The following is a 285,991-nucleotide window of genomic DNA, read 5'->3' as shown; positions in this document are numbered from 1 at the left end:
CCAAAAGGCTCTACTGAAGGGAAAACAGCTCTGATATCCTTAGATCCAGAGCCTGGGAATACCGCTCTGCTTTGAGCAAGGTGGTTTAAGTAGTCAGCTTCACACCTCTGTGCCGGTTTTGAAAAACCTCTCCTGTATTGCAGCGTCACACCTATTAATACACTAAACCCACCCCCTTCTCACCTCGAGAGCCTCAATTCCCGTGCATGCAGAAGAGCAAGGCTCAGAAGAGACTTTGGGTCACGCAACTCAGCAGCTACAGATCAAGCCTTTTCTAAGTCTTTGCAAGAGCCGCGCAACGCTACCGTCTTCATAAAGTTGTGCAATGGGAAACCAAGGGCTGCAAGAGCAGACACTGAATTCATGGTACGTGCAGAGGCTGGTTTAAACCTGACCTCTGCGGACTCCGGCCAAGACATAAAGGTTAGCCGCACGCAGCCGGCGCCCAAGTTATATCCTTAGGACACCGCATGTAAATAACTTGATACAACACAGCAAGTGAAACCACGCGAGTGGAAACTTGGCCAGGAACCTGAGATACTTACTGCTGTTCCCAGCTTTCCAGGAAAAGGTATTTGCAGAGAAACGGCAAAAAACCAAACAAAAAAATAATCAGGTGCCGGGAGCGAACCAACCAGCGACAACGTACAGAAAGGCTAAAAGTTTGGGTAAACACCAGGGTCCAGCGCGAGGAAGAGGAGCGAGCCTGGGGAACGCTGGCAGAGGAGATGTTATCAAATGCTGCTTCCCCTGGCCTCATGTGCCTTTCCACAGTGCAGCACTACTTACCCGGAAGGAACCGGCTGGTGTGCGTTAAGGAACGCTCCGACACCATCAGGTACTTCCACTGCCAAAGCCTGGACTTTAAGCTGAATCAGAGAGGAAGCAACGGGTACTTTTTGTTCCACTGCACCCCATACCTAGAGAACCGGGGAACTCTAGCGTGCATAATCGCGGACTCCAGCGTATCAATTTAGCTGCAGTACTCTCTTACAAAATAAATAATAGTGCAGAACGAGGCACAAACTTGCACTTGTTAAATTTTTACCCGCGGTTATGGCTTTCCCACTCTCCCCCGTCCACCGCTTTTCCCCCACAAACTTCAAAACAAAAACCGGGAGCAGGAACACTGCTGGCAGAGCGCCACAACTGAAGGTGCACACTGCCTTTGATACTGCATTCCTTTCCCAAAATGTATTCTTTCCACAAAGGTATTTTCAGTGGGGTTTCTATTCCAGTAGGATTTACGTGACCCTGCAATAAAAATTACCTGCTGCCTCTGCCCCTTTTTATTTTTCAAGGAGTAAAAGCTAGTCCCATGCTTGAGGATTTGTCAGCTCCATGGACAACCCGTCTGGCACAGCCACGCACACCATCTGAACAGCATCGGTCACTAACTCAAGTTTACCACAACAAAACCACACCTGTCCAGGATTAGTGGCAATGAAGCGAGGGCCACAGCGAGCCTCACCCCAGCATGATTCCCCTACTTGCTTTATGCAATCCCGGGTTTTACTGTATCCGGGTTTTACAAAGTTTTGTGCTGAAGAGGGCAGTGCACCTGAACCAGCACAGCCCAGATGTTGCCTCATTCCGCGTGGGAAGTGCGCAGGTGCACCAGTCACACATACTACACCCGTAACACAGGCAATTAGAGGATTTACCCTCGGCCCTGCCCATCTGAGCCATGTCTGTGTACCAGAGTCTCCAGCAAGCCACGGGCGGGGAAGGCTTCTTGCCTCCAGCGCAGTGCTGCCATCGGCCCGAGAGCCCTGCAGGGGTTAGGCGGGTGAAGCAAAGCTATTACTCTTAAATCAGAAATACTTATTCGGTGAAGGCTGAAGCAGCCGCGGTGTTTCTGAATGGGGTAGTTGTGTACGTGTACTCAAGAGCCTGCGGCCCTGTGGTTTTCAACGGTCATCTTGGGCCATCCTACTTCAAGATGTATCCACGTGCAGCTAAGAAACAGCTGCAGAACATACCCATATTTTGTGTCTCCTTTGCTTAGCATGTTTCCCCCAGTGCTGTGTGTTCCCCAAAGTGTTTCCCACATCCGTGTACTTGCCTTACCCACAGTTTTTCCAACGCCCGTCACAGCACCCCGACTACCACTTTTAAGTCCCTTATTCTGACCCCCTTCTCCAGCGCCTACAATAAAATTTCCTGTTTCAGAATTAGATGAGCTCTCATTTAAATTCAAGGAAGTTGGAGAGTTGTGGAAGAAACCGAGTATTTCTCTCTCCTAAAATGAGTTCTTTCAGATACCAGCTCGTATGAACCCAGGGATCTGCAGCAGCCCGCGCACCCTCTCCTCTCGTCTAACTGCTACTGAACCGCGGCCGTGCTTCAGTTGAAGAACGTGTCCGTGCTACCTCAAGAGGTTCCTGACTGCTCTTGGAGCACTCTTCTTGTGCTGAAAGATTAAAAAAATAAGTTAACACTTAGTTAGTCACTAGAATTACTTTTGGAGAAGCTTTACAAACTTTTTTGGCTATGCAGGAATACTAGGTTCTTCCAGGAACTGGTTTACCCTCTGCTCCCCCCCAATTCCATTGACAACACTTAAAAATGCACAGAAACCTTCCACTCTTACCCGTTTTTCCAAGCTCTCCCTGTTTAAGAACAAAGGAGGCAGCACAATGCATTTTTCTGTACCGTTATCAGTAAGATACTGGGAAACAATACGAGGACATAGCAGCACTTACCAGTTCTACTCTCTCACCTTGCAGCTCCAGTGACTCTTTGGGAAACAGCTCCACGGCTGGCACTTGCAAACAAAAAGCCTTCAGAGCAGCCTCTTCAGCCTCCAAAATCTGCGCAGTAACTTTAATGGGAGAGTTTACACCCTTCCCCCACAGCCTTTGGGGCAAGCAGTGGGTCAGGGACACCAGCTTTCCCCCTTCCTCCAAGGGGACTGTGGACAACTAAGTTTTATAGCTGGGATAATTAGGAAAATGGAATTTTTAAACAAAACTTACGTTCAAAGCCTAGCACAGATCAGATCCATCACCCTTAGAAACCTTATTCCACTGTTTCAGTGCACATGAAAATCTTTTTGTCCAGCTCATTTGCATACTAGGAATTCTGTAAGGCCTGACAATTTGCAAGAACTCAGACAACCCCAACACCCTGCCAGCTCTCCACGCTGCACCGACAGGGACATTGGCTCCACGAGGGAACATCAGACACCTTAAAAATTGTTACCACGTAGCACATTTGTACACTTCATCTCCCGAATTCGTGTATTTCCCACACAGTCTGTAGAGCTGCTTTTGGTCCACTATCCAGTGAAGCGTCAATTTAGAGCATCCAACTCCTTCAACTCTTCATCAAGAGCAGGAATCGTCAGAATGAAAGCTGAGATACGAAACAAAGTTCCAACACACAAACTTAGACTGAACATAGATTAAGCAATTTCTTCTTTGAGCAAAGGCATCACACATTCCTACTTATCCTCATTTTCCGCATCCCTCCTGCAGGGTCTTCCAACCACTTCTCCTGGTCTTCAGGACCCTGGGTGGGTGGTCACTTACCTGAGCCCACCGTGACCAAAATCACTACAGTAACGACGACAACCCATAGCTCCTGCAGTGCAGAATGTCAGCACAGTAGTCCAAGCACAGACAAATGCATCACCTTCACAGGCTCAGGACCACACAGACACTGGAGGAAGTTTCCATTACCAGTATTAAAACAGAGTACACCCACGTATTTAAGAAATGTCAGAGGCAGGCCTTCAACTCTCCCATCACCTTCAGTCTTTTCAAGTAAAATGCTGAGACAACACTTATTTCTGCAACAGGACCATAAGCTTTTTGTGGATTTTGCAATTAAGACCTGTTGGGTCAGACGAGACTTGGTCATTAGCTCTTTCAGGTGAGCAGAGTATCCAAGTTTGAGACAGAACACAAACTTCACCATTAACATCTCTAACAAGTTGTCACCAATGAGTATAATCCATATACTGACAAATATCAGATATCCCCAAAGCGATGAAAGTGAACTATACAGACAGAAGAAAACTATTTCACTTGACTCTTGCATCAGGCATTCACTTGAGTAGTTTCTGAAGTCAACTCCTTTTTTCTACGTCTCAATCTGCTATAGCAACTCTTAGCCAAGGCATCAGTGGCATCTGCATCTTAAGATAAAGAAACACGGCATAAACAATGAAATAAAATTATCTGTAAAGCAGGATGCATCCTTCTCTCCTCCTCCTAGCAGCAGCACTGACACAAAGGGGAAGAGGAGGAGGACACGCAATCAATGCGGATGAAACCAATTGTTTCTAAACCAGTTTAAATAACAAAGCATACTGTCACTAGGTCAACAGACTTATTTTGGATAATATTTCACAAACACGTTTTCTGCCAGTTATAAAAAAGACAAGCAAGCCCCTTCCAATGATCCCACTGCAGTACTTACCATCGTCATTTGGCATCAGCTGCACAAACATAGGCTTAAAGTCTACAGTGGGCAACTGTTGTGACCGAAGTCACCGTGTCACTGTCCCTTGTTTTTGCCCACAGCACCTATCTAAAGGTATCTGCATAGAGAAGAATCAAAAGCAGAAGACATAAAGGGGGCTGTACTCGTAATTCAGAATTCTTCAGACGTATTACTGCAAGTTACAGCAGCAACAGAGCATTACGCCCCCTCCATTCCTTTTCTTCAGTGATAAGTATGGCAAAACTGGACAAGCACCTCCTGTCCCAGGACACCAGGCATTTTACAGGAAGGCAAGCAACTGGTTCAGATTCTTTAACTGGAGGGGACTGGATTTAAAGAGATGGAAGAACAGCACACATTGCTGTAATACCAACAAATCCTGAAAGGCTGCAAGGTTCAGATTAAGGAACCGCGTCACTGAACATCTCATGGCACTCTTCCTCCATCATTCAAGTGTATCCTGGGGTAAACAGACTACTACACCTGCGCAGTTACTGTGAGGCAATATCCTGAGCAAATGCACTGTACTTACCTCCAGGAGGAGCCAAAGTATGACATAAAAACCTCTAACCCCATTTTTCCTGAGCTATAACACTACTAGACTTCGTTAACCAAGACTTCCAGCAAGCCTGCAAAATTCTTCACAACTCTTTTCAGTGGAGTACCTTCTTGAAGTAATAAAGCACTTTATTTCACAGGAATCAGCTGTAACTAGAAACAGTGTTATGTCAAAAACCATGCAATAATTTGAGTATCTTCCCTCCCGGTTTTAAGCAAAGATCTTCCCCATGTTATTCCAGGGGAACTCCAGTCCTCTTAAACCTAACAGGGATTTAATTAAACTCTCATTTGGCGAACATATCGTTTCCCATTCCCCAACAGAGACTAGCACGGGCAGGGGTGATGTAGAAGAAAGCCTACAACCTGCTGCTCAAAATCTAGCCTACCTCCTACAAGCCAGCCAGAGGGTACGCTTAACCTCAGACAGCACCTCGTAAGCTGGCTAAGCCACGCCACTAGACAGCGAGGGCAGGCAAGAGAACAGGGAAGCAAGTTAGCTTGGCTGCTCCCATACCACGCTGAGAGGTCTTACACCATCTCACCCATTCTCTCAGCTTTTTCAAGGTTGATTTATGTCTCTATGGACGTACTGAGGACAGACGCCTTTAGGAAGGAGCAAAGCTCCTCCTGCTGGTCACACTAAACCACCATCTAGAACAACCAAAGACTATGGTGCAGGTATCAGACAGAAGCCATAACCCTCCAAAGAGCCCCAAATCAGCAAGCACACGCTGTCACCTGGTGTGTGACAAGGGCACTTCCCATCCTGCTCCCTGCTGAGGGCCTCCCCCACCAAGGTCAGGCCAAGAGTTCAGCCCTGCTCTTTAAACCGCAGCCTGTCCTTCATCCCGGGCAAGGGCCGAAGCCCCCCGAGACTACAGCCCCAGCCGGGCCCCTCTCCCGCCAGGGCGCAAGGGGCACAACTCCCAAGGCCGCCCCGCCTCCGCGCACCGCACTCTCCCCCTCCAAAACCAGCACCGTCCCAGCCCCGCCACGCACCGCAGCCGCCTGCCCTCACAACCGCGACCAGCCGCCCGCCATCCTGCCCTCACAACCGCGACCACCGGCCTTTTTCACCTGCCCCCCCCCCCCCCCCCCCAGCTCCTTCCACAGACCCGCCGCGCCCCCCTCCTGCCTCAGGTCCGCCCTACCAGGGGTCGACGGCCCCCCCACTCCGGGTGCACACAGGGGGCGAGCCCCAGGAACAGCCTCCCGCCATGGAGAGGCCCTGCCCTACCAAGAGCCCGCGGGCGCCGAGAGGCAACCGGCCGCTGCACGACGCTCTTCGGGCCTCCCCGCAACCCGCCGCGCCCCCTCAACCTCCCCTTTCCTTCCCACAAGCTCTTCCCACCACCCTGAGCCAAGAACTGGCTCCCACCCTCCCTCTTTTCCGACATCTTAACCCGGCTGCCCAGCCGCTCCTCCCGAGCTCAAAGCATCACACGCCATCAACATGGCGGCCGCCGCCACCTCCTTCCCCCCCCCCGGCGGCGGCGCGGCGCGAGGCCTGCCGGGAGATCGAGTCCCCGCCCCGCCCGCTGCCGCTCCGCAAGTCCCACCGGGAGACTACAACCCCCAGAATCCCCCGCGGCACGAGGGCGCCAGCCAATGGGAAGACACCGGCGCTGCCGCTGGCCCCGCCCCGGCGGGCGAGAGGGGTGATGTCATTGCCCAGCGGGCGGCCGCGGGGGCGCTGCCGCCGCCGTTCATTGTGCTCGGCCGGTGCCGCCTCCCGCTGCCAGCGCCGGCCACGGCGGGGGGGGCCCGCTCCCGCCTCCGCTCCGGCCCCCCAGCACCGGCCCGGGGCCGCCCCGGCTCCTGCACCCATCCCCGAAGGCACCGAGCTCCGCTGCACCCATCCCGGGAGGGGGGGGGGCCTGTCCTACCCCGGGGGTGTCTCAGCACCCATCCTGGGGAGGGGGGGTGCTGCGCTGCGCGGGGAGCGGGGGGCTCAGCATCCATTCCCCAGCGGGGCTGCCCTGCACCCATCCCCGGGAGCTGCCCTGCACCGGGTGGGTGGCCGGCACCCATCCCCGGGGGAGCGGGCTGCCTTGCACCCATCCCCGGGGGGCTGCACCGCGCCGGGGGCGGCCCAGCACCTACCCCCGTGTGGGTGGGGGGTGTGTAGGGGGGTGCTGCACCGCACCCAGCCCCGCTGTCCCCCCCGTGGGGCTGCCAGCCTTCTCCCATCGCCGGTAACCGGCTCCTGGCTCCCGCCTCGTTTTATGGTCGTGGAGAGGGAGGAAAAATCCCAAACCAGGTGAGTCCTGCGCTCCTCGTCTCTTTTTTTTTTTTTTTTTTTTTTTTATGGTGCGTTTTTCCTCCCCGTTTTACCCCCTCCCCAAATCCCCCCATCTCCCGATGCCCGTTCCCCGGCGGGGGAGAAGCGCTGCCGAGCGGGGCAGCGCCGCCTTTTCCCGGTATTGCTGAAAGAGAAGGAGGGGGGGGGAAACCCCAAACCCCCTTAAATCAGAGAAATACCCTTCGGCAGGTGCCTCCGCTTCCCGCAGCCTCCGGGAGCCTCCCGCAACTTCGGGATGCTCCGGGCGCCCCGCAATAGCGCGGTCCCGAGCGGCGGACACCGGGGGCGGGGGGGGGACGGGAACGAACCCTGTCCCGTTTGTCTTCTGTACCGTGTAACAGTGGGAAAATAAGATGGCTTTTTAATTGCTGTCATTAAGTGTTGCTGAGAGCCTGTGAGACCCGGTGTCCCTGGGCGGGGTGGGGGGGGGAATGATATATAAATTCAATCTTTTAAGAAGTCGAACAAGCAAAGTCTGGTTTAGGATGGTTTTTGGGGTGTTGGTGTGCTACGTCGTGCGACTTCTGTGTTTTGACACCCCGGTTCCTCCCCCCCTTTCAGGGAAATGGGGGGGGATTGGAGTCAAACTGGCTCCCGATTCTGGCTGCGCGCAGTTGGTCCAGGTTTCTCTTCCAAGTCATCGCCCGAGCGTGCATCTTAAAAATCGCCGTTTGGACGGTCTGATGGTTTATTGCAGCCGCCAAACTATCACTCCGGTCTTTTTCCCTTTTTTCATAAATCCAAGAAGTGCCCAGACTTTAAACTTTTTAAAAAAACTTTGTGGTTTGGCAGAGCTTTGTTTTCGTGTGGCTTTTTAATTTGTTTCCCCGTTCCTTGCTGTTTGTGAGGTGCAGTTCAGACCTTTACTTGAAGAGTACTATGATATTAGTGCAAGATACTTGATTTATTTATTTTTTTCCTTAATGCATAACATCAGGAGCTTTTATCCCCTCTTATAACTACGTTATCACTCCTGGACCTCAGACACCTGGTTTTTGTGCTGGTGGCAGTGAAACGTGTGCACACGGAGGGGTCCTGCTCGCCTCGAATCTGTCAACACCTTTCAGTGCCCTTTAAAGTTAATCTGCTCCAAAGCCCAACTTGGAGGCTGTTCTGAGAGCAGGAAGAGAGCGTACAGCTGAGTTGATATTTTTCTTTATTTATTTTTCTTTCCCTCTGCTGCGTATTTGCTTCTGCGCTTCTCTTGTGTAACTGGCACTGTGTGTCCTCTGGCAGACTCTCCCTGGAACCGCGGCGCTGGGGGACGGGTGACATGAGTGCGAAGGGGGACAATGAAACTCCCTGTTTGGTTTGATCAAAGTGTTTGTAAACACCCAGGCGGTGGTTGGGGTGTCCGTAGGCGATGCCTGGCGTTTTACAGCCTCCCCTCTTCAAGTGGGATAAACACGCTGCATCCACACCTCCTCCTTGCGTTTATTTTATCTGTGCTTTTTTTTTTCCTTCCTTCCTCTTTGTTACGGACTCAAAGGGGAAGGCCAACAGTGTGTGCAGGAGTTGCCTTTGTTTGGTTGGTCTTTTTTTAACGTTTTTATTTCCTGGAATGGCATTTTTCCTCTCTATTTTACAAGGGAGGGAACGGGTAATGTAATAGAGGGTTTCCCATCTTGGCTGTAAAAGGAGAAGTTTTATAGCAGTGATTTTTGTTAGCTATGGAGGGAAGGCACTGGAAATGAAGTGATAATTTCAAAGTGTCGCCTGGGAATTGTTCTGGGAAATAGTGATACAGAAGTTGAGGAGAAACAAGCAAGGAATCTGTGGCCGGGGATTTTGTATTCAAGTAATGCAGTTCTTGTGGTGTCCCTCTTTTTGATGCTGCTTTCATCTTTATACGTATATATAACTTCAACAATATGTATTGGTATTTATGCTTGTTCTGTTATTTTTTCCAAATTTATTACATTTGTTGAATTTGGAAAGACTTGTGACCACGTGAGCTAGCATTTTCAAGCTATGTTATATATACTATAGCAAGAAGCGGAGTAAAAATGTAGCTCAGGAATCTACGCTATTAATAGCAGTAACATGAAATTTTGCCCTGCAGGAAGAGAAATATAGACACATAAAAATGGACCAAAAGCTGCAAATCGCTCAATAGATGAGTGATTGCCGTGAAAAAGCACAGATGAGCTCAGGGGCCCATCCTCTTGAGTAACTGGAGTCCTGATCCTGCAAAGACCTAACTGCAATGTGTGCGTTTACTGTGATTCAAAAGTCCCTGAGATGCCAATTGCTGGGAGCAGAGAGGCTCTCCCAGGAAGGCAGCACTAAGTATTTCCTCCGGTCTTTTAATTTTCCCCTGATTTTTTTAAGTAGTATCCAATATCTGAAAGGGGATTCTGGGCTAGATGGTCTCGTGGTCATACCCTGTACAGTTTTTCTTGTATATTAGTCCTGTTCTTAATTGAATTGAGTTTGATGTCATTGATTTGCTTCTTAGTAAAGCCAGAAACTGCATCGTTTTGAGTTGGCTTTATCAGCGTCACCGAAGTGCCCTGTGCTGTATTAAATTGCCCGTCCCAGAACTGTTGAAGAAAGAGGTTCAGGCTGCCCTGGGACGCTTGGGTGTCTCCCAGCCTCCTGTTTGGGGGGGACCCAAAGACTGGTGAGATGAGGGGAACTGGGAAGAGCCAAAGGCAGGACAGACTTGCTGCCTCTTAAGCTTCCCCTTCTTCTCTGCTCCAGAGGTGAGCTATGAGAGGACAGAGATTTTCGTAGCCTGGGGCTGGGGTCTGGCGAGGCAACTGGAGTTTCTGAAGGGATGAAGAAGGCTCTTCAGGGAGGAACTGAGCAGTCGTTTCCCAAACAGGCCTGGGGGAGGGAAGGTGAGAATTGTGGAGTGGGAGAAAGTTGTCTGCAAGCAAACTGGCCCTCCGTTTGTTGCCTGCCCTTCAAAGGACTTTCCTCTGTTTGCTACCTAGGCTGTGTGCTCCTCTTCTTCCCAGGCCCAGCTGCAGGTGGTAGATGGTGCTCACTGCTTGAGCTGGAGCATTGGGGCTCTCCAGTGCAAGCTGCTGGTTTTAGCTCTGGAGCCGTCCTCGTTCGGTCCCTGCTGAGATAGCCAAGCTGACACCCATCCATCGGCAAATTGAGGCGCTTGCTGTAAGGTTTGTGACGTGTCCCAGGCAGGTGTTATCTGCAGCTGGGTTGTTTTTTTTTGTGGGTGGCATTTTCTTATCTTTACATAAAATATAGACAAACAAGAAATGATCATGGAATCACAGAACGGTTCGGGTTGGAAGGGACCTTAAAGACCATCTAGTTCCACCCCCTGCCCTGGGCAGGGACACCTCCCACCAGCCCAGGCTGCTCCAAGCCCCGTCCAGCCTGGCCTTGAACCCCTCCAGGGATGGGGCAGCCACAGCTTCTCTGGGCAACCTGGGCCAGGGGCTCACCGCCCTCACAGTAATGATAATAGCTGGGAATTAGATCAATTCCTTTTCTAATCTTAAAAGAGCATATTGCGGTTTTTTTAGGGCAGGAACAACAGTTTGAGAGCAAGCCTTGCTCTTGGCAAGCAGAGGAAGAGGAGTGGGGAATGTGGTAGGAGGTAGTTTGTGTGTATTGCCAACTAATCACCCAGGCAATGCCAAAGGTGGAGAGATGCGTTGCAGTAGCCTGGCTGGCATGGCAGGAGCGCAGAAGGTAGCGCAGGGCGGGCATACCTTGCTGTGATGGGGCTGTTTAATGCAGGAAGCTCTCATGGATGCTCGAAAGATTTCAGAGCAGGGGATTCAGGAGACAGTAAAGTCGTCTTCTGTACTACGGCTGGGCTTCCAACACCAAAAACATCAGCCCTTGGGGCAGAGATGCTCCACAACCGCCCTGCTTTGGCTGGAGGACAGATGAGATGACCTACGGCAATGTTTTGATTGACTCTCCAGTTTCCGTAATTTCATTTTGCAGCAAGTCATTTAGCTTCCTGCCCACCCAGCGATTCTGTCAATAACTAACTAAATCCTCCTTTTACTTTTAATGGCTCTCTTACAGCGAGGAAACAACTGATCTGTCATGTTTGTCGTATAACCCTGGTGCCTCTCGGCCAGCCTGTGTTTCAATCATGAAGTTCAGCTGGGGTGGCCGAGTCAAATACTCCTCAGGTGCTAAGACATTGAAATAATTAGGGCAGAACAAGGATGAACTTGTCCCTTAAAATCACTGTCAGTATTTAAACAGAGTCAAGACCACATTAAAGTCTGTTGCTGTTACAGTAGTTTCATAACTAATCTCTGCTATTAAACATTGGCCCTGCATAAGGTATTAGTGAGATTTGTGTTGTAATGTCATTTGATTTCACCCTGCGTAGATGAAAATCGTTAGAGAGCTTTGTTGCGTTGAGCTGGGGATAGATATTTAGGTTGCGAACGGCCTGAGACTTAATTGCTATTTGTCATCTCACCTCGCCTGGAGTTACTGCGCTCACTACACCGCGCTTCCCGCGGATACTTAAGGCAAAATTTAAACCACCTATTTAAACTAACCTAGTTATTAGTTTCCTGAGATAATTAGGGATTCCTTGTACAAACAGAGCAGGAAACTTTCAGTAAGGTCTTGCTTTGCTCCATATAGGTAGAGGCTCACGGAAATCTGCTGCTGTCCTTTTAAAGATCACAGGATACCCTGTTTATTTTCTTTCCTTTTAGCAGAAATACGCTTTTTTTTTTTTTTAGGTACTGCTGAACTAAAGGTTAACTGTAACCTTTAAGTATCTGAATGGTGTTCTCTTTTAGACCTTGAAAAGAGCAATGAGAAAGGGAAGAGAGAAGGGGAAGGGGGAGGAAAGGCAAGGCTGTGCTGGCATGAAAAAAGATGAGTTTGCACACGGGTTCTCAAAAGACTGTATCCTGCAGGGTGAATTTAAAAGGCGGGGGGGAAAGGGTGTTAGAGATGCCAAAGTGTACCGAAGTCAAGCGGTGCTTGGGTGACTCTGTCCTGCGAAAGATGCTCTCCGCGGAGAGAGGCACTTAATGCGGGGCCCCAGCGGCCCGACCCGCTGCTGCACGGTGCTGCCGCTCCTCCGCAGCGAGCTGGCCGAAAAATAAACTCGGCTTTTTTGGATCAAGCAAAAAGCCAGTAACTCAAAGGGCAGCGTGTGCGCATTTACAACGGGAGTATTTCTTGGTAAAGAATCCAGCCTATTGTTTGCAAAAGGGAATCGCCGTGGAACTACCATCCCCTAGGCTGGTGCTGAGCCTTGACACCAATTTGTGTGGAACAGAGAAGAAAACGAATCTGGCTGCGTACAAGAGACTCGCATACCGCAGTAGCAATCAGTTGCGTGTGCTTTCCAGCGTGTTTTGACCCAAGCCTCTCACACCCAAAGAAAAGGAGCTTTAATTGCTTCAGCAGGAGGGATCGCTCCCTTCCCCGGCTGTGGAAGCGTGGGATCCCCCTCCAGAGTAATCGAGTGGTTGGAATAGAATAGTTCAGTTGGCAGGGGCCTACGAGGATCATCTAGTCCGGCTGCCTGACTAATTCAGGGCTGACCGAAAGGTAAAGCATGTTGTTAAGGGTGTTGTCCAAATGCCTCAGGCTTGGGGCATTGACCACCTCTCTAGGAAGCCTGTTCCACTGTTTGAGCACCCTCTTGGTAAAGAAATGCTTCCTGATGTCCAGTCTGAACCTCCACTGGCGCAGCTTTGAACCATTCCCACATGTCCCGTCACTGGATCCCAGGGAGAAGAGCTCAGCGCCTCCCTCTCCACGTCCCCTCCTCAGGGAGCCGTAGGGAGCAATGAGGTCTCCCCTCAGCCTCCTTTTCTCCAAACCAGACAAGCCCAAAGTCCTCAGCTGCTCCTCGTAGGACATGCGTTCCAGCCCTCTCACCAGCTTGGCTGCCCTTCAGCAAAGCTGTACGGGGTTGTATGGGATGTTCCACCTGGGGTGTCATTACTGAGATGGTGCCAGCTCAAGGAGAACTGCTGACACGCTTGTTCCCATCAGCTTTCTCCATGCTTGTTTTCCATCTGCCTAAGCCTCTCCTTGCTCCAGTCCAGCCACCCCACCTCCCCTTCCCCCTCTGCTTTTCTTCTATCTAGTGATGTTCAGCAATAACCTTTGGGCGCTTGGATACGCCCTGACTACAAATGAATCAGGGGAATGCTGTGAATGGGTGTAAATGGAGACTCACGTATGAAGAAGGCATGAGGCCAATAGGGAACAGGTTACTGAAGATGCTGGGTGGAAAGAAGAATGTGTATCTGATCAGCAAACCAGCCCACCTACGCGCTGCCCTGTGGTGGATGAAATTTAAGGCACAGGAACTTGTCAAGCCCATGGACACCGAAGTGGTGGGAGATCCAGAAAAATCTGTGCTCCAGAAAAATCCCAGATCCATATTCAGGATGAAGATCAACACCTTGAGTTGAGAGGTGAATGCCAATGTTCAGATTTACTGGCCATCAAAGAACAAGTGAAAAGGATTGCCAGCGTTAGAAAAGAAATCACGTTTTTAACCCCCCCACACCTTGGGTTTGCTGTGGTGCAAAGAATGCTTTCAGTAATGAAAAGCTGACTTGAAAAATAATCATTAGCACTTCTCTGTGATTTAAATTTCATTGCCTGAACTCAAGAGTAATGGAAAATAGATCAGTCAAGGCTCTCTATCTAATAAGTTTAAAGGAAGCCAGCTTCATGTCTAATTAGTGAGAAGTTCTCCATGGTGCCATCTCTTATACTTCCAGGGTCTAACGCATGGTGTTTTCATGACAGTTGTGGCTGCAGCATGGGAATATTTACTTAAAACAACATCCTTTCTTAAAAACCTAGTAAGACAAACTTGTATGTAAGCTTATTTCTTAGACAACCTGAATTCTTGTTAGCGACCTCAAGAAATCCCTTAAGGGGTCTCCATGCTGCATGGTCTTATTTTCCTGTTGCTTTATGATGGCAGAAGGGAGTTTTAAATTCCATCTTCTCCAACACTGGAGATTCAAGGTTTATTATAACGGCTACTGAACTTGATTAACGGAGAGAGGAGACGGCTGACACTTAAAAAATAATCCTTTTTTTTGTTGTTGTTGTTCCTTTATAGCTATTAACTCAAACACCTGAAAAATAAATGTTGGGTTGAAAAAGCTCTCCTTATTCCTTTGGTATCCTCGTTAGTCCTCTCGAGACATCAGGTTATTGTCCTGAGATTACTATTATTATCAGATTACTATCCCGAGAGGAGCACTCTTTGGAGGTGAGACTTGAGTAGCCTGAAATCACTGTGGGGATATCAGTTCAGTTTTGGGTATTGGGGAAAAAGATTACCTGAAAAAACGTTGGCCTTTTTATTCTTGTATCTCCCCTGAAGTTCATGGCATGATGCGTCCTGTGGAGAAAAGGTATTAGCTGGGATAAACCTGTGGTAATGAGTTTAATTAAGACCCCAGCGAAGACTGGAGTAATCTGTAGCTTTCACAGGAGCCTAAGGGCAGGTTTGGGATTTCTGTGCGTCTCTGGGCTGCTGAGGACCCCAGGGTGGCTGGTTCCAGCGTTTGGTTCCACGCTGGTGGTCCTGGTTGATGAGAGATGTAGTAGTGAGTTTTGTAGACTGGACGTTCAACTTGTGTGGTGGTGAGGGCTCTGCTCCTCTTCTCTTTAATCCCGGTTTCTGTCGCATAAGTACAGAAAAATGTTTTCACTCTAAAGGGATCGTTCTAATACAGTTTGCAGCCAATTCCATGTTTTCTATCTAAAATCTGCTTAAGCGAAGAGAATATCCGCACCACCGCGATCACTCCAGCTCTGCGGGCAATACCGGCCTCCTCTCTGTAGCCAACAGAAGATGGTGACACCCTCTAATTTCTCACATATCCTGATAATATAAAAATCCCTACTGTAAATATTTGCTTTTGAGAGCATTAGGTAGCCATGGGGTGATTCTTGAACAATGTTTGGTCTATTAAAAATAATTAAAAAAAAACAATCACGCGGAGACTGTATCAGAGCTGCATGTACCAGAAGCTTGAAACATCAGAAGCGAAGTCGGTGCCCGATTTCTCTATTGCATTTGTCCTTGTTCTGAACAACTTGTTCTTTCTAAAAAGGGAACTGTGCCCATTTTCTTCAAGCCGGCAGTATTCGCATTTCTAAAATATGGTAGTAGTGTTTTGCTCAGATAGATGGATGTGTGTGTGCACACAGAAAACTCCCAAATAAACCCAGGTTCCTGTTAACTCTTTGGTTTCAGTAGGCGAAGGGGAACCCCTAGGGTCGAGCTATTAACTCCGAGCTAACTGATTTCTACTTGACCTATTTAGGAGAGGGAGGTGTGAGCATGGGGCTGGGCTGGAAACTGCTTTGTGGTATCCGTAGGAATGAGGTTTCCTCCAGTGTCGTGACCTGCTGTTGGGTGTTGCCGTGGGCTGACCATCTCTTGCAGGGATGTAGTGTATCTTCGACCCAGAAACAAACCGTGTCTTTTTTGCAGTCGCTAACCCCAAATTCTAAAGTATCTTTTGCCTCCCCTCAAAACTGGAAAACAAATACATCCGTATTGTCATCCTGAGGTGGTTCTTGGTATTTCCATTACGTTTGTAAACCCTGGAAACTACTTTTGTTTATGTAGAGAGTTTCCTCTACTAGGAAATCTTTCTTTCCTTTTTTCTTTTTTTTTTAATTAAGTGGTGTATCTGTTACCACAGTTCTGCGGGAAAACTGTGATCTTGAACGCTTAGCCGTGCAGGCCATTGGTCCCTGTACGTCACCGGGAGGCATTGACAACCGTGTCCTCAAATGCTTGGCCTGTGAAATGTGTCTGCTGGGTCACGTTAGACATCCCAGTGCTGGAGATACTTGAGATTCCCCCATCCTATGCCATAATACATGGTTATTATGGACCATTTGTGAACTTTCTGCTGCAGATGTGAATGTAGCACCGGGAGTTTTTGAAGCTCCTTCTCAAGCTGCTGCGTAGCCAGGGACGCTTGTGCTTCCATCAGTAGTAACTTACTTTACTCATCGTAAACCTTCAATCTTTTGTCAGTGACCGCCCCATTTATACCAGTGTTGTCTCTAACCTGTTGTACCTCTGGATTGGGAAACGGCTTGGTTGAAGCCAATCTTAATTTTTTTTTTTTTCTGGGTTAATTTTTTTGGAACAGTGTCCCCAGAATTATTCACTTTGCAGCCACGCAGGTGGTTACCTGGTATTTAATAATAATTAAAACCAGCATCTTTAACACAAATCCCCCCTAGTTAGAAATTCGCAACTGAAGAAATTAAAAATAAATTGAGTATTGACTTGCACAATGCAATAACCAAGGAAAACATTCATTGTGCGCTGAGGCTAATTCTCTTAGAATAAAGGAGGCTGATTGTGAAATACATATTAAATAAAGTGTCTCATTAAGTTCTGCAGCTTTACAAAAGCTGTCGCCACAGGGAGGAAAAACCTGGTGTGAATTATTGTTTGTTTACCGCAGCTGTCAGTCATCGCGGTGGTGAGGGTGCTGCATCAGTTCCTAGAGTAGCCATTAGTAACCAGGCCATCCCGCTTCAATGTCAACCTCCTTGCCGGAAAACGTGTGAAACTCCATAAAAATTCTTTCCGTCTTGCTAACGCATCTTTCACAATATTCCTCATTTCGCTTGATGACATCAGTTCTTGGAGATATAGAAGAAGGCTTTAAAAATATCTCCTGGGCAATGTTGGGTGATGCTTTTTTAATGAATTCGGTTGTGCGTGTCTGACGTTCTGGAGGACTGGTCCTTTCCCGGTTCTGCCTCTGGTGCAGTTTTTGACTCATTCGTCTCTTTTTGACTGTTCCTGTATTTTATGCGTAGGTTGGATTTTATTATCCACGGTGAGGTCGTTGGGATAGGGCTTTTATCTGTTAGTCCCGACTTGGTACAGTGAGAATCTGCAGTCTGTAGGCGTCACTGCAATGGGAGTGACGGGAGCTGTAACCGGGGGGAGAATAGCCATTAGTGATTTTGGGGAATGACAGTCTCCTTAATTTCGCTGCAAATCAATCCACGCAATTGGCAGTTTTGTCTAGAAAGACGTATTTTGGACTTTGAAGGCGAGACAATTGAATTCTGCATCTGTTTTGTGTTATATAGGCAAGCCACTTCTAAACTTTCTGTCTCTTGGTTGCCTCCATCTGTGAAATGGAGATAACCTCAGAGGGATGCCTTGAATATTCAGCAGTGATTTATTGCATGGCGCTGAAAAGAGTTATGGGCAATGTTAACGAAGTTTATTACTCAGCCTCTCTGCATATTGATCAGTATTTCAAACATCCGCAGTCTCCACAGTGAGCGCTAGCAAATTCTTAACTGGACTTAGCCTGTAGATGACAATAATAACTTCAATTTACGTGGGGCTTTTCCTCTGGAAGGGCTCCAAAGAATTTTATAAACTGCAATGCAAGCCCTAGTGTAAATATTGCCTTAGCAGCCACCAGCTATCAGCGAGGTGCTCTGTGACGGATATTGCAGCTGGCAGCCGTATGCGAGAGGATAGCGGGAAAAAAAGAGACATGATACTGCCTGTGGTGGAGACGGCACAGGCAGGGAAATAGGAAGGTGAAATGACACTACCTGAATTGCGTTTTTTATCTCTGATGCGATCAGCGGTTCCTAGAGATCAAGTGGCTCGCGTGTGAAACATGGCATTTTTGTTGCAGTCCCGCAGTGCTGCGAGATTGGTTCAATTCCAGCGGAGCAGAAAGAGCCCTGCAAGCTCCCAGGGGGTTTTGCTGCAGAACGTGTGCATTTCTGGATGTCTTCATTCAAATACCGTGGTACAACAATGTGATTTCAGTGGTTTCTCAGGCTGGTGGGATTCTCCCTGTAACGTCCTCCTCTTAGGGAGGCAAACGGCACTTGGAGTTGGCTCTGTACATCCAAAAAACTTGAAAGTGTAACTCAGATAATTCACTCTCAAACTGAAATCCCATTAACCCTAAATTCTTCCAGAAAGTAGAAATACCTCTGCAAAGATGGTGGCCGAGGATTTGTTGTGTTCAGTTGGGTTTGTTCGCTGAATGATGGAGCCTTGGCTTCTCCCCTGAACTGTAAGCACCTGAATTGGGCTGTGTAAGGTTGAGCGTTGCTATTATAGGTCCCAGATGCCATCACTGGAGAGAGATGGCGGATTCGGAAGTGCTCTGGGATGCTTGTTGTCACAGTTTGATAGGGAGGCCAGGCCTTGTATAAGACTAAGTTGGGCATCTTAGTAAGCTCCTGAGAGGGAGGTAGGATGAAACAGTGCCCCTGTGTAGGGTGTGATCTGCTGGAGCACTATAACACATTACTGCTTTAATAGACTAGACACGAGGCTCAAGTTGACAAATCACTGATTAACAAGAGGTTCATCAGCTTTTGTGTCCCACGCCGGAGCAAATTTTGGAGAGGTTTTAAGCACTTTCAACCCTGGTGGCCGAGTGCTGAAGCTTCAAGGGCTCATAACTACTAAAAATCAAGACGGAGAGGTCCAGAAACTGGATAACCCAAATTAGTAGCTGCAATTGGAAGCTATGACAGGAACACCTGGAGAAGAAATGCATGGCTGCTGTGTGTGCTCTTGGTGCACAGGGATTGGTGTCCCGAGCAACCCGCCAGCTGCAGCCAAACGAAAATGGCAAGAGCAGGGGTCAGCCCAGCTTAGCTACAGCGCGGATGCTGACCTGGGGCCCATCCCAGCTGCCTCTTGGTCACAAAAGCTGTAGAAATTGTATTGTCTTTGTAATTTTGCCAAAGCAGGCTTTCCTTCGGTAACTTTTGAGCCTGTTGGCCAGGCTAGATGATTGCAAAAGCTTGTTTTCCTTAGAAAATAGGGTTAAAGTGTGTACAGTGCTTTAAGGAGAGGGGAGCTTGTTGAATTGAGATGCTTGTTAGGCAATGCTCGTCCAAAGCTGGCCTGGTATGGAGAAGAGAGGGCTTTGTATCACCTTTAGGCTTGGTCTGGGCAAAGCAATATTTCTGTCTGGAGCACCCTGGGCGAACGGAGACCTCAGCAGTCAATAGAGCACAGTCCGAGGCGTGGCTCCCTGCCTGGCTATGCGCTCACACCAATCTTTACAATAAAAACCAAACACAAAGTATAATTATATCCTGGTGGATGAATTTATATTTTTGGTATGTTGTGTTGCTGGGACTATTTTTAAAGCCTCTGTGTCCAGGATTCTGGTCTTTCTAGATATTTAAAAGCCCATCAGCTCTATATTTTGCTAGGCCCCACCCTCCATTAAATATATATATTGATAACAGTCAATGACTGCGTTAATGTTTAATCCAGTACGTTTTTCAGTTTTAGGATCCCATTCACCCATACCGCTGTAATCGATTCCTCCTGGAGATGCTGCGGTAATTAGAGGAGAGGCTGATTTGCAAGCGTTACTGTGACGTGTAGCCAACCTGTCTTGTTTTGAGCCTTTCATTTGCCTTCTCTTACAACTTTAATTGTGTACCATCTCGAGTAGGACCGCAGGAAGGCGGAGTGTGAACTTTTCATTTGCATGTTAATGGCACTTTGCCTGGGAAGGTGTTACGAGGACTCAAGCAGCGCTGTGCAGGAAAAAATAACATGCCCCGTGTGCAAACAACTTTGATGGCTAGTGGTTCAGACATTGCTAATAGCATCATGGAATCATAGAAGGTCTTGGGCTGGAAGGGACATCTAAAGGCCATCTAGTCCAACCCCCTGCAGTAAGCAGGGACATCTTCAACTAGATCAGGTTGCTCAGAGCCTCATCCAGCCTGGCCTTGAATGTCCCCAGGGATGGGGCCTCCACCCCCTCTCTGGGCAACCTGGGCCAGTGTCTCACCACCCTCAGTGTAAAGAGCTTCTTCCTCATGTTTGATCTAACCCTGCCCTGCTCTAGTTTAAACCATTGCCCCTCGTCTTATCGCTACATGCCCTTGCAAACAGCCCCTCCCCAGCTTTCCTGTAGGCTCTTCAGGGACTGGAAGGGGCTCTACGGTCTCCCCGGAGCCTTCTCTTCTCCAGGCTGAACCCCCCCAGCTCTCTCAGCCTGTCTTCATAGGAGAGGGGCTCCAGCCCTCGGAGCATCTTCGTGGCCTCCTCTGGACCCCCTCCAACAGGTCCATGCCCTTCTTGTGCTGAGGGTTCCAGAGCTGGATGCAGCACTCCAGTAATAACAGGGGTGTTTTTTCTTCTAATTTGACCCTAACCCTGAAGTGGTTCCCAGTGTGCCTCAGTGTGTGACTGGGGTCGTTTTTCCTCTTGCAAAGGACAAGCTCATAATGGCTATTTTTGACCGTTCCCGGGAAAGTCAAGATACTCTCCATCACGCTTCTGTTTTTGTGTGGAAAGGGCTCCCTCTGAACAGTCACAGAAATCCCTGTAAATATCAAAAATACATCTCGTGACACTTCAAATCCTTCCGCATAATTCCCTGCCCTCCTGCTGCTTGCAGGAAACCTGATCCACGTGCTTTCAAGTCACCATCAGCATCTCATCCGAACAGAGCTGGAAGGGACTGACGTTCTCTGTGGATCAGACCTGGAGGAAAACAGGTGGTATGGGAGTAATAACCTGGCATTTCCACTTAGGGACAGTTGGATAAGCCTCAAGAGGGGAGACTTGCTTCTTTAAAGGAGGGTTGGTCCACCAAGCAAGATCCCTTCTGCCTCCTGCCGCTGTGCCTTGCGGTAGCATACCGTGGCCCATCCTTGCGTCCCGAATAACTGTGCAAATGCAAAACACAGTTTCCAGCGGTCAGAGCTCAGCTCTTTCTGGTGGGTGACAACAGGTCACGGTCACAAACAAGCCGGGAAAGGCCAGGCAGCAGCCGTATTTTTGAGCAGGAGGCAGCTCGGTGGGTGTTTGCAGGGAGGTTTGGCCACACACAGGGGAGAGCGCGGTTGACAATGCTGCTGTTGCGTTGGGGATAATTAGTGGGATGTGAGCTAGGCTGTACGATAAATGTGAAAAGTAATAACAAGGAGTTGGGGAGCCATGGAAGGAAGAACAACTGGAAACCTTGAAGGTGCAAATCAGAAAAAATTGGGAAAATTGTTTTTAATGGAATTTTTCTTTTTTTAATAGGGATGTCAGGAACAATCACAATAACTGAGATGTGAGGGGATGCTGGGTTGGATTAGTCCTGAAGGGACTTTCTTTTTTTTTTTCTTTTTAGAAGCCTTCTCTGACGTCCTTCTGCAGAAAAGAGCTCTCTTGCCAAGAGAGGTTAAGGCAGTTCTTCGCACAAATGACCGGTGTGAACAGCAAAGCTGCTAATTGGGGAGGGAAGGGCTGTCCTCAGGAGCAAAGGGAGGAGGGGGTTTAAGAAGAGGTGAATGGTGTCTGGTTTAAGCTGGGAAGCTTCCTAGATACGTATCGTTATCTCCTGGAGCTTCAGAGCTGCTTTTGCTGTCCAGGAGTTTGCCAACCTGCAGCACAATGGAAAATAGTATTTTCTTGCTGTTCTCAGCTTCGCCAGTTCAATTGCTGCCTGCAGAATGTTAAATTAGGATAAAAGTATTTCTACTGGAGTCTGGGGATGGAGGTGGCACTAAGGCATTAGCGGCTAGGGGAGAATTTGTCAGTCACGGAGCAGTGGGATGTGGCCCGTCCACATGGAGAAACGGTGAAGGTCCCAAGGGGAAAGCTGCACCATCGTGGGCGACCTGTCCTCCACCTTGGGGTGGGTAGGAGGAGAAGCTAGAAGGAATTATCTTCTCAATTTTGGTATCTAACTTTCATACAAGACTTTGAAGTTAAAAGGGGGAATTTCGTGAATACAGCCCAGACGTAGTTCCCAGAGAAAAATACCAACCCTATTACACCTTTCTTGGCAGACAAAGGCAAAAATGCGTGTAGAGAGCGTGTCACCAGGGCATTGGAGGGCAGGTATCAAGACTGCAGAATGAAAAGAAGAAAAAGAGAGAACATGGATAGTAAAGAAAAGCAAAACAGAGTTGGGCTCAGCGGGGGGAAGGAGACTGGGCAGGTAAAATAGTCCAATGAAGAAAGCATGAGACTTGGGTCTGGCCACATGGTGGCTACTCCCAAATTTCTGACCTTGGGCAAATCACTTTGTTTCTTTTTCCCATCTTGCCTGTCTGTACTGAGTGCTTCAGGATGGAAAATAATGCTTATTAAGTGATTTTTGCATAGTATGGAGTACAGTGAGGCCATCAGCTTGGCTTGGATTTAGGCGTTACCATGATACAGATTTGAAGTTACTCTTAATGATGAGGAGAGGGGAAAAATGTACGTACTGTTTGTGCACAACTTGCTCCCCCTTTGAAATTTAAAGGAAGTACGTGTAGGCCTGCGTGTGGTGGAAGTTGTCCTTGTACCCTCCCTCCGTGCAATAGTTGAACGTTGAGTGAGGCTGTTGAGTTGTAACTGACCTTTTTAAAAATGCCACAGGCCTCTTTCAACGTGATGGGCCAAAAAAATTGTAATATAATCTCTCAAAGGAGAACTTATATTTACGTTGTTGGAGTTCATACAACCTTCTGTACAGCCTGATATAAAGAAAACTCGCATCATACACACTGAGGTACCAACAAATAGGAACTAACAGAAGTGAGGAGGACGGTCTGGGAAGTGGGTGGCGCAGAGAAGCTGCACGCGTAGGGTCTGTGATGCTGCTCATGTGCTCTTAAATAACCCAGCTGATGTTTGAGTTATTTTTATGTTCAAATTGTTGGTTGTTACAGCATGATGAATGAGTAATTTAACTCAATATTGTATTTTTAATTGTGGCTTCCTAATCCCTCCATGCTCGTTACAACCAGGATCTGGATCTGTCTGACAATTACACTTGTGTTGAGGGTGGAGGGGATGATGTTCGTAACCGTGCTTAGACCTTATTTTGCTGGCTTTGGGGCAGACACGAGGACTGACCTCCTCTGGAGAGCACACCTTGTCGCCACTGACTGTTTAAGCGTAACAAATGTACAAAGAAATGCAAACGCGGTGCTTTCTGTGTGATTCTCATTATCTGCAATTCTTGTATTGTACCTGGGGAGCCCCATGGGGTTACCCAGTTCCGTGGGAGGAGGAGGAGAGGTTATTAGTTGCCAAGAAAAGAAACTCAAACCAATTTAAGCGAGGACTTGGAGGTGCCAGCTGTAACCCCGGGCAGTATGTGAGGCTACTGCAGAGCAGCAGAAACGGAGCCGTGATCCGGGCAGCGGATTAGCCGGCCCACAGCGAAAACTTGGATTTCTCCACTGGAGGTGAAGTTCTTCACTCCAAAGGCTACGAAGACTTTTTTTTTTTCTTTTTTGATGTGGAGCACTTGTCTTTGCGGCGAGCCAACCTACATTTCCATGCCAAAACAATGCTCAAACCTGTCGCCTTCTATTGCGCCACAACTGGGATACTTTACAGTTAGTACCAAATTTTCCCTGATTGTCTTGGGTTGTTTAATGCTTTTGACAGTGAACCGAAAGCTTATTTGTGACTTAAAAATGCATGTTTTATTACGAACAGATGTGTTAGATGGTGTTGTAGCGACTGTTGTTCAGGCTGGCACTGAGATTTGCGCTCCGACCCCATTTGTGCTCAGATTTTAGTTCGTATTCCCAGACCCAATGCACGGTCTCACCAGAAGACGCGTCTCCTTTGCAATTTTAAAAATGGAGCTTTACTTAACTTTTGGCAGAGGTAACCCTAAAGCTTTTGAGTTTGTCTCTGCAGGTAGCTGGCGGGTGTCCTTCTGGGGTTAGGGGTAGCTCTTCTTTACCCGTTTGTTCTTCCCATCGTCCCCTCCGGTCTGTGTTTCTCCTGCTGTGCCGCGTACGGATGCTCCTCGCCGCAGCGCGGCCGGCTGGGCTCACGCCTTGGTGCTCCAGCAGCATCCCCCTAGACATCTTTATCCCAGGTCCATCCTGTATCCTTCTGCATTCCCTGTTTGCCCTGTCTTTTCACCCTATAACTTTCATTTCTTCCTTTTATAACCCTAAACCAAAATTGCCTCACATTTTCTTTCCACCACTTTTTTTTTTTTTTCTTTAAACCTAGATTTTTACAGCTAAAACGTGTTTCCTTTCACCACCGCCTGTAGCAATTCAGGATGCTTCCAGCTAAGCAAACGCCCCGGTCCAGATGAAGCCTGTTTTCCCCCGCCTGGAGTCTTCACCACCACAGCAGCTGCTCTTTTGCTTTTTATCGGACATGCATCCAGTTCAAGTTGGCTAAATTTCAGTTGTTCTGCACGTGACTATTGCAGAGACAGGGGTGCTTCTGCTAAAAGGGAGCAGCCGCGCACGTTAACAGTGGAGTTTTCCCTTGGAGAGAAACGAAATAGATTGGAGAACAGAGTAGTTTGAAGAGGTGGTTCCGAGCTGGAATTCGCTTGTTCTTGCAGAAGTTAGCTCACTGCAATAAAGTTGTGCAAGTCGTTGCAAACCCTCTGTTCTCAGAGAGGAAAACCCAGTGACTTTGTAAATCTGCTTTCAAAGTTGAGTCTTAAAATAGTCCTTCTGCAAAAGTTGCTTGCACGGAGCTTTGCAGGAAGGGGGGGGGGATTGGTCTTACAGTCCCACTTCAGGGCAGTGCATATAACGACTCTCACATAAAGAAGAATAAAGTCCAAAATGCCATATAAGCTCTTGTTGGCAGACCCAAAAAGTCTTCTCATACTCTGACTTCTAGCCTTGGTCTTGACCCTTTTTTTTTTTTTTTTTTTTTTTTCCCCCTGCTGGAAGGATAAATACGCACACACAAAAATACTCTGTTTATTCTTTGATTTGTGGTACCGTCCTGGATATCCCACTGCTGGTTTGTCGTATGTAGTACAGAAATACATCTAAAAAGGACTAGAAATAAACACAGAGCTAGAGAAGCCCTTTCTTTGCTTTAGATAGGCTCTATTAGACACAAAATCTGTTTATAACTAATAATTTGCTGTGCATAGGAGCTGGTGCTTGTGCTTTGCGGCAGGCTCGAGGGGAGCGGGCTGTGCTGGGGGCAGCAGGGCTGGGGACGGTGGAATAAGTGGCAAACTGAAACATGAGGAGGGAATTCTCTGTATTTTACTACATGGAAATGCCTTGTGTCGAGTTTTGAATCGCGAGTAGTGTTTTGGGGTGGACCGCCCATTTCGTTAAAGAACAAATGTTGGCAGTCCAAATAGTTTTGTGTAAAAACTGGGGACATGCAAGGAATGAACAAATGCGGGCTGTTCCTTACCCCCGTAGGCACAGTCTGCCTGGCTCATGCCATCTCCTTTGATAAGCTGCATCCTAAGGCAAAACGTCAAAGTATAGATGTGTTTTAGAAGCTGCTAATGCAGTCTTTTTTGTGACTGAAACGCGCTTCTTTCAGGATTGTGTGTCAAGGTCTTGAACACCTGAGTGTAACCAGCTGGCATGAGCCTCGGGACAAAGTCTCCTAGTCGGGATGAAAAACACTTGCTGTGTCACATCCCTGCGACCTAAAGGATTAAAACCGTGTGGTGTCCAACAGCGTCAGCCCACCCCGGTGTAATACCTTAAAGAGAAGTATTCTTGCTGGGTTTTGGGTTTCTTCCTGTTTTCCCTTTTCTTCTCAGCCTGTTTTTTTTGTGTGTTTTTTTTTTTGTTTGTTTGTTTGTTTTTATTCTACTTTGGCCTGTGCTTTCTCCCTTGCCCATCCACCCCGTGCATAGGTGCATCGCAATCCGCACCCTGAACCGTGGGAGGACCGAGCGAGCAGCCAGCGACCCTTGCAGGGAAGGGATGCTGCAGGACCGATGTGCCAAGGGTTACTCCGGCTGGACTCCCGCATGGAAAGATCCCATTTTCTGTGTTTTTTTGGCTTACTGCCTTTGTGAAAGAGCCGAGTTCCCTCATCCCCTGGGTTTGTGATTGCATTTCCAGTAACTTCAGCAGCCTCACGGTTTCAGCTCTGGGGTGTGGGTAAGGGTTAACGTAGGAGGCTTGGGATACAACTGGCAGTGTTTGAGCTGAAAAATTATTGTGGAAATCTGTTTATCTCGTGCTCGATACAAAGTGACCTCCTTTTGGTAGGTGCAGGCTGTAAATGAGAAGATTGGGTGTCTCGCAGCCCAGACAGGGAGGGTGACGATGATGAATCTCCTTCCTTCTCCTATCCAAACGCTAAAGGATCCACAGTAGTTATCCTTGCTGTATCCTGTTGCTGTTAGCTAGTTTGTGTGGTTGTGGCTCAGTTTTGTGGATGAGGTTTGGGGAGGAGCACAGCCCGGGTCGGTTTGTGGTCGCGATGAAGGCTCTGCCGACACCTGTGACTTTGGTGGGAGGTGGCCCTGGGTGTACGTACCCGGCTGGCGTGGGAGCATGGTGGTGCGCTTTCCTACACGGCTGCTTTTCAGGGAACATGAGGGAAGGAGCTCGTGGCTTTCATTAGGGCAGGGGCTGCTTTCCAGCAGCCGCACACGTGGGGTTGTGCAACGTCTGGTCCCCCCCGTGCAGCTGCGGCGGACGGGGGTGGCAGAAAAAAACGCAAACCCACAGAGGAGCATCGCTTACAACGTTGTGCAATAGACATTATTCCTTCAGGTCCTGTTGTTGCTTTTAGACAGAAAGACCTTGTGTTGGGGCCGGGGAGGGAAGAGGGAGATTTGCAGGAGGGGAAAGGCTGGAGACAAAACCAACCAAGGCAGACCTGGTGGTGGTGAAATGAGTGATGTGGATCTGCCGCGTGGATATCCTCAACTTCCCAGACCTCTAGCACGCAGCCAAAACCAGAAGGCAGCGCGGCTGGAAGGAGCGGGGCGCTCTGGGGACCTGCTCCTGAAGTTACAGCCAAATTACCTCCTGCCTGTTTTCACTACAGTGGATTTTCTGAAAGGCGTGTGGCGCTGGTGGTGCGGGCAGGGTGCAAGGTGCTTTGGATTGCCTGTGTGGGAGCAAACGCTGGGGCGTCTTTTGCTGCTGTTACCTGACTGGCGGATTAAAACTCGCCCAAATATGTGTGGTTTTGCCTTGCTTTGAGGACAGATGAAGAAACTCCCGTTATTGGGCACAGAATCACAGGACGGTAGGGGTGGGAAGGGCCCTCTGGAGATCACCCAGTCCCACCCCCTGCCAGAGCAGGGTCACCCAGAGCAGGTGGCACAGGGACGCCTCCAGGCGGGGTTGGAATGTCTCCAGAGACGGAGACTCCACCACCTCTCTGGGCAGCCTGTGCCAGGGCTCTGCCACCCTCACAGCAAAGAAGTTCCTCCTCATGTTGAGATGGAACTGCCTATGCTCAAGTTCGTGCCCGTTACCTCTTGTCCTGTCCCCGGGCACCACTGAGAAGAGCCTGGCCCCATCCTCCTGGCACCCAGCCTTGAAGCATTTATAAGTGTTGATAAGGTCCCCCCTCAGCCGTCTTTTTTCCAGACTGAAGAGACCGAAATCCCTCAGCCTTTCTTCTTCAGAGAGCTGTTCTAGTCCCCTCAGCATCTCGGTAGCTGCGGTGATGCCGAGTGTGGGAGCAGGGGAGGGGACTTGTGCCGCTGCCAGGTTCCCCCGGCCGTGCTGTGCCGGCAGCTGCCCGTGGAGCCGGCAGCAGAGCTGTCATGGAGCTGAGTCCCCCCCTCCCCAGCTAGTTCGGGCTCCCTTTACCAAGCAAGAAGCCACCACAGGTAAAAGCACACGATGCTCGTTACCCGCGCCCGGGTGTCTGCTGGGGCTGAATTGCCCGGATCCCGGAGAGTGGCTCAGTGAGAACCGGCAAACACATTTTCCCTGGGAAGGAGCAACTGTTTGTATATAGCGTGCAGTGGGTTCACGAGCGATTTTAGGAAAACATTCCTCTCTAATCATAAAAAAAAAAAGGGCATTTTTGTTGTCTCCTTTCCTCTAAAACACACAAGTTGGAGAGTCAGGGATTTTCATTTGCCATGACAACCAGTGAAACCGCTGAGCCATGTGATTTCTCTATCCTTCCTATGATTAAATCTTTCTTTTCTTTTTTTTTTTTTTTTAAAGGCCATGTTGCTACCAGACTTGGGTAACATCAGGTGTTATTTGTTTTTCTCATGTAGATTAGGCAGGATTTAATTTGCGTGTTTGCTTGGGAGCTGTAGAGAGCTGGGGGATATTGATATTTCCATGATTCATGATAAGAACGGTGTCTTAGTTCAGAATTACAGCATTGTACTGAAGTCTCTTGTTTTGCTGGTTGAGACAGTGCTGGGGGGTCCTGGCTCCCACAGGACAAAAACCATGGTGGGACTCATCAGTGCTGCTGAACAGTGATGAGATTCAGAGCCTTGAGCCTTGGAGATGTTGGCTTACACACGAGACAAACGGCTTAGGGACTTTATGAGCCAATAAATCTTTTCCCGTTCTTGTGCCGGGGCAAGGTTCTTGCAAAGGCAGGGAATGTGATGGATGTGACTCCTGATGCCTGGTCCGAGTGAGGACTCCTGTTGGCTCCAGGTCTGAGCACTTCACGCCGCCCGAAAGCCTGGGGGTGGCGTTACTGTCAGCGACGCTCGAGGGCCAGCATTTATCCTCGCTTTTTAAAAATTGCTATCTTCTGCTCAGGAATTTCCCCAGGGTGCCAAATATAGATTCAACACAAAACAAACCAAAAACCCTCACCAAACTAACAAACCCAAAACCCAACCCCAAGAGCTGCTCTGTTGCTAAGGAATAAAAATAAATGGTCACAAACACGGTGCTGACGTGCCAAGTTGTGTCCCCATGACCGTGCAGCTGGGAGCACGGAGGTCCCTCGCTGGGCAGTGACAGCACACATCGCGTTGGCATCGGTGCCTGTGGAGGGACCGGCTCCTGTTTGCTTTAAGTAAACAAAAGGAAATAACTTTCCGCTTCCTAATATTAGTCCCAAAGAGGTCAAACTTGACGAGGCTGCTGCCAGGAGATTGGTAGCAGTAAAGGACAATCTCTGTGTTTTTATGTGGTGTTATATATAACACAGGAATGTCTATATTGGAAAAGCCCTGAGAGATCACATTTGTGGTGGGAACATATTTTTGAGCGAAACTACCGTGCTTTGGGAGGTCTTGGGCTCCGTCATAGGGTGGCTGAACGTTGGCAGCATCAGCAGGGTGAATGTTGGCGCTGCAGAAGCAGCCGTTGTGCCTTCACCTTCTCTCCGAATGCAAATCTGTGTCTGCAAATCTCCGCAATAATGTATTAACCCGCGTGGCTGGAGACGGGGAGTAGCTGAGCTGGGCGCAGAGGTGAAGACACGATTTATCTGGGCCAGAGAGCTGCTGTGACCGACGCGATCTTCTAACGCGTGTACGTGCATGCCCATGCGATGCTTGGGTTTGTGGGGGCCTGCCTGCTTTAGTCCTCGAGGTACCGCGTGCTGCAGCAGCTCTAAATAATAAATCTCAAAGATCCTGCCCTTGCAACACTTTCTTTTTTTTTTTTTTTTTTTTAAATTATTTTTTCAGATTTCAGGCTTTTGGGTAAGCTGGTCGAGTAATGCCCCTGCAGTGGCAGGAGACCTGGAGCAGAAAGCTTCCACTAAAGAGCTGCTTTTTTGTTTCCGCTTCTTGGGATTTCTCGTAGTGTTAAATTTAACCCGCGCAGCCTCTCGAACTGCAGCTGGCCCAAAGCTGAAATGAGGTTTTAGCAGCAGAACGCTGCCCCGGATGAGTAACTGCGCTTTTGTGGTAGTTTAGGACAAATGAAAAGCACTGTAACCACCTGAAACTGTAAAGGGAACTGAAAACAGGCTGCGTGTTAGTGCACGAGCCAAAATTTGACCAGAACATGAATGTTGTTCCTTAATCTATGAAGAGACCTGTGGTGTCCTTATGAAAATCTTACTCAGGAGCCATGATATGAAACATCTGTTATAGAGACACTAATTATAGTAAAGATTTTTTTTTTTTTTTTTACAAATATTAAATTCTAGCACCAGGGCTGTAAAATCCAGCTCTGCTGTCCCACCCCCAAGGTTTTTTCCCATCTGGATGGGGTCCCTCCAGCGGCTGGCGGGGCTGGGAGCCTGCCCTGGGGAGGCAGCAGGGCTTAGATCAGCTTAAACCAGCCCTGAAACTACACCCAAGTCTCTACTTTCCTCCCCCTCTGAACAACTTGTTTTCATCAAACATCTGCTTCCCTGGCAGATACTCGCGGTTAAAAACTCGTACCGAAGTGTTTCTTTGCAGAAATGCAAAGAATATTCCCTGTCAGCTCAGCTGCCTGCCAGACGGGGCTGGCTGATCCCGGCAGGGGGGTTTCCATCAAAGGAGGGTGTTTGTAGAGGGGAGAACGTCTTAGACGGGGTGACTCTTGTGCTGGTGGTGCGGTTTTGACAGGAGGCAAAGCGTATGTGTTTGGGTGCACGAGCACGTATGATGTTACGGGTAAAACGTGTTTCCCATCTGGGAATAAGAGGAGATAATGAACCGGGGAGCACTGGGGCAATAATCAGCCTAGGACTAGCCTAGACCCACCACCCCAGACTTGATCTGACCAGGCAGGGCCCTCTGGTTTGGGATTTTGAGTTTGTCTTTGGATAAGGGACCTGGGAGATGAGCTTCCCTGAGCTGCCCTCATCTTCTCACCCCTGGAGACATCCAAGGCCAGGCTGGATGAGGCTCTGAGCCACCTGATGTAGCTAAGGACGTCCCTGCTCACTGCAGAGGGGTTGGACTAGATGGCCTTTAGAGGTCCCTCAACCCAACACATTCTATGATTCTCCAGCATCTTCCTCTCCCTCCCTGCAAGGACTTAGGTAGCCAATGCTGTCGCTTTGCTGGCCCAGGGCCGCGATGCGCAGCGCCCGTGCGGCTGGCTGGTGTACATGTGGTTGTGACAAGGGAGCCTCCAGCTGAAAACTCCTCATCTAAGCCGAACAAAAAATAAAACCACACCAAAAAAAAACCCCTTTTCTCTTAGCAATCCCACTCTGCGGTAGCAGGCTCTGCTCTTGAATTCGAGGGCATGGCTGAAAGTTTTGCCTGGGGATGTCAACGGCCTCTTGAGTCACCAGGAAGATGCTGCCCCACAAAATCCAGATGCGAACGACTGACTGAGGGCAGGTTACCTGCACTGTGGGATTAATTGCCCTAATGAGTTTGTGTTCCTTCCTGCAGAAAGCTGCTTTAAGCAATTCTCTTGGAAGGCTTCTTTGCTGTGCGTCAGGCTGCAACGTAAAGTGTATGGGAGGTGCTAGTTAGGGGTCAAGATTCTCTCACTGACACTATCATCATAATGCTTCAGAGAATGTGATTTTTCTCCCTTTTTAAATTTTTTTTTTTTTTTTACAACTTCTACAGTGCATGTACAGTTCTTCCAGCTGTAGCGTCTTGGCTTTTGCCGTTTTGGCTTTGATTCTTGCTATCTTAAGAGAGCCAGCACAAGTGTGCGTATAACTGCAGCAGGAGAATGTGCATCTCCTCTTTAGAGGTCCGGTGGTCCGGGATGCAGGCTGAATCCGCTGTGGAGGAAGGGTAGGTGCTGTGCTCCTCAGGAGGTGTGCCTGCCTGAGGATTAGTAAGGTCAACTCAGTGGATGATTAAATATGTTATCAAGAACACAGTGTGCGAGAAAGTTTTGGGGGGGGATTTTTCATTTTACAGTGAGGTGGTGAGCCCCTGGCCCAGGTTGCCCAGAGAAGCTGTGGCTGCCCCATCCCTGGAGGGGTTCAAGGCCAGGCTGGACGGGGCTGGGAGCAGCCTGGGCTGGTGGGAGGTGTCCCTGCCCAGGGCAGGGGGTGGCACTGGATGACTTTTAAGGTCCCTTCCAACCCGAACCATTCTAGGACTTTTATCTTGCTTATTACCTCTTCCCTTTACTGCTGCTATTGCTAATTTACCATTATATTTTGGGAAAGTTACCTTTTAAGTCTGATATATCTGTCCCAAGCCAGAGAGCCAAGAGCCAGAAGTTGTGGGGTTGTTTTTTGGTTTGGTTTGTTTTGTTTTTTTTTTTTTTGGTGGATTCTGTTGTCTGTTCTGAACAAACAGCAAACTTTTGTCTTAATAGAGAAGTTAGTTTTTAGCTTTTTGACTGCTACCGCAGGACACCGTTGGGCTGGCCCAGTGTGGCCTCCCCAGTGGCACGGCACGGCACGGCATGGCACAGCAGCATCGTGCATGATGCCACCCGGACCCCGCAGCCGCAGGGTACCAAACACAGCCCCTCCGGACGCTGATCTCAGCCACACGAAAGTGAGATTACATGAGGCTTAATTACTTGTTACTTCTACTAGGTTTGCTTGAGAAGTCATGTAAATCCCAGTAAATCACAAGGTTACTTAAGCAGAAATCAAGAGGTGGAAATAACTGCTTATTTTTTTAATTGAAAAGCATTCTTACAAAACGAAATCTTACCGTCAAAAATTTTGAGTTTGTTCATACCACAATCAAAACGAGATGGTCAACAACATTAAGACATGTCACTGTAGTTAAAACTCAAGAAAATTTTCTTGGATGTGCTTTTATAGCCCAAACACGTCCATATTCACCAAAAGGGTTATCAAGCATTGGAACGGGCTGCCCAGGGAAGTGGAATCGCCATCGCCGGAGGTGTTTAAAAGACGGGTAGGCGCGGTGCTGAGGGGTGTGGTTTAGGGGTGGGTTTTGGCAGTGTTAGCCTGATGGTTGGACTCGATGATCTTAAAGGCCCCTTCAAACCTAGGCAATTCTATATTCATATTTCACAATACATTTATGCGACTTAACGTTGTTGGTTAACGACATACTTACACTTCTGTACCTCATTTGAATCATGGTGTTCTTGTAAATATTTTATCAAAATCCTTTAGTTGTGATAGCTTTTCTCGTGTCTTGTCAAAAACATTGGTGTCAAACTGTCTAATCTTGCAAGTGTTTTACCAGAGCCCTGTCACCCGGTGTCAAAACATCTCCGCGTACGACCGTGATGCCACTCAAACCCATGCCAGCCCAGCAAACTAATGCATCAGGAGACTTCTGTGCCTTTTACCCGCACATACCTTTTACTTGGCACATACCTTCCTTCTGCCCCGGGGGCAAACCATTCTTCCTCCAGCTTCGCCTCCCTGCTGGTAGGGCTGCTGTCCCCCAAACCCGTGCCCGCCTCACGGGAGCCTGATCCTGCCCCCGGTTTCTAAGGGCAGAGTAATTTTTATCTGAGGTGCCAACGGGTTTCCCCATTTCAGTGGGTCAGATCTTGGTGCGGGAGCTTTATTTCCCATCGTAGAGAGCTGGGTTTAGGAAGATTTCCTGCCTTTTCCATGCAAGGCACGTTCCAGTTAATGCTTGGCTGTAGTTTTAAAAGAAATCATTTTGTATATTTCTTTTTTTTTTTTTTTTCCCCCCCTCCCTTCGGGAAGAGGCTGTTGTTTTTGAGTGGATAAAACAGCATTTTTGGCTGGATTTCTGGCACTGCAGTTTTCCATGCTTGGAAGTCAGCCTGTCTGCTGTGCTGGCTGAGTCTTTAACTGCTTCCAGGCAAAAATGAGTTGCTGCATAGCGTACGGCTCCGCGGTCCCCTGGTTTGCTCAAATGTGGCCAAAACCGAGGGAGTGGTGTTCTGAACATGCAGTATTGGGTCTCCATGTCCAGGCGCATCTTGAAAGATGCTTATAAAAGCGTGTGTTAAGGCGGCACTGACCTCTTTGCAGTCACAACCCAGCTTCTGCCAGTAAATGGAGCGCAGGGCGGCTCTCCTGCTTGGAAGCAGTTTTCCCAAGATGGTGTGTGTCCTGGGCGTGCTGCTGCTCATGTGGGCTTTGGTCAGCCACTATTGTGGATGTGCATGTCAGCGTGTTTTATTTGTTTTTTTGTTGTTTTTTTTTTAAATCCCAAAGAGACAATTTTTCTATTCATTATTTCGCAAGTACTCTGTGCGTGTATCTCATTTTTCCCAAGTAATGCAGAAATCAGACTAGTTCATTCATCTGCGCGAGGAGAATCGTCGCTGATTAACAGCTCAATCCTCAAATACGTTTCATGAATATAACTGGTTGTCCACATGTGGTATTTTGCGCTTCCATGGCTGTTCCCAACACCAAAGTGTCTTACAAATGTCACCGAGTCTCCCCTCCCTCCAGAAGGTGGGAAATGAGGGCACTGGACAGCAGGGGCTGTGACATGTCTCTCCTGTAGAGCCTTTGGTGGCACTGAGATCCTCAAGGATGTGTCCAACCCAAACACCACCCATCCTTCCACTGTCCAACAAAAAGTGATTAATGATGTGGGTTGATGCTGCTTTTGACACCGAAAGGCCCTACAAAAGACTTCGCCCAGCAGTGGACAGCATGAACGCAAAGCGTTTTCACCATGGGGGATGCCAGGAGCCCGTGAAAATACGAAGGTTGTTCCTAAACATGAGATCTGCAGTCTCCAGCATTAGGCAAACCAGGAGAGGATGGTCTGCAGCTGGTTATCCATGGAAGTGAGGAGAGCTGGTGTCCAGCCACGGGCTGTGGCAAGGCTGGGCCCTCTCGTGTTGAGCGTGGGCGTCACAGCTGAAGATCTTGCGCCTCCAAGCTCCCTCTGCCCAGTAAAGCAGAGCTCCTGCTCTGGGCTCTTCCTTCGGATGATATTGGTGCTGGGTTTCCCTGCTGCTTTTATGGTGAAGCACCTGTAATTGCATGTCAGGGTGCTCCTCCATAGCACTTAATTGCACAAGCTCCTGGAGGCCAAGTGACGTACGAGCCGTGATCTGATCAAAGTAGTCTGGCGACCTGCAAATGTTCTGTGGTGGCAAAAGAGGTAAGGGGAAGGGCTGTGTGCTCTGTGCAGTCACTGATGCAAGACCTCTCGACTTCAGCTTTTCTGTATTTTATAGAAATGTCTTTGTGAGATAAAACCTACCTGTGGTATATGAGAACTTACACCTACCCAGCTCGCTTGGTTTCTCTAGGAGAAATACCCTGAGCAAAGGGTCGAGGAGCAGGAATCTCTCCAAATAAAATTTTTGGGTAGGGCTGAGGTTTTCATAATATACTGCTTTTTCCAGCTGGGAAGTTTTGATGCGATTTGCTCTTTTTTTTCACGTGTCTAGACTTTTGAATGACTTCTGAATGGGGCTGCTGTGCAGGGGGAAGCCCCACATCTCCGTCCACGACGTGTATAGTTGCTTGATGCATTCTGGAAGCGTTTCATGGACTTACCGAGGCTGAATGTGTCGGGGGTGGCGTGAGCACACTGCGAGCCCAACGCACCATGGAGGTGTGTGCACTAATAGTCTGTAGGTGAGGAGCGTGTGGGATAAAAGCTGCTGTGATTCTGTCCGGGAAATCCCACTGAGAGGCATGGCGTTTCTGCACTTGGGGCCTTCTCCCTTCCTCTGAGGGACCATCCTCGAGGAAGGGGCATGTTTGGGATTGCCAGTGCACAGGCAGCTGGATATTGCTCACCTGGAACGGCAAGTGTGACGGCAGGAGATGGGGAAATGCCAGGCTCTGCGGCCCCTCCGTGCCTGCAATAAATCTGCAATAAATCTTTCTCCCTTGAATTTGGGAGACGCATCCCTGGAGTTTTAACGTCGCACCAAACTGAGAGTGTGGGTCCCCACGTGCTTGTGGCTTTGCCACCACCAGCACAGAAGCGTGGGTGATTCGGGTTTTCGTGGGGGTGAAATCTCTCTTAATTTTTCTAGTGCGAATGGAAGTGAAATTAAACCTCGTGGAGAGGAGGAGCGAGGAAGGTGGACACGGGGGAAGAAGGAGTCCAGGCTGCTTGTTTGCAGAGGGGCATGAGCTGGGCTCGTGCTTGCCGAGTGCAGGAGCCCGCTTGGCTTGGCAGTTGCTTTGGAAATGAAAATATTTTATCCTGAGTTACGTAATGCAGCAGCATGTCCAGACCTGAGATCCCTGCAATTTTCTGGCCTGTGAGCAATAATTTTCTGCTTGAAATATTAACCTTAGCTTTGAATTTCCTGGCGCGTATGGCATGTGTGATGGGTGTAATATCTGTATACATAACTGCTGCTGTTTGAACTTGAGATGTTTAGGTAAACTTGTTTTTGTTTATAGCTGTTGGGTGATAAAGAACAGAAAACACTAGTTCATTAAGAATGACATAAATACATCAAAATCCACCCTGACCTACTGGTTAGATCCAGCAGGTGGAGGAGGCTGAAGATCCTTCTCTATGTCTGATTGAAGCAGTAGGTTGTAAATGAGGGTTTGGAGTGGGGTAGAGCTGAGGTGCAGATTATCGGTGTTCCTGGACTTGTCAGTCTTTATCCATAAATGTGGAGAAGCCTTTGCAGATAATTTTGGTTGTTTTTTTTTTTTTTTTCACCTAGCTCTTTGCTGGGTAAAAAAAAATGGCTGTAAGGCTGGGCCCACAGAGCGGTGGTGAATGGAGTTAAATCCAGTTGGTGGCTGGTCACAAGTGGTGTTCCCCAGGGCTCGGTGCTGGGGCCAGTTGTGTTTAATATCTTTATCAACGATCTGGATGAGGGGATGGAGTGCACCCTCAGTAAGTTTGCAGATGACACCAAGTTGGACGGGAGTGTTGATCTGCTTGAGGGTAGGTTGGCTCTGCAGAGGGATCTGGACAGGCTGGATCGATGGGCCAAGGCCAGTGGTATGAGGTTCAACAAGGCCAAGTGCCGGGTCCTGCACTTGGGTCACACCAACCCCATGGACACTACAGGCTTGGGGCAGAGTGGCTGGAGAGCTGCCTGGTGGAAAAGGACCTGGGGGTGTTGGTCAACAGCCGGCTGAATATGAGCCAGCAGTGTGCCCAGGTGGCCGAGAAGGCCAACAGCAGCCTGGCCTGTGTCAGCAACAGTGTGGCCAGCAGGACTGGGGCAGTGACCGTTCCCCTGCCCTGGGCACTGGCGAGGCCCCACCTCGAGGGCTGTGTCCAGGTTTGGGCCCCTCACCACAAAAAAGACATTGAGGAGCTGGAGCATGTCCAGAGAAGGGCACCAGAGCTGGTGAGGGGTCTGGAGCACGAGTCTGGTGAGGAGCGGCTGAGGGAGCTGGGGGTGTTCAGCCTGGAGAAGAGGAGGCTGAGGGGAGACCTTCTCGCTCTCTGCAGCTCCCTGAAAGGAGGGGGTAGAGAGGTGGGGGTCGGTCTCTTCTCTCAAGTAGCAAGTGTTAGGATGAGAGGAAACGGCCTTAAGTTGTGCCAGGGGAGGTTTAAATTGGATATTAGGAAGAAATTTTACACTGAAAGGGTCATCAAGCATTGGCCCAGGCTGCCCAGGGCAGTGGTGGAGTCGCCATCCCTGGAGGGATTTAAAAGATGTGCAGATGTGGTGTTGAAGGACATGGTTTAGTGGTGGACCTGGCAGTGTTAGGTTTATGGTTGTACTTAATGATCTTAAGGGTCTTTTCCAATCTAAGTGATTCTATGATTCGATCGCCACGCACGTGCCTGCGCTGCCTGGCTGCACTAAGCCTGCTCTGATTTGACCTGTTCTGATTTGAGGACAGTGCTCCCGTAACCATGGCTCGTAAGCAGGACGAGCCCACAAAGCCTTCTGATGCTTCTTCAGGCTACGGGAAATTAAAACCCATGGGTGAGACTGGTGGGGAGAGAAGGTGATGCCATGATGTGCCATGGACTCCAGTTGTCACCTGGCTCTATGGGGATGTGAACTGCTGCCCCATGACTCCTGCACCTCTAACTCAGAAGAGGACTGAGATACTGTGGAGGCTTAGAAACAACAGGTTATTTCTATTTTGTTCTTCGCTATAAAGTCAAGGTGTCAAAACATTCTTTTAGACATGAAAGGTTTTTGACTTCAGACAAAGGCTGTCTGTCGTGTTTCCTGAGCGCGTGTTATCTTGTGACCTTCAGGAGGGTAAAAACACGCAGAGGTTGGCACACCATGCAGTTGACTGAGAATGGTTTGCTCTTTTGAAGTATCCCACTCCCCTTTTGGATCCATGAGCCAAAACAATCGGGGCAAAATCATGACTGTAGAGCCTGCTCTGATTATGGGTAGAGGTGAAAAGTTTTCCTCAAGCGAAGGAGTCGAGAGAAGTTGCAGAGATTTCTGTATCAGCTATAAATCTCGCTCACGCTTGCTGGTGATTTTGTGTGAAGACTGGTGCTGGTGTAAAAGCTGTTGAGGGACTGGCAGAATAGTGGCTTCATCCATTTGAAGGAGAACTTGATCACTCCAAAGTCATACGTGTCTTACAGGTAATATCTGAACCTTTGCGTTGTGTTTCTGCCACGTAGTTGGCGCCCAAAGAGGTTGAGCATGGCACGGTCAGAGCAGGTCAGAGATGAAGAGGAATTCTCTGTGCCTGCCCAAACCGTATGGGTGAAAAAACACTGCAAAAAGATAAAATAATCGGTTCACGTGATGGTAAATACTGTCAAGTAAACCAAAGTGGATCAAGAAAAACTGCGGGGAATGGAGCAGATGCAGGGAGGGGAATGTAGGGGAATAAACTAAAACATACCTGGATATCTTATTCCCTGAAGCATGTATTTCCTGTGGATAAACTCCTTGCCTTGTGGCGAACGGCAGAAGCAGGTGGGAGCGCGTCTTTCTCCTCCACCGGCTGTCCTGCTGTCGCGCATCTACAGGCAGGGCAGAGCCCACGGCAAGGTGACAGACAGGACCGAGTCCTGCTGCCCGCGCTACGGGAGTTTCTGGCGGACAAGACGCCGGGAGGAGCGGGAAGGCCTGGTGCGTGTCTGGATTAGCAGCAGTGCTGGCTGCACGGGGAAGGCAGCCCACGGCTCCTGCACCTCCTTCTTCAGGCGTCTCCATGGGATCTGGAGCTTGTTTGTACCAGCTTGCATGGCGGGAAGGAGGGGTGAAAGCCCCTGGCCCCTCTGCTTTTGTTTTGGGTGGGTCTCACCGCTCTTCTGGTTGAATTGGAATTATTAATCGAAAAATACCAAAAGTGTTTACTGCGCTGTCTTGCCCCAAGTGAAGAGAACCAGCTAAGCCTAAAACATGTCCTTCTGTCCTTGGACTGCGTTCCTGCTGATGGAACACCTCTTGGGGTGGCTGCCCCGCTTCGATTTACCCCTCCTGGCCCCGGGTTCTTGCCCACAGTGACTGTGCGTGGGGCTGTGGGATGGAGTGGAGCAGAGCAGCAACCCAAATGAAATAAAATCCTGCAAAACTGGTCCCCCGCGAGGCGGGTGGGAACAACCCAGGGGGGTCGTGAGCCACAGGGCTGGATAGGGCGCGAGCTTTATAAGCCACCCCTGGGAAAACCAGCTGTGAAACCCAATTTTCTGCCCTGCTGCCAGCCTCAGGCTCTGCTCCCGTTTCATCTCATGACAGGGCACGTCTCTGCCGTGGCCAGCCCTGTTTGTGATTTAAACAAGTGTGGTGAGGGGTGGCTGCGGCATGGGCCGGCATCCCGTCCCCTGCCCTTGCTGCAGGGCCTCGTCTCCGCCAAAGGGTGGGACAGGCAGCTGCGGCTCTAACGCCTTCAACAGGGCTGCAAGGCAGAGCTGCGCGTCTGCAAACACAAGAAAACAGAAAGAGAAGAAAAAAGAAAAAAAAAGCCAAATCCCAAAACCAAAAACAAGCAAACAATGTTGCGCTCTGCATTTTTTTTTTTTTTTTTTTAAGCATATAATTCAAAGTGTGATGTATTACTGAGATGCGCATTCTCCGAGCCGGGCAGAGGCTGAGACACATCTTCCCTGGGGAGAGGGAGGGTCGCGTGAGCCTGAGTCAGCAGCAAAGGTCACTTGGCCGAAAGGCTCGGCTTGCAGAAGTAGGAGATTTCGTAACGGCAGCTGATGCCATGTTTCTGTGCTGAGCGCTGACGGCGTGGTAGGTCGGTGTGTGTGCGCACGTCAGAGGGAGAAACGCCAGTTTTGGTGAACAGGCGAATGACAGGGCAGCGCCGGTCAACCTCGCCTGCCCGCTCCGCCTCCCAAATCGCTTCTCTCTCTCCCTTGCTGCTCAGCCCGTCGCTTTCTCCCCTGCTGTGCCCCCACTTCTTGCGTCTCTTCAGTTCTGGCATTTAATCTCATCATCGTGTTGTGTTTTTTTTTTTTTATGGCCTTGGCTCGTCTTCCAGTTCCCATTTGGGGTCATTATCACATACGATTAGTCTTGAAGCCTAATGAAGGGAATCAGACATAACTCTAGGGTATGTCTGAGCCATTTAGCGTTTCTGAGCTCAAAGATCTGCAGAGAAAGTTTATTTTTAAGCTTCCTGAGAAGATAAATTTGAACGTTGGATTGTTTGGGGTACAAGTAATAGAACTGAAATCCCTCTAGGAGGGAGCAGTGCCCTCCTGTACTTGAAGCATCCCAGGGATAATTATCCAGTGCCGAGTCAGTCTCGTTAGTCTTGAAATAGCTTTTACTGGATGATCACATTTTTCTTCATGTTGGCTAGTATGAAAGCTTGAAAGCGTACATTAACATTTAGCCCTCATTGTGAGAACGCTGTCAACACGTTGTTAATACTGTTGTTACCCAGGGCCTGGGAAAGCCAGGCATGGAGATACACAACGATTACACAAAATAACAACCTTAGAAAATAAAGAAGGGCGCTTTTGGAGGCTGCTCTTTAAGGTCCCACTCCTTCACTGTATTAAGGGATAGCAGGGAGCCGCAAGGTCTTGCGTGTGGGAGCAAGGAGACGTTCGAGCATCCTCAGGGCAGCTCCAGCTGCTGCTGGTTGGTGGCACATCCAGGGCTCTGTAGCTCCAGCTCAGCAAAGCAGCAGTAGGGCAAGCGCCAGGCTGTGTCACTGGCCCAGGCGAAGTGACATGTCTGTGTCGTGACTCAGCCGTGCCCCTGCCTAACCATCTGCTGACGTGATGCGCATCATTAGTCACTAATTGGTGTGGTTACCCTTTTTTTAGACTGCTGGAAAGGCCAAGGTTCGCGTAGCCGTGAAGCAGCTGAGTCAGTCTTCAGCCTGTTTTGCTTTCAGGTCCGCCGGGCTCTGGGTGGTGCGTGGAGAGCCATTGCGGTGTGCCCTGCCAGGCAGGCCCAGACTGTCACCTCTGTAAAAACCCTCTAAGCAACCTGGGTCTCTGCTGAGGACAGCAACTTCGTAATAATCTTTTTTTCAATTCCGTCCCCCCCTGTCTCCTACACTTCCCATCTTTGGCTCTCTCTTCCCATCCAGTGCCCACCCTATAGGTACCGGTGGGTTAGGTGCTGACGCTCAGCTATCGCCTCACTCCGTATCTCAACTGATGGCTTGTAAATCTGTCTCCTCACTGGCGTCTCTTATGCCCTTACTCCAGACCAGTCTTGAGGACAGGCCTTTGACGCCACGTAAAATACCTGGATCCTCCTGGACACGGGGCTGGGGCACTGCCCCTCTGCTCTCCCTCGTCTGTGGGTTTTTCTGTCTGCCCCAAATCTCCAACCGAGTCTCTTCTGCCTGTTGTTACTTTTCTCAAAGGTTACAGACCCCTCCTCTGGTCAGGGTGTTGGCAGCACCCCGGGGTGCGCTGGAGAGGGAGGTGTGGATTCTCATCCCTTGCTCAGCCACGGCAAACTACGCTTAGCTGTTCAGCCCTCCCCGTACTTTGAGTGGCCTTAAGGAAGCCCCGTAGGTCTTCCCTCGTGTAGGCAGCTCTGCCCATCCCTGTGACGCTGCTGAAACATCACTCTACGTCCTGCCAAGGAGGATGGACTTGGCGGGGGGGGGATGTGTGCTGGGTACCCCCCAGGCTCCTCTGTTCACTTCCCACTTGAGCTTTACACCAAGCAAGCTATCCTCACAAAACTAAAGAAAACTATAATAGTAGTAGCAATATTTCTAATAGCATCTATTATTTCTTCTTTTTTAAAGACCTCTCTTAATGTACTCCAGCCAAACTGGCGCCCCGCTCCCCACTGCGATTGCAGCAAACGAGCTCTTTCTGCCTTTAAGGCAAACGCTGCTGCTTTTGTTTTTAAATTATTTTCATTTCCCCATCTGTTCTGCCCTCATGTGTGCCCCAGCCCCGCTCTGCGGGTACCCAGAGGAGGAGCTTGGGGGGCGTTCTGGGTGTTGCCTTAACAGAAATAAATCACACGATCCCCTCGGACAAGGTGGCAAAGTCCGCGCTGTCCTTTGGAGCTGACGTGGTTAAAAGCGAAACAAACATTTGGGGAAATGTAGGAAACGGTGGCTCGGGCTCGTTCGGAGCATTGCTCTGAAAGCGGAAAACCAGCATCTCTAATTCCTGGGCAGCCAGGTGAGATGCTGTGAAAGGTGAAATGCGGCCACGGTTTCGCAGCAGGCGACGCTGAACTACGTGGATGCCCCGTCTCGGGGCGGGAAGGGCTCTTCTCCCTTATCTGAGGAGCCACGCGCGTGCCAGGAGACCTTTGTCCTGAATATTTGGAGGAATAAAGTTCAGCAGGAATAAAAGGGCATTTCCCCACCGCCTCGGTTCATGTCGTGTCGCGTTCTCTCTCTCTCTTGCAGCTGTGTAAATGAGTATGGAAGATTATGATTTCCTCTTCAAAATTGTTTTAATCGGCAACGCCGGTGTGGGGAAGACCTGCTTAGTCCGTCGCTTCACTCAGGTAAGGTTGGCCGCCTCTTGGACGTGGGACGTCGGGGTGGGGACAGCACGGGGATGGGAGCGTGGAGCCCGTGGCTGTGCACTGAGGGATTCGCTGGCATGCCAGCTCCGAAGCAATTTGTTGTCCGCGCTTTGGGTTGCGTGCATCACCTACAGCAACGTGCTGGCACAACCAGCACACGTGTATCTAGTGCTGTACTTAGCCCTGTTGGGCATCCTGTGTTGGAGAAAACTTGTCCCTCACCAAAGATGGAAAGTCCTCTCTGAAAGCCGCTGGGATTTGGAGGCGCTCTGGAGCAGTTATAAGGACCACCAGATCTCCTGGCATGGTCCCTTGTGCCTCCTACTCCCCATCCTTCCTGCTGCTGCACAAAGCTCTCCCTCTTATTTGTCATTAGTAGATAATTAAATAATCTGGGTCCTGGGCTGTCAGTCTGGTGTCTTCTGTTGAAAACCAAACCTTTTCTTGTGGCAGAAAAACAGGGAAAGGATCAGGCTTCTGTGATCCAGGGCAAGAGAAGGTTTTGCACGATGCACTATAAAGCATAAGTTGCGGGGGTTTTGTTGCACTCTTCACTAGGAATTGTCACCAATTTTCCCCCTCACTGGTAATTTTAGTTTTAAAGCCCTGGTGATGTTAAACACTCTCCAACCGCATGTGACAGCCAGTGGCAATGAAGCTACTCGGCCCCAAAAGGGTTAACCGCAAAAAATCTGTGGCCGCTTCTGCTGCTTGTGCTTTGGCAGCGCAGCTGCTGTAGGGGATGGATGTGTCCCCAAATCAACATGGCTTTGTAGACCTAGGCACCAGAAATTAAAAAGCTGGGTTTACTATTTTATTTTTTTTTTTTTACAGTTTGCTGTTGCTCCTTTCTGATGGTGCTGCAATCAAGGGCACCAGTATCATGGCAGCCCTTGCCATTGCTGTGGCACTGGTAGTGTCTGGCCCCTGCTTCACTCCCGAAATGCTGTGCAGGGATGTGCCCCTGGTGCTGGGAGCTGCCAGAAACGCCTTTCCCCGCCATGGCCTGTGGTGGAGGGGAGAGGGAAGGCGTGAGGTTGCAGGAGCAAAGGCGTCTCATCCCATGCTCACACCTCTTTCAAGGCATTGGGAAGTAGGATGGAGGGTCCTCGCCTACCCTTCCCCTTCCTCTTCCAACTGCACAGAAGCAGAAGGGCTTTTCCCCTCTCTTTTTCCCTGTGTGCATCCTCCTCCTCTTCTGTTTTCCCACCGTAACTCAACGACTTGCTACATGACTAGGGATGTGTTGGCAGGGAAAGCACTGTGGGGTTGAATTGTGGTAACCTTTGGGCTGGGGAGATCTCATGTTTTCCTCTCTAAATGCGGTGGAAATAAGTGCCTTGGGAAGGGCACAAGGGAGGAATAGTTTTGGGCTTGGAAAAAGGTGAGGACTGGCCCCCAGAACGCGCAACAGAAATTTGCTTAATGAAACTCTGTTTTCTTTCAGGGGCTTTTCCCGCCGGGTCAAGGAGCCACGATTGGGGTTGACTTCATGATTAAAACTGTGGAGATAAACGGTGAAAAAGTAAAGGTAGGAGCCTGATCGTTTTTGGCATGAACTCGTGTGGTAGTACCATAGCTGAGGTTTCTCGCTGCTGGAAGGCCTGTGGGCAGATGGGGAAGCCCAGGGCTACGTGACATGGCTCAGGCGATGCTGGGTCAAACACTGTGTCCCCCTCTCCACAATTACCATCAGAATCATAACAGTGAACAAATTCTAAGGGAGAAAATGGAAAGGGGAGGTCTTGCAAAACTCTGTCCTTGCTTAGGAGACACTGAGATTGTGCCTGGCTGGGGGTTGAGGAAGCGCCAAGAAGCGCTTCAGCGCAATCTCTGCTCACGGCATTTCTGGTAAGCAGAAATCTGTTGCATTCCCACGGGGATGTGCTCGGTGAAGGTCTTCCGTGAGCTCCCAAGACAGCTGTTGCAGAGAGCAGGCTTTTGGACTTGGGTGGTTCTGCACAACAATGGCTTATTTTCTACTTCTGCCAAGTTATGGAGTTGGGAGTAGTGGAGATGGTCACAATACTACCACTACGGTCAATGGGTTGAAGTGAGGAGGGCAATGTCTGCATTATTAACTCTTTCACCTTCCAAAATAGAGTGGTTGTAACCAAACTGCTGCTGGAAAACTGTCCTTGTCCTGCGCCAACTCCCAAACTGAACCTGACCATCACTTGGCAGAGAACTGCTTTGTCTGGGTCAAAACACACCAGGGACTGATCTCATGCTTTAATGGGATACGTGGTTGGGTTCCAGCACCCAGAGATGTTGGCTGGCGCCGTTCTGCTCGTTAGTAGAGACTTCACTAGAGCTACTCTGGTGTCTGAGCGGTGGGAGAAGAGTATTGTTGTCTGAGTCTTTAATGTCAAGGTGGCCAGGGTCCCTGAGCTGCTCCTGGAATTACTCTTCTTGCATTAAATCCAGTGGCATCAAAGTGAAAAACAGCGGTTTTCCCCTTGCTGACTTCGTCAAATCCAATAGTGAGCAAATGGGAGAGCGGCAGCAGCGTGACAGCGGATGGATGTGACATTGAGACCCGTTTTTTAGCTCGTGTAGGTGATGGATGGAAACAGTGGGCTTTTGTGGATTTTCAGCCCTGGGATTTTTGTTAACCTGTATTTCAGCACAGAGGGTTTCTAAGAAAAAGATCAGATGGTACGTTCCTAAGTTTAGGACAGATTTTAAAAGCCATGATCATGTCAGCAGGCTGCCACCCTGCTGCGTGAGGAGCTGGACAAACTGATGGCAAGTGATTGTCCCCGACCAGAAGACCGTCCAGCCCGAGCAGGTGAAAAACAAGAGGTGTAAATACCTTCACCTGATAAAGACCGAGTTAATGTTCAGCACATCGCTGTTCAAGGGGGACAGAGCAGCAGGCAGCGAGGATTGTGTGTAGCCCCCGTGCTGTCGGTGCTTAGTTTGATGGTTGCGATGCTCGTTAGCAGGCATCTGGCATAGCGGGGTTGGCCAGGACACGGGTGCTGCTTGTCCAGGCTCCTCGGACAGCAGAGACGCTTCTTTCTGCCAAAACCAGCTCTAGTGGAGCAGCTCAGAGGATCTAAACTGGTAAATGGCTTAAGTACTACATTGAAGGTGGAATTCATTTTTTCTCCTGTATACCTGGCTTAAACCAGCTGTCTCAAGATTGTCCTGGTCAATGGAGGGCGAAAAGCAATCTCTGAGGAAGGTTCCATCCACCTCAGACTCCTCTCCTTTCCAAGCATCTGGTTCCCTGTCAAGTACAGGTGGAGCCTTGAGAACGTCGCTTATATCCGAGCTCTGGTTTTTGGACAGGTGAACTCACCCTAAGGATTTATCTGAGTTTAACTTGCTGTTCCCATGACATAATCCTGTGTTAAGACTAGCTTGGGCTGAGGATGCAAGCTCCTTAGGAGAGACAGTTGGGAGCAGTCATGCCAACATGGGCTATCTCAAGGGCAAGGGTGGTTCGGGGAAGCTCTACAAGCTAAAGGAAAACTTGTCGGCGTGGTAGGTCCCTGCTGGCCTGAGAGTGTCTGATGAATGCACAAGCGTCCACCCCAGCAGCTCTCCTAATCACCCTGGGGCTGGCTTGTGTTTCACAGAGCCTTAGCGAGTGGTGGCTGGTGTACCAGCCATATTTCATGTAGCAAACAGTCATAGAACCACAGAACGGTTCGGGTTGGAAGGGACCTTAAAGCCCACCCAGTCCCACCCCCTGCCCCGGGCAGGGACACCTCCCACCAGCCCAGGCTGCTCCCAGCCCCGTCCAACCTGGCCTTGAACCCCTCCAGGGATGGGGCAGCCACAGCTTCTCTGGGTACCCTGGGCCAGGGGCTCACCGCCCTTAGAGTCAAAAATTTCTTCCTAATATCTAATCTAAATCTCCCCTCCTCCAGTTTGAAACCATTGCTCCTCATCCTATCGCTACACCCCCTGATAAAGGGTCCCTCCCCAGCTTTCCTGTAGGCCCCCTTTAGGGACTGGAAGGCTGCTGTAAGATCTCAGTTATTAAATCAAAGTCCCTCTCCTGACCCCACCAGTGAAGTAAATTGGAGTTGCTGGAGCTCGGCCACAATGACCAAGCTTGGGAGAGGAAGCTTAGTACGATACGTTTGGGCATTTGAATGAGCCTTCCAGCATCTGGAATGGAATCTGAGTGGATTCCTTCAGGAAGTAAAGCCGAAACTCTTTTTGAGGAAGCGCTGCTAGTGAGAATAAACATTTAATGAGGGCAAAAAGCGGGAATGAGGGAGAGCACAGAGCAATAAAAATGACATCTCAGTCAAACGAGGCGCTTTGCCGCCTGTTAGCTCATGTCACAGTGCCTGAGCCGCGACGCCGCTCCCGGGCTGGGCAGCATCTCCCGCACGTCTGCTGGGATCCAGGATGAGAGAGCAGGGCCGATTGCCGAAAAGGTTTTCAGACTTGAAAGTCAATGATAGATTTCTGTGGGAAAAACACTTCCCAGCCTTCAGAACTGCGTTTGAAAGTCAGTGGAGAGGGACTTGCTAGCGTGAAGGCCTGTATGAGTGGCTACTCAAGCTCGCTGAGAGATGAGCTGAGGCAGCGCTGTGCATTGAGGGGGCTTTTGATCTGCCCGGCCTTTCCTGACGAAACCAAAAATGCGTACAGCACCCGTACTAAGAGGCTACGCAAATTCGAGCCAAGCAGGTAGCAGTTATCGTGCTGGTCAAAGCTAAACATCCTCCGCGCTGCCAGTAGAGGGCTGGGCTGTACGCACCTGTGACCTTATTGCATCTGGTGGGAACGCTCGTATTCATGAAGCTAAACGTAGGTGCAAATGTTGGGGAAGCGGGAGGCATCAGGAAGACTCACGGCTGCAGCCAGTAAGAAACCCCCTCCCCAGCAAAATGCCTCTTGCTTTCCATGTCCGATATATTACAGCGGTGGAAGAACACATTCACATCAAGTTTTTATCAGCTTGGGGATCTTCTCAATAAATGTGAAACACATAAAAGCCGGTGTTAACCAGCAGACCAATCAGTAAATGTTTTTCCTGGGAAATAGCTGAGCAACGACAAAATTGTCTGTATTTTTCCATCTGCGGGAGTTTGGAGGCCGTTCTGTTTTAACGGGGATGTGTTCGTTATCTCGCGAATTTCACGTGCAAGTAATTTCACTCATGGGTTTGTGTATCATTTAGCTACACGTGCCACATTCAGCCCTTTAAATACAGCTATGCCAAGAGACGAAGCACAAAGGTTCCCAGGAACTGTGAGCCAGCCACAAATTACTTTCCCTGCAAAAAACGTGCTTTTTCAAATCATACTCTATGTCTGAAAGCTGCTACTGGGAGCTCTCATTTCAGACTAACACGTTTATGATGAGTAGCTGGCGTAGTTCGACTTTGGAACTGGGCAAGAATAAGGTTTTCTCTGTTACGGGCTGCTGAATATACGGAAAAAATCTCAAATACTTTACCTTTTTCTTCCCAAAGTACACAGGATTCTGGCTGGAAATCGCCCTTTCACATATTTAATTCCAGGGAGGGGTGTTTTGAAAAAATAAAAGCTGAAGCAGGGAAGTACTCTTTTATGTTGAAATGTTTTAATTTTGGGTGTTTGTTTCTTTGACTGCCCTTTTGAAGAATTGAGGTTTTGGTGACCCACCAAAAACTGTCAGATGGTCGAATTATAAAAACAGTACGAGTTCAGTTTGTATTGGGAAATGTATGTTGTCTTCCTGGACCCAGAGGGTTTGGAAAACGCTCGTGACCTCTTGGGTATAGTTAAGGATGCATCAACCAGTGCTACGCGTCGGGAAGGCAGGCAGCGAGCAACTGGGTGAGACGGCTGAAGTTGGGGAGAGGAAACTTGATGGAGTCCTCGGATCAGCCTTCAGCTGAGCTCCTTGTTCAGTCCTGTGGTTTCCACCCACCAGCCCATCATCTGAGGATAACTATAACTAGCTTTGGGAGCGAGAGGAGAGGCTTTCTTATTTCTTCTTGGGATGGATGCTGCTGTTGGCTGGACTTCAAGGGCAGGAGAAGTGAATTTCTCCCTCCAGTGCCTGCGTCGTAGCTCCAGACCAGCAGCTTTGTCCACGGCAGAGGGAGATGCTAGAAGTCACATGAAAGCCTGCAGACCTGCGGCTTCCAGGAGCCGTCGGCCGCGGTGCCAGCTGACTTTGTGCCTTGCATTTCAATCCACGAGTGCAGGAAAGGAAACAAAAAATGCTGGGGGAGGGGAAGCCAAAGGGGAGAAGAGCTAAGTGCTTTCCCAGCATTGGTTTTACCCTGAAGGAGTTTTTTTAGGTCAAAGCAGTGCTGCTATCAAATAAAAAAGTTAACTTTTATTTCTTTTCCCCCCTGTTACCACCCTTCCTTGTTATGCCAAAAGCTGCAGATCTGGGACACGGCAGGACAAGAGCGATTCCGGTCCATCACGCAGAGTTACTATCGCAGCGCGAACGCCTTAATCTTGACCTACGACATCACCTGCGAAGAATCCTTCCGGTGTCTCCCCGAGTGGCTGCGAGAAATCGAGCAATATGCCAGCAACAAGGTCATAACCGTGCTCGTGGGTAAGCGCCGATCGTCCCTAGCGGGGTGCGATGAGGGGGTGAGCTGTGCGTGTCGAGGGGTTGGTGGCAGTGGGAGGTGTTAGCAGTCGGAAAACGTGACACCTGTGGGAACTGGTGGTGCAGGATGCTCGAACTGGTGCAGCAGATCTTGTTGCCAACCAGTTGTAACCGCAGGTGGGCACAGGGTGCAGCCGGTGCCTTACGCTCAGTGCTTGGACCATTCCTTCTGCAAACAACCCCAAGTTGCTGATAGTGATGTTCAGGACACCACAGGCACTTCTTGAAGTGTGGTCATGTCACAGGTCTAAGGCTATTGCACGCAGAGGTGGATACTTCATAGAATCACAGAATCTTCTTAGTTGGAAAGGACCTTTGAGATCATCGAGTCCAACCCAACAACCTACAGTCTCTGCCACTAGAGCATGCCCTGAAGTGCCACATCTAGACGTTTCTTAAACACCTCTAGGGATGGTGACTCAACCCCCTCCCTGGGCAGGCTGTCCCAGTGCCTGACCACTCTTGCAGTAAAGTAATTCTTCCGAATATCTAACCTAAACCTCCCCTGCCGCAACTTCAGACCATTTCTTCTGGTCCTGTCGTCATTCACCTGGGAGAATAAACTTCCCACCAGTTGGTCCCAGATGGGACTCAAGCGTTGATGGGGCGGCTACCACCTGAGCTAAGAATAGAGCCGTCTCCCTTGTGACTTCAGCTCAGGTCTCCACAGATAAACCAGGATCTGCTCAAGTGAGGGTTGTCTGCAGGTTGCTCTGCCCCATAGCTGTGGGACGACTGGAGCCTTGCCTCGAGGGGCTCAGGATCTGCGAACCAGGTCAGGATGTGATGGTTGTGTGGATCATACATTCGCAGGTGGGACAGAGCTGGGAAACTGGATATTTCTGTACAAATTTTAGGGAAACTAAAAATAAACAACTGAATGTTATGTTAATCTGTAGAGCTTCAACTCAAGCTAAAGCAGACCTCAGGCCATCTGTCTGCCGCCAGCAAGGTGAAGGCTGTTTTTGCTTCCCTCTGCTTTTCCACCCTCTGCTTTCAGCATCCGATAGTTAGGATTTGGCTTTTAAAGGCCCAAGGATACGTAAAGAACAACGGAAAAAGAACTTGGGGAAAGCCAGAAAGTTTAATACTGCAGAGTCATTATCTACTTTAATAGTTTGCTGTTTAAAAGACAACTCTAGAGGACTGTAAAATGTGTTTAAGGTGTCTTTAAAAATCTTCTGAGCTCTACGTGGCCCAGTGGTGTTGCAAGTGAGCATTGGGATAAAAGGAGCTTCCACACAAGAAACTCATTACACTCCATGAGAAGGGTATGGCATGTGTACGAATGGTGCAGAAATAATTACCATGTGACTAACAAATGTAAACATTCATTTTTTTTTTAAGGGAACATTAATTCAAGGCCAGGCTGGACGGGGCTTGGAGCAGCCTGGGCTGGTGGGAGGTGTCCCTGCCCAGGGCAGGGGGTGGCACTACATGATTTTTAAGGTCCCTTCCAACCCCAACCATTCTACGATTAACTTAAATGATCAGCATCTACAGCACAAAATATGAATGATAACAGCCATAATACACACTTTGAAGATAGTGACATCATAAACCACTTGTGTTGAGCGATAATTTGTTTAGAAAGGTAACTGCGGGTCCAGGAAACTGCTTTATCAGGAAAGAAAGGGGATCTGAGACGAGAGGAGGGCAAGGAGATGTGGCTCCCCGGTGGAAGCGCAGTCTTTTCCTCCCACTGGTTCTCAGAAAATCGCTGGCAGAAGCGAGGCCACTGAACCTGCCGAGACCATGGACACGGCCCCCTGTTATCACAGTTCCTAGTCTGTTATCTTCTTCGTAAGATTCATTTATGGCAAAAACCATCTTTGAAGTGCAGCGGCCGGTAATAGGGTGTAATTGTATCAGACGCTCGCTTGAGGCATTAATCAACTCTCTGCTAAAAGGCGCTCTCTGAAGGAAGGGGCTGGTTTCTCGCCTCACCTCGCTCTGCGAGCGCTCCCCACGCCTGAACAGCCGAGTCCTTCATGGGAATATTGAAATAGGAAGGCAGCCTTCCACACCAGGCTTCTCTTAAAGCTTCTAATGACATGAGAAATATCGCGTTTAGTGTCTCACACGCTGTAATTGACATTTTAAGTGCTCCTCAGAGAAAGAACAGGAGAATTTTCACTAGATATTAAAATGGAAGTCCTTTAATGTCTGTTGTTAGCAGCAGACAGATGCACTGGTGCTAAATTAAAGCGAACTGACTTGGATGTTCACAGGGCATATTCCGTTAAATGCGCTGATATTAAATGAAGTCGGTCACGTGTATCAGGGAATCCACTATTTGGAGGGCAGAGCAAGCACTGAGAGTTTCACGTGAAACCACTGTCCATACACGTAATACAACACCCAACTCTTCTTTATCCCTAATCAACTTCTGGTTCTCTTGTTTTGGAAGTCAAATTAATTGCCTTTCTAAAATCTTTTATCAATGCAGGTAATAAGATTGATTTAGCTGATAAGAGGGAAGTCTCCCAGCAAAGAGCTGCAGAGTTTTCCGAAGCACAGGACATGTACTATCTGGAAACCTCGGCAAAAGAATCGGATAATGTGGAAAAACTCTTCCTGGACTTGGCCTGCCGGTTGATCAGCGAGGCACGACAGAACACCCTTGTGAACAATGTCTCCTCCCCCTTACCAGGAGAGGGGAAAAGTATCAGCTACTTGACTTGCTGTAATTTTAATTAAAAAGCTGGCATGGGATTTATTTTTTTCCCCCTTCCGCCATGGGCCAAGAGGATTTTTTTTTTTTTTTTTTTCTGGAATTTATCTCCTTGAAGGGAATTCCTGCAACTTTGACGCATCTGACTGACCCTCAGTCAGGTTGCAGACTGGGAAGCACGGCAGGCTGACGGCTCCAGCTACATGTCAACGTAGCAGAATATAACACGGTTTAAATTTCATTTTTCTTGCAGTCTCTGGAGCGGGGTTAGCAAAAGGAGGGTCGCACAATTGCTTCGTGCAATGCAGAACGTGAGCTATTGCCTGTCCTTCTGGTTCTTCTAGCCTCCTGTGGGAGACTAGAGCGGCCTCTCTTGAAGAAGATATTGAAGAGATGGAGATCTCACAGAACAATGGGTTTGGTCATTTTTAAATGAAAAAAAAAAAATCAAAAACCCAACAATGAACACTGAGCCTGGACTACACTGGCCATCCTTTGGGCTGCCAGCCAGTGAGCTCTTAGGACATGTACATAGTGTCTGCCCGCGCGTCGTCATGGAGGACTCCAGTGTTTGAAATAGTGTTATGTCTCTCATCTACAGGCACTTTCATGAACATGAAATTAAAAAAAAGTTACGTATATCAACATTTTCAAGACTTAAGAAGACATGGATACAGCTCAGTTGCTCCCTTTGGTGCTAGCAGTTTGACAAATATTCCGTAGACCAAACGTAGTCTTACTACATCATTGTCCTCTGAATGTGTAACTTAGACTGGTTAGGAAAAAAACACTAATAAGCACTCTTCATAAAAATAAAAAAGAAATAAATCTCGTTACCTCTTTTTCTAGGCCTGAACATAGTGGGAAAGGACTGTGCTGCTTTGATATCCGACATAGGATGAAAAGACCTTCCAGAAATAAAAAAAAAATAAAAAATTAACTGTTCCTCCTCTAATTAGTGATGTCCTAATGTGAAAAATGAGCCTTGGGAAAGGTTATTGGTGGAGCTGGGAAAAAGCGCACCAGATGTGACCAAAATCTTGTGCGTCGTGGATCGTGTACAAGGGTTCAAAGAGAGCACGGTTCGGCGTGGCGGTCTGCAATGCGTCCGGCTTAAAAATAAATCTTGTAGATACGGTTCTTGTTGAAAGGCAGGCAGGCGTACCATTTTGTAGAGGGTTTTTGGTTTGTTTTTGTTTTGTGGTTTTTTCTTTTTAATGCGAAGTGGAAATAGCGAGGGGTTGCAAGTGGTATCATTCTGTGTCTGACCCCGCCAGCCCTCGCCGTGTGGAACTGCTCTCCGAGATGCTCTTGAAGGTATCTTCTTGGCATCCCGTCCCTCTGCTAGAGTAGCTTTCAGGTTCAGGGCTGTGGAGTCATTTAATTTACGTGATGCTTTGTACTCTTACTGCCAGACTCCAGTGTCCGTGTAACTGTTTGGGCAATTCCTTTCTACAAAACCCCCTGAAGTGGAAGTGCTATGGCGTTTGCGATGTTTTTACACCTCTAGTGCCATATGCAAATAATACATCGCACATCTACACATTGACCTTAAAGCGAATCTGGAAGATAGTGATTGTGCACACGAAAAACGATTTTTTAGAAGTTTGAGTTCAGTTTACCTAATCTGGATAAGTCTCTCCTGGCAATTACATGGCTGTGCTACGCTGGAATTTAGAGTTAATCAATTTAATATTATTTGGCATGTACTGAAGATTATAACAGAGCTTTTGTATTGACATAAAATGCTGTCAGTAGGCACTTCTTGAAAAGAATAACAATTAAAAAAAAAAAAAGGCTTTTTAAAATGCTTTTTTTCACATTTTCCTGGAAAGACTTCTTTGGGCGGTATCATGTTGTGCCTTTGATCTGTAACGGGGAGCTGACTCTGTGTCAGAGAGTGGGGATCGGTGTCTCATAGCGCCATTTTTAATGTTTTCTTGCTATTTTTTAGGTCACTTTCTTTGGTTATAACTAGTGGTAAAACGGAAGACGTAGATGTTGTGGTGCAAGGCTTGTTTGTCATTTAGGTAACCCTTAGCAAAGAGCTTCTGTAAGTGTGAGCTGTTGAGGGACGTGTCACCTGCTGCCCTGGCCTGTACTGCTCCCTTTCGGTCTCTGCTCATGGTGTAATCCCGAGGATTTAGAAATCTGTGGGACTCGGTGGCTTCTGCTGTGCTGGAGCGTGTGGTGCAGCCTGTGCTGAAGAGCGGTGTCTGTCTCGAGCGTTCCCCAAATTGCCCGATGCAGCCCGATTTGAGCTTGAGAAGACCACCCGACTCCGAGACAGCTGATTCTGCATAGCTTTTAGGTAGTTGTTTAGAGCAAGGCTCGGGGTGTTACGTGTAAGGTAACGCTCAAGTTAAAAATCAATACTACATATATTTAATTTGTAAAAGCTCTTACTTTCCAGAGGCTGGACTTGTCAGCCTGTAATTGATAACAAGTAGGGCAGGGCTGACTGAGTTCATCGAGGAGGAAGGAGACTGCCCACTAAAATACCCGTGGGTTCCTCAGCCTGATTTCCAAAAGCATCAAAGCTGGGCAGGTACTTTTCATTCCTGCTGAATACCACTATAAATGCATTTTAGAGCGCTTCTTGCATCATTTCTGGAGGTTGAACTCATGACTGAACAAGCTGAGCTGGTCAAACAGCAGAACCTGCTAACTTGATTTTCACGGATTTTCACTTCGAGGTTTCTAGGCGGCCAAATCCCTTTTACCAGTGTTTTCCTAACCTGTAGGTGACTATTTTGGAGACTAGCTGCCTACTAGCAACCTCCAAGCATTGCTTCCTTTTGTTGCTAGCAAATCTCCTCCACGTACAGACTCCATCTCCACATAGCGCTGGGCTTGTGCAGCGGGGTGGAGTGCCGCGGTTGGGCTGACGTTACAGTGAAGTGTCTGACTTCTCCAGGGACAAATCGGAACTGATTCCTTTCAAGGTTTATTCTGCGTAGACTTAAAAAGTTGAAAGGAAATAATGGTGTATGTGCAACGTTTTATAAGCCAAAGCTGTAGTTTGAAACGCGCCTCTTCTTCGGCAGTTAACACACACAGAAGAAGAACTGGCATTTTATTGTAGTAACTCCTTTGCAGGAGTTATTCTTGTACACCTTCAAATCCCTCTCTAGTGCGTACAACCCACCTCTCCTTGTAGCATTGAGGGCTTATCTTCTCTTCTGCAGTCTTGAAGGCTTCTCGACCAGAAGAGCTTTATTAACTGCTAATGACAACTTAGTGGTGCAGCACAGTGATCAAAGTCTTGAAAAACAAAAGGAGATTAAAAAACCCCCAACAAACAAATATCCGACAGTCATCTTTCCAGCAATGGCCAACACCTCGCTCGATGAGTGGATTTTTGAGAACTGTCAGTAAAAGCCGTGTGATGCCTGCTGGGTTGAGCGTCCAAAATGGGGCCAAATTTGACTGGAAATGTTCTCTACTAGCAAGAGAGCAAGGCATTGCTTTTAGTGTTGTTGCTAGATTTTGATGTGTTTTCAGGGTGATACGTTCACAGCCATGGAGTAATCTTGGGTCAGTATTAATTTCTATAGCAGTCCCATATTGAGACCTTTTCTTCAAATTTTTTTAACACACTGAGTAGCTCCGAGCAGAAGCCAGTGTTGGATGGTCAACAAATGTTTGCTTTATGTAGAAAACCTGTTTGCAGAGATTCGTAAAAACATCCCCTGGAAACTGAATGGTCTAAACTCGTGTTTTCCAGTTCAGCCAGTGACTCGGCCAGGCTGATCTCCAGTAAACCACCGAATGTCCTGTGCTTCAGATCGCTGTGGGGGAAGTACTCGCTGGGATTTTGGGTCGGGTGTTTACGCTGCAAGTTTGCTGGGACAAGCCATGACCCCCTTCTGTTCCCATTTGCGTTCTCCGTCAGAGACAAGTGCTAGGGGGGAAAAAAAAGCAATCCCTCCAGGTCAAAGAGTTACGGTGGGAAAAGCGAATTTATGAACTCTATAAAGGAGGAGACACAGGGTGCCTCTTCCTGCCTCTAGCAGTGAAGTGCTGATGTGATCTACAGGTAAGTTGAGCATGCGGTCAGGTGCGTGTTTGTGCTGAATGCCAAATGCCTTTGTCATCGTTGTTTAATGCAAGCTACGTGACAAATTGTTAGGCAAGACGCTTTGGTCTTTGCTGTAGAACACGTGAAGCAGCCCTTAAAATCTGTCAGCCTGCTGGTGCTGCTTGTCGTTTTGGGAATAGCGGTGTCGGTAGCGGTTGGCTCCTGCGAGCCTGGGCCCAGCTGGTAATGGCGACTGGGTTCCTTCAGCATCAGTAATAACGGCAGCAGGCTGCGGCTGGCACAGGGGACGGCGATTTGAGAAGAGGGAAGGTTGGAATGAGTGCTGCAGAAGCACGGTGGGTGCACGCGCGTGGGACAACAGCCTTTCCCGAGCTTTTGCTGACAAGGGATGCAATTAGTTATAGTCAGACCCACTGGGTTTCGCCTGATTCGTTATCCCCGAGGACTGCGGTTTGTTCAGCGGCTTTTCCGCTTGTCTTCTCCCTTCAGCGCGAAGAGCTGTCTGTAAATCAGGCTGAGGTGTCGAGCTGGCATGATTTCTGTAGTCAGAGACTCAATTCAGTTGGAAAACAGGTGAAACTCTCCAGCTATTGCAACAGGCTGAGCATACACGCAGGATACGCCGTCTTGCGGGGACCTGTGGTGCCATCGCGGTCGGATGTGGCTGGAGACACTGCCACGGAACCCTCTCCTGGCTGTGGGGCAGACTGAGGGCTAGAGCCCCTCGTGCAAGGGGAAAGATGACTGCGGGGAGCAGAAAATGCAAAGTAAAGGGATGGTTCTACTCAGGATGTCCTCAATCCAAGCCTCTTTTTTTTTTTTTTTTTTTTTTTTTCTAAAAATGCATCTATGACTTAGACTTGCCTTACTCTGGATTTTAGTAAGGAGTGCTCTGAATTTGAGCCTCATCTGAGATCCTTCTGCATTCTGTTGCTTTTGGTATCAAAGTACCCAATATCCTTCTAAGTGTTGCTCCTACCACCAAAGCCCTTTTTGAGCTTATTCAGTTAGAAAAGGTGTTTCTAGAGGACACTTTGTGAATTCCTAGTGAGCAAGTATGGAAACTCTCCAAAATGTTGATGTACATAAGGGCTCACCAGAAAACCCACTGGAGCCAAAGGGAATATGCTAATCGATTCTAGTAGTGAAAACCCCGTGGAAGATGTTATATCAACATTTCTTTTCCTCTGTTTATAAACTTTATTTGCTTATCTGAACAAAGTTGGCACTTGACACCACCCTTTTTCCTTGCATCAAGTTCGTCCTCTTGTCGCTGTGGGTAATAATTGTTCTAGTTACTGTTCACAAGCAGCAAAGGATCATCATTTTGAAGGACATTCTTGGCGTCTTCTGGTGATGCATGAGGGGGAGACACTCACTTGATGTCCTACAAGTGACTAGTGCATCCTGAGCAAAGCGGCCTCAGCTGGGACCGGTCAAGTCTTTGAAACGTGACCATTCACTGGAGCTGTAGCTGAACGTACTGTAAAGGTTACAGATCTCGCCTTTGCCTCAGTTCAGGATTTATCTTGGCCGGGAAAGCGGGGAACAGGGTGATGATCATGCTGACCATGATGCAAGGCTCCCAAAGTAGCCCGCTGCCTTTCTCTGCCTTACCTCGCTAATCACCACCTCGCTGAACTGACCCAAAGGCTCCTTCGCTGTACTGTACTATATCCAGCCGAGGCAGATTGCCGGCTGTCATCACCCGTGGATGCCATCGCACCCTTTCCCCTTATGTGAATGAGCTGTAACTTGAACCAGAAGGAAAAACTATGCCGTGTGAGTTGAGGGTGTTTGGATTTTTCCAAGTGGGAGCCACAGATCCAGAAAAAGACCCTCATCTCTCATGCTTGCCCCTCCCAATACAGTCAACTGGGTAACTGGGGAAAGATAACCCAGATATATCGGAAACTGAGATGGCAACGAGTGTTAAGTTAGGCCGTAGGTGTTGTCAGTGAAAAAGCAGACTGGTTTTAAGCCAAGGTTAAATGAGCTCAGCTCGAGATGAGCTCAGCTCATCTGTCTGGATAAACAGGAGCTGGCGGTACTGTGCTCGGAGCCTGTCTCTGTTTTCACCTTAATAACTAGCTATCAGCACTTCCTGGACGTGATCGCGTTTGTTGAACCAGTTATCCTTTTCCAGTAAGCTCAGAAGATAATTTTAGCTCCGGTTAGTGCTACAATTAAACTCAAGCAGATGCCGCCTTTGCTTTTGCCACTACTGCTTATCTTGGGGCAGCGTTCCCGAGGACATGTGCGCTTGTGAGTGCACCGCGGTGATGTCCCCGCCGAGCGTCTTCTGGAGTCCGGCCCTGGTCCACAGGCATGTGACACGGCCCAAACCTGTGTCAGTCACATTTTCAGCTGTGCGTGGTTCCCTGGGGGAGAGGGGATGTTAAAAGTACTCTTATGCTTTCGTGGGCAATCATCAAGGAGTCTGGTGTCACATGAATTCAAACCTCAGAGCTTTCCAAAGCTTACTGACTCCTCCAGTACCTTCCATCCATGAATCTGCTCCTCGCCAATACTGCTCACGCCTCAAGCACTGCGGAGGTCTCAGACTGGAAATGGGCATCATCGCATGAGCCACGGGGATCTGACTCCTGCTTTAGCAAGAAGGAAGAGCAGCCACAGCTCATCATCTGCGCCACCTCGAGTTTCTTACTGTGAACATAAACCTAACTAATTGGATAAGCCCATTAGCAGGCAAGGCATCCTGTGAGGGACGTTTCTTAGGGGACCAACACAAGAGATTGGGGTGTTAAGAATCGGTGGGGGTTCGGTGCGACGAGTAACGCTCCAGTGGGCCGGTGGATGCTGCTCTCCGTCCAGGGAGACTCCCAGCCCCGTGGAGGGGGAGAGCCGTTCTGGGCTGCTGCTCGGGTGGCGGTGTGAGTGTCTCTGAGGGTCTGGGTGGCATCATTGGCACAAGCTTTAGTAAATGTAAGGGCCGCTGTGTCCCCAGCAGGCGAGCCCTTTACGGAGGGGGAGGCGGAGGAGAGGCAGGTGCTGTTTTGGCATTTTAATGGAGTGAGAATAAAATGTTTGGTCTACGGCAAGGAGAGCTGCCGGGGTTTCAGGCACTGCCATTGCCTCCGCTCTTGCAGACTGCCTGGAAGAAAGCCTTACCGCTGGCCCCCGCGTACAGGCAGCACTGAAAGGGAAAAACTAACTTCCGAAGCCACCGTTTGGGGGGAGAAAAGGCCGTCTAACGAGCGCGGTGAGGGAGCCCGGCGCTTGTTGCTGCGCTGGTTTGGAGCGACAAGTATATTAGAGAAGTAGTTTAAAACGTGCCGTGGTTTTTAGCATAATCAGATGCGCTGCAGATATGTCACATCCATTTGATTTCCCACAGCTGTTTACAAAAGGGAAAAAAGAAAAAAACGAAAGCCCCTGAGCTGGGAGCAGCTGCAGTCACTCAGCTGTCAATATGGGACACGGCTCTTTCTGCTCCGCTTTTATTTCCGCTTCACTCCGTTCTGCTGCACGTATTTGGCTGTTCTGTGAATTCGCAGATCATGAGATTTTTTTTTTTTTTTTTTTCCCAAACTGCCTTTGATCTATACAGAAGGACTCACCCAGCTCTCATTTGAATTCATTAATACTTTGAGTAGGCATTTTAATTTTATGTTTACTGGCTTGTTTCCCTTTGTAACGTTATCTAACTGTCAAGTTCGTCGTGCTCTGCATTACCTTTAGGTTTTTGAGTTTAAAATGTTTCCTGAAGGCTATGATCATTTTTAGAGATGTTATAAAGGCATCTTCATTTCCTCAGGAGAAAACCTGAATTACTCTCAGCTTTAATTACTAGCAAATCAGTATTGAAGCACGTGATTTATTTTTTTTTTTTTACAGCATGAACAAAGTATGTTTTATGCCATCAACTGTAGTTTGAATTGCAGTTTAAAAACCTGCTTAAGCACGAAAAGCAGCATTTTGTTTGCAGCTGCTATGCCGGGGAAGTCACAGCATTCAAGGAATTTCCTGGGTTGGAGTTTTTCCCACAAAGATCTGCTGTCTTTTCCCCAGCAATTGTGAATTTAGCACAATGTACAGGATTTTAGCAAGAACCCCGATTCCTAAACACGCGGCCAGAAGGATGAGCAGAGGATGTGTTTCTTGTTGGCCAAGCACAAGCATTTCAGTGGAGAAAATGCACTAGAGCCGGTCAGACGGTTGCTCTCGAGCTGCTGGGGCAGCGCTGCCTCCGGGAAGGGTCTCGGTGTTAGCAAATCGCCAAACTGTGAACCACGGACTGTCAGAAGCATTCGGCTCGTCTGTTTTTTAAGTTCCTGTTGTCAAGTGTGGTACAGTGGGGTTGCGAAAGGAAGGTATTTTGGATGACCAGGATGATGAATGTATGACGCTTCATGTTTATTCGTAATGTCCTTTTTATACTTAGAAATTGCTTACATATGTATCTGTATGTAAATAAATGTTTAATCCTTTCCACTTGGTGCTTAAAGTGTTTGGTTTGTTTGTTTTTGTGATTGGCACCGCAAAGCAAAGTTGCCTTAAGAATACGTACAGGAGAGGTTTGCTTGACATGATTTAATATCAGACCGACAAATGAATGGCTACTAAGGCTTTTCTGCTTGGGTTGAGCATACCAAGGCTCTCGCAGTATTGGGTCCTCATCAGAAGATCAAAAGTAGAGCTGCTGTCCGTGGGAGCCGTGTCCTTTTGCACTAGAGGAGAAGAAATTTATTTTTTTTTTCCCAAAACTCGAGTTAACAGCGATGTGTGAATGTCAAAGAAATGCCTTCATCAGTCACTAGAGGGTGGTCTTTGACAGAGGGAGCCTCTCCGTTCACCGCCATCGCAAACCTGTAGCTGGATAAGCTCTTGTCCTACCCGGATGCTTGGGTTGTCTTAGATGAGGGTGACATTTAGATGTTTCGGTTGAATTTATTTGTCGTCGCAGTGCCTTTTTTTGATGCTAGTTCTTCTCTTCAGCCTTCAACTTGCTCCTTTCATGCTCACAGAAGACTGCCTCTTCCCAAGGATGTTCCCTCACGTCCTGCCTTTCTGGGGGCCCAGAGTCCTTTTGGGCAAGGTCTCCCATTTTAAGCCTGTAGTCTTTTGGTCAATACATGAAGTTTGTGCTCTGACTCATTCTGGGGATCAGGTTTCCTCCCCTGTGCTCTGCTCCACATCAAAGATGACTTCTGCTAACACTTATACTGAGAAATGAGCTGTGAAGCTTGAAGACATCAAGTGTCTTTTATTGCCTCCTCCACTGACCTTGAAGCTCCTTCTTTGGTAAATGTCTGACATGAGGGCTGGGCCATCTGCTCCCTGTTCCCCAGGAAGCTGGCGGTTTGAGTCGGCGATAAAACAGAGAGGTATTTGGAGAGGGGAAAAAGTCCCTGCATGCTTCTACGTAGGAACTGGGCAACGGGAAGGAAAGAAAACATCGTTAAGGTTCCGACAGCTTGGGAATGGAGTATTTACTGAAAGAGAGGATGGCTGGAGTGTGTTGCCTGTGGGGGTGACAGCTGGATAAGCCAGACCAAGCTCTTCCTCCTGCCTGCAGTGCTGTGTCTAGCTCTGGGGCCCCCAACATAAGGAGGACGTGGACCTGTTGGAGCGGGGCCAGAGGAGGCCACGAAGATGCTCAGAGGGCTGGAGCCCCTCTTGCTATGGGGACAGGCTGAGAGAGCTGGGGGGGTTCAGCCTGGAGAAGAGAAGGCTCCAGGGAGACCTCAGAGCCCCTTCCAGTACCTGAAGGGGGCCTACAGGGAAGCTGGGGAGGGACTTTTTAAAAGGGCATGTAGTGATAAGATGAGGGGTAATTGCTTCAAACTGGAAGAGGGGAGATTTAGACTACATATTAGGAAGAAATCTTTCACTCTGAGGTGGTGAGCCCCTGGGCCAGGCTGCCCAGAGAAGCTGTGGCTGCCCCATCCCTGGAGGGGTTCAAGGCCAGGCTGGACGGGGCTTGGAGCAGCCAGGGCTGGTGGGAGGTGTCCCTGCCCAGGACTAGAGTTGGAACCAGGTGATCTTGAAGGCCCCTCCCAACCCAAACCAATCTATGATTCTATGAAAGGTAACGGCAGGTGAAGAGTGGCAGCTCTTCTGCGAGAGAAGCACGTAACTGGTGGGATGTGCAACCTTCTCCTCCTTGTTCAGCTGGTGCAGCAGCAAGGACACAGCCCGTGCCAGGCTTTGCCCTGTAGGAGCTGATTGTAGGAGCACAAAGGCCCCCTGCAAAAAGGCAACAAACTGCCCAGGGGAAGGAATACAAGACTGACGGTCTACAGGAGCAAACCCAAGGCAGCTTAGTGCCCCTTCTCTAACTTCTCGTGTCCAAAGTCTTCCTACCAAGCACCTGGGAAGCTGTGCCCAGAAGATGTCATCTTGCTGACAGGGCCCTGTCACACAACACTACTTTTTTTGGTCTCGCTGCGCGTGCAGTCCTCTCGCACAAAGCCCAGGAGCGCTGAGTGCCCGGCGTTAATTTCAGTGGTACCGTACAGACAGTCCTACCTAATTTAAAATCTAGGCTTGATTTATGGTTTTCTATGCATAGGGAATCAACCATAAACCCGGTATGCATTTTCAGGAGTTTTATTACCTCCAGAATTAAACATGCTGAGCTTGATTCTTTTTGTACAAGCTTATAACTATAATCACATCAGCTTGCACTGAAGCTATCGCTTACTACAGTATGTGGCTGAATTCCCCGCTGAATAAACTCGCTCATGCTGGACAAAACATTTCATGTCAAGACGCTGTCAGGTATAAGATGTAGATGTTCTGGCAGTGTTTCATTGCCAGCCTCGTCAAGTCTCCCGAGTATCACTTGGTTCCTGTCTAACCCCCATGATAAAGCGGGTGTTCGTCCAGTTCATCACAAGGGAGTGCTTAAAGAGCCAGCGATACCACAGTCTCGGATTATGTGGGAAGCTGCAGGAGAAACAACTGGTTTCAAGTTGTATTTGTTTGAGCACTGATGTCTTAAGACCCTTTTCAATATTGCCTTCCCTGTGCTCAGTGACCTGTCTGTGAGTAATGCTCTCTCCCTTTAGTGCTGCTCCATAAGCTATGAAGGCAGAGTTACCATTTCCAGGCAGGCTACAGCTCTTACTCCTTTTCCACTTGCCCCTAACGCAGACTCACAAAGCAGCATTTTATTGGCAGTAAGTGAAATCTGTTGAGCAGGCGTAGCACTGGCACAGGCGAGTTCACTGGGGCTCACCCGAGCGCCCTGGGCGATCCTAACTGGTGCCGTTCTGGTGCTCTCATTTGCTCCCAACACAGAACTAAAGCTCAGCTGGGGAAGCCATCGGCAGCTTATCAAGCCTATATGGCGGCTTCTGTCACACTCATGTCCCTCTGGCTGGGGCTGTGCCAAGAACCCTGCACAGGGACCCGTGTATCCCCTGCAGCACAACATTGCCACCTTCTGCCATGGTGGTCTAGGCTGGCACCAGCGGCACAGCATTTAAAAGTGACCCCACTCACAGGTACGATGCTTGAACTTACTTCTGTCATAAAACGGTTCGGGTTGGAAGGGACATTAAGGACCATCTAGTTCAAGCCCCTGCCCTGGGCAGGGACACCTCCCACCAGCCCAGGCTGCTCCAAGCCCCGTCCAGCCTGGCCTTGAACCCCTCCAGGGATGGGGCAGCCAGAGCTTCTCTGGGCAACCTGGGCCAGGGGCTCACCCCCCTCACAGCCAAGAATTTCTTCCTACTATCTCATCTAAGCCTCCCCTCTTTCAGTTTAAAATTGTTACTGCTCATCTTACCGCTGCACTCCCTGCTCCAGAGTCCCTCCCCATCTCTTCTGTAGGCCCCCTTTAGGGACTGGAAGGGGCTGGAAGGTCTCCCCGGAGCCTTCTCTTCTCCAGGCTGAACCCCCCCAGCTCTCTCAGCCTGTCCCCACAGCAGAGGGGCTCCAGCCCTCCCAGCATCTTCGTGGCCTCCTCTGGACCCACTCCAACAGGTCCACGTCCTTCTTGTGCTGAGGCCCCAGAGCTGGACGCAGGACTCCAGGTGGGGTCTCACCAGAGCGGAGCAGAGGGGCAGAATCCCCTCCCTCGCCCCACGCTGCTGGGGATGCAGCCCAGGTTGCGGTTGGCTTTCTGGGCTGCAAGTGCGCATTGCCTGCTCATGTTGAGCTTCTCACCAACTTATGTTTAATTCTGCTTCCCCACCCCCTTTTTTTTGTTTGTTTCTTTTTGTTTGGTTTTTTTTTTTTTTTTTTTTTTGTTATAGCTGTATGTTCGTTTTTCCTATGTTTATGTCTAGGATCCAGGGACTGCAGGGATTGAGGCTTGGACACGTAAGAAGGAACCTCGAGACTCTTGCTGCTGCCACCGACAGTTGCAGCATCCTTAAACACCGTGAAGAACTTCTGAGCTGTGCTCGAGTATCTTGCTGGGTCGGACAGCAAGCAGAAAAGACGGTTTGCTGGTTAAGGTCTCTCGGTGATACCCAGCACTAGGCTGCACGCTCTCTTAACGTTGGGTACGTCTTTGAACCTGTGCTCAATTTCCTCAAGTGTAAGTAGTCAAAAAAAACCCAACAAAACCCCCCTGACTGCTATGGAAAAACTTCTTTGTAAAGTGAATTTACGTGTGCAGACTCGCTGTGTGGCCATGAGGAGCCGTTCTCTTCGTTCAGCCTGCAGACTCAGCACGCTCGTACCCTTGGTGGGAGAAGCTGTATCTCATTAACACCCTGCTCAGCTGCAGAAAAAGCGTGTTTGATTTCTAATACTCTTCTCCCTCCCGTCCCTCAATGAGTTTATTTTGATTAGAAGGTGCAGAACTTAGCGTAGAGCCCAGGAAACTGAAAAGGTTTACCTGTATGTTCTGTAAGGCTGATCCATGCTAAAAATAGTGGATAAAGGACAAGGTGGTCAAACAGTAACTGCCCTCATACTTCCCTGGGTGTCCTGGAAATAAAGAGCGGGTACACATTTATCTTATAGAGGAGATATGAAGGCACACAAAGATGACAGCTCAAATGCCAAAGGTGTACTTTTTTCATCCATCCCACACGTGGTTTCCACTGGCTGCCTTTGGCAGGTCCTGCCTGAGCACGCTGGTTTGCATGCGAGCCCCAGTGAGGCACCTATGGTGGGAGCCGGCGACCGTGCGGTTAGAGAAGCCTTTCAGAGTCCTTCTAGCCACGACTCCGACAGCGACAAACAACAACAGACAGTAACTAACACGCACAGGAACAAGATGAGCACAAAATCCTCCATTCCCACAATACTCCTCTAACTTCCAGCAACTTCTGCCTCTCAGATTTCCTAAGGCAAAGGTGGCATCATAACCTGAAAGTGCTTTAGTTACCAGCATTGATCCAATCTGTTCCTGGCATGCAGACAACTCTCCCAAGCAAACACCGACCCTGGCCCTTAAGTAGCTGCGTTAAAAATGGAGTGAGGCCTCAAACACAGAAACGTAGTAATGTCGGTCTTGTATCAGAGAATCGACCAAGTAAACTCTCCTCGTCCCCAGTCACAATGGTGCTTATTCATTCTATGCTTCCAAAAAAAAAAAAAAAATCACAGCAGATCATTTTAAGCCCACTTCTGCTTCTCCAAGTCAGCATTTTCAAGCTGATTCCGATTCCCACATTCCACCTACAAGCTTGCAGCAGCAGCTCCGAGGTTTCTCTATTCAATGATCCTAAATGCAGCTGCTGCGGGTGGGGGCTGTGGAAGATCCCAAAGCAAAGAAGAGGAAAGACACCGCCAGGAATCTGCCATTAGCAGTCTTTAACTGGAAAAAAGCCTACAGGAAAGCTGGGAGCTGCCACCAGCCTCTCAGGATGGTCCCCTCCACCCAACTCAACTCCTTCATAGGATCCCAAGTGGGCGCAAATACGAGGCTCCCGTAAGATATTTTAAATTCTTCGATGACAACTTGGCCCTCCTCCACAGAGTCACCAGCTAAGGATCTAGAGTAGACACGGGACTCCAGGGCTCTTCTTGAGATGAAAAGACAACACTGAACGCTAAAACACTTCACCTACTTGTGCTTGATAAAGTGAGATCTATTAAATACTCACACATTTACAAAAGGTTTTATTGCACTTTCTAGAGTTAATTTACAATCAAACATAGTAACTGCAAATTCTGTTTTCCCCCATCTCTGAGGTATAAAGATCTGCAAATAAACATAACTCATCTTAGGAAGATATATGCCAATAGGTGTATAAACGATTTAATTCCTAAATAGCTCTTTTCTTCTACTGGCTCCTTCCCAAAAGTCTTAAAAATAATTAAAAAGGACCTATCACAGAAATATCTTTTTTTTTAGTATTTTGGCTTATTGGAAAAAGGAGTCTGTGCTTGGAAGAACAACTCAGGAGACCAGCCAGTTGCCCCTTCCAACATACCCCCTGAATAATTCGCACTTGAGAGGAGATTCTTGCCTTCTGAAGTGGAACAAGTTTCCAGGATGGTGTTGTTTAAAAACGAGGCCTTGGTGACACCTGCAGACACGGGAGTTGTCAGAATCCTGGTTGTATTCCCAGGGTTTAATCTCTCATTTCGGAAGCATACATCATTCTCAATCTTCTCTTTGCTTTCAGAAATAGGGTTCCTGCCAGTGTGCCCACAGGTCGACGGCAAGTCAGTAGCCCAGCTGACGGTTTTTAAATTTAAAGATGCAGTTGGTCTCAACCTCTTGTTAGCAGATGGAGGGATCCACGCCTCAAAGCCGGCAGGCAGCTGGCTGTTAGGGAACTGCTGCGAAACAGAGCTATTCCTTTCTTTGCCTTCCCTGTTACTCGGCCTTCCACGTTTCACTAACCTGCCCGTAAGCTGCTGCAGCAGAGTGTTTTGAAAGGAAGACCTGGATCGCTTGCATTTGGAATGGATTTTAGCGGGATTTTTAGGGGTGAAGACAGTGACAAAAGAGCCTCTTTCCCCACCAGGCCACCGTTTCTGGAGAGGTTTTGTCATAGGAGTTGACTGTGAATGAGGAACAAAGTCTTGAGCGCTGACTGAATTGCATTCTGAATCACAAAAGGAGTAAGTTACGGGTGTGCTGTGCTTACGAAAAGCAGGAGGGGACCTACGTAGGGATGAGCTTGATTTTGAACCGTTACAGGGAACACCTCCAGGACAACGCACCGATTCAGGAGTTGTGACCTTTTCTATCAAGGTGTCTTCCTGTAATGAAGAATTACATGATTTATTTAAGAATTCTACAGGTTTTGCTACCTCTCTTGCAGTGGCATCAAAGAGATCAGCAGAAGCATTGTAGCTGCTTTCAGGGAAGATACTGTTCCACAGCATCTCTCTCCTCTTAACACTTTTGAAGGTGTTTTCTGACAGGTCTGTCAATGGTTTTAATTCTCTTTTATATATCCTTCTTGTATTGGTGGGAGTTGCTGGATCGGAGTCCCATGCCCCTGTGAACGTAAGATCTGTTCTTTGGCTTGGCGTAGAAGAGTTTTCTTTGTTTTCACAACCAGCTAAACAGTTATCATGCGCAGAATGCACACGGGTAGCTGCCTTGCTCCTTTTTAAGCAGGAGGTTTCTCCAGGTTCAGCAGTACACTGCAGACTAATAAAAGACCAAGCTGACTTTGAACTGTCAATATTTGCTTCTTTGGACGGCACATATCTGCTCTCGGAAACAGAAGGCTCTGATAAAAGTGGCAAAGACTGTGACAGAATAGGTAGATGACGTATAAAGCAAGATGCTCCATATTCCTTGTCAGTTGAAGATGAAACATTAGAGGAAGACTCACATTGTGACACCTCATCACTTGGAGAATTTGCTTTTGACTGAAGACAAGCAAACGACATGTTCTCCCAACGATCTTTCTCTGCTTGTGGCAAGAACGTCGCCGAGACCCTCGCTGCAGGCAAATCTGCAGCTACCAGGGTTTGCCTGGGATATGCTTTGTTAGGATTTACACGCAACTCGTTACTCTCAAGAAAGGCATGTTTGCCTGCATCAAGGCTGGGCGAGGTTACACCACTCTTGCCATCTTCTATTCTGGCTAAAAATTCATTTAGGCTTTCTGAGAATGGGAGCTCCTCCCAAAGCATAGAGCCTGTCTGAGGCACTCCAGCTACTTTTAGATGATTAGAAGCTGAGGCATCTCTCTTGTAAAAAAAGGAGTTGCAGGACTTTTCTGGGTAAGAATAATTTCTTCTATTAGTCCTTGGGTAAATGCTTTTTCCCTCAAATTCCAAGAGATGTTGTAACAACCTGGAACTGTTTCCATGTGAACACCCAGTCCTCGAAGAGGATACTCTCTCTAATTTATCAGTCGCAGAGATACTGTCAGTCCGACTAGGCTGTGAACTAAATTCATTACCCTCCTCTTTATTCCCTTCCTTCACAGAAGGGCTGCAAACCCACGAATCCCAAGGAGTTTGTTTGTTGAGGCTTACACTGCATGATTCTGCAGAGACAGGCCTCCCCTCATGTTCATTCTGTTCACTCACCAGCTTTCCCACTTCCAGAGTGGGAAAGTCCCCCGCTGTTACCCAAGCAACAGATGAAGTCAGGCTGAGGGACTGTTGCCAGGACCCTAAAAAGCTTTCTCTGCCACTAGACTGAACAAACCAGGAGCTTCTGCTCAGGCTTGACAAGCTGCTGAGCTCACAGGCAGGTTCATCTATTGGAGCTGAAGATGCATCAAGTAAGTACGAGCTGTTATTACAGCTCTTGGGTTTTGCTGACTGCAGAAGCCGATGGAAGTAGCTGATAACAGTAAAGCCAGTAACAGCAGCGTTTGGCAGGAAGATCTGGCAAGCTGTAAGGGTTTTTGTACTTGTATTAATTCTGGAACAGTTTTGCAAGATGCTGCTGGCAGCAGAACACCCTCCATGCTCCCTTGCACAACCCTGGGAGGAAAAAGGAAAAAAAAATAAACAAACAACTTAGTGCAATGTTTTATTTTGTGACAGGAAAAAAACCCATAAGAATTAATGCATGCTTTTTAAGTCAGGCTTAAATTTAGATCTTGGTTTTTGTCACGATCTGCAGGGAAGAGAATACAAAACAGCCTGTCACACAAAGCAGTACTCCCTGGGAAATAAGCACTGGCAAGGGCTAAAAAGGGCATCACAGCGAGAGGTTCTTTGCTTGTTGCAATTATGCAGAGTTTTAGAAACGGAAAAACAACTACGACTTCTAAGGACAGACTTCACAGAAAATTTCTTCCTCCCTTTAGGGCACTAGGTGTTTCCGGGCTTCCTCCAGCGCAGTTCTGCACAAATGGCTAGCTGCCTGATGCCAGTGCTTTCATTTATCTAGGAGGCACTGGGCAGTACTTTAAGCAAAGCACTCTGGTTCCAGGTACCTGACTTGGCAGCTCAGCTATCTAAGCCTGCATGGTATTTTCTGTGCGCTACCTCTGTGAAAGGGAAATAAGCTACAACCTTTATCTTCTCAGATTCGTTCGGAGAGTAGCGTTTCAAAGGAGCTTCAGCTGCAATTCTTTATAGAAACTGCTTCTCTCTATACAGAAATTGCAAGTGAAAAATGACATTAAAAGCAGAGGGAATTATCTAATGTTTTGAGAAGTGGACAAAACCTTTTTCACCTCCCCCTCAAGGTCTGGGGTAATGCCAGAGAGGCCAAAAAGCAAATATAGCTGTCTTTAAATTCAACAACCCTCTTACTCCCTGAGTCTGTGCAAAAGTTGAGGCTGAAGGCTGTTAGCCAAGGACAATAACTTTCTAGGTAAGTCTTAAAAAAAAAAACCGTTATGGTGATTCTGAGTTTCACCCGGGGGAGCGCAACTGTATGCACAGCTGAACTATACAGAAATGTCTACAGCCAGAGACTGGACTAATGGTCTTCAAATGTGTGTTCAGCCCTTTCATGTGCAGCAGCAGCCACAAGGCTGTTAATACGTAGGATTACTAACATTTGTAAAGGCATCAGACCTAGAGACCCGGTGAGTTGTTCCAGTTAAGTAAAGTTAATCCATGAAGTCCTCCAACTTCCATTACTTAAGATGCTGTGCATTAGGAAAATCTCAGCTCAGATACAGATACAAACCTCATGGTACCTGGGCGAGAGGAAAAACACCTGCCAGGTAGGATTTAGTGCGCAGACTTCATAATATGAATGACTCACACAAGCACCACTTGAAGAGAACTTAGCGACTGTTTCTACAGAAATATTACTAAGAACTAATATTTCAAAGTCTGTTAAACACATAAAAGACCCACAGGTGCATATATTGAACAGCTGTACTTTATCAACATTTTTAAACACACTCTTAAATCCAGAAGTATCAAAATACCGCAAGGGGATATGTTTCTCCTTACATTTCAGGCAGCAGGAAACTATGCAGCATGGGAAAGGTAGGGCAGCACTTGAAAAGACAGTCTGTTTCTCGCTTGAGCTGTACATGTTTCTTTACAGACTCCAAGCTGTTACTGATATGCACAGGAGCTGGCACTGCTCAGGCGCTCTGAAAAGCAGCCCTGACAAGCTGTCAAGCTGACTACTGCCATTCAAGATGACTTTTGGATGTGACTCATTTAAAATAACACAGGAGTCTGGGGGAAGAGGAGCAGAATCCTTCCCATGTCCTAGCCCTAAATTTTCTCAAATTCCCAAAAGACGTCGTACACGATGCTTTGATAACTCCGTCTACGCCCCCAAGTGGCTACAAGCTAATGAGTAAACTCATTATAACAGAGCAACGTGGATTAGAAGTTACCTTCACTCCAAATATAAATCTTTTCCCAATGAAACAGGTTTCCACTGCTTGAACTAACGCTCCTGGAGATGCATCTATGTTTGTTTCTCCTGACAGCTGATTGAAGTCTTGAATACACCTTGAGTAAAAACATACAGAAGTATTGCACCAGCAGAGGAAGCCTTACATAGCATTTTAGCTGTAGTATAGGTAGGACACGTGCCAAAGAGAAGATACTGTGCTAGCTTAAACTAAATGTAGAATGAAAACAAGAAACCACGAGCCTATAAATTCAATTGTTTACTTCACTTAATTTGTTAGTGATATAGAAATAAACAAAACAAGCACTTTGAATAGGTTTGCTATATACACAACTTTTGCGTGTTCCCTGTGTGGCTGTGATTTTTGTACCAACACAACTGTATAACGCTGTCAATATGCTGCTGTTGCATTACCCTTCATTCCTGCATCTTCACAGCAGCAGCAGTGTCCATATTAAGACATGCAAATAACTCTGGTTTTCACAGCTGACAGCAGTACAGCAGTCTAGCGTAGAAAGCTTGCCATGAGAATGTTATTAATGCTGCTAATAAGGGATTCAAAAAGTGTTCATCTTTGACGTAGTGATAACACAAGGCATTGGGAAATAACAGAATAGAGAAAGCAGCAGTGAATGTATCTGAATATCCCCATCCTAACAGTTTCACGTATCAGGAAGGCTGAAGCTTATAATGTAGGTGGTCAGGCTCTGAGGACTAACAGGCTTTATTAGAAATCCCTCCTTGCTAAAGGAAAATCTTGAAGATATTTGAAAATATTGAAGACCAGTCATAAGGTGCACACTTTTTTTTTTCCCCCCAAATCCAAACTGTTAAGGAAAAAGCAACAGAGGCTCTACCTTTACCTTAAGGCTTTTCTAAAATCTTGAGGAAAAATTATGTCTAAATCTCTGGAAAAGCCAACTTACTTAGTAATCTGCCGTTAGACAAAGAAAATTCAATCACCTCAAATAAAGGAAGATGGACACAAGGAAAAAGCCCAACCAAACTGTGAAGTTCACGTAGCAGGTGGTAGCTGCCTCCAAAAGGCAAGTGCAGAAGCAATCCATCTCAAAATTTCAAGATTTCAGAAAGAAACCAAACTTCAGCATTTTCTCAAGGTGATGGGTACCACGGAAATGCTGGAAGGGAGCACTTTAGCAGCTTCTTCCCACTTGTCTCCCCACCATCCAAGCTCATCTCAATTTTGTTAGGCTGAAGAAAAAGCAGCAGATGTACAGCTAGAAACAATCCATTCTTACCTCTGCAGATTTTCCGCAGTGACCCCAAAGAACGGATCTAAGCAACTTCCAAACACGGTAATGTCAAACAAATCATTAGTGTCAGCAATCTTTAGGGACAATCTATATCTGTAGGTCACATCTTTAGCTTCACCTGTGCAGCCACATTTTAGACAGCTAAACCTAAAGAGACAGTAAAAGGATAAAAAAGATTGAATACGTTAACTTCTGTTAATCACCGCTGAGGTAAGAACTTATCTGCAGCTGTAAGCACTACTATAATAAAAAATCATCAGGAAACAGCTCTGTTATCTTCAGCATTTGAAACAACAGATACTCTTGCTTTGCACAGTCAGCTCCTTCCATTTAGTGCTGACATTCATTGATTTACTGTTCTTCTATGTGTCATAGATTTCACATAACAGTGGGATTAAAAAGGAAAGACCATACGTTTCTGGACACACAATAAGTGGAAGTGTCATACAGGACGACCTGATGCATTGCACATATAAAATGAGAAGAAATAAAAAAAAATTAGGACTTGATTCTGAGGGGCTTCCAACCAATTCTTTTCAACTTAAGAACAGCAGTGAAGAACTGGACTGCCGGGGATGCCCTTGGAAGCTATTAACACACATTATTTACTCTCCTAAACTGTCCTTCGATATTGCATGGCATTGAACACAATGGAACTCTTGATCCAGAACAACCTACAAGCTGCTACTGGAATACAAAGATATCTAAATAGTGGTAAGTAACATAAGTATCTGAAATTAGCATGTATTTCTACAATGCCTGTTTTTTCACCAATTTACAGAATCACAGAATCTTCAGAGTTGGAAGGGAGCTCTAGAGATCATCTAGTCCAATTCCCCTGCTAAAGCAGGATTGCCCAGAGCACATCACTCAGGACTGCATCCAGGCGGGTCTTGAAAATCTCCAGAGAAGGGGACTCCACACCCTCCCTGGGCAGCCTGTTCCAGTGCTCTGTCACCCTCACCGTAAAGAAGTTTTTCTGTGTATTTGAACGGAACTTCCTATGTTCCAGCTTGTGCCTGTTGCCCCTCATCCTGTCACTGGGAACCAATGAAAAGAGTCTGGCACCATCCTCCTTCAACCCACCCTTTAGATACTTGTAAACATTAATCAGGTCCCCCCTCAGCCTTCTCTTCTCCAGGCTAAAGAGTCCCAGCTCTTTCAGCCTTTCCTCGTAAGGGAGGTGCTCCAGTCCCTCAATCATCTTAGTTGCCCTACGCTGGACCCGCTCCAGTAGTTCCCTGTCCCTCTTGAACTGGGCAGCCCAAAACTGGACACAGTATTCCAGTTGTGGCCTCACCAGTGCAGAGTAGAGGGGGAGAATGACCTCCTTTGACCTACTGGCCACACTCTTCCCTATGCAGCCCAGGATTCCACTGGCCTTTTTGGCAACAAGGGCACATTGTTGGCTCATGGATCATTTACTGTCTACCAGGACCCCCAGGTCCTTCTCCTCAGAACTACTTCCCAGCAGGTCCACCCCTAACCTGTACTGGTGCTTAGCATTCTTCCTCCCCAGGTGCAGGACCCTGCACTTGCTTTTGTTGAACCTCATTAGGTTCTTCTCTGCCCAGCTCTCCAGCCTGTCCAGGTCACGCTGGATGACAGCACAGCCCTCTGGAGTGTCGGCCACCCCTCCCAGTTTGGTATCATCAGCAAACTTGCTGAGGATACACTCTGTCCCATCATCCAAGTCATTAATGAATATACTGAACAAAACTGGACCGAGCATTGACCCCTGGGGGACACCACTGGTGATTTAACTTCCATCCAAGCTCCCAGATTCCCAAGGCTTCTGACAGTTATAGTTAATGATCCCCAAAACAGGACGTACCTTCCAGAATTCAGTATCAGCCTAGAAAAGCATTTTTGACAGGCAGGATAGATGAAGCAGGAGTTCTGGACAGAAATTACCGAGGCAGCCAAGAGTCCTCTCACACTATTCATGTGCTCACAGCATCACCTGAAACAAGTAGGTCAAAACGGTTCAGAGAGTTCTCATTTCATGAGATGTTAATATTAACTGCTTTTAGTTGGGTTGTTTGAGCATTTCAAAAGGCAGCCCTCAGGAAATGATGATCTCTGTTTGAAAATGGTAGCCCAGCTGAGGCAACACCTGTTATTACCCTTAATTAACACTTTCAAAAGAAAAAAAGGTGAAGATATGTAATATGAAGCAAGTGTTCACAATACGTGCACACCAGCACAGATAAATTGCACAAATTCCCACTTGTATTTAGGGAATCTTTATTAGAACTATCCTTGAGCACGGCACTGCAACAAATCTGTTTCTGATTTTTTACCTTAATTTAGAATCATAACACGGAGTTAAAAACTGAAATAATTCTACACTTGTAATTCCGCAAATACCTTCACTGCAAATGACTGTGAAAGGAGAGGATGCCCAGAAAATCTCAAAAGGGCTTGCAATTGCAACTCTATTCATGCCCTTTGAGCCAAAGGGACTGCTCTACGGTATTTACCACTGCTTTTGACAAAGGGGACATATGAAACTGACAAATAAATGATTAGCTAAACATTTAAATACATAAATAAATAATTTATTTTTATTCAGTATTACTTTCCTGCAGAATTATCTCACCTTTATTATCACTATGCTGTCTATCTTTAGGAAACTCCCCATTTTAGAAACTTAACTTTTTTGTCAGCAGATGCTAGAAACGTGTAGACAAAAATACTCCAAAATACCTCAAATCATAGAGTTTCAACTTAAATGACAAAAACGTTCTCTACAGCTGAATTAAAGGACACCTTAAAAAGTCTTCTTTGCAAAAGCACTTTTGTCACAGTTATAGCTAACATACATTTCTTCTCAATGTAAGCTACAGAATAAACACAGAATAGAAAGCGAACTTCTCATCTTCATCCCAGAACTCACTCAGGGAGGCAGGAGACCAAGGAGATAAAGGAGACTCAAGTATGGTTTTTACATGTTAAAAGCCATTCAATAATCAACAATGATGTTTTGTTCGTATTTTGCCACAAACTAGTTAAAGTCACAGGCATTCCCCTTCCCCATTCTCAGCATTCTGGTAGAAACGTGATCTGTAATAAGAGTACTAGAAAAATATGAGTGACTAAATTAATTACTCTGAGCAGTTTGGAGGCAAGAAAAATTATCATATATCTAAATATCCCCTATGGCAGAAAGGCCAGGAAAAGGTAAAAGCTTTATTGGTGGGACAACCAACATGAAAAAAAATCTCTCTTCAGAATACGTATTAACAGAGACTCATTTGACCTAATATATTAAATGGTGCGTGCCTTCAATTTTTGACAAAATGGGACTGCTTTGCTTTAGTTACAGTACAAGATGATATCAGTAAATAGTGCAAATAAAGCATACCGCTATACAGAAAAGAAGTAATAAAGGTAAGTCTGATTTTGTTATTGCCAAAAAACACGGACTTAGAGAAACCTGCAGGTCCTTCACATTCCAACTGGTTTGCAACTCAGATAGATAGATACAAACAAAATATAGTGTAATCTGCAGTTTGTAATGAAATAAAAAAAAACCCCCACTACACGCTGCAGAAAACACAGCAAATACTTCAAGTATTCCATTGAAATATGGGAGATAACGCATTGCACGCATGTATTCACACAGGTCCTGGTAAGAGCTCACTTAGGAGCAGACAGACTCAGGATCTACAGCTCTATTTCTCTTTGGTAGAAACAGAGTACTCGTTACCTGGACGTACATTAAAAAAGCCACCGTACCGACAGATCTGTTTTACTTTATTTTTTTAATAAGCAAAACAAACCGAACCTCTGGACCCACATACCCAGCCAGGGTGCACTCCGGGTGCTCCCCACCGCCAGCCTCCACAGAACGCGGCCTTTCACCATCCCTGCAGCCTCACGCGGGTTTCCATCGGTTTTTGCTGCCCTCTAGCGGGATCATTACCTTAAACTCTCCTTAAGAAAAAACCCAAAACACGCAAGAGGAGTTGTGACAGGCCTCACACCGCAATTTTTACCCCTTAACCAGCAGCATCCTCCGTGACCAGATCGGCTCTCCGTCCCCCGGCCGCAGGGACAACGTTGAAGCGCTGTCACCCAGGAAAAGGCAAGGGCAGCAGCACCATCGCCCCCTCTCTGAGCCCTCAGGCTCCCACAGGAGGCAGAGGCCGAAAGGCGGTTACCACAGCCGTGCCCCCCTCGCCTCAGCTCCAGCCCCGGGAAAACACCACCCGCACCCGGCCGCAGCAGCCCCGGCTCGTAGGAGAACCCGGAAGCCGGAAGTGCGCGTTGCTAAGGGCCGTCGCTAGGGGGCGGGGACGAGGCGGCGTTCGCCCAATCGTAACGCAGCCCGGCGACGGGGCCGCCCCAGCTTGCCCAATGAGAAAGCCAGGAGGCCAGCCACCCTCCTTCTCACAGCGCGCACGCGCGGCACCGCCCCCGCTCCGCAGGGTCCCGCCGCCCGCCGGCTTCCCCTCGGGGCAGCCGTCGGGCGGGAGGAGGGGGAGCGGGGCCGATATAAAGCGGCGGGGCGGCGGGCGGTCCCCGCTCCTCTTGGCCATGCTGCGGCTCCTCCTGTGTCTCCTCCTGCTGCTCGGGGCCGCCGGCGCCCTGCCCGCCCCCCGCCGCCGCCGGGCTGCCGCGCCGCCACCCGCCCCCTACCTCACGCGCTACCTCAGGCAGCAGGTAGGAGCCGCCGCGGCCCCCGCCTTCCCCCAGGGACCTCCGCTCCATAACGGGGCTGGTTGTAGGGGTGGGTGGTCGCCACTCTCCATGGGGGGCGATCCCAGCGCGGTGGTGGGCCGGGGTGAGGGGAAATGAGGTGGGGGGGGGGTTTGCCCCTCTGCTCCCCTCTGGTGAGACCCCACCTGTGTCCGGCTGTGGAGCCTTCGACATAAGAAGGACATGGACCTGTTGGAGCTGGTCCAGAGGAGGCCACGAAGATGCTGGGAGGGCTGGAGCCCCTCTTGCTGTGGGGACAGGCTGAGAGAGCTGGGGGGGTTCAGCCTGGAGAAGAGATGGCTGCGGGGAGACCTTGGAGCCCCTTCCAGTCCCTAAAGGGGCTCCAGGAAAGCTGGGGAGGGACTCTGGAGCAGGGAGGGGAGCCATGGGACGAGGGGGAAGGGTTTTACACTGGAAGAGGGGAGATTGAGATGAGATATTGGGAAGAAATCCTTTGCTGTGAGGGGGGTGAGCCCCTGGCCCAGGTTGCCCAGAGAAGCTGTGGCTGCCCCATCCCTGGAGGGGTTCAAGGCCAGGTTGGACGGGGCTGGGAGCAGCCTGGGCTGGTGGGAGGTGTCCCTGCCCAGGGCAGGGGGTTGGAACTAGGTGATCTTTAAGGTCTCTTCCAACTCTAATCATTCTGTGATTCTAAATCTGCCTCTCCTGGCGTGCTGTGGGGCTTGCTGGTGCTGCTGGAGCAGTGTCTGTCTGTCACTTGGAGGTTTTTCTGCAGCCCAGCTGAGCACAGCTGCAGGCAGGGACTTTCCGTGGGGATTCAGGGGGCATTTTCTTTTATCAGATGTCTCCTTTAGCTTCAGGCTGGATAGGACTATATTTTTTAGGATTTCTAGACGTTGCAGTGCTCAATCCCCTTGGTAAAATGTTCCAGGTCTTGAATATTCCAATTAAGTTGCTGTTTAAACTATTTAAAGTGACAGGTAGTCAGCTCTACTGTATCTATGCACCATATCCTCACACCAAAGTCTGTATTCCAAAACATACTGCACAGCATGTTGGCAGAGAGGGGCTGGGGACCTCAGTTGTACCCTGATGGTATTTGCAAATAGCAGTTGTGTGATTTTTTGTTTGTTTGTTTTAAATATGGAACAGGTTTCTGTTACTAACCTGAGTGCTGTTTTTCCTGTCTGCTCCAACAATTCTCCTCGCAATTTGTTGGCAAAATCCATGGCATGTGAACAGAACAGAGGGCTTCACAATATTGGCTACAAGTGCTGGTGTGGTCCCCTTGCAGAAAACTTGAAACCCTGCTTGTTTATAGGGTTTCACAAAAATAGTCAACAGTTCCTTTTTGTGTTAGAGAATGTCTGCATCTTTACCTGTGCTGTACCTGATTTTTGCAGTGGAGGTAATGGTTCCCCTTTCTGGGAAGTGTAGTAAGGGGAGAGAACACTTTTCAAGTATTCTCTTGGTTTGATTAGAATCAGGCTTGTAGCCTGCGTCTGAAGTTCATGCCCTTGTCCACGTAGGAAGTGGTGGGAAGGAGAAGGTGTTTAATTCACAGGTATCTTGGGTGGTATGTGGCTTGAACATCTCCTGTTTCAACTTTGTAGAAGGTGAACTTAGGATGGAATGAGCAAAATGGGAAGATTACACTTTCAGAGAGAACAGACATAAAAAAACAGATAACCCTTGGAAGATTATCCTGAATAGCTATGGAATAATTTTAGAGTCAAGGTCCTTGTCATTAGAGGAGTGAGAGATGGGTTGGGAACAATTTTAGTGAGAAATCCATGCACTGAGATTACAGTTTTCTGCGGACAGTGTTACTTGTTTGGAAGCGCTCCTTTTCCAGTGGTCTCCCTGCGTAAATCATGGAATTCGCCTGTCTTGAAAGCATCTCCGTCTCATGCTTTTCAGTCACTTGGGTAGCAATTTGGGATTTGGGTCCCTCCCTTAACCCCTCTAATAGCCCTGAAGCCTATTTTGGTATCATACTGCAGATACCATCTGCAATGTGTGGTCAACGTTGGCCGGGATATCAATCCTGTGGTTGTGTTGTAACTCTAAGTGTGACGCCTAATTGTTCCGGCACATTGCTGTCATAGTATCAGTGATACTAATTCTGTGCGATGGTCTGAACTACCCTTTGTCACTGTTGTCCTCATCCCTTCTCTGGGTTGTGGTATCACCTGGTTATTCTCCTTAGCTATCGGCAGAGACAGCCCGTGTGCCCTCCAGGTGCCAGCAAAGCACAGAGGTGCCGCATACCTGAGATCTGTGGATTTTGGGAGGCAGATAGATGTTGAGAAAAGGGAGGGAAGAGTCCCTGTGACATCCAGTTTTAAAGCTGATGCCACATCTTGTGCCCTTCGGTCTCTTCCATGTTTTCTTCCCCTCATATGTCAGCCAAAGTCATGTTGGCTGAGAGTAGCTGCAGTAGGAGAGAGGGGTCGTGTTCACAAGCCTTGAAATCCTTGCTTTCCTTGACCAAAGACTTAGTAGTATTGCTGAATGTGGTGGAAGATGTGTGCGTATTCATTTTGTATTCATCAAAGATTTGAATGCTGCTGCCTGGCACTTGAAAGATACAGGGTTAGCATAAGAGGTCTAATCACATGGAGGGCATAAGACTGTTGTTTTATCAGTAGCGTAGCATGCAGACTGATCGGCAAACTCTTCAGCCCTTATGAAACACGTGCTGAGTGCTGCTGTCTGGGAATTTGTAATTACATTATGATTCTGTAGTGGAACATGATTAACATATTTAATAGCATGATACCATTATTAACATTTGATACTATGATTAACATATTTAATAGGGGCGGTGATATTTTGCCACCTCTCATGATTGTTGAAGTTTAATTATTTACATTATAGTTGCTTACAGCATGAATCATCTGCTTCTATTGCATGTTGCTGAGTCCTTCTTACCTACAGTTCCTGTTTTGATTCTTGTTTATCCCTTTGATGGCTTTCAGCATCGGTTAAAATTATTTATATAAAATCATGCAATGTAAAAGTGCTTTTTATAATATGTCAAAATATTACTCTGTCACAAAGGAAAATTTTTTACATCTACTTCTATAAAAATCTTCTTGAATAGTTTCTAAATATTTAATACTTCCACGAAGGAAAACTTTGAAAAGTCTACATAAATTTCTTGCATGAATTCTGTTGCTTAAAAATATCTCATGAGCACTGTCAACAATTCATTAGTGTTGCACGTTGGAGAAATGAATTTCAGAAGCTGAGAATTCTCATGTGGCATTACGATCTCTAAGTGGAGCCTCTTGGCATGAAGGCCTGTACACCTGTAGCATTGCTTGGGGGTTTAGTGTCAGCCTTTACTGAGAAACAATGATATTTAAGTCTGCTTTCATAAAAATGGAGGAGTAACAGGGTCAGAGTTCAGCTCAACACTCATTTACGTTGAACTTCCTCCTGTTTACCATTTTAAGTGTTAGACATCTCCGATGATGGGGATAAAGTCTGGAATATTGAGAAATAGGTCAAGCAATGCCTGTGTCAGTGTGACTAGGATCTTAGCTTGCGTACTGGACTGTGTATGTCCTCAACAACTTTTATTATTTTGGCTTGGGGGTGTGATTTCCTCCCCCTGCCCTCCCGCTTCATAAATAACTGATGGCTGTTGGCCCTCTGCTCCAATGCAGAAGTGAAATTACCCCAGCATATAGGTACCTCATGCTGACCGAGTTTGGTAGATGGCCCTTGAAGGAGAAACTCTGCCACCAGCCACATCTTTACATCAACAAATTGTGTCTATATTGGGGAAGCTGGTCTCCTTTTCATCTCTTTCAATGTACGAGCATGACTTTTGTACGCAAGACTGTTCTCACTTCTGCTTTGCTAGCTTGTTTGCTTAAAGGTTGCTAGTGATTTGTGTATTAAATTAATCCATCCCAAACTGAACTTCACAGAGAGAATGATGAGTAGCATGTCTAGAGCTGCAGGAAGACCACCACTATCTGAATGGCTTCTGTTCTAGGCAACTGTGTCAATGACCACAATTCCAATTCAATGGAAAGTCTTGGTGAGGTATCCAAGAGCCATCTACTTCTCTTTGCCCAAGTAGAAATAACCTTATAGCGTAGTGGGGAGGGTCTGGAGTCAGGCAGCTTTTCTGACCCTGGGGGAGCCTTGTCTTGCACCTCTGCATTCCTGTCCATGTGTGGTGCTTTGAGTGCAGTGCTGCTGAGAGGATGATGCTTTAAATATCCAGATATTTGAAAGATTCTCAATGATAAGCTGTCTCTTTCAGAAAAGAGAGTGGATGTGGTGTCTCTTGACTCAATTTCATAATTGATGGCTGTGTGAGACTTAATGTGCTGGTGAACCTTCACCCCAATCATGCTTTGTAAGCTTTGTGAACTGCCATGAGTCGGCCTAAGAACCAATGTAACAAGTACAAATTAACTTACGTTCAGCAAGTTACTGAGCCTGGTCCTTCAATCGGGTTGTCTTTTGAACTAATACATGTCAATTGTGTCACCATTTCCAGAAGATGGGTTCTGACTGCATTTAATAACTTCCTAGATGTCATACCTATGTTATTATTTCATAGCTTAGCGAGTTCATATGCAAGTCTTCGTGCTCTGAAACACATCTGCGCTTCATATTGCGTGTACATAAAAGGAAGGTATGTTGAAGCTTCAAAGTAACGAAGTTTCAAAAGTAATGCAATTTGCTCTTTTCTGTCCGTATTGGGTGTCTTTAATACCCTATGTTGTATTACAGACTGAAGTTCTGAGGCATAGAAAATGAAAGCCTTGATTGAAAGTGCAAACATTAGAATCGAAGTTTCAAGCCAGAAAAGAGAATTTGAGAAGGACTGCAAAGGAGAAGCAAAGATACATGTTTTTCAGACATGACACCGTTTTACAGGAAGGGCCAATTTAGAGGAAGCCAGTGAATCCCAGAATTTTCCTGTTCTAGCTGAAAATATACTACAGCAAAAAACCAATTTCAGACTAAGGTCACTTCATGAATGCGCAGAGTAAAGGAAAGCGAGGTGAAGAGATAGGATCACCTTTTTTGATGACAACGCTGTTTTAATTTATCATTTTAAGATTATAAACTTGGATTAGATGGTGATAAAATGGTAAGTTTGGATTAATCCAAACAAGGGGTACAGTTCTGTTAGGTGTTGCATCTGTTGTACTCACAAGAAGTAAGCTTACAATTACAGAACAAGATACCTTTAATCCAATTCACCGTTTTCCAGTCTGAAAATTTCACTGTGGTATGTAAATGAGTGTTACTAAAAACATAAATACAACAGTGCTGTATAGGATGTTTTAAAGCTAACGAAGTAATTCTCAACCATGGGCCTAAAACTTGCTTTTAGGATATTAAGACAGATTGAGATTAGCACTTTAAATTTCGGTTAGCAATTTTTTCAGCATCTTATTGTGACTCAGGCTGGTGTCTCAGAATAGTAACAGATGTCAGGAATGGTTAAGATGGGTTTGTTTTTCATGTCTGGCACCTTAATACAATAGTACTTTTAACTTCTGGTGAAGGAAAAAAACAAAGTGCTTTTTACAGAGCCCCTTGGTACCAATTTGAAGTTCTGTCAGTGGTTAGAGAAGAAGTGATGTTGATGTTTGTCTCGGGGGTGAATTACTTGGAAGATATGTTTTACTCATCAAGTAGTACAGGAGTCTTTGGCAGCTCTTACTCTGTGACTTCATAGTGTGATTTAAACGGGAGCTGTAAGCTATAAACCAGGTCCATAAGCAGAAACAATAGCTCTTATTCAGTGGACAGGAAAACAGGGAAGTACTTGTTAAAGCCTGTCAGTGAATTTTTATTTTTATGCACTACTTATCTGTGGGTCACAATGCAGACATCAGCTTCTCAAATTAAGCAGGAAACATTTAATTTCCTCACAACCTTCAGTCTCTTCCTTCAAGTGAGCAGTTGGTACTAGAGGATACAAAAAGCCTCAATGATCACTACGCTGTCTGAAAATAAGCATTTTTTTATCTTGCTAGCTTTAATCATTAAAAGCTGTAATAGGCCGCTGAAAGATTTCTGATAGACTGTCTTGATTAAAGAAAGTCTAAAGGACTAAATAATAAACAAAACTGCCTATGGCTGAAGTAGCATGCTGCTTAGGAGCCAGATGTGCATGAGAGAAATGCCCTTAGCCTCACTGAACTTATTGTGACTTGGATCAATTGCCCATGAGCTTCTAGCAGTTGAATCATTTTTAGCTCTGAATTTCCTGCTTTTTTCAGGGGGAGGGACTGGATGGACAGATAGGGAGGGAAATGAAATTCAAAGCGGAATTTGATGTTAATGTGTTCTGGATTGATTTCTTCATCTGACTTTGAGGAGATCAAGACCAGCCAACTGCGTAAGTTGTCAGACTGTGTGGATAACTTGTAACCTAAGCCAAACGGGTGAGATGACTAGAGGTCACACTTGATTATTTAATTTTAAATCTTCAAAAACTGATGAAATACCTTAATTTTCTTTTCTTAATTTTCTTTCATTCTGGAATATTTAGATTTGATATCTAAAGCAGTGACACCTGTAAGAAATTTAATGGTGACAATCAGGCTGTACTTGGTCATCTTCCATATACTTGCAAAACGGTTCATTTCTTTGTTTTCCAGGTATGTGAATTCAGAAGATTAAATATGGGCAGAAGAATGGGAATTGCATTTCTTTTTGTCCCAGTCAGTTATACTCTCCTCCTTGCCTGTGGTGTAGGGAAATAACCTTATTTTTTATTTTAGGTTTTTAGTTGCTGGCTTCTATGCTGTAGTTCAGCCCTAATGTGCCTGCAATATTTTCTAATACTCGGGACTGTTGTAGTGCTGCTTCCAAGCGGCGTTACCACTGTCAGTTGTGCTGTGGTTGCTGTTCTCCAAATGCATATAGTGAGCAAAGAACAAAACTTCTGATCCCTTTGGGCTGTTGTTTCTATCTTCAAATTGACACAACAGCTTTTTCCATGATTTACTCCTACGGCCAGGATACAAAGTTTATGTACAAGCTTACCCTTGTGTCAGGCTTAAAGTGAGAGTGATTAGGTGAAGATTATCTGGACAAGGTGTTTGTAGCGTAAGATCCGAGATGTGTCTCTTTGCAGAAGAGGAGGGGGTTCACTGAAAAGGCCTGGCTGCGTGGGATGTGAGTACTGCACTAGCTTCTCCCCTGACTGCTGATATGGGCACAGTTGGTGGTGCATCTCCTTTCATTCCTAGTTAATTTATTCTGCTTCCAAAGGGAGTAAGTTTTCTTGTATGGTGAAGCAAAAAACCTTTCTAAACGCATCCACAAAGGGACTGAGTGTGAAAAAGCTAGTCAAAGTAGGCTTAGAAGGTAGTTTCTGTGCAGGAACTTCCTTTCAAGACAACAGGAACAGAAAGTGATGGGCATCAAGCCCTTTGACTTCAGCAGGGCTTGGACCGAGGCCAAACTGAGCTAGAGGAAGTGGGTGAAAGCAAAACTAGCATTAGCAAAACATTTGATTTATGCCTGAAAGCAGCAGCTTGCTTTTCCTTACTGCCTGACTCCCTGAAAACGGAGTCTTCCACAAAAGCTGTTCAGAACCACATGCTCTGGAAGCACCGGCTCTTCTGTGGTGTTTCCTATACAGTGACAAATGGCTGGCCACCTACAAGTGTATAGCTTTCAGTTCTCTAAGTCACTGCTATCGGGGGAAAATGCTCAGTTCCCTTGACTCCTAAGGAGGACCTCCTGTGCTACAAGATGATGGCATATGGCTTTTAGCAATATCTGTAGAGTTACTCGGTCTGTTCTGAACAGGGTAGTTCATAACAAAATGTTCTTGCCTATTTTTAAGTGGAAAAAGAAAAATAGACATGGGAATAGAAAAACTTTTTTGGTTAAAAATCTGAGAGCCTCTATTTACATGAGAAAACTGTTGCTTTGCTATGAGAAGAAAAGCATAGGTGGTCCAGCTCAGTTGTGGGTGTTAACTGCAGTGGTATAAAGACCCATTGTTTATCCATGTGTTTACTGGGGCTTTTCAGCCACTGGAGAACTTTTGTAATGGTTGTGACAAGAGACCTGGATGTTTCTGTTGTACAATAGAGCAATCTGTAGAAAAAATATTTCACCTGCAGGGAGCCATGGATGTTATTTCCCTGCATGCTGATGGTCACCCTGTCATCCCGTCTACCAATGTCTTAGAGCCCTGCAAGCAAGCAGTTGCTCTTTGGTGTTCAGATATGTTGCAAGCTTGCCAGAGAAGCAGTTGCTATGTGGTATTTTTGCTATTGCATAAGGAGCGTATGACCAATTGCTGCTGTGATGCTTTGTTTTCTGAAATTGTCTTCCCCCCTCCCTCTGAGACGCTCATCAGAATTGGTAGCTGTTAACTAAATGATCCACAGTGGCATGAGTAAAATCCCTAGCACTGGACCTTATAGAGATGTTCAGTGCCTTCTAATGCCGTTGCCATTTTGCCTGTGCCGTATCTAACTGGAATAATACCTGGGTGGATGACAGGACAGTTTTCACTTTGGCTGTCTCTTTTCCCCCCGACTCCCCTCCCAGGGTCCCCTGTTTTGTGTGGGATTAGCTGGAGAGAATAAAATTCAAGTAATAGTGGTTGAACTAAGGCTGAGAGAATAATAGAACAGAGCAAATTTCCTTGTAGCTCTGAAAAATCTGGGAAGTAAAATGGTTGCAGCTTCAGTTGAACCATTAAAAGTATTTGAGTTAGAAAGTTCTAGCTCTTTTTGGGGGAGGGGTAGGGGTATTTTAATACTTGATTTGCTCAAATTAAAATATATTCTTGAATGTGAAATGCTTTCCTTCCCCGTGTCCTTGTTTACAAAAAGGCTGAGGAAGCCTTTCAAACGAAAACAGTTTTGATCAGGGAAGATCAAACTTATTTTGTGAAGTATTTTGTTTAAACAATTAGTCCCAGTCAAAACTTTAGGATGCTCTCAGCAAAATTGGAATATTTTTATACTGCTTAATCTATGACATGTTGGAGGCTCATGTACAATTTTTTCCTCCCCTTTGAAGTTAATCCTCCAAATGTGATGGATTTGTAATTCAATCTGGAAGGCATATGGAAAAAATTACAGGCCTTTGCCTGTTACAGGTCTGAGGATAACTTTGTTTTTGCTGGGGTAGTGCATCTTGGTGCTTTGAAATAACGCATTTTGGGTAACATAACTTTGACCTGTTTGTTCCCTGCTCCTTGCACCACCGCTTGTCTCGTGGAAGAATTTCACAAGGATGATAATGCCTTGAATGGAAGCATCAATGATGTGAACATTTGGTGTGTTTATCACCAGAGTCGTTTGTTATAAATCTGTGCAGCTGATTGACTCTCAGCAGCACAAGCCTCTCCATTGCTTGAAGACCGGGGTGGCAGGGGAATGGAGAGCGGTGTTACGGAGTGTCAGCGGTAAAGCTGGTCAAAGTTATTCCTCCGGTCTCCTGCCTTGGTCACCCATTCTCTCCCTTGTGCTGGAGCTTTGCCACTCTAATCTGGGGCAACAAATTTTGGGAGGGCCTGTGAGACCTCTCAGACAGTCTTTCCAGCTGGAGGCATTGTAATGAGGAGTTGTGTCCTTACTGTGGAGGATTTTTACGCTTAAGTAGTTAAAGTCTAAATGTGACTATGGACTTCATTTTTACATGGTAAGGAGAATCTGGAGTTTCACTAATGGTTTGTGGAAGTTGAAACCAATTTGTTTGTGTTCCTGTTAGCTCATTAGGTTTCCAACATAAAAATAACCTTTCATCATATACTGTTTGGAAATTGTTTGTTTCTAACAAGGGCTGACCTGAGTAGCCTGGTGCTTTCCTACAGCATATCCTGTAGCTGTTCAAATGTTCTTTGGCCTCTTTCTTTTAAGTGACTTGTCCAAACCGTGTGACTCGGCAGGGGTAGAGTTCCTGTCTGAGGCTTTCCTTGTCGGTGCTTTTTAATCACTGAAGTGATAAATGAGGGCTAAAAGCAGACTTCCTTAAAAGTTGCAACCTCCCAAGAGTAGGTGACATATTTTACTGAAACTTCTTTTCTGCTGCAGAAACTACACGAAGTGTGATTCTAGTCAAAGGCCAGTCTGGTCACAAGGACATAGCGGTAAGGGAAGAGATCCCTCCATTACAAGGATCTTAAGCCTGGATTTGTTTTGGGGAGCGCATTTGGCTCAAAGCTAAGTCCAACCAAGGAAAAACTGGTAATGGTTACTCAAGACCATCACCAGTAGGATGGAAGCTGGAATAGGCAAACAGCATGTGTATTTTTATGTCTACATCTTTTGTTAAATGTGACAGATTAATGAAGTAAAACTAAATCTAATGAACAAAACTTCAGAATTATGGGGAGTGTGGAAGATTATGATTACATCAAGTCCATCTCTTCCAATTTTCTTATATTATTTAGGTGTGGATTAATGTGGCCTGATGCAAGACAGCGCAGTGTACATCTCCGTGCTCTTCCACAGAGTGTCAAATTACTATGGATCATTTGTTTCAGCAGACTGGTGCTAATCGTCAGTCTCTGCCGTCCCTTGCACAACTGTCAGCCTAGAAAGCAAGGCAACACCTTGCATGTAAAATGGAAAAGAGAAAACAAAGCTAACCTTGATTGTCTTGGTTTATTTCTTTTTTCTTTTTTTTTCCTTCACTAAAAGAGCAGGGACAAACCAAATCTTGCCAGCAGCCTGAGATGAAGCCTCAGTCCTGGCAGACTGATACACAAAAACGTGCAATAGGATGAAACAAAACAAGGAGGAAAAACAAGGGAGGGAGAATTTTTTAAAAACTGATTTTTATTTACCTTTCATTTCTGGTTCTGTCTTCCTTGCTATGGAGACATAAATAGTGTGTGTGAGTATGTATTTTTAGTGGTACTCTACAGCCGCAATGGTTTTTATGAGCTTGAATATTTAATTATATGTAGTGGTACTTGTAACAAAATTTGGGGCCTCTTGAATACGACGCTGTACAAAGATGGCAAGGCAGTCCCTGCCCTCATGAGCTTGCAAGTTAAATGGAGGAAGTAAAGATTTTTAAGAGGAAACAAAACTAATAGGGCCAGCTAACTGGACTGGAGTCCCACAGCCTGCCAGGAGTAAAACCAGGAATAAAAACACATGGGTGAAATCCCAAAGAGGCTGATGCCCACGCTGCTGTTCACGCAGGAGGATATCCTCGGACTGTCCTGTATCTTCCTGTCCTCAGGAAATCATTCAGACAGGATGAGCACTCAAAACAACTCCATGAACGCTTGGAGGGCAGAGCATGCCTCTTAAAATCCCCTGGCTTCTCACTGGTAAAACAACTGGCTTGATTTCAAACGGAATATCCAAGTTTGGGAAAATAAAGCTATTCCTCAGAGGCTTGAAATTTGAGGCGTGACAGAAAGGCTTTCAGACACTTGCAATCTTGCCAGAAACTCAAAAGCATAAAACCATCAAGTGCTTGTTTACCGCCTTGAATGGCATTAAATGCTTTTGTGTAGAAGTTACCCTGTGAATTACAGTCATCTTTCGGTGTTTGCTCTCCTGTCTCTGTAGTCACTAATGACCTTAAGATGCTGCTGAGAAGGAAGTGGGTTTTAGCCCACATGTCCTGTTTTGTCTTTGTACTTCATGCAGTGTCCTAGCTCCTGAGTACTTCCAGGAGTATATTAAGCAGACGAACATCTGTACAATAACTAACATCTGTTGTGCCTTTTTTGTTTCCTCCCCAGGGGACATGTGTGGCAAAGTGACGTGTTTTATTTTAAATGGACTTCAAAATAACAAAAAACCCCCCACATTTAAAAAACACCCTGAGATAAGTCATCTTTGAGAGCTCAATATAAGCACACAATACATGTGCACATATAAGGTAAAGTCAAAGAAATGTGCCACGTATTTTGAGCAGAAGGCGGTGAGGTGGGTTTTGGCCCTTCCTTCTGCTTTGTTCAGCGGCCCAGTCTGGAGCAAGCTGCTTGTCCTGAGCTGGTGAGCTGCACTTCACTGTAGAAAGTTTCTCTGAGCTAACGGATCAAAGCTGCTGACTCGAGCCTTCAGTCTAGAGCTCTCGTCAGCCTCTGGGACACAACAGCTCGTGCTGCCTACCGCTGTTTTTAATCAGGCTGTGAATGCCGTTCTCGGAAGCCATGGCCATGCTTTGGGAAGGGGCTGCAGTCTTCCATCTGGAGCTGGCTGCCTCTTGAGCGATCTGTTACGTGTATGTGTGCATCTTCCCCAAGAGCTTTGTGAGTCTTTTGACTCAAAAGATGTGCAGGGAAATACTAGGTGATTCCTTTTTTTTTTTTAACCACACAAGGTTCAAGAAGATTTTTGTACATAGAACTGAAATTCTGTTGCTTGTTCTTTGCCTCACAGCTGTAGCTCTCAAAAGTAGTCCCATCCTGCCTGCCTCAGCTGATAGAAGTTTCCCTTAAACCTATTCATAACTTATTACTTTCATACTCCTCTTTCTATTTTTATCCTCCACTTTATTCGTGTCAGAAGGACTGATCCTGTGTCAGAAGGACTGATCCTGTGTCAGAAGGACTGATCCTGTGTCAGACTGTTGCGTGTACATGACACTTTAATTTGTAAAAAATTTCGGTTGTATTGCCGATGACTGTATTCTTATTTTAACTGAACTTGCTAGGTAGTCCTGTTTACAGAAGCTTAAAATTTTAGGCTGTGTAACTGGTTTGGATTAATCCTAGAGTAGTTTAATTTTGGAAGGGAATTCTGCATGTCACCTTCGGTTCAACCTCCCACTCAAAGCGGGGCCGAATTCAAAGTTGTATTAGGTTGCTCAGGACCTTGTACTTGCTGCTGACATCCTGGCAAGAATTGTAATTATGAAACTTGTAATTAGAAAAACCTCCTATATGCTAGTGGACCTGTACCATTGTTACTTTTAACTAACAGGTAACGTATTGTAAATGTGTACTAAACTGCTTTTCTTCTTTTGGCTGTTGTGGGCTATTTTAGTAAAGTCTGGTTGCAAAAGTCATCGCTTTTTGTCTTACTCCTTTTGCATACATGTGGAAAATAAACTTTCTGGGTCAACTTTTTAATGAGATCTGACTTAAAAAAAAAAAACTAAAAGAAAATATCTGTGTGGTTTGAGTTGTAAAGTATACTTCACGCAGTTTGTGGGGCTTCTCACTTGTTTGCGTACCAGTTCTGTAAAGGATGGTGACAGCGCGCGCTTGTTGGCTGGGAGCAGCAGCTCCCGTGGGCAGCCCTGCAGGGTCCTGCGGCGCAGTTTGGCTCCACGACAGCTCCATCTGCTGCTCCTGAACTACAGCTCTCCCTTCGTGTCCCAACCTCGCGCTCCACACTTTGACATCTCTTCTGCTTTCTCCCCTTCTGGCTTAGTACATTTTCAAGCACTTTTCACTCTTCTGAGGAGATGCACCTCGGGACACCTCCAAACTGCGTTTTGATGTTCTGAATTCAGAATTTATTTGATTTTTTTTGTCAATACCCATCTCTCTGTCTGCTTTACAAGCATTAGGGTTTTTTGTTAGCCATTATGTGTTTTACTCTTGCAAAGACCAGTTCCTACAAGGTACGAAGCTTCATCATCTAGCAATAAAGGCATTCCTGCTCTTCAGTTGAGTAGTAGGTACTTGTGACTTCATTTTTTTTTCTGGAGAAGTCTGGAGTTGTCTTTCCTGGGATCTTGTATGTGCCCGTGGTTTGATGTGTTACGCATATGATGAACAGAGGCAATTTAGCTGCTGTGAGGCTATAAAAATTTTACGGATTGAGGAAGGAACGGGAAAGAAGAATGTGGCTGATGGCAGTGAGTTAATCTGCAGCGTGGCTCAGTCAACATGGAGAATCATGACACTGATTAATGTGGTTACTAAAACGGCAAAAGAAAACTTAAATTCCTGTGTTTTTCTCCCTCTCTGTATTGAGTGGCAGACTCACTAAAGCATTGGGATTTTGGGGTTTGTTTTGTGGGAGTAGACTGACAGATCACATCACAAGGAAACCATGGTAAATCACATTCTAAAAAGAAAATTCCTGTCATTCAGGAAAATACAGTCCTATTTGAATATTACTATCCCAATTTTCCAGTTCCTGTGGAATGGGAACAGTAATATGGGCTTTAAAATCTGTTCTGCACAATACCCCATTGAATAACCTCAGCCTGGTGCCAAAAGGATGCTTATCCATTAAACTATTCTGATTTTTTTTTCGCTTTTTTCCTTTTGCTGTATGTTTTTTGTTTGTTGCACGTTAAGCTCCCTGCATTGAGAACATTTTGGTATATATGTGTGTAGTTCAGGGAAGTTGAATACTTTTTTGCGGTGTAGTCTTGCAGTTGGTGTGGCTGCAGGCAGGAAGGATGCAGAATCAATTTTTTAAAGCTAAATGTTTAATTTTAGATGACTCCATAAAAGGCAGGCAGGACACATGAGCCTGTTTTTTCCTCTCTCTGGCTAGCAGCCTAACCAGGAGAGTGAAACAGAAAAAGGTACTTCTCCCCTTTACAAACAGACCTGGAACAAAAGATGTATTACTTGTACTTTCTGATAGTGTTGGAGTTTGTTACTGTGATTTTCATTACATGTGTGTTATCTAATCCTTCTCTTTAATTGCCCCAAGGTCTTATGACCTAAGACTTTTTCAGTTGCTGACCTTGTTCTGCCTTTCTACATCTGATCACTATCACTCTTGATGTAGAAAGTGAAACTAAAATTAATGACTGTGCGAATGAAAAAGGAGCAGGTGAGTTGTCAGTGTAAAATAAGCCCGACGTCTCTTGTCAGCACTTGAATTCAGTGAAACAGCCTTTAAGCATGTGCGTGATGACATCGCCATGTAATTACGAGTAAGTAATAAATGGTCCCACTGAGCAAAACTGTCGGACATACATAAATTAGTTTTATTTAGGTCTGGAAGTAGTCACTGAAGTTAGGTCATTTGGGGCAAAGACCTTGTCTCTTATCTCTGTCAAGACCATGCACAGACCTCCAGCTGTTCCTTCCTGTGCTCTTTGGCCCAAACCAAACACACGTCCGTGGTGTGGAGTAGCTGGATCCTGCAGGTCCAGAGTTAGGCGTTCCTGAGCTGCCTGGAGGAATCTGCCTAGCAGGTAGGGCGCTGCATTAGCAGCCAGTGCTTGCGTCTGTGTGCGACTTGCTGCTTTTTAACAGTAACCTGCAGATGTTCTCAAAACCGGAGATGGGAAAGGCTGGGTCCTGGAGCAGCCGAGGGCTTCGGCAGAGTTATTGGTGTAAAAGCAGATGGGTGAGCGGAGATGTTCAAGCCAGCAGATGTCAGGCTGTTACCACCAGCAAGAAACAATATGAAGGGAAAAGATGATGCTTTGTGCTGATGGAAGTCAAAATTGGGAAGCTACGGGTCATCTCCAGCTGATGAATAAAAGTAGCGATGATTTGTGAATATGTGGTAATTAAGCAGCATAGCTCTTTGAGAGTAGTTCTGTGTTTTGATTAATTTTTAAATTTTTTTATAGTAAAAGCCTGCATGGGTATTCTAGATTAAAATTATGCCCATGCAGGGATTTCCCTTGTAAAAGCAATTGATAAACTTTCCAGTATGGATGAATGGTTGGGAAAGAGTCAAGGGGAATAGTGCGTACAAAGCAGTGTCAATAAAAGCTGAAATACTGACCTTAGGAATTGAAATTAAATTTCTAATGAGGGAACAAAGCTAACGCTGGGGGGGTTGGGTTAAGTGGTATGTATAGGCTTGCGATATTTGTAGGGCACTGGAAAGAACTGGGGAGGGTGTGTGAGTTAGTGAAGAAGAAAAGCAGCACTCCATAAAACTCTGAAAAATATGTTAATAGCACGAGAACTACAGAGAACTAGTATTTTCTAAGAATAATAAAAAAAATAACCCTGAAAACCACTTTCTCACAAGAATCTGTTTAAACTTCAATCTTATGCCAAAAGGGGAAGAGAAAAGGTGGGGCTTTTTGTTGGTGGGTTTTTTTGGGGTGGTTTTTTTTTTTTAATAGGGGATAAGGTTTGTAAGGAATCTTCCTAAGACTCAAAACATTGAGGGTCAGTGACTCTCCTTACTTGTTGGTGCAGTTTTATTATATCAGATACTTTGTGACCCCTCGGCAGATTTGTCTGATTTCCTAATTCAAAATATCTCATGTTAAGTGCGATACTATAAGGGCATGGATTTTTATTTTTTTTTAATAGCTGAAAATAACATTTCTCCTTCAGCATATACACCTGTAATTTTGGCTGGTTACCTTTGTAAAGCAGAAGAACTTTGCTGTATTGGGAATCTAGGAATATAAATCACTTCAGTGTCATGTTTTTTTTCTCAGTAAAACCTTTTTACTTTTCTTTATTTTTTGTCTGCAAAAGGGACTCAGCACTTGCAGTGGACTCCATAGTCAATTTTAGCTTTCTGAACATGTTGTATTTCCTTGTTCTTACAGATTGATCACTTTGGATTTGATGAAAATCTTACGTTCTGGCAGCGGTATCTAGTAGCAGATCAGCACTGGAAGAAAGATAATGGGCCAATACTGTTTTATACAGGCAATGAAGGAGACATCACGTGGTTCTGCAACAATACGGTACGTAGATTCTTGAATTACAGTCCTCCTTTGCAGTAGTGAAAAAAAAGGAGGAACAAGGAGACAGTGTCAGAATATCACTTAGAGAACTTTGTAATGGTTATTGTGATTGTTATAGGAGGAAGAGGAAGCTGAAAAAAAGCACAGAGAAAGTTTTAGGGGATTCAGGGTCCTGTTCGAAGCTCATAGAAATCAGAGGAATACACTTGTATTAACTTCCTTGAGTTGTGAAGAAAGTTTCTAGAGGAAACAGTTTAAGGTGCCTCAAAGTAAGAATGCAGAGTTTTGGACCAAATTACACCTATCCCAGTACTTTAGATTCCCCAAGTAAAATGAGAGGTTTTGATTATGTTTTTTCCTCTGTAAGAAAAATATGAAGTGAAATGAAGGGGGCTGGAAATCAAAGACAGATCATTCTCGTTCTTTGAGAAGACCTGTGGAAGCTTACTTCCCCGACTGATACGAATGCAGAGTGGCGCGTGTGGGCATTTTTCAGCCACTTCAATACAAAGTCCAGTAACACAACAGGAGGTGGCATGTGCTGGGCTCAGAGCAACCAAGGAATGCTTACACACTTTGTTCTGTCAGCAGGTGATCTCTGTCTGCCTCTTTCCATAACTGGTGGTAACAAGCTGCTGGCAACAAGCGATAAGAAGCCGTAATTATTTATTAGTTGAACATAAGTGTATTGCAATGCTCTAGGTTATTGCTGATTGCCAGACAAATTCTGTGTTTTCTGTAATGTAGTCATAACTCAAATGCATGCTTTTTTCCTGTAGAGTTTTTTATTTCCTATGGAATAAGCCTGTGCCATAGGAGTTCTGGCAGGACTGCCTGTGTGTACCCACAAAACAATACTGCTTAATATTTTGCAGCATTAAAATATTCATATTTTCTTTGCACATGACCCTGTCTCTGGGTGGAGATCTGTTTTTTGTGTTTTCCTACTTTAGTGATATTTTAAAACCAAATTTGCACTCTGTCTTTGTAGTTGTATTTTGATAGTATATCTTTCTAATCAACGAATAAGAGTTGGAATACACTAGACTGAAAGTAGAAACTTTGAAAATAGTTGATTCAATTTATTTCAGTGTCTGTTTTCTTCCCATCAGGGTTTTATGTGGGATGTGGCTGAAGAACTTAATGCAATGTTAGTATTTGCTGAACATAGATATTATGGAGAATCTTTGCCCTTTGGGAATGAGTCTTTCAGCGTAAGTGTCTTTTGTCTTCTTTAAACGTGTTCTGTACAAGCATAATTCTGCTTATTGTAGTGCTTGCCAGTGCAATGACTGTTAGCCCGAGTAAGATTTAGATGTGCTATAAGTACACAACTATCCTGGTTTTGTAACTGTCAATTCTAGGATTAAAAAAACCATCTGAGCTTGTTATCAGGCACCGATTTAGCACTTGACAGCTGCTGTGGTGAATAGAAAGACTGCTGCTGGAAATCACGTCTGTGCTGTATGTCACCTGCTCTCTTTGTCCCAGGATTCCAAGCATCTGAATTACCTGACATCAGAACAAGCTCTGGCAGACTTCGCAGTACTGATTGAGTACTTGAAGACGACCATTGCAGGAGCCCGTTACAGTCCTGTCATAGCTATAGGAGGATCTTATGGAGGAATGCTTGCAGCCTGGTTTAGGATGAAGTACCCCCATGTGGTAGTTGGGTGAGTGTACTCATCCTGCTCAGACACAGCCGGCATTTGTTCCTTCTGTGCTATAAATATTACAGCATTGGGTGAAATACCATAATTTAGGCTGGTTTGAGTTTTTTGCTAACGGGAGAAGGAATTAAGCTACCTTGAATTTGGGAAGAGGCCCTGTTTGCCTACTAAAGACAGCTGTAGGTCAGCAGGTACTGGATGGTGCCTATTTTCAGGGCTACCTGTTAGTTTTGTAAAAACAATTACTATGAACACTGACTTTGCACCTAATATTTTTAGGGTCACTAGGCTTCCTGGTGACTTCAGGCAGGTCTTTAATCTCTTGAATGCCTTAGTTCTCCTCTGGGAAACAAGATTAGTCATTCCCCTACCTTTGTATGCTAAAAGTGTAGATTTTTGTGGACAGGGGCTCTCTTCAGCTGAGTTTGCACAATGCTTAGTGAGAAGGACCTAGGTGCTAGATGAGAGTGAAAAATAATAAAGTAAGCAAGTCTGAATTTCTACTTTATGTATTTACTGATATCTTTGTACTAGGGTCCAAGACTTAAAACCTTCAACAGCCTTTGCATGCGGACCTATGGAATAGTTTTGCAAGGTTCACTATGACTCAGTGTCCAAGCTGAATTAGAAATGTTACTTAGATAGTGGCTGCGGGGAGGGTATTGACCAGAGGACGGGAGTTCACTTTGCAGGGTTTAGCACACATGCGGTTTTTCCAAACAATCTTTCTATGTCCCTTTGCAGAGCTCTGGCAGCCTCTGCCCCTATCTGGCAGTTTGGTGATTTGGTTCCGTGTGGCACTTATTTCAGCATAGTGACTAATGATTTCAAAAAGAGTGGGACAGGCTGCTCAGAAAGCATCCGGAATTCTTGGAATGCCATTAACCACCTTTCCTCAACAGGTGAGACCTCACCAATAGTTTTTCAAAGGGTCATAATGTTCAGGATTGTGTTATGACTTCATAAAATCAGCAAGTTTATGTATGGCTTTCACCTATATATGTATTGATTTTTTTTTTTTCAAACTATATTCTTAGTACCGAAAACTGCCAAATGAGCTTAGCATTATTTTTTAAATGTCTGTTTTGTTGGATCACAAGCTTAGTTCACACTTGGTGTGATTCAGAATCCAGGTCCAAAACATCCCTAAGGTCAGACAGGAGCCGCCTCCAGGTCAGAACCTCAAGGCTTGTATTCCTTTCTGACAAAGTAGGCCAGGTAGTAGTTACTCTAAAAAAAAAAGTTTGAATACTAACTGAGGCAATCAGGTATGGAAAATCACTTCAGTCTTTATGGATTCAATGCTAGGGACTGAGGACTGAGTTGGACTCAATCATCTTAAGAGTCTTTTCCAACCTAAATGATTCTGTAACTACCTGAAAGGATGCTGTAACGAGGTGGGTGTTGGTCTCTTTTCCCAGGTAACAAGCGATAGGACAAGAGGAAACAGCCTCAGGTTGTGCCAGGGGAGGTTTAGGATGGATATTAGGAAAAATTTCTTCACCGAAAGGGTTGTCAAGCATTGGACCAGGCTGCCCAGGGCAGTGGTGGAGTCGCCATCCCTGGAGGTATTTAAAAGACGTGTAGATGTGGTGCTGAGGGACACGGCTTAGCGGTGGGTTTGTCAGTGTTAGGTTAATGGTTGGACTCGATGATCTTAAGGGTCTTTTCCAACCTAAATGATTCTATGATTCTATATCAGATGAGGTTGCTGTACAGCAAAGGAATTCAGTTTTTTTTAAAATAAATAGTTACTTCAGTTCAGTGTCCTAAAGAGAAAGTCTGGTATGAGGAGTTAGCTAACTAAAGTGATGAATTCCAGATGGATGAGTTCTAGACCAGATGAAATAATGAAAGGAAATGCTGGCAGAGTCCCAAGAGATCTATCTATATTAATAGTCCTTGCACTGTGAGATACCTGGTTTGAAGTTTTCCTTTTGTTGGAAGAAGCGTGCCCTGATGGTACTTCCTATCAAAAAAATGCCAAATGTCTTGTAAATCTGTCTTTGCTTTTTTAGATAACATTATCTTAGCTGTGACATACCCATATGCTGAAGTATGCAGATTGTATTCCTCTTCCCTTAGAGGCGCTGTCTAAAACTTGATCTGCTATGCTTGCTGTATGTGGAATAATTTCACCACATTAGTTATGCTGAGGAAAAATATTTTTTAGCAACAGCACAACTGATCTATGTGTTAATGGTGCAATACATTAAATATTTTTTTTTTTTGTTATTAAAGATGCAGGTTTACAGTGGCTTTCCAGCACGTTTCATTTGTGCAGCCCATTAAAAAATCTTCAGGATGCTGCTATATTGAAAAATTGGCTGAGTGAAACATGGATAAACTTGGCTATGGTGAACTATCCCTATAAAGCTGACTTCTTGCAGCCTCTGCCAGCTTGGCCTATAAAGGTAATCGAGAACAAATGTCTTGTAGAACTGACCGTTTGGTTTAACTAATTCTCTCTCTCTCCTAGCCTGCACCTTTTCCTTTATTTTTCGCTCTGTAGAACCAACATGGCTGAAAAGAGAACCAGGGCAATATCTTCTTGTGCATCTACTGCTTTGTTGACTAACTGCCACTTGTAGGGCTAATAGTTTGCATCAAGAGCCCAGAAGAAAAGTGCCAGGGGTTACTGAAAAAACTCAGCTGTCCTGCAGAGTTGTTCGGAGGAGCAGAATGTTGCACAAAAAGCACATGGAATTAGAACTTCTAATGCCAGGCTTAGCTGGCAGGGCTTGCAATTAAAGAGAAAGTTTTGAGCCTACGTCCTTTTTGATGTGGGAGAATTGGTGAGGGAGGAAATGTGCATCCCCACAAATTTATTCCTTGCAGGGTTGGTCACTTTTCAAAGCAGAACCTCTTCACACTTGCAGACCTTCACTTGTGCAGTTCTGTTTATCTCAGTGCTTTCTCCAAGATTTCTGTTTTCTTGGAGTGTTTTTATTCTTTTAAGACCGTGGCTGAATTTCCCTGCGTGGCTTTGGGTTACTGTGTATGGCAGGTAAGCTAGATAAAATACTAGGATTTTTGGCTAAACAGTGGTTAGATATAAAATAAAGAATTTCCCTTGGGTAGAACTGCCTGATGGAAGAGGGGGAGGGACATTAATCTGTCCTATGTGTATGTCTGCAAAGGGCAGTATGAATTCCTTGAAAATTATTTCTGCTTTGTTATCAGTCTGACGCAACTTAAGAGGTGTGCTCATGTTCACCACTGTCCCCACTATGTCTGTTTGACTGAGGTATAAACCTACAATAGAAAATGCTAATGTATGAAATCGAGTTATTTAAGCTGTTCAGATACTTTTTTCTGGAACAGAATCTCTAATCTGACACTGAGGGTGAGAAAGCAGGGAAAAATGTATTTGAGTAACTGCTATATATGTATGGAACTGATGTACTGGTTGTACGAGTTGTGTCCTAGGTTGAGATTTTGAATTAAACTCTACCCGAGATTGCTCTTAATTTTTCATTGGTGAAAGAGTGCTTTGTTCCACCTCATATTTTCCAAACACAAAGAACTAAGAATTTTGCAATGCTGCTGTACAAAAATGAGAGCTTTCCTTACATGGATGTTTCCTTTTGTACTACGGCAGACTGCAGGGAACTCCAATCTATATCTGGAGCTTCTTTGTTATATATTTGCATGTGTTATCTTTCATTAGAGGAGCTAAATGCTCTTTATAAGTATTTAAAGAATGGGAAATGGATTGAAAAGCTTGGTGAATGAAATATGAAGGTCGCACTGTTTTTAAAGTTTTAATCAGGAAATGTAAAGTTTCAGGTTCCTCACAGTAGCCTGGAGAAGAGAAGACTGAGAGGGGACCACATCAATGCTTATCAATATCTAAAGGGCGGGTGTCAGGAGGATGGGGCCAGACTCTTCTCAGTGGTGCCCAGCAACAGGGCAAGGGGCCACGGGCACAAACCGGAGCACAGGAAATTCCATCTGAACACGAGGACAAACTGCTTTACTTTGAGGGTGGCAGAGCCCTGGCACAGGCTGCCCTGAGAGGTTGTGGAGTCTCCTTCTCTGGAGATATTTAAAAGCTGCCTGGATACGTCCAGCCTGCTCTGGGTGACCCTGCTTTGGCAGGGGGTTTGGACTCGATGATCTCTGAAGGTCCCTTCTAACCCCTATCGTTCTGTGATAGTGTCATGCACTACGCGAATGGAATACTGCTTTTTGTGATAATGCCCAGGGTATATCACTGCATAAAAGAAGCTTTCTGGAAGTGGTCTGACTGTACCTTGAAAAGAAATTTATATCCTATCAGGTATTATGTATTAATCTTTATTTCTTATAAATTTAGACTCCCCCTTCTCTATTCGTTGCAGGAAGTCTGCAAGTTCTTGAAGGATCCCCGTCTTTCTGACAAACTGTTGCTGCAGAACGTTTTCCAGGCAGTAAATTTATACTACAATTATTCAGGAGAAGCCTCATGCTTAGACACCTCTGAGACTGCAACAAAGAATCTGGGCCAGTTGGGTTGGTACTATCAGGTACACACTCTTTTCTAAGAGTTTTTTTTCCTATGCGCTCTTTTCTAAATTGCAAATGGGTGAGGGTTTTTTGAGCTAGAGCTGATGAGAATTGTCAGGTCATTTAGCTGTCAATATATTGCACCAGATGTGATTGAGGTACTGATGATAAATGTAATCATGAAGCAAGTGTGATTGTAGTGGGGAGGGTGAGGAAGAAAAGAAGTAGCTTTCCCAGGAGGTTTACGTTGTCTCTTCGTTATCTAGCTAATTGTTGAGTTTCAGCTCTTCATACAGACTGGAAAACTATCTTCTTGGTCTCTAATCCCCCCATCCCAGCTGTCCACCTCAATTTGTACATGAAAATGTCAGGATGTGTTGATACTGATTTCTTTCAACTAAAGCTGTTTATCCTGTAGCTCACCGAGACCCAACCTTTCTCACCAAGTAGGTAATAAAAATACAGATCCCTGTGGTAAGGGGTGCAGGGCATTACTAAGCACATGCAACACTGTTATATACAGTCTCTTCTGAAGAGCAGAGCAGCTGCTTCCAGAAGCAAGGTGTTAAGAATTTGATGTTCAGGTTGCGACCATCTGCTCTTGGCTACTGTCTCCCATGTATTTGTTCTGCGCAGTCCCAGGAGATAATGCGGGCTTTATAAGTTCTCCTCCGAGAAAGGAGGGAGACACCATATGGGTGACAAAGAATATGGCAGCTGGGCTCCTCAAAACAACTCTGCAGTGTTTTCCCTGCCTGTTTCTGAAGGCATGTGGGAAAGGGGGCAAGTAGAACAGATTGTGAGTTAGCCCCCACCATGGCAATTAATCTGTGTTGCTTCCAGGATATATTTTTTTCTTTTTTAGTTAGTATCACTAAGGTGTCAAAGAATAGTTTGTGTGAAAGATGAAGCTTTTGCTTGGTATCTACAAGAACGGCCAGAAAGAGGATCTGGGGAACTGCAGGCCTGTCAGTCTGACCTTTGTGCTGAGGAAGGTCATTTTTTTAGAGCAGGTTTTAGAGCAGGTCATCTTGAGTGCCATGACATGGCATGTACAGGACAACCAGGAGATCAGGCCCAGTCAACAAGGGTTCTTGAAAGGCAGGTCCTGCTTGACCAGCCTGATCTCTTTCTGTGAGAAAGGTGATGAGCTTAGTGGACAAGGGAAAGGCTGTGGGTGTTGTCTACCTAGACTGGAGTAAAGCCTTTGACACCATTTCCTACAGCACTCTTCTGGAGAAACTGGCTGCTCGTGGCTTGGATGGGTGTATTATTTGCTGGGTAAAAACTGGCTGGAGACCCGGGCCCAGAGAGCGGTGGTGAATGGAATTAAATCCACTTGGTGGCTGGTCACAAGTGGTGTTCCTCAGGGCTCAGAGCTGGGTCTGGTTCTCTTTAATATCTTCATAAATAATCTGGATGAGGGGATTGAGTGTACTTCAGTAAGTTTGCAGATGACACCAAGTTGGACAGGAGTGTTGATCTGCTTGAGGGTAGGAAGGCTTTGCAGAGGGATCTGGACAGGCTGGATCGATGGGCTGAGACCAATGGTATGAGGTTCAACAAGGCCAAGTGCCGGGTCCTGCACTTGGGTCACACCAACCCCGTGGACGCTACAGGCTTGGGGCAGAGTGGCTGGAGAGCTGCCTGGTGGAAAAGGACCTGGGGGTGTTGGTCAACAGCCGGCTGAATATGAGCCAGCAGTGTGCCCAGGTGGCCAACGGCAGCCTGGCCTGTATCAGGAACAAATGCTGTGTGAGCTCTTTTATTGAAATACTGCACTAACAGCTGTTGGACAGTCTCCTGGGAATACATCTTGTTGCCCTGCTCTTTCTTTCAGGCTTGCACCGAGATGGTGATGCCCATGTGCACGGATGGGGTCAATGACATGTTCGAGCCTCAGAAATGGGACTTTGAAGCACTTTCAGAAGAGTGTTACAGGCTGTGGGGGGTGAGGCCTCGCCCCTCTTGGATTCTTTCTATGTATGGAGGGAAAAACATCAGTTCACACAGCAACATCGTCTTCAGGTGAGCCTTGTTTCAGCTTCTAGAGTGGAGTCTTCCATCAGCTTGGGTGGTTAGTGCGGAGAGCCTGGCCTAAGTAGCAAAAGGATCTGTCTGCAACTCTCCAGCTGAATAAATGATGGGCATGCTTTGTGTTGCTCTTGAGAGTAAAACGGTCAATGTGCAGTGGCCAAAGCAGCCAACTGTTCTGTCACTGCCTGTGTGACTCTAAAAGAAGAATCTGGGTTGGGATTCTGCCAAATGTAATTTTCTTTCCATGTGGGTTCCTTCTTATCTTGTGGCCAAGGTCCAGGTTTCCCATGCTGGTAAATCCGTCCGGCTTTTCTGAAGCCAAAGCAGTGTCTCTTTCACATAAAGGAAAGTCTAAACAAGCTCTAGCTAACACAGGATCTCGATCACTAGAATTGTTGCTCTGGGTGATAGCCTTGTGGAGGGGCTGGCGTGACATTCCTTTTTCCCTTTGATACAGAAAAAAGAGAGAAGTAACGTGGGGAGCTTTCCTGTCACTGCCAATTGCCCTTTTCTTTTAGTGGTAATTAGGCAAGTTTCAACAAACTTGTGTAAGACGCAAATCCAGAGAGATGTTTCCATTCTAGCAAGAAGGCATACTGGTAACACAGCAGAAGTTTGTCTGAAACACCTTTGTATATGGACACAAAAAGAAAGAAATGTTTTAGTCTAGTGCAAAAACTAGCGCATGTTGCTTGCTTTCTACCCAGCCTTCACTTTTCTTATTTTGAAGATTAAACTCCCCTTTCTTTAAAGGGAGGTTCATGTAGCTGTGCTTCTGTGAGGTGATACAGAATTTTGAACAGCGAAGTACTGGCTGTTCATCAGGTCGTTACGTGGTGGGGAGGCATTTAATAAACCCACTGAAGCCGATGCTTCGGGAGTTCTGACTTGATCTGCTCGTTACCCGCTGCGGGCAGCTCCTGGATGTGTATTCCTCTGTGCTCTGGTTAAAATTGTGCAAGGCCTCTTCAAAAAAAAAGCAAAAAACAACAAAAAAAAAACCAAACCCTGCCACTTTTTTAAACAACACTCAAGATTAGCCTGTTGGATTTGGTAAATAGGTATGTATTTTAAAAGTAGAAAGTCACTTGAATTGGGGATTATTCTCTGGATTTCAGCTGTTAGTGTTGGTCTGTTTGGCTCCAAAGGCCTGTTGCTTTCCTTTTGTTTGTCTCTTGCTGTTTCTGTCCCAGCAGGATGTCTGCTCTAGAGTGAGAAATTCCACCCTTTTTGGGAAAACTTTTTAATAAAAAAAAAAAAATTGTGTTGGTTTAACTTAATTTCTGCAGTGATGCTTATTTCCAAGGCTTCACAGCTCTGTGCAGTAGAAATCCGCTTTGTAAGCGATAGACAAGCAAACAAATCGAAGTGGTTAAGAATTTATGCCAGCTGAAGGAGCTTGAAATGAGAAAAGCTTGAAAGCAACCAAATGAATGAAGAAGTAGTGCTGTACACACAAAGCTTTGGATCTCAAGCTGGGTTGTTTCTCTTCAAACAAATACATTGTCAACACTGTACATTTTATATAAGAGCCTTTTATCCTCGAACAATACGGAGTGCTTTACAAAAAATATCCCTGTGTTTACCCGGGGATGTGGCTCCCTGTGGGGTAAAAAGCACTGCGTTTCAAGTGTCAGGCAACTTGCACAACAGTGTAGTGCAGGAAGGAAAGGATACTCCATCTAACCAGAGCCACGGTGGGGTGGATTTACCCAGCCGCAGTGGGACTTGGTCTGGATGCTTAAACTGGTGCTGCCGCTTCTCCCTCTCCGAGCAGTGCGTCACTCTGCAGTCACACCGTCTGGTATGTGTTGTATGATACCGACGCAGGAATCTCCAGTGCCACTTCGGTACCTTCTTGGAGGAATGGAGTGTGTGAGCGGTTACTTAGGCTGTAGGCAGATATTACTTGCCTGTCCTGGGCAGCGCATCTTTATTAAAACACTCATTTGAGGAAGGTGGGGTTTTCAGAACCCTTTGTCTTCCAGCAATTTCCACTCCTGATACTCTTACTGGAACATGCCGTGTGCTTGGTGTGCAAGTGCCTCACAGTGGTGGGAACGGCGTTTTAATGCTGTTCGTATACATGTGGTGGCAGAGAGCTCGTAGCAGTTGGCAGTGTCTCATCATCAGCATCCTGTGGTCGTCAAAATCAGCCCAGGTTCTATCAGACAGTACAAAATCTGGTGTGCACAGTCTAAAACCTGATATTTTTCAGTCTGGATGGATCACACACCCCTAGGTTGTGTGCTTCTAAGTTAGGGCACTCACCTTTCCAGTTCTGCACTGGCAGGGCAGAGGCAGAAGGTGAAGGCGCTGTTTTGAGAGATACCGATGTGCAGAAGGGGGGGGATTGTTACCGTAAAAGAAGGGAATGGAGGAAAAGAAGAGAAAGCAGAACAATGCCTGGCTGAAGAGAAAAGGTGCGAGAACAAAGTTAATAAAGGGAAAGTTGGCAGTTGTGGAGAGTGGGTGTGTTAAAAAAGGATGCAGGGACAGTGCTGCTGAGATTGTGCAGAACCTCTCCTTGTTCTGGGCAGGGCTGGAGGGCTGAGGAGGCTCTGAAGAGACGATAGGGAGGGAACTGTTTGCTCTGGGACCCTATTTATGCTGTCAAGGAAACGTGATGACTTGAAAACAGGACTAGCATGATGATATTTTGCATTAGTTGGTTTTTGTTTTTTTTTTTTTTCTGAAGCTCTACTTGCCTGGCCACAGCTGGAAAGGAATGGCTGACCCCTTTATTCTGTCTTTCCTTTTACTGCTTCTGTTTACATCGGGGAAACTCCTATAAGATGGGCAACTGAGTACTTACACGCAGGCTTAGTTTTAACACATAAATAATCTATTCCAGTTGGTACTGAATTATCTTATTCTGTAAAACTCTGTTAAGATTTACAATTATTTAGTGGTGACCCCTCCATCGCCCCCTCCTCTCAGCAAGTGCCACTTCCCAAACTGCGTCAGTGCCTCTGGTGCCGTCGTTTGGCAGGAGCTGCAGAGGGCTCGGCCAGAAGCACCCAGAAAAGCCAGAGTCAGTGTCGTTTTCTTGTGCCATGCTTAGTTTCCACATGACTGGGACCAAAAGATCCAAGTTCATGTACATCTTGGGTCTCTCAGCAACTCATCCCCCTGTTGCCAAGGTGCTCTGCCGATTCAGGCGACCTTTTAAATCAAATGCGCTTTGCTTATTGGTCAGCCCTGTGTGCTTCTTGTTTTGCAGATACAAAATGTTTCTCTTCTCCTAAGTCATATTTAGCACCATTGAAAATAAAGAACTACAGAGATTCAAGATACTTGGGTTGGTTTTTTTTCAATGCAAAACCAAAGAAAGTGTTAGTTCAGACCCCATCAGGTTTTTATTCTCAGTTATTTCTACAGAACTCTTTTTTTATTCATTATTTCTTTCTGTTATTTTCTCGTGCTGCCGTTGTGGTGTTCTTCTAGCTGCATATCTCAATGTCCGAGGATGTTTTAATTTCTTAGAACCTCCTAGAAATTTACACTGACTTAGAACAGTCCATCTCTGATGTTTCTTTTTGTGGGTAGGTCCAGCGTTTTACGTGAGGAGCAGATCTGGATTTGTGTAGTTCCATAAGTATATGGATGTTGCATTCGTTCTGCACGAGGACGGACCACGTGTGGGAAGAATATTGTGGTAAAGGAAAATAAGAGGTAGTAGGGATCACTGGGTGAAGTCTGAAGCTAGGATTGAGAGATGGAAAAATCTCATTCCTGTTGAGCCATTGGCTTGCTCCATGGACCAGGTATTACTTGGAGTCAGATCCACAGTGCGAGGAACCCTTTCATTGACTGGAGGTGAGGAAGGAGGGGAAGTAAATTGCATTGCGTTGTCCTGTCACAGAGGAAGAGGCATTGTAGACATTTTTGAGGGATAAAAGCTTTAATATGGTGGTTATTAGAAATAAGGGGACTAACGGGAGGTACAAGCATTTCTTTGCAAAATCAGGTTGGCACCCAGCTGAGACAGCAAAGGGTAGAACTTCCTGAAAATTCAGCTCTAAAGGGTCCGGTTGGTTATTAGTTTATGGCAGACTGTGAAGAAGAAAAGCAAAGTGCTTTGATTTGGGAATTTGGATGTATCTTAGCACAGGGGAACCTTTTATGACAATGACAGGTGGCAGCAGATCTATCTCCAGAGGCTGAGGCACTATTATAGGTTATTTGAATTAGCAGATAATTAATGACGGAAGCATAGCCTTGCTTAAGCTGCTGATAGCTCCATGCCTCTGTTGAGAAGACTCCTCTCAGCAGAGGAGTGGGCTCGACATTGAGACAGAGCTGAGGTCTGTTTCTGTCTGTACACATATATGCAAAACTGGCAGAAAGTCAACGTGGATATGTTGGTGTGAGCTGCAGGCCCACCGCTGGCTGCCGTGCAGACCTACCCTGATGAGGTGTTCTTCCCTTACAGCAACGGTGGCCTGGACCCGTGGTCTGCAGGTGGGGTGACCCAGAACATCACCGATTCCCTCGTGGCAATCGTCATCCCAGATGGAGCCCATCACCTGGACCTGCGCAGCCGCAACCCTGGGGACCCCAAATCTGTGCAGCAAGCTCGAGCCTTGGAGATCTGCTACATGAAGCAGTGGATTGAAAAGGCCAGGCACAGCCACTGAAGTGGTACTACGACGACTATGGCCATTATACCTCTGTTGGCTTTGCTGGGAGCAGAGCCAGGCCTTATCGCACGGTCACCTGAGCATTTCACTCCTGCTTCCTCACCTGTGTTGCAGTGCTAACCGTTGCTCGTGCCCATGAGAGGAGCGGGCGGCAGATGGATGGAGAGCATTCTCAGATAATAAGCTGTAGTCAAAGTGCGTAGATTGAGCTGCCTGCTCTGGCTTGCTTTCCTCTTCTGCTCTTAAACGCTGTACTTTACCGTAACGTGAAGAATTTCTGTTCTAGGCTTGATGCCTTCCTTGCTGCGCTAGGTGGTTGCCCTGACTGCTGGCACATGCAGTGGATTAAATGGCACCGCTGCTGATGATAAAAATCCCGCTGCCTTCAGTGGGAGTGAATTTCAGACATCCTCAGCTGGTGTAAGCTGTCACGGCAGGGGCATGGAGATAGTGGGGGAACAGCAGAATATCACAGTCTTACTGGGATATTTGGTGGAGGGGTAGGGAAGGCACGGGAGACCCGGCTGTGCCATTCGTAAAGAAACTAAACAGCCCTTACCCTTTGGAATCAATGCTGGAAAATAAGTTAATATCTTTTTTTTTTTTTCCCCGCGTTAGTTTTCTAGCAGCTTATTAATCAAAGCTGCCTTAGGTGGCTTTTCCATTCTGCGCTGAGCTGAACGGTCGGGGCTGGGCCCGGACTCACTCTGCTGAGAACTGTCTGAGCGTGCACAATCTGCATCAGGGTTTTATTTCTTCCTTCTCTGTTTGTCCTAATCCTGAAATACCTGCCACTGTGATGATGGTTACCAAAGAAAACTCTGCGTATGTTTTGTACGTGTGTGTATATGCGTGTATCCCCCCCAGACACTTCGCTTTTTCAAATCAGGAAGCTTTCGAAGCTATTCTCTTGAAGAGCAAATGTGACACTTGGATCTTATGAAGTGACAAATAATTGGGGCTGTGCCTTGTGTGGATTCCCTCCTCCCTCCCGTTCTGTGTATTGTTCAAATTCTGCATGATCTGTTTGCTGATGGCTCTTCAATAAAAGCCTTTTTTAAAAAAAAAAAATTGTTTGCGGGACGAACTATTCAAAACACCGAATGCAGCTATCCTCTTGGATCAGCCTAAAGCCTGATGCTGAGCTCGACAGCCAGGTGCACCGGGCTTTCTGTAAGGCTTCCAAACCAGACAAACTGCCCTGATTCATGGGACAGCATATTTGACGTTAATAAATGGCTGGGGCAGTCCCCTCGTCTTCCAGCTTTGGCTTCATTCACACTGGAGCCCTTCTTCAGAAAGGGTTCTTTGCAGTTTAAAGGACAACTCTGTTTCAGAAAGACTCGGGGAAGGCTTCTCTTCCCCAGACTCTTAAAATTCCAATTCTGTTGAAAAGTTTCCCCAGCTTTGATGATACGCCTGATAGTTGAGTGTTTTCCTAAGACACCAGGTGGCCTTTTCTGTTCCCAGTCTCCTCCCATCCTCTGGGAACAAAGCAAAGCCAACACTGAAATTTTATCTCTTAATACACTCCTGTGCATCTTCTTTCCAATAGAGTTCCTGGCATTCCCTCGGCTTGTGTTAAACATGGCGTTTTGTGTTCAGGCTCCGCAATCTGAACCTCTCATGCTCTTGAGCAAGGTAATTTCTTACGCGACTGTAGAGAACAAGGCCAGAGAAGAACCACCTGGGGAAAAAGAAGAGCTACGTAGAACCTGCCCGAAACCTGTTGACTGAAAGCTGTTGGCAGTCTCTTTTCCAATAATTCCAGTTTTTGGTACTCTGCTGTAAATACGCTCTTGCTTGTGTACTTTATAATGGCACAGTGGCCTTGAATTTTTTGAAACAAAAATGTTTTATGATCAAGTGAATTACAGTCAAGTTTTTAGAAATACCGTTTTATCTTCTTACGTGTTTATTGATGTGTGGTAATGTCCCGGGTTAGTGCAAGGAATGGAATCTGCAAGAGTAACTATAACTTTGGGGATCACAAAGGGTTTAACTGAGCAAGCAACAGCCTGGTCCAGCTGCTCCCGCTGATTGCTCAGGGTGCTGCTCCAAGTCCAGATCCTGGGGTAAACATTTCTGTGCTGTATGGAGAAGGACGTGGGGATATCCATGCGTTGGGCTGGGAACAGCCCACGAGTTAACGGCCACTGTACATCCTAATCGGCTTGTGTCTCCTTCGCTCTCCCCTGCTGGCTGACTTACTGCCTCGGGAAACAGCTGCTTCTTTGTTGTTTGGAAAGCGCTTTCTGGTTTCAATCGGCATAAGTAACTTAAACTTTCATCCTTCTTTTCTTGCTTTTTTCACTCCTTTCATAAGCAGGAAAAAAATGCCATTTTAGTAAAAAAAGCATGCAATTTTCAATTTTTCATTTTGAGAATTTTAAAACCAAAAATTGTTCGGTGTGGTTTTGTTTGTGGATTTTATTTTTTTTTAATTATTTTAAAAATAATCTTACTATTCCATTCAGTGAGACTCTGATTCAAGTGCACTTTGGTTCATGTTCTTACTGCTTGGACCAGCTTATGAATTAGGTGACTGACTTCCGTTAATTTTTACGTGTTCTTCCTTTCTACATTTTTCCCTCTCAAGTTGAGTAGTTGGAACATTAGGTCTTATTTACCTTGGGCATTCAGGCTTCATCTTAAAATCTACATAGACACCTCTGTACGCTACGGAGGGACTGTCTTGTGGTGTTTGGCTACCTCACCTAAACGTTGGCTCTTCTGCTTGTTTCATGGTGAGAACAAAGTGGCTGATTTCTCTTTCCAGGCATACAATGATGGGCCATAATTCACCTCAGGCTCGTGTGTCCTTGGCATGGGTCATGAATTACTGGAATTTAAAAATGTGTGTTTCCTGCTCATTGGGGAAAATACAGAAGGAAAGAGAATGAATTATTTGCCCAAGGTGTGAATCTTACTGGTGAAACTGCAGTTTGTTTCAATAAAATGCAATAAAATAATGAAATGAGAGATTCTGGAACTGGATTTTGCTTTGCAAAGACATGGATTTTTATCCCTTGGCAGATTCAGAGTTCTGCAAATATATTGTCTTGTTTCTGCTTGAATTGGGTGCAGAGGGAGGAAAACTAGTTAAGGTAATCCTCAAGGTGCCGATGGCAGTCGAGGTATCAGGTGATGATGATGAAGGTTGTGTGGATGGATCCGCAACGCTTTCTGACCCTGCAAGCGGCGGTTTTAACTGGGCTGTGTAGCCCAAAGAGCGAATTGGGCAGGTCTGAGGCTGTAGAGTCTCGCGTGGGAGCTAGAAAGCGTCTGCCAATAACTTGCTGTGTTTGTAGGTAATTTTAATTTTGCAGATCATCAAATACTGCATCATGAAAGGAGGCTAGAGAAGGGAAAGTCCCTCCAGGAACCTGGAACGTGGTTTCTAAACTACAGAAAAAGCGTATGCAAAGTGAGAATCAAGTTTTATCTCCCCTACTGTCTACCCACCCTGTTGCAGACGAATGTCACTACGCTTTAATGAAAGGGATTTCTTTTTTCTACCTCTGCTCTTAAAGAGGGTGTTTAGTGGTTGTGAATCTAATCTCTAACGAGTGGCAACAATCATGAATGCCCTAAAAAGCTTTCTGCGTGCTAAAGATTTGCACGTTGACAGATGTTTTAGCTCCTTCCAGGACTCATGGTGGAATCATTGTGTGTTTCGGACGGTCAGGAGGATGCTCTGGAGCCCATAAGCATGGGGTTGAGAGAGCACAAGGCATCAAATACTCTAAGCCCATGTTTGTTGCTCTCCTCCTTTGATTCAGAACATCATCAGTGTGCTGTAACTGGGGGTGTGCGCTCGTGAAACCATGTTGGAGGAAAAAACCAGATTTTTTTATGGTAGTTTGAGTTAAAAATAATGTGTCTGAAACTGCTCAGACTTGTCACCTGATGATACTTGCACTCACAGCCTTGACAAGCTTGAAGGGATTACGTGTATGAGAAGACCACCGTGGGGACAGACTCGTGCTTGTGTTGGAACAATAAAATAGGTCCTCGCAGAGCTGAGTAACACCTTCGCCTCATCCTTCTGAAATATGCAGCCGCTCCTTAAAATAGAAATCTTTCTGAAGTTGAAACCGTACGTGTGTGATTTGTACTCCCGAGGAACAATTTATAAATGCTCCTTTGGAAGGGTTGGTTTGAATCCCGTTCTTCTGTCCTGTGACTTCTGTCTCTGTCATTTGCCCTGATAGCGTCATCGGTGTTGATGTTTAGCACCTCACTAGGTGCTACTAATGTAGCCTCTAGATTTTTTATAATTTAGCCTCTTTGTGTGTTTTTAAACCAAAGCCTTGGTCTTACAAAAATGACCCTTTACAAATCCAGCTTCTTTAAGATTGTCCGTGTTAAAAAACCTAAAATGGTCTGTTTTGTCAGTGCAAGGTTAGCAGAAAAAGCGTGTTACTGTGTGTTACCTGAGCAGTGAAGCAAGGGCAAAAGATCTGAACCGAGGGTGGGATCTGGGGTAAGTTCACAGTGCTTAGGTGCTTTTCAAAATTCCCCTTCTACTGTTAAAAAAAAAAATAATCCCTATTTATTTTATCATTTAAAAGATGCTGGTCATCTTTAAAGATTGCAGCTTCTGCTGACATCAGTAGTCTTGTGCTCCTGTATTATTCCGATTCCTTGATTCCACAGCGCTGCCCCTGGGCGCAGAGACACGAGCGTTGGAGCCCCAAGTCAGCCTTTCATTTTTCCCCCCCAGCCCAACTCAATTTCACCAGCAAATCTGAATTTTTTTCCTTTTAGTGCAGTTTCCTTTTCTGTGTTCTTTCAATAATTGAAGCCCAGTGAAGAAATTGCTTTATAGCATGAGTTACATGGCTGGCAGCTAACTGTATGCCACCCTGAGCCTCCCCGAGGTGGGGACCCGCTCTGTCCCCTCTGCAGCCCCGCGATGGAGGTCCCCGTGGTCCTGGGGCGCGATGCAGAGACAGCAAATGCCCACAGCAGTGAAGAGCGAGAACGTGCTCCTTTAGCGTGGCTACCCCATATTTGTGCTCCCCAAGGTGGTGATAAGCTACAACAGCCATTGCTTATCTTGCAGTTGGGTTTTGGGTGCCAGACATGAACATTTCGTAGAATCGTAGAGTTGCCCAGGTTGGGAGGGACCTTTCAGATCACCGAGTCCAACCATCAACCTAACTCTGACAAGAACCATCACTAAACCATATCTCTAAGCACCACGTCTGTGCAGCTTTTAAATCCCTTCAGGGATGGTGCCTCAACCGCTTCCCTGGGCAGCCTCTTCCAATGCTTGATAACCCTTGCAGTGAAGAAATTTTTTCCTAATATCCATCTTAAACCTCCCCTGGCACAACTTGAGGCCGTTTCCTCTTGTCCCATGGCCTGTTCCTTGGGAGAAGAGCCCGACCCCCCCTGGCTACCCCCTCCTTTCAGGGAGCTGCAGAGAGCGAGAAGGTCTCCCCTCAGCCTCCTCTTCTCCAGGCTGAACACCCCCAGCTCCCTCAGCCGCTCCTCACCAGACTTGTGCTCCAGACCCCTCACCAGCTCCGTTGCCCTTCTCTGGACACGCTCCAGCTCCTCAATGTCCTTCTTGGCGTGAGGGGCCCAAAACTGGACACAGCCCTCGAGGTGGGGCCTCGCCAGTGCCCAGGGCAGGGGGACGGTCACTGCCCCAGTCCTGCTCAACTACTACATTTGGGTCCTACTACTACTCCATTTGGGTGCCAGCTGGCGGTTGGGGTGCTTTGGGTGTGACATGTGGGCATCTCCCTACTGGGAGTTGTGTTTTCTCTGCGGCGTCAGTGCTGTATCCGAGCGTTTCCCTGGGTGGGGGGCAGGGCTCCGGGGGGCGGGCGGGGGCGGCTGCTGCCCGGCTCTCGGGGGCTTTCCCCTCCGCTGGCGATTTGCAAAATCTTTTAGTTCCATCCCCCAGTTTAGAAAGTAGGGGCAGCGAAACACTGAGACCGGGAATAGCAAATCCCTTCCGTTTGTCTTGTTGTTTTCTAATGTATGCGACCTCTCTGGGTGGTTTAAGCGGTTTAGGTACTTTCTATAAAAGGGATCTTTTAATGACAAAACTAATGTGATTATCTTACCGAGTGTGAGAGGCGTATTCAAGGTTTAAAGAAAATCTGTTAGAATAGCTGAATGTATCTGCTTAATCCTTTCTCTAATGTGGGTGGACAATGCTCTGGGAAGCAATTGGTCTTTCTTTCTTGGAGTAAATGCCTGGTCTCCAGAGGTAGGAACTTGTTTGCAGCTTTTTATACCCTTACGCTTCACCTTCTAGAGAATACAAAGGCGCAGGAGAGAGGCAGCGAGCTTTGAGAGGCCAAGTTTTTCCTCGAATAGCCGGGGGTGTAACCAATACGGGGCCAATTCCGGCAGGCGGCCGAGCACCCTCCGCTCCCTTTGACTGCGACCTGAATAGAGGGATCCTCCTTTTGCCCTCCCGCAAAACCGCGTCCCCCGGCAAACGTGACATGCAGAAGCGCCTTCTCCTTTCTGAGCGTGCTGGGGTGACGGGACCCTGCCTGGTTTTGTGTGTCGGGTGAGCAGCCCTTCCCAGGCACATCCTGGGCTTTGGAGAATTCCCCCAAGGTCCTGTTTTCCGTATCAACGGCCGTGCTCGGACAGGGAGGACAGGAGCGAGGGGTGATACTGCGGGACGGATGATGCTCTGTGGCTGGATGATGCTCCGTGGCTGGACCTCGGCTGGTACCAGCCTGGCGTTGCTCAGCTCCTCCACTGTTCATAGGTCTGTTCTCATGAGTTTTTGTTTTCCCCGTGTCCCTCTGGATACACAGGTCTTAGAAACATTAGGGAATCCTGTTGTCTGCAACACCAAGATAGGTAGAACCCCCCACCTTGCCCAAGTATTTAAAAGAGCGAGTAGTGGCTCTGGGACAATTTTGTAGGTGGATTTGGCTTTATAGCAGAGGCAAACAGGTTGTATTCTGTAATTTGTTATAAACATAATCAAAGCAGCACGTAAGGAGGGAAAGGATATCGAGCTGCTGCCTTTCCCAGTTTGAGTGACACGTGCTGTCTCCTCTCACCGCCCAGCAGTGACACAGGGAAAAGAGGCACCTCGGCATCAGTGTATCCCCTCCACGGAGACAGGCACCGAGCTGTAGCCCTACACGCTCCTCTGGCCGCCCGGGCCGTGCCGTTGGCACTGGGTTCTCTGCTGTGGAGGCTGACGGTATTCAAGGACTTGGTGCACAACCTAAAAACCAGTCCCAGCTTGTATCAAACTCTGAATTTTCTGAAGGAGGAGAAAGAAATTTGTGCAGATGATGCTTCAGCATCTCCCCAGCAGGCTGCTGTACAACCAGGACTCACGGGGTGGTTTTGATTGAAAGAACCTCAGGAGGTCTCTGGTCCAACCTCCTGCCCGCAGCAGGGTGAGCTACAGGGTCACACCAGGATGCTCAGCGATGTGTCCAGCTGGATCCTGAAAACCTCCGAGGATGGAGCCTGCACAGCCTCTCTGGGCATCACGCTGCACTGTCGGCGTGGTGGAAAAGTCTTGTATCTAGTGTGAACCTCTTGTTTCAGTTTACGTGCGCTTTTATCCTCCCACCAGGAGTCATTATGAAGACCCTGGCTCTGTCTTCTTGATGACCCCCATAGGGATTGAGGGCTGCTGTTAGATGTCCCCAGAGCTCTTCCTTTTCCAGGCTGAACAAGTCCACCTCCCCCATCCTCTCCTCACAGGCCAAGTGCTCCAGCCCCAACCATTCCAGTGGTCCTCCCTGAATTTGCTTCAGATGATCGATGTCTTCCACTGGGAGACCTCAAACTGAACGCAGCATTTGATTTGTGGTCACCAAGCACCGGCTAGAGGGGGATGATCCCTTCCCTGGATCTCCTGGCTCTGCTCCTGTTCATACGGCCCAGGAGGCTGTTGGTCTCTGCTGCCAGGACACACAGCTTGATGTCCACCAGGACCTTTTCCACAGAGCTGCTCCTCAGGCTGTCAGCGCCCAGCCTGCATCACTGCAATGGGTCCTTCCTTCCCAAAGGGGCAGGACTTTGTGCTTGGTCTGGTTGAATTTCACGAGGTTCTTGTCTCCTTCCTTCAGCACGTCTATCTGAATGGCCACCGTTCCTGGAGTGTATTAACTCTTCCTCCAACCTGGTGTTATCTGCAAGGGTAAGAAATGTCAAAGAAAACCTTGAAACCTGAGAAGAACATGTTTTCTTTTTTAACTCTGTGTAGAAGGTATGCTTGGACTAGTCTTGAAAGCACTTGTTCTCTAAAGTACTTGCAACATTGAAAGGATTGCATCTTTCTTGACCACCTTCTCGCTGTCTGCATCCCTACATCAATTCTTCCATGGATTCTGCAGCTGAGATCAGCTGCCAGGACAAGGGAGGAAAGCCCCACGCCGCTCTGCCCTCAGAGCCCCGACGTACAGCGGGGCTTTTAGATGTGCCTTGCTGCAGGGCCTGCTGTCGTACGGATGAGCTTTGGAAGTGACGTTCAGTGACCACAGCTTCCAACACTGGGCTTCCCTGAGTACCCAGAGCTCTGCTTCCACACCCGCACGTGCCATTGGTTTGATAAGAAGCAACTCAACACCTTGCCGTGTCTAACACCTGTTGGTGTTCCTCCAAGCACCTCGCTGGTTTGCTGGCTGCCCTTAGCTTCTTGGCTGAGGCAGGCTCTGGTGATTGTAGGTTTGGGGGTTTTTTTGTTCGTTTTTTTTTTGTTTGTTTTTTGTGTGTGTATGGTTGGACTCGATGATCTCAAAGGCCCTTTCCAGCCATGAAGATTCTATGATTCTATGTGGAGCCCCATTCCTCTGGTCCAAGGGGAGAACGGTGGTCTCCCTCTCCATGAAATGTGTGTGTATGTATGAGCATGCATGGGGGAAGAATAGTGTTCCTCCTCCAGAAAGAAAGGAATGAGCTTCTCCTCCCCGCTTGCAGCCTGCTGATGCCTCCAACCTTGCAAGCTGGGGTCTTCAGCTGCCCCTTAACATTTCGCCATGAGAGGACAGGAGAGGAAGCGAAGGGTGTTATTTCCTTGCAGAGACCAGTCCCCCGTTCTCAGTCACCACGAACGGGGCTACTAAAAGAGGCCAGGCCCTCCTGGGTCACGCTGGAGGAGAGCGGGGGCTCCCACCTTTCCTCCCCACAGATGAAGCCAGCCCTCGCTCCGCAAACGAGACTAATAAATGTCGGGGCAGCGGGAGGTGAGTGCAATCAAGTGCGAGAGCCTGAGTTATAGCGGTAACCTGCTGAATTCCTGGGTCACAAAGTAATTTACAGAACAACCCTAATGTCACTCAATAATTATTCAGACAGGCCGGCCCCCGGGGGGCGCAGCCTCCCGCTGGCTGTATTATTAATACCATCAACAAGCAGCAGGATGTTGGTGTGAAGAAAAGAACCACAACACAAGTGTGTGAACCGAAGGAACAAATGGAGACCGGTGTTAATAGGATATTGTACTGCTCCCTCATGAGCAAAAAAAAAAAAATAAATAAAAAATCTCTCTATCTATCTTGTCCTAGCAAGTCGTTCAGCGAAATATGAGTGTGTCCCCTTATGCTGGCAGTGAAAACGGCTCGCGGCAGCTTGCGGCAGAAGGGGAGGCAGATTGGTGTGGCGGTGGCTGCCCATCGGTATCTCCCAGCCTCTGCGATAGTCCCCATGGAGACTGAATGGGGGCGGGAGGGGGGGGGAGGTGGTTTCCAAGCGCCCCAGAATAATTTAAATTAATATCCAGTGAACAATGTAAACCTTCTCTTTGACATGGCGTGGGAATAGGCAGTCGCAGCGCTGGAACTGGGTCGGCTGAAAGGGAAGGTAGTGCCTCAGCCCGGGGTTTGATCAGCAGAGTAAGCCAGGGGCTCGACCTCTGCTACCTCAGTCCCTCCCTTCCCCTCCCGCCCCCCCACCCCGTCCTCCAAAACATCTAGAAATGGCAGCAGATTCCCTTTGGAGACTTCTCTTTTTTGGGAATGGAGACTTCCTGGATGAAGAGGACGTACGTGAAACCCCAGAGCGGGTGTAGAGGGCAACGTCTTCTGCGACACCTACGGCCCCCGCCACGTGGGTGCCGGGAGATGCAGGTGTCGACAGCGTAGTGCTGCCACAGCTGCAATTTTGAACCATTTTACGTCACCGCTTTGGGTTTTGTGGCCCTTCCTCACCCAACTGAGGCGCTGCGTGGCCTGAAGTTTGCTGCAAAGGTGCAACAAGGAGTTAGATGGGCAAAGCCTGAAGTGAGTCAAGCCCCAGGTAACCTGTGAGCTGTTTCTCAGGTGGGAAATGACGGCGGAGGGCTACTCACGACGCTGCTTTCATCTGGTGCGCGCCGCTAACAGACAGACAAGCAAAACCTCCCCGGCTTCAACCTTTCCTCCTGCAGAGGATGACACTGTTTAATTAAACACGGGGGTAAATGTTTCTCAAGGGCATTTCAAGGCTCAGAGAAGGCCTCCTGGCCATCACCTCAGGGAGATAATCTGTTTATAGCAGAAGAGGTTTTGCCTCAGAGCTGTTCCTGTAACACAGCAATAGAGCTGGGCTGTGGCCTCAGGCACTACCTGAGGTGGGAGACCCATGTCCTCATCTGATCCACCACGTGCATGGGAGAGACGTCACTGCGGAGACCGGGAAGCAACTGTTGTCCCCAGCTGTGCGTGGAGCCCTCCTGGAGCATCACTCTGCCCACAGACCGAGGCTGAGCTTGTTATGGGAGAAGTCGCATCAACACTTTGACTTGAGGTATGAGATGAGCTCTTTGGTCCTTAAAACTGCAAAATGAGTAAATCTCCACAAAATGGCACAGCAAAAAAGAAGCTGGCCATGTGGAGCTGCCCGGTGGTAGGCAATGCCCTGGACCCATGGGCTGGTGAACTGGTTCATCCTCCGCTGGGAGTGCTTGGCACGTGAGGAGCGAACGTGGGTCTATCTGCAGAGGTGTCCGTGACCCAGAGAAGCACTTATGGCTGTAATGAGACCCTTTAGCTGCAGCGTTGGACAAATTATAAGTGCGTTACTGGGTCAGGAGCTGCCAGAGCACGGTCTGGAAGGCTCTCACCTCCCCAGTGGAGACAGAGTGGAGCAGTGCCTGTGACCCGTCTTCACATTTCCTATCAGAAAACAAAGCGTGCAGGGTGGCTCCCTTTTCCCATCTGTCACAGCTTTGGCCAATTCACTGCTTTTTCACAGTTTAGGTAGAATTCAGATGGCTGTTTAACTACATCAGAATTAGAACAGAGGTCCAGCAGCCGACAGAATCATAGAATTGTCTACGTCGGAAGGGACCTTTGAGATCATTGAGTCCAACCATCAACCTAACACCGACAAAAACCATCACTAAACCATGTCGCTAAGCACCACGTCCACCCATCTTTTAAATACCTCCAGGGAATATAGGATAGATGTTCATCTGCCCAGGAGAGGTGCCCCTGAACCTACAAAGCCACCAGACTGGAGACCTCCAGAAGTCCAGCAGGAAGGCATTGAATGTACTTAGGGAATACAGGGATAGATAGTCCTATAACTGGATGGATGCCCCATCACTGGAAGTGTTCAAGGTCAGGTGTCCCTGCCCATGGCAGGGGGTTTGGACTAGTTTGGACTAGTCTTTGAAGGTCCCTTCCAACCAAAACCATTCTGTGGTTTTGTGGTTCTATGAAACACATGCAGATGGGATCTCCAGCTGGGAACTGGGGGAATCTAGGATCGATGAATGTGTCCTACACCCACGGTGAGCAGCCACAGCCTGAGGTTTGAGAAGAAGCTCAGCCACAGAAAATGCTTTAGTGGCCACAAACGACTCCTCTTTCTGTGGCCTTTTTCAATGTTTGGCTTGTGCTGTTTTCAATTTTTGGTTTTGCTTTGATTTTATGGCGCCAGTGCCCAGCAGGCAGACAGGAGAGCCACGGCACACCGTGGGCATCGGCGGCAGGAGGTGCAGAGGGCTTAGTTTTAGACTCTGGGCCCTTGCTCTTGTTCACAGTTTAGTAATAAATTGCTGGTGACATCCACCCCGCCTAACCTCCCTCCTTGACTCCTCCCACACGTGCCACCGCCAGAAGTGGCTGGAATTTTGTGCCTGTGCTGCTTTTCTTGGTGGGACCCATGAAAAAAGGCCGAGAGATGCGTTATTCTGATGTTATCCCTGCCGCTGCCTAAGAGCAGGATCACCAAAATACTCCTGTTTTCCCTTTTGTGCTTATGCAGGGATGTTGCTGCTGATATTCCCTGAAATTCCCCCGAGAAATAAAGAGTGTTTTATCCGTATTCCCCAAGTGCCCAATACAAATGCAAATCAACTCCGCCTGGTAAACCTTGGTTTCGGTTTGGTTTTTTTTTTTCCCTGGCTGCCCAGCGTCACTTGGCGGGTCTTTTCTCCCTTTCCTTTAGCCGGTGGGTTCCAAGCGAGGTCCCCAGGAGGGTCAGAGACCTGCTCAGTTCCCACATCTCGGCCCTCCTCCTCCTCCTCCTGTTGCCCAACTTGTTTAAAGCCGTTTTGTTTATTAAGCAGAAAGAGCTGAAGGGCTAAAAGTAAACCAGGACTTGCTCAAATTCCCTAAAATAATGGTCAGGAGGGCCACACCAGCCCCAGATGAGAACATCTGGGCATTTTATGTTCCTGCTTTGCTGCCTCTCTGCAGGCTTCATCTCTTGGATCAAATCAAGTAGGAGATCACAGCTGCGGGAGTCAAGATCCAAAGGAAGAAGGTGACTCTGGACTTTCCCATCACTTTAAATAGGTCAGTGCTTTTTAGGTAGTAAAATACCTAAATGAGGGACTCCTAAATCCCCCATCCATGGGTGGGATTTGAACAAGTAGGATTTTAACGAGCAAGGCTGATGAGAATAACTGGTTCTCTGAACCCTTAGGCCAAAGCAGGTGTCTGCTCACTTAGAAAATTCATGCACTATTTTTTAAAAAGTACAAATAGTCAGTAGACGAGGCTGCCAGGTTAAAGCCATGCCTGCCGTTTCTTCTTCTGGAGTTGGCACATTTTCTTCCGTGCCCAAATTTCAGACTGATGCAGACTCTGTGCCCTTAAGGTGCCTTGACTTTTTTTTAAAAGAAATGATTTTAAATTGTATGTAAAGCTACAGCCGAACAGATCGGTGGGTGATGCCAAATGCACCCAGGATTACTGCAAGGAGAAGTTAAAAATGAGACATCAACACCCAAATCCAGCTCCAGCAAAAGGCAGCCTGCAGGTCCCGCGAGCCCGGGCTGAGCATCGCTGCCAGGCACGGCCGCCGCCTTGGTGAGGGTCCATCTCTTCCTCTCATGGGTTTCAGATCAACCAAGCGCTTAAATATACGCTCAACTTGAGGGCATGAACAGCTCCTGCTTAACGAAATGTTCTTGCAACGGGCTTAGCGTTAAGGATGTCCCTGAACACAAGCGAAGGGCTGGTGAAGCCCATGTGGGGGTGAGGGTCACCAGCTCCTTCCTCACTTGGGTCCACCAAGGTGCTTGAGGTCCCGTGACTCCGCTGAGCCCGTGGACCCAGCGGTGTGTCGTGGTGTTTGAGCCCACGAGGTGGCTAGAGCTGTCTGCTGGCAGTGACCGAATCTGGGTGGGAGACACATGGGGCCTGATCCGTTGCCCACGTCGCTCTGTTGCCGTCTCCCATCTGCCCGGCGCTGAGACGGAGCAGCTTGTTCTGCCCTGAATGCCGCAGCTGAGCCGGTTTCTGAAAAAAAGACCTCAGAGTTAAAAAAATCATTTGTGTGGGTTTCCTTTTTTTTTTTTTCTTTCTTTTCGTTTCCCTTTTCATCTTCTTTCCTGCTGCTATTCATTTAGCATGAAATAACCTTCCAGATCAATCCGGAAGAGATCATTTGAAACTGTTGCCGTTTTCCCCATTGCTAATTGCTGGGTTGAAATCCCATTCGAATCGCCCTGAATACACAGTCTGGTGTTCCTAAGCGAAGTGTCTACCAGGTATTTTCCCCGACAGGCTTTTATTTTCCTGAAAAAAAAATAATAAATATATCCCCCAAACCAGTCCCGGCTCGCTGGGTAGCTTTTATCGGGACAATAGCGTCTCCATAGTACGTCTTGTTTCCGAAGCAGAGCCGTGTTTTGGCAGGAACCGACCGCTGCCGAGTTTCACAGGGCTGGCGGGGCCGTTTGGTACTCGCGGACCCAGAAATGAAGCAGTTAATTGCCCTACTGGGAAGGAGGAAATTTCTTGTAAAAATCCAGAATCTGGTTGAACAATGTGGCCTTTTATTTTTTCAGCCTTGGAATCAAGCCTGGCTGCCCTTGTAAACAAAGAAAGGAAAGAATCACTGAACCAACCCAACACATAAAAACTGACCATGTCTGGCTTTGAAGTTCCCTTTATGTTGATTGGAAAACTTGGGATTATAGAGGTTTTTTTCTTTTTTTTTTTTTCCTTTTTTTTTTTTTAAGAAAAAGAGGGATGGGAGTTAAGGGAAACTTTTTCTTAAACAGAGCAGAAGTCATTAATTAAGTATCCCATTCATCCCCGAGGCACCGGCTCATCAATCAGATTTCTTATTAGCATTCTGATGACCCCCCTGACCCCCTGTCTATGTACTGTCTGCATGACGACACGGAAAACCAGACCACACACCGAACGGAGGAGGATTATTCCACACTTTTTCTTACTCCGGGGGGAGGGATGAGCGATGACGGAGCCAGGAAGAGGAATGATGACTGACGTTGTTGTTTTGGGTTGAGGCAAGTCAATAAGCGGCTCCTGGAGAAACAGCCCTGAGGGCTCGGGAGGGGGACGTAAGTGATGTCCCGGTGGGTTTGCTGATGGGCTTGGTGCCTTCACAGGGTCTCTCTGCTCCCGTCGTGGTCACGGCAGGCTCAAATCCGGAGCGAAGAATGGGATTTTAAGCGCAGCGACCACCATGCTCTTACCCTTGGGTAACCCCGGTCGGGAAATGGTTGGCTCCCAAAAATGTGCTGGCAGCTTCGGGCCCCCTAAGTAGGCTGTGTCCTCGGGGCGGGTGAGGATCCCACGTTACCAGTCCTCCAGCCTTTCCCCTTCCAGGTTATTCCAGTTATGAGTAATTAGCTGCCAAGGATGGCCCAGGCCGGCGCCAGGGTGGCCAGCGAAGGGAGGCGGCAGTGGGAGACGACGAGGCGCTCTCCGCACGTTTGTGGCCATGGCACACGGAGCTGTGTCAGGGAGGGGAAAGGCAGCGTCAGCGACGTGCCCGTGCCACCGCCGCGGTGATGGACGCAGGAATACGGCACCGCGCTTGGGGCAGCTTGTTACCAAGCGCTGGCTGAGACTTCTAAATCAGATTGTTTTTAACCTAAAGTGTTCTTCTCAAAATAAAACCTCCTGACTTTATTTTTTGAACTGGGGAGGCTGCTTTCCTGGCAAAATAGAAAATTATTTGTTCTACTGTTTCCTACTTCTTCGCTTTTCTTTCTCTCACCGTCTTTTTTAAAAGCAAAAGTATAGTAATGTGTGTGGCGGATGGAAAAAGGAGAACTGGAAAATGTGGATAAAGTGGCAAAGTTCCTAAAGTATTTGGAGGTTTTGTTTGTTTGTTTTTAATAATTTATTTTTGTGGGTTTTATTTGCTTTAGCTGGAAGGAGTTGTCCCCAAAGAAGTGTGTCACTCTAAGTCTCACAGCCCTGGGTAGTTACCGTCACAGCTCATCTCCGAATCTAGGCAACGTTCCCTGAGTCACACCAGACACTGGTAGGGATTAGGCACCTCTAGGGGTGTGAACCTCGAGGTTTGGCCCAAGAAGAAATGTCCCTCCGGGCAGGAAATTGTATCAGATCTACAGCAAAAAAACCCAGTGGATAAAATGTCCTTGTCTTTGGGGCTCATCCTCAAGGCAGAGGGTTGCTGTCACAACTGAAGGGACATCAGGGAATGTCCTGGGGACTCAGGGACGTCCATCAGTCATTGCGGATGGAGGAGATGGGGAGGATGGAAGTGAGAGGGGGCAGTAGTTTGTCTTTCGTGTTCAGTACCAAAGCAGCACCAGGAGCGGATACCTGAACCCAGGGCTTCCCTTCCCAGGCAGGTGCCTTGGCACGAAGCTGCAGGAACACTTCTGCTCTCTGTCCCAATGGATCCTGAATTACCAGACAGCAGTGTGAGGGGTGCAAGTCAATGTCTTCTGCACTGTGTTTTTAAATTAGCATTTTATTCTCCTTCTGCTGGAGAGTGAAACTTGGGGCACCTCATAACACCATCTAAGATTTTACTCCATGAATTCCCTGCTATCGTAGAAGCCCAGACACTGATGTTGCGGGTCTCCCCTCCCCTCTTCCTGCGGCACGTTGCAGTTTCTGATTTGGTCTTTTGCTGGCATTTATTTCCTACGGCCCAGGGTGCACAGTGGCAAGTGAAAGGGACGCTCTGCAGATCCTTCTGAACTGCCTGTCTGCTACAGCAGCTTCGTGTCCTCTCCCTGACAGAGGCCAGAGGAGACCCTTGGGAAGAGCTATAAGAATGGGATGAGACTACTAGACTGTCCCCATCCTCCTCCAGTTTGTGGCTCGGGGACCTCTGACTGCGCAGCTGCCTGGGCTCCATGGTCTCTTCTGGTCCTCTATAGGCCTAAACACACACAACTCAGGCAGCCCCTGTGGCCCTAAAGTGCCCAACTTTGACTAATGTTGGGGCAGTTGGGGCATAACCAACCCCTCCTTGGCCAGTGACTGCCGACCGGGGACAACAGGATCAACTGGGGCAAGGATTAGGGCAAGCCAGAAATCAGACTACTAGTCAAAGTGGCTGGAAACCAGCTCCCTGAACTACCAGCACAGACACGTCCCCCACGTGCTCAGAAAGAGATCTGTGTATCCCAGGCACTTAAAAAAAGGACATTTTTGCTTGGTGATGGGAAGAGGTGGTGTGCTTAGGTGGGCAGCCCTTAACGTCATGCTGATGGTGCCTGGCCCAGGGAATCCTCACAAAGTCACCTCTGGTCTCAGCTCTGTTCTCCCTGTGATCCAGAGGAGTTCTGGGTAAGCGTTAACCCCTGAGGTCATTGCTGGACCTTTCTACACGGCCCTTCATGTCACGGGGCAAATCATGGACCGTGGGCATCAGACTATGAGGCTCATCTCCACGCCTCCATCGCGGCAGGTTACTGGTGTGTATTTTGCAGCTGGGAAACACAGAAAGGAATTAAATCTATTACATACTGAAATGATGGGGGCGTGTTCTAGATATTGACAATTAAGTCTAGGTTTCGTGGTTCTTGCGAACCAAAGTAGTGCTTGATCTAGTTCCTCCCTGAAGTATCTGTTATGACCTGTGACTGTCAGTGGTCTTTGCGTGCTGTGCCATGTTATTCAATACTCAGTGTATTTTGAATTTAGATGAGCTGAAATGTCAAATATTTCTCTGATGATGTCATTTTTTTTCCAACAGAGTGGCCTGGGAAGCAGCAATTAAAAAAAAACAAAACAGGGAGGGAAGGATGTGTGTTGCGTGGATACTGCCACAAAAGAGACCAGATGGGGAGAGACTTGCTAGGTGGAAGACCTAAAAAATGCACAGTTGTGAGGAAGAAGGCTCCAACCCCTTCCAGCTCTCTCCAGCGCAGCAAATGAGGAGGTGAGTTCAACTGGATGCAAGTTTGGCGGCTGCTGACCTGGTGCCGGGCCATCTGACGCAGCGATCAGCTGTTGTTTGCAAAGCCTGCATAAATTAAATTCCACGTACATAGAAAAAATTTAAACAGGATCCCTGGTGCCAGCAGCTCCTCTTATCGCTTTGGAGCCTGTTCGTGTTCCCTGGCAGATAATCACCATGACTAACATTTATCTGACACAGACAATTTTGCCACCGAAATCTGTTTTCCGACCTTAACAGACTATTCACAGAAATGACAGCTTCCCCCCGAGTCGTGTAAATGCTAACAAAGCTCTCCTAGGAAATAGATGAGTTTGGGGGACACTTTATAAAGTCAAAATAAGACGCAATGAGTGCTCCAGAGAGCTGGATGGAGGGGGCTGAGTGCCTTTTATTTCTCCCTCTTAGTATTTGTGGTAGTTTCCTTCACCTGATTTATTTCTTTTGCTGTTGTGTGTTGCATCTTCAAGTAGAGAAAGACGTTGTGCAGTTGGACGGCCATGCTGGAGAAAGAGCTGCCTGCCACGCTCTTCATGCCAGCTTGACTTCCGCTCGTTCTTTCTCTGCTGTTTTCTAATCTGTATTTTCAAGAGGGCTGTAAGGGAAGGGGTTGGCGATGCGGTGAAGGGCACTGGGGAACTATCAGGGTTCAGATGAACCTGGCAAGATCAAAAAACCTGAGGTTTAACTTTGAGCAGCTCCTCGGGCTGTTCACCGTGGGGCTGCACGTGATGCTGTCTCCAGATGGTGGTGGGAGCTGGGGCTGGGGCAGGGGAAGAAGGAAGGACCAGGGCAGATGCACACAGGTCTGCCTGTGCCTCGCCAGCAGATCTCTAATCTAACAGGGCTCTGCTGCCCAGAGCAATTCTCTTACCGACCCGTGTTTCCATTGATCTCCACTCAAGTCATGGGCATTATAAATCCCCAGTTCATCCTCTTGGGACTGGGCAGGAGGGAAGGAGCCCTTGCTGGCTAGACACAGGAGCCTCTTATCCACAAGGAGTTTTTAAGCATTTGAGAGTTAACTTATCTTTCTCAAGAACTGAATTCTTCAAGTGGATCTGTTCATTCCTTCCAAAAGTCTGTTGTTTGTTTTTATTTTGAGTCCTTCTGCCCTCTTTCTCCTTCTGATTCTTCCTCCATGAAGCCCACACCATCCCATGAACCCATACCACGCTTCTAAGGCAAATCCACCTTCAAATAGTGGGCCATGTGTTCACTCTGCGGCAGTCCGGACCTAGTGGTCCTCACCTGAAGATCAAAGCTGAAGGCCCCAGACTGCAGAGGGATGGCTTAAAGACGGTCCTTTGCAAAAAACTCATCAGACTTCCTCCAAACAGGATTAACTAAACTGCCTCTGGGCAAAATTCATAGAATCATAGAATGGTTCGGATTGGAAGGGACCTTAAAGGTCATCTAATTGTGTGCATGATGTTTGTATTTCCATAGCTTGCATGTCTGGCTGTTTGTGAGGGCTGTTGGGCTCAGAACTGGCTCAAGTCATTGGCAAAAGTGCCCATCCTGCCTGTATCTGAGGACACTCTTGTAGCCCAAATCCTCTTATCCCTCAGGGTTTCCCAGTGGTTTCTCTTCTTCTGCCTTGTGCTACCACCACAAAACTGAGTTTTTCCTATATTGATGACTCTCCCCACCCAAGCTGAATGAGTTCTCCATATTCCTATTCAGATCCTTCTTAAAAGTCTCTTCTGTAGGGCCAAAAGAAATAATTCAAAGCCCTGACCCAGAGAAGATATTGCCCTTCCTCATCTTCATTTTCCTAGAGCATCCACCCATATGGACAGGGCTTACCACATCCAGCAACTGTTTGATGTAGCCTCTGTACATTCTTGGCATGAGGCTAATTATAGATATTTTGAGATCTCATTAAGTTTATTAAACTGAATAGGTGGGATTAGATGATTTGAAGAATTTGTAGAGGGATAGTCTGCATTTTGTCTTTCCAATTTTGGTCCCAGTCTGGTCTAAACCTGTAATGAAGTGTTCAAGGCCAGGTTGGATGGGACTTTGAGCAACCTGGTCTAGTAGGAGGTGTCCCTGCCCATGGATGACCTGTCAACCTAAGCTGATCTATGATTCTATGATTGTATGAACAGGAACAGCTACTGGCTGGGAGTCTTCCCCCTCAAAAAGGTGAGGTGTGGTGACCTCTGAGTGGCTAAAAAGCATTTTCAGGACATTTTGGGCAACTGTCCTGCACTGGTTTGACACCTGGAACTCCAAAGGAAGCTGGGCCAAGTTGGCAGGTGCCCTGAGTTTTTAAGATCTGGGTAGGATTAGTTTGATCAGGTTGATCATGGAACTCCCTTCAAGGTCAGCTGGAAAACAGGCAAATGCAAGGTGGGATCACTAAAATAGGGCAGAAAAGTTACCCTGGAGCTGCCTATTTCTCTCAGCCAACAAGAATTATAGAATCATTTAGGTTGGAAAAGACCCTTAAGAACATCGAGCCCAGCCGTTAATCTAACACTACCAAGTCCATCACTAAGCCATGTTCCTAAGCACTGTGTCTACAGAAGAGGAGCTATGGGTGAGATGCTCATGGGGGGTCCTCTTCTACAGCCACGGTCAGTGGTTTGGGGACATTTTTTAATTGCTCATCAGTGTATTTGGCAATCTGGTGGGCAGCATCTCATGGTCCTTACTGAGGTCCTTATTGTGAATTATGGCTGTGCCCACGTCCGGGCTGCAATAGCCGAATTCCTCCTGTGGCTCCCCATGTAGGGAGCACCGAGACCTTCACGCAGGTCACCCGAAGGAGGGTGGGCAGCATGTGAACCCTCCATCCTCCAGCTGGGAACCCCCTGGCAGCACCAAAAGAGCACAGAAAAAAGGGCAAAGCTTGAATATCTTGATCAAAACCCAAGCCCCCGAGAAGGCCATGACCAAAATCCACCTAGCATGGACTCGGCAGCCCCCAACACGCATGGTGGTTCAGACATGCCAAGCAGCAGCGGCCGCGTTCCCACCGCCGGGCGCGCGGCGATATGACGGCATGCCAAAGGATCTTTAGGGGCTGGGGTGGGGAGCGGGGGTGGTGGGGGGCAATCCTGGCATAGAATTTAAAATGTGCTCTAACCTTTTCTGCAAACTGAAAGCAAGAAAAATGCTCATAAAACTAGTCTTTGTGCACAGAAAGAAGTCCGTTTTTATACTGTTGCTAAGTTCCTTATTGTTTTCTGGCTGTTTTTTGTGTTTCTGTGGCAGCCTTTTCTGTGGGCCTCTTTCAGTGACTTAGCTATATTGGCCTGCAGATAATTAGATCAGTGCTATCATTTTCACTGTCCTTTTTCCTCTGGGGCCATTTGCATGATAATGGCAGTTTGTGCGACTCGCTCCCTCCGTCTCCCTCTCCCTTTTAACAAGACACCATTTCTAAACATGAAATAATTCAGGGAACAATCTGCGAGTGGCTCTGTTAAGAAAAGACTGAAAACATCTGGTTAAGAAAACACTGCTGGTAACCGAAAATCCAACATTTTTGTTATCTACAGCTTTCTAAAACAGCCTGGTTTTTTTTTTTTACAGTATTTTTAGCCTATGTGTATATGCTGTATGCAAAGCTCCTAACCACAAACCCAGACCACGCTTCTAAGCTCCTGTGCTCCCACTGCGGGTATATATGTGTATAATGATTTATTATATGTTTATCTAGATAATTTATAGACAGGTAAGATATTAGGATTTAAACTCTTAACAAATCCTAGGAACATCTGAAAGCAGCTGCGTGCCACAGAATGGTCTTGAACCCCTCTTGCTGTGAATAAAGTCTTACCTTCAGCAAGATACACCCAAATCTAAGCATGAGAGTAATCCCATTGCGATCCAGAGGTCGACCTGGGTGGCTGACGCTTGTGTTGTGCAGATTTAGGGTCTGGGGCTTTCCATGGGAGAAGGTATCAGGGCCAAGGGTGGGCCAAAGAAGCACCTTGTGCAGGAGCAGGGACTCCTCCTGTCCCCAGGTCCCGCAGACCGGTGGCCATCTCAGCCTGCAGACTGTGCTGCACCACCGAGAAGGTTATTTTTGCTGTAAGAGAGGGGTCTTGGGACCAATTCCTGCTCCTGATGGGACTAAACACCCTGCAGACATACATACCTCATCAGGGGAGAAAATAAATGGTGAAAAAAAAATAAAGGGACTTGATAAACTTGGTGCTGGTATCAGGAGATCACAGGATTCATTTAACGTTCGGATTTCCCCGCAGCAACTCGTCAAGGGGCATCAGCTGTCCTACACCTGATGGGTTTTTTGGACATGGATCTCTCAGATCTTCAAGTCACCCTGGCAAAAACACGCTCCTGGTCCAGCTCCGGCTCTCAGAGGCCTCCTCAGAGCAGCCCAGCGCTGCAGTGGATGGGTGGTAAGGCTGGGAGTAGAAAAACCCTATTTGCCCGTCTAGTTAAGCTTCTCGAAAAATGCTTGGAGCTTTCTAATGGGCAATTTTCAACAGGCAAAACTGGTCGCAGTTTTGATAGCACTTTCAATGAAAAATAATTAAAAATTACACAGCTGTGCTTTTTTATGAAAAATAAAATATTCTTGGAAATAAATAGGGTTTAACCATTTAGATGCTGTGACATAACATTTTTAAAGATGACCTCATGCTGCAAATATAACAATTGTAACACACCAGAAAAAAAAATATTCCTTTAGGTAAATACCTGTGAGGACTGGGCTCTGTTGTTGTCTGCCATGGGGTCATGCTGCTCCCACCATTTCAGGACCCGAGCCCCAGCTCTCTCCCTGGTGTGGACACAGAGGAGATGGCACCGGAGCAGCTTCCAGAGGCAGAGGCCACCTTGTTGCCAGCGTCATCACGTTACAGATCCATCAGCTGAGCTGCACCAGGTTTGTTGAAGAGACATAAAGGCATAAGAAGAGTTATGACAGCATTGCTGCAGTTGTGCGTGCCTGAAGTCACCTCCAGGCCAGGGGCTCTCCAGCATGGTTGAAGCATCGTCGAGAGCCACCTGGAGTGGGAGAGAGGGCTGAGCCCAGGCCACGGGAGAGCTGGAAGGACATTCAGAGTTTAGCTCATGGCTACACAGAGGGAAGATGCCACATGTCGTATGAAGATTTTGGCATGGGATTTCCTGGAGTGCTGTGTCCAGTTCTGGGCTCCCCAGTTCAAGAAGGTCAGGGAACTACTGGAGACAGTCCAGTGGAGGGCTACAAACATGATCAAGGGACTGGAGCACGTCTCTTATGAGGAAAGACTGTGGGATTTGGGTCTCTTCAGTCTGGAAAAAAGACAACTGAGGGGGGACCTTATCAACACTTATAAATACTGAAAGGGTGGGTGTCAGGAGGACGGGGCCTGGATCGTCTCAGTGGTGCCCAGCAACAGGACAAGAGGTAACGGGCACAAACTTGAGCATAGGAAGTTCCACCTCAACATGAGGAGGAACTTCTTTGCTGTGAGGGTGGCAGAGCCCTGGCACAGGCTGCCCAGAGAGGTGGGGGAGTCTCCGTCTCTGGAGACATTCCAAACCCACCTGGACGCGTTCCTGTGCCACCTGCTGTGGGTGACCCTGCTCTGGCAGGGGGTGGGACTGGGTGATCTCCAGAGGGCCCTTCCAACCCCTACCACTCTGTGATTCTGATTCTGTGATTCCTGGCTCAAGAAAATTGGTTATTTGCAAATTAAGAGCCAAGAGACAGGGACTGCCTCATCAGAGTCACAGGAGTCGCTGATGCTCAGCGATTCTGAAAATTAGGTTCATTAATTGGAATTATTCATCACTCAGTGAAAGTCAGTGGAAATGGCTTCACTGGAGTTGGACCAGGTCCTTACTTCAGAGCAAAAATAACAAATGAGCAGACTTCTTTCTGAAACACGAGTGCCAAGCTGTGCATGACCACGGAGCGCACAGCACCCAGCCCTCCTGTGCTCTCCCCATGTCGTGGATGGCGCATGGCTGGACCTCTGAGAAACACCTCGGTGCCACCGGTTTCAGTGACCATTTTGAGATACATGAAGATTATTTTGCAGCATTTGCTAAATCCTCACTGTTGGCATCATGCAAGACTTGAGGAGCTCCTGTCCTCCCCAAAGCCATGCAGCACCTCCCGCAAAGCCTGTCAGGAACCATGAGACCAAATAAACTGGTTCCTGTCAAGCAGAGATTAGTGGAAGGATAGTGCGCGGCAAACAAGACAGTGCTTGACATTGGTTGCTATTTGTTTGCATTTCACATTTCATTTCCACCCAGCGAAGCAATTCCAAGCAGCACCCTGCACAACTAGTGAAAATAAAGTAAGTTTGATCTCAAAACCACACATTTGCCTGCAGAAATGTCTTTGAGTGAAGGTAAAACTCTGCAAATTTCAAGGAATACACAAGGACTGAGGGAAAAAATAATATGAAAAAAATATAGAATAGTTTGGGTTGGAAGGGACTTTGAAAGGCCATCTAGTGCAACTTCTCAATAAGAAAGTGATTTCCTTTCTTATTCTTTTCATGTGTCTGTCTGTGTTTCCTCAATGAGTATTTCTACCGGTAGCCAAGTGCCGGACTATGAGCAGGGCTTAATGAAACGAAATCACAACTTCCACTCCCCAAAACTCTTTTCTGAAGAGGCAAGTGGTGGGTTTTGCACAGCTCTTGTCGTGGTGACAGAGAGCCCCCAGCAATACGCCTTCAAGAAAGCAGCCCGCAAGACTTACCAAACGCATTATTTTTGTGGCAGACAAGTTCGTGTTTTCGCAACTTTTGTGGGATTTTGATCTGTACCAGGTCATTTTTAATCAAGCCATAAATAATTATGCAAAATTTAGGTATGAGACAGATATATTACAGCTAATATTCTTCCTGAATGCTCATGTTTTCAGAGAGTATGAAAAAATATTTAACCGACTGAAGGCAACTTCAGTGAAGAACTGAAAGCCTGCTGCCGTCACCTTTAAAATTATATAGGTTTGAACAAAGTCACAATAGCATGAAGATGAGCCATTTCTCCTACTGGGAAGTCTATATAATGAAAACCCAGCTACAGTCTGAAACAGTGAAAGCAACGCAAGGTTTTTTAAGCTAGTGCTGAGGTTTGTTTTCAGATGAGCTGCCCCAGGAATTAGATTTGGACATGGTCCCTTCCCCATTGCATGCTTCTTCTGGCCTTGTTGTGCTTAAGCTTCCACTCTACCTTCCCACAGATAGGTTTCCTTCACGATATATCATATATGAAGTGCATAACTCAGCTGTGGAACAGTATTTACGACTGCTCAGATGAGGGAGAACAAGGCGGAAGAGCTGATCCGCCACTAAATAACCCCAGTTTTATGCTGGCCTAACCCCACTGAAATAAGGAATTCCACTCTTCTAACACCAAAAGTGGGGTCAGGCTCAGCCGAATGACGGACTTTCCTATTCCTCCAGAAGATTAAATGTAGTCCCCCCATGTGTGGGCCATGTTTCATCTGAGTCCTCCACTCCTCACGTGGGCGAATCGGCCATTGACTGATGAGCAACGTGATCCCAGAACAGGACGCGGCAGGTCTGGGCTGTGTAAATCCCCAAGATTTCACAGAATACTGGCAAACAGGGAATAAAGTCTGCCCCTGATGAATTTATGAACTTGATTCCAGTGGAAACTTTGGATATATGAAGTTGATTGGACGAGGGCTTGAACCGACCCACTATTTCTTTTCCAGTTCTAAACCTTATATGTTTTTTTTTTCATGATTTCTTAAAATAAGCATATAAAAAAACCTCAAGTTAAATGTTTAAAGTCCCCCTCAGACACCTGTCTCTAGCTCAGCAATACATCGCTGAAACCCAGAAATCTCCAGCGGCATCTCGGAGCTCAGCGCAGCCTGGGCAAGGACCAGGAGGGCCTTCCCGGGATTTCCTTGTGGAGTGCTGATCCCACAGACCAACACGGCTTTGTGCTTTACCCTTCCTCATCTCTTTCCAATGTGATGCAGTGCAAACCTGTCACCCACTCACCGGTGCCGGCAGAGCCACCAAAGCCTGCTTTGCCCTTTCTCCTGGAGGCAACGTATCCCAGGAGGACATGAAACGCCCTCGGCGACTGAAAGAGGGGAAGGGAAACTGAGACAACGGCGCCCAGGAGCTGCAAGAGGAACACAGGGCTTCGTTTGCAGGGTGCCAAGTCTGCAGTCCTGTGTCCACTGATAAGTTCATCCGAAGAAAATAGCATCTCTAAGAAGGCAAGACTGCAAAGGCACAAGCTGTACAGGCACACGCGTGACCGTGCATCATCTGAAGGGCTCTACCGTGAGTTAAGGCAGGTGAGGACTGGACCTACAGAAGTCCCACAATCGAATATCTACACCCTTACTCTGAATTCAGGTTAAGTGCCTTAAATTTGGCTTAAGCGGAATATGCCTTTCATCCCTCCTCCTGATTTTACTGAATATTTTATTGTCAATTTTTCTTTCTTTATTAGTGGGGAAGCAAACCGGTATGTTTTAAAATCTTTCCCACTCTTGCAAGTATAAACTCCCTGAAGATTTTAGCCTGTTTGCAAGAGATTCAGTAAAATGAAGATTTTTTTTTTTTTTTTAGGTCAACATTTTCTTCTGGCAGACTGAGCCTGAAGTGCACTTTATTTCCCTTTAATTTAACAGCTCCAGCAGCTTTTCCAGTTAAATCGACTGTTCATTATTGAGCCCATTTATGAAGGGCTGTGCAGTGCAGTTTAATGAATCCCTGGCACAAAGCTCCCTTTCAGCGTAGGGAAAGAATAGCAGCCTATTTAGGTCCCGTAGGGCTGTATGTCAAAGGCTGCCCATAATACTTGTCAGGGAAGGGCAGAAATTCCCACTGATATAAGAATGTGCAAGAAATCAACTTTCACAACCAACTCGCCGATTAAGACGCGATCAGGAAATGAGACCGTAGGTTGTGAGCGGTGACACCTGTTTGGGCAGCCAGATTTTCCCATAACTCGATAACCATACGGGCCCTACAACCGGGCCGGGAAAAAAACCCCAACGTGCTCCCTCCCCTGTCACAGGGATTTTCTAACTTCCACGCTGCCTTCCCGATGCCGCGGCGAAAGGAAAATGGGTGTTGTGAGTTGTGAGGGCTGGGCTGGGTGCTGGATTCGGTTTGCCTTCCCCAAGGGAAGGTTTTGCTAGCGATCACGGAATCATGGAATGGTTTGGGTTGGGAGGGACTTCTAAAGGCCATCTAGTCCTACCCCCCTGCCATGAGCAGGGACGTAGAATCATGGAATCATAGAATGTGTTGGGTTGGAAGGGACCTCTAAAGGCCACCTAGTCCAACCCCCTGCAATGAGCAGGGACATCTTCAACTAGACCAGGTTGCTCAGCCCCATCCAACCGGACCTGGAATGTTTCCAGGGATGGGGCATCTCCCACCTCTCTGGGCAACCTGGGCCAGTGTCTCACCACCCTCAGTGTAAAAAATGTCTTCCTTATATCAGCCCGAATCCACCCTCTTTTAGTGACGGGGCACAGCACGAGATGTTTCCTTCAGGTTGGATCCTAGTGGGATCCTGCCCCTGCCTTGCAGAGGATTTACCCTGGTGCCGGACACCGAGATGAGCGATCCCGCGAGCGTCAGGAGGGCGGATTCAGCTTCTGCAACTGCCTCCCGTGAGGAGCTGCTCCACAGAAGTGCTGGCACCGTAACGTGGTCCTCAGCTGTGCGAGGCTGTCCTCTGTGTGTAAGCTGCGCTCTCCTTTCTGGCCTCCTTGTAAGGATAACAAATTGTTCTTGCGAAGGGTTTTGCCTGGGGTTTGGAGTTATTTTGTGGATCTAATCCCAGCACTTCCCGGACATTAGACCTTGCCAGCGAGCCGAGGTGGATCGCTGGCGGGGCGTGAGAGCCACCCTGCGCGGGCTGAGCATCCTCATCCTGAAGGAGCACGGGCAGAAGACAAGCGCTGGCTCGTGGAGCCGCTGGGAGAGAGAGACGTTTCGCAGGAATAACCAAACCGCCGTTTCCTTGGAAAAATTAAGTTTCTTTGCAAGTTGTTGACATCATGTGGCTTAGCAAATTTCCCTCCAGGCATTGCCCAACTCGGGGTAATCAGCTCTGCTTGAGAGAACACGGAGAATAAGCATGTTTAATGCAATTATGAAGGCTTTCTAAATCTCCAGATCTGGTTGAGAATATGTAAATTTGGCTGCTTAGCACAACTGAATGCAAACTTTCCTTTGCATGCCTGACAATTGTTTTAATACTCTCCAATTTTTAGGAGGCAATAAAGTCTCCCGCTAAACCGTAGCTGAGCTCTCAAAGCTGTTTAATTGAATGAATTCAGCCTTACAGAAGAGAAGCCAGGGCTTTCAGCTTTTTTTTTTTCCCTCTAAGCCACCGGATATTTAGCCACTCTGCATATAATACCACCCAGACTCATTAACAACCCCCATTAGACGGACTATCAGATATTACCGCTGTAACGCTGGAGCAGATACCAGCTTGAGGACAGCTTAGTTGCTGCGCCATTACAGAGTCATTCCACGTTGCTCAGGAAGAAATGGTCCCAACCGGCCTGCTGCCGTGGCCCGTGTGCAGCTTGAAGTGACCTCAGAGTGGATGCAAAACGAGCCGGTGGAGCACACAGGGGATATATACGTCGTTCTTTACGTTTGCCCATCAATAAGGGCGCTCGGAGCAGGCTGCAAAGCTTGACGGGGCTTGAGAGGACCCCAGGGTAGAGGTTTGGGTAGTTGATCCCTGTCAGTCGTACTTGAGCTAAGTGGTTTAACTCCCCCTCCTACGTATACACGCTCACTGGGAGATGCAGAGATATACAGACTTCCCATAGCCCCTCTGCCTACCAGCATTTTGCTTTTGCTTCAATTACACAGTTGTGCTCAGAGCAGCTCCCCAAAAAACGAGACTGAGGTTTTCCAAGGAGATCCAGTCCGGATGCGCCGGCACCGGAGCCAAGGCCATGCCTGGGACCACGACGCTCTTCCTGCTGCTGGGACCCTGCTGGGACCCTGCTGGGACCCTGCTGGGACACCGGTGAGACACCCAGAAAACCAGCATTTCTGTTTTGTAGAGGATTTTGAGCCTTTTTTTTCCCCTCTCATGAAATATGTGCTTTCTCCTCTTTTCTCCTTGCCATCCTTGCTTCGCATTCAACAAGCGTTTGACACCACAGCGAGGTGAACTTGGCTGATTTTTCCTTTTTTTTTTAACCACTAAGTGCAGCCTTAGGAGGCCGTTTCCCTTTTCTTCTGCAGACTTTTGCTTTCTGTTTTTTCCTTCCAACACAAGAGTGCTGCATTTCTAATGAACTGATGCAGACCAAGAAAACTCACTTGATTTCAGTGAAAATGAGACATGTCTTTATTCATATTTGGATGTATGAAATCACTGAAAACAAATCTAGAGCTCAAAGGGTTGAGGTTTTTCTGCACAAATGTAAGAGTTTTCTAAAGGAAAATCAACCAAATAAATACCTTTTCCCCCCAGAAAAGAGAAGATAGTTGCTTCAGGAGCTGTTATCAGTACTTTCAGTAGCTGTTTCACTACTTTTTTACCTTCCATACGGAAGATTTATACCGCTGCTTCGCTAAACCCATGCAAGTAAAAAATCTTCAGTTTTAACTGAATGCAGCGCAGTCATTTGAAATCTCTACTGGGTCACAGCGCTGGATTTTCTCAGGACTTGACCCGACTAGGAAAATACAATATGCTGGGTAACGTGCACAGCAATGAGCTTAGAAAGAAAAAAATAAATCCCTTTGCAAATTAATTTAGGCTCGTGCATCCTGGCAGGTGTCCGAGCAAGAGCGTGTCTCCGTGCCCCTGCACCTGGAGCCCCGCAGGTGACCCAGCCCCGCGGGCCTGGCCCCGGGCAGAGGAACACCTCTGGCGCTGAGCGAGTCGTAGGGGTGGGGGGACAGCGCTGGGGGTGGCTGCACGCTAGTGACGGGGGTCACACTGATCCGGGGGATGCTGTGTACCTGGTCCAGAGCGGGTGTGTGTATCTGGTCGGGGGATGCAGTGTAGCAGTCCTGGGGGGTGTGGGTACCCGTCCCGGGGGGGCTGTACCTGTCCCAGGGAGTGTGCCTGCCCCAGGGGGTGTGGGTACCTGTCGCGGGGGCTGTGTACCTGTCCTGGGTGTGTGTGCACCTCTCCTGGTGGGGGTAAGTACCAGTCCTGGGGGGTAAGTACCTGTCCCAGGGTACGTGTGCCTGTACAGAGGACTGTGTACCTAACCCGGGGGTGCGTGTACCAGTCTTGGGGTGTGCATTTACCTGTCCCGCGGGGGTGTATCTGTCCCGGGGGTGTGTGTACCTGTCCCGGGGAGGTGTGTACCTGTCCCGGGGTGTGTGTACCCGTCCCGGGGAGGTGTGTATCTGTCCCGGGGGTGTGTGTACCTGTTCCGGGGGTGTGTGTACCTGTCCCGCGGGGGTGTACCCGTCCCGGGGTGTGTGTACCCGTCCCGGGGAGGTGCGTATCTGTCCCGGGGGTGTGTGTACCTGTTCCGGGGGTGTGTGTACCTGTCCCGGGGTGTGTGTACCCGTCCCGGGAGCGATGCCCGTCCCGCCCCTCCGCCGCTGCCGGTGTCCCCGGCCGGGGGGGTGGGTGCAGCCGGCCCGGCCCGGCCCCCAGTTGCCCGCCGGGGAGGCGGGGAGGGCCGGGTCCAGCCCCGCTCCTGAGCCCTCCTCCTCCCCCGCCCGCCGCCTTTTCCCCGCCGCCGCCGCCGCCCGCCCGCCCGGCGCAGCCCTGCGGAGCTCGGGGCGGCGGCGCCCGGCCGCCGGCCATGGCCGTGCCAGCCGCCCTGCTCAGCCCCCACCACCTCCTCTCCTTCTGCTTCCCCGCCGCCGGCGGCCTCCTGGGCTATGCCGACCTGGAGAAGGGCTACGAGGGCGGCGGCGGGGGCGAGGCGGGGGACTTTAAAGAAGCCACCAGGGACCTGCTGAGCTTCATCGACTCGGCCTCCAGCAACATCAAGCTGGCGCTGGACAAGCCGGTGAAGTCCAAGCGGAAGGTGAACCATAGGAAGTACCTGCAGAAGCAGATCAAGCGCTGCACCGGCATCATCGCCGCCGCCGCCCCGCCGCCGCCCGCTCCGCCGCCCCCCGCCGCCGCCTCCCCGCCCGCCGCCTGCCCCGCCAAGCCCCCGCCGCGCCGGGAGGCCTCGCAGGCGGCCAGCAGCCTCCAGAGCAAGAGCCTGGCCGCCCTCTTCGGCTCCCTGCAGCAGGGCCGGGACGCGGCGGCGGGCGGCGGGGAGGCGGCGGGCGGCGGCGGGGCGGCGGGGGGCGGCGGGGCGGGCGGCGGCGGGGCCGGGGGCGGCGGTCGGAAGGTGCCGCTGCGGGACCGCAACCTGCCGCCCTCCTTCTTCACGGAGCCGGCGCTGCCCCCCGCCGCCCCCCGCGGGCCGCCGCCGGGGGCCAAGGAGCCGGAGAAAAGCGGCGGGGAGGCGACCGAGTTCTTCGAGCTGCTGGCCCCCGAGTACGGCGCGCTGCTGGGCGAGCACGCCGCCCCGCCGGACGCCTTCCCCGCCGCCCCCCGCCTGCCCGCCGAGCTGGGCATGGAGCACGGCCTCTACGAAGCCCCGCTGCCCGTCGCCCACCACCCGCTGCTGGGGGGGCTGCTCTACCCCGAGCCGCCCTGGAGCCCCGCCGGGCCCTGCAGCCCCCCCAAGAAGGCGCCGTCCGAGGGGCTGCGCCCGCTCTACCCCGGCGGCGGGGAGCCGGTCCCCGGGGCGGGTGGCGAGGAGCCCGGCGGGCAGCTGCCGGCGGGCTTCGCCCCCTTCTTCCCGGAGTGCCCGCTGCCCCCCCCGCAGGTGCCCTACGACTACGGCCCCGGCTACCACCGCCCCGCGTACCCCGGGCTGTAGGGAGGCGCCGGAGGGCTCGGACCCCCCGCCCCGACCCGAGGGAATGGGGTGGGGGGGGGGGACGCGAGGGGGACATTGTCCCACCCGCGGGGACCTGACGGACGCTCGGGAGAGGGGGGGAGAGCGGGGACCTCATGCGTGGGGCTGGGGGCTCCCCTTGTGTGTGTGTCCCCTCGTGTCCCCCCCCTCCACCCGGAGCCACGGCTCCCGCAGGATTCCGCCTTGCGAGCCGCCCCCTCCCGCCGTTTGGGAGGCGCTGCCAATAAAATGTGAAATATCGGGTTTTTCAGGTGTTTTTCTAGCGGCCGGTGACTACCTTTCCGTAGCCTTCCTTAGGGGTCGGGTTTTTGTCGTGCTGGAGGCACAGGCGGCTCGGGGGACCTGGCTTATGCCACGTTGCGACGGGGGCTGCTCTTCCTGAAGGCAGCCGTGACCTCTTGTAAATGATTTCTGCCTAAAAGTAAAACTCGGTCAGCTCTTGCGGGGCATTTAAACGTTTCCCAGGCTCGCCTGCATCCCGAGTGCTGGCGGATGTTCAGCTGAGGACACAAAGGCAAGGAAAAAAAAAAAAAAACCCAAGGGAAAAAAAATCATCAGAGTGAAGCAAAATTATAAATGCTGCTACCAAAACTCAGTGTCCTGAAATTTTAACAATGATGTCTTGCAGGATCTTGCAAACAGCAATTTACAGCACTACGTAAGTTAATTGATGGCATAAGTTCGGGACAAAAATGTACTGTAGCCACTGCGGCGATGTGATTCCTACAGACCGTTGGATTTCTTCCAGGAATGTGTCAAAGCTCGGAAAGCAGTGCGGCTCGGTCTCATTGTGTACAGGAGATTATTTGATAATCATTTAAGTTATGTAAAAGAGTCTATGATAGGTCCTATAAAAATAAAGCTACACAATAGATCTGAGGTCTGTGGTTGTTACTGCTGTTGAAATGCAGCGTTCAAGGGGCTTTCACTGCGCCTCCATCCTCTGTAATGGTTTCTTGGCAGGAGTTAAGACGGGTAGTGTTGGGTTTTTTGTTTGTTTTTTTTTTTTTTGTCTTTCCTAAATCTTTTGAAATGCCGTATTTTCTCCGCAGCGACCCGTGCTTGTTTTGCCTTCATTTGTACCGGCTGTTTCTTTAACTTGCTAGAAAGAAGGGAATGATAATACGCTGCAAAGCCGAGGGATGGAAATTGTTACAGTTATGAAAACAGATCAAAATACTCGGGGGTTTCCTATTGAGCTGCGAGTCTTAAAAGGCAATCCCGCAGGCTGGCTCCCCGCCAGTCCCAAGTGGGTTGTTTGTTTTTGAAACGGGATCCACATACGGATCAGCCGGAGGTTTTACCCTCGGTGGTGGCAAAGCCTCGTGCCTTCTATCTTTTATTAAAAGATAACACGAAAGGCGAAATGCTTGTCTTCCTCCGTCAACCCGGGTTTAACTTCTTGGAGGCTTAGGGTCAAGCTGTTGGGATGTGTGGAGAGGAGAGGCGAGATCTTTTGGAAATAAGCCCTGGGAGAATCTGTTTTGGAAATTGGCTGAATTTTACTTTTTGACAGCAAGAGCTGTATCTTGTGCTGCCTCTTTCCTCCCCAAAAGCTGCCCAAGGTCTCCACAAGCTGCATGGAAAGGAACCACCGCGGTGAACGGCCGCAGCACTCCAGCGTCTAATAGCTGAACCCCGTTAAGGAAACGCACTTTTCAAGTATAATTTTGCGGTGGTTTATTTAACTAAGCTTCACGAGAGCGTGTATGAGGAACAATGGGCGGCCGCTCCAGCCAAGGTAGCTACAAATTAGGTTAATCCTGCCCCGCTGCCGGTTTCGATGGGGGGACAATGTCCTGCTCTGTGAACTCAGTCCTGCCTCCTTCGCTTTGGCAAACCTCCCAGCGAGGAGAGCGTGAGTTTGCATCCGCAAGCAGCGTGCCGCCGGGGCCAAGCAGAGCTGGCCTAAAACTCCATTTTACATGATCTAGACAAGTCCAATTGGGGGTTATTTTGGTCGGAGAGGTGTTTTTTGGTTTTTCTTTTGTTTTTGTGAGGTTTTTTTAGCGACTGCTTCAAGCGTGTGAATTTGTAGCGTATATTGGCAGCTGCTGTGATCTGAAGGGTCCCTTCCAACCTAGGCAATGCTATGATTCTATGATCCTATTGCAGCTTGCTGGTGCTGTGCTAATGTATATCTTATTGCCCAGCTTTCCCACCTGAGCCGTGTGCCCGAGATCTGCGCTTTCAGCAGGCCGAGCAAACGAAGGGGAAGCTGATACTGCAAGGGTCTCTGCTAAGGGAAGATAACGCCTTTTTTTCCACTTTGGATTTCACCGAGCGATTTATTTATTTCCCAAGCTCAACATGCAAATGTATATTAAGCAGGGATCTAATCCTGAAGACCTTACAGCCATCCTATTTGTCAGGTGTCTCGCAGACTTCGGGGAGGTTTTGCTTGAAAAAAGTCTAAAAGAGGTCTTCACGAATAGGCTCTGGGATATGCGATGCAGACATTGCAAACCTGAATAGTTTGGTTGCCCACAGGCAACCAAAAGTAGCCGTGAAGTGCCACAAATCTGACCTGCCGGTGGTTTTCACTCATTGGGTGCTCTTCTGCCTTGTAGGTGGTGACCTGTGGTGCTCAGGAGCAGAGCATCATCAGCCGCCTTGGGTTAGATCTTGTCTCGGACCAGTGGGAGAAGGGGCTCTGTGGGCGTCAGCAGAGCTGGGCTGGTATAAAGCTGTCCCGGCAGCCCGCTCCAGACACTGCCGGGCTGGGAGGGTTCTTCGTGGGCTTGCTAGAAGTTGGGGGCTGGTTCCAGGACTCAGCCTGACTGGGCGGCAGCTGCAGATGTTGCTTCAGCTTAGCGATAGTTCCTTAAAGGGGAATTTTCAGTTTATAGGAGCTTACACTGAAAAAATAAAAATAGAAAATTGGTATTGGTATTTTTGTGAAGTACCGCTGCATTTGTGCCAGAGGGTGTATCTGAGGAGTACCTGGTGTGGGAATTCGGATAAGGCTGGAAAGGAGCTAACAATGGCTGGGTCGATCCCGGCTGCTTTTCCCACAGCAGAGGCCAGACAAAGGACTTCTGTGCGAGCCCTGAGGAGGGCTGGAGCTCCTCTCCGCTGCCGAGGAGGCGAGGGCACCGCTACCAGACCAAGGGTTGCCATCTAGTGGGGCCGCATCTTTTATCTTCTTTGTGCATGTGTGGGCTCTTTTTGTTGCGGTTGTTTCCCCCAGCTTGAATAGCGCAGGCACTGAAATGTCACATCAGAGCCGCGCTCAGAAGCACCCTTGGGAAATCGCTTTCTCCACCGAAACACTGAAGAGCATCATCTTGAGCAGCCGTAAGAATAAAACCTTTTGTAATCGAGCAAGATATTTTGGTGTATCTGGGGCGCTTCTACAAGGAGTCTGTCCCTAAGAACTAAAGCTGGGCCTTTTTAGCTTTTCTGTCTTAAAAGAAGTGCGTCCCTTTGAATGGAAGTGGGTTCTGTTTGGCTGGATCAAGGTCAGACTATCAAACTATTTCGTTTTACAAAGCCTGCACTGAGTTCCTCAGACAGATATACTACATTCCATTTTGTTGCTGGTGTATTTTACATGTATTATCTGATTTTATTGGAGATTTTGGTGGAAAAGCATGAACAGACTAATAATTTTTCATACGCAAAGATGATAAAGGGGAACAACAAGAACGCTTCGTTATCTTTTTAAGTGAGGGGATCTCTCCTTAATGCTGATTTACTGATGAATAACAAAGGGTTCACCATGAATTACTGCGTCTCAATATTTTGTGATTTAAACGGTCGGTGTCTTTTCCAAAGCTCCTTCAAGAAAGCTGAAAGATTCCTTTATTTTCTTGGATGGGCTTTTGAAACAGGCTTGCTAGCTATTTAACGACCTGAGCTTGGGGTTGCTCTCATACAGCCTGCCCACTGATGACGAGTCATCTTCGATGAGGTTACATCGTTGTTCAAACGATGTTGGGAAGAAAGATAACAGGTGTTTATTGGAAACTCTTCTTTTTTGTTTTCTGACTTTTTGAATAAACTGCTTTTGGCAACAATGTCAAAACAGAAGGTCATTCTGCAGTTCTTGGCAACAGGAGGAAAGAGGTGGAGGAGTAACTCCGTGGTGACGTGCAAGCAATTAAGGTGGAAACGGAGGAGCTCACGCGTACAAATGTGACTGTATGAAATGGGAGCTGGGAATACTTTTGGGATAGCTTTGTGTCAGCCGAAGAGACTGCAGCCTGCCTTCTCTGCAATAAACTCATACCTCATTTTTAAGATTGGTAAACACTTAAAATCTAACGGTTTTTGTAACACATCTACATAAGAGAGCAAAAAAATAGAGTGTAGTATAGTGACCCCCTCTCCCAAAATCTGTGTGGGTAAAGATTGGGAGAGGATTGCTGAAAGGTGACCTGATGAAAGGTGAGGGGAGAACTTCTATTTTCTATGTTTTATAGTATTTTTCAATACCTCACTGTAACCTTGGTTATCCTTGGGGACTCCCCTCCCTCACTGGCAGAGAGCTACTTCACCAGACTGGAGCTTTTTAGCCTTTTACACTTTCTGGACACCCTCCATATCAATTGGAAATGTACTGTCAAAGCCTTATTTTTCGTGGTTATTTCAGTTGTAGTCCACAGACCCCCAGCTGTCCGGAGATCACAGATTCAACATCACTGCATTGCTGTCCGTGGAAAGTATTTTTAATCGCTTGAATTGGCCGGTGTAGGATTTGAGGAATGTTTCCCAAATGATCCTTCACCTCTCCTTCTCTGACGTGGGGGGAATCACATCTTATTTATGAAATCTCTGTGACCCTCCCTGAAGCAGCTAAAACGCCGTGCTTTATCCCGTGCTCCCTCCGGGTATTTCCTGACAATGGGGGATATATACACATATTTTTATATATTTTTTTTTTTTAAGAAAATGTGGATTGCTCTGCAGTAAAGGAGGGAGGACAGGATTCGAGCTTTGTAGTAACAGGTTCTGGCGCTCCTGTAAGTGCATGTTTTGTGTGCTGGGATGTCTTCTGTTGGGCATTTTGGATTGCCTCAGTCTTAGCAGCTAATTGTTATTCAGTCTGGGTTATTCAGAGCCCGGCTCTGCTGGACAAATTCTGGTAAGTCCTGCCGTGCCAGCTGAAGAGGTGACTGTCCCCGTTTGCTACCCTACCTCTTTGCCATAGGTGCCATCCCTTAGCTGCGTGGACCGAAGGGAACTGCACCTGTGCCTCCGTTACTCCAGCCCGTGATCGGTGCCCAGCTCCGTATTCGAGGATGGTTTGAAGAGAAGACGGGGTCGTTCTGATTAGCCCGGGAATGGCTGGAGTTCAGCTCAGCTGTTTCAGCCACAGCTCAGCTAAGCAAATCTGCTGGCAGACTGGGAGTGAGCTGAACCTGAGATGCTGGGTGACAACAATATTACGTTACTAGTAGCTGTAGGTAAGGAATACAGACAGCTTTATATTTCTTGAGTAGAAGCTGGGCATAACCGTTCCTGGGTTTTTTTATTTTTGTTCAGCTTTATAAAAGATATAGGCCCACTGCTTAAACCTCTGTGTGCCTCCAGAGTGGTGAAAACTCAGTGAATAATTTTTAATTCGATGTTGCCAAGACACTCCTCAAATGTAAAGAAACCTGCCTGACACAGGCTGCTGGAGCAGGGATGGTGGCGCAGGAGAAGCAGTGTCCCAGATTTTGTCTCGTCTCGTTTTCTTGCTTGCAGACTGCGATACAGGCTCTGCTACGTTACAAGGTAAAGAATGAGTTTATAGGGACTGATGCCCATGACCCGTCTCAATGCCACGTAGCAGACACGGCCCCTTCCGCAGGCAGTCATCCAAGCCTCGCGGTGAAGAGCTTGAGCCTGTGCTGAGGGTACTCGGGTCTCTGTGGTGGGTTCAGCATGAGCCAACGCTCCAGGGTGGCCTTGAGAGCTACCCTGGACCCTCCCTCAGTGTGATGTTCGTAATATGTCCTTCTCCTCCCACGTCTCTTTGATGTGTTCAGCTCTTAAGCTAGCTGGAGGGCTTCTTTGGGTATTGAGGCTGAGCAGCCTGAAAGGTGCTCTTTCCTCCCAACAGCTAAAGAATGAGGTTCACAGTGAATTTGTGAGATCTCTGGAAATCTCAGCGATTTTCTGAACCAAGCTGCAGGAGTTACAGATTAAAATACCGTTTATTGCTTTGACTGCTGGCTGTATGAATACAGCCGAGGGTGACTGTGAGTTGGGCTGGACTCTGACAGATCTCCTGTTTGAACAACACCAGCCAGTGCTACAATTCCGTGATAAATCCCCTCCCAGTTCCAGCGGTCTCTTCCCTGTCAGGGGTTTGTCAGCTGGATTCATTAGGTCTGGAGCAAACAGCCCCCTTGTTCTCAGTATACAAAAAGCGGAGATCAGATAGGTAAAATTGTGTGTGAATTCTAAATAAAAGGGAAATTCCATCCTCCTACCACCATTTTTCATTAGCCGGTAACTAATAAGGAATATTTTTTTTGCACAGTAATGCTTCACAGTAGAACTGGGCTTTAAATATTAGCTATAATTGCTTCTCTGCACTCAAATAATTGAATATAAATCAATTACCACCATTTTATGTATTTGAACAGCCAAGCTCGCTCCACAAAGAAAACCCTTTCTTCCCTGTTTAATAGGCAGACCTTTAGCTTCTTTGTTTATCCACGTATCTGGGACAAATGATTCAAACTCAATCATTAATTAGTGATTTTATCAAGATTTTCCTTTCAGGACTGAAAGGTCAGCACACCCTTGAAGTGCTAGCAAAACAAACGTCTACGATTTGCACATGGCGTCAAGGCTTGTGAGGCAGAAGCCTCAGAAAATTACTTAAAGGGTAGAGGTTTAATTCAGGGTGGCTGCTTGTAAGAACAGGAATGTGCTAAAGCAGGAATGTGCTGACCAGACAGCCTGAATTTTATCCAAAAAGTCTGTGATTAACAGTTTTTTATGGACTAGATGACCCTTCAGGCCTAGAGCCAGCTGACGGAAACACCAGGCCCAAGGGCTGAGGTAAAAATTGGTCCAGAGGAGCATGTCCCTGACCTCGATATAATTTATTTTTACTATGTTGTTCAGAGCCCCTTTGGTTGCCAGAGCCACCCGCTGGCTCCTGGATGCCGGGGACGAGCCTGCGGGCGAGTGCTCCCAGCAATGCGCTGGCTTGGCCAAAAGATGGGGCCCACCGGGGAGGGGAGAACACATTTTACTACGGGGGAAACGCCACCGGACTAATCCAGAGCAGCTGGGATTATAAATAAAATGCGATTTTGTTAAACAAGAAGAGAGACATGGGTGACTAAGCAAAGAGAAGGGAAAGTTTTTTTTTTTCCTGGCAGAATTAATCCAGGTATCACACAATTGATGGACTTAGCATCATTTTAGGATGCCATAGTGATCCATTCTGGGCTTGTAATAGGTATTAATATTGCCAAATTATTACCTGTATTGATCTCTTTTTGTTGTATTTATGCTGTTTTTACCACTGGTTTCAAGTCACCTCATTAATTTATCAAAGGAAGGGAACAAGAACTCAGGAATAAAGGAATTGTTCTGTTACTGAGAGAAAAACGAAGAGGAAACAGAGAAATCCAAAATGAACTGCTGGAAATACCCTTGCTCTCAATTAGAAAACAAAAACCAAACAGACAGCAGCTAAAAGCCCCACAGTATTCAACTTGCGTTTTTCCTTCGGTGATTTAATCTTTTTTACGAGTTAATGTGTCTTGTAGGGCAGCTACACAGCAATTTCTGGTTTCAGTACGGAGCATCTGCAGGAGCTTTTTCTTGTGCAAGATTGGACAAGAAAAAAACATTCCTTGTCACTGATAAGTCCCTGATAAAACGCGATGTCCCACTGACAGGACCTCCTCAGCCAGGCAAAAGGCAGGAACAGAAGTCCTCTGCAGCCCTCCAGTGGTTCCCTTTGAGTCCTACACGTTGGGAACACAACGCGCCACCCTTGCCAAGGGGGCTCCCAGGGTGGGCACAGTCTTCCTTCCAGAAAAGGCGCCTACAGAACTGGCTGTGGCCTCGCCAGCCTTCCCCTTCCCTCCCAGCTCCACCAGACACAGGGGAGGATACTCTGGCTTCCAGCAGCTCCAGCTCGCCAGCCTGCCTTTTCAGCTACGGGGTGAGCTGAAGCACCAAACACGCTTTAGATGGAGGTGCCAAGCCAGGCGCTGCCACTCCACAGCCTGGCAGGCCTCTCGGCAGGGTTTGCTCAAAGCTCAGGAGAGCTTCCCCTGCAGCCTTCCCTCTCCAAGAAAGTCAGCAGGAAAGGCTACAGCCCTCGGCCTCTGAAGCCAAGGGGAAGAACCTCTGAAGCCCAAGAGAAGGTTGCTGTCCCTGCAGTGTGCTTGGATGGAGTTGTCATCCTCAAGGGAGGAAAAAGAGACTCAGTATGTGCTGTCTTTTCTCTTAGAGGGAAGCTTGCACATCACGCTCAGAGAGCAAAAAGTGTCTGCAATGGCCCCCGTGGGCAGAGAAAGGTCAGGTTTGCGAGAGCCTTCAGCTGCTTGCCATTCCCAGGCCCTCTCGGCCGCATCCCTCCCCCTGCGAGCCTGGTGCTCTGCCCACAGCCGCTCCTCCTCCCTTTCTCCCTGGAGCCGCTCCCCAGCCAGCGATGCCGGGAGATTTCCTTCATCCCACTGCAGGCACAGGGAGCGTACGTCCTGCCGGGAGACAAAGCGTGGAATGGTGAGAGAGAAGGCAGCAGAGGAAGTGTCCTGGCTCAGTAGCCATTTAACGACACAGACAGGCCATCTGCAGGGGCTACCTGTCATGCTTGCCAGTGGCCCTCACAGACAGAAGGACATGGAACCCCTGGAGAGGGGACAGCAAAGGGCTACCAAGATGCTGAGGGGGCTGGAACACCTCTCTCATGAGGAAAGGCTGAGGGATTTGGGTCTCTTCAGTCTGGAAAAAAGACGGCTGAGGGGGGACCTTATCAACACTTATAAATACTTCAAGGGTGGGTGTCAGGAGGACGGGGCCAGGCTCTTCTCAGTGGTGCCCAGGGACAGGACAAGAGGTAACGGGCACGAACTTGACCGTGGGAAGTTCCACCTAAACATGAGGAGGAACTTCTTTGCTGTGAGGGTGGCAGAGCCCTGGCACAGGCTGCCCAGAGAGGTGGTGGAGTCTCCGTCTCTGGAGACATTCCAATCCCGCCTGGACGCGTCCCTGTGCCACCTGCTCTGGGTGACCCTGCTCTGGCAGGGGGTGGGACTGGGTGATCTCCAGAGGGCCCTGCCAACCCCTGCCATTCTGTGATTCTGTGATTCTGTGACAGTGGGAGTCATAGCAGAGCAGTGTGCAAGCAGCCAGCACTTGATGGCATGAGGTCCTGTAAGGAGGCAATGAGAAGGCTCTTCAGAGCAGACCCATGGTGACCCTGCAGCCAGGCAGGGACTGAGCCTCACTGGATGCCAGCGGGGAAAGGGGCTAGCAAGGAGGAACAGGAGTCTCCTTTGGGAAACAGGACAACATCGCCAGAAGCCATCTGGGAAAGGGCGTTCTTTCCACCAGATATGGCCAAACACATTGTCCCTGGCCTCTACAGGAGAGACAGCCCCAGGTGGGACCACTGCCGGGAAAGGATCCTGTTGCCAGCCGAGGCAGCCAGCCTTTGGGCTGCTGCGGGAGAAGGCAGCCCTCTGGCTGAGCTCCTGTGCTCAGCATTAATCCCTCCTTAAGAGGAGCTGCACAGTGGGGAGAAGCACCCCGAAAAAAAACCAACAAGCAAGGAGCAAATTAAGTTAGAGAGTCCTGTAGCAGAGGACAGTCAAGTGTGGGCAGCTGCCAGGCCCACAGGAAAGCTCTGCTGGAGAGCTGTCTTGCAGACTCCTGTGGTGCAGCTCAAAAATGGGGTCTCGATAGCCTCTCCCTGCCCCCTGCTGCCGGTGCTCTCTGGGCTGAGGAGCCCAGGGACAGCAAGGAGTTCCTCGTAACACCATAACGCATGAGCTGCCCCCAGGAGGAATCTTCTGCCTTCCCACCATATGCGGCCATTCTCTTTCCGCAGAGACGTTGTCCCCAGGTTTCACAGCTTTGGGGGCCCAAGTCCTGTTCTGAGGGGCAGTATCCCTGACTGCTAAAGAGGATCAGCCCTGGAGAGAAGAGAATCCCTGGAAACACAGAGCTCTGGGGGGTCTGCTGCCCCACGGCGGTGGTGCATCGCTGGGGCCTCAGCACATCCTCCTGCTGCCAGCCCACACCTGCAGCTGTGCCGGCTGCCATGAGCAGAAACAATGGTCAATGCGGCCATCAGGGTGCAAACTGCAGAACGGGACCTTTTCAGGAGCTGCAGCTTGGCAGGCACTAGACTGCGGGGGTCTATCTTTGCTCGTGAGGGGCTCAGTCTGTTCTCAGGACCTTCTGAAGGAGCTCTAGACGCCTCTCAGTCCCCTGGGAGCAGCAGTTCAGCATGCACCCCAAAGGCCTCGCAAGAGGACCCATGGATAAGGTGCACCTGAAAGTCACTGTGGCTGTGGACAAGTCTGTGCCACAGCAGATATACCCCTGAAGGCCCCAGCGATGCAACACCGGTGCGGGGCACCAGAGTCTCGGAGCTCTGTGTTTCCAGGGATTCTCTTCATCCCGGTGTTCCCTCAGCCTGGAGAGTGCCTCGAGCTGGGGACAGGAAGGGCCTACAAACACCTCATTTTAGGACTGCACCAGAGGAGCCTGCAAGAGCTCTGTAGCACAGCTTTGCCTCTGGGCTTGACAGCTGCCCATACTTGACTGTCCTCCACTGCAGCACCATCTAAGTTACTTTGCTCCTTGCTGCTTTCTTCCCAGGTGCTCCTCCCATTGTCCTGTTGAGTTATACCTCGGTATCCGTGGACACCGACATTCCTCAGGACACTGTGCAGTGCTGCGTTCAAGAGACCCTCCTTTTCTTATCTGGCAAGACGTAGAATTCATCTTCAAGGACGCTGGCTGCTTGCGCTTCCAGAAGAACGAAGTCAAAATGCGTTTTTCCAGACTTGGTTTGCACCCTGCATAGTGCTGGCCGCCCGCAGAAATCTCTCCTCAGTGTGAGTGTCTCACTCCGCCAGTGCTGCTGTGGGTTCTTGGGAATCTTGGTTCTTGGGAAATGCCCTGGAGGGCCACTGGCAGTGACTTTGGGTCTGACTCACCTCCTGCTTGAGATGGCAGCCTCTTGCCCTTGCACAAAGCCAGGCAGTGTCGCGACCTGGGTGCAGGCGCTGGCTGTGCAGCTCCTGCTCCTACTAAAGAGGGGCTGATGCTGAGCACAGGAGCTCTGCCTGAGGGCCGCTTTCTGCCTCAGCAGCCCAAAGGCTGGCTGCCTCGGTTGGCAATGGGCTCCTTTCCTGGCAGTGGTCTCACCGGGGGCTGTCTCTCCTGCAGAGGCCAGGGATGATGGGTTCAGATGTATCAGGCAGAAAGAACGCCCTTTCCCAGATGGCTTCTGGCAATGTTGTCACCCAAGTGAGTACGTCTGTTTCTGAAGCCCTTGGCCACTGACCATGTCAGCAGCTTCTCGGCTTCTCTTGGGTCGGCGGGCAGTGCTAGGGCTTGCCCACTGCTCAGGGAGGAGCTGGAGGCAGACTTTTTCCAAGGACTAGATCCTGTTGTCTCCTTGCTCCCAGGACTGTGCTCTGTGTAGCACCTGGAAGAGCTGCTGGGGAAGGGCCTCTTCAGATTCCCAAGGGGCAGGTGGAGGAAAAGCAGAAGGGAGAAGCGAGGATGGAGGAAGAGCCTAACAGAACAAGTGGTGTGGGAGCTGGCTCCTGGGAGTGCCTGTGTGTGCAGGTTTCGCTTTACCTGTTGATCTGTCTTTTATCTCAGCCCAGAGCTATTCTCACTTACTCCCTTCTGACTCTCTTCCCCGTGCCAGGGAGTGAGCAAGCTGTTTTATGGTACTTAGTTGCCTACAACCAGATGGTAACAGCGATCAGGGCTGAGTTCCTGATATGGGGAGAGGGCCACGTGCTTTTGGGATCACTCCGTGTGTGTCTGAGCTTCAGCAACACCCTGGGCTGTTCCTGGAGTCCAGTGAGAAATGGCTCAGACACTTAGAGGGAGAAGGGCCCAGGTATGGAAGGCGCTTTCAGACCTTCCTCAAAACAACCACTGCCTCCGCCACGGGAACTGAGGGATGAAAGTACCCAGGTCTCAGGAGTATCGTTGCTTCCAAAGAGCCAGGCGGGCACTGCTGTGTCTCTGGCTGGCCTCGTCTCTGCAAGGCATGACAGATAGCAGAAAAATCCAGAGGATAAAAAGAGGCCCCTTCTGTGGCAAGGGCACAGCTTGATCCTCCCCTCTGTTGGACTTGCTATTTGCCTGGTTGGACCAGAACCAGTATTCCCAGTTACAGTCAAGAACACTGTTATACAACTGGGATAGCATTTAGCAGGGCATGACAATTTTGCATGGGTAGGGGAGGCCTCCCTGGGACTCTGTGACACGGAGAGACCCCCAGGAGGGCCTTTGGATGGTGGCAGTGCTTCCTTAGTAGCGGCCTGGAGAAGATGCAGTGATGCAGTGGGGCAGCCGTGTGTGGGTTCAGGGGTGCCCTGGTCTCCAGCTCGGCTTCACCCCTGTGTGTCCCTTGGCTCCTGTGGCCTTGGAGAGCAGCCTGGACTGCAGAGGGGAGGGAGTCTGTTGTCCCCATGGGGCTGAGGGAGGTTTTGGGGGTTGTTTCCAAGGGGAGGGGGGTACAGGACAGTGCCAGTCTGGCTGGCCTGCGCACCAGCTTGGGTTGGATGGGCCTCCTCAAACACTGGGGACTTTTGAAGCAGGAAAGGGTAGAACCATAGAACCATAGGGTCAGAAGGGCCCTCTGGAGATCACCCAGTCCCACCCCCTGCCAGAGTAGGGTCACCCACAGCAGGTGGCACAGGAACGCCTCCAGGCGGGTTTGGAATGTCTCCAGAGACAGAGACTCCACCACCTCTCTGGGCAGCCTGTGCCAGGGCTCTGCCACCCTCACAGCAAAGAAGTTCCTCCTCATGTTGAGGTGGAACTTCCTATGCTCAAGTTTGTGCCCATTACCTCTTGTCCTGTCCCCGGGCACCACTGAAGAGAGCCTGGCCCCATCCTCCTGACACCCACCCTTGAAGTATTTATAAGTGTTGATAAGGTCCCCCCTCAGCCATCTTTTTTCCAGACTGAAGAGACCCAAATCCCTCAACCTGTCCTGGTGCGTGGGGTTATTCCTCCCCAGGTGCAGCACCCTACACTTGCCCTTGTTGAATTTCATAAGGTTCCTCTTTGCCCAGATCTCCAGCCTGTCCAGGTCTCTCTGGATGGTGGCACAGCCTTACGGTGTGTCAGCCACCCCCCAGCTTTGTGTCATCGGCAAACTTGCTGAGGGTGCACTCTGTCCCCTCATCCAGGTCATTGATGAATATATTGAACGGAACTGGACCCAGTACTGACCCCTGGGGAACACCACTCGTCACTGACCTCCAACTAGACTGTGTGCCCCTAATCACAACCCTCTGAGCTCTGTCCTTCAACCAGTTTTCTATCCACCATCCATCTAGCCCACTCTTCCTAAGCTTCCCTATGAGGATGCTGTGGGAGACCGTGTCAAACGCCTTGCTTAAGTCAAGGTAGACCACATCTACCGCCCTCCCCTCATTTGTCCATCCAGTCATGCCATCATAGAAGGCTATCAGATTAGTCAGACATGATTTCCCCTTGGTGAATCCATGTTGAGTACTTCTGATTGATAGCTTTCTTTTCCTCCACATGCCTTGAGATGACACCCAGAATGAGCTGTTCCATCATCTTTCCAGGGATGGAGGTGAGGCTGACCAGCCTGTAGTTCCCCGGCTCCTCCTTCTTGCCTTTTTTGAAGACTGGAGTGACACTGGCTTTCCTCCAGTCCTCAGGCACCTCGCCTGTTCTCCAGGACCTTTCAAAGATGATGGAGAGCGGCCCAGCAATGACTTCCACCAGCTCCCTCAGCACTCTCAGGTGCATCCCATCAGGGCCCATGGACTTGTGAATATCTAATTGATCCCTCACTCGATCCTCCTCAACCCAAGGGAAGTCTTCTTCTTTCCCCGTTACTTCCCCCAAAGCCTGGGACTCCTGAGGGTCAGGCTGAGCAGTAAAGACCGAAGCAAAGAAGGCATTCAGTAACTCCGCCTTCTCTGCATCCTCCGTCCCCATGGCTCCTGTCTCATTCAACAGTGGGCCCACAATTTCTCTGGTCTTCCTTTTGCTTCCAGTATACTCGTAGAAGCCCTTCCTGTTGAGCTTGACATCCCTGGCCAGGTTTAATGCCAAGGCGGCCTTGGCTTCCCTTGTTTCATCCCTGCACACTCTGGTGGCGTTCCTGTAATCCTCCCAAGGGGTCAGTCCCTTCTTCCACTTATTATAAACTTCCTTCTTCCACTTGAGCTTTTTCTGAAGCTCCCTGCTCAACCATGCAGGTCTCCTGCATCCCTTGGCTGATTTCTTTCTCTTAGGGATGCACCGATCCTGAGCTTGGAGGAAGTGGTCTTTGAATACCAACCAGCTCTCTTGAGCCCCTTTGCCTTCCAGAGCCCTAGCCCACGGGATCTCTCCAAGCAGTTTCTTGAAGAGGTCAAAGTTAGCCCTCCTGAAATCTAAGGCTGTAATTTTACTTCTTGTTGTTTTGTGCGTGGTACCCATGATCCTGAACTCTATCATTCCATGATCACTACAACCTAGGGTGCCCCCAACCTTAATGTCCTCCACCAGTGTGCCCAAGCGTGCACCTCTCCCAGGGCAATGCACACACTCCTCATCGCATCCACAGAGCCACGGGCAACATGTGGCTGCCGTGTGTGAGGGATGATCACGCACACAGCTGCCACCATGGAATAGGGGCCACCATGGACTTGCGAGCTTCCTGCAGGCATTCCCACTAATAACGGGACTCTTTCCTCTACGGTGGCCAAGGCAGCTTCTCCCGAGGCAGCTGAGCTGAGAGACAGGCAGTATGTTAAGCAAGCAGCAATATGCAGTGCCGACTGACTGGGATGGGCTGCAGCCATAGTCTGTCTCCCTCCCCGGAGTACTGACTGCCCAGCTTGGACTCTGTTTTATTCCCTACTGACACGCTCCCCCGGAGAAAAAGCAGCGGCAAGTAAAAGAACTACTTGGATTCATTTACTTTTATCATTCTGCAAGCCTGGAGGTGCATTTATATCAGCAGTGATATGAACCACGGGAACTGATGGAAAAAAATGAGAAAACAGTTCTCCCAAAAACTTATACATCTTGTGTTTGCATGGCTGCGGGGGGCCACCTGTAATTATCAATAACAAACGAATCGTAATCAGGACTGTAAACGAGCTGTTTCACAAAGGCTTCCTTGTCTGCTGGCTCGGGGTACCAAGAAGCAAGACCATGCTTGTAGGCCCAGTCAACAATCTGCAAAAGGATAAGCAAAACAAGCTGATGAAACAACGCTGGCACGTTATGAAGTTGAAACCAACTGCAGTTTGGCCTTGGCTGTATTTTTGCTCTTTCCTCAAAACTGTGCCCTTTTTTGCTCTTTTCTCTTTGTGCCGTTCCTTGAGTCAGCTGCACTTCATCCCTTGCGTGAGGGAATGCAAGCTGCCCGCAGCTACCGGCTGCTTCGAAACGCACACCCCTGCCCTGGCAAAATGGTTGGAGTGTGCAATTAAGGAGGAAGAGCAGAGTTTTAACCACCTCCGCCCACACCCTTAAACTCCTCAGCTACACTGTGCACGCGTCAGGAACTCCCAGCAGGCCAATGTGATCCTCAGTGGGAGTCCCCTGAACGGGAATGACAAATTTGATGCATACAGGGCCTCAGTCCACCAGTCGGACAACAAGCACAGATCTGCAGTAGTATTTAGGTACTTAGGCCCCTATCGAATACAGGAGGAGAGGTTCCAAAACAGCGATCTGGAACCTCAAATATTTTGGCACGTTGCATCATGTTTGAATTTGACCCTAAACCTGATGTTTTGAAGTGCTGAGCGCTCACAGCTCCAAGCAATAGAGCAGAGCTTTGTGAGCTGTGAGGCACCCAGAATCAGAGGGTATTTTTCACATTTGGGCTTTAATGATGGGGGAAATCAAAGCAGCGATTCTGGCTGGAAGGATTCCTGAGAATCATTGCTTTAGGCTGTAGAAAAAGTTGAATTAAAACCTCACAAAGCAAGAATGATGCCAAGGCAATTCTGCCCTCCCTACCACGGGAAGCGGCAATAAATGAGTACTCACTTTCACAGCGATTTTGAGAGACACCTCTCTGATGCTGTGCAAGGGGGGATAGAGTCTTCCTTCTGCCAGATTCTGCTCTGTCACCTCGGCAGCAATGGACTAGAAAGAAGAGAAAGGCAGTTTACAGAGGCGGTCTCAAGCACGTACCACATTCACTAGCATTACACGATACGTGCCTGATACCTCAGCAGCGGCGGAGACGGGACTAGTTCTTAATGGGAACTGCTGAACTGTTCAAAATACGCGTGTGTCTACATTTCATTACAGACTTAAAACTAGAGCCAGAATGATGGAAGTGCTGTGCCAGGGCAGCATTTCTGAAGAATGAGGGGAATTCTGTCATGGGTCCTGCACCTCTGGAGGTGCAATGGAAGCGTGAGCTTTCCCTGACACTGGGAAAGGCTTTGCTGAGACGGTGCCATTTCCACTTGGTGCATTGCCCCAGGCCAGGTTCTTGAAAACACCTGAAGTAGGTGCATGTGCCTCTTAACAATCTTTTAAAAAACATTAGTTAAATGCCAGTTGGAAACCTCTGCTGTGATGAGGAAGATATCGTCAGAGATGTGCCGGACTCCGCAGGCGATGACTCCCAGTGCCACTCCTGGGAAGACGTAGGCGTTGTTTCCCTGGCCAGGGAAGAAGGTCTGTCCATTGGGCAGGGTTACCTTTGAGAATGGACTCCCGCTTGCAAATATTCCCCGTCCCTGATAAGAAAGAGAGAAAGAGAGAGAGGGGCCTTCAGATTCAGAAGACACATCTTACATTTCTGCTGCTTGCCATGATCTGCGCTCAGGGGACTCTGGTGACCAAGCGGACAAATCTCCAGCTAGTCAGTGAGCAGGATCTCCACCAGAGCCATCTCCAGTTGATAATTCTGGAGGGCCTGGTCCCCAGAGCCATGGAGAGGGCGATGGACAGGGCCACTGAGCACCGAGAGGGTGTTTGCACTGCCCAATTGCACGTGCTCTGAACTTGGTGAGAAGGAGTCTCTCTTCCTCTCTGTCAACCATCTATTGCGCATGAAGAGGGACTCGTGGGATGAAGGTCTGGGGGCTGTGTGATTGCCCTAGCCAGCAGCAGGTGAGGGGGAGGCAAAGAGGAGAGTGAGACAAGGCCTCCTCTCTCAGCCCAAGCCAATCCCCATGACAATAATTCTTCAGTGACATTTGAGCCTGATTTGGGTGATGAAACTGTTACACAAACAACTAGGGTGGCAAAACACAGGGAGAGTAACCTGGGAGGATGGGACACCTCAGACAGCTGTGGGTGAAGGAGCCACGTGCTTTCCTTAGAGGATCACAAAGTAATTCAGGCTGGCAGGGACCCAAACTCCTGCTCACAGCAAGGCCAGCTATGAAATCAGACCAGGTTGCTCAAGGCTTTATCCAGCCTGGTCTTGAAAATCATAGAATCACAGAATCATAGGGCTGGAAGGGACCTCTGGAGATCATCTAGTCCAACCCCCTGCCAGAGCAGGGTCACCCAGAGCAGGTGGCACAGGAACGCGTCCAGGCGGGTTTGGAATGTCTCCAGAGACGGAGACTCCACCACCTCTCTGGGCAGCCTGTGCCAGGGCTCTGCCACCCTCAAAGTAAAGAAGTTCCTCCTCATGTTGAGGTGGAACTTCCTATGCTCAAGTTCCTGTGCTCAAATCTGCAAGGACAGAGACTGCACGAGCAGTCTGGGCCCCTGTTCCACCTTCTGACTCTCCTCACAGCATGCAAGCTTCTTCTTTATGACCAGCTTAAACCTCTTTTGTTTCAACTTATGCCCGCTGTCACTTGTCCGCCCACCATGCACCACTGTGGTTTCCTTGGTACAGTCATGGCCACGGCGTACCCAGAGCACCCGGCTTCCCCGCGCTGAGCTCCAGTACCTCGGTGAGGCGGTAGCACTGCTCCGCTGTGCACTCCGCTTTACTGGTGGGGTTGCTCAGGGCAAACACGATGGGCCTCTCATTGAAGGCTGCCATGTCCTTCAAAATCTTCTCAGTGAAAGCCCCTGCAATGGCTGCGACACCTAAAACAACAACAGCAGCGTGAGGTGGTGCTTTCCGACGGTCTGACTTCAGTGCATTGGGCTGATCCTTCTTGAATGCCTCTAGCGGTAAATGAACTGTGGGAGGGAACAGGATCCATCTCTGGAGATACAGGTGGGAATGTTTCATTTTCACATTATGGCAAGATTAAAAGCCTGTCTCAAAATAAAGCCCTCTGCTCCTCTGGGCAGAGCGGGGATCAGCGTTTAGGCAGCCTGACTGCGGCAATTCACCTCCCAAAGGCTCAGCACTTCTCCCGAAGACCTGCCCGAGCTGCCTGTTGTCATCCTCGTCCTGCCCAGCCTGCCAGGGCCACGTTCGCTGCCGAAAGCTCCAGGTCCTGCCTCCCGCAGCACCTCCCTCTGCAGCCCTGTCTGGAGGGCTCCTACAGCTCCAAAAGAGAGGAAGCCTGTGCCCCACGGGAGAAGAGGAAAGGATGTGGAGAACTCGACTGACAAAACAGGGGTAAAAAAAGCTCATTTCATTTTCACTGGGAGAACAAAAGGAGGCCCTGGAAAAGAAGACAGAAACTCTCCTAAGGAACTGAACTGACGTGAAAAGGTTGTGCTAAGGGAACTCTACCTATAATTGCTGTAGGCTTCACTTTCTGCACAACCTCTTCCAGCGTGTTCACACTGGGGTGGTCCTGGGCAAACATTTCTTTCTCATGGTTCAGGTGGCTCCTGCCCTGTGAGGAAAAAGGAGGAGTCAAACTTGTGGTGGAGACATAACGTAGTAACTCATCAGTTCATTTCACCTCTTGGCCCTCTTCCTAAACCAGATTCCTCAGAGGAGGACCTCAACATCAACCTGTCAGGCATTGAGCTGTTGGTGTAACGTCATGGTGGGGCTGGTCTCTGCTCCTTTCACTCTCCAAAATACATCGATTGTGTGGAGGCAGCATCTGGCTGCCAGGGCAGAGAAGTTGTACACGTAGCGCAAGTCTCCTCAAGTCTGAGGAGGGAGAAGGGCAGAGGTCCTGAGGACCGAGGGAGAGGAGAGTAGAGCTGGGCCTGGCTGGATCACCAAGCAGGGCCCGATGTTGCTGTTGTAATACCCCACATGACATGCAAGACTTCCAGCACTGCTTGAGACCGTGGCCAGCACTGTATCCTACCACTTTAGAGGCCCAGCCCACAGCGTTGCCTTTAGGGCAGCCAGTGCTGCTGGCACACTGTTGTCACCAGGAGACCTAGTCCTCTGAAAGCAGGAACAGCTCTGCTGACACCAACGGAACGCCAGGGCTGAGCAGGGCTCCGAGGCATCTGCCTGCTCTGGCCTCTCTCTAGCTTGCAGGAGGTGGCCGAGGACTCCGGCTCAGCTCTGGAGACAAATTTACCTTCACAATCAGTCCCTTGGAGTCCACCATCCAAATTTTTTTGATGGCATCCTCTCGTGAAATTCCTTCCTTTTCCATGGCCATGAGGATGAGATGAGCTATGCCCATTGCAGCCTGGAACACATTATATAAACACTTCATTGGGGTACCATCATCTTTTTTTGGGGGGGGAAGACTTTAAATGAGAGATCTTAAAAAAACAGAGTTTAAGAGAGACAGACAGAGGCTGTCTCTGTCATTTAAACCAGCTGCTGCAGGGGAGGAAGAGGGGCAGACACTGAACAAACATTGGTGACGATGACAGTTCAGAGGAACAAAAAGCGAAGCAGGACTGCTGCATCTGAAGTGAAGCCAAGAGGAAAGTCCTCTTCTCCCACTCCTGCCTGAAGAAGCAGCCCTGGGCACGCTGAGTGTTAGTGGTCCTACAGCTGTGCATGGCCCTCCTGCCCAGATGGGGACCAACGAGGCAGGACGGTCTCTGTGACACAGCACAGACATGTCTGTCAGGAGGGGCGAAGGAGAAGCAGCAATCTTTGCTTCACGAAGGACAGACAAACAGTGAGTAACAGACCTAGCCCAAAGTCCCACAGGCAGGCACGAGCTGAGCCAGGACCTGGACCATATGGACTTCAGTCCATAGTCCAGGCTTTAGAAACTTTTTCTTCCCCCTCTCTCTTTGAACGAGGCATAGAATCATAGAATCACAGAATGGTTTGGGTTGGAAGGGACCTTAAAGATCATCAAGTTCCAACCCCCTGCCCTGGGCAGGGACACCTCCCACCAGCCCAGGCTGCTCCAAGCCGCATCTTTACATCTTACAAACTACCTGACTTCTGCCATGGGGGCAATATGACCGACTCCAGAAAGCGAGGTTACGTTCTTACAGTTCTTTAAGTCTGGGTCCTTTCGACTCTATTGCTAAAGAGGCTCTGGTCTACCCTAAATACCAGCCCTGAGGGCTCGCACCAGCCTCCTCAACGTTCCTGCAGCACCCTGCCTCCTAAGGGACTCCCCTCAAGGAACTTAAAGCCCCGCTGACACATGGGCAGCCTCGCAGCACCCAGGAAGTCTGCCCAGGACTCATGGGCCAAGAGGTCACTGAAAGATTGTTGGCAACTGTGGGGCCCACTCCTGCCCAACGACAAGAAACCTGCTTCTGTGCTTTGTTTTCATGAAGTTTTGCAGGAAGTTTCATAGTTGACTTTTGTCTCTCTAAATTTGAATTTAGATCATATTGAGGAACAAACTCAAGAACATTCCTACCTCTCCAGCTCCCTGGAAAACAAACTTATGGTCAGCGAGCTTGTTCTTTGTGATCCTTAAGGCTGCAAAGATGCCAGCGACTGCAACGGACGCGGTGCCTGAAAAGAGAGAGACACCATCAGATGGTCACCCTGGATTGTCTACCCTAATGATATGCTGTTAGAAACCCTGTGGTGGGAACCATTCTCTTAGATCATAGAATCACAGAATCATAGAATCATAGGGTTGGAAGGGACCTCTGGAGATCATCTAGTCCAACCCCCTGCCAGAGCAGGGTCACCCAGAGCAGGTGGCACAGGAACGCGTCCAGGCGGGGTTGGAATGTCTCCAGAGATGGAGACTCCACCACCTCTCTGGGCAGCCTGTGCCAGGGCTCTGCCACCCTCACAGCAAAGAAGTTCCTCCTCATGTTTAGGTGGAACTTCCTATGCTCAAGTTTGTGCCCGTTACCTCTTGTCCTGTCCCTGGGCACCACTAAAAAGAGCCTGGGCCCATCCTTTGGGACACCCACCCTTGAAGTATTTATAAGTGTTGATAAGGTCCCTCCTCAGACGTCTTTTTTCCAGACTGAAGAGCCCAGAACTGGACACAGCACTCCAGATGCGGCCTCCCCAGGGCAGAGTAGAGGGGGAGGATGACCTCCCTCCACCTGTTGGCCACGCTCTTCTTGATGCCCCCCAGGATGCCATTGGCCTTCTTGGCCACAAGGGCACATTGCTGGCTCATGATCATACTGTTGTCCACCAGGACTCCCAGGTCTCTTTCCACAGAGCTGCTCTCCAGCAGGTCACCCCCAACCTGTCCTGATGCATGGGTTGGGGGCTGACCTGCTGGAGAGCAGCTCAGCTGAAAGGGACCTGGGAGTCCTGGTGGATCCTGGTGATCCTGTCACTGAAGGATCAGAGTGCCTTTCCTACTCTGAAATATTAATCCTCAGAAGATCTCTGCAAGCAGAACATCAATTTCCCTCTATATAGACTCAAAGGGCTGCCAAATCCTAGAATGTGAGAAGAAGCTAATATCTAGCTCCCAAGGGTTTAAGACGCTATGTGATTTGTCTAAGGTCACAGAAGACATCTGTAGCAGAGCAGTGGTCTGATCTTGGTCACCCTTGTCACAAAATGCTCTGTGATCGTGGAATTACCATTCTCTTCTCCTCATTTACCTTCATATCCCAGCACCACCTTCTCTTTTTTCACTCTGATACTCTGATACCCTGACTCAGAGCTGTCATGCCTCACTGCCAAGCATTACGGAGTCATTGAGAACACGAGATGGTCCCAGAGAAAAAAAATCAGTATATGGAGAGCAGAGCCTTGCTGTTACAGCCACCGTGATATGTACACATCAAGGGAGGCAGTTTCCCAGGTTGAATAAACCTGCCTTCACCCCACATCAATCACATAAAGTGTTCATCTAATGTCCTATCCCAGGTGAAGGAACATGGTGGGAAGAAATTAAGCAAGGCACAGACTAATGAGGATTCAGGCACTGGTGGTATCTCAGGTCACCTGGGCAAGCTGGACGCAAGTGTAAAAGGTGAGCTAGGAATGAAAGGGGCAATTTTAGCATAGAATATCTGAAGTTGGAAGGCACCCATAAAGATCACAGAATCTTCATGGTTGGAAAGGACCCTTAAGATCATCGAGTCCAACCAAACAACCTACAATCTCTGCCACTAGAGCATGCCCTGAAGTGCCACATCTGGACGTTTCTTAAACACCTCTAGGGATGGTGACTCAACCCCCTCCCTGGGCAGGCTGTCCCAGTGCCTGACCACTCTTGCAGTAAAGTAATTCTTCCGAATATCTAACCTAAACCTCCCCTGACGCAGCTTCAGACCATTTCCTCTGGTCCTGTCATCATTCACCTGGGAGAAGAGGCCAACAGCCACCTCTCTCCAACCTCCTTTCAGGGAGTTGTAGAGGGCAATGAGGTCTCCCCTCAGCCTCCTCTTCTCCAAGCTAAACATGCCCAGCTCCCTCAGCCTCTCCTCACATGCCCTGGTCTCCAGACCCCTCACCAGCCTGGTAGCTCTCCTCTGGACACGCTCCAGCACCTCAATGTCCCTCTTGTACAGAGGGGCCCAGAACTGAACACAGCACTCGAGGTGAGGCCTCACCAGTGCCGAGTACAGAGGCACCATCACTTCCCTGCTCCTGCTGGCCACACTGTTCCTGATACAAGCCAGAATGCTGTTGGCCTTCTTGGCCACCTGGGCACACTGCTGGCTCATGTCAAGCTGGCTCCACCAGCACCCCCACGTCCTTTTCTGCCGGGCAGCTTTCCAGCCACTCTGCCCCAAGCCTGTAGCGTTGCTTGGGGTTGTTGTGACCGAAATGCAGGACCCGGCACTTGGCCTTGTTAAACCTCATACAGTTGGCCTTGGGCCATTGATCCAGCCTGTCCAGGTCCCCCTGTAGAGCCTTCCTACCCTCCAGCAGATCAACACTCCCACCTAGCTTGGTGTCATCTGCCAACTTACTGAGGGTGCGCTCAATCCCCTCATCCAGATCATTGATAAAGATATTAAACAAAACCGGCCCCAAAACTGAGCCCTGAGGGACACCACTGGTGACCGGCCGCCGACCGGATTTCACCCCATTAATCACGACTCTCTGGGCACGGCCATCCAGCCAGTTTTTAACCCAGCGAAGATCTCAAAGATCATTGAGTCCATTAGTTTTATTCCTCATCATTTTAAAGTATACCACTTCGGATGTGCTCGAGCTCTGATGATGGTCTCTCCATTCTCATCTTTAGAAGCTTTGAGAGAAACCAGGGAGTCTACAAGTAACAAGTCCTGAGTGGGTGGTCATGGGTGGGGCGGACAACGAATCCTTTTAGGCTAATAAACCCGATTTCACCAAATTCCAGCATCTCCTATTTTCCTGCCCATTTAGAGAGCCAGTGCCTCGGGGTTTCAATCAGCCAGTGCTTCAGTGAGAGCCCTTGCATGGTCCTTAGGGCCTGGGGTGCTGCTGGGCATCAGCAAACATTCTGGCTGGGAAAGGAGAGCAGCTCATGAGCAAAGCGTGACCATGAGCAGGGAAACCAGCAGATGGTGCTGCCTCATCTATCAAGGACCGAGAAAATAAACTCGGCTTTACCTGCTGCTTTTCCTTAGTGCAAAAGCCAGAGCTAAACTAGAAATCACAGAATCATAGAATCTTCATGGTTGGAAAGGACCTTTGAGATCATCGAGTGCAACCATACACACACCAAAAAAACCCCACCAACCCCCAAAAAACCCCCCACAAACAAACAATCTACAATCTCTGCCACTAGAGCATGCAATCTACCAGTATATCATGGTTCCCAGTCTACCGGTATATCACGGCCTCGGGGAATGATTTACTCTCTCATTATTTCCATGCAAGCAGAAAACCCAGCGGCAGCACAGTTACTCTGGCAGAGCAGTAACTTTTATTGACATGGCTTATTTTGCTTAGGGAACCTATATGAGCTACTCTGACAAAGAAAATCTTTACTGGCCAGACTGCAAAGGAGTGGGGAGAGCCCAGGGTCCCACAGCTGTCAGCGATGCCAAGCTTGTGACATGCAGTAGAGCACGAACACCGGCGCACACACTCACACGCTATCATCTCCCAGGCCAACCTTGCACAGAAATCCCCCGATGCCCGTGTGGGTGGGAGTGGGGAACTGACCAGAGGAAACAAATCCCAAAGTGGAACAATTACAGTGCAACAGTGTGTCAGGTCACAGCATTAGCAGCAAAAGATGCCTGGAAAGTATTTAAAAGCAAGAAATGTAACTGGAGAAATATCTTGTTTCTCTTGGTCCTGACCCAGGCGAAATGGCTTTATACCCTGTGATGGTCCAGAAGTCTGAGGGGACAAATGCTGGTCTCTGCAAACCCATTTAGATGGAAAACGCTCGTGGGACGTTCAGCAGAGGGACTCGAGGTCTTTTAGATGTTAGGAGCGGGGATTCGAGAAGCGGGGCGCACGGAAAGGAAGGGTGCGGGGATTCAGTCTGCGTGCGCTCCGCCGAGCGGAGACCTGTGGGACTGGGTGTGCCGTTACTCATCCCCCGGCGCTTGCACTGCAGCTCTGACAAACAGCAGGACTCTGCCGTTCCTAACCCTCCTCCTCTCCCTCCAATGTGTTTCTAATCCCTCCACCTCTCCCAAACTGCATCTCACCCCCATTACTCAACTAACAAAGTTACTGTACCTTGGCCTCAGCTCAGTATTTTTCTTTGATAATTACAATTTCTGAGCACGGAACAATAGAGCATCTCTACGGAGGAGAGTTCACAGCTGGTTCGTGTAAGGAATTGGCTAATCACTGTGCTTCAATTCCAAAAAGACCACAAAATGAGATGGGGGTGGGGGAACCCTCACCGCGAGCTGTGGCAAGAAAAAATCGCCTACCCTTCAACACGTCGGTCTATCTGTTTTCCAAAGAGATTGAACGCTGCTATTGCAGATAGCTACTTCCTGAAGTAATCAGCAAGAGTCAGCTTGGCTGGTCCGTATCTGAGGTGAGATACGGAGGGGCACAGAGAGAAGAAAGGAAAATGCTTGCAAACCATCCCGTCTGTCCAAGGCTCAAAGCGAACGCTCAACACATCACAAAGTAGCAAGCAGACCTCAGGAGCCTTCCTGGGGAGCCCACAGCAACAGGACCAGCAAAGAAAAAAGGCATTTAAAAGCAAGGTACACTCAGGCCATCGCTTTAGGATTAATCTCTGACACTCAGGCACATTCAGAATACTGCAAAACATTAAGGAAACCCCCTCTGAGGCTGATTTTCCACTTGCTCTAGTGTAAGTCAGAACGAGCCCCGATAGATGTCAGTGGAGCTACACTGGAGCAGAACCGGGGGAAAAGGATCTGCTCCACAGCTTCAAGACGCTGCACGAATGGAAAAGGCTGCAGCCCAGAGGCACCCATGCCTGGGGACCTTACCCCTCCCTCAGAACGGGGAGAGTGGACAGAGGGACAAATGGCTTTGCACATGGAGTTACGGGCACGGCTGCAACAGGGAAAGCGCCGATGTCAAGGCTGTACCGCGTGTGACAGGACCCGGTGGCTAAGCAGGGGACATGGCGGGAGTGGGGACCCTGCGGATGCTTGGGGCAGGAGTCCCCAGATGCTGAGAGCTGGTGCTGCCCCGTTCCCTGGCCCAGGCGGCGGCTGAGCGGGGCAGAGCATCACCTCCACGGCAAATCCTTCTGACAGCAGCAGCCACGCTGCCTGCTTCTTCATGCAATGCCCGTGTGAGTGATCCCCCCCTTCTCCACAGCACACTGGTGGAAGGCATGCCCAAATTCAGCCTGATCTTTTATTTTTCACCCTTGTCCCGCCTGCTTACACTTCGCCCCATCAAAACCATGCCAAGATGAGGGCCTGGGGAGCAGCAAACACCAGTTTAACGGCTCCAGCAAAGGGCAGCCAAGAAAATATATCTGAATTTATGGATGCAGAGGAAGCATAGGGCTTTTCCAAATCCTGGTTCACATTAACTCCCTGCAGCAGTTCCGCCTGTTACTGGAAAGCAGAGTGGAGACTGTCCAGATCCACTCCAAATACATAATCGAAAGTCAAATACAACAAAGCTGAAGCAAAAAGCTGCCGAAGCGTTTGCAGCTCGAGGTCTTTCACCTCCTCGGCTGAGGGCTATTGTTATCCTTCCCCCAAAATGCCTCTGGCATTAAGAAAATAAACCTAGAAATGGTGTGGAGCAAGTCAGTGAGAAGAGCAGTAAAACGCAAAGCACTGATACGTGGGGAAGGAACTGAATTTCTCCACTAACAGATGCAGGGACATTGGTGGTGGTACGGTGAGGAGCTGTCTGACAATGGAGATACGGAGCTCATCTTAAAGTAGATGCCCAGCGTAGGCCATCTCTAGATGCCTGTTTTTAATTCTTGCACTGTAACGTGCTCGGACTATAAAATACGTGGCAGCGCTGGCCTACAGCATTGCCCTCACCCCTGCCAGCACTTTTCAAGAGAGCATCCCCGTCCCCATCGCAGCCCTGTGGATGCTGTTTTATACCAAGGAGCTAAACCAGGTCAGAGCACAGCCCTGTTCTTCTCTGCATTTTGCCTCCTTAGCCTGGACTTAAAGACAGCTCAACACGGGGGTGACGTGGTCTGAAGTTGCGGCAGGGGAGGTTTAGGTTAGATATTCGGAAGAATTACTTGACTGCAAGAGTGGTCAGGCACTGGGACAGCCTGCCCAGGGAGGGGGTTGAGTCACCATCCCTAGAGGTGTTTAAGAAACGTCTGGATGTGGCACTTCAGGGCACGCTCTAGTGGCAGAGATTGTAGGTTTTTTGGTTGGATGATCTCAAAGGTCCTTTCCAACCATGAAGATTCTGTGATTCTATGATTCTATGACATGTGCTGTTCTTTGCTGCAAAGGAGGAGTTTGCAATGGCAGCCAGCGAACAACAGAAACAACGAACAAGAAAAGCGGGAGAGAAAAGGGGACCAAATGTTACAATCCCCAAAATGACAGAAGATATGGGCCAGATCTTTAGGGCCCTGCACCACTAAGCCCAAGACACCGAGGCTCATTTACACCCAGGACTCCAGACTGTTCTGACCCGTCTCGTTAAGCGTCAATGAGAAATTGAGAAATAAGTCTAACAGCTGGCCCTGAACTAGACAATATAGTAGCATCCAGAGAAAATGCAGGAGCCTCTTCTGCTGCAGGGCACAGCAGGTCCAAAGGGCATGGTGATGGTGACCCCCTACAGGACTGAGAACATCTCCAGACCCATCTTCAGGCCGGGTAAATCCCCACAGGGAACGCGTGCTGCTCGGGAGCCGCCTGGCAGGACATTGCCTGCTTTGTTCTGCAGCACAGGATCGTCCAGCGCTCCCTTCCTATTGTGCTTCCCCCCCTCCTTAGTTTCCTGTGATAATTACTGATGCGTTTTCCACGCCAGCTGAAACAACAAAGCAAGATACTGTACCATTTTAATCTGCTGAAATTAGTTAATGCTGAGCCAAGAACTAGCTTCGCCTGCTTCACACGGCACATGGAAACGTGCCCGCAAATTAGGCCACGTTTGCACATGACCGATTTCTAACTTGCCCATATGTTTGGAGCCGCTCAGATTTGCGGTGCTGGAGTCGGCCTGTTCCCAGCCTCAGCTGAGGTCTGGGAGCAGTGCTCCTCCAGGCTGAGACCGCTTCCTGAAGTGTCCTGGGAAGGTCAGGGAAAGGTTATCTGCTAGGATAATGAGAAAAGGTGGTTGGTGGGTCAAGACATATTTTGAGGCGCATCAGCTGTCACACATCCAACAACAAAAGGGAATCACTGCTCGAACGAGCGGGAAAAGACCCAGAGAGGTTCTGCGAAAGTGATGACCCCTGTGCGTTGCCTGTGGAGGGACTATGAAAATACAAAAGGCTGAGTGTTTTTAAAGTGGTTAGCGATTTGGGATTTCCCATCTTGAAGTGCCTTGAAGAAGTCCGGTTTGCACGGTGTAGGTGTTGAGCCTGTTTTAGAAATCCTGTCTGTTCACAGTGGCTCAAACTGGCTATGGATGTAACTGAAACGTTCAGATTGGCGGTTCTTTGAGAAGCTATCAGTGTTGCACTTACATCAGGTCTACATTTAAAAGACTGTTAAAAATACCCGGAAGCAGGAGAAAGTAGGCATTTTGCTTCTGTGCACTATTCTCTCTGCCCTGTCCATAAGTGTGAAAGGCTTTTAGAATCATAGAATCATTTTATTTGGAAGAGATCTTTCAGATCATCATGTCCAACCATTAACCTGACACTGCCAAGTTACCACTAAACCGTGTCCCTCAGCACCACACCTACCCGTCTTTTAAATCCCTCCAGGGATGGCGACTCCACCACTGCCCTGGGCAGCCTGGTCCAATGCTTGATGACCCTTGCAGTGAAGAAACTTTTCCTAGGATCCAGTCTAAACCTCCCCTGGCACAACTTAAGGCCGTTTCCTCTCGTCCCATCGCCTGTTCCTTGGGAGAAGAGCCCGACCCCCACCTCTCTGCCCCTCCTTTCAGGGAGCTGCAGAGAGCGAGAAGGTCTCCCCTCAGCCTCCTCTTCTCCAGGCTGAACACCCCCAGCTCCCTCAGCCGCTCCTCACCAGACTTGTGCTCCAGACCCCTCAGCAGCTCCGTTGCCCTTCTCTGGACACGCTCCAGCTCCTCAATGTCCCTCCTGTAGTGAGGGGCCCAAAACTGAACAAGTGTTTGAGGTGGGGCCTCACCAGCGCCGAGTACAGGGGGACAATCACTGCCCCAGTCCTGCTGGCCACACTGTTCCTGATACAGGCCAGGATGCTGTCGGCCTTCTTGGCCACCTGGGCACACTGCTGGCTCAATTCTATGATTGAATGACATGTTCAGATACAATTAATTAAAGAACTTATTAGAGATTTCTTCATTTTTCTGCAGTTCTGACGAAGCTCGCAGAACAACTTCTGCCGGGTAAGCAGCCTGAGCCTGAAGAATTCAGGTTTGCGATGTGAATATGGAGGGTAACACACTGATCAAACAGGAGAATTAATTTTTCATAGAAAAAATAAGGTTGGAAGAGATGCCTGGAGGTCACCTAGTCCAGTACCTGATTAAAGGAGGGTTAGCTTCAAAATTAGACTAGATTGCTTAGGGCTTTCTTGAAGGATAAAAGTCCCAAAGCTTTTCTGCACAACTTGTCCCAGTGTTCAACCACTCGCATAGTGAAGAACATTTTTGTTATGTCTGATCAGACAACTGAGCCATGATACTGAAGGATCTCTGTTGCAGCATAAAGAGTTCAGCTCAGTAAGCCAACTCAGCCAATTCCAACCACAGGTTGATGTGTCTCATCCCACTTTTGTGTAGTAGCCCAGGCACAAACTCCTGCTGACGTTGGTTACTCGGTGCCCATCTCTGACGGCTGTGTTGGGATTAGGCAGGCTCTTTACCACAAAGACAGTGAGGCACGTGCACACAGAGCCTTAGTACCACGCTGAGAACCTTAGGTGTGCAAATCTACAGGGCTTCTGTGGACTCCTGCCTATTCAGCAGGGATTATTCAACAGACAAAGTCTATGAGACCTGATGAGGTGCATCCAACGATGCTGAGGTACGTGGCCATTGGCATTACAAAGTCAAGTGAGGGGTTGGCCTGGGTGATGTTCAGACGTCCCTTCCAAATTAACCTCTTCAGTGATTTTATTTATTTTCTTGTATGAAGCATGAAGCCAGAGATGCTTGACCCAGGGATTCACAAGACCTGACACCTTTGTAAGACTTTTCACAGAATGACAGAATCACAGAATCTTCATGGTTGGAAAGGACCCTTAAGATCATCGAGTCCAACCAAACAACCTACAGTCTCTGCCACTAGAGCATGCCCTGAAGTGCCACATCTAGACGTTTCTTAAACACCTCTAGGGATGGTGACTCAAGCCCCTCCCTGGGCAGGCTGTTCCAGTGCCTGACCACTCTTGCAGTAAAGTAATTCTTCCGAATATCTAACCTAAACCTCCCCTGCCGCAACTTCAGCCCATTGCCACAACTTCAGACCATTTTCAGTTGTCTACTTTCTGTTTATGCCAGAAGTTAAGTGGAGCCAAGTTACAGTAGGAAGAGAAAGAGCGGGATCCAAAGCATTCTCATGTCCCTCCACTTTCGTACGTGCTTTAATCGCCTGCCCTGGTACTTTACTGGGAAAACGGAAGAATGACAATCAATTTTCTCCTGTAGGGCTGAAATTGAAGCTGTTGCCCCTTGCATGAACCCAGACGGAGCTGGGAAAGGACTGATATCATCACCCCCACGGAGGAAGGAGAAGCGCGGCCTTAATGGGGAGCTCCCACGCGCGGGCACTGCGCGCCAGCTCCCGCTAGCTCCCCGGCTCACGGCTTTCAGAGGAAGAGCCATCGCCTCGTCCCGGTTTGTGGTACCTGGCAGGCATCCCACTCAGCATCCGCAGGCTGGCTCGAGCGGCAGGGGGTCTGAGTCATTTTAATTCTGTGGGGTTAGGATGGATTTGGCAATATGGTAATTGATGCGACCAGAAAAAAAAAGAAAAAAAAGAAAAAAAAGTCGGTGTCAATATTTAAAACTGCTTCTGTTTGTGTAGGCCCTGGGGCAGCAAGAGGGACACCTACGGGAGATTACGCAGAGCAGTCTGTACTCTCTTCCCACACCTCGTCTGTGTGTGTGTGTAGGCACATTGCAGCCAGAGTCCCACTAGCCCACGGGCCATGACTGTAAATTAGCACAGCTCAGGCTGATCTCACTTGCACTGTTTGTGCCCAAGGTTTCTTTTTAAACCAATATACTGAAAACAATACCGGCTTTAATATGCCGGATAATTCAGGCTTCAGGAGGTCTGTTCCTGCCTGACTTGAGTGAAATGAGTCAGGCCTCCTTAAACAAGGCTGTGTATAATTCTCATTAATAATTTAAAACAGAAGTTGCATTGAACTCTCCCACTTTTTTAAGTAGGCAAGTCACGAGACACCAGCACGTTAGAGAAGTGACAGCCCGAGGCAAAACCAAAGAACAGGACGGTGTAAGTGAGGAAGTGGCACTTCCTACTTTTCTCCTATCACCTGGGGATACAGAGGGCATGTCAGGGGGGGTAAACCAGACCACGCATTCCAGCTTCGATCCCATTATCTCTGACATGACTCTAAGACAGAGTTAGCTGAGTAGATCCAAGTCATATCAGTGTCCCAAAGGTCCCCAAAACTCATTCCTGACTACGACCCTGGCTTGGAATCCCTTTTTCTTTCTGACAGTTATGTAAAAAAGCCTGAAACAGTGGCTTGCTTCCCTCGACTCATCGCTTGTCTGTGCAAAAGTTCAGTAGGATTTCTTTCCTTATCTACTACTGTGAAACCAGTGCCAGCTAGATGCTTTATTTGAGAATATAAGGGAGCTTAGTAAGAGGTAAAATACTATTGTTTTAACAGTTGGGACTCTGGGGAATTTTCGGGGGCCTCGACATCTCTTGTGCATCGTGACAGACATCTAACTGTGGAGAAGCAGACAAGGTCCATTTTATGGCAAAGCTGTTTTACAGCATCCTCCTAGATGTAGTTTGCCTCTCCGAGGGAGTCATGCAGAGGAACTCTCTGCGGCATTTAGCTACGACCTATGGCCAAAAAGACTATAAATTAGTCTTCTGCTTCCCACTCAGAATCTTCAGTTTTGCTCTAATATCCTCCTTCTCTTCTCTCTGCCTAAGAAACTGTGCCAATTCACCAAGAAACCTTTCCAATTCCCTCAAGAAAACCGACATCCAGGCCAACAGATCCGCCACATCGCCTGGCCTGTTCTCCTTTCAGCTGCTGAGTCCCCTTCCACTTGCAGAGACAGCAACTAATCCAAAATAAATCTTTACATCACCAGCTCCTCATTATGGGCTTCATCTGTTCATCTCCAGAAAAGTTTGAGTTCTTGGTTCCTCCATTCAAGACTTCCATTAAAAAATGTATCTCCTTTTTCTGTGCTCCTGTCTCCACTGAAAACTTTTGTGGGTGGCAAGAATGAGTCTTCTGGTATGGGAGAATCTATCTCACCCTCTCTGAAATACCTTAAGCTCCTCTGCTTCTAAAAACCTTCTTCATGAAAATGTCTTTGAGCATCACCGTGCAGCCCATCACACCAACCACATTCCCACCAGCCAGGGTCTTACTCCCTCTTGTGCCATGACAGATAGGAACAAGCTGTTAGACACACTGCCAAATATTGCTAGATGGGTTGCAGATGCAGAAATAGTGCCGGAAAATCTGCTCACAAAACAGTCATCATTGTGTGAAAAAGGACACTGGCATTTCTTTTAGTCTCTTTCAAGTACAAGCGAGGACAAGCCCAACTGACTGCAAATAATTAAATCAACAAACCTTGGAAACTTCTGCATGTTGCAAGCAGGACTAGACAAAAGAAGAGAAGATGAAGGGACTCACAGAAGAACTGGTTATTTGTAATCACTCGGGAAGATCCTGTCCCTGTCGGGTGGGCAAACAGCCCTTCCAATGGTTTAAAGCGAAGTCAGCACCAGACCAGGACGCCAGCAACACGCAGCTTGAATTCCTCGGCGCATGGGAGCAATTCTGCTGCCCGCTGAGCCTCACAGCGCCCGGGAGGCGTGCTGGTTACAGCCCCAGCTTTGCTGCTGCCACTTCTCTTTGGCGCTGGAAGAATTATTTCAACCACTTTAGGGGAGACCACGTCTGTTCTCAGATTACCCTGGAGTTAGCATCCACGGAGAGGAAAGAAGCTGGTTTACCTTTCCCTTTGCGCGTGTAATGAGGAGGATAACAACAGAGGGACAATGCCAGGAGCAGCTAATGACCACCTGCCTCATGGAAGCCGAAAGCCTTGCACGACTGTTAAAACGTCACCATTGTTTTAGCTAAATTACAGAAAATTAACGGAACTCTCAAATTACCTTAATAATCTAAAGCACATGATCCATTTTCTCCCTTGAACAACGTTGCTGCAGCAAAAAGCTAAATTACTAAAATTATTACTTGTTTATATTTTTAAATGCTTATGTATAAACTCTAAAAGTTATCACACACCTGAGTATTGCACAATAAACAGTCTTGTGACCTTGCTGCCTTTCCTCGCGAGAAGGTGAAGGTTAAATTTGCATTTCCTGAGCAGTACTTACCCTGAATATCATCATTGAATGTACAGTATCTGTTGCGGTATTTATTGAGGAGACGAAAAGCGTTAGCATTGGCGAAGTCTTCAAACTGGATCAGACAATTCATGCCGTACCTGCAAGTTAAAGGGTAATTAAAAATGGACACAAGTATTTCCACAACATAGGATGATAAATACATCTTTTAGCAGGACCATGCAGCTACAGTCCCTAGCACAGAGATAGAAGATGAGAGAAATGTGTCACAGGAACAGCCAACAGCATCACGCCCTTCCCAAGGTCCATATGCTCAGAAATGTGGAGTCTCTAAGAATAAATTGTATTAATCATCTGTCTGTTCAAGAGGCACAAGGGGCTTCTTAATATGCATACCTATATATCTATATCTATATCTACATCTACATCTACATCTACATCTCTGTCTATATCTATCTGCATCTTTGGATGGTTGGTTTGACACTTTTTCAGTGGTGTATTTACCAATGAGCTCCACGAAGTGAAGGAGATGCTCTTCTGCAATGGATATTGCAAGGGTCACGCTGCAATTCAGCCAATCTGACTGCAAAGGGAACGTCAGTGAAGGGGACACCTCCCAGTGCCCACTTCAACGGCAGGTGACCAAGAGATGAGAAAAAAACCTGCGTGTCGGGTCCCATGGACCTGAGCGCTTCACCGTGTGATTTCACAGCCAGGTTTCCGTGCTTTGGAAACATTTCTCTCTCCACTGAGCTGCTCTGCAGGAAACCAGCACGCAACGACAGCAAGTGACCCAGAGAGTCAAAAGGCAGGAAACAATTGCAAACTTTCCATAATTATCCAGCAACATCAGGGCAAGTGCGCAATTTCTAAAAATTGGGTAATACTCGGACTCCGTGTCTATACACTTTCAGCACTTTGTATGACTCCAGGCTGCATTAAAGCTTTGCTAATAAAATCTAAAAGGGCCATAAGTCTCTCACACAAATGTGACGGGGTGGTGGGAGAAGCTCAGGGAAGGAGTAACGCAGCTATTAGCAGCCTCTGGGCTGCAGGCAGGCGAGGGGGCTCTGAGCGGCTGCCCCGTGTTAGACCTGAGCCCCTCTGGGACCCAAGGCAGGGCGGAGGCAGCATCGCCTTACCCCCCCCGTTCAGACTTTCCCCCTCTAAAGCAGGGACACCCCTGCTTTAAACTCGAAATCGATACTGGATAAAACATGCTGCACCTGAGAACTGTGGCTCTTGTCATGAAAAGCTCTTTTCACGGCACTCGCAGCGCTCTCCTGGGACGGCCTCGAACTTTTTATTGTTATTATTTTCCATTTCAGGTATGCCTGTCAGCAAGGAGACAATGACAAGCGCATGCATTGTGCTCCTTTATTTGTCCGTCATGAGAAACTCCAGCTTCACAAAACCCTCCGGTCTCAAAAAGGGAAAGGGTTTGGCTCTTACACTTGCTCCACATTCTCTGTGCTTGCTTTTAGAAAAGGACCATGATGATTTTAGAGCTGCGTGTGACTCTTTTGGATACAAAAAGCTCCGATTCAACTCAATGCCTCACTCCAGTTCAATCTCCCACCGTCCTACTAAGCTTAGTATTTGCAAAACAATATTAATATTTGCAAAAATTTCAATGAAAAGTTAGGTGCATGGACTCTTTGTTGAATCATGGACACAGAAGCTGTGGAAACTTTTCGACGGGTTCTGCAATGCGGTGTCATCCCCAGAGGGAAGGGTCACTGCTCCTGTCACCAAAGAACGGGGCACGTCCCTGTTGCAGAGCTGCGTGTGCAGGCGTCCCTGACCGCGTACGGCACAGCTCCGTGCCCGAACGTGCTGCTGCTTCCTTTCTCCTGGGCACCTTTCGGCTCTCTTCAGCTTCTCCTCTGGTGACGCTGGGAATGGATGTGGCACACCTGCAAGGGCGGACATGCCACGGTGGGTGGTTTTCTTCCTGGCTAATCACAGAATCACAGAATGGTTTGGGTTGGAAGGGACCTTAAAGATCATCTAGTGCCACCCCCTGCCCTGGGCAGGGACACCTCCCACCAGCCCAGGCTGCTCCCAGCCCCGTCCAGCCTGGCCTTGAACCCCTCCAGGGATGGGGCAGCCACAGCTTCTCTGGGCATCATCGATTTATCTTATTCCCAGTCCCCGCCGTATGTGTTCCCCATATCTCTCCTGAAAGAGAATACATCCCAGAGGGGTTAAAAACTGCTTTCAACATTAGTCTGTTTTTATTGTGTGCCATGTAACAGCTCCTACTTGATGAAGTACACTTACTCCCCACTCGTCAATGTCTGAGCCCGGTGAGCCCTCCCTAGCTAGGCAGGTGCCACCATGGCTGCTCACACTGGCCACAAAGGCAGCAACTTCTTGTCTCGTTTACTGCGCCGAAAGGAGCAACAAAAGAGCCCTGTGCAGTATCCCGGCTGTTCTTGCACCACAACTCTCACCCTGGGTATGGAGACTTAGGCATGGATTTTCCAGAGGAGCAAAAGGCTTTGAAATTCAGCAGGATCCAGATGCTCAGGTGGGGAAATTCCACCTTGCCACACTTCAGGGGAAAAAAAGCCCTAGAAGAGGGACTGCAAATCTGCTCCCATTGTGACTGCGAACAGGACAAATTCTTTCCCGTACCCTGTATGACAGGCCACGTTACATGGCTCAACAGCAACTGGAGTCTATGGAAATTTTCCATTTGTTTTTATAAGATCCTCTTAAATTGTCCCCAGTGTGCTGCTAACTGCAAGTCACAGCGAGTATTTGAGGGACAGACTGCTTCGGCGCTTTAAGCCTCCCCACTGCAGATTCTGGCCGCTAGCAAGGAGACATCCAGTATCAAAATTTCCTCTGAAATGCTGAGCAACGCTCTGAAAAGCAGTAGATGAAGATTCCCAAGTCTCTTTCTCTCCGTAAAGTCTTGGAAGTCAAAATGAACGTTGTAGATATCCAAGGAATTTGTGCAAATAAACAACACAAAAACTGTGAAAATCAGTTTTCTGATGGACGATCCTCTTATCCATCGCTTGAATGTGTGAGGAAAATATGGCTAAGAGGGAGATGACACACCATGCAGAACATCTGCTAACATCTCACAGCAAAGAATTAGCAAATCTTTAAGCAACTCCAGTTGCTATAGAGACCATTTCTCTAACACCACTCTTATTATTTATTTGTATCACCGAGGAAGTTCCATTACCGACTTGCTTAATAAAACCAGTGATCTCAGCCAGCGTTAATGTGTGTGTGACCAGCTCTCCAAAGAGCATGAGGGTAGGTGGGGGGGTTTCTCTGGCTACAGACTCCAATTTGCAAAAGCATTAACCTGAACGTTTTTTTTTTTCTCTTTTGAGCCCAGAATTCTTTCCCCACTTCACATTCTGTGTCTGCAGCATGAGGCAGTGCACAATCACTTCTATTTTTGTCTTTGATCATTTTTTATTAAGCAGAGCACAAGGAAGGCGTGGTGGCCCATAAACGCTCCATTTCTCTTCCTGCGCCTCGGTACGACAGGACAGTGCTGGAATGCAAACTCTTTTCACCTAGCTATTTTTCTGAAGATTTGTTTTTTTCTCTGCAATATGCCCACTGAGCTTTCTGAAGCGTGAACCACATTTTTGAGCCTACGCGAGCCTTTGCAAAATGTGAGAACTAAAGTTTTCATTAATAAAGACCACAAATTGGTCATGGCAAGACCCTAAGACTGGATGCTTTAAATGGAAGAAGCAAGTATTTCAGACTCACAGTTAACGATGGGAGTCTCGGGATGATGATCCTAGTTCTCAAGGACTACACACCCTACTGGGGGTTTGAGAGCACTTTAAAGAACTTTTGCTGCTCAAAGTCACTGAAATGAAACACAAATGAGGCAGCTGACTTACTGAGCCATCTCAGGAATTCACCAGGTAATGCTCGCTGCTCTTTCCTAATGGTGCTTCGGTGGCTGCGTCCAACGCTCCATCTCAGGATGAGCTGAGCAGCCCAAGGATAACCTTGGCAAGGAAGAAGAACAAAACAACTGCTGGGGCCATTTGCAGTAACGTCCTTGTGAGTATCAACATGATGAGTCAGTTCTGCTGTCCTTCCTCCACAGCCCAGTAACTCCAGCTTCGCGCAACCTGTTTCATCCCAAAGGAATTCAGAGCGCTCTACAAAGTATTTGGGTAGCATCCAAAAGTAAAAGGCAGCCAACTTGGGACCGGCGCACAGCAAGCGCTTAAATACGCAACAATCCAGCTCAGGAGAGAAGGTGGAGAACACTTGTTACTGCAACGGGGAAGGGTGGTCGGAGAGCCGCTACTTGTACTGGATGGAATTCAGCCAACAAAACGCAACACAGAATGGGATTTTTCCACCACCTCCACGTATTAAAATTTGTCTGCGTAATGCCCAGCTAGACAACTCTGGCTGCCTTCTCAGACAAAAGAGAGACAGAGGCGTATCCAATAGCAACTTCTTCGAACTAGTTTAAGTGGAAAATGGAAGTAGACGACATCTCTGGATACGCCTCTCCACAGTCTCTGGTGAAGACAGTATAAGACGACCAACTTAAATTTAGATGTCTAACTTTAGACACCTTTAGGAGAGATCATCTAATGCTATCTAATTATCACAGCTGGTTGGAAAGATCTTAAATATATGTCATGCACCCTCTGTCATTGACTCATCGCCCTTTTAACTGCGATGCTCTGCTGTCCTTCAAAGCCTGCAATTTCTTTGTTGATCTTCTCTACAGAAATTGCCCTGCTCCACCTCTTGTGTATGGTACCCAAGCGGTCCCCTATCAGGGTACGTGGAAATACTTCAGGATGGAATGAAACACACTGGTCAGTCTCCCCCCATCATAACATTTTTAAAATGAAAACCAGATTTTGACAAAACTGATTTTGTACAATTATCGTGTTTCGGTGGAAACATTGCCATTTCCATTAAGAAACCAAAATTAACGATTTCTTGTTGGAAGAATCATTTTTAGTGAGGTTATGCCCATGTCTAACCAGCTAAGAAATTTTGCTGTGTTTAACGTGTGAGATCTGATCTGAACGCAGTCCCAGTTAGCCCACACCGAAGCGCTTACCCCATGCTCGCTGCCTATAGGTGCAGGATGCCTCTTTTTAGAAAAAAAGTGATTGCAAAGTTAATATTTGAACAAAGACTTCTGAAGATCCCCTCTGCCACATTTAAATATTCTTAAATTTGCGTCTAGAATTGAGAGTGGCCCTGCAGGGAGATCTTGCAACCTGCTGTGGTAGGAAGAGGCTCCTGAGGTCAGTCTGCTTGTTTTTCACCTTCTTGGGTATGGGGCTATGGGGAACACATACGGTGGGGACTGGGAATGAGATAAATCGATGATGCCCGGAGAAGCTGTGGCTGCCCCATCCCTGGAGGGGTTCAAGGCCAGGCTGGACGGGGCTGGGAGCAGCCTGGGCTGGTGGGAGGTGTCCCTGCCCAGGGCAGGGGGTGGCACTAGATGATCTTTAAGGTCCTTCCCAACCCGAACCGTTCTGTGATTCTCTGATTCTATAACTGCGTTTTGACAAACGAGAGTGGAAGAACACTAGGCTGTTGTCCCATCTGATGCTAAGGTTGACTCGAGACACAGAACAAGATACTCTTTTATCTATATTAGAAATAGAGACAGAACCAGCAACCTTAAATACGCAAATGTTGGTACCAAGCTAAGAAGAGGCTTAGAGGGAAAAAGAACCTTTGCTCATCCCACATAAAAAGTGCGTGAGGCCCAGCTCATTCTTGTTACTGGGGTCCCAGTGCCTTCACACCTCTGGGTGCGCCGACAGCCCCTTCCTGGCAGCTCCGGTGTGATGGTTGGGCTCTTTGCAATCGGCAGGTTACAGAAAAGCATAAGAACGTCCCAGAAGGCTAAGGCTTTTCTGCTGCCATTCACGTCTGGGAAAGCTCACGTCAGGATTGCACTGTTTGCATATTTACATGTGTTTCTGGCCAAGAAGAGGAACCCAGCTAGGTAAAAGACAGCTGCAAGATGGGTTTACTACTAAGAGCTCGCAACATTTCTTTGCTTACAGGCTGCAGACAGATGTTACACTTAACATCAGAAAAAGCCTTTAATTTTTAATACTTACACATAGCTAAGAGGAAGACAAGTTTTCCCTTTAAAAACTGACAATGAAAACCAGAATTTTGGTAAATTAAAGTCAAGCTTCCAGTTCTGAAACCACTGAAAAAACCCTTCAAAGCCTCACTCAGTACCGTGATGCGATTTAATAGCTCTTATGTCAATCATTAAATAGTTCTGCTAGTGTTAAAAGGAGAGATGAAGAGATAAGTTAGAAAACACGATCACATCTGTTGCTGCGTTTCGAAATGGAAATGCCATGGGTAAGGTTCATTGGCTGCCAGATAATCATAGCACAGTGAAAGCTGGACCCCAGGATCCGCAATTGAAGTCGTGACTGTTCCAGCAGATGCAGCAGTTATGATGGTCATCAGGAGTGAGACAAAAATGCAATTTTTGGTTTTGAGCCAACAGATGGGAGTTTTGCAAAAGCTTGTAGCCTTTTATATTGTAGACAATACAAATCTAGAGCTCTAGGTCCCGGGTTTAGAAATCCCATGCCAGGCAGCTGCACCATGGACCCAACAGGACCTGCTGCTTGCCTCACCATCTTCTCAGGCTGCAGACGATTTCGGACGTTGGGCAGGAGTCTCACTAGGGTTCTGCCAACACAAACACAAGCCACCACCCTCTGAGGCACAGAGCCTGCTGCGGATTCAGTGAGTGCTAAATGAAAGTGACCCTCCAAGCACAAAGATAGCAGGAAATCCCTGAATCTCGGGTTACTGGAGGCTGGGAGTATGCCAAGGATGGTTCGCTGCTTGTTCCTAGTCATATGCCAGGACATCTGCTGTGAGCTACTGTTAGAGACAGAACACAGGGCAAGACCAAGCCGAGATCTTGGGGAAAAAAATCTTGAAAAATCATAGTCAACCTTCATTATAGTCCATACAGCAACAGAACCGCCCTCTCGTGAAACAACCAACTCTTCTGAGCAGCACGTCTCACGACTTCCACGCACTGAGGCCAGCACTAATGGCTGCTATGGCCATTCCTGTGTTTTTATGCAAAAGGACATAACCCTCCTTGCGGGAGGTCTGAGGAACAACTGGAGCTGGAGGTACCAGACTTCTTGGGAGCAGGGCATAAGCAGGAGATGCAACCACGTTAGTGCTGACCCTCAGATGCAGCCTTGAGCTACCCTCCGACTGACAACACGGAATGGAGCCTCACCACCTGCCTTCCACCCAGACGGATCTTCTCCAGCTACATCTTTCTAAACCAGCCGTGGTAAATCTGGCTTAGGTGGAAAGCACAAACAGAAAGGCTAGGGCAGAGGGCTTTGCGCCATCTGTAAATGCGTTATCCCAAAGGAGTTGAAGGCAAGGTAATAAAAGTCCATTACCACAGAGATCCTGTAGCAGCACATCTGGAGCTCAGTCATTCCTCAGCAGCAGAAAATCAAGCTAATAAAACCTAAGTATTGTTCTTTGACTTTAAATATCGTCCAGTGGCTAAAAGCGGACCATAGGAGCCGGCTGATGAGCTCATGCCACGTCAAGCCAAGATACTGGACAGTGGGGGTGGCTCTTACCATCACCACCACTTCTCCTTTCTGGACGGTGTCAGAGTCCCTCTGGGCAGGGTAACTGGGGCAGATGGGCAAGGAGAACACCCACCCTGTGCTCCCATGAGGGCTGGAGCCCGTCTACACCATTAGCCCTGCTAGAGCACTGGTGATGGTGTGCAGATCTCCTAGTGGACACACAGATGCTGAGGGACTCTAGGTGTTAACAGCATTACGCGAGGGCTTTGTGGAGACCAGTGGTGTCTAAAGACTTAAGTCTAGTCTTTCAGGATCAATTAGCCAAGTTAACTAGAGCATCTCACTAAATAACTAGAGCACCTGCATAAATGCTCCAGAGAGCACCTGAATAAATAAAAGATGGGCACTGGTACTGGTGATTTTGTTTCTGAAAGGTGCTGCTGAGCTGGTGACCCACAGCCCTGGAGAACTGCTGAAACAGAGACAGCTTGTTGGGGAGCAGACTCTGCTTGTTGAGAGCACGTGGGACCTGACTTGGTACGTTTGTGGGTATAAGTACCGGGAAGGGATTAGGCAAAGAGAAGTCAGGTATAAAACAAGCACAATGAAAAACAAACTCAGCAGAGCTACTTTCCTCCTTCTCCCATTTTGAGAAACTGAGTGCTTGATCTCCTGATGTCTTCTGTGCTCTACCGTGTGGCCCGGGCTGATAGAAGGCTTCTGTTTCCCTGGTCACCCTGTTAATGATCACTGATGGGAAAGGAAAGGGGACTCAAGTTACCACAGCTTAATGAGGCTTCTGCAACACGGTTTGCTGGCGTGTGGAGGTGCCTCTCGCAGGGGCTCAGGCCGCATGCTCGGCACCTGCCACGTTGGGAACGGAGACTGGGGCTCGGGGACAGGCCATCACCACCTCTGGCCACTTGGAGCCACCAAGCTGCACTGCTACCGCATGAGGAGACTACAGAAGGAATGAATGGAATAAGACAGAGGGTCTTATATCAGATAAAGAACGGATCTATACCAGCTTCTATACTAGTTTAGGAGAAAAAGGAGGAAAGAAATGTCCAGGGGCAGTTTGCTTTGAAAGAGAGCCTGACGATAAAAGAATATTGTTACTGCAGAGGCTGGGCTGAAGCCCTGCAGGGTTCAGGGAACATGCCCCAGCACAACTCATCTCCCATCGCGTTTTGATTTCAACCTTAATTTGCTCATATAGGCAAGCCCCAGGAATTCTGTGGGTTATTCTGGTCCTTGGACACTTATAAGTATTTATTCCAGCCTACAGAAAGGTACAGTTCAAGAGGTTTTTAAGGCCAGGCTGGATGGGGCTGGGCTGGTGGGAGGTGTCCCTGCTCATGGCAGGGGGTGGAACTAGATGATCTTTAAGGTCCCTTCCAACCCAGACCATTCTGTGATTCTAAGAAGAAGACTGACTTGCCCTTTGCCGTGGTAACTGAGGAGGGGGAAAACTGAAGCAGTGCATTTTCCCATACAAAGCATATTACTCATTGTGAGAAAACAGCAATTTGTCAGGCTGCTTCACTCAGTCATAGGCTGGGCTCAGCAGGCCAAATTTTGCATGTAGTTGCCTCCCGAGAGGAGAAAAATGCATGGTTTGGAGCTCTTGTTAAAGAGCTCAGTCATTGCATGTGTTTTAGGTGAAAGAGTAATGAATGGAGGTTTAGGCAGCAGGAAAGCACAGACATTTATCCAGGTGTACCAGGAAGGGCTTTTCTTTCTAAAATTGCCCAGGAGTCACATTTTATTTCCAAATACTCCAAGTGCTAACTCCGAAGCCTCCGAAGCACTCCTCATTTCATTACGAGGTGGCTATTATGAGACCAGGAGCCCTTTCTGCCGACTGTAGGGGTCTCCAGCTGTAGAAATTTGACATCTGTTTGATATTATTATTCCATTAGAAAAGTCAATCTTCGCTCCCCTGGCTTTCTTGTGGGCTCTGACACATTCCACTTCAGTGACAGATGTCCCTTGAGCCAGCCGTGGTTTGCCGGGGTGGGAGGTACTCCTGCAGAGGAACTGACGAACGGTTTCCACGAGAAGTTGAAGTACCCTCAGGAAGCGGACAGAATTCCTGCACGAACATCAAGCTGAAAAGGAAACCCCCAAATTGCAAGAGATCTGTGGCAACCCAAAAGCTTCCTGCCCAAATGACTGAATTTGCACACGACGTTACAGACTTGCACAAGAAGCCCCAGCAGACTGAAGATCACAGCAGTTCGCACTCACAGGTTTCCTCGCACGCGGAAGACGGCTACACTAAAGCAGCATGTTCTTGACCTTCTGAACAATTTCTGCTTCCTTTCGTAACAGAAGCAAGAGCTCCTACTGGGTTGCATCCACTCACTCCAGTGGAAATTTGAGACCGAATGAATCTGTTTCATATAAGTTTGCCAAACCCAGGCTGATAGCAGGATTATTCACCAGCCCAGAGCTCACAGAGGATCACACTCCAACAGCGCTTTAAAGTACGCTGGTGGTCAGGATGATAATATCAGGTAATAGCTCCTTTCACTCAAGGATCTCCAAATACTTTACAGATGTGAATGGATACGTGTGAAGTGGAATTTCCCAGCTCCACTTTGCAGAGAACGTTTTGGGGGCTTACTGCATTCAAGCAATTCATCCTGGCTAAGAGAAACAGAAAAGCTGGGACAGGGGCCCCAGGAACTTGATTCCTAGTCCTTGGATGAAAGCGTTAGACATGACATCACCTCCTCACAAGATAAGAGTTCATTGTTTCACGGCTGAGTGTCTTCTCCCTTCAACGTGGAGATTAGCTCATGTAAACTAAACACAGGAAAATAACAGCCAACCCTTCCTCTCCAGCAGCAAGCGGAGAAAAGGCAAATTGTCTTTCTGGCCCTGTCACTGACATCGCAGGAGCAGTGGCTGCACTGAGCTTCGCATTTATCACCACAAGCATAAATCTCAGCGCCAAACTGGTGGTGGCCGAGGCCATCGTCTGGGTTCTCGTTCTATTGTTCCCATTCTATCATCGCCACCAACACTGCAATACCCCTGTGGTCTCCTGGCCAGAAGGAAGTGGGATAGTTTCCTTGAAGGATTAACTAGTGACTACAACCAAAACAAACAAAAAACCCCACAAATCAACCCTGACGGCTCTTAAATCTTTTCTACTTGTAAAGCCTCTTGTGATTTCCTAGTTGTGTTTTACCAGTTTTCCAGCCTCCAAGAATTTCTCCCCCCTAGATAACCCGCAAATCTCCGACATAACACTACGCTGTAGTCAAGTGACATTTCAGCCAAGCTTTCTTATCAAATATAAAGAAGGGTAAAGCAGAGCACAAACACAAAGCTCACGCCTCTGCAGTCAGATATGTTTAAACCAACAGGCGGGGCGGCGTTACCGTGTTCGTACTCACAGACACAGGGGCTACAGCACTGGCTGACGGCAAGCACCTGTACGCAGTAAGTGGGCGACTGCAGCTGGGCGGGTTGAGGAACCGGCCGGCCATCACACAGGACACGTCTACACCATGCCGCCGAACGGCGACGGAGAGACTCCCGTCCTACCAGCAGCAGCGCACGCGCCCAGGGTGCAGCACAGCGCCGCACAGAGCCAACACTGCAACAGAGGCCAAAATGCTCCGTGACGCGCCCATCCCTCTCAAAACTTGGTTCGTCAGCTGTGACCGAATGGTCCTCAGCATTTCAGCCCCTCTTTCCTACAGCCCCCCACCCGCAGCCAGCCGGGCAGTCACACCGTATGTGAAGATACGCTTCTCAGCGGGCGGGCAGGCGCTGTCATTAGACACTGGACATGATGCCTCCTACCTCGAGGGAGACAGGATGAACGGAGAGCTGACGACACATCTCCCACCCCCTCCCTTCCGCTTGTGCAGGAACACCCGCACAGAGCTGGCTGGAGAGAGGGAAGATCACCCACAGCTCCTTCGGCTGTGAAGAAAAGACCCTACAACACCCAGAGGGGCAGCAGCCCATTAATCAGGCGCAGGCTGCAGCTCTCCGCCGCTCCTCATCAGTATCATCCGCTGCTTTAGGAACGGCAGAAAAGGTTGCTTAGGAGCTTGGGGCTTTCCAAATATTATTATTTCTTTTCCTTAGCAGTTGTTCTCTCTTTCCTTCTTATGGTGATGTCTCCACACACTCATGGAAATTTTAATCTATTTTCTTTTTACCAGGAAGAGGAACTCAGTGCAGCGCAAGAGGTGCACATACAGCACTGAGGTTGTGGTTCTGCTCTTCCCATGACAAACTCCCTGGTACATCGGGGACCCTACAGCCCAGATCGTCACGCGGAAATATGCACTCAGCCTGTCCCACCGTTAAAGGGACAATCCTGGCCTTCCTACTCCGCAGACATAACTGCCAGCGAAGTGACAGACAGGCAGTCTGCAGACCCACGCAGCCATCACCGTGGGGAGTAACACGCCATTTCCAGTTAGATGAGTTCCCCCACAACGCTGAAAGCTAGCAACTTCCTTTACAAAATGTAAACAACCCAAAATTTAGCTTCTGCCTATGCTGAATGGGGCTCATAAATGCATGATGGAGAACAGATACAGCCCACAGGGCATACGTTTGACACCTATGGCCTGTGTGGAGAGGAAATGGTTATAAATAGTCAGGCCCGTTTCAATTCTCTGAAGACAAATATTTTGGACACAGAGTGCTCAAGCACAAAGAGTCATTTGTCGACCACCCAGGAGACTTGCATTTAAATGACCTTCCTTTGCTTGGATGATCGATTATACTAATGTTTATTTCACGAGTTGCAACATTTGTTCTTAAATGGAAGCAGCCCAGAGGAGCCATGTGTATAATCCCACTTACTTGTTGGTAACTGCCTGCATAAACTCATCAATCAGTTCGTCGTACTGTTTCCCACGAACCCGCTTGTGTTTCAGTCCAATATAGAGTGGGTCACTCAGCAGAGCCTAGGACACAAAGCAATTCTGTTGACATCTTCTCTTCCACGGATGGACGGAGATTTATGTCCCAGCCTACCCAAAAAGTTTGTCTGTTGCGGTGATATTAATTTTACTTACAATGCAGCGAAGGCCAGCTCACACAGCTCTTCCTGAGCAGAAAGTGTTCCCATAAGAAGCTACGGACTACATTTTTGCGTAAATAAAGCTGGAGGGATGTAATGCTTCTCGACTGCCATAGGAAAAATGGAGCTCTGCATCCCCACAACAGCTCTACCAAAGGCTCCCTGCCAAGGTGCCTCACTCTTCGTGAATAAAACCGACCTCATGCGGGGCGTGTTTGCTGTGTGTGCAGTTCTTAATTTTGCACTGAGTCTACCAGGAAAGCTGCTGACGACAAACAGTGCTCTGGGCAATGAAGTTAGTCTGAAGTCACCTGAAATGACATGTATCCTATAGACCTTTAGGTGACAGCCCAGAGTCGACCAGAACCAGCGATCAGATGCCAAAATGCTCCCAAGCCCCGCAGCCACCTAGCACTCACCTCCACTCATCTGCGGGTGTCAAGGCAAGGTTTTTCCTACAACAGATTAGTTTATTTTTTGACTCCTGTTGTGAATAAAAACCCAGGCCATTCCGCCAACCAATCCAGCAGACTGGTTAAGTCAGACCCTAAGCCACCTACAAAGGGCTGGGTCAGCATGGAAACAGCACATATTTTGGGGAAAATTACAGGACAAGCAGTGGCAGGAGACAGGTGGGCAAACACCTCCGTGAGTCACTGCAAAGCAACTCTGCTTCCCTTCCAGTTTCAGGAACTGAATCATGCTCATGAGAAGGGGACAAGCCATCTCAAACCTATGGTCCTGCAGCCATACGGGCCCTAAATATTAGCAGGTATGCTAAAATTAGATCTGTTATTACAGCCACCGCTGGTTTCCCTTAGAAGGAAAGATGGAAGAGGCTTTCCTCTGAGTTTGATCCGTTAACTCTTCAGGGCCACAGAACAGAAAGCAGACCCACTCGCATCACTTCACTGATTGCCCCTTTAGCGCCCTGTGCTCTGGGGACGGTTCATGGAGTATAAAATTCTCCCACAGGCAAGCTGAGAAATGCCAAGCTCTGAAAAAAGACCAATTTGTTGAAAGATTATGCAAAGTATTACGGACTGTCAGAAAGACAATCTGGGAATTGATGCTAAAAAGACAATACGGCTGCTATATTTACTCCGCTCTACCTGGGATGCCTGTGTTAGCAACGCAGTCACCCTAGGCTCAACACATATTGTCAGGCAGAGATGAACGGGACGAATGCCTACAGGAGGTGTCTCATTTCTGCACTGATAAATGAGTTTACTTGTGGGGCAGGATGGTCCTAGGATGCGCTTAGGGTTCGGTTATACCTATGTAAGTTTATACACATGAGAACGCCTTTAAATAAATAAATTATTTATACTGTGAGGAAATCTATTGATATCGCTGGAAAACAGCAACTTCTATATCTTAATTCCAGATGTGGAAAACACCTCCATAGAGAAGTTCCCGGACACATATGTTACGCTTGATCTTGGGCAGAACGAAAGTGCCCAAGACACTGGGAGTCCCTTTCTCTGACACTATCTGACCCTTGGAGATGCCTAAAAATCATTGGTGCCACTTGGGATTTTAGTGTCCCCTCTGGATGCTGAGATAGAAACGGATGGTCCTGCATGGTCAGAAGGTTGGTGGGGAAGCACTTACACCTAGGTCCCTCTGGAGGGAAGCTCCAGCTGGGGGACTCAGAGCATGCCAGCACTCGGTGGTGCACAGACCAGCATGGAGGAGAAGAGATGAAGGAGCCAAAGTCAAGTACAATGCTCTATTGACTGGAAACTCTACGCAGTGGAAGACTGAGACTTAATTCCTGCTTTAGCCTCAGAGGGTCCAAACTCAGAGTCCCCACATTTCAGGAAAGACCGTGGATGGGGCTGAGAGGAGCACACCCTATGTTGCACCAGCCCACGACAGGCTTCTGGGATAAAGGGATACAATAATCCTGGGACCAGAGACCAAAGAGTTAACTGGGAATCTCATCCCAGATGTCATCTATGGCCACTGATTTCACTTCCTTTCATTCTTTGCAAGTGTCCAGTGTGAGATACATGGGGCTGGAGTGAAAGAGCCGCAGAAAATCTAGCTTTCCCGTGAGCATAGGCATGTCTGGAAATGTCGGCACTCATCTGCCTTCATACACAAAATCAAAGCTTTTATACCTCGTGTTGTTTCTCTCAAGAAACATGTGTTTCGTTTACTTGGGGTCAAGTGAGGCACAAGCACATTTTACAAAAATGGCCAAACCCAGGCCATCACAGATAAGTATAGGATATTCATTTTAAAAAAGACATCCTCACAGATGTCCATTCTGGCATCGCTAAAATGTTGCACTTCGGCCTTTCTGAGCCAGAGTCACGAGGCAAAAATCTGCAAACAGATGGAGTCCTCTTGTCTGGTTGTCACGTGCGGTAAAGTGTGCAATCTGACAAAACACTGACATTAATCATTCCCGACCCCCCCACCAGGGATTCTCCATTTTCTGGAATACAGTCGCCTCTACGCAGACACGAGTATCTGCCTCTTTTCTCACCAGTACCGTAGGAAGAATAAACCTGGGACTTCCTGTACCGTATCTTTTGACTCACCGTGCCGCGCTGAAAGGTGAAGCTGACCCTTCAGCTCCAACTGGCAACGCTCCGAGTCTTCTCCCCAGCCACTAAACCCCATGAGGCTGTTTAGTGTTTATTTCAGTTCCCCATAAGAGCAAAAGTTTCTTGGGCATCAGAGAGGAATGAAACCCGGCCACTTACCTGCAGTGCTGGTCTAGCCATTGTCTCATTTTGGATGCCTCTGGCTTTGCCTCCAATTTAGGGAACCGGCCTCAGTTAAGCATTAATCTCGATTCTTTCTCTCCCCTGTCAGAGTTATGAAAAACTGTCTTACCTCGTTGTCTGTGCCAACATCCAGCAGGACAGGGAGACACTGTTGCGGGTGAACTCCACCACAAGCTGTGTACAAAGCAAGCTTCCCCACTGGGATACCCATGCCGTAACTTCCTAGATCTCCTAAACCGAGAATCCTCTCTCCATCGGTCACCACGATAGCCTAGGAGGATCAAAAGAGACTGTTGCATGGTGTTGCCAAGGCTCTAGAAGCAAAACCAGCTCCACTGTCTTCACGCTGATGCCATTTTGCATTGTGCAATAGGTATCTGCTACGTGAGGCCACGTTAATGAGCTGTTAGTGGTAGAGGGCTGTTCATTTTCGGGGAGGAGATAATGTGACTGACAGGTAGCTGCTCGCGGTGTGGAGAGGAGCAGCTCTGCTTGCCAGCACTTCAATTCCCTCGTAGCAGAACCCAGCCGGCGTGGCTCTTTGTGCATCTTCGGCTCTATAACCACAAGCTGCACAAGAGAGATCTGGCCTTGATTTTTCCTCTCCTTTTCAGGAAGAAGAGCTCTGTACAAAAGCGCTTGTGCTTATCAACCGCATCTGTGGCAGCGCGGTTGGACTTGATGATCTTAAGGGTCTTTTCCAACCTCAATGATTCTATGGTTGCACGCAGTAACAAGCTCATGTCTTCACGCCGTTGTAGAGTGGCTGTGGAGTAGCCAACATCACATAATCAAAACAAAACGCACCGGCACAGGCAGCAGCATGGACTGTGGAGGGGCTCTCGCCCTACGTATTTAATATTAGACCCTTTTTTCCCCCCAGGTTTGTGAGTTAAACAATTGCCAGTTAATTCTTTGTGCAACTGGCCTTTTGCATTCCATCAATACTGTAATCTGCTACCTCACCAAAACCTCTGACCCATAATTCTGTGTTTTTCTTGTTGTTATATCATTTCTTTGTGACAAGAAGGGAAATAAAAGCCTGCTTCATGTTGTCCAAATCAGAAGCCTAAAGTTTAGCTGTTCAAGCCCCCCTGTACATCAAGACGTTAGGAGGCAAATGACCGAGCAGATCTGACTAAGCCTCACAATTTTCGGGTTAACTATGCTATTTGTCGGGTTTGTCCCCAGGGTCAGGCCGTCTTTGGGGCAGTTCTTACATCCAGTAAGAACAGGAAGATACTGGAGCCCAGTCCCACCGCGGGAGAAAAGCTGTAAATACAATAATAAACTTCATCTTTCAGCACTGTCCCAGCACCTCAGAGAACAGAATGCTCACGTCAAATGGTTTATCGACTGCGGGGGACGCAAGTGCACAGTCCAGCTTGGATTTCAAAGGAGAAGGCTGCAGAGAAGTTCTTTATTTGCTGATCTGCAACGTTAAGGCCCAACTTAGGACATAGGACATACATGTGCATGTGCTTTAGTGAGAAATAAGAGAATGGGGGATTAAAAGCCATCTCAACAGATGTACTTCCTTGGACGGGGGGAGAATACAGATGCATTGGTTTATTGCTGTGATGGAGAAGGATTTCGATGTTTAGGAATGGAATAAACCTCTTGCTGCACTTTCCTATTTCAGGAAGAATTGTACTCATCTGTTTCAGCGTCCTTTCTTATTGAACATAAACTACATACACATCCCAAGGCTATTTTCTCTCTTAACCTAAACCACCATTTGTAACGGCAGAACAGAATTACGTTATGTTACATCGTTCAGGAATAAGCCTAAGGAGAAATGGCAGATACAGAGGACACATGCATCTGTTCTGCCTTTTACATCTATTTTGCCCTCTAGCAAAAAAACCCCTCCAGTAGTTTCAGGCATGATACATTTCAGGGTCGTGATGCACATAGTGATAGGGACAAGCTATATGTAATAGGGGTTATCTTCAAATGGTGCCGCTATACGTAGAGTATTTGTTTTTGTGCTGTTGACAGTTTCTTGTCACTAGGAGTTAGAATTCCTAAAAGTTTCATTTCCTTCAAGGAAAAACCTATTAAAACTCAAAGGACTACACACCTATCCTTAGGCTAGAGGCTGAAGAAGCCATGGGAAGTTCACAATCATGGCAGTGATACACTTATTCACCTCCATTTTCGAGCATTTTCCTATTTGTTTTTCCTTCCGAGCCGACGTGTGGTGTTAGTGATAGGAAAGTCTCTTTTTGTGTGGGCTCCGCCTGTTTCTGGGTGTGCGCTCACTTCTTTACCGCACCGAGAGGATGCAATGGGGACTGGAAGGCAGTGATGGGAACGGGGAAAGCAGCAAGCACACGCACTGCTCCAGGTTTATCCTGAAACTGAGGCAAGTTATATGAAAAGGAGTTAAAATCCTAACTACGCAGAGAGTTTTGGGATTTTTTCTGAATAAATTCTAATGAATCAAAATATTTCTTTGGAGCACAGATCCCCTTTCATCCAAACAAGTTGAGTGTTCTCAGGCAAGCCAAAAAACTTGATAGCACTTAGATATCCATCAGAGAGAGAAAAGTTCTTCAGCCTTAGATGTGCTGCACCCTATAGGTACCAAAACTCCTCAAGGTAACACTGAAAAATACAGAAGCCCAGAAAATACAGCACGGGAGACATTCATCGCTCTTGGTATCAGCGAGGGGAAAATGGATTCACATTTGTTTGTGGCTCTTCGGATTTGAAACACACCGGGGAAAAAAAGAACATAGTTTCAGTGGGTACCTGATAGACAAGCACATTAAAGTAATGTTTTTAATCGCTCACGTTCACGTGATCAGGACCCAACGAACAGGCCATTAATCTCTGGCTGAGCGGCACAGACCCTTCTAACTGAACCACTGGTTTAACAATGTTTTCAACCTGTTTTCTCCTTCCAGCTGTGCCACAAATTTTCTTGATGACTCTAGTCAAGTCTTCGGCTAAAAGTTAGGTGTGCGGTTTAAGCCAATCATCAAACTGGTTTCTAACCTTCTTTGATAGCCGATGGCGAGAGACAGAAACCTTCAGAGTGCGTCTCCTCCCTCCAGCAGCTGGATTGGGAAGGGACGAAAGGGGTATTTCTCTTTGAAGATGCTCATCTCCCTCTTCATTGACCACGCAGAAGTACTCACAAGCTGAGACTGGGCACCGAGTCTTCGGGCAGCTGACGTTAGCTGAGATGCCTCTGGACCATGGGCTGTATGTAGCTAGCCCAGTTTTCCAATGCCCAAGTAGGAGGCATCTGGATCTGGATCACCAGCGAAGTGACGCAGAGCTCTGCGCTGACCTCCAAGCTTCTGAGGCAATGCAGAGAGGCAAGTGCCGCCGCTGGCATTCCCACTTCTCTCTATTGATTGCACAAGGTCAGCCTTTACAGGACGAACTGGTACTCTGCCTCCAGCGCACCATGCCTTCGACCAGCCCTGTATGGGATCAAACCTGACAGGGACTCAAGATGCTGAGTGCACTTCCAGGGTGAGCATCCCATGGAAGGAGGGAGGGAAGGAAGGGAGGACGGCAGGCCAGTGCAGCAGCTAGCGTGGCAGCACACTCGTCTTGGAATAGGAGACAACGGTTTCTAGATGATCCTCACTCAGAGGCGGTTTGAACTCACAGCTGCCAGGATGACACCCGACCACAACACTATTCTGTGTGATGCTCTGCATTCCCCCTGCTCTGGTCGGGCCATCATGCAAAGAAGAGTACAAGATTATGGAACCAGAGAGAAGATTAGCAAGGGGAGGTACTGATGAGGGTTATCAGCATCTTATCCAATGTTTCTTCAGGGCAGGGTTCATTACCTGCCCTGGAAGAGACACAAAAATCCCACGCGCCCACGTAAGTGTGCTCAGCAACGGCTTCTTTCACTTGTTCTGTCCTGGCACTCTTCAGAGCAGCCCAGCTCCAGCAGGAGCGGTGGAGGTGGGGCACACGAGAGCTTGGCTGAGCCTTAGCTAAGCTAAGCAGAGCACCCTTCCAGCCCTTCCAGGCAGAGGATCCAGATTTCCCATTTCCACAGTAAATGCTGTTGCCACAAACGAACCGCGGAGCAAAAGGTGGGGCAGCATCTCCAGGTATTTCTCCGCTGTCTTTCACGGGACTTGCTGGTGTTGGTGTTCAGCCTTCCTAAAACCCTGCGGCCCTGCGGGGACTTAGGCGCAGTCCAGGTGCCTCCCGACTTATCTCAAAATCTCAGGTGTTCCAGTGCCTACCAGTTCAGGCATGGAGAAGTCTGGGTACAAACACCCAGGGAAGCCTGCAGTCCCAAACAGCGATACTGATGAAATCAGCTGCCTTTGTAGTCTGGAAAACCTGGGAAGCAGATAGTCTGAATCTCTTCCATGGACCGCGGCCCTTCCTATGGTCTGTTCTGGGTGCCAGAGGGGGCTGTTTCAACAACAGCCTCTAATCGTTCTGTGCCAGTTTCCCCATCTGCAAAAACATATCTATTAGGCAGAACGAGTTCTGCTCATAGTCCTGACTCAGAAATGAATGGAAATACTGAGATCTTTGGACAGAGCAAGGACAAAATATCTAGTTTGCATCTGTTCTCCATGGTTCCAAAGACAAGGTTATAGGAATATAATTACTTTTTCTGGAAGCATGTTAAATTCCCCCTTTTTTTTTTTCCTCTTAGAAATGGAAAATGCTTGCAAGATTTTCTCAGCTGCCAAACCTTTGTTCCTAGAAGAAACAGCTGACTGACCGGGGACCGAAGCTCTATCAATAGCCAGGGAAATTCCCAGGCACACGTACTTCCAGACTGATGGAAGCAAGGTGACTGGCAACACCCGTCTTAAGTGTCGACTTTATTTCATGCCAGGGACTTGCCCGGCCCTGAGCTCTAGAGAAAAATACTTCACAAGATCACTTTTTGGGTGGGGTGTCAGTAATATTTTCAGCTGCTGGATATCAAACATTATTTGCAGAGTCGCCAGCGTTCTGGATGCTGCATGACTCACTGGATTTGGGAAGGAATCCTACAAGCCAGTCGGTTACAGATATCTTAGGGAGCTTTGGTACGTCTAACGAGTTGCAAGTTAGCCACAGAATCTTCAACACACGTATCTTACTTCTTCGCTAGGAACTCTATTCTGTACAGATTATTATCATGCACGCTCTTTTTATTGCCCAAGGTCCTGCCACCTTTGATAAGCAGGATCTCTGTGCTTGGCACTGGGGAGGCCCCACCTCAAACACTTGTTCAGTTTTGGGCCCCTCGCTACAGGAGGGACATTGAGGAGCTGGAGCGTGTCCAGAGAAGGGCAACGGAGCTGGTGAGGGGTCTGGAGCACAAGTCTGGTGAGGAGCGGCTGAGGGAGCTGGGGGTGTTCAGCCTGGAGAAGAGGAGGCTGAGGAGAGACCTTCTCGCTCTCTGCAGCTCCCTGAAAGGAGGGGGCAGAGAGGTGGGGGTCGGGCTCTTCTCCCAGGGAACAGGCAATAGGACAAGAGGAAACAGCCTCAAGTTGTGCCAGGGGAGGTTTAGACTGGATATTAGGAAAAGTTTCTTCAGTGAAAGGGTTATCAAGTATTGGAACAGGCTGCCCAGGGAAGTGGTGGAGTCGCCATCCCTGGAGGTATATAAAGAAGTGTAGGTGTGGTGCTGGGGGACATGGTTTAGAGGTGGACTTGTCAGTGTCAGGTTAATGGTTGGACTTGATGATCTTAAATGTCTCTTCCAACCAAAACGATTCTATGGTTCTATTCTATGATAAAGATGTTTTTGACCACAAACACGCATGACAGTCTCTGAAGTCCAACCACTATCCTGGAAAGTCTCTAAGGAAGCGAATGTTTCTCAGCTTGCCCTTTTAAATAGGCAATTCCGTAAATAATGACAAGCAATTGCGTTCAATATCCCATTTTCCACCCAACTTCCTGTAATTTCCCGGTCCACAGAAGGCATGCACATACCTTAATATTTTCTTCAGGCCAAGAGTTTAGCATTGTTGCAATGTGGCCTTTGTCATGGATGGTGATAAACAACCCCCTAAGAAAGGTAAAAAAAAAAAAGAAGAAAAAGAAGCCTTGTCATAAAATTAGTAACTCCAAGATAAAATAAAACAAGCAAGACTTGAAAATGCAGGGAAATGAGCACAAAACCAGGCTGTTCACTGGCATGGAAATGAGACCTCGAGGGACTGCTAATGACAAGTTTAGTTCTCATTTCAAAAGCCCAAGGCTTGAGATCTTTGATGGCAACTTCACTCAATGGCCTCTGGTGTTGCACATTTCACTCTTGTGAAACATCTTTGCTTCAGGGAGCAAACTCCACTTTGGTGCAGAAGAGCTTTCCAGTTAAAATATTTCTGACAAATGCAGAGGAAGCTGATGATTTTACCTTAAAACCTGTTACACGTTCTTTCCCCGGGAGCTTATTGCTGGCAGTTCAAACAGTGAAAGCATGATCCTTCTCTGCCAGCTACCAATGTCAATGATGTGGGTGGCTACTGCAGAGCTAGACATCTTGGGTACCCCCTCCAGTCAACAGAGCTCCGACTGGACCCGACCGGATCAATATCTGCCATGGCATTTGCTTTGACCAAGCTAAACTTGTCTTTGCAACACCATTTTTTTTCCCCTGAATATCTGACCCCAGTCTTTGACACTTGCATTCACCAAATGAAACCCACCAAAAATTATGAGAAGTGAAACAGAGAATTAAATGTTTGGATGAAACTTCAGTATGAAGTTTCAGGGCTACTGAGATGCTGAGGGGACTGGAACACCTCTCTTATGAAGAAAGGCTGAGGGATTTGGGTCTCTTCAGTCTGGAAAAAAGACAGTTGAGGGGGGATCTTATCAACGCTTATAAATACTTCAAGGGTGGGTGTCAGGAGGATGGGGCCAGGCTCTTTTCAGTGGTGCCCGGGGACAGGACAAGAGGTAACGGGCACAAACTTGACCATGGGAAGTTCCACCTAAACATGAGGAGGAACTTCTTTGCTGTGAGGGTGGCAGAGCCCTGGCACAGGCTGCCCAGAGAGGTGGGGGAGTCTCTGTCTGTGGAGACATTCCAAACCCGCTGGGACGCGTTCCTGTGCCACCTGCTCTGGGTGACCCTGCTCTGGCAGGGGGTGGGACTGGGTGATCTCCAGAGGGCCCTTCCAACCCCATGGGTCTATGATTCACACGGACAATAGCATACCCAGTTGCACTAAGAACAGCATACCTGATTGCACTAAGGCTAATGACTTCTCAACACAAAGGTCTTCATTGTTTAAACAAAAATGCCTTCTTTTTAATAAAATTAGGAACTGGAAGACAGCATTCTTTGAATATGTTTTAGACTTGTGGCTTATTTTTTTTCCTCTTTGCTGTTATTACCAAAAATACTACCCTTAGCAGGAATTCTTCCAAAACCCAGGACAGTATTATTCATGTTGGCTGATCTCTGCTCAGACATTTTGGGATTTTCTGAACCTTCTCTTAGGCAGTGCTAACCCCAAAGCAGCAACCTCCTCCATACGTCCCTCTGGGGAAATTGCTCATGCTGCTCACAGCGCTCTCCAGTCAACACAAATCGAGGGCTCCGACTCAGTGACTGCTCTCGGCAGGAGGAGGCACCCATCTCCCTTGCCTTGTCACCTGCTCACAAAAGCAGGAGTTGTACCGGGGATTCGTATCAGCTGGAACAACAGAGAAATGCACTTTGGCTGCTTACATCTCTCTACTATTGCTCAGCCCCGCTACGTTCAGATCCGGTCACGGTTTGGGGTTCTAATGTGGAATGTTAGCTAGAAAAAGTCTCATTTTTAGAGGAGGCTGAAAACAACTTCCATTGTAACTCCATAAATGATGAATGATCAAACATAATCAGGCTACTCTCTACAGCAAGGACTTCTCTCACAAGACTCTTCTAGGGGGACAGATGTCTTCTGTGAGATATCTTCTGTTAACCATGGGAATCCTAACGAAAAAGCCCTTTACTTTGAAAAGAAGACAAATAACAGTGCTGACTTCTGTACTGATCAAGACACAACCTCACAGACGGATCAGAAATGCAAAAAAAAAAAAAAAAAGTAGTGGATCATTTATTCAACATCATTCTTTAAAACCGTGCCCAGTAACCAATGAACTAATCACACACACACGGCCTATCTCAAAGGCAGCATTCACAGATGCTAATCTTCATAAAAAAGGGGTACTGTACTGCTGCCATCCACGTGTAGAGAAGACTTATTAACCAGGAATTAAAGGCATGAATTAGTAGCATCATTGCAGATACTTCAAGGTATGACATGCTTTAAAAAAGAGTGTTGTTTTAACGTAACATTTTCCATACATAATAAAGACACCTATTACTGCAGTGTCTGGCTGCATGTCTCATACATTGACACCTCTTCAGTGCCCAAGGGAGCCCACCAGCTATTTAAGCAAAGAAAGACAGACAGACAGACAGACAGACAGACAGACCAGTGCTTGCAGGAGAAGCTGAAACCCAGCCGTCTGCCCCGCACCGGTCCTGCAGCTCGATGAGTTGCGAGTTGTTTCAGACGCGGGGCCCAGGGCAGATACCCAGGGCCTCTGAAGAACCCCTGACTCTGACCGTTGTCTCGGGAGGGCACTGGGCTGGTTTCCAGTCCCTGCTGCGGGTCTGGCAGTAGAGAGAGTTCGGCCTGGGTCTTCCAAAATCTGTTGACTGCTCTCACTACGCTCCTAGGGAGAAGGGCTCTCACCGCCATCGTCATGGTATGTTTTGCCTGAGGAAGGACTGGCTTGGCTTAGATGGCGGGGACAGCGATTAAGAACCAAGCATGGAGAGGCACCCCTCTCAGAATTTGCATTCCTTTCCTTAATAGTATATTTATTTGATGTTGAACAGGCCCTCCCATGGAGTATGCTGGCTTCCGTGGATCCTTTTCTGAAAAAAAAAAAAAAAAAAGGCTACAAAACATATTCTTTCTGCCTTCAGGCCATGCCACTGACCAGATCCCTAGTCCTAGCTGGGACTCCGCTGTCCCAGGCATGGAGCGATTCAAGCGAAAAATTGCTCCTCACTTTACTCCAGGCAAAATCCGATGGTTTAATTTAGACTAACAATTAACACAGTAATGGCACTACCAGCTTTGGAAGGGAAACCTTCAGGAGCAGAAATGGTGATCCACCTGGGGAAAGTCACCTCTCCCGCTGACACAATGACACTGGGAAGCAGGCACGTATCTAAGCAAGCCTCATATTTCCCTAATGCTGAACCTGAGAGCCAAGAGCCCAGTTTCAGTAAAATACAAAAGTTTCCGATGCCTTTAGGCACCCAGCTGGAGCACGCTCCTGAACCTGGTCCAGGCACTGTGGACTCCATCAGGTGTTGACGCAATCGAAAGAGCAGGCAGTGGTGAGCTGGAAGTCCCTTTGCAGACCGAGTACGAAATGACCAACTCCATCAGGTGTCCATGCAATCAAAAGAGCAGGCAGTGGAAGTCCCTTTGCAGAGTATGAAATGCCCAACTCTGGCAGGCAGTTCAGCGGATTCACTGTGTTTTTAAGATGTGAAGGGAGACAAACACATGTCAGACTTTAGACTTGGGGGTCACAAGTAAGTCCTCATTTTGGATGGTCTCCGGGAGAGTTGTGCTCACTCCCCTGACGATAACGGTTACCCACAGAGAGGAGGTGGCCAACTTACCTGTTGAAATAAGATTCCTAAAATTGGCAGAGGGTTAATCTTTCCTAAAATCCCTTCCGCAAGGCAGGCAGAAGAAAGAGACGAGCTCCGCAAACTGAACTCAGCAAAAGGTTTGCTGGTGACTGAACAGGGCAAAGTAGGAGCCAGGTTTCTCTCAAGGGTACACAGCTTACAGGAGAGGTAACGGGAGCTTGTTTGTGCCTCTGAGGACAGCAAGGTAGAGCTCCGAATACTGGGAGTGACAGGATGGTCTATGTGGACCAGTGGTAAATAAGAAATGTCCAAGCTGCAATAAAAGCAATTAACTTGATTTTTCGGACGAAAAGACGCAGCCTAAGCATTCTGAAGAGGGAATTCAACAGATGCTGCCTTTATCATCATGCCTTCTCCACCCCTCTTGAGATTACATTTGATAAATTGCTTCAGAGAAACAAAAAGACAATGACTCCATTTAATCCCCTTGTGACTCAATAAAAATAATTCAATTAAAACAAGAAGCTAAAAAGATAAATCATTTTGATCAAGTCACGTAACATGGGCACTGTGTGGGGGAAACACGCATCCTGGTTTTCCGGACCAGAAGACTCCCCTGTGCCCAGGATCCTGCCATTCTAGGTGGGCTCAGCCATTGTACGTCGTTATCCCCCCCCGAGAAGCAGCTCTGCACGCAGTAGCTGGAAGCCAAACACACATGCACGGGGCTGAAAATACAAGAAACAGAGCTGAGTAAAAATTAATTGCCCCAGCAAGGTCAAGCCGGAACGTACACACCGTACCGATACTTCTGGCTAAACAGTAACCTCCGAGAGCCTTTGTGGGTGTAACTCGGAGTGGGGAGTGCTCCGACCTGCAGCCATTAGGGCTTCAGCGCTCCCGGCTCCTATTCAGCCCATTAACGCCACAGGTACCACTGCAGCTGCCTTTTGCTAAGGTGGAAGTCAGACTAGATATTTTTGTGCCACTGAGCACGTCTGTAAGGTTCCAGAACACTTCAGGGAAAGTTACAACTTCTGAATTTGTCACCGAGACAGTATTTCTACCTGGATTTCAGCAAGTCAAGTCAAGCTGCCCGAACTGGACTGCAGGGTCCAGCAGACTGCAGATCGTCACTGCAGGATCCGTCCAAGGGGCAGGGTATGTTCACCTACACCACACAAGATTTCTTCTCATCCCTAAGCCAGGAACATTTTCTTTTCCTTTCTGATTTTGTTCTGGCTGAGTTCACGGAAGTGCTCCAGGAATTATAAAGCTACACAGCTTCCCATGGGAGCCATGGGAAGGATCCTGCTGTGGTGCTCAGGTTAGACCTTGGCCATCCTGATGGCATTTTGAAAGACCCACGATGAAGATGACCCCAGAATTGCAGGCTCATTTTAGAATGAGTTCAGGGACAAGAGAGACAGGACACAGCTGATGCCCAGAGGAAGCCATACCAGACACTGGTGATGGCTTTTTAGAATAATATTCATTTCTTTTAGACATTTGGGAAGGAACAAATTTTAACATGTCTCAGGTATTACGAAACAAAAATATTCTTTAATGCTTTCACGCCATGAGCTGCTACTTCTTCAAAAAGGCCAAGTAGCGTTCCCCCTTCTGATCTTCATGGTTAGCAATGCTGCCTCGTGAGCCCTTTCTCCTTGGAAGAAACAACGTACGACGGAGCCCGGAGTGCTATCTCTGAAGCACTATTGTTTGTTTACAGAGAATGTGCAAAGCTTCATCTCCCAAAACTCGGAAGGGAGTGAAAAAGATTACGCAACTCCTTTCCTCACAGCTCCAAATCTCTCCTCACTTCCCTTCTACCCAAAAGTCTCTCTTCCTAACAGCTTGTCCTCGGAAATTACCAGTGCTTCTGTGGAAGCGTTTGCAACCCTCCTGGTGGTGTCTCGCCCCACTTTTCTAGGCTTCTGCTGCCTCTGACATGCAGTCAAGCAGAAATCCCATGCGATCGATGCCTTTGCTTGAGCAGGCTCCCTGTGAAACCTCTTTGGCCACTGCCGTGCTCCCCTTGCAGTCTTGTGCGGCGCCGTGGTTTGGGGTAGCGCTCCGACGGCTTCAGTTGCCTGTTTACATCTATATAATTGAAGGTCTCTTTACACTTATCATATATGAATACCAGGCAGCAATTATATCCATCAATTTTACCACCCTGGTCAAAGGCCACAGAAGAGCGGAACAGACGATGGCAATGGGTCACTGATTTGTATACCAACATGAAGCAGAAGGACCCTACTCTTTGCTTCACACGAATTTCCCTTACTGAGATAGAACCATATTTTTATGACATTTATGTCCTTGTGGAGGAAAAGAGATGTTGCTAGAAGGATCTCAAAAGCTCCTAAGTTGACAGGACTTAAAAAGCACACAAAAACCCCACTGAACCAATGCAGCTTCATCCTTCTTTTCCTCCCTCACTCCTCTAAAAGGACTATTCTCTGAAGAAAAATACGCTTGCTCAGTAAGGGAGGAATGTATTTGAACAGCATTATCCAATATTTACAGGTACCGCAATGGCCAGGTCTGCTCAGGTGTGGGGGGCTGGCCCTGGCTGGACGCCAGGTTCGCACCAAAGCTGCTCTGTCACTCCCCTCCTCAGCTGGATGGGGGAGAGGAAATAGAATTAAGTGCTCACGGGTCGAGAGAAGGACGGGAAGATCACTCCCCAGCTACCGTCATGAGCAAAACAGACTTGACTTGAGGAAATTCATTTAATTTATCACTAATTAGTAAAAGAGTAGAATAATGAGAAATAAGAACAAATCTTAAAACACCTTCCTCCCACCCCTCCCTTCTTCCCGGGCTCAGTTTCACTCCCCATTTCTCCACCTCCTCCCCCCGGGTGGCGCAGGGGGACGGGGAATGGGGCCTGTGGTCAGTTCATCACACGCTGTCTCTGCCGCTCCTTCCTCCTCAGGGGGAGGACTCCTCACGCTCTGCCCCTGCTCCAGCCTGGGCTCCCTCCCACGGGAGACAGTTCTCGACAAACTTCTCCAACGTGGATCCTTCCCATGGGCTGCAGTTCTTCATGAACTTCTCCAACGTGAATCCTTCCCATGGGCTGCAGTTCTTCATGAACTTCTCCAGCGTGAATCCTTCCCATGGGCTGCAGTTCTTCATGAACTTCTCCAACATGGATCCTTCCCATGGGCTGCAGTTCTTCATGAACTTCTCCAGCGTGGATCCTTCCCATGGGCTGCAGTTCTTCATGAACTTCTCCAACGTGGATCCTTCCCATGGGCTGCAGTTCTTCACAAACTGCTCCAGTGTGGGTCCCCTCCATGGGGTGCAGTCCTTCAGGAACATGGGGGAAGCTTCTAGCAACTTCTCACAGAGGCCATCTCTGTAGCACCCCGCTACCAAAACCTTACCACGCAAACCCAATACATCAGGGTTTGGTAAAAAGCATGACGAACACCAAAAACTCAACTGCAAGTTCCACATGCTTTCGGCACGGCAATCACCTCATCAGTCTTGTTTACTGCATCTCAGAAAAGAAACATCAGAGATGGCTTCTTTAACGGGCTACCAGTCTTTGCCTTAAAGAATTACTTGTTCCTGAGAAGAGGGACTGATGAAGAGAAGCGGATTAAAAAGGTAGCTGAGGTCCTTCTTTCTCTAGATACTTACACAATGCTTGTCATTCAACACAAGAATGGGCGTTTGCAGGGAGTCTGCCTCCTCGTACGTGTGCGATGAATTAGAAGACTAAACCACAAATACAGCAACAAAACTCAGGCTTTGGTTTCCTTTTCTTCCCACTTATTAACTTTGAGTCTGCGTGCTATGAGGAGAACTTGCTGCACAACTGAGGAGAGGACAAGGCCTCCCGGGTGGGTGAGCATTAAGAAAATGAATGCGTTCGCAATACTTGTACCAGACAGGCAGGCATCACGACTCACTGTTTTCACCAGGATAGGGAAGGCTGATTCACAGAACAAAAACGCTCAGGACAAAGGTTAAGCATCTCCACTCACAACCTGAAGTGATGAAATCCTGCCCACATAAAAGTCTTTGAATGTTTTGACTTAGTAGGGCCTAAACTTCCCTCAGGAGTAGGAAGGCCACGGGAAGCCATTGCTTAAAAAAGCAACAAACAAAAGTGCTTAAAAAAGCAAAAAACAAAAGAGATGAGTCAGATTTTTGACACCATCAGAGCCTGCACGAAGCCGCTGTTGAACAATGATGAAGTTGTGAGAGAGTGGTCAGGAACCTACACTGAGATACAAGGTGGCACAGAAAAGGGTTCCGACAACCACCGCACAAGCTGACCTTCTGCAGCGATCCCAGCCATTGCCCTGCATAAAGGCAGGATGCTCCGGGGAAGCTTTGAGCAAGACATCATCATCCCTGGAGGTATTTAAAAGACGGGCAGATGTAGTGCTTAGCGCTACAAGCTTGGGGCAGAGTGGCTGGAGAGCTGCCTGGCAGAAAAGGACTTGGGGGTGTTGGTCGACAGCGGCTGAATATGAGCCAGCAGTGTGCGCAGGTGGCCAAGAGCCAAGAAGGCCAACAGCAGCCTGGCCTGTGTCAGCAACAGTGTGGTGAGTAGGACTAGGGACGTGATCACCCCCTGTACTCGGCACTGGGGAGGCCCCACCTCGAGGGCTGTGTCCAGTTTTGGGCCCCTCGCTACAGGAGGGACATTGAGGGGCTGGAGCGTGTCCAGAGAAGGGCAACGGAGCTGGTGAGGGGTCTGGAGCACAAGTCTGGTGAGGAGCGGCTGAGGGAGCTGGGGGTGTTCAGCCTGGAGAAGAGGAGGCTGAGGGGAGACCTTCTCACTCTCTGCAGCTCCCTGAAAGGAGGGGGCAGCCAGGGGGGTCGGGCTCTCCACCCAGGGAACAGGTGATGGGACAAGAGGAAATGGCCTCAAGTTGCACCAGGGGAGGTTTAGGATGGATATTAGGAAAAGTTTCTTCAGTGAAAGGGTTATCAAGTATTGGACCAGGCTGCCCAGGGAAGTGGTGGAGGCACCATCCCTGGAGGGATTTAAAAGATGGGTAGATGTGGTGCTTAGAGACATAAGGTTTAGTGGCAGTTTTTGTCACTGTTAGGTTGATGGTTGGACTAGATGACCTGAAAGGTCCCTTCCAACCTAGGCAATTCTGTGATTCCGTGATATGGTTTAGTGATGGTTTTTGTCAGAGTTAGGCTGATGGTTGGATTCGATGACCTGAAAGTCCCCTTCCAACCTAGGCGATTCTGTGATTCTAAAACTATCTGAGAGTAACGTTGAGGTTCACCTGGCAAAATTATCTCCACGCTCAGGAAAGAAAAAGACAAGCTGGCTTGTCACTGTGGAAGGACGCTGACTGCTGCCGCATGCCGATGTGTGCTCTTTGGAGTTTGGTTGAGTTCTGCCCCAGTCCGGGTGACCGGGAGGTATTCTGGCTGCCCATGGGACCCCCCACGCGAGGGGATCAGCTGATGGCCTTCGCTTTCATGGCATGGTAACCACAGCAAACTGTCACCGCTGTGCCAGAACAGGCCGGAGGACCCGCTCTGGATTCACAGCCAGTCTGTGCTAGAGATGCAGTAAAATGTGGTTACAGTAAAGCCCCACATTTGGTTTTATTTATTTATACTTTCAGGGCTCATATACAAAATTGACAGGTTGAGCAATATAAGCCTCGAGAGACATTTCCACCAGCTGCACCCCTATTGTTGATTTTTTGGTTCAGGTCTCTGCCAGAACAGGATAAGAGTCTTCAGAATAACAAAATAAACTTTGAAATTGCTTGGCTCTTTTAGGGAGCTTGAGATCAGAAATGCCTGTGGGCTACAGGCTTCGGAGAGAAAGTATGTGCCAGCATGCACTGATTTGTCTAAATACAGTACAATTAATCATCAAATTGGACAAAATCTCTGTGGTGATCCATCAGCTGTTTTCAGGGATTTGTTTATAATAAAAGCCAAGAACTTTCTGTTGTTTTAGATCATTTTCTTTGTAAATTGTAGGATGCTGAAGAGTACCCTGAGGTACTGATGAAAAAATAATAGAAACCACGCACAATCAACTATTAATGAAATCTACGCAGAGATTTATACGGCAATATCCTATTATGTAAGTATGCCAGGAGATTTACTTTCAGGTAATCTGCAAGGTGAATGATTGCATTAGTATTACAAACGTCCTAAAAGTCACTATATACTTTAGGCAGGAAAACCAAAATTCAGTGTGGGAGCCAGAAGATGCAGGCGCCAAGGTAGAATAATGAAGGATTCACTACCCACAGCAACCTCCCCGAACCCGTGCAGGGAAACCTCGGTGATCCAAAGGGATGGGAGGCAGCTAAGCTGTAGGAAACTGCCAAAGATCAGGAACTGGGGGATTTCAACGAGGAGAACGCAGGAGTGAGTGCTCCTAAATGCAGGCGGCAACGCACGCAGGCTTCAGGGGAAGCTGCAGCCCTCCCAGCTCCTTGGCATAGTCCAAGTCCTGCCGCAGCAGGAAGGTTCAGATCAGAGCCCAAAGCAAAGCTTTCACATCCATCTCCTAGTCTGCCAAGTTATTAACACCCAGCACTATTTTTAGCAAGTTTTTTTTTTTTTTTTCCCAGGAAAAGGGAGCTTATACAATCACTCTGTGGCCTCTCTTACCTCCTGGTTAATTTCAAGCAAATTCCTCAGAAAGGCAAAGGTCTCAAAGATGTTTGTTCCTACACCCTTTTATGGAAATCACTGTTGAGATACAGGGAAAAAATAATGGGGTTTGTGTCCCCACCGCTCTGGGGAGGGGAACACAGACCTTCCTCCAAGGGTTATTCTGACAGCTCGCAGCTAGGCACGCCACGAGCTGCTTCACACCTAGAGCCCGCTGAGGACAGGTAGGATCTAGCCCGGCCCTAGCAAAGCCTCGGAGCCTTCCCGGGCTGCAGGGCTAAGCAGAAGGCAGAGACAAACGCTGACTGTAGAAGAAACCAAATGAGAAAAAGAGGTTATGAGGCAGGATCCAAACCGCACAGGTAGGAAAGCAGAGGGGATGGGAAGCAGAGCACCCAAAGCTGTGCCCGCTGCTCCCTAAAGACGAGAAGAGGGAAGGGGAGAAGCACGAACTGGTGTGGGCGGCTATGGTAGAGCAGAGTGGTAGAGTGGTCAGGCACTGGGACAGCCTGCCCGGGGAGGGGGTTGAGTCACCATCCCTAGAGGTGTTTAAGAAACGTCTAGATGTGGCACTTCAGGGCATGCTCTAGTGGCAGAGATTGTAGGTTGTTTGGTTGGACTCGATGATCTTAAGGGTCCTTTCCAACCATGAAGATTCTGTGATTCTATGGTTCTATGGTGTGAGCACAGGTGGATATGGAGAAGGGATGAAAGGGATGTGGAAGGGAACAGAAGGTCTTGCAAAGGGGATGTGTTAGGGGGCAGTGGACAGAAATCAGGAGGAACCCTGGAATCATTGGTTCTGCTGGTCAGGAAACAGCCTAAAGAATAACTAACTCCCTCTTCCTCCCCAGGGAGGGTGGATGGAGACAGACCAGTGCAGAAACTGCTGACATGGGCCGTTATGCAGCAATGTGAAAATGCGAAGGGTTGGCATGAGGTGCCCAGTGAATCTCTGGCATCCCCAGTGAAGGACTGAGGATGGCCAACAGACTCCCATTGCTTTTGGCTGGTCATGAGCTACTTGTCCCTACTGGATTCTCAGGACAAAGGCGTTTGGCCAGAGAATTGTCACGTCATAGCATAACTCACTGGTTAAACCCTGTGTGTATTTCAAAACTTCAGAAACTTTTTTTTTCCTGGTGTCCTTTTCAGTGGTGTTGTTTCAACAGTGGTGTTGAAGAAGAGCTCTGAGAAGACCCGCATAAGGATTGAGCCCCTGGAGCCACGACCTGGTGAAGAGCCGAGCAGGTCGGCAGCGTGGGACCCGACTCCTGCTTACCCTCACAGCCAGGGCGCCCTTCTTGCTGGTGTGCAGGAGAGGGAGAAACCAGGCTGTTCGTAGCTACTCTGCCACCCATGTGTAAATTTACGGATGCACGTGGAGAAAGACCAGGCTTTGAGGTGAGATGTAAGATGCCACCAACCAGGGATCCCACCAACCAGCAAGTGTGGGCATTTCCCAAATTCAGGATCCTTTGCGGCATTCAAACTCACCACGCTCAAGGGGCTTCACGCCCTCTGTTCAAGAACAACTTTAAGCGTAGGAAAATCTGACTCAGCTCTGATTTTTCTCTGCCTTTTCGCAGGCTTATTCCTAAACCAGCCTGTGTGTTGGATCCTGGCAATATCTCAGTAACTGGAAGATTACAGGGTCGCAGAGAGAAACGTGCTGAGGTGGGCAATCAGTGCCTGTTGCTCGGTGATGTTGACCAAGGAGCTCTTATCTGTTTTCACTGCTAAGCACATAATGCATTCTGTTTTACTTGATAGTACAGAGGTTAAGGTGGGATCAAAAATCTCTGGGAAGTTAAATTAAGCCCTACCCTGATTATAGTTCCTTCCTGCGCTGTGCAAATTCTTCCAAGACCCACACCTTCACTTTTAGTGCACTGCAGGGAGCCCCAGGAATGAGCACAGAATTAGGACAAAGGAAAGAAATATTATTTTGACAATACCAGAGCCACCAGCTTTCAGATAAATTAAATCTAATCTCGCACAGTCTGTCTTAGTGAATCCACCTAAGAAAAAAATCTTAACTTTTGCTATAAATGGCGGCAAATACAGAAAATACCAGCAGCTTTTACAGCAGGTCTTCCACAATCATGCACTGAAGATGCGTGTGGCTTGCCTCATCAAAATATCTGAACGGTGTGTCTGCACACAGAGTTCTCCAGAAAAAAACCACCAAAACCTACCCAAGGAAGGTAAGAATTACAGTATCAGAGCACAGAAGCCCTCTTTCTGTGCAGACCTCTTGGGGAAGACTTTGGCAAATGCAAAGCAGCTCTTGATGCTGCCTGTTGATTCCTAGTCTCTTCTCTTTCAAAAAGGGATGCCCCTTTATTCGAGGATCAGAGCGCCAGCTCGCGAGCTCTGACCCAGCCGCTATACCACAACATGAGACTGCATCTCACAGCTACCTTGCAGTGGCATCTAAAAGTCAATGTAAATTATATAATAAAAATGTAGCATTTATGAATTATAAATAAATAAATATTCCATAAACTAAACAGTTTAAAAAGAGGACTCCTCATAAAAGATGTCCCCAAGTCATGACGCGTAGTCCATGGGAGGCTGCCCCACCGCCCAGTGGATATTGCTGTCCGAGGGTTTCTGACAGACAGCGTTATTTCCCCTCCCATTTACATCCTGGTACTCATTATTCTAAATAATTCTCCTCCCTCCTCCCTGGCTTTGGCATCTTTTGTTTAAGGTGGGGTTGCTCCTTGTGGCAGCAGCAGAGATTTATGCCAGATTAAATGCGAACACATCCTCTTGAATTTCCTTCACCAGGTCAACCTCTTTTCTTTTGGCCAACCCCACCTCTTCCTCTGAGCTTCTCCTGGTAAATCAGGGAATTTCAACAGACTTAAATCTCAGTCTCCTCTGACAGCAGGGGAAAGCCTGACCTTCATCAATTAATGCGAGACTTTGCTGTTAACCCCAGCTTGAGAACCACTTAACTGAAGGGTGAAGGGAGAAGGGAGAAGGATGGAGGTACAGCACGCTGAAAAGACTTGTCTGGAAAAAGCGGAGACAGCACGGAGTGAGCAGTGGGAACCCTTGAACCTCTCAGCAGAGGTTTCCAGACAGACTGAACCATTCTCAGAAGGCCTGGGCTCCCTCTGTGCTAACTGCTTCCTTCTCACCTACTCTAGCCACGGTCTTCTCCTCCTCATTCCATAACGCAGCCCCATAACAGGACTAGATATAAGAAAGAAATTCATTACTCTGAGGGTGGTGAGACACTGGCCCAGGTTGCCCAGAGAGGTGGGAGATGCCCCATCCCTGGAAACATTCCAGGTCGGGTTGGACGGGGCTCTGAGCAACCTGATCTAGTTGAAGACGTCCCGGTCATTGCGGGGGTTTGGACTAGATGGCCTTTAAAGGTCCCTTCCCACCCAAACCAGTCTATGACTATCTCCCACCTATAACCTCTACCAGCGTCTTCAGGGCTTCCTGGCTACACGTTGTCCCCATGACACTTTCCACAGACCCCTCCCTTCAGTCTGCTGCAAGACCCGTCTGCTCATGGTGATGTTATCTAAATGCAGATCATGAAACACATTCATCTTCTCTTACACTGACTGCGGCTGCTTCTGGAAGAAGGATAAACCAGGCTGGTCACAACAGGAGAGGTTACGACAATCGGTGCTTTTGCGAAAATGCAGATTGCCTAAAGGGGTTTCAAAGTACAATTTTCAGGACAATAATCCAAAACCCAGTCTTCTCACTCACTTTTGGTCTCCACTGCTTTATAGAAGAGGGAGTGCAGGCAATTTGCGGTTAGGGAAAAGTCTATGGGATTCAGACCTTTGTTCTAATTTCCATTTGGTTTGGGTTCAAAGAGTCTAGAAACAGCAGGTAACCTTCTCTCTTGCTGCTCAGACTGTGCAACACCACTAAAATAAAAGCCTCAGCAGAGCCAGATCTGTTGGCAAGACAATTCTGTAGATTGATGTTTCACTCGCTCATTTTTCATCAGAGACACAGATCATTATTCTGTCAGCCTTGATTTTCGCACCACCTGCACCCTGTTAGCTGTCGTTCTCCAGGTTCGGCTTCATCCCAGCATGTTTCGCATTGTTCTGCCATCAGTCCTCAAGGATATTTATGTCTCCAGAAGAGAAGAGTGAACTTTAAGCAAGTTTTTTCTGTCCCCATAGCTTTCCTCCGACGGTGACGCTCTGACCTGTTCCAGACCTGCTCTCAGGGGGTACCAAAAGCTTTTGCAGAGCAACTGACAACTTTATACTTTCAAACACCAGTATGCTCATGAATTACCCAGTGTCTCGCGAGACTGTGGTCATACGCCACTGTAATAAACTATTCCGCACTATCACAGAAGAAATACAGCTCTGATTCCATGCCCTGAGATAAGTTCCCTCTCTGCTTTGTCTTTGTGAAAAAGTATAAAGTCTCTTTCCAAAGTTACCGTCACAATTAAAAAAGATCCTCCAGCTTAAAAAATACCTTTTAAATAGCATTGCACAGGTTCTGTCCTGTGCTGCGTAAGAACTCCCCTGATATTCATTAATAACATTTTACATTGAAAAAAAAAGAAAAGAAAAAGCAAAAAAGGAAAGAAGATCACAATACTACTACATACTTTTCTTTGTAGAGGACTTTGTATCTTCACTCTAGAGCAAAAAGGACTCTCAATCACAGTCTCAAAGCTTTCAGGGCTGACGAAAGCGTTTCCTAAGATAACAGTGACTCTTTCTACTAATGAGATGGAAGAATGAAAATTCCTCTTTCCCTCTTTCAGTGCCTCAGCAAGTTGCAAGCCCTGCTCTGCCACACTTCATTCCTTCCCCCTACCAAACTCCCGATGAGGACGAAGGACCCCCAGGCTTTGAAAAGCAAACGCTGCCAAGGCCCGTGTTCCCTAGTACCCAGGGTACCCTGCCTTCTGCTTGAAGCCAAATTATATCCTCGCCGCTGGGGAACATAACCGCCCTGCCCTCCCCATGCCTTCCGCAGCTTGCTCCTGCTCCTGCACGACTCCTGCTGCAGCTGGCGGTGAACCGGCTATCCGCATGGCCGCTAGCCTGGCCCCCAAAAAAGACCTGGCTCTACCTACCTGTATTCCCAAACCAGATGACTGCACAGATGCATGGACATCTGTGCGGGATACAAGGGCGGTGGAAAGGAGGAGGGAATAACCAGGGAGGGATGGCAGGAGACAGACTGCAAAGCGGCGTATTTCAGCCATAGGATCTGACGCTGTACAGCTCTGCAAGGAATCTCCCTCAAGTCTGGGCCACCCTCGAGCATCAGGAACCAAACGGAGACACGATCCACACCTTGTCACTGTGGGACACTGCGTCCAGCAATATACTTTGTCCTTGACAATGTGAATACGTCTGGGTCACAAGCACTGCAGAACACGTGAAGACAAACGTGGCAGCAGATTTTTTCTAACAAAACTACAACAAGACCCTGAGACACGAACTGTGGAGGAGCATAACCTGAGAAGCTCCCAACAAGTGAGAATATGTACCTCCCCCAGTCCTATTCTCCTCCTGAGGTACCTGCTACTGGCCACCGCTGCAGACAGGATCCGTGGCTAGGAAGGCTCTTCATTGGACATAAGTGCTCTTCTCTCGCGCTTATTTAATGCGGTCTGATCACGGAAGTCAGAAATCTTGACAGGGTCCTTATCATAAGTGTGATGGAGGTGAAATTTCTTGGTACTTCGACCTGCACTTACGGATTACACAATAATGTCTTCTTTTATTATTTTAAAAATACAAAATATAAAATGACACTGTACTTTACTTTGGCCTGAAGATTTTAATGCTTATTGCATGACTTCAAAAAACCAAATTTGGGTAACTCAGCAGGGAACTGTCTGGAAAACAAGATAGGAAAACTGTTATTCAACATAGACACCTTCCAGCAAAAACGTCAGGGCTCTTAGGGGGATGGTTCCAGAATGCCATTTTTAAAAATTTGACGGATCGACCTCCCTTCCAGCCGTTCTGAAAACCTGAGTTTTCAGCACATCGGAAAAAGTGTGAGACCAAGTAAAAAGAAAAGCCTGCTTGGAGAATTTCAAGCGACTCCTGAAGAGAGAGGCAGTAGGAGTCTGGGGAAGAGACGGGACCTGCTGGGGCACAGGAGCTCTGCCTGGCCCACCAGAGAAGGGGGGACACTACGGGCAGCATAGATGAGCGTGCCAAGAGTTCCATGTTTGCAAGCCTTTCTTCCCCACTCTCTTCTACTGGTAAACAGAGAAAACCTGTGTTTTAAGACTGCTGGTTGTGTAGCTTTTCGAAAGGAAAGAACGGCAGATGTCTGACCCCATTCGGAGCAGATCTGCTGGCAGAGGGGATGCTGGAGCCCTGACCCGGGAGGAGAACTCTGGAGCCCAGTCCCACGGGAGCGCAGGTGAAAGCTCTACCCTTAAGAATTTGTACGCAGTGACCAGGAAGGGTAGAAGAGGCATTGAGCCCTGCAATTATGACAGCCCGTATCTGGCAAACAAAATCTGCAGCCATGCGAACACTGATAGATGCATCCTGATGAGAGAAGCCCCGCTGGATCTCATAGGACTATTTTCAGATGCTCTTGTACAAGAGTTGCTTTGTAAGCAAGTTACTCATGCTTTAATCTTTCCAGGCTCAACCTTCAAATATAAAGCCAAGCACTAATGGGGCTGAGAAAGATCTCAACAGAGGGAAGAAGTTTATTGTGTCCACAAGTCACTAATTGCTACTGCTGCGGCCACAGAAAGACTGCATAATACTCTGTGGACTTCCCTCCTCACCATAAACTGTGCTATATGTGCGTGACCATCCCTGTTGGAGCACCACAAAGTGTTTTAAAACCGAGACGTCTCATCTCCCTTGCCTGACCAATAGTATTAAATGCGGCAGTTTGGATGAAAAGGTAATTGCTGCAGCACACGTTCATCCAGCTCCTCGCTGCCCAAAGAGCTGGGCTGGGAGGCACGGCACGCCAGAGGACAGATTTAGAAAGACTTTGATTCATTGGAGAGATGAGCCCAAACCAACCGGACAGAGTTCACAGCAGGACATGTAGCGAGGAGAAATGCTAAGCACAATTACGGAGTGGCACATATCTGGTGGGGTAACGGTGTCAAAGAAAGGATTCACTGGGAGAAGATGACAAATTGCATCACGGTGACCAGGCCACTCAGACAATGCCAAAAAAGGCGAGGGCACGCTGGGATGTGTTAGCAAACGCCGACATGTAACTGCTCCAGCCTCCTCGGCACTGCCAGTCCCCCGCGGTGAAGCGGTGCTCACTCTTCTCTGGTGCACTTCAGAAGAAACGTAGCCAAACAGGGGACTCCGGAGTGGGACAACCTGGACCGAACAGCACGAACTACAGGCAAGAAAACCACCAGGCTGAACGTGAAAAGGCCACTGTAGAGAGGATGACATCGGCAAAGAACATGTCGGTTATATACTGGGGGAAAACCACTTTCTACTATATGAGAGTTAAGTACTGGAATGGGCTACGTAGGGCAGCTTTATTGCAGATTTACAATAACACATAATCAGTTAACGAACAGGGTTATATGCTAAGGCTGCCTGTGACAGCAGAGCAGAACTGAACGGCTTGGAGATCCTCTCCAGTTCTAGGTGCCGTGTTCTCCCCAAAACAACAGTGACAGGCATTTACGTGGGTGTCTTTCTGTTTTAAAAACCTTCCAATACAAATACAATTAGAAGAATCAGCTTTTCAGACTTCCACGCAGCTTAGGATAATAAATATGGGAAGAGCCAGAAATTCAAACTTAGATCTTAATTCCTGAGCTCCCCAAATCTGCAGGTCCCAATGATCTCAGCAGAAAGCGTTGGTGCCCTGCCCTGAACTAAGTGTCTTGCAGCCAGCTCCTGATGTACAAACGTGCTCCAGAAGAGAAAATATATGCTGCAAGACAAGGAGAGTCAGACTGACAAAAAAAGCACATATGAATGCTTCTCATTTCAATCTCATTACTTTACCTGATATAATAGCTCTTTTCTTTTTGCAACAAAACCACTCTTTTTGCTAAAAAAAATCTTGATTAAAACCAACTCTGAGGCTAGGCTGAAATTCACTCTACGTCTTCAGGGGAAGAAACTCCCCGCTATAGGAAAGTCAGCGTACTAAGGGCATGACAGTTTGCCCTTTCCCGCGGAAGCCACCGGCTGGAATCCAGAACAGCTGCAAACCCAAGTTCAGCAGCAAAACTGCCAGACCACGAGAACAGATGTTCTTACCGTATCAGTAAAATACTGTGGGTTTAAAACATGAGAAAGAAGAGAGTTACGGGAAGGGGAATTCTCCAACACCAACAACTGCAGAAAGAGTCCCGTATGTGGCAAGAAATCCCTGCTTTCCTGAGGATAACATCAGGAATGGAAAAGAAAAGAAGCAAAACTCCCAAATACTGTCTTAACTTCTTGCAAGGTAAAGGCAGACTGAAGGCAGAGACACGGTGGCTGTACAGCAGGAATTGCGGCTGTGAATCCCGATTAGCTGAGAACCGGCAACATTTGCTCTTCCCGGCCTGACAGCGCTCCCAGCTCAACACCCGGAGACGGAGTCTGGGCTCTCTCATCTCTGATACCTCTCACGCCTGCCCAGAAGAAGCAGGTGTCCTCCCCGCGCCCAGAGGACAATTCCTCCTCTGGGTTCCTCATTCGCACTGAGGAGCAGGAGGGGATACGATCAAAGCCCGACCAGATGAATGACGTCACCACAGCCCAGCAGATCCAGCGGCTGGGTACCAGGGAACAGAACGCAGTTACCTGGGATCGGCACAAGCCAAAAAGCAGTCCTGAGGAGCCGCTCGTGTGAAGGAATCGGTGGCTTTACCAGAAATTTTGATGACAAACAGGATGCGAGCGTGTTTGCCGAGGTAATCTTAGCCATGATGTTATTCACCATCTGTCTACACAGCCCTTACGGCTTCGAGGTCTGCCTCAGGGTCCCCACTGTGGCCTTGAGTCACTTCGTAGAACTTGCCTCAGTTTCCCCATCTGTCATACTACTCTCAGCTGAAGCTGCAGTTATACCTCATGCTCGTGAAACGCTTTTAAACCAGTGTTATTCCATTCCTTTACTTCACATATTTTTATAGCAAAAGCTAAAGTTTTTATCTGCCTACTGGTACATGTCAAGGACACAAAAAATAAAAAGCTTGCAAAGAAAACTGAACTTTACCACTGAACTTTCAGGCTAGGACTAAAATGTATTTCAGAATGCTAATGAGGGCTTTATCTAAACATTAATCATTAAAAAGAATTACGCAGAACGGGGCCTTCCAACACGGTACACAGTGTTTAATGTTGCATGAATGTGCACAGTAACCGCTCTGAGCAGCGAGGAAGGCACTGATGCAGGGCATCGCCTCCTGTGAAAAAGATTCGTGCAGGGCGGTCTGTGGAAGCGCATACTAAAGTTCAAAATCAGCACAATGCATCCCAAATCCAGCAATTACTCCAACGCCAGCACTGCTGAAGGCACCCGGTGCTCCTGAGAGAGCGGATGGGGAGGGCGGCAGCCCGAGGTTCAGGGAGGCGTTTGGAGCGAAGTCGCACAGACTGTACAGCACTGTTAGAGAACAAAACCACTCTGTTCGCTGTTTATAGGAAGAAGGCAGCGCTATTCTCCACTCCCCAGCTCACCATCAAATGTACACACACGAAGCTGCTTGCTGGTCCATCTCTTGATGAGGGATTGGGTTTTAGGCGTTTTGGGCCACCCACAGAAAGATGGACTGTGGGGACAAAAGAAACATTCACACGGAATTAAGAAAGGGGCAAGAGCAGTCTCTTCACTCACCGTGGTCTCCTGAAAGCCAAGCCGTACTGCTGGCAAGCCAGGCCAACTGTTGGGGTGTAGACGATGGGCATGAATCTCTCGATGTCGGAGGTCAGCACTCGATAAAAAAGCTTCTCATTCCTGTCTTGCAATGTCATAAGAACAATGTACCTTAGAAGTAAAATGGAAGAGATGTATATCAGTATTTATGGATGTTGGCAGACTCACAAAAAGCAGTAGCTGGCTCGCTCCATTCTCCCAAGCTCCGATACTCCTCAGTTCTACACCATGAGCAGATCCTTGGAGCAAAACTTCCCAGAGGACCTGACGGGCTCCACCGCCCTCACCGAGAGCTCCCAGAGACTCGGTAGAGCTGGGAGTCAGACCCACGCGTACCCTCAGGGCTTCACAAGCTGCATTGGAAACAACTGTAATGGAAAAGGTCAAAAGCACAATTCGGGGCTACCTGGGACAGAGCGGGACATCATCTTTACTATCAGAATTTATTACGCAATCTAGAAGATGAAATATGCATATATGCAAATGTTAATATGCACATTTCAAAGCACTGTCTTTCCTAAAGTATTTCTACAAAACCTCTCTCTCCATTCTCCTGCATTCTCAAGTGCTTGATCACTAAAACCTGAAGGACAGTTAAATTACATCTTTGAAAAAAAAAAAGACAAACGCATTAGTTCAGAAAATGGAAATGTTAAATCGACTTTGTATTATTAGTGTTGCCCAGACTTACACGTGCAGCACCAGGTTTATGTGAGCACTTAGTGACCTCGCATGTGTTACATTTCTCCAAAGATTTTTCTTTCTTGAAAACGCTTCATTGGCTAAGACTGAAGTTGTCAGCTTGAAGCCAGAAAATTGAAAAGCTCAAAAAGCGAAGAGAGACTGCAAACGACGTTCTGTCTGAGAAACTTGTATGACCATAAGGACAGACTCCCTTCCGTGTTCTGCACCCAATCTCGCAGCGCGGCTTCGGAAAGGCATCACGCACCGCCAACAATACGTAATTCGCGAGATCAGCCCGGGCCTTTGTGACAGAGAAAAACCAATGCAATCTCTCCACAGGGGATGAGTCCTGCTGCCACAGCCCCCAGATCAACGGCAGCCGAGACAGATGGAGATGCAAACCCTACCACGCGACACATCGGGAGCCAAACACCACCTCGCATCAGTAACCCTGATGAACAATACTGGATGCAAGGGAAGCTCAGGAGCAGAAAGATTAGTCAACACTCATCATCGCTTCTGGTATTTTTACTTTTTTCCTATCGGCAGGCAGGTTCTTCCTGTTCTTCCAGCCAGCACTTTAGAGAACGTATTGCTGGGCACACAGACAGGCACGAGTAGTCCGTGTGCTCACCCCAGCGCTCTGCCCTTCCGTCTGCGCTTGTGCCCAAAGTGCAGCGAATCGCCAGGCTCGTACCAGAGCTCTCCACAACGCGGTGGAGAAAGGGGCAGTACCGGCGCTGTCTTGGAACTGGGATGGCACGTAACTGAGGTGAAGGCAGACAGGCCAGAATAAACACTCCTGGTGCCGGAGAGAATGGACAGCTGGAAAAAGTGACTGAGGGAAACCTGTGTGCTTTGAAGCAGGATTCTCAAGTCTTTCTGGGGGCTTTAAAGAACTGAAAATTAAAGGGGGAGAGGGGAGGAAATAAGATGGTTTTGACATACTTGTCTAGATCGTTAGACTTGTTCTCGAAGTTTTTCATCACGCGGAGGACTTGAACATCTTGGCTCAAGAAGCAAGGAGGAAGGAGGCCATGAATTCCCAGCTGCAGCCTCTCTTCAAGCGTAAAAGCCATTCCCTGGGAAAAAAAGAGGAAGGCACGTTCAAACGGCAGGATAACCAAGAGGAAAGCAAGCAACAGCATGCGGCCCCCGAGGCCCTGGAGGCAGTCCTCTCCCGCGGGGACCGTGGGGCTCAGACCACCCAGACCCTGCAGCTTCTGCATTAGCAGTCCCAGCACCAGCAGGGCTTTGATGATTCACACCCTTTTGCCATTTGAATTTGGTTGGTGTCTAAAGTGTATACGACTTTATAGTGTACACATTCTTAGGGTTTCTTTCACTTCATGCTTTTCTTATATTACTGTGTTAGCTCACGCCTACAAGCTTCAATGGCCCTCCTGAAAGCCCAGCTCTCACAGTCCTTTACAAATCACATAACAGGTTTAGAATCATAAAATCATAGAATCATTTAGGACGGAAAAGACCTTTAAGATCATCAAGTCCAACCATCAACCTAACACTGCCAAGTTGCCACACCTCCAGGGATGGTGATTCCACCACTGCCCTGGGCAGCCTGGTCCAATGCTTGATGACCCCTTTCATGAAGAAATTTTTCCTAATATCCATCCTAAACCTCCCCTGGTGCAACTTGAGGCTGTTTCCTCTTGTCCTATTGCCTGTTCCTTGGGAGAAGAGACCGACCCCCCCGGCTACCCCCTCCTTTCAGGGAGCTGCAGAGAGCGAGAAGGTCTCCCCTCAGCCTCCTCTTCTCCAGGCTGAACACCCCCAGCTCCCTCAGCCGCTCCTCACCAGACTTGTGCTCCAGACGCCTCACCAGCTCCGTTGCCCTTCTCTGGACACGCTCCAGCACCTCAATGTCTTTCTTGGTGTGAGGGGCCCAAACCTGGACACAGCCCTCGAGGTGGGGCCTCGCCAGTGCCCAGGGCAGGGGGACGGTCACTGCCCCAGTCCTGCTGGCCACACTGTTGCTGACACAGGCCAGGCTGCTCTTGGCCTTCTCGGCCACCTGGGCACACTGCTGGCTCATATTCAGCCGGCTGTTGACCAGCACCCCCAGGTCCTTTTCCACCAGGCAGCTCTCCAGCCACTCTGCCCCAAGCCTGTAGCATCCATGGGGTTGGTGTGACCCAAGTGCAGGACCCGGCACTTGGCCTTATTAAACCTCATACAGTTGGCCTTGGCCCATTGATCCAGCCTGTCCAGATCCTTCTGCAAAGCCTTCCTACTCTCAAGCAGATCGACTCTCCTGTCCAACTTGCTGTCATCTGTGAATTTACTGAAGTACACTCCATCCCCTCATCCAGATCATTGATAAAGATATTAAACACAACTGGCCCCAGTACTGAGCCCTGGGGAACACCACTTGTGACCAGCCACCAACTGGATTTAACTCCATTCACCACCGCTCTGTGGGCCCAGCCTTCCAGCCGTTTTTTTACCCAGCGAAGTGTACGCCCATCCAAGCCATGAGTAGCCAGTTAGGCTTTACTCAAGTCTAGGTAGACAACACCCACAGCCTTCCCCTCATCCACTAAGTGGGTCACCTTGTCATAGAAGGAGATCGGGTTGGTCAAGCAGGACCTGCCTTTCATAAACCCATGTTGACTGGGCCTGATCTCCTGGTTGTCCTGGATGTGCCATGTGATGGCACTCAGGATGATCTGCTCCATAACCTTCCATGTGCTTTAGGCACATCTCCATAACCTTCCATGTGCTTTAGGCAACCCTGCTCTAGCAGGGGAGTTGGACTAGATGATCTCTAGAGGTCCCTTCCAACTCTGAAGATTCCGTGATTCCGTGATTCCCTGGCACTGAGGTGAGACTGACAGGCCTGCAATCCCCAGATCGTCGTTATGGCCCTTCTTGTAGATGGACGTCACATTTGCTAACCTGCAGATAATTTAGATTCGGATACTGAATAGTAAACCCAACTCATCAACTTCAGTTACTTTCTAGTCTTCCACCAGACACGATGTGTATTAACGGCGTACCAGCAGCACAGAAGACAGACATGACATGTAGGATGCTTTCCCAGTGCTAAACCTTTTTTTTTTTCATTCAAGGAGCACACAGAGTGCCATAGGTCTTATTAAGCAGTTGACACTGGCCCACGGCTGAAGCTCAATTACTAGATCGTATGGGATAACCCTGCTCTTAGGGGACAATTTCATCCTTCCTAGCAGAAGCCTGTGCGTGTCCTGCTCCTGTGCACACAGGGGCTGATGCTCCAGGCGACCAGCAGCTCCCTGTGCTGGACTCAGCCCGGTGACCAGCAATGGTAAATGCATTCTGCAGTCTGGGAAGAAGATTATAAAAGGTCTTAGTCCTTAATTAATGGGATTTCTGCTATGCTGATAGCAGATTAGACAGCAGGATAGAGGGAAACATTTTCAGTAGCGTCTAAGGAGCTTAAATCCTAATGAAAACTTCACCCATAACTAACCAACTGATTCATATTTTGATGAACAGTTGGCAGTAAAATATTCAAAACTGGTAATTATTGGACTACACCTACTCAAGCACACAGACAAATGCTTGACAAAATCTTAATGAGCAGCTTTATGACTACATAGCTTTTAAACTGCTATTTTCTTCCATGGATTTAGTGTTTCTCCAAGACAAATAACTGTTATTAATGTTGCACAAGAAAAACCGAGGACACATCTCGATGAACTTGGTTTTGGCAGCTTTCCTTCACCTCCTGTTGCTTGTTCCTGTCCCTGTGCCATCCCAACGGCTGTGCCAGCACAAGCATGAGTGCAGTCACATGGTTAATGAGGGAGAGGAAGTACCCGGATTAAAAATAACCAGGTCATTTGAGCTGAGAGCAGCTCCCCTGGCTGGTGATACGCCATAGATGGCTCTGCAGACACTGGCAAACCTGGGCGCAGCCGCTGGGGACATACGGCAGTGGGAACGGACCACTGGAAGAGCTGTAAGTCGCACGGATGGTGATGAAAATGTTTGTCAAACTTTCAGCAATGTCACATAGCCTGTAAAAGGACAGAGGAAAGGACTGAAACCGCTTCTCCTGTTTGCCAGATCCATGCCTCGTACACAGTGCGACTCCTTTATTACTGAGTTGTGCACTACTGCCAATTAAAAAAATAGTCTTTGTACATTTCAGAAAAGATATTCAGTCTCCAAGACGTCTGAGAAGAAAACAATCTTTATCCCACAAGCATTTTCATATTTTTTTCTGCTCTGCATCAGGATAGAGCCAAGTATTTTCCAAATCTTTGACGCAAGAACATGGCAGAGAGAAGTCGCTCCCCTTCCAGGCAGCAGATGAGGAGTCAAGGAGTTGCCCAGGAGGCAAGAACGGGCTGTCAAACCCAGGAATGGCATCGAGGTCTCTGCGGTCGTTGATGGATGTTGTACCCGGGACGTGGCTGGTTCTGCTGAAGCGCCTGACATTTCTCACCCAAATTTCCCCCCCGGACCTGAGAAGCCTTCCCCTAAATGAGCATCATAGCAGAACTGGTACATTCCCACAAGATAAAGTTTGAGTTCCCATGAGTCATCATTTTTTAATTTAAAAAACGCAACAAATCTACGTCAGAAAACTTGCAACCGTCTGTATTCTCCCGACTGGAGACTCCCGAAACACTAGACTGAGACCAACACTGGGATCAGCTCTGCGTCAGTATTTGGCTTTACACCGACAATATTGTATCATGGCAGGGAAAATACAGCTGCTGCGAATGTCAAAGCTTGTCTGCGATGTATGGCAAAAAAATAAAGCGCAACAATTTCAAAGCCTTTACTTCCTGCGACCTTTGAACATGGAGGACAGATAACGGGAGGCAGAAATATCTGGCAGTAAATACTCCCCTTTCTTGTCTAGAGTCACATCACAGGCTGGCCACAGACCTGACCCCGCTCATCCCCTGCAAGAGAAATAAAGCTCAGCAAAAAAAAGTAAACCAGTTCCAGTTCCTCTTCTAAAAGAGATAGAAAAGGCCGAAATGCAGTATCCTAGGCACCGCCACCCCCAACCACTAAAAGTCTTCTTGCAGTATTTTTTCCATAGGAAAAAAACCCCTTTCAGTTATTTTCCACCCACTAAGATCAGGAAAAGCTTCAATATTTCATTAAATGATCACACACAAAATACAAGAAAAAATTCTATATTTCAGCTCATTTCTCTTCAAAATAACACCATGACGCCTTACAGAAACAGCACTCTGCACCCCCACTAGTATCCCCCTTTCTTTTCCCAGTGGGTTGGGCTCTACCCGGCTGCCATCTCCAACAGCCCTGCGCGGCCAGGAGCATCCAGCTTCCCTTCACCCAGGGGCGGCGTGAGAGCTCTGACGGGACCACAGCTGCCACCAAGGTGCAGCACTTCTATTCGGACACTGGCCCTTCAGATCTGCTGGGTTGTTTTTCCTTTTCAGGAGGAACTCACCAGGCTGCAAAGCGCTCAGCAGTGCGCGGGGAAACCTCCTGAGGTGGTACTGGGAGTTAATGTAAGCATTAATAAGATAAGACTGAAGAGGGTCAAAAGGGAGCGTGGGGTTGTAGAGCGGTTTGTGTGTGTTAACTTGGGCTGGGAGGGACGTTCTTGCACACGATTCTGCTCGGCGCTTAATTTCTGGGTAGTTTTTAGGTCTGCTGAGCGCCAGGAGCCCAGCCCCCAGTGCCAACTCACCGTTTCAAGACACGGCAAATGCAAGACTCTGAACTTGAATTTTAAGCAATTTGGAGATCTGCGCGCATGAATGCATGTTTTTGGATTGCAAGAGCAGATTAAGCTGTTTAAACACAGCCAGAGCTGTGCTGTTACCAGTCCAAGGGAAGCATGGTCAGGCTGACATACGGCATCTCCAGCTCACTGCATGTACCGCACCTGAATGAGTTAAACCAGTCTAAGCATCTTCATACTGGAGCAATTGCAACCACGCGTGATGAAGAAGCCGCCGCCCTCACAACCAGTTAAATCTCCAAACCACTTTTAAGGACGGAGGTGGTCCATCAGCGAGCGGCTCTGCGGCAGGGTTGGGAGCGGAGCAGAAATTGCCTGCCCTAACTTTCTGCTTTCTGAAGTTTCTCGGAAGGTCTCGGAGTAGGACCCCTGGGTGAAGCGGTTACATTCACTGAAACAGCACAGCGTGAAATGAGTTTGGAAACACATTCTGCCCCAGATCAAAAGCTGGAATTCACTGAGGTATTGCTATGTTTAAGATTAAAGCTTTTAGGGTCGGGGTTTTTTTTATTAAGGCTGCCTGAAAGCCATATTGTGCCACGCTTTTTCTGGTCGTGAAAGGTCTAATGATTAGACGGTGAGCCACAGCCCTGCAGGGCTGAAGCCAGGTGCTCCGATTCATTTCTAAATGTGTGGGAAATGAGCTGGCACGGAGAGGGCAGATGCTATGTCACCACCCAAAAACAAAGGCAAAAATATCAGCTGCCCACAAGGCTTCACGCTACGTCGGGGCTAAGCGAGGGGGTTTTGTTCTGAAAAAGGCTTGCTGCAAAGAACCTCAAATGCTGCTGTTTTCTTATCGCTGACAGCACCAGGTCTGTTGTGTGGCAGCTCCCTCTTTGCAGCTCAAGCCCATAAAAGCACTTATTTCCGAAACTGAGGGGCGAAGCCAATTCACAGATAACGATTACTTTTAGCAGTGCGGTGAGAAGGGGGCGTTTCCCTCGGGGACGAATACAAGCAGGGGGGATGCTAGCATGGCTTACCCTTATAATGTACTTCTTACAGATCATACTTGCATAGGTGGGAACAAAGGCACAGAGCGGTAGTTCCCAGGGTACCAGGAAGCTGTTGTTAAGGCAATGGGGGCTTAATCCAGAGCTGGTTACCTAGTGCAGAACATGCAGAGTCCGCTGCGGCTCAGACCACCTCCAGATGCTCAGCATCTTTTTGGAGCAAAGTCTTGGCTTACTGCATTTTTCCGTATCTCTAGAGTGCAATTAGTAGCCAGGGAGGGCTGTGGGGTGGCCCAGATGGCCACACCAAGGGCTTTATGTAGTTTGTAGAGTCCCAGGCCATTGACCTCCGCGACGCCGGGACTCAAGCTGTGGGTCTCAGGCAGCCTCTGGGACCACAGTCCCCAACCCACGCAACTGCAAGCTGGCCTGGCAGTCCCTGAGCCGAGCAAACAAGGGTGAGTGAACATCTCCCAACCCTTCAGAAAGAGTCCCGGGAACAGGGAACTTCGCAGTCTGATAAGAGCAGAGAAGGGGGGAAATACAGACACGCAGGGATACCACTGCCGGCAGCAAGAGCAGGCACGGCTGATCCGCTTGGGAAGTCCTAATAGCCAGGCAAGTCCTAACAGTCTAGGGAAGTCCTAATAGTCAGGCAACTTCATAAGCTTATTCCATACAGATTTTTCCTGTAATGTGTTTTCCATAGATACTTGCACCTGTCCAGTTTTACAGCCGGGATGTACCTTGATTATCTGCAAGCCAAGTTCCTCCCATAAGAGGTCAGCACCAGAAGCTAAACTAATCCCCCCTGAGACGGCATGCAGGGGCTGGGGAGCAGAGAGCAATGGCAGAAAACATTAATTTTCTACACTGTGAACGATTTCTCTACAAAGGTCAGATCCTGCTGTGGCCTCCTCAGCTCCGTCTGACTTGACAACCCTCTTCAGCGCTCCTTCTCAGCTACTCAAGCTCCTCTTGCTGGTGGGGATGGACTGCCATGGAGCCTGTCCTGCACCACATCCCACCCTGGAAAAGCTGTATGGAAAATACTATTTGCATAAAAAGAGGGAAGAAGGCACATGGTAGGGGTAATCCTTTAATTTCTCATTTTAAATGTCTTGCAGCTTCTTCTTACCTTTAATTTGTATGTGTGTGTGCTTGGAAAAAAAACAAAGCCATGATGCTCTGGGGCATGGGGAAGACACCGTTCAGCGCGTCTTCTCTGAAACCTGGAGAGAAGATCCCCCTCTGTGCTGTCTCGGCAGTTGTTACTGGGCAAGCCTTGTGCTGACCATGATTTCCAAACTCTCCTCACAGTGTCCAGGTCTCTTTCTGGGTTCAAAGTCACCAGCTGAAAAAATCCCACACTCTTGGCCATCCCCTTTGTTACAAAGTGATATAATTGTGGATTTCTGCCCCTTTCATATCGTTGTTCCTTCCTCTCCCACAGAGCCTGGGAACGCTAAAAAAACCTCCAAGACAAAGATAATTAAGCAACTCAACTTCATGCTCGTTTCAGTTCCTGGGGAACCATCTTTAATGAGGTCCACTAATTCAATTACAACATAAGTTGTCCCTAGTACTAATGAGGCTCTACCAGTAACTGTTTTGCTTTGTGCAAGTAACTTCCTTTCACTGGATTAGAGGGACATATTTCCATTATTCTTCCCATTTCTACCTTGTCTCACAACAGCAACTTTTGATTCACACCAATGTACGAGTGAGCAGAACTGGAACACGACAAAGTCCCCGTGCCAGCACACTTCCCCATCAGGGACCTGATCCTGCACGGTTTATCTCACAGGAGTAAGTGCTCTCCTGACGAGGGCATCCCTGACGGGTACGGGACGGGCAACACGTGGCAGGGTCACGGGCAAGAAGAAGCAAAGCCATGCTGTTCCTACAGGTTACAGGAGGTTTACTTCAATAAACAAAACTCATGAGCCAAATCCCTTCAGGGTTCTCTTCAATAATCCACAGGAAGAGCTTCAGTGCAAATCTCAAGCCCCGCACTGTGATTTCAGGCTGCAGGGGTACAGCTCTGTGCCGAATTTAGCAGGGAACTCGTTAGGATTTCCCACAGTTTGCCAGCCTCCAGGGCAGCAATCTCTCCTCCACAGAAAAATAATAATCCATATGCTAGAAATTATACGGGTTTTGACTTCAAACAAGATGCTGGTGCGTTGAGAAAAACAGATTTTTAAAGCTGAGCGAGACAAACTTCCCCAAAGAACAGCTGGTTTGGCAGGCTGGCTTTGCGAAGGACCTGGGAACTTTGCAGATAGTTAAAAACAGCACAATTGTTCTGTTGATAGGAAAGGTGGAGATAGACAATTAATGCCAAGTAAGAGGTGATAACATACAGCTGTTTTTTTAAGAAACTCAAGTTTTGGGACAAATGCAATGCCTTGCTTCTTCCCACAAAAGCGATATTAAGATTCTTATGGAATTCTAGCCAAGTTAATGGGAATATTTCTTTGGCTTTGGTGAGAAATAGATCAGGCTGACATTTCTCTTGATTTTGACTAGATTCACAAATGTCTTAACATGCGTGAAGCGTCTAAATACAAGCTTCAGTGTCTTTCAGTAAAGGAGAAGAGGAAGATCACTGCACGGAGAACAGGACTGCCATGCTACAGAAAAGCTTGGTGTCACGGGGCAAAAAACAGAGAAATCCTGAGAAATTATTAGAATCAATAGAGCAGCACAGAGTCCTAAATGGGGTGGGACGCGTGGTGCATCCATACACGCAAGCAACAGAACGAAAGGCTGTTCATGCCCGGATGAGCCTGAAACAAGAAGTACTTGCTGGTTGCCTCTTCACGTATAAAAAAATACTCGGTAGAGAAGGGAGGTCGGATGGAGCAAGCAGCAATGAGGACATCAGGTCTTGTGCTACAGCCAAGCGCACGGGCAGATTCCTGAGTCAAACCCCAAATTCTCAGCCCCCTATCAAAAATACCCCAAGGCCAGGCTGGACGGGGCTGGGAGCAGCCTGGGCTGGTGGGAGGTGTCCCTGCCCAGGGCAGGGGGTGGCACTAGATGGGCATTAAGGTCCCTTCCAACCCAAACCGTTCTGTGATTCTGTGATTCTATGATCTTGGCACGCAGATCCCAGGCCCTCCTGACTCCCAAGAAAATGAAGACACCCTGGTGTCTCCTCTACATGATTCCCAGGCTCCCTGTGTGATTCCACATCTGTTTCACACCTACCACTGGCACATCTTTTTATGCTAGCTAGAGAGTGAAATGAGCTAGTCCAGGGTAGAAACGAGAAGCTCGTAGCCCACGCGTGGGGGATGCTATTATTTCACCTCATGGGGAGAGGGAGCAGAGTAAAATTGGTTTCTGCGGGAGGCTTGCCAAGCAAAAAACACAGTATTTCTGTCAGATTATGGCAGTTTCCATGATGCTGCAGACATACATTTCTCCCAAATACGATGTTTTTCCTAGACAGGAAGAATTCAGCACAAATTACAACGCTTGCATTCCTAAGTCTATGAAAACCAGCCCTCATCCTCAATTTGAACAAGGAAGTATGTCTGAGAAGAAAGATCAAGGCAATTTTAAGGTTTAAATGTGATCCAAAACATTAAGAGAATACGGTTTTAAAAGCCAGCTTTACAGTGTCTGGAAACCTCTCCCATTGTACAGGCAGCCGGTCATGTGAATTGTGGTTGCATATAATTTGGGTTCAGTGCTATAGAGAGCACTAATTTCCTTTTGAGGTTCCAGCAAATTACATAAAATGAGGCTTGTGCACTTACTGCTCGCACGCAAACTGCATCACGCTGGGGGTTTGGAGGGTGGGAGTCTCTCCGCAATTTGTATCTCATTTGTTATCGACACTCCAGCAAACGAGGTTGCCCCAAATGTAGGTTGGAGCTGGATTACACCCCACGGATGATTGCTGATGGGTGTATTTGGTTGAAGACCACTGAAAAGCACTACCTAAACCATAGAACTAGCTGTTTCACAAGACGATCACTTGGATGGAAGCTTAATCTCAATGAACCAAGACTAGATTTGCTACTGACTTTACCAGAGATGCTTTCTCCGCTGTGCCATTCGTACATCCTTGTATGCCTCTTCCATCAAAGCTCTGCAGAAAGGAACCATCAGCAGCAGTTTCTTGAGCAGCACCAGATGCTCTCTGCCCATTCCCATCTAATCCGGGACAAGCAGGCTTGGCTTCTCAACCACAATTTTGATAGCTGTTTAATGAGATGTAGCATATGCTTCAGAGCACTACGGGCCATTTGAGATGCTTACAACACACTCATGTACCCCCCCAGATAAAAGATTCTACAGAAAGGCAATCTTTTCCTTTAAAAAGTAGAAATATGAGAAATAAAGAAGGCTCTAAATAAGAAATCTGTCATCTCAGTAAAACAAATGCACTAGAAAAAACACCACTAAGCTCTCCTCCAATAGAACTACCACTTGAAGACAACTAAGCATGCAGGTAAACACAGAGCATCCCACAGGAATTCTGCGTGAGTCCCCATTTCCCGTTTGAGTAATTCGCACCGCTTCTGTTCTTCCCGCACTGCTTCTGCACGCCATCCACCCTGCGAGGTGGCTGATGGACTTCACAGAACCATAGAACCATAGGGTCGGAAGGGCCCTCTGGAGATCAGCCAGTCCAACCCCCTGCCAGAGCAGGGTCACCCAGAGCAGGTGGCACAGGAACGCCTCCAGGCGGGTTTGGAATGTCTCCAGAGACGGAGACTCCACCACCTCTCTGGGCAGCCTGTGCCAGGGCTCTGCCACCCTCACAGCAAAGAAGTTCCTCCTCACGTTGAGGTGGAACTTCCTATGCTCAAGTTTGTGCCTGTTACCTCTTGTCCTGTCCCTGGGCACCACTGAAAAGAGCCTGGCCCCATCCTCCTGACACCCACCCTTTCAGTATTTAGAAGTGTTGATAAGATCCCCCCTCAGTCATCTTTTTTCCAGACTGAAGAGACCCAAATCCCTCAGCTTTTCCTCATGAGAGAGGTGTTCCAGTCCCCTCAGCATCTCAGTAGCCCTTTGCTGTCCCCTCTCCAGCAGTTCCCTGTCCCTCTGGAACTGGGGAGCCCAGAACTGGACCCAGCACTCCAGGTGTGGCCTCACCAAGGCAGAGCAGAGGGGGAGGATGACCTCCCTCCACCTGCTGGCCACACTCTTCTTGATGTACCCCAGGATGCCATTGGCCTTCTTGGCCACGAGGGCACATTGCTGGCTCATGGGCATCCTGTTGTCCCCCAGGACTCCACAGAGCTGCTCTCCAGCAGGTCAGCCCCAACCTGTCCTGGTGCAGGGGGTTATTCCTCCCCAGGTGCAGCACCCTACACTTGCCCTTGCTGAATTTCATAAGGTTCCTCTTTGCCCAGATCTCCAACCTGTCCAGATCTCTCTGGATGGTGGCACAGCCTTCCGATGTGTCAGCCACCCCCCCAGCTTTGTGTCATCGGCAAACTTGCTGAGGGTGCGCTCTGTCCCCTCATCCAGGTCATTGAGTTCAATGAACTTCAGCCCAGGCACAGAAACCGCAGCTATTGTGATGTTGTGGGGCCAAGGTGCAGTCACCCACTGCGGTGCCCATCGGCATTGCAACCCACCAGCTGAGAGATGTCCAGCACCTCTCGAGAGCATCCAGCTTCCCTTTGGAAGGCAAGAGGAGATCTTCGTGCCATCCTCATCTGGCAGCTTCACCTTAGAGTTTAGCTGTGCTTTGCACCATGATGATATTTTTCTTCCCACTTCTCAGCCCTCTGATGGTCTTTTATTTTGTCTCCCAAAGCATTAAGCATCTTTGCTTTCCTCTCTTTACTCCAGCACTCCTACAGCTGTATTTCACAAAACCCCTTTTTAGCACTGTCAGGCAGCTCAAGCCGTATGTATGCACAAACATATATACATCTGTAGCACAAACGCGTGTCCTTTTGCAGCCCAGCCTCCAGCCAGCCCTACGACGATCTCCGTGCTGACCTCGGGGGCTGTTGTTTCGCCAAACACATGTTTTGCTTAAATGCTGAGATCAGTCATCCAACTTTCCAAACTGCTTTTGGCATCACCGGGAGAGTAGCTGGCCTACCGTGACTACCCTCTGACCCGGTCCCTCGTCCTCCTCCTCGTCTGAATATTTCACTTCGAACTTTTTCTTCCTTTTTAGTGCAGAGGGGAAAAAGGAAGATGCATGAAGTGCTGGCCTACGTGCGACCTGACCTTTCGTGTCTAAAGCTCTCATCACCTTTGTGTGCACTCTCCCTGCTATCTCGGTCTATTGTCAACTTGATTTGAGCTGCCTCTAAATCATACGCAGTTGAACGCACAGCACTCGGCATGTTTGGCCCCAATGCCGGAGCATCTGGACTGTAATTTGTACAATAACACAAATACAAAATGATACATCCTTTCTATCAAACTTCCCCCCCGGGACCTCTAAATATTCTTCCAGTGATACAGCCCTTTATTTTCCACTTTCTTTGCTCCTCAGAATTTCAGCTCTCTTTTTTCCATATGGTGCGAGTAGAACTATGTCCAAATGTTCCAGGTGACAAAATACCACTAATTTCATACAAGTGCTTTAATTTTTATCACTTTCTCGAGATTGAGCTTAACCACTTCCAGTTACAAAAGCACCCGCCACACTAGAAAGATATTTACACTAGACTATAAATCAAATAACTAATAAAGTTCCTGAGATTGTTCCAAAAAAGTTCAAAAATGAAAACTCCCATCCTCCCCTTCCAACTGTTTTTAATCAAAGGCAGTATGAAACAAGTTATCCAAGTTCAGAATGGAAAAAAAAAAAAAAGTACAATTACTCGGAGATGAAATGTAAAGATTAAAACCCTTTTGATTCCCTGAACTGTTTGACAAACATTTCTGTGGAACAGGAACTGCAGCGAGATGTTATAAAATCTTGATGTCAGTTTGCAACACGCGTGACCGCATGTTGGTCAAGACAAGCTGAACTGTTCATTAGTACGAGGAAGCTGTAAATCGCCCCTTTGGCAAACCTTCACATGAGTTTAGAAAAAACCACCTGGTTCTGTTCTTGATTCCATTAGATGCTATAACTTAACATGCCAACAATATTGTTCTTGGCTTGGCTGCTGCCTGTCCACCTCGGCACAACTACTCCAGCCTCTCCTAGCTTGGACGAATATCATCCGAGGCCAAGGCAGCAGCTTCCTTCCTCCAACAGAACATCTATTATTCTGTAACCGAAACAATTTGGCTAAGTGACATTAAGGTGAAGCATGACTGCAGTACGAATAACCAACACAGTCCAGATTCCTTGAATACACAAGTGTTATCCCAAAATAATTTGCTATATGGGTGATCAGGAGAAGGCAATGACTGAAGAATTGATTTCATTTCTGACCGGCTGTGAAAGACCTGCATGCAGGACAACAGGATGGCCACTGATTTTCTTTTCTTCAAATCCAGCCGGCGACACTGGGCACATCTTTGGGAAAACACCCCTCAAATTCAGGTTTCAGTCCAGGGTTTTGAGTCTCCTCTGCCTGGCACCACAGTCACGCAGCACCACCAGAGTAAAGCAAACGTAAAATGATTTTGAACTTGCTCAGTGTTTGAAATAACTAAAGCCTTGGGTATTCGGAGCTGAAAAGTGAGATGGAGATCGTGTTGCAACTTTCAAAATATAAAGAAAGATGGGGACAGACTTTTTAGTGGGGTGTGTTGTGATAGGACAAGGGGGTAATGGCTTTAAATTGAAAAAGGGTTATGTTTAGATTGAACATAAGGAAGACATTTTTAAGATGAGGGTGGCGAGACACTGGAAGAGGTTGCCCAGAGAAGCTGTGGATGCCCCACCACCAGAAACATTCAAGGTCAGGTTGGACGGGGCTTTGAGTAACGTAGTCTAGTTGATGATGTCCCTGCCCCCATGGCCAGGGGGGTTCGGACTAGATGATCTTTAAAGGTCCCTTCTGACCCAAACCATTCCATGAGTCTGGGGAAAACAAGGCTACACTTTGGCGTCAGTACAATTTTGTCAGTTCTCAATGGCTATTTGATATTTTAGGAGACACAATCGCCTTCCTCCTGGGGCTGAAACTCAGATATAAGAACTTATCACAACAGCCACAAAATCTGAGTGAGGAAGCACTCACTCCTGAAGCTGTTGGGTTACCCTTATGTTTGGTATTGAACAAACCTAAAAAGCCACACTCTTGCTTTATTATCGTTTACAATACAAGAAAGTGTTCATACGGCATGTCTTTTGTGTGTTTAAAAAAGAATTGTCCTCTGTTCCATCAGTAGGTAGAAGTGCTGACTTTGCCAGGTCAGTCGTTAACCAACATCGTTTACTTTCTGGCTGCGTCTCTGCCTTGCTGCCATACGACAGCAGCCTCTCCCAGCCCAGGAGAAGAGGTCAGCAGTTTTGAGTGACTGGTCCGTTATTGCTGTTGGTGAACTAAAGGATGCTCTCAGAGGGAAGGCGTGAAGCTGAACGGCACCCCAGGGAGTTCGTTAACAGTTATTTAAGGATGTGCATACAACTGCCTCAACAGCAATAAAACCCATGCTCCAGGCGAAGGTCTGGGATTGCCAGAGATGGGATCCCAGTCGTGCCACCTGTGTAAGCAACCTGACAGCTCTTTTTGTTGGTTGAAAGAACCCAACAGCAATTTAAGAACAGCAGCACAGCGTTCTGCTTGTGCCTTCCTAGCTCTGGAATGACTGCAGTAAGGTGTGCTCGATACTATATCCTTGTGTCTGAAAACTTGCCTGAGAGCAACAGAGTAGCTGGCAAAGCCCAAGGAGTCCCTTCCCGAGGAAGCGGCAATCTCTCCATGGGGGTGCTAGTCCAGTCTCCAGACCCAGAACCCAGTACAAGACGAAGGGTTGGTGAGAGGCTTTTCCTTCTCCGAGCTGCACAGATTAGTTTGCAAACTGATAACACCGGGGTCTGTTGGAGGGCAATGTTTTCTGCTGGGAAGCCCCAATCAAGGCAGCAAGAGGAGTACCTGAGCGTAAGGTCTCTTGCAGTTGTTAATGCCACCATGTCTTACACTCAATAATTCATGAGGATCACACCGTGCACCTCTGAAATGCTATAATGACATCAGAAATACCGTACTAACCGAGTGCCAAGTGGGTCCAGCCAGCTGGTTAAGAATCCAGCTTCACACACTTCCCAGATCTTTCTGTCAAAAAACAATGTGACCAAGAAAAGCAGAATGGGATGAGCAAGGGAAATGTGAGCAGTTGATGGGTTACGAACTGTGCCGCTCTCTAAGACCACGCAGGGGTCAGGAGGAAGCCTGTGGGACACTTCAGCCCCCACAGCAGGGCCATGCACTGCCGCAAGAGCCAACTCCGTTCCTCTGGCACCCAAGGGGAGCTCCCAGGAAAAGTCCCTTGGGCATCAGCATCTCCAAGCTCAATTGTATTTTCATTCCTAATGGAATTTCTGCTGCTTTATTACAACGCAGATGTAGCTGGCTCACTCAGTCCCATATCTCTCTCCTGATTTTCTTTCATGGAAAACGCAAAAAGTGGCAGAGCTGATAATTAATGCCCAAGTATCTTGTGGAAGTTGCTATTTCCAGGATGTATCATTCCGAGTTTCCAAGAATGTCAGTGAACACGGTGTTTGGGCTGTAGCAGTCACACACTGTCATCGTATTTCCTCTGATGACTTCCTGAAGCAAGGTTTTTGTTTTTTCTAGCTGGTATTAGACGTTCGCGTGCCAGAAAATAAGGACAAAAAAACTTAGTGCCAAATCTGCAGGATGAACCTCACTGCTACATCATCACACAAGAGAAAACTTGCCACTAAAATTTGGTTATTTTCACTGTTATTAGTAACTCGGGTTACTTTCATGAAAATATTCTATGTTTGAATAATGTCAGCAATAAATACAGAGGATCCTTCAAACGTACCTACTGACAGTTCCCACGTGTTTGTTGCTCTGTTGTGAGTCCGTCAGCCTTATGGTTCAAGGGTATACACTGGTTTCTGGACAGCAATATTAAACCTTGGGTCTTGCTTTTTAAAAGAAATCAATGGACTCAGCCCTTGGTTACACAGATTGAATTCTGATATAGAGCTTGATCTCTGAACCATCGCAGAGTCTGGTCTCCTGAGACAGGGCAGATACCGTGTCCCAGGGCAAGTTGTGTGCAAGCTGCGTACACGCTGTAAAGGATAACGTAGAATCATACCATAGAATCACAGAATGGTTAGAATTGGAAGGGAGCTTAAAGCTCATCTAGTTCCACCCCCTGCCCTGGGCAGGGACACCTCCCGCCAGACCAGGCTGCTCCAAGCCCCAGCTTTCAGACAAAGTCAAGTAGATCCAGGGTGTGACCTTCTGGAAACGACCAAAAGCCTTTCCCTTCAGCAACTATATCCCACAAGTCAAAACAACCTTTTATTCTTAAAGCTCTGTCAACTCAACCCTTCAAAAACACAAAGCACAACGACGGAGAGTCTAACCACAAACAGCGCCTGGACCCCCCCAAGGAACGAGGGCAGCGTCTCCGTGGCTGCGTCCCAGGACGACAGTTGGTGATACGAAGTCTAAAAATGAGCAACTAGGAGGATCTAAAGCCAAAAGCGCCGAGTTAATCCTTCTGCTAGAATAAATTTCAAACATGGAAACTTTAAAGACAACTGCAGAAGTTTGTCTGAAGCCACCTCTTCTGCCCAAGGCTTGCAGTTCAGCAGCAGCCCGGGGTGGCAATGAGGAAGCCGGCATTTAGGCCACACAAAACCGTACCCTGTCCCTACTGAAAGGGAAAGCAAAGTGGACTAAGCTCTCTTTGTTCCTTGGCCGGAGGCTCTGGCTTAGCGCTCAGCCGAGCCCTTCTTTCCAGCTTGAGACAAATCAGATTCCAGTGGTAAAACCCTGGCTCCAGGGAATTACGCAGCAAAACTCATGTTGATTCCAGAGCAGATCAGATATGAGAAGTCTTTGGGATTTGTTTGCTAGACAAAAAAATAAATGTAAATCATGTCAATTATTCCATTATTATTCAAAAATAAAACCTCCTTTAAGTGAAAGTTGAAGCAATGGCAAGACATACCCAGGTTTAATAATATCACATCTGTGAGGTCGTCAAGGAGCAGGGAGTTGGACTCAATGATCCTTATGGGTCCCTTCCAACTGGAGACAGGCTACGATTCTATGATATTATAGACTTAAGGGTTTTAAAATAAATATAACTTCTGTAACAACAGAAATGGTACACTATTAAGCTACATTTCTCGCAAGGAAAACATACGCTTTTTAATTTACACAGGATGAACTGCGTCAAAGTGCAGTATCAGGTACCGTATGTAAGAAATGCCAATGAGTTACACTCAAACGTAAATCCTTTCATTTCTGCTTCTCCGAAATGTCTTATCTCAACGCCTTTGGATCTGAGTTTAGCTAGCAAGCGCAGTATTTTTCCTCCATTTGGGCTAGCCACAAAGTTGGAAAGGCAACTCATATTCGATAAAGGAGAACTTGTTTTCCTTCTCCATTCTCTTACCGAGACGGAATCAAGAATCAAATCTCCTTAGACAATGCATTGTGTTCAGACACCAGAGATTTAACGTAACACTTCCTAAATAGCTCCACATCTCTGACTGGAAAGGTAACAAGAAACTACAGATTCTCTAGTGGCTGTTAGTATTTTATCTATTTTATACATTTGTTTTTCTCAGTAAAATAAAATTATCCTAAGAGGGTCCGGCTACACACAAAAAAAAAAAACATTAAAACTTGCTTTGAAAGGGAGCTCTAATTTTTAGCCAAATATCCCTAATGTAAAATCAGAGTAGAAGCATCTGGAAAGGGAAAACAGAAGAACACAGACGAGTGAGTGCAGAGAAGCTACCCAACTCCTTAAGGAAAAACAAAGTTTTGAGGCTGCCTTCTGATAACACGAACTTGCTTACAGACAATGACATGCATAAGCAAGGAGGAAGAACACTTAGGAAAACACAGGAAAGATACAAAATCAGGTTTCCTGCTTGTCATAGGTCAGCCCCTCTCACCTCAGTGCGCCAGCACTTCCCTCCAGAGCATTAATATCCTCCAGCTGGACGCTGTTTCTGACCAACGCTCTTGCGACGGGTGCGCTGCGTCCACTGCAGGCTCCCACTTCATTCGGAGGGCTACGGGAGCTCTCCAGACGGACAGCTGGTTGCACAGCCACGTTCCTCACCGTTTAATTTTGAGACCTCTGCCATTTCCAAGGTTCAAAGCATCCCAGCATATTAAGAGGATGTGCACGTGCTTGGCATTTATTGCTTTGTTAAGGAGAGAGTCCAGAATCCCTAATTAGGAGGTTCGCGACCCTAGCAGAAGTGCTTCAGATAAAATGGCATTTCGGGAAAGCCTCTATCAGTTGATTTCTTCTATTTAACCATGAACAAATACAAAAAGAAAAAAAAGTAAATATGTAACACATTTTCACACAGAGTCATGTAAACGTATTTTGCTGTTGATTTTTTTTTTTTTTTGGTTTAGAGGAAGAGTAAAGTTGCGCAGGTATTAAACTCTAATGCGGAGACAGACACATTGTGTGGTTTTGTCAGCAACCGTTCGATTACTTGGAGCTTTCGTCAGAGTCTGGAGCAGAGACAGGTGGTGCCTACTGATGTCAGCTGGGTTCACACGGCAAGGTTTTGGCAGCACAGGGGCTGCAGGGTTGCTTCTGTGAGGAGATGTGAGAAGCTACCCCACGTCCAGCAAAGCCAGTGGCAGCCAGCTCCAAGGCAGACGTGAGCCCGTAAGTGATGGTGGTAGAGCCTCTGGGATAACATAGGGAAGAAGGGGGAAAAAACCCTGCTGCGCAACAGCAGCCGGGAGAGGAGTGACAATATGTGAGAGCAACAGCCCTGCAGACCCCAGGTCAGTGAAGAAGGAGGAGAGGAGGTGCTCCAGGCACCAGAGCAGAGATTCCCCTGCAGCCCATGATGAAGACCATGGTGAGGCAGGCTCATGGAGGTCCACAGTGGAGCAGAGATCCACCTGCAGCCCATGATGAAGACCATGGTGAGGCAGGCTCATGGAGGTCCACGGTGGAGAAGAGATCCATCTGCAGCCCATGATGAAGACCATGGTGAGGCGGGCTGTCCCCCTGCAGCTCATGGAGGTCCACAGTGGAGCAGAGATCCACCTGCAGCCCATGGAGGACCCCACGCTGGAGCAGGTGGATGCCCGAAGGAGGCTGGGACCCCATGGAGAGCCCACGCTGGAGCAGGCTCCCGGCAGGACCTGTGGCCCCATGGGGAGAGGAGCCCACGCTGGAGCAGGTTTGCTGGCAGGACTTGGGACCCCGTGGGGGACCCACGCTGGAGCAGTCTGTTCCTGAAGGACTGCACCCCATGGAACGGACCCACGCTGGAGCAGTTTGTGAAGAACTGCAGCCTGTGGGAAGGATCCACGCTGGAGAAGTTCATGGAGAAGTGTCTCCCGTGGGAGGGAGCCCAGGCTGGAGCAGGGGCAGAGCGTGAGGAGTCCTCCCCCTGAGGAGGAAGGAGCGGCAGAGACAGCGTGTGATGAACTGACCACAGGCCCCATTCCCCGTCCCCCTGCGCCACCCGGGGGGAGGAGGTGGAGAAATGGGGAGTGAAGCCCAGGAAGAAGGGAGGGGTGGTGGTGGGGGGGTGTTTTAAGATTTGGTTTTATTTCTCACTACCCTACTCTGATTTGACTGGTAATATATTAAATGAATTTCCCTGATTCGAGTCTGGTTTGTCCACGACAGTAACTGCTGAGTGATCTCCCTGTCCTTATCTCAACCCACGAGCCTTTCCTTATATTTCCTCTCCCCCGTCCAGCTGAGGAGGGGAGTGACAGAGCAGCTTTGGTGTGGTGGAAACCTGGCATCCAGCCAGGGTCAGCCCACCAACGCTGAAAGAAGAGAAACGCCATGGAGGTCAGTCACCAGAAGAGACCTTTCTGCTTCCGCTTCACCAAGTTGCTCGACGAGGTGGCTGACGGAAAGAGCTCCTTTTCATCAGTTACAGCTCAACTCTTTCAGGCTCTTTCTCAGCTCAGCCTGATTGTCAGCACCGTGCACAGGCCACCGCTGAGGTCTGCAATGAAGTCACCACAGAAATGACACGGTGAGCATTTACTGACCTCCCAACTGCGCCTCCTTGTCCTGAAATAAATTTGAGCTCCGTTATTATGGTGCCTCTGATTTAGTAATTGGCTTTTGGGAGACACTCAAGTGCTTCAAATGGAATCTTGTCTTAGGGTCAAATCCTGTCCCTGCTGTAGCCTACGGGAATTTTGCCATCGGACTTTAATGAGACAACAATTTGGCCATTAATCCATGAAAATTTGCTACTGTAGTTCACATTGCACTCCCATTTAGGACCCCGTTGTTCCGTTCGCTCCGAACCAGCTTGTTTTCACTTTCAAGAGAGCTGCACAGACCAGGGAGTAATTCCCAGAACAAGTTCAGCGGTGGCAGGCATTAGCTGCATTAACTACATGACTGCCGGGTGGGCGCTGCCAAACCCAGCTGCAGAATCTTCCCCAACCTGCTAACAGTCACTGAGTGAATGAAAACACCAAAGAAGTGCCTCCCCCCTCATTTCAACACAAAGACAACACAAGCCCCATAAACAAGGAGTTTCCATGGAGCAAAGCCTGGGACGATTAATGCCTTTCGCTTCCAAGAGCAGGAGCCGATTCTTTAGGTCAAGGGAACATCAAGAATCAAATTCTGCACAAGATGTACGTCGGGGCTGACATTATTGGGAGCGTACCTTAGGGCAGGCCTTCCAAATTCCCAGTTCACATCCTGGCTGGCTTCTATAAGCTTCTGTTTATCACAATGTATTGCGTTTCTGTAGTCTGGTTTGATTTGTAGGTCACTGAAAATTTTCCAGCGAGATGCAAATGTTTTTTTAGAAATGTGGGTACGTCATTTAGCAGACGTGCACCTGTGTTCCCAACTGCCCTTCATCCATGCGCGTAGAAACAATTCATAGACTTGCGGGGTTCACAGGTTAAACACCAGTGGTGTATATATATATTATATATACAGCAGATTTTCAGATGTGACCAAGGTCAGAGTAACTGCCACTAATTTTAAGTCTCTTAGCTGACTTTTCCTACCCTGGCAATTGCTCATCGCTCTCATTCACAGCTAATTCTAAGTTACGCTCCTGCACTTCACACCTACTGCATTTTGCAGCACCTGCAGAAATACCTTTATAAATACAGTGGCAGATTTCTCTGTGTGTAAGGAGGTTAAATAAGATGATATCCAGGTTTCTGTGTCTCTGGTTAATAAAACATAAGGTTTCTCTCCTGTTGCCTTTCATCAACCCTGTTTTAAGTGATCTGGCACGCTCTGAAAATGCACAACAAGAGCTCTATTATGTACATGCACTAGGTGCAGCAGGTTTCACTGGACTGTAACTGATTTGTTTCAGATGAAGGGATGCTGTTAACCACCACTGTGAATATAATTGCTTAGTTGATTTCCACATTCTTGTCATTGTTGGCTTGGCTACTGCAAGAACAAGCTGGTGAGGAATTCCCTAATGCTGGTTAAAAAAAAAGAAAAAAGAAAAAAAAAAGGAAAAAAAAAAAGGAAGTCTTCAAGTCAAACCACGTTCATCCTACATGCCCACGCCAGAGGCAATACGAATACCCCCTTTTCACCACTTCACTGCTTGTCCTTTGCTGCTTCTTCAGACCAGAACCAACTCCAGGAGGAGAAACCGTCCAGGTGAAGAGGGAAAGGGACCTTCACAGATCGTCAAAATCCCAAGATGCCACCTCCAAGCGAGCTCTGGGATGCACGATATCCAATTCCTTTTGTCACACGTGGCGGGGGGCTCAGAAAGCTTTACCAGACTTCCATTACAGGCTGTCGCTCGCAGCCCATCCTTGCACAAAGCATGGCTCCGCTTCTGACACGTTGCCTCTGTAGCACGTCTTCTGCTATTAAGTTTGCGGGAAAACCCCCGAATTCCAGCTGAGATCAGAGCTGCGTGCTCCCACCACAGCGGAAAGGAAAGCCACAGGTAATTCAGCCAGAATTCCCAGTTCTGGATTTGGTTCCCTCCCTCTCACGGGCTCAGAGCAGAGTGTTCCCACCTTGGAGTCTGGTGGCACCCGCGGCCTCTGACAAAGACTGATGCCAGATGCTGTATCTGCAGAGGTCCCTTCCAGCCCCCACCACCCTGTGATTCTGCGGTATATTCTGGTTTAAAGACTGTAGAGCAGCGCACTACTAAGAGTGGGAAGGTTTTTGCAAAGGTGTAACTGGAGAAGCCTGGTAGTCCTTAGGGACTTAGGGACCTGGTAGTCCCCAGGTAACCTTAATATCTCCCTACTGCCATCTCACGCTACATTTCTTATCCAGTGTCCTGGTTTGAGGAGAAAGGGGTTTTTTTATTGGGTTCATCACTGAATGTTTGAATCTTCTCCTCACGGTCATTTTGCCTCCCTCATGGAAGGCTCCCCTGCACATCCTTCCTCCTCTGACTTCATTCTTTTCCAAACACCAGAAACGAAGGCCTCCCGGTTTTACAAAGGCTTTTGGACATGTTTTTTTACTGCATTTGACATGTAATGTCAAGTGTACACACAATTCTTTAGAGAACGGGAGTCCTAGGCTTTCTTTCTTACCTTTTAACTTAACCTCCTCTGCCATTACTATCTAAACCGAGAGTGTACTACGTTACTCATTTCTCAATAAAACTTCGAAAATAAGGAGGAAACACTATCATTTATAGCATTTTGAACATTTTACTTCCTTTAAGTAATTAATCAACATAAGTTGTCCTTATGAAAAAAAAGCAGTGGTGAGACATAGCCCTTTATAGAAACATCCTGGCAGAATTTAGTATAGATGTATAATTTAGACGTATAGATGTAGAATTTAGTATAGATATGTAAGAGCATCGCTCAACAGCAGCACAGGCAAATAAGCTCAATGCACAGCAGGTACTAGGAGAGGACTGTGAGCTGCAGACAGACTGAAAGAATGGGAGCGTAGTTCTTCTCAATAAATGCTAAAGTTTTGTTCTGGACTATGAACAAACTCTCAAAAATATTCGTATTAGAATAGCTCTTGTCATGCATCACAGCCTTAGGGTCCAAAGCATACTGTAAAAAAGGAAAAAGGGGATCAAAACAAAGCAATGAAAAAAAGATAGGCTCTATGCCAAGGAGACAACCGGTAAGGAGAGGCAGGAGGCAACAGGGGAGCAATACTGATTGGCACGACGAGCTCCGTCCTCAGCACAAGTCTCACAGTAGTCTCAGCAGGCCCGCAGCCAAGTCAGTAAGTCAGCTCAAAAATATTTGTTATGTTAAAGTAATCCTTCTGTGCAAGTGGTTTTGCTCCAGGATGACATCCATCTCAGAGGTACGACACAGAGGATCTTTGGCTGAATTCTTATTGTGAGTGACACGGAGAAAAAACCCTCGCCGTGGGACACCGACGTATTGCCCATGCCTCCATTGAAATGTCTGCATAGAAAATCAGGCTGCTCCCAACGAGCTGCACGACACCCGGCTGAGCGCGCCGCGCAAACCAGGAGCTCTCAGAGTAACCGGGCCGGCCGGGGAAAGATGTGGCTAAGCAGGAAAATCACGCTATAGCACAACACGCAGCCACAGAACGCGTCCTCAGGGGGACTCTATTTATCTACTGAACGGACGCTACGGATCTGTACGGCAGAGCGGAACAGAGAGCACGTTGTTCTTTGTAACACCAAGGAACACCGAGCAAGAGACGCTCCAAATATCTGCCTTGCTTCACATAATTGGGATGCATTATGAGCCACAGGAGGTATGTAATCAGCATAAATTACTTGATCATTAGCTACCTAATATGCAACAGTTGCCCTCTGAATTAATTGGGTGGGCCAGGAAGGGCAGAATAAAGCAGACAATGACACTGTATGAGATTTTTCCTGCTAATGCCACTCAGCAGCAGCAGTAGGCCAGCCCTAAGTGCTTCTCCCAAAATTTTAATCAAAATTTTCCTAGGAACTTTCAAAAGGAATAAGGCTAGGAAAGCACAATGGTGTGATACCCACAATGGTACGATGCCCATAACGATACAATGCCCACAACGATGTGAGGCCAATGATTCTCCACACTAAGAAGCCCAAAAGTAGAATTACACAATTGGTGTAAACAGGGGAAGACCCTAAGGGGGAAGCTATGGGGCTAGAAACAGCGTGTTATTTGGTGGAGACGTGATCATGTGCCAAGAAGTCATTTCACGGCATTTACTTGGAACAGGCATGTTTCCACAGAACATTGCCATGTATGTTCTTGCTGACCAGACTTAGCTAGTTATAGCACCACAGGTTATAGATCATCAATCTATTTATACGAGTGAAAAACAAAGCCAAAAACTAGAAACCAACAATCTAAACAAATGATAAAAAATAGTTAATGTTCCAAGTAGTTCCAATGATCTAGTGGGAGGTGTCCCTGCCCATAGCAAGGGGGTTGGAACTAGATGATCTTTAAGGTCCCTTCCAACCCTGACAATTCTATGATTCTATATTTGAATGCTCAGAAATCTGGTATTTGAGTCCCTAAGGACATTATTTTTATCATTCATTCATTTCTAAAGTAAAAAAGAAAATAATAAAAAAAATAATAACGTGGATTGTTATGTGGTGACTCTTCTCTAGGAGATCTCAAAGAAAGCCAAACTCTTCCTGTCCTGTATAATTTGGGTAAGGTTGTATATATGTATATAAAGACACTTTCCATAAAAGAGAGTCCCTCCCCGTGTTCTCTTGCCTGGTGGCTCGGGCTCAGCCTGGATTAATGCCACCTGCCCCTCACAGCAGGAATGCCCCATCTCTGTTAATGCTGGTGGTCTCCCGTCTCACCCGAGAGCTCCTCGCAGGACACAGGACGAAGCTAAGGTTTGGGTAAACCAACACCATTTCTCACAGCTGGAAAAAAAAGGCCTAACAGAGCTAATACTATGCCATCTTCAGGCAGATTCTCCGCTGGGGTGACAGTACCCTATAGGCACTTATTTCTTCCCACTGGTCACAGGGGAAGACCAGGGAATGACCTTTGGTGTAGATGTCTACAGCTGCGGTGTGCCAAAGGCAGACCAAGGGGAATGTGGGTCAGGAGGCTGTCAGGAGACGCCTGGGGGCGGCACTACACCAAAGGGTATAGATGGCTCCTAGTCATATTCCTAGTAAATTTTGTCAATACATCATCGATTCTACGTGGTAAATAAGAAATTCAATATGATCTCAATTCCCCCAATAGCTCGCTTCCCATATACTTTTTATTGCGAACACAAAGAGACTTCGGCTTTCCAACACCGCTGCCATGCAAAGTTCACAAGTTGAATTTCGTGGTCTGCGGCTGACGCGTGCAAAATGAGTTTTCAGTTTTACTGCACCAAAGGGAAGTTTTTTCCAGACAGCAGCAGAACTGCAGCCAAACATGGATGTTTAGCTTCAGCCTTGCAGGAAGGGCTGAGAAGCACACGCAAAGCACAATCCTGCCAGCACAGCTCTTCAGGGAGGTCACAAGTTAAAGGTTTACGGCACTTTCCCTAAAACGAGAAAGGTATTAATTCACTGTTCCCATACTGGGCAAAAGGTTGAAGAAAGACTCTCGAAGGCCAGGGCTCAGAGGTAAGCAGACGGAGCCCACCAAATATTCCGCACGCTTCCTTCTCTTCTTGAATTACCACGGCACCTTAGGGGGGTCCCAGCTCCTGAGACCCAGAGTGGGTGCCCTGGAGGTGGTACTAACAGAGCAAAAACCTGCCCTCAAAAGATTATAAAGCGTAAGAAGGTCCAGGTGGTACAGGCACGAATACGTACCTGCAAGATAAGCAACGATTTTGATACATCAGTAGCCGAATTTGGTGAGGTAGGTGTTTTTTGAAAAGTTGATAGCGTAGCAGCTGCGGTGGTACTCAGAGAAGTGCTTTCTACTGGGAGGGAATGAGAGAAAACAGAGAATATAACAAGGGAACGATGGAGGCTCATGTTGCAGGCTGCTCTGAATTGGGAGTCAACATCTTGACAATAAATAAAAGAAGCCATGCAACAAGAATCACCTGTGAACCACTCCTACCGCAAAGACCGGTTTGATTCAGCACGGAAAAGTGGAGAAAGAATAGCAGCACACAGAAAGGCTAGGAACAAAGCAAAAATACTTCAGGTTGATTCAGATACAGAATTCTAAAAGCCTGGATGAAATGATAGCTGTGTGACACTTCAGCAGAAGAAAGCCCATACACTGGAGGTGTTAGGCAAAAGGCAACTGATAACATGCTGCCAGTCTGAGTACAACCTTTCGAGAGAGCCAGGGGATGGGGTAAGCATGAGGATGGAGGTTACTGCTGCTTACAGTGGTCCAAAAGAAAGTAAGGAATAAATACCAAGTTCCCTACCCTGGGCGCACAGAAGTGAGCTTACAGCTAGATCCCCCTTCGGAGAGGCCAGATAAGACTGTATCTGAATTAGGCTAAGACTGTAGCTCAGAGAGAAAGGGCTGCAGTTTGGAAAGAGGTTTGCCTGTGGAGAATTATAGCCATGAGACAGACAATACACAGTGAGAGCAGCTGCATTGGCAGTTACGGTTAAGATCTCTTAAAGATCAAGGAAAGAGAAGGAGAAAGAAAAATGACAGATGACCCTCCACCAAGAAGTCCACCAGCGAAAAGGAAAGAAAAATGTGGTGAGAGAAGTATGAGTAGAGGCAAATAGCCACAGACGGCCAAGGGTGTCAGGACTTCATGAAGAGAGATGTCATGGACCTCGCTGAAGGCGGCTGTCAGTAGGACAGAAGGAAGGGTATAAATTAGTGACTTTGAGCTTTTCCTAGGATGAGGTCACTAGAAACACTGCTCCCAGCAGGATTATGCAGTGTGTAGCACACAATTATTTAGAGCACAGAGAAATGCTGCATTTGAACTTTTATTAAAAGAGAAACCCCCACATCATCAGGATCTGGTCCACTAACTTCCAATTTCTGGTGTCACAGCTGTTCCCCCTCCAAAAAAAGAATTGTGATGCAAAGGATCCATGACTTTCTTAAGGCAGTGGTCAGCTGCAAGTAGGAGAAAGGGAGAAGCACATGAATGAAACACACAGCAAAACCTCAGAAAGGGTGAAGTAGAGCCAATGGAACGACAAAAGCCTGGGAATGCACAACGCCTGTCCCATGGAAACAGGCTGAACATTTTGATGTGAAAAGCTTGTATCGGCCTCAAAACAGCCATGAGGCATGAAGTCTTGCACTCCTCAAAAAGAAACTCCTAGCCTTCAAAAACATGGCTGAGGAATCTGCCCGGACCGAAAGCTCCAGGTCTCTGCATCAACCTCGACATGGAGCCTCCAAAGGAGACAACCCCACTCCCAGCAGCAGTACTGGGCTGCCCCTCCAGGATCTGGAGCAAGGTCACACGCTGAGCCAGCAGCCTCCAGCAGCTAACGTCATGGCAGAAGGCAGCCGTCAAGAGAGGAATTCCCTGCAGTTCAGGGCCCCTCTCTTTTCCTCTCTTTTGCTTCCTTCTGGATCCTGAACAGCTCATCAGTGTGAGTCTTAGATCCAGGGCCAAACCAATCTGAACGCTCATAACGTGCAAGTTATTGAACCCTTCTCCCAATAGCACGCATCTTTGCTCATAGGCCCCTCGACTTACACAGGCCCTTCCCAATTCAGAACCGACAGGACCCCATGTTTTAACAGGGTATTCGTCCCGTATTAAAAAAAGCATGCCTTAACTGTAGCCAGATGTCCACCGAACTCTGCAAAAAAGCTTCTTCTACCGGTGCCACTTGGTTTACTCTTACATCTGTTGCGTAGCTCAGGAATTAGTAGAATGTAAAACGTTTTATGAATTCCCTCTGCTCTCATTCATTGTTAATACATTCAACATGTTTTTCTAGAACCACGTGCAGGCACACACATGCACTCTTTTTGCCATTTCTTTTCATTTATTTGCATAACTTAACTCCCAAAGCTAACCTGGAAAATTCACAGAAATTGGAGACAAACCCCGTCCCACCTATAGAAAAGCTCAGCCTATTTCTAGTTCTGGGGAGGATCAATGCCAAAGGGTGAAATCTAACCTAACGCAGCTAGTGGCAAAACTTCAAGGGGCTTCAATAAAAGCAAGTTTGGCCCCAAACTACCCCCAGGACTCTCCCTTCATCCCTTTTATTTATGGTTAAGGCCCACTATCCACTTTATACGAACATGGTTGTATTAGTATTCAGGAGTTTAAAGCTCCTTGGACTGTGTTTAAGCCTATACGCACCATAACGGCATCATGTTGGAATTATTAGCATTGTGGTTGTTTTTTTGCCTAGATGTTTCTTTTTGGTCTGAGACTGAACTTTCCAACTTGCTTTCTCCCCTTCAATCCCAGGAAGTCAGCGCAGGTGTCAAATCTGCCAAATAAATCCCAAAGCACCTCGGTCTTTTATTTTTTTGGAAATGAGCGAGGGAAAAATGACAAACTGCAATTACTATCTTATTCAGAGCCCACATTGCTTCATATTCTGCATAAATAGTAATTTTGTTCGCTAAAGTAAACTCTGACCTGATTCCAGTTTTCTCCTTGGCTGTTTGTAGCACGGAAGGAGAGAGAACGCAGGTGCTCCGAGCTACTTATGCGGTTGGTACAGACTTAACAAGAAGGGTTATGAAAATCAGTGCCGAGGAATTTGCTGTTCTGGATGCTGCGCTCCCATCATTCCGATCTCAGGCTGTGCTCGCAGCGCCAACAGAAATCCACAGATAGCAGCAGCCTCCGCAAACCTCGCGCTCCCAACTGAGCTTGCGACTCTAATGACAGTGAATTCCCTTTGCACGCTGCTGCCCAAGGGGAAAGGTCCAGGGGGCAAACCCAGCTCCTCCCTCCTTGCCGGTGCCCTGCTGGCATAGCCACATAATGTCACCGCACGTTGGCCCAGGGTAGGAAACACATCTGGAGGCAGATCTAGGCACAATTTTGCAGCCATGAGCCGATTTTTTTTGCCTAATGCTGCTTGTCCCTGTTAGTTCTCCTGGGGTGGTGAGAGAGAAACACATGATTACTGATCTATCTGAAGAGCCTCCATTCCCCAACAAGCAGCCCTGGGAGAGGATTCATTTTCTTCCCATTCAGTCAAGCCTCCATGGAAATATCCCACAGCCAACGTACCCTTGGGGTCTAAGGTCGACTCAGCTGCAAAGTTACTGTCCTTTGGTCCCAGAAGCAGAGAAAAAAAGAGGTTTGGAAGGGGCATAAAAGGGTCACCTACTTCATTCTTCCACCGTAAGGCAAGATGAGCTACACCTACACCTCTCTAAACAGACCACTGCTTTAATGTCTCGTAATGTCTCCCACATTACAAGTTCCACATTGCCCATTCATTTCACTCCAGAAAGACCTTCTTGCTGTCCAGCCCTCACTGCAGCGAAGCTCACTACTTCCCATCCCATGGGAAGACTTCATCAGGGCCCCAACTTAAATGCCTCTATGCAAACGCATGTAGCATGGGGAATAAACAAGAGGAGGCAGAGATGTGCGCACGCCTGCAGGGCTACGATCTTATTGGCATCGTGGAGACGTGGTGGGATGGCTCCTGTGCCTGGAGTGTTGGAGTGGAAGGATACAGGCTCTTCACGAAGGACAGGAGCGGAGACGAGGAGGGGGTCTTGCCTTCTATGTCAAGGACCAGCTGGAGTGCATGGAGCTCTGCCTGGAGATGGATGAGAAGCTGACCGAGAGCTTATGCGTCAGGATTAAAGGGAGGGCAGGGACAGGTGATGTTACAGTGGGGGTCTGCTACAGGCCACCCGACCAGGAAGACCGAGTGGATGAGGCCCTCTATAGACAGATAGGAGCAGCCTCATGCTCACAAGCCCTGGTCCTCATGGGGGACTTCAACAACCCTGATATCTGTGGGAAGGACACCACCACAGGGCATAAGCAATCCAGGAGGTTCCTGGAATGCATGGATCATAACTTCCTTCTCCAAGTGACAGAGAAGCCAATGAGGAGAGGTGCCACGCTGGACCTTGTTCTCACTAACAAGAAGGCACTGGTGGGGAATATGAAGCTCAAGGGCAGCCTTGGCTTCAGTGACCATGAGATGGTCGAGTTCAAGATCCTTAGGGCAGTGAGGAGGATGCACAGTAAGCTCACTACCCTGGACTTCAGGAGAACAGACTTAGGCCTCTTGAGGGATCTGCTTCTTAGAGTACTGTGGGAGAAAGCCCTGGAGAGAAGAGGGGCCCACGGGAACTGGTTAATATTCAAGGATCATCTCTTCCAAGCTCAGAAGTGATGCATCCCAACAAAGAAGACAACGAGCAAAAACCCCAGGAGGCCTGCATGGATGAACAAGGAGCTCCTGGACAAACTCAAACTCAAAAAGGAAGCCTACAGAGGGTGCAAATAAGGACACGTAGCCTGGGAGGAATACAGAGAAATTATCCGAGCAGCCATGGATCAGGTTAGCCAAACTAAAGCCCTGATAGAATTAAATCTGGCCAGGGATGTCAAAGGCAACAGGAAAAGCTTCTATAGGTATGTCAATGATAAAAGGAAGACTAGGGAAAATGTGGGTCCTCTCTGGAAGGGAACAGGAGACCTGGTCACCCAGGATAGGGAGAAGGCTGAGGTACTCAAAGACTTTTTTTGCCTTGGTCTTCACTGGCAAGTGCTCTAACCATACTGCCCAAGTCACAGAAGGCAAAGGCAGGTACTGGGAGAATGAGGAACTGCCCACTGTAGGAGAAGACTAGGTTTGAGACGAGCTGAGGAACCTGAATGTGCACAAGTCCACAGGACCTGATGAGAGACATCCACGGGTCCTGAGGGAACTAGCGGATGAAGTTGCTAAGCCACTATCCATCATATTTGAGAAGGTATGGCAGTCTGGTGAAGTTCCCACTGATGGGAACTTAAAAAGGGAAAAAAGGAAGACTGGGGAACCACAGGCCGATCAGTCTCACCTCTGTGCCCAGCAAGATCATGGAGCAGATCCTGCTGGAAACCACACTAAGGCACTTGAAAAATAAGGAGTCGATTGGTGACAGCCAACATGTCTGTCTAAGGGCAAATCATGCCTGAAAAATTTGGTGGCCTTCTACGACGGTGTTACAGCATTGGTGGATAAGAGAAGAGCAACTGACATCATCTACCTGGACTTGTGCAAAGGATTTGACCCCGTCCCACACAACATCCTTGTCTCTAAACTGGAGAGACATGGATTTGACTGATGGACCACTTGGTAGATAAGAAATCGGATGGATGGCTGCACTCCAAGAGTTGAGGACAACGGCTTGATGTCCAAGTGGCCCATTTCCACCTCTCCCACTATCTCAGGGCTGCTACTGCTGCCTCTTCAGCATCCGGCTTGAACACAGCACAGACCCATCGGTGCTGGTCTCACTCCCCCAGCTCCGTCCCTCTAACACGCGAGCAAAGCTCTGCACTGGGCTATGACTCAAGCAGAGTATTGTACTTCTTCCTGGAGTCCAGGTTTGCAACCCAGGACCTTTACAATCTCATCTCAGGTAAGTGTAAATGCTGGTTTTAATCACTGCATTAAATGTTAGCTTCAACAATGTCCAGAGTTTCATGGGTTTTACAAGCAATTTTTTTGTTGTTGTTGTCGTAGCTACCCTACTGAAACTGTGGCAAGCTGGAAAAAAAATAGAGAGTGCAGAAACAGAAATGTTTAGAAATCTCATATTATGATGAAGCACAAAAATATTTTTATTTCACCAAAGCAAAAGATATGGGCTAAAACATTTGAATAGTTCATATTTCTATGCACGGTAGAGCAGGAAGAAATTAGCAAACAACTCAGGTACCTTACGAAACAAAGGACAGGAGTAGGTCAGGGCAGGTCAAATAGCTAAACCCAGCTTTTCAGGCCAAACTGATCTGAATTCAAAGCAACGATGTCCAATTCTGTAATTTACAGCTTAGTAGCATCTCCCTCTGGAATGTCAAAATAGCAACTCAATGCATAGTCCAGTGCTTTCACATTTCCCTAATGGAGCTATTCACATGCCGAACAAAGCCTGAAAGGAGCCAGGCTAAGGGGAAAAAAAGTATGAATCTCACAAAATATTCAGTATTTAAAATGCAGGTCAGAGAACACAAGTGAGTTTAATTAGAAAAGTAAAATGGGATCCTGCATGTTAATGCACTTGTTCACTGCTTGGGTTCATTTCCAAGTGTTCCCATTTGATTGTCCTTGGAGACACTTGTGTTTGTATCTAACAAAGGAGATAAAAAATGACAGGAAATGTTTGTTCTGGGTGTATCTGTGTAAATCTGCTTGCAGCAAAGATGTTATTGCAGCCCTGCACTACAGCACTGAGTTCATGGGACAGGAATGGCTGGACACTTAGTGCCGTGCGAGCCCTCTTCCCTGGAAAAGCCCTTACAAACCTGCATCCGTCGCAAAATGTAGTTTCCAGTGCACTGGCATTTGACGTTCACAACTTTGGAAAATTGTGGCGAGAATTAGAGCAGTGACACAGACGTGTGTCACAACCTGCCTGGAAACGGTGGGGTGTTCGGTGCCTGGGGGCCAGCTCCCAGCTGCAGTGCAGAGGGATGCTGCTGAAATGCACAGACGCAGTGATGGTGGATTTTGAAAGTAAAACCTTACACGCTTTTTTTTTTATGTTTATTATTAATATTGCTTCTTGAAATCACTCGGTGTAATGCTGAAGGTAGGAAGCGCCACGTGTGTGAAGCACAGTCCCCACTGAAGCTCATCAGCTACTCCTGTTGATGCTACTCGAATATGATTACAGTGAAACAAGTTGGATGGCATTCTCATAAATAATTTTTTCAAAGAACTCTCTAGAGATCTTCGCTATCTGTTTTTCAAAAGTTATCATATAATATAAACCAGAATTTTTTTATAGCCAGGTTTAATAAATTGTATACAGTCAAAACTAAGGTCGTGTTGTGCTTACATTTCCTTCAATTTACGGCTTCTGTGGAAAAAACCATGGGGCAGAAATCACAGCTGAATTAAACACTACAAAATGTATTCAAGAAACAATTTAGGCTATTTCTGGTCAGGACTGACCTGAAGGGAAAATACTAGGGGGTTATTCACAGCATCCCTATCATACGAAGCATATGTAGGGGTACAAGGGGGAAAAAATGAAATACTGACTGGAGGCACACTATATCTGTCTGTGTTTGCAACTGACCTGAAAAAAGAGCCCAACAGGAACGGCCTGAAAGGCGTTTTCAGACTCCTCCTATCTTCCTGTTGCACGTGCAGTTCAAAAGCTTCACAGAATCACAGGATAGTAGGGGTTGGAAGGGACCTCTGGAGATCACCCAGTCCGACCCCTGCCAGAGCAGGGTCACCCGGAGCAGGTGGCACAGGAACACTAACCAGCCCACTGGTTCTCAAATTTTCCACACAGAGATGTCCTTTCCTTCATGAAGAGCTCTCCTGGCTAGAAGACACAGAATCATGGAATTTTTCAGAGTTGGAAGGGAGCTCTAGAGATCATCCAGTCCAATTCCCCTGCTAAAGCAGGATTGCCCAGAGCACATCCCTCAGGGCTGCATCCAGGCGGGGCTTGAAAATCTCCAGAGAAGGGGACTCCACACCCTCCCTGGGCAGCCTGTTCCATTTGCACGGCGCAGGAAGGGATGGAGGGCAGGAGTCCCAGTGCTGAGACACACAAGGAACTGAACTGGAATCAAAACAGATTATGAACAGAAGATTGATCCGTGTAGACGCTTGCTATTTCAGCTGGGTGAAATGCAACTATAGCAAGTGGCAGCAAACACACACACACAAGAACTAAGCTCATTAGCACCAAATGTAAGATGTAAATCATACTTCTAAAGAAACATTCAAACCTGTTTTAAAGCATTATCCACAGATACAGACATAAAAAATTAAACAGACAAATCACAGTAACATCATGTGGTAAAGATCAGGAAGAAGATCCTCTGCTGTTCATCGTGACTACCTCAGCCTCAAGAGCAAAGGCAAGACTGGGACACGGACGTAGGATTGTCCTGTTCTGGGTAACAGCCGCTTGTACAGTGGCCAGTGCCTGGCCTGTCAAAGTCTTATTTTGTGTTAATTCAGCCTGGAAAATGCTAGATTTAGGTGGTTGCTGATTGAAATAACTGAATCTTCAGTTCAATGCAGATGGTCAACAGACGTGGGTGGCCCATTCTCCTCAGCATGACCCAGATCCACGAGACAGTCCCAAGGAGTCCGTTGCTCACCGGTGTCCTTCCCATGACTGGTATACATTGTGGAACCAGCCACAGGGACCTTTCTGAGTTTTAATCTCAGAGGACAATTTGTCCTAGACAGAATCTGCTGCAGCTAACGGCTTTCCCATGAGGGACATTCCCTCCCCACACAGATTGAGCACGCTCAAGACCAGGCTCAATGTAAGACCCACCTCCAGCAGCTGGAGGTTGCACTTGATGAAGGCACAACTCTCCTTCCCATCTTCTTCTCCTCATTCTCTCTTGCAGTCATCAACAAATCCCACGCCAATTTGAGGAGCCAGCTGGGACACTACGAGGGAAATCCCAAGCACATCGGCCTAGCTTCTTCCTAGGGGCGACTAGCAGAGCTGGGGCATCTCTCCAGGCGCCCTCGTCTGAAGAGCAGTGTCTGCTCTTCAGAGAAGCAGACCAAAACCTGGGAGGAATGTTAACCACCTCATTTGAGTCAAACCTTACACAAAGGCACTGCCCCAACTGAAACCAGAATCTGCTTTTAAACCCCTCGCCTCCTCATTTATGACTGAGGATGTTCTTCGGTTTGCAGATGTCTGCGTGCTTGTATTCTGCCTAGATGAGAGCCGTTCCCCTGCCCGCCCTTAGCGATGTACGGCTGCAGTTCAGGACCGATTTCACTCACCAGCAGCACAGCAGGAATTTGAGGCCTGCATTTTTCTTTCCCAAAGGGGAGACAAAAGCTACCAAGCATTTCTGCTCCTTTGAACCTTGCAGACAAACTGACAAAAAAAATCTCATTACTTGGGACATATTTTACCTCCTGCAAAGGGTGAAGCAGGCCAAATGCAGAGATAGTTAAAAAAACCCCAAACCCAGCCACCACCCCCCCACCCCTGCAAACTCACTCAAGCCTAAAGCATTACCGGAGATCTCCCACTGTGGGGAGCTACAGACCACAGTGCCCTCGGCTCACTCAGAGAAATAAAACTAAGGGGTTTTAATGCAGCAGGTAGGAACTGGATGTCAGGGTTTCCGCCCGGAGACTGTGCAACAAACGCTGCGGTGAACAGAGAGTCAGAGGTGGGTACTCACACGCCACAACCAAGCCCGTCTCATGAGCAAAGGGAGGTCCACTGTTGCATGTGCCCCTCAAAGCCACAGGTAGCTGATGCCCTGGAGGAATGTGAGCTTTTCCCTTCTTCAGAAATGCTCCTGGCTCTTTGTGTGCAGCTCCTGATAGAGGAATTCCCCTCCCGACCCCCAGCAGGAGATCGGTTTAGGCATGTGCACAGACGGACAGCCTGCTATGCCAGCCAAAACAGGCTTTCTTAAATGAAGTGAGGCACAAGGATTTCAACATGAGCTGAACGCAGAACCGAGAGCTGAAACCAGACACGAGCTCTTGGGTCCCAACAAAAAGCCTTCAGAGAAACGAGTGACATGCAATGCAGAAAGCCACGGAGATGGCAGCACGTCAGCCATAAGCAGAGGAGAAGATGTTGCTCCTTAAGATAGCTCCAGGGCTGACTTGTATTTGAAGATTTATCTTGAATACCCACTCACCTACAAGACTCTAGGGTGCACCAAGACACTGACCTCTCAAAAGGTCAAATTCTTAATAAGCAGCAGAGTGAAGAAAGCACAAGAAACAGCCTGTTTCCCAAATTCCAGGCAAGCCAAATCCACCCCATCAGCAGTGGAGCAGTGTCCGATGGTGCCAAATTCAGCCCTGCCTGGGGCTGGACTTCTGCTACTGGCCTGAATCAGACCCAAGCAGTTCAAATGTGGTTGTTTTGGTTCTTCACCCCCTACACTGCTGCTATTTTTCCACCTTTTAGTCTATTAATAAAAAAAAAAATGAAGACCTGGTACAAGAACATAGTCCAGACAAACAAGAGTTGCTCCATCTGAAATTGTCAGTGAGAGGGGCCCCCCTCTCTGGCGGGGAGGCTGAATCGAGTTCACTCACAGGGCTGTTTAAGTTGGTTTGTTTAGATTCAGAGTAGAGGCCACGAAGTATACAAAAAGCATTCGCAGATGCAGCAGGGAAGGCGCTATGATCCCCATAGCTTACCAGGTTGAATGAGAAAGTACTTTTCTGCAGCAGGTTATATAAGTATAAAATCCTTTTTTCCTGTATTTTCACACACATAACCAATGGGTAATTTGTTAAAAAGCAAAAGCATTGGTGATATATGTCACAGAAAATGAGGAGAAATTTTTATCAGTTCCTCCCTTCCATCTGCCCTACGGCTTGTATCTCTCACCTACTCCCTCTGATCCAAACCCTCTCCTCTCCCTCTCTCTCCGCATCTGATTTTGGCAGATGTAGGTAGGAATGCATTAACTGTGAAGCTCTTTTAAGAGTTAGAAAAAATGGTTGGCTAATAGTCATTTTTCCCCCAATGGCAATAGACATTTTAGCAAAACACCCACCTAGGCTTTAAATGAAAAACAGAACTAGAAGACAGTAGAGATACACCACCTTTAGATCTTTTGTTGTTAAAGGAGTTAAACTTTGTGTGTCCTATACATTAGAAACCCCCCATATCAAATGCACATGGCCAGAGTGGACGCAAAGTGACAACACATCACAGGCGAGACCCAGTGCAGGCAACAGAACGACACCGTGAATTTTCTAGATTTTAGGGTCCCCGGAGGAACTGCTTTTCTGGAGATTTCGAATGCAACTCTAACATAAATGTAACATTTGCAGTGCGTGTTGAGCCTCTGTATTTTCATCTTCAAAAGGAAACAAACTGTGGACCTGGCAGAACATAATCTCCTTATGCCTTAAGGAGAGCGCACTCGGATGCAACAAAGCAATCCACGGATGCTGTAATAGCAAAATCCGCCAACTAACACAAAGGGAGGGTGGGCGGGGGGAGCACTTTAGGACAGGACTCAGTGCTGAATCTGGCATATACGTTACTGTGCTGTGTGTCAAGTATGAAATGCTTGCAGCGAGCTCCATGTGGCAAATCCAGTGAGATGTGTGTGCACTTAAACACCCTGGGTTTTCTGAAGGCCGTAAATGGGATAAATCAGCTTAAAGCCAGAAAAGGTACGGTGACTGAGGAGCACAGGGCAGCGACACGAGGTCAGGAAAGCAGACAGAAGACCAGTCTAGAAGCAGCACGGAGGAATGATGTCCTTCCAGAGCCCAGATGCAAAGGGAGAAAAACATAGTCTCAACATGTATTTAATGCAAGCCTTAAGGCAGTGCTCCTATTGAAAAGCCTGGAACAAGAAGCCTAGAAGGACAGAAACGTCATCCCATCCACAGAAGGCCAAGTCTCAGGCTGAGTGACCCAAGGACGCCACAGAGAAGGGAGTCAGCTCCCCGGCCCACCAGCCTGGGTGGCTGGAAGAGAAGTCAGCTGCAGTCAGCCGAGACACTGCCACTGAAAAGGAAGGGTATTGGCCTAATACTCTCCAGAAATACATTTTCTTATGATTTTCTTTTGTAGATGTTCAAAGTAGTACAATCGTAACGTATCATCATCTTCATTCTATAAAAATAATGGCCAAACCTAACTCTTAACCTTTATCTGCCAATAAAAGAGTTTCCTCGTGACCTGACAGCTGCGGGGAACCTTTGGGAGTAGCACTTCACGAAACAGAATGAAGTGAAGTGACAAAAACTCTCAGATACAAGCGAGTTCTCTAAAGCTGGAGATGTGCTTTACGCTCTCCTGAAAGCAGCTGATTTAGGGACTGGTGGGCAACAAACTTCTTCAGGTCTCTTTAGTGGGTGAGAAACCACTGCCTGAAGGCAAAGAGCAGGAGGGTGAAATCAGCTGCTGACCCTGAAAACACTGTCTCATTCCATCATTCAGAAATGAATATGGTTAAACTAAACGTCCCAGGAAGAAATAAGTCATTTGAAGGACCCAGCATCAAAAGGATAGTTTGAGCATTCAGGACTTTGGGTTGGTTTATGAAATTACTTGCTGGGCATCTGTCAAAAATACCCATTTCTGTGACTGCACGTGCAACAGAGGTAGTGCATTATCGAGTCTAAAAGTTGGTACGTGCCTCAGAGACCTAAGTCTACACAAGAGTCTTTACTTGCATCTTAATTACTAACGCATTGCCCTGGGACAAGACAAACATTTCTTTGCCAAATGTGACCAACCTTCACATTCTGATGATTGCAAAATTTCAATTTTTAGCAATTTTCACGGTCTTCAAACACAAGCATTTGTAATTATTGCATTATCTAGATTAACACTTTAATACATAAATTAAAATTAATTAGTTAAGCTCAGGATCTTGCCTAGCAGCATTTCCTGTTCAGTGATTTGGATCAGCGTGGGCTGATCCTTATTGGAATGCCTGAAACCTTTAATTGTATTGCACGTGAACACAACAGGATTTTATGTCCATGGCAGTGATTTAATGTCCACTCCCCTTTAATGAAGTAAGTCTTTTAAACGATCCACAGAGAAAAAGTTAACAGCTTTAATACTCTGGCCTATATGGCTTATGGGAGTCCCTTTATTGATAAGCATAAACCCCAATACTTCTGCAACAACTCTTATAGCAAATAAATGTCAGCACCAGTTGGGCTGGATTGGAAATGAGCACTGCTCTCCTTCTGGCAACAGCTGAGGGACCGTTTTCCCTTGAAACAGTGAGCCTAGTTCTCATTAACAAACTCCAATTTTGATATCACTTATCAGCATACCTGGAGCAACTCCACTGATGTTAATAACATAACAACAGGGTAAAACCAGGCTAAGCGAAAATAAGGACTCGGTATCACAGGCAATAAAAGTTTGTGTCTATTTATATCAGATCCAAGCTTGGCCGGGCTGCTCTAACCCTCGTGTGTATTCATGAAAAACAAGTAGGCACAATGCAGGAGGGGTACCAAAGTAAACTTGAAAGAGCGCGCACTGAAATATTTTTGGCTGCTTCTAATCTTGTCATCCTTTCTTTACCCAGTGAATGCAAATTGTCTTACATAGTATATTTCCCCCCAATACAGGTAAACTTGAAAATTGCCTTTCCTCACCTTCCTTCTATCCTGGCAGGTCCATAACGTCCTTTAGAGGACTACGAACGATCCGGGGCCTGTGCTGTACACATACATGAAAGAGCACCAAGTTACTGCTCTCGGGAGCGTAACGATAGGACGCGGGGTAATGGTTTCAAACTGAAGGAGGGGAGATTTAGATTGGAGATCGGGAAGAAATTCTTTGCTGTGAGGGGGGTGAGCCCCTGGCCCAGGCTGCCCAGAGAAGCTGTGGCTGCCCCATCCCTGGAGGTGTTCAAGGCCAGGTTAGACGGGGCTTGGAGCAACCTGGGCTGGTGGGAGGTGTCCCTGCCCAGGGCAGGGGGTGGCACTAGATGATCTTTAAGGTCCCTTCCAACCCGAACCATTCTGTGATTCTACGATCCTATGTGCCAGTCTAAATGAACCCAAAGCTGCTCCACTCTGGAAACTGCGCAGCAGACGCTTCATCCGTGACTAATGTAGCCACAGGCTTCTGAAGTGGGGCTACATTATTTCTGGACAGTATTCTAGCAGACGCAAGTAAACTCAAGTCTCTCTAGACCCATTCGCTTAGATACAATGTGTGTCTTACCAAAAAAACCCAAACAATACTTATGAATTTGAAAATTCTCACTAATTTTGAGTTCCTGTGTTGAAGCGCTTGGTGTCTGACTTTTGGATACCAGAAGACACGACTTCATCAAGCTCTGGAGATGGCCAGGACTTCAGAAACAGGAAGACAGAAACCAATCAAAATAAACTCACATCTCAATTTAGGGTCTGAAAAGTTAAGGAAAGTAGGAAGTGACATTCTCATCTCCCCGTTTTAACTCCTGAGGATTTTCTTCCCAGAGATAACTCATGAAAATGGTATTCTACATTCCATACATGCTGGGAAAACAAAAGTTGTCTTTGTCTATCCTTTCTGTGCCACTCACGATTTTGGAAACCAAAGAGACCCAATCTGGTCAAGTGTTCCTTACACGGAAGCCTTTCTACATCTCTGACCAACCCTGCTGCCCTTATGTGGACCTTTGCCAGGACATCCCTTTTTGCACGGCATTTACGAATAAGCCGAGCAGGACAGACCTCAGCACAGATTCCTCCAGGACTTCACTGGTAACTTCCCTCCACCCCAAGCCTTTGTTTCTTATCTTTTAATTACTGATACAACCATGCCAGGATCTTCCCTCCTGTATCACAATTGCTTTGCCTCCTAAAAAGCCTTTGGCAAGGGCTGCATCAAAAACATATCAAAATATATATAGACAATATCAACCAAACCATGTTACCTGCATATTTGTTGATTGCACTGGAGATTTACAAACCAAGATGTTTACAGAAGTCTTTAAAGAAGCCATATGGATTCTTCCTCAGCAGATTTTATTTGTCCAAGCATCTACTCATTCTATCCTTTATTAGAGTCTCTGCTAATTTGCTGACGTTGCAGGCCTGCAGCTCCCCACATTCCCTTAGAATCTTAAATGGACATCCATCGTCCACCTTGTAATCTTCAGATACTGAGAAAGTTTTAAGTGATGATATATTTCACTGTAAGCAACACCGCTTCTTAATGTCTGAGCTCCCCTGGAGCTCCTGGGTGAACACCATCATGTCTGTAGTATCTACTGGGTCATAACTTTTTCCACAGTAACTTCAGTATTGGACTTACTCTCTCCTGAGTTTACCCCAAAATGCTTTATGGCTGTCTCACCATTCCATAGTGAGTAACAACACAAGTAATTAATTTGGCTTCTCTGCAATGTGGTGTCCATCATCTCTAGCTGCTCCTTTTTAAACTGTGATCATAAAGTGACCCTACAGGCTTCCTGGTCAGTTTTTTGCTCTTGATATGTTTGAACAATTTCGTACTAGTTTGAGTCCATTAGCTAGCTGTTCCTCCCTTTTGCTTTGTATTTTTAGATCTCCTCTGCCAGAGATCAGGCAGATTGCCTTCCCATCATTTCATAACCTAATTTACTTTGCTGTTTAGCCCGTACTTGCTCCCTTTGACCGTTTTCTAAGCCCTTGTTAAAAGGTGATACATAGCAGTGATTCTGGCATGGTATTGTTCAGCATTTCCATACCTCCTGGAAGTGTTTCATTCTCTTAAAAGGCCTTTTTAGCATCCTTTTATCAATCTTCATCATACACATACACTTTATCTTACTGAAGGTGCACACAACTGTGGTGGATGTTTGGCCTTTTTACCTCTGCAGGGACACTGAACACACCGCATCTAAAATACCTTGTAGTTGCTGGTATGAGCGGCACTTAAAACTGCAAAATTTTCAGCCAGGTCTGGCACCTTACTTAATGCCAAGTCAAGGGTTGCATTTTCTTTTGTGGCGCACCTTGATCAGCTTCTGCACGACACAATCACTGCCGGTGTCTCCCCATTTTGCCTCTGGGCAAATATTAGACAAGATGTGAAGCATCAAACATGGTGGAAACCAGATTTTGCACATACAAGAGTATTTTCTGCCCCGGTGACCTCCGTATATGCAGCCAGAGTCACTGTCCTGGTAGAAGAGATAATTAGTAAGGATCCAATGTTACATTCTTCCTGTTTAGACATGAAATTTCAGTCCAGGTTGCACAGAATCCCTGACAACTTCCGCTACCTAACCTGACCTTTAAACTCTCATATGGGTTTTTTAAGTGAGCACAATCACTACAAATTCACGTCCAGACTTGTACCTTACCGTGAATGAAGCCTTTCTAGATGGCAGGTGATATCTAAACGATGGAAGCAAAGTTGTTCTGCTCTCTCTTATCTCTAAAATAAGCCACTGACAGTCTGAAAAGTCTGAAAAGTTGTTGCAAAATAGGGATTCATTTTTGTGTGGAACTGCTATTTGTAAGGATCTTAACTCAGTGGCTGCGAGAGATGAGATGGCAGCAGCTATCTGTCTGCCCGGCTTTCACACAAACAAAGCACCCTCAGGAGACGCTATTCTCAGAATTAATTTTCCACATCCCTATAGTGCTACATTGAGCACACGGACTCTCATCCTGAGCGATGGCCCAAATATTTCTAGTGGAAAACAGGTCAAGCCCTGGCTTCAAGTTTTAAATGACCCAGAGACTTTTGTTCATGAAAGCAGGTTGTCAAAGTACTTCTTGCTGTCCAAGAGTGGATTAAGTTAGCTGTGAAGATCTAGCCAGCAAGAGCGATGTCCTTGCTCCTCACTGCTTCAGAGATGCTGGATGGATGTGCAGGTTTTTTTTATATTCGAGAGCTCTGTGCTTGGAAGTAGGGAAGGAGAAATGAAACAACAGTTCTTCTTGGCACAGATTAAAAAAAAATACACTTTCTGCCAGAAGTTGTAGTTTAATTTTGGTCTCACTTGAAAAATAAACATTACAGAACATTAAAATCCTATATTTTATATCCTTTAAGCATCAAAAAAGTAACAATTAATGTCAAGCTAAATAAAAAGAAACAAACCGATTTTTATTTTTTTAATAGCTAGAAATGAGAGTCTTCAACCCCTCAAGCTCCAGGCTTCAACCACAAAGCTAAAGCCACTCTTCCAGCTGTCCAGGGCAGCAGTGGAGGTAAACCCCCAATATTGTAATACGATTCACTGATGCAGTATCTCCCTCAGTTACCTGAGTACGTCACACGGTCACACATGAATTTAGGTAGAAAGGGACCTCCAGAGGCCATCTAGTCCTACCCCTGCTCAGAGCAGGGCAGCTTGCTCGGGATCACGCCGCCTTAGTAGCTTGCAAAAACCAGGTGGATTTGGCAGAACAAAGACAATAATGTGGCTGGAGCATGACACTGATCTCATCATTTAGACCCACTTTTCAGAATAAAAGGGACGAAAACAGCAGGAAAATGAACATGTTTTTGGATATCCATAGCAAACCAAGTTTTGTTGTGTTTTTGATAACAAAATGACCAGGAACAGAGACAAGCAAAATATTTCTTGTTGCCGAGACCTGGCGTGCTGTGCGAGGTGACCTAAACCAGGCACGTCGGCTGAAGTTCTGCACCGCCACTCTCTGACCGAGGGTCTGCACCTTTGTCCATCTGCCTGAAGGAACCAAAGCCAAGCGCATCTCGATCTTTAATCGCTCCCTCTCCCATTCCCTGCTTCTCTCGTGAGGCAAAGGACAACAGAACAGTGTCTCTCTCTATTTAAATTAACCATAATCAGCACAATGAGGCCCCATATATATATATATATATACTATATATATATATATATATATACACATACCACATATACTATACAGCTCTACACACTATAATTACAGGAATACATTTATTTTAAGAATATTCCTGTTTGCATATTCCCTTTTTACGTCATTTTTCCTCAGACAGATTACTAAAAACCTCATCTGGTTATGTTCAGTGAGTGTATCTCTGCCTGTAGGACCCTTGGAGGAGGCAGGATTTTGTTATTTAAACCTTACTTCCTCCTCTCCTGTCCTTCTAAAAGAATATATTTGTGTATATATATATATATTAATATATATCGATATAAGTTCCCTCCTCCTTCCACATTTTAAAATCCCCTTTCATTACTCTATCTTCCTAAGTTTGAGCTATTAAAATAAAAAAACCTGCAATGTGGTAACATGAAGAGCAAGAAACAGCAGGTAGCCTTTTATTGTATTTAGTGACAAAAAGTAAAACTTAAGAGTAAATGAAAAAAACAGAGAGGTTTAATATTTCCTTTTAATCAAAAGATGGAAAACTCTGAACAAAAGTTTTCCACTGAAAAAATATTTAAAGACACTTTTGTAAAGGAAAAAGTCTTAAACAACAAATAAATGAAACCCCAAAGTAAGTTCTCACACTAGAACCTTGGGGACGGACTTTTTAGCAGGGCCTGTTGCAACAGGACAAGGAGTAATGGTTTTAAACTGAAAGAGGGGAGATTTAGACTAGACAGAAGGAAGAAATTGTTTACACTGAGGGTGGTGAAACACTGGTTACAGGTTGCCCAGAGAGGTGGGAGATGCCCCATCGCTGGCACTGTTCAAGGTCAGGTTGGACGGGGCTCTGAGCAACCTGATCTCGTTGAAGATGTCCCTGCTTGTTGCAGGGGGGTTGGAACTAGATGACCTCTAAAGGTCTCTTCCAAACTATTCTATGATTCTATGATCCAAAGGGCTGTTCCGAGCTGTTCCTGTTAACAAAGACTTTGGGTTGACCACTTGTCCAGCACTACCAGCCCTACTGGAAAAGTTGACTAATAATTTTCAGCTGATTCCTAACTTCTATGTAGGCTTCAAGAAAAAACAGCTCACTTCCTTGCACTCTACCACAAACCAACAGAGACACGCAAAAAGAATTCCAGGTCAAATTCCCGGGATGCAAGTGAGGTGAATTATGACAACCATAACACAGGCCCCAGCTACAGTCTGAAAGAAAAAACAAAACAAACCACCCAAAACAGAAACCCCAACCACGGTGACAACAAACAGGCAAGACAGATGAAACTGCACAGACCCGCAGGGCTTCCTGCGGAAGAAGCTTGGAAGCATGTGCCAGGAGGGCTGCCCAGGCACCTGGGGTGCAAAAGTTGACAGATTAAAGTTACACATGATGCAGTCAGGAAAGAAATATATTTTAAAGCCAAAGCTGAAGAACGCCTTACCAGAGCTGCACCTCTCCAGAGAGCAGGTGAGCACTACTGGTCATACTGGTTGTCACAAGTGTCTTTATGGGCATGCTGTCACTCTGAGACAATATTGAAGGCTAAGTCCACAGTTGCCCTGACTCCCCTCAGGTCATCCTCAAGTGTCATCTCCAGCACTGTAGTGGCAGAAACCTCCCCACAATTCTGAATGAAGGGACAGGGCTTTCCATCTCCATATTTCCCCAAACAGCATTTCCCCCCCCTTGATTCTTGGTTTCTGTTTTATTTTTCACATTCTCTGCAGAACCAAAGCCCAGTGCGAGATACTCAGCTCAGCTCACAGATACTCCTCAGTGGAGCAGATGACTGCCCAGTAAGATAAAGTAGATGGACTGGAGGCAAAAACGAGCTTTAGGGTCTGCTCCTGCAGCTCCACAGGACATCCTAGGGAGTTTCTGCTGAGGCTGCGAGGATGAACCTGCTGGTTTTGCATTCATTCCCTTACCAGCTAATAACGAATCCTCAGAGCCCGCTGTGCAGCAGATGACTTCAAAATACGTGGAAACGTCAAGCCCAGCCTGTAGCATCACAGCTATTTATTTATTTTAAATTAAAGCCAGGCTCCGAGTAGATTATTACATAAAATAGACAAGGACTGTCTCCTTAAGAAAAAATGTATTTTACAGTTTTGTGTTTTTTTTTTTAAATCCAACATATAAAAACTGCTGTAAAGATCCTTAAGGCTTATCTCTACAGCTTTATCACCACGGTGGTGTTTACTCTTTCACACAACTATTTGTATTGAAATTCTATCATATCAATTTATTAAACATATTTTGAGGCTGTGGAATACGTGCTTATGTGACGCGCTTGAAGGCACAGCTTTGGTTTATGGAAGTAATTTCCATTGCAGAGCTGTATTTGAGACGTTGCTTTAGAATTCTTATTTTCTTATGAAATGAGAAAATTGACTTCATATAACTGCACATTTCAAATTAATTTTGTAGCTCTATTCCATCACACTGGGGCTTTTCATTATCAAGTCTTCACTCTATTTTCAAATTTTCCACTCATTTCCCATGAGAATTTAAGCAACTGGCTGAGAACCAATTACTTTTAAAAAAAACTCGGGGATTTTAGATGTGCTAATTTTTGGTGATCATCTTTGTAGGGTTGGGGGGGGTGTTTTTTAACCTTGGTGTGACTCAAAACTAATCTGCCTCAAAGGGAATCCACATTTCCTGACTCTTCGTGTTATTCTGTTCCCCACACACACTGGAAAAAATGGTGTCGAGATTCAGGAGGTCCTGACCATCTGAGAATTAAAGCAGAAACCTTGATAACAAAGAAGAGATATCCACCCTATCTAGTTAAGCCTAGTAATTGGTCCCTAAATCTAAGAAATTGAATTAGGCTAGCAAATGTTGTCCTGCTGCAGAGCCTGCATCCCACCACCACAAGGCCTTCATCAATAACACCTCCATCCCATCACCACCTCAGGCGCTGAGATTCTCTTTTAAGAAATTGCTGGAAATCATATTTCTTCTGGAGGGACAAAGAAACCTGTAGTTATTCACAGTCTCTTCTAATAGAAGAACAAGGAAGCATCAAAAATATCACCAAACTGCAGGTTCAAAATAAAAGGAGATATTTCTTTATACAAGACTCAGCCATCTTAAAGAACGTCTTGCCTTGTATGTTACTTCTTTGAATACGGAGTTTAAAAGCATTTAATAAACAAGGGGGGGGGAATAGTTCAAAAGCTATTAAATGCGATGATTTACGCTAGTAGGTCCCTGAGCCGCAAGCTGCTGGCAGCAGGAGGCACTGTCGCTGCTTGCTTGCCTGTCCCCGTTTTCCCTAACCGTCTGCTGTTAGATACTGCGAGGATACGAGGATAAATGGTCTGGTCAAATCAAAGCCTCATAGACATATCCAAGCAGTAAAATTACCAAGGTACCTGAGATACAAGAGAAGGTAGGATACGAAGAGCCATTTGGTTGGCAGAATACAAAGAAACCCCAAATCAGTTCAAGTGTCTCATGTTTTTTCATACTGTTTCTTGCTGTGGGGTTCTCTGCAGGCATCTTTAGCATCGGTGCTCCAAGGCCCACTCATCGCAGAGCCGAGGTGCGTGCCAAGGGATCTTACCACACAGTTTGTGCAGAAACCAAAATTCTGCAACTACCAAGTAGCGGCTTGTAACAAGATCCCCTAAAAAGGCAAAAGTATGTTCTAATAGTTTATAAAGCACTGAAAGAGCACCAGGAACCACTCCAGTAGCTACACATAGTGGAATTGATTCTAAACACCAACACAGATTGCACTTTCTCTACAGTACGCTTCGCACTGAGGTGGTTATTATTCACAGAGGAACTGGATTTCCTAACAGCAGAGGACTAGGAATGAAGTAGTGGAATCTCTGAGATTTCTTCACTTTGAGATTTTTCGTTTCCAAGCTGTGGACAGGGGAAATCAGAAGGTGGGTGGAGGGAGGACAGAATAGAGTCAGCTTGACCAGCCAAACCCTGCTGACAGAGCCAACTATCATCTAGCATCAGTTATTGGCGAAAAAGCCCTAAGCGGACTCCAGTGTATTCATTCTGTGATTGAGATACATGCAGTTCCAGCCACAGCAGCTAGGCAAAACTGCTGAAAAAAGCTCAAACATGGTAGCCGTACAGAAATAGCGCCCCTGAGACAATGAAACATGTATGAATGGCTTTAGATGAACAGGCTGTAAACTAACAGATGAAAGAGTGGTTTTGCAATGTGAAACTCTTTGGATGTAATACCTCTGTTAAGGCAAGGCTATCCAGAAGGAAATTCTACTCTATAGAAAGCAAGATTTAAGAGCAGCTACATCTTCCACAGTTTGTTTTTTTTTCTCCCTATATGTTCACACGCAGAGAACTCCTAAATATACCAGGATGTCTCTCAAACTTCTGCTAGAGGGGGAACGCTCTGGCCATGAAAGGTCTTTACAGAGAAGAGGCCGACTATGTGAACCACCACCGAAAAGACTAGCACGGCACAAACATCCTTTGAACAACCACATAAACCCATCGCACGCTCTCTACTGCTAACGTGTTTACACACGGCCAGCTAACGGCACTTACGGGATTTACCTCTGTTTCCCTCAGATAAACAGTCAAGGCAAAGCCCATGTCTCTCAGGCTTGTGAAGCTAGAAACTAAACTGCAGTGCGTCTTGAGAGATGCTTAACGCATCTAAGAGCTGAATGCCTTTCTGAAGCGCTGAAGCATAGCACAGAAGAAGCGTGTGTCATTCCGTTAGATCCCCATCCCCGTGCCGGATCCATCTGAAACCCTACGCTAATACCTGACAACGCTTCTGAACTGAGTCTTGCTGAGCATAAAGCCAGCAGGCTTTTCTTGGTGTTTAATCAACGTGAGATCTGCCTGTAAAAAATAAAACATCTTTCCCCTTTCTATACAGAAACACACCCTTTATTTGTAGAAAGGAGACTTGAAAACACTCTGCAAATGAGTGGAGCCCCTTCAGGGCTCACAGATGCAGCAAATACTTTCAAAATCCAAACACCCACACAGAAGGGGTTGGACCACAACACAGGCGAGGGTTGTTGGAGGGTCTGTGAACCACCATGGAGGTACGGCTCTACGTTCAAGCATGAACATTTCCTTTAGGATGTGTGTCGCAAGGCCCCGAAGGTAACTGCTGCAGCAGTTTAAGATTTTACAGTCTCTGACGGTCCAATGTGATTGTCCAGCCTTGCTGAAGTTGCTTCTGTACTAAGATGGGCAAGAGTCTAGCACGTCCACAGACCATGAATCAACGAACTTAAACCACTGAAGGGTCAATTGTGAAGCAAGATAGACCTAGCTTTCCAAACTCCCTCTGAACTTGACTCTTTAACTCCAGAATGCCGATTACCTGATTACTAAACCTCACTCAAGATTACTAAACCTTGACAAGTATCTTCTTTGGAAAGAAGACAAACTACCATTTGAAACAGAGGACATCACTTGCTCTGGGGTTGATGGAGTACTACTTTTTGGAGGTCCCCCAGACTACTTGCAGCGTACGTGGGACCTGTTCCACCCAGATATCTCTATGGAAACCTTTTGCAGGTACCTTTAAATCACAAACCTTACAGGTGTTGTAGGTAGGAGGGCATTTCCATCCGCAGCTGGTTAGTGCAAACCAATTAAGAACCCAAGATTTAAAAAACATTATTACAGAATGAAATATTTTAAATAACAAAGTTTGAAACCTAAAAAGGTCAGTATAACTGTATAAAGTTATCTGCAATTACTTTCTCAGCTTTCATACTAGTAACCATTGTGAAAGACTAATCCACAGGAAGAGTACCGTCCCGGGGCAAAGGACAACCTTCCACTTGGAAATTCTCAGCAAATACATTAACCTTTTCTGGATTAACTGTATGTGCTGTCATTCTCAGCATCAAACTTATGAGCTCCTGGCACATGTCAGTCATTCCCCGTGAGCTTGGCTATGCCAATCAACGTAGTCAGAAAAAGAAAGAAAATGGACCAGCTTTCAGGGTCACAAATTCTTCTTCAAATACTGGAAATTGTTGTTTACTCTAGACCACTTAACCAAGCTATAATTTGTGGGTTTAGTCCTGCATGATTCACCAACGTTGAGGTAGCCCACGAGAAATATAATTTTTAAAGAATTCCTGAAAAATGTGTGGGTGGGAAATCCCTGTTTGTTGCACAAGGGCTCCAACTCTTTGACTCTGCTGTGGACTGGTGTAAAAATCAGCAAGCAGCTGTCATACAGACCACACCGGATCTACACTGAAGAGGTGCAGGCGCAGAGGCCTCGGGAAACAGAGCTGTACTGCCGCTCAGAGGGGTCGGCATATTTTACCATATTCTACGCTTTCAGCCATCACTTCGTAAGTCTTACTAAAGCAAGACACTGTCACATAAAAAAAGAATAAAGGAAAAAAGTCATTCTAAATTTAATTTGTACATCCTGTTCCAAAGCAACAGAAACAGACATAACAGCACAACCAAGGTACATCAAGGACAGTAAGGCCGTGTGAAGTGCATTTGCATGTTTTTTATTTCAAGAATATAACTATATATAGGTTCTGCTCCACTAAGAAATTCTGCTTCTATCCAGAAGTGGCTGGTATAGGGATTCACACACCAGTCCCTAAGCAGAAAGTATCTAACAAAAGAAATGAGACCCTGGGGTCATCACCAATGAAAGAAAACACACAAAACACCACAAACAAACAAACCAACCAACTTCCACACACCCCCCCAAAAAAACCCCCACACCCCAACAGTATGAATGAAAAGTTTCCCTAGCTGAAAAAATGGAAACAGTAAGGTGAAATGAAAGACTACGGGCAAGCTGTAAACCAGTTGCAGAACTTAAAGCCTAGTCTGTATTTTGAGATTTAATGAAAACTTTGCTAACAAAAACTAAAGTATACTTTTGTTAATATCAAAAGTAGAATTGCAGTTTCATAACAAGTTATATTAAAAACAAGTGTAGGGGCATAATTACATAAATACGTAACAGCTGCTGATCATCAAAAGCTGTAATTAGCAATACCGGATTTTAACAGAAAACCCCTGTCGTCTCCCAATAACAGTTAGGCTCAGAACTGCTGCAGACTATAGGATTTATAGGATTGGTGATTCCTGGATTGGCCATTGGGAGTTTCGACGGGTCGAAACAGACGGGTTTCACAGACCACACCCAGTAACAGACCCCCTGTTTTGAAGGGTAAGAGTTTAGCAGCGCGCAGGCAGACCTTGCGGCTGGCCTCAGTGGCAGAGAATGGTCTTGGGTATGTTCAGTTTGTTAGTACAGACACTGCCTGTCGGATGTGTGTCCTTCGGGGTTTCTTGAGTTCTTACATCGGCAGGAATCCAGTACAACACAACGTTCAAAGCAGCCCCAGTCACAGAGTGTGTCAGCTACAGCGTTCCCATGAGACAGGGATGAGCTCAGGCTATAAAGCCTGTCTTAAGAGACTGTAACCAGATTACGAATGCAGACATTTAATTATGTTGTTGAGACCAGGTCACATGGGAAAGCAGCTCATCAGCCGTGGTTCTGAATGAGCATCAGGATGTACTTGGCAATTAATAATCCAAGGAAGGCTGCTAGCGATCACAAAGCAGTTGAGATCTGGCAGATCACCTGGACGTTGAGATGGGTAATGTATTTGATTTTGATTGTAGAGGTCAAGCTACAGCTTTCCTGGATATCTCACACACAGAAACCTCTAACCACTTCTAACAAGCTTATGGCCACTATTTCCCCAAAAGCTTATGTACTATTATCTATAATATCTACACTTGAAAATTGTTAAAAGGTTACAAACACCTCTTAACACCATCATACCTCCAAAACCTGACATCTGATGAAGCACAGTGAAGATAAACAAGTATTTTTAATGGGAAATCCTCAATTCAAATTCAAAAGTCGGGCATTTTCATCAAGTCTTTCTAGATGCATCAGGAAGTTCAGTAAGCCATGGGCAATTACAGTAGGTTTACGCTCACATCCAATGAATGAATTTATTTGTGGCAAAAAACACCTGGCTTAAAAAAGGGTTTCTCTCTTCTTCCCCTGGTAGCAAAGAAGTTGCTAGATTAATAGAAAAAACATTCAAAAAAAAAAAATCTTAAACTTCACTGCAAATTCTCATCACTTTTTAAGTCCTCTAAGAGCAAGAGCACGGCACATGTATTCCTTCTACCTTTGATGTCCTGAGATACATCAGTAAAGCTTAAAAGCAGGATCCTCTCCTTGACTTCAGGATGGCACAAGACACCAGCACCTGCACTAATTTGCCACAAACTCGAAGAGCTGCTGACAGAGAACAGAGAGGCCAAGTGCACCGTGCTGCAGCTATAGGGTATTTTATACCTGTAAACTGCATTATGCAGACTTCACTCCTTTCCCCACTGTACAGGATCAGTTTTTCTTTTATTCATTTTGAGAGGTTTATTTTTGCTGAAAGATGTAGAACAGTGAACTCACTGGAAACAAAAATATTTTATACAAGATTTCAGAGACAGAAATACCACCTACTTCTATAATGCCAGGTTGTATAATTCTATAAAGCCAGGTTCGAGGGCTGTTTCACCACTTGCCCATCCTGTTTACCCTCAGAAGCCCTCTAAGGAGCATTTCCAGGGTGATTAGGCAGCTATGAGTAGGGAAAGGTCCAAAGTACAGTCTGCGCTTTACAGTACACTCAAGCACATGTCCACCTGCTGTGGGGCAGCAGATCACTGGGAGGTTCAGATGCCTCTCTCTCTCATCCTTTTGTCCAGAGACCTGACACCAACAGGGAAGACCACACACGTTTCTTCCCGAAAGGGTCTGCATAGAAGTCTTTGAACACGACAAACAAGCTGAAGTTAAGCTGTTTAGCAGCAAAAATGGGCAGACAGAACCAGGACCTGGGTTTCTCCAAGCCAGCCCAAGTACAGTACAGATACAGGCACTATACCAAATTGCTTTCGCTATCACTCTTCAATTTCTTACAGGACAGAGATTTTGCTTCTCGTTTTCTTACCTTGCACTCCTGATGGTAAAAAACCCCTCCCACTGTTCAATTAAAAAAATCACTTTTTGATGTGTATGTCATATTCAAAATAAGGTTGTATTAATAGCATAAATCGTTTCATACTTTTCTCAAAAGCATTGCAGATTATCCACAGAAAGCAGCTTCAGGCTTGAAGCTACGAATGCGTTTCCCAAGCATTTCCATTCACGATCTACATCCAATATTCATAAAAGGAGAGCTCTAAAAAAGATGGCTTGTGCAAATACATCCAGAATGTACCGTTCAAAACTCAGCACCTGAAAGCTGTTAGTGCTTCACAGAAATGTTTTTAATTGTGAAATACAGAAGTGCACAAAATAACGGGTTAGTACAATGTAGATAAACACATCATTTGTCCACCACCAGAATACATGAACTGAAGGATGAATTAGTGGCTGCTAAGAAGCACCGTAAATTAACTGATGCCAACCTAACAAACTGGCTACATGACAAGACATACTCAGTCTCTGAACTTCAGTGTTTAACATAAGATAAGGATATGCCTTTGAACATTCTTTAAAAGCCATCATATGCTGAGAGGTCAGAGTGATTTTAGCATGATGTAGAAGATGATGCTTTGCAGATGGCAGTAGCGATGCCTCTTCCCGCAGGAGAATCAGAAGGTTTTCATTTCAGAGAACAGCAGGGGTGAATTAGAACACAGAATAAAGAGGCCAGATTCTGCCAAAAATCATGGTCTAGGCAAATGCATGTGCTTTCTTATATGGGAGGAAAAAAAAAGAGCACGGTTTCAGACAAATGTCATGTAAAGTTCTACTTTGATGAGTATCCAAATTATACTAAAGTTGCTCAACTCCTATACGTTGGGGATGTATATTTTGTACCTATCAAAATCTTACTTCAGACTAAAATGCTGTGATAAGTGCAGAGTGGTGCCCCTGCGGCTGCACATTTTAAATTAGCTATTACATGCAAGTTTATAGAATCAGCTACCTCCCTACACCATTATGCTGGCCTCAGTCAAAATTTCTGCATAAAAGTTGCCCCGATATTTCTCCAAGTCTTTTTCTCCCCAAACAAAAGGAAGCAGTTCTGCAAAGCTTGAGGTTATCTGAATAACTTAAAAAAAAAAATTAGTTTTTTTTCCCCCAAAGCCACCAACTTCTAAGCTACGTTTATCTTGGAACAGCGTCGCTAAGACTCAGCATGAAGCAAACATTTTAGATTTGTTTTTGTCCTCACTGAAAATCCATGCCTTGGAGTATATATGTGGTGGGGTTTTATTTTTTGTTTGTTTGGTTTTTTAAACACACAGATCATCCACATTCATATTACTCACAAATCTTTCTACCACTGGATTTTCACACCAGATCTCAGAACTTGTGCATCATCCTGAACCTGTTACCAGGTATAAGTCTATCTGTAGGGATCAAGGAGACAGGATTCCACTTCCTGACTGTAAGCACTGCATCTAAGGATCTGTAGGATCAAAACCCATTTACACAGTTCTCCCTAACTTCCCAAACCCAGGACTTCGAACAAGGGAACCGTGACCCAGAATAGCAAATGTATCCGAGTACTTACTTTTGCACCAAGAGAAGGTAAGCCGAACTTTAACAGCTATTTGTGGGTTATCGCGCTCCTATAGGAAGAGAAAAGGCTTGTGGGCAGACCTTGGCTCCAAACACCCTAAATCTGTCAATTTAATCAACCACACTTCAATTAAACTGCTCGGTCACTGCATAGTAAATGGGCAGGACATGTTAAAATCCTCACTATCAATAAAGAACGCAGGATCTGAGACCACTAGTAATACGAGGGTCTGTCATACTGCTTCAGGACTTTCTTCTTTCCTTTCATCCACTACTCTTCTGCTCCTCCTTTCTTAAATTAAAAGTAGAAAGTGAAACAGTGAAAAAATTTCATGTCATCTCAGCAGTGCTAAGCTGAGAGCAAATCTATAGCTTTAATAGCTGAAGTAACTGTGTCACTTTTTAGGGTATTTATTACCTGGTTTTCTTCTTATTTATTTAATAAAACAAATATCAATGGGAGACATTATAAGCTGTTTGAACCTCGTTCTGCAAGTTCATTTTCTTCTGTCTGGTACTCAATAATGCAGATATATTATTGGTCTTTATTTTTACTTCTCTTCCCTGTGAGTGCAGAGCAGAAGTGCATCACCATTTGTTTACAACCCAGCTGCGCTCCCACAGAGCCAGTCCTCAGACAGCCTTTGGCCAGAAGACACTCACAGTCCTGCAGCAGTGGGACGCTAAATCGAAAACCTATGCCCCAGTTCAGCAAAGAACTTTCTTAAACAATACGAAGCCAATAAGGCTATAGCTCTGAATACTTTACTGCAAAGAGCTGTAATTACTCATTTGGTTCCCATCAAATTCAGTCTCCTTTGGATCTAGTCCTAGCCATTTGCTGGAAGGTGTCATTAAGTAAAATGAGAGGAGAGTCAGGCCAATAATCTCCCAGTTTCTAAGAAATCACTGGTTGCAGCACCTATCTAGTCAGGTGCTTTAGCAGCAGCCACAGAGGGACCACACAGCACACCCAGATCTCTGGCCCACTAGCTTTAAGCATAAATATTTACCCTACTTTGCTTCTCTCTTTGGATTATTACTTTAATAATACGACAAGGTAATTGCCTCAAGTTTACAGGTGTTGGCACCTGTAACTTCGACACAGTGTGACTGGAAGTTTTGAACTGTTACATAATAAAGACAGAAATTTTAAGTGATTAACTAAGCATGTTAGTATAATAAAATGAAGCAAGTTCTGGTAAACAGAATTTCACAAAGTCTTCCCAGAACAGCTGCTTATTAGCGCTTGCTTCCTTCGCACACAGCTTTTGGGAAATATTTCACAAAATGCTTTTCATTTTATAAACCAATGCGTATTTGATGGTGCGTATGGGATACAGCAGTTGATATACCACATGTGTTTCTAATAGGCTGTGGCTGAGATCATTGCTGGTAGAGATAAAAGACACTATATGACAACTGAGCAAACAGGTTTGCCGGCTGAACGGTTAAGCTATTTTGGAGAGACTCATGTTCACTCACTTGGTCTGCCACAAGTGTCCCATATTATTACCTTGGGCAAGCTAAAATCAGTTCCCCACTGAAGCGAGAATAACTCCATTTCCCTGTCTCAGAAGAGTGCTCCAAAACCAAGTGTGAAATATACTACACCACTACAGTGCCCATGATCCTTACTCAAAACACCTCTCAGTGATTCATAAACTGCCCTCCATAACTATTTGATAAGAAACTCAAGGGAGCTCAAAAGTGCTAGGTGTAATGCAGTGAGTGCTCTAGGACTCCAGTAGCTTGAACTCCAATGCCTGAGTGAATGTCATTAAGGAAAAGCAGAAGCTGAACGATACATGCCTTGAAAATCATGTTACGCTGAATGCCTCCAAGAATGAGCAATAAGAAGGAATAAACCACAAGTATTTCTCCCATTCATGTTGCTTTCATGTTTTTTTACACGTCTCTATGTTCAAACTCACTAGTTCCTATATTTTGCCACAATCTGTCAACCACAGCCAAGGATGATGTGTCTAACCACAGTCTCACTGGCGTGAAAAAGCATTCTGCCTCTCCGCTTCAGACTCAAGTTGTGAACAATTCTAAACATAACTGGTGCATTCTAGATAATGAAGTTTCTTAATTTGTGGAACAATAAATAAGTACCTTTACAACTTCTAGTATCTTTTTTTCTTCACCTCATATTGGTTAGGGGAATTACCAGACACATATATAGATCGTCTCTCTAAAGAAGGAGCTTTGAGATCTACTCTCTCACGTACCGGTATCTCAAGGCATGCCCTCTGTCTCCAGCTAGATCTTTTTTGGAGGGGAAAAGCATAAGGACTTTGGCCATCGCCCTGGGATTTCTGTAAGTCCAGAAGTCAGCTCAGAGCTACAGTCTTACACGCAGAGTTAATCTGCAAGTTCACATTAAATCCAATGCAGGCAAAAGACGAGCAGCCTCTGCGTATGTACAGACTACATGCAAAACCGATGCTGGATGCCCAGAAGTCCCAGATATATGGCCCATCTAATCCAGAATGGAGATGAGGAATATCTGGAACACACAAAGTAATTGTGTGTTCAGACGGTCCCACCACCACGCGCACCGCAGACTGGAAACTCTCACATACTAGAGGCTCCTCAGCCCAAGTGCCTCACCTCTCCCAGCAGCATCCTTCTGCCTGGACTGGAAAAAGCAATGCTGCCTCAACTTCCCATAGTATGAAATTACTGCTAACCTGAAAGGGAAGAGGCTCACAGGACTTCAGGCAAATTTGGGTTGGGCCCCAAATCAGGGTTCATTGCAACCAGCTGAGAGTTTGAGAAAAATTTTGCAACACTAGGAAAATTAAAATCAGTGGTGAACTGACCCAAGTGACTGTTTTATCAACAAGACTGAAATTTATGCCTTCTACAAGCACACTTGATACGTACTACAGTTCAGAGATTACCTTTTGATGACGCCAAGCAAAGACATCGAGAAGGACCTGAGAACGGTTTCAGCAGTTCATTGCTTCCTAGTAGATCTGTAACCACTTTCACTGCTCTTCTTCCCTACTCCAACACCATGGAACATTTCAGGTCCTGGGAGCTGTTTTCACTGACAAAATGTAAAAGATTAAAAGCATTCACTTTACTGAATTTGCTGTTCCTCAGGAAATACTAATTGAAAACTTCTTGCTCCGTGTTACAAATCGCAGTACAAATATTATGATTCTGTAAGACAAACAAGATTAATATCCCTCTTTCCCTGCAGGAAATCCTAATAAATGCTACAAGGGTTTCCAGCTTTGCAGGAAGTGAAACTGCTGCACCCTCGTACACTTTTATATTTGGCTTCAGTGGAAAACTCATTTTGCAGCTCCACCAAATACCAGTTACATTCCTACAGGCAAAGCGGGTCCAGCTGCCAGTCAATAGGCCATTTGACCTTGCAGAGAAACCTGAAAGGCACTCGTACAAAACAACAAGATCCGGTTACAGGTGCACTCTCACTGCCAAATCCATTAAAGCTTATCTTTAAAATGCAATTAACTTTTAAAAAGTGGCCAACACCAAACCTATTTTCCAGCAGGAGCCAGAGTCTTGCTGCTGCTTTCCAGCACCTTTGCATCGCTTCTTTCCTATTTATATGCGAAATGACTTTGCCATCTTATACCTTCAAATACAATTAACATGTTAAATCCAAAACACACACTTGTCCTTAGGGAGAACGGCCCAGTTTCAACAAGCATCAGTCATGCATTCATTCTGGTTTCATAATCCCAGTTACCCTTGACCAGTGGACATTTGGAAGGTCACAATTCAAAGGCACTTTTGTAAATTCTATTAAGCTACAACAGGAACTCTCCAGGGCAGCTTCAAGCTCTCCAAGGTATCTTGCTTAGTGTCCTCGTTTTTCCTGCAGCAGCTCTTGTGAAGATGTCCAGCTCTCCTTGCCTGCATGCCAGAGGACAGCTCTGGGCATTGGAAAGGCATCACTGAGCTGGTTGCTCCAAAGATCATAAGGAAGATGAAAGAGCTTGGACAGATGACACTAAAATAAAGAGTACTAAAGAGCACTTTTGATTTTTAGGATACACAACTATGGAAGCAGCTGGAGCCTTCATGTGATTCTCTATCAGTAGAAACTGACGACATTGGCAAATGCCATTTTTGCTTTGAGATTTTCGCTGAAATAATTAGTGAGCACAGTTTTTCACATGTGTTTGCATTTTAATTACTATCTAAGAGCAAGATGGTGAAATTTCACACTACGCTACCTTTAATCTTATCCTTTTGCGATCAAATAATCTCACAGCTTGAACAGTGCAGTTGCTTATTCCTAAATTCAAAAAAAAAAGGCTCAATGCAAAGTTGAAATCAGCCTCCCGATGGCTTAAGCCTATGCTGCCTCTTAGGAACCAAAGAGCAACGCTCAGGGAGACCTCTGTGCTGTCGCAAGCATTTCCCCCCTGCTCCCCCCAGCCATAAGGCAGTAAAGGCTGCTGGCATCAGCACATGGAGTGAAAGGCATGTCACACATGTCTCCTTCTAATAAATACTGCTGTACATCACAACCTGGGCAATTTACCAAACCTAAGAGGAATCTCTTGCATGTGTGCAATGAGAAACAAGTCCCAGTAGTACGTGCACTGAAAATCCTCCAAACCCGAGAGGGGAAAAAAATTCTTTCATTACCTTTGAGCAACTGAGTTTGTGTTTGAATGTGATTTACTTGACAAGCTTCTAAGACACCAATGTAAGCGAATTCACCAGTGAGTATAAAGTAGCAGACACTGCAGAACGCAAGCCATTCCACATTACCATCAGTGTGAACTTATGCTTGGAAAGTTTTCTTTCCCCTACCTGGAGCACATGGTCACATTTACCATTGCCTTCCATCACTGTCACTCATCAAGCCAAGCCATCTGCTAGGCACCGGGGGGAGAAGTTTCCAATTCTTCTTCCCAAGATCCTCATCCCTTCAAATAATTTGAAATTCTCTTGTCCAAACTGCATCTCTCACTCAGAAACCAACTGAACTGCTAAACTATTCTAGTACAAGCGTCTTTCATGCTCCTGCAACTGCTGCACAACTCTTCCCTACAAGAATGTCTGCTGGAACTCAGACTTGGTGCACATCACACCAGCACCAATGGTTTGCTCTCCCAGAGGTTTTTTGCACTTAAAGAGGGTCTGTTTAAAAAAAAAAATATCCAAATCAGCGGGGGATGAAGTACATTTTTAGATTATATTTAGGTTTTTTTCCACAGTATTCACACTTAGCGCTTCAGCAAGTAATTTTTATTTGGCTCATTTTATGGCTAGATTTAGAAACTGTTGTACAGTATTAGGGGAGAGAAGGGCCTTGTCCCTCCAATAATTGTGATCAAGGGATCCGATTTACAGATGCAGTTGTTTTATCCCAGCAATTAGCTACAGGCACAAATAGCAACATGAAGACTTCTAATCCCCTGTGAGGTAGGAAATGGGTAACAGGGATAGCTTTGGGGTTTGGGTGGGATTTTTGTTGGTTTTTTTTTGTTTATTGGACCCACTGATCTAGTTGTGGATAAAAAAAATAAATACTGAGTTGCTAGAAGAAGGGCTATGAACATGAAAATCCCCAGTTGGCCTAACAAAAGACATCCTCTCTCCCGCCAGCCCCTGCCCTGCCTACATGCTTAGACTATCCTGACAACAGAAACTCTTAAGAATCTGGACGCTTCCAAAAAATGACAGGATTTGGCACATATAATCCATTCTCTCATTTGCAAATAATCACAGCTAAAATTACCTGCCGGTTTAACATCAAACCCTTCAAATGAAGATTAAACAGAGTTTAATAGTTTCCATAATGAATTTAACCACTAGACAAAGTGACAAATCCATCAGCCAAGCCAAAGAGTCAAAGTTCAAGATGTCTTGTCCAGAACACAGCACTGCTGTACTTGAAATAACTAATTCCTTCCTATGTTGAGAAACACAGTAAAGCCTTAACTACATGTTTTATGAGGCTGAGCAGAGCTAATCCATACGGACATACTACAAAACAGACATCACTTTACAAGCTAGACACACAGAAAAAAAATTGCTCTGAGATATGGAGCTAGTCTTTTTTATATATACAATACAGAAATGTACTGAAAATCTGTTCTAGTTCCATAGTTCCACATGTTGAAAAAAGATAAATATGCAACAGAGAGCTGCAAAGTGAAGAGAAGCAGAAAACTTTTGTGTTGGCGTTACTTTCTTTGTCAGAACCATAGTCTGCTTGGTTTATGTCCGAGTTTTGTGTTTGCCAGCTGCAGAACTATAAAAAGCTTTGCATTTTAAAGCATTTTTAAAAGAAAGATGTTGTATTAGACTGACAATACATAAGTCATTTGTCAAAATGTCATGTTGATTGGGGAGATGGATAGCAAGTGTCACCCCTGGGCCTCAAAGAGAGGTTAAAAATTAAAAACATACTCATCTTCTCTACTAGAGCATATTACAAGCTGAAAGTAGTCAAGTTTGCTGTTGTGCTAAGCCTTCTATTGAAAGAAAGGGAATTAAAGCGCAGCGTTTATTCTCCCCCAAGTATCAAGGCCTGTCTGACCTGCTCATAACAGCTCTAAAGCTAAGTCTGTCCCAAAAAGAATTTATTTGGGTGAAAGCTACAATAAGCTGTTCAAGGTTTGGCAGCAGGTCTGATAAGTCAGTGAGAAAAAGAAGAACAGGTAACAGAAGAAAAGCAAGAGACAAAGCAAAAACTTTGTTTTTTCAGACTGACTTGTCTCCTAGGTTTTGACAGTGTAAGAATATTTCTGGATCCAGAACCCCAAGGATAATTAAAATAATCATTTTCCTTTTAGCTCCCTGCTCCCTTGGTTAAAAAAAAAAAAAAAACAAAACAACAAAACCAAACAACACACAAACCACCAAAAAAACCAAACCACCACCCCAACAACAGCAAAGCAGGACAATCTGTACTCCTGCATGGCATTGAATCAGAGACAGGTACAGGCAAGGTTTCCCCCATGCAGGGCAGCATCCAGCTTTCAGCTACCGCAGGCACATGCACTGGCAGCCCAGGCCCTGACTCCACAAGGGACTCGGTGCTGGAAATGCCTGGGTGCTGTCTGCACGGGGGCACATGCTGGCAGTGGCACTCTTTGAAGCGAAGAATGAGTAAAATGCTGAAACCACAGCAGAGCTGCCAAAAGCAGATGTTTGCCCGGTAAGTTGTGGGGGGCAGGAAGATAAATCAGCATCACTTACAGCAAGTCAGAGAAAGAAAACTATCCCAAAGCCCTGGAGGAGCCTGAACATTATAAACAACCATAACTTTCCTGTTCAGCAAGAGGTATCGATAGCGTGCAGTTATTCATTAAACACCCACCTTTCCTTTCTCACCTCTACATGAACGCCATAACAGCAGCTGCAGCGTTCTTCTGGAGGTGACTGCTAACGGAAGCTAAAGAGGAATTCAATTTACATTCTCTTCATCCAAAATCAAGTCAAACGGAATTTGTTCAGTTTTGTTCAGCGAGTGCCAGATCTATGACACACCAAAACCAAAGATTCAGGGGTCAAGCTGCCATACAGCCCTGCAAAGCTGCCAGATGCATCTCTAGTAGGTACCTTACTGTATGGCAAATCCATCTGAAATCAAAACCAAGCCACAAACTATTGCTCTTCACTTCTTGAGTTAGCACTGTCCTCCAGCAGCTTGAGTTAAATCATCACTAATTCTGACGAGCACCAGTGACTCAACATACAGCAGCACGCAGTTTCTAACATCAATAACATTTATGTCACACTACTTAACGTGGGGCAAAGCTTGAAGCCTGGTGAGGTCAGTGGAGTGGGGGCTGTTTACAGGACCAGCCCCACATATAATGTGCTCAGTCTTCCCGCCAACATCCACAGTGCTTCCAAAGTCATCAACTGGTTGGTTGCCACACATTTCACTAGACGCAATCAACAGAACGCTGAACAAGCTGTAACATTCAGCCCTGGATGCATTCTAACTGCAACAATATCAATTTTCATACTACTTATCAAACAGTTTCTGTTACTTAAGTGCAATTATTTTTCAAGTGCCAAAAACTCAGTCCATCCTGTGGAAGAACAGCTACATTCTCTGCCCTACCAAAACATGCCTGCTGTAAGGATTAAGGCTTCTCTAAAAGAAAGGGCATGATAAAAAGAAAGCAACATAAGTATCTGCCAATCTGATTAATTTCCACAATTTAAAGGCAATTTTAAAGGTATTTTTAGAACATAAACTGCTCAGAAATCAGAAGTAAGCATTTTGGACCAAACGCAATTTATTTTTATTAAAATCTTACAGTGCCTGCAAGCATAAACTCAGCACTTATAAAAGCTGCCCAACCAATACTTCCAAGACCTCTCAATGAAGTTACAAGGGCTGAAGGCAATCAAGGACCAACCTGGGTCTGCATCAGCATCCCTCTCACCTTGGCAGCAACAGGCTTCCTCCACTCTCCCAAGCTTTTCCACAAGAGCTCTATTCCAAAGCGTTAGTGGCATCCCGAAGGGGACAGAGATGGCATTGGCAAGAGATTATGCAGAGAGACAGGAAGGCAGATGGCCTCCTGGTTTGGCATGATAAGGGAGAGGGACTGGAATCCAAGCTGAGGAAGCAAAGGGGCTTTTTCAAGCTGCTGCCAAAACCAGAAGCACCAACAGATTTAGCTTGGGCTTAGTTTGCTGACCATGCTGTAATGACAAGTTCTTCGGTACTAAAACGGTAGAAAATGCCATTGCCAAAAGATACTTTGGACTCAAAAAAAATATGTTTGACATTATCACCAAACAAACAAAAATGAAACTCCACACACCAGGATGAAGGCCAAAACAAAGCTGACTGAGCAATCATATTTCCAGAACACCACCACATTTGCCAAAATACCGGGCCAAAGCTCATGTCCTTGGAGTTTGCTTCCACTGAAGTCACTGGCGATACACCTGGGCTTGACTGATGAAATAAAGAACAGGGAAAACCATGAAAACAGCCTCTCTGCTCTGGACACCATCGAAGGCTCATCACTCTGCACAGTGCTCCAGCTCACTCACGTTTCAACTCTAGAAGAGTTAGAGCATGATTTGATGAAGAGCTGTCTCTCAGCTGTGGTTTGGCTTGGGTCTGAAGAGGCCCACGCGCTTCAGGGTTTGCCCATGGAAGTGTCTTGTTTGATATCCCTAGAAACTCTTACGGTCTTATCAGGTCAATTCAACCGGAGACTCCAACTGTAAGAATAAAACCTTGTGGATTTAGAGAGATTTACTAATTTGAAAACAGAATCCTGCCTCAGTTTGATCTTGCCAACTGCCATTTCAGACACACAGTTCCTGTGCTCATTACTAATTTTGTTTAAATGCAATCATTTTACAAATCCAGCTAATTTTAGGCCTGTTTCACCACAGTTGCCAAGTACAGCCACGTGCAAGACTGGATCAGTTTTTCCTCAGCTGCAGTGGCAAATTACTGACACCATGTTCAAAGAACCCTCAGTTAGCTCAATTCTGATCACCACAAAGCTGAAAGACAAACAACCTTTCTGCATTTTAATGATGCGTGCAGCAGTACGTTCCAAAAACACTGCAGAAACCTACAGTGATTCTTTAAAGTTTCACTTCACTCTTAGAGATCCAGGCTGGTAATTTTGTTTGATTTTTTTTTTTTTTGTAATTCATTATGACACATTCCATGAAAAGCAACAGAGAGCGTGCATGCACATCAAAAAAGCACAGGGTATTATCCAGAAGACCCCAAATTCTGATCCCTGCACTGCACTTTGTAGAAAAGTTTTGTGTATTATCTCAACCCTTCAAATATGACAGTATCCTGCCACTCTGGAGACAGACTGTGACTTCCACTTCTGCACCTGTTTGTGATGGCAGATCTCCAAGGAGGCCATGATTTATCTCAAAATTAGGACTTCCAGAAAAATGCGTGAGTGAAGTGTCGCCAACCTTCCGATTGAGCAGTGTGGTCAGATGTCACCAAAGTTACAGCTGATTTTGAACAAGACAAGATTTTTCAGAGAATCATAGAATTGTCTAGGTTGGAAGGGCCCTTTCAGATCATCTAGTCCAACCATCAACCTAACTCTTGGAACCTAACTGTTAAAATTTTTAGGTTTTCCAATTTTGCAGCGTTCAAAGGCAGGAAAAGAACTGCTTCATGAGGCACTTCTGACAAAAACCATCACTAAAACATATCACTAATCACTATGTCTGCCCATCTTTTAAATACCTGCAAGGATGCTGCCTCAACCACTTCCCTGGGCAGCCTGTTCCAATGATTAATAACCCTTTCAGTGTAAAAAGTTTTCCTGATATCCAATCTAAACCTCCCCTGGTGCAACTTGAGGCTGCTTCCTCTTGTCCTACTGCCTGTTACCTGGGAGAAGAGACTGACCCCCTCCTTGCAGGTAGTTGTGGAGAGCAATAAGGTCTCCCCTCAGCCTTGGGTCCCTTTTGGGTCCCTACAGGTATGCGGTCAAATTGGGAATTGTCCATCTCAGTCTGTGTTTGTTAAAACACAGAGAGGGCACACGAATTTGACAGAGTCCCTGGAAGAAGCGGGGAATCACGAACAGCACATCTGAGATGAGCAGAACTGTACAAATCTTCACAACTGAGAGCAGTGACAGAGAAAGGACACAACACAGCCTTGACCACACCAAACAGAAGGCAACTTTGATAAATAAGGTAGTGGGTAAGAGGTGCCTCATCTTTCCTCCCAGCGTCCGAGTGCTGAATTAGCTTTTCACAAGGCTGAGGCCCCACAGTAGAAGACTTGTCTCTCAGCAAGTCCAGCACTGCTGCTGCCATGTCAGCAAGTCACTCACTCACACGTGGCCAAAGCTTCTAACAAAGCCTCCTGGAATCCACCTTGTACTTGGATCGTCACAGAACGATCTCACAGGTTCTCTGTGGTTATCTGGCATAGTTAAAATTGTTAGATTTTCCAATTTTGCAGCATTCAAAGGCAGGCAAAGAACTGCTTCATGAGGCACGTCATGAAAATATGCAACAAGCTCTTCTTTATCCTCCTATTATTTCCGAGACTGTTCTGTCAACTGAGAACAACTGCTGTTGCCTTTTAAGACTGCAAGTACCCCTCAGAAAAATGCTGACATTTCCTGAGTCTTGCCCTTGGATCAATCACGGGCTGGAATACTTTGCAACAGAAGGAAAACAGTATTTGAGTAGTACAGAAACATGCAGTGCGCTTAAAGTCTCATGAGCGCAGATGAAGCATAACCGGTTCTGTCTTTAAAGTTCCTCCCACTGTCTGAGGATTTAAGCTACAAGATTTCCTTGCGTGTGACTTCCCCAATGTCACACAGAAAGCCTGAGACATAATCAAAGCCAGTCTCAGAGATGGAACGCAGTCTTGCCTTAACTGCAAGACAGCTTTTCCCCTCTAAATTTTCCCCAAAATGCCTACTCAAGCAAGCTCTTAAACGCAATGCACAGATTGGCCAAATAATTTAAGGACTGAGATAACTCACTTACAGCCCATGCTTAATCCAGTGTTGGAACCCTTGATGAATACTTAGGAGTTCAGTTTCTTTACATCAGAAAAACCAGCCAACTTCACGTAGTAAACAATGACCAAAGGAAAGAAACAGCAGCAAATTTCTTACATCAGTCACCAGTTTTTCTATTTATTTTTTTCTTCTCAGGCAGATTTGGAAAATCGAGGAGCTTCTCAGAGGACAGCCTGCTTTTACTGATATTAAGGGTATTACAGAGGACCTGGCAGCAGCGACTTCCAAGTCTGCTTCTTCTTCAAAGCACTTTCAACTTAGTAAGGAAGCAACGACTTGGATCAATGACCTCAGACCGTAAATCTGTCCGTGATGCTGCTGGAGGGATATAGTCTTCTTCATTGAATAAATACCACACACTTCATAGCTTTAGATTAACACTTTAAACTTCACCCAAAAGCTATAAAACAGACAGGGCATTGAATAAAGCAGCAAAACACTCGCTGACCAAACCCTGGCTTTAAAAGACTTTTTCAAAGGTTCCTGGAGAGATGTAAGGACTATCAGACCAGAGCAGCCTTCGATCAGATGAAAGCTTAGATTAAAGCAAGATCCACTGCAGAAAAGGGGCAATGACCCCATGCCCGTATTTAGCCACAGAAGAGGTGAACAGTAATTACTCTGTAACGAGAGTACAACAGCTGAAAAGCTATTGAGATCCCTAATTCTGACCTACACCACTGCAGCACGGCGGACCAAAGGGCCGCCAGTCATACCTTCACCACATACAAACCGACTGAATTCTCTCATTTCATTTGAACACAGTTAATTCCTTAAATAATCAACAAACTGTTAAGAACGGCAGAGAAATAGAAGCCTGTTTAAGAAAGTTTAGGGAGAGGGCCCGAGTGCTTACTAATGACTAGTTACTAGTTAGCTAGGTGCATAAACAGGCAGGCCGTATCTCTTACCACAGATGTCAGTCATTTCTGTCCTCACTTGGATGTTCTGTAGATGACTATATCAATGCTCGTAAGGTCTGTACTGACAGAGGAACATAACAACATAAACAGCAAACATCCAGGCTGGAGAACCAGCCAGGAGATTTCTCACAGTCAATTAAACGTATTTATAGAAGTACATTTTACCTCCAACCAAAGCAGTTTTCTTCCCTTGTCTCCACATGAACCGAAATTTCATTTAGATTGAATGAAAAATACTTGATTTCACTGGAAGGGGGAAAAACACTTTAGAAAAGCCTCAGTTCTGAAAATTATCAAATGGGACGTTCAAAGTCTACTTCTGCGGTAGCCAGATCAATTTAAAACATGATACATTCAACTGTTTGTGTTTTATTATTGCATTACACTGAGCAAAGATAAAAATATTAATTTTTTGGTTTGAACTGATATATCCAAGACTACTAGAAACATTAGCGATGTTACTCATTATAACTGTCACTGAACACCAAAGAGAACAAGCCAGATGTTGAAGAAAAACCCATCAAAACCTCTTAATGCTGATGAATTACTGTTGCTTATGAGACAGTTGGCAATTCCTCTTCTCTTCAGTCTTAGGGACATGCACTGTATAATATTTCAAACCAGACTGCCTACAAAGTTGTTGCGAATTCAGTCTCATCCTGTGCCATCGTGTGCCTTGGTCCTTCGGAGTGCACCTCTATGGATGCTGAAACGGTACCAGGAGACACAGCCCAGTGTACAGTGTAAATTAAAATTGTCTTTACTTTACTACAAAAAGTAGAAGTTGTCATCCACAGAGTCTCCAGTCCAGAAGAAGACACAGGAGGGTCATATACCAGATAACTACACACCAAGCAGATGGCAAACAGTCATGGTCCCATCAACTATCAATACCATGTTTAATATCTGCTTATTTTTAAGGTAATTAATGTATTCAAAATTATTTCTAGCAATATTAACACAAGAAACCGCAACCCAACATTCCTGAATCTGACATATTTGATCCCAAAAATCTGCATCCAGATTTTTTTTTTTCCCCATTCAAATTATGGAAAGGTATGGAAAAGTAGTGGGGGGCTAAATTACAGGGCTTCTCATTTTGCACACCTTGCAGACTTTGTTGAAAAACCTTCTCCTAAAGCTTTTGGGGATTTTTTTTTCCCCTTTTAAAAAAAAAAAAAAAATAAATGTTGAGGTTTCCTCGGTTTTGATCATGAATACATCTTCATCCCAGCAAAATATACTGCTTCGGTAGCAGAAAACGCATTGCTATGGATATGCCACGGAAGGAAGATTTACAAGAAGAACCACACATGCTTGTTTTGACATGAAGGTGTTAAGTGACCGGTTCCACTGCCACACATGTAATACAACGTCTATCAAAATACCCCAGGTTTTGGTATTGGATTTTTAAGGACAGGCCATGCTTTCTCCTTCCCATTTTTTTGTGATTTCCCGTGAATGGCTTCGGGTCCCCGCCAAAGGCACTTCTGCCTGACAGAAGCTCCTCCAGTGCCACTACCGCCAGGGTGGAGGCCGGGAAAGCAGGTGACCGGCTCCCAAGGAAGCCACCTATAAAACTCCCCCCACGCTCTGTCCAGATCGATCCACGACTGCTCCCCCGATATTTCGCCCCCTTTTTGGCGTGGGGCTGAACCCTGGGCATGGTCACGGACAACGCTGCAGGGACACCCACCCACCAACGGGGACACCTGCGATGCCCTACCTCCCCCCCACCCCGCCGGGCCCCTCTCCTCTCCCTGGAAGACGAGCCCCCGGCGGCACCCACCTTGTTGAGGTGGGGGTTCCTGGTGATGTCGTAGCCCCGCTTCTTGAGGGCCAGGGCCCTGCCGGGGGCGGCCAAGCTCCCCCCCGCCGAGCAGCTGCGGCCCCGGCTGAGGAGATGCGGCCTCCAGCCGGCCCCGGCCATCCGCAGCAGGCGGCCGCCCGCCCCGCCGCACACCGGCACCATCGCCCCAGCCGCGGCTCCTGCGGGCGGAGACGACGTTAACGGAAGACGGGGACCCGGCGGGGCGGGAAGGGCGCGGCGAGAGGGCGGGCCCGGCCCAGGTGCGCCCGGCCCGGCCCCTCACGGTCCCCGCCGAAGCGAAAGGAAACCCGGGAAGCAGATCCCGACCCCACAACGGTCGCGCCTCCTCCGCTACCTGTTAAGGCTCAGCCGGCGGCTGAGGGGTGGGGGTGCCCGCCGGGGCCCCGCCTCCGCCGGGGACAGCCGGCGCCGCCGCCGCCCGGGGCGGGGGGACAGAGCGGCGGCACCTCCGGCCGGAGGGGAGCGGGGCTTCGCCTTCCCGCCATGGCGGCGCCTGAGGGAGCCCCTCGCCCCGCCGCCGCGGTGCGGGGTCCTCTCTCCTGGAGGATCTGCGTTTTCTCCGTTAACCTTAAGGAAGGGCACCGTGAGGGAAGGGCCTGGGCTCCGCGCTGCGGGGAGCCCCGATCCCGGCCCCAGGGTAGGGGCGGCAGCGCCCGGGGTTGGGGCCTGTGCAAAGAGCGGGATCCCCAGCAGGACGGGGACAGGGAGAGGGACAGGGTGAAGAAGGTGCTCGGAGGAGCTGCTGGTCGTCAGGAAGCACTTTGGAAGGACCTGTCAGACATCCCTCCTTCTGGAGGGCGAGCGTCGGTGGGTACTTCGGCATTTCAGTATACTTGTAGTCTATATATTCTGTATATAAAATCTATATACACACTGAACTGTATATAGAATCATAGAATTGTCTAGGTTGGAAAGAACCTTTAAGAACATCGAGTCCAACCATCAACCTAACTCTGACAAACCCACCACTAAACCATGTCCCCCAGCACCACATCTACCTGTCTTTTAAATACCTCCAGGGATGGTGCCTCCACCACTTCCCTGGGCAGCCTGGTCCAATGCTTGATGACCCTTGCAGTGAAGAAACTTTTCCTAATATCCATCCTAAACCTCCCCTGGCGCAACTTGAGGCTGTTTCCTCTTGTCCCATCACCTGTTACCTGGGAGAAGAGACCAGTTCCCACCTCGCTACACCCTCCTTTCAGGTAGTTGTGGAGAGCGATAAGGTCTCCCCTCAGCCTCCTTTTATATACATACATAATGTATATACTATATACTACATATGTGGTATATATTATGTATATTACATATACATACCTGGAAAGTGTTCAAGGCCAAGTTGGCCTTGAACCTGGCCTTGAACACTTCCAGGGATGGGGCATCCACAACTTCTCTGGGCAACCTGTTCCAGTGTCGCACCACCCTCTGAGTAAGGAATTTCTTCCCAATATCTACTCAAAATCTACCCTCTTCCAGTTTGAAGCCATTACCCCTCATCCTATCACTACACTTCCTGATCACGAGTCCCTCTCCATCTTTCCTGTTCCAACTTTGCCTGTTTTGTAAAGTACTGCATGCCTCTTGGAAAAAGCAGCTGCCATTTCATGTTGAAAATGCTGTAAGAGAAGTACAGAACTCAACTTCAGTATAATTTGACTGTGTGCGCCTAAGAGTTAACTGAAACTATTTTAGACTACATGCAGAATGTCTGTTTGGGGTCCATGTCCTTGTCATCTCTGCTGTGAGCAGCAGAAAGAGTGCCAGTTAGTTTTGTTTGAGCTGGTTCACTAACAAGTAGCTTTGGCACCTTGAATTGCCAGAATTCAAACCCATCGTGTATTAATGGCATTATGAAAACACCTGGGAGGTGATGCATGGGTTTCGTCACGGCCTCTTTCATAAAGGAAAAACTCCATTCCGAATGGTACAGAGACAGTCTTTCCAAAAAATGTACACTATAACCTGGAACGTATTCAATGGAAATTTTTCACAAGCTATGTTGGTGTTTTTAACCCAGTATCTGCAGACAGAAAAGGTTTCCTTGTATGTTGAATGTTGTATCGTCTATGCCTCGTGACAGCTGGACACATACACGAGCCCCGCGAGAGAGGGAAAGAGAATTTCAGGGCTGGAAAAAATCCCTCGTTTTGTCACTGTAAGTAGGTGGAACAAATAATGTGGGAGGATTTCAGACCTGCAATGGACTAAATTTACAACTTTTTGGAAATACATAAAGGCCTATCAAAATGTAAACTATTAATATGAATACAATCTTTTTTTTAGAGTAATGACATTTTACTGATGAGAATGGGTGTTATCACAGAATATTTTAATTTCTACAGAAATGTTGCAGTTTTTCAGTGAAGTTGAAACACTAACTTGTCCCAATTTTGTATTTAAAAATCAATTATAAGAAAATAATTTACTGAGAACAGATTTTCCTAGATTTTTCACTGTGTGAATTTACTTTTGAGTTTCATTTACTAAATGTAATGCATTTAACAACAAAAGTTCCAAAATTTTAACTGAAAAAGATTTGAACCTTTAGATCAACCCAGGCAAGAATAACTTTTATTTGGTCTTTTGCAGAACTGATCACTTAAATTTACTCATCTGTCTGTGTCGTGGGGAGAGAAAACTCATGGGTTGAGATAAAGACAGTTTAATAAATAAAGCAAAAGCTGCACACACAAGCAAAGCAAAACAAGGAATTCATCCACCGCTTCCCATCGGCAGGCGGGTGTTCAGCCATCTCCAGGAAAGCAGGGCTCCATCACACGTAATGGTTACTTGGGAAGACAAAATGCCATAGCTACGAACATCTTCCCAATCCTTCTCCCAGCTTTATATACTGAGCATGGCATCCTGTGGTATGGAATATTCCTTTGGTCAGTTGGGGTCAGCTGTCCCGGCTGTGTCTCCTCCCAACTCCTCGTGCACCCCCAGCCTACTCGCTCTCGGGGTGGGGTGAGGAGCAGAAAAGGGCTTGAGTGCTTGGCAACACCCAAAACCACCGGTGTGCTATCAACACCGTTCCCATCCCAGCCCCAAACAGCACTACACCAGCTGCTAGCAAGAAAGTCAACTCCATCGCAGCCGAAACCACGACAGCAGCAAACTCTGAAGATATAATACTTCCCTGTCTGAGAAAAGGACAGGACAATGCTGGCTTCTGTAGCTACCAACCGTGCAGCTTGCAGCCTCCTAACCCTCTAAACCTTCTGGTAGACTTTACTTAATTTTGCATCAGAGGAGAAGTAGGTGATTAAGGACTATTAAAGACAAGATGCAAAAGAGCAGACATCAGCACAGCTACCACAGAAGGCAGACACTAATAATGAAAAACAAATTTATGGTCCACGCTTGCTTGATAAAAGGCAGAGAAGCTGTAGGAGGAGGAAATAAGACATTAAAAGGCCTTTCCCACGCCACGGGACTGCTGGCCAGGCTGACAGCTTTGGTCTGTTCCTGAATGATGTGGGGAATTGTTATTTCCCGACATTGGACCTGAGTGGGTGAAGGTAAATGTGGCACTTCTTTGGGATGGGCTCCAATTTTCTAGACACTACGGGAATTTTATTCTGCTTCTTAATGTTTTTCAAGGCACCTTCTCAGAACTCGCAAACCACAGCCTCTTTTTGTACAGACATGAGCAGAACACCTTTTTTTTTTTAACTAGTGCCCCTGAGTAGCTCACAGTGAGCTAACTGAATTAACTCATTATCATTGAAAGGATTTCACACAGTTTTCTCAAAAGTAAATCAGCTTCTCCTGCCTGACACTGTTCCAAAGCACAACAAAACAAAGGGGCTTCATAGCTTGCTTTGGGACTTGTCAGACACTGTTCTCCCAAAACAGCAGTCTGAAATCCAGAAAGCTCCCCAGGTTGTTAGCTCAGCCTCTGGCTGGGGGCACAACATCCACAATATCCCTGGGAGAGAGTTGCCATATAAAGCTCGACTTTGTACATCTGTCTTCTACCCATCAGTGCTGGATCGAGGGTCAAGACAAAACCATAAAGCTGTGTGTGAACTGTCAGAAGAGAGCTCTGTTTTCTTTTCCTCACCCTGAATTAATATAATTATTATCTTAATTTCAAGAATACCTGGAAATATGGTCAGGGCCTTGCACGGTAACCCCTCGGTAGAAGTTTACGGTCTGTATA

At 47.3% G+C, this 285,991-nt stretch overlaps 5 protein-coding genes across 12 annotated transcripts; 3 read left to right on the top strand and 2 right to left on the bottom strand.

The window, feature by feature from the left end:
* Positions 1-6,698: 6,698 nt before the first annotated feature.
* Positions 6,699-60,380, top strand: RAB30 (RAB30, member RAS oncogene family). Of its 2 annotated transcripts, none has more exons than XM_054201113.1 (5): positions 6,699-7,270; positions 42,498-42,598; positions 44,067-44,150; positions 48,964-49,147; positions 51,654-60,380. In XM_054201113.1, the coding sequence occupies exons 2-5, from the start codon at positions 42,506-42,508 to the stop codon at positions 51,902-51,904; spliced, it is 612 nt and encodes a 203-aa protein (XP_054057088.1). In that variant the 5' UTR covers positions 6,699-7,270; positions 42,498-42,505; the 3' UTR covers positions 51,905-60,380. The 2 variants fall into 2 exon arrangements, with proteins under 2 accessions (XP_054057088.1, XP_054057096.1); XM_054201121.1 differs by lacking the exon at positions 6,699-7,270 and adding an exon at positions 41,962-42,264.
* Positions 60,381-64,174: 3,794 nt separating this feature from the next.
* On the bottom strand, positions 64,175-76,127 carry DDIAS (DNA damage induced apoptosis suppressor). Of its 5 annotated transcripts, XM_054201086.1 has the most exons (7): positions 75,684-76,127; positions 73,712-73,840; positions 71,863-72,024; positions 70,584-70,701; positions 68,679-68,751; positions 64,736-64,827; positions 64,175-64,618 (listed from the first exon to the last, which is right to left on the bottom strand). In XM_054201086.1, exons 2-6 carry the CDS (start codon positions 73,822-73,824, stop codon positions 64,763-64,765), a joined length of 531 nt encoding a protein of 176 aa, XP_054057061.1. In that variant the 5' UTR covers positions 73,825-73,840; positions 75,684-76,127; the 3' UTR covers positions 64,175-64,618; positions 64,736-64,762. The 5 variants fall into 5 exon arrangements, with proteins under 5 accessions (XP_054057061.1, XP_054057043.1, XP_054057052.1 ...); XM_054201095.1 differs by lacking the exons at positions 64,175-64,618; positions 64,736-64,827 and adding an exon at positions 66,890-67,059; XM_054201068.1 differs by lacking the exons at positions 64,175-64,618; positions 64,736-64,827 and having other exon boundaries at positions 65,459-68,751.
* Positions 76,128-76,302: 175 nt separating this feature from the next.
* On the top strand, positions 76,303-107,008 carry PRCP (prolylcarboxypeptidase). Of its 3 annotated transcripts, none has more exons than XM_054213109.1 (9): positions 76,303-76,545; positions 92,959-93,099; positions 94,212-94,313; positions 94,591-94,772; positions 95,514-95,671; positions 97,011-97,183; positions 99,113-99,277; positions 101,098-101,285; positions 104,844-105,696. In XM_054213109.1, exons 1-9 carry the CDS (start codon positions 76,420-76,422, stop codon positions 104,890-104,892), a joined length of 1,284 nt encoding a protein of 427 aa, XP_054069084.1. In that variant the 5' UTR covers positions 76,303-76,419; the 3' UTR covers positions 104,893-105,696. The 3 variants fall into 3 exon arrangements, with proteins under 3 accessions (XP_054069084.1, XP_054069076.1, XP_054069093.1); XM_054213101.1 differs by lacking the exon at positions 104,844-105,696 and adding an exon at positions 105,730-107,008 and having other exon boundaries at positions 76,305-76,545; XM_054213118.1 differs by lacking the exons at positions 76,303-76,545; positions 104,844-105,696 and adding exons at positions 91,493-91,629; positions 105,730-107,008.
* A 29,183-nt stretch (positions 107,009-136,191) lies between these two features.
* On the top strand, positions 136,192-138,654 carry FAM181B (family with sequence similarity 181 member B). Its single transcript, XM_054211691.1, has one exon. It carries the CDS (start codon positions 136,245-136,247, stop codon positions 137,322-137,324), a length of 1,080 nt encoding a protein of 359 aa, XP_054067666.1. The 5' UTR covers positions 136,192-136,244; the 3' UTR covers positions 137,325-138,654.
* Positions 138,655-152,443: 13,789 nt separating this feature from the next.
* ME3 (malic enzyme 3) lies at positions 152,444-282,163 on the bottom strand. The gene is made up of 14 exons (XM_054211681.1): positions 281,785-282,163; positions 213,890-214,023; positions 212,219-212,368; positions 192,097-192,172; positions 186,278-186,439; positions 183,208-183,311; positions 170,816-170,925; positions 158,192-158,289; positions 156,929-157,042; positions 156,172-156,277; positions 155,428-155,570; positions 154,082-154,255; positions 153,552-153,650; positions 152,444-152,729 (listed from the first exon to the last, which is right to left on the bottom strand). The coding sequence occupies exons 1-14, from the start codon at positions 281,965-281,967 to the stop codon at positions 152,568-152,570; spliced, it is 1,815 nt and encodes a 604-aa protein (XP_054067656.1). The 5' UTR covers positions 281,968-282,163; the 3' UTR covers positions 152,444-152,567.
* Between the last annotated feature and the right edge of the window lie 3,828 nt (positions 282,164-285,991).

The sequence above is a fragment of the Rissa tridactyla genome, chromosome 1, assembly GCF_028500815.1.
Source record: "Rissa tridactyla isolate bRisTri1 chromosome 1, bRisTri1.patW.cur.20221130, whole genome shotgun sequence".
Taxonomy (NCBI): domain Eukaryota; kingdom Metazoa; phylum Chordata; class Aves; order Charadriiformes; family Laridae; genus Rissa; species Rissa tridactyla.
This window is presented reverse-complemented; position numbering and strand designations above follow the sequence as displayed.

Bases quoted from the DNA above. Each gene is read 5' to 3' on its own strand.
- DDIAS (XM_054201068.1), bottom strand. From the start codon at position 73,824: ATGAATAGTGTGAGAGGACTCTTGGCTGCCTCGGTAATTTCTGTCCAG. The intron at 70,702-71,862 runs GTAAGAATGGAT...TTTTTACTCAAG, and splicing joins ACTGCGGAAAATCTGCAGAG to GTGTATTCAAGACTTCAATC. The intron at 68,752-70,583 runs GTAACTTCTAAT...TTTTCCTCCCAG, and splicing joins GATTTATATTTGGAGTGAAG to GGTTGTGCAAGGGAGCATGG.
- PRCP (XM_054213101.1), top strand. From the start codon at position 76,420: ATGCTGCGGCTCCTCCTGTGTCTCCTCCTGCTGCTCGGGGCCGCCGGC. The intron at 76,546-92,958 runs GTAGGAGCCGCC...TTGTTCTTACAG, and splicing joins CGCGCTACCTCAGGCAGCAG to ATTGATCACTTTGGATTTGA. The intron at 94,773-95,513 runs GTGAGTGTACTC...GTCCCTTTGCAG, and splicing joins TACCCCCATGTGGTAGTTGG to AGCTCTGGCAGCCTCTGCCC.
- ME3 (XM_054211681.1), bottom strand. From the start codon at position 281,967: ATGGTGCCGGTGTGCGGCGGGGCGGGCGGCCGCCTGCTGCGGATGGCC. The intron at 214,024-281,784 runs GTGGGTGCCGCC...TTTTTTTCCCAG, and splicing joins GGAACCCCCACCTCAACAAG to GGAATGGCTTTTACGCTTGA. The intron at 156,278-156,928 runs GTAAATTTGTCT...TTTTCCTCACAG, and splicing joins CCAAGGGACTGATTGTGAAG to GGCAGGAGCCACCTGAACCA.
- RAB30 (XM_054201113.1), top strand. From the start codon at position 42,506: ATGAGTATGGAAGATTATGATTTCCTCTTCAAAATTGTTTTAATCGGC. The intron at 42,599-44,066 runs GTAAGGTTGGCC...GTTTTCTTTCAG, and splicing joins TAGTCCGTCGCTTCACTCAG to GGGCTTTTCCCGCCGGGTCA. The intron at 49,148-51,653 runs GTAAGCGCCGAT...TTATCAATGCAG, and splicing joins GGTCATAACCGTGCTCGTGG to GTAATAAGATTGATTTAGCT.
- FAM181B (XM_054211691.1), top strand. From the start codon at position 136,245: ATGGCCGTGCCAGCCGCCCTGCTCAGCCCCCACCACCTCCTCTCCTTC.